Consider the following 288,358-nt stretch of genomic DNA (forward strand, 5'->3'; position numbering starts at 1 on the left):
TTCTGTTTTTGCTGGACTATGCATCCATTGAAGCTCCACCATTATCACAGCATGACAATCTTGATATACTTTTTACAATATTACCTTATATCAAGATAACAGTATCATCAAGCAGAAGTAATGCCCGTGCACGGTTTTTGACACAATATACAAGTTGCAGAGTGTTTTTCCAAGTGTTTACCTCTCACAGAACAAGCCACAAACCACAAAACTGGGGAAACATGCTGGTAATTTCTTATCCTGTAAGACCATGAGGCCTGCTCCCCTTTGTGGTGTAGTTAATGTGAAAAATAAGAGTTTATAAGACATTATACCAATTGTCCATGTCGGTATATCAAACCAAGCTTTACTGTAAATAAAGTGAGGATACTTTGTCCTATGCACTCTTTCTCTTCATCAAAATATTAATGCACCATCTCTCTCCCTGTCGTTTTCTTGTTTTGCTTGAGAGCTTTGTGCCTCATTTCCACCATCCGTCTCCCAAGCAGTGTTGTAACCATTAATGCATTGTCTTATTTTGAAGAATGTGTATTCCTCTCTGGCTTTCTCTTTCTATCTTTCTCTTACTTGCTTGGTTATTCTCTCATTTCCTCTCCTTTGTGTGCCATATCAAATCACGAGGCCTGGCATAGAAACCCAAGACTGCTTAAAGAAAACTTGTGCTAAAATGAAAAAAAAAAAGATGAAAGATGAAAATAAGACATGAAATGAAGGATGAAATATAAAACAACTGTGACAGTTGTGTGTATATGTATATATATATATGTATATATGCACACACATATTTTTGTTATTTTTTGAAAAGGAAATGATGAATTCCACCTCCATATATGCTTCTCTGACAGATCATTTTGACCCCCACTTCTGCCTTAAACTGCTGCTGAATACAGATTTTTGAGTAACACAAAAGTGAACTGCAGCAACACCAGGCTACATATTAACAATGAATTTCACACTGACTGTACTCTAATACAATATGTTGAATAAAAATCAGAATTTTACATTTGGCCAGTGTTTTTCCCTCAATGATTTGCTCACCATTATTCTAATTTGTGTTTTCTGGGATAGGCCCCTTTTAGGTTTTAATATGTCACAGTAAGAAAAGCACAGGTGTAAGTTAAAAAAAGAAAAAAAAGATTTAACTACATATAACTACATATAACTGCCTTGGCTTCAAGGTCCTCGGTCTGTGTACATGCTGTACCTGAATAGAGCAGAGCTATCATTTAAAAAAGGTCTGCTTCTTTAATCCATGGAGGGCTGTGTCTGTTCATTTGTAGGTCCATTGCTGTGAATAGTGAGCTAGGTTTCAACTTCTCTCTCAGGCTTCCTTTTTTCATTCTTTGCATAACTACTTGTGGCACTTGTATGAATTGAGTGCAACACTATGAATGCCTTCCAGGAGAGACTGTCTGAAACAACTGTTATCCCCATATTCAAAGTGACAGTTCACTTTTTTTTGTTTTGTTTACCGTGTTATTATGAAATAAATGTTGACTGCACAATGTAATGGAATATAATACAGTAGAATAATGACACCATTGTAGTTTAGACTAGTTACCTATAAACCTCACTTATAATATGCAACTCTGTCTGTCAACCAGCATGGATTTTCACTGAAAAATGAAGGCTCAAGTTATGGCACATAGTCAGTCCACATGCCACTGTGCAACCACAACATAGTGATACCTTGAAGGAGATCGGCCATGGTCGGACTAGGACTAGGAAAAACTAGGAAAAACTAAGAATTTCAACCCTGGACTTATCCTCTGGCACCAGCTTTATGGTACGCAGCTCCAGATTGTCAGTCACTGAGAGTCCAGACTTGAGTTCAATCATTTGTACTATCAGTCAGTATATTACTATTATTATATATATCATGATTTGTTTCTGTTCAAGCTGCATTGACAGTACAACTGATAGATATAGTCACGTGCTACCACTAGTAGCCAGAAACATTCATTGTCCATTTGATAATCTAAATATATAACATGTTTCAAGGCAGTGACCTTTTTAAAATGAGCAGTGGTAAAACATACTATATTCTTTGCGACAGTGGCACCATTGACACCACTTGGAACATCACTTGCTTAGATTTTATTCACATATCTCTACTGCTACAAGTCTTTGAAAAGTTCATATGTGCACAAACCTTTTTTCCAAATCCACAAACTACAACCTCTCATACCTTTTCCACTGGCTCACAGAAAGTGATATACAACCCCAAGCTGGGGAAATATGTTTGAGCATCATTTTTACAAGCTCAGAATCTTTTAGGGGGTGAGTCTGTACAGGATGTGATTCAGCTGTCTGTCCAGACTTACTGAACACTGACAGCAGGAGTTCTGCACTTGAGGGTAAATACAGTTGAACCACTCTCACAGTAAGAGAGAGGAGGGAGATAAACTATTAGTGGAAGAGAAAGCAGTTTATGGCTTTTGTGGATGGGATAACTGACGTTCTGCAAACACTGAAGCTGAGTCCTGACAGTGTGGGATAAAAGAAGGTGTTCAGTATGTGGAATGGGGCAGTCAGAGTCAGTAGAAAGTGGTACAAATATTTTTATACTTTTCAAAAGAAGTTGGTATAATGACAGTAATGTGTCATTTGTGATGTGTTTTATGTGAATGACCTCAAATATATTTTGAACTTTTCTCAAACTTATTTTTTTCATCATTTGATCAAACAGATCAGAAGACAGCATTCAGGAATTTGTGTGTTTTGCGTGTGCAAGTGGTCCTGTGAACGTGTGAAATGTGTGTATGTGTAAAGACAGCTCTGAGCATGTCAGATAACAATTGTGAGTTCACTTCTGTGAGTTCAAACACACACACATACAAACACACACACACACAGACATGGAGTTGAGTTAAAACCTTAGTTCTTTTTAAGCCTTAGCTCTGCTCAGTGGATCTATGTGAAGTGGAAAAAGGTGCAGGGTCACATCTTGTTAATGGACATTCTGGTTGTTTGTGTGTGCATGTGTGTGTGTTTGTATATGCTTTCTCATCCTTCCTCAGCCTGACAAAAGAGGAAATGTGTTCGACAGCACTAATGCGCTTTTGTTCCATTGAGGGTGAGTGTATGTGCAAACGCGCGCGCGTGTGCCCCAATTTGTGAACTCCATCTGCCAACAAAAAGGTAATATCAGGTGAAAATAACATCACCTTCCAACTGTCAGCAGCTTGTGAAGACAGAGTACAGTTTCTTTTTTATGTACTATTGCATGAATGAACACGCACATATATAAAGGCTATGATATAATTTAAGTGGCCCAAATCCTTTATCTCAGCAAAAGTGAAGCACTGATTCCTGAAGTCAGCACGTCAGCAAAAATACTATTGGGCTGTACTGTGGTGGACAGCTATCGACGAAAAGCATATTTACTGTGGACACCCAAACCCCCCACCCTCCCTCTGAGTGTGTGTGTGTGTGTGTGTGTGTGGGGGGGGGGGGGTTTGTGTGTGTGTGATTACCACATGTTCCACCCTATCAATATGAGGTTGACTAGAGCATAAAGGTGACAGATGTGATGCTGGTGTGTCTGGGGAAAGGCAGAGGAGGACAGAGCAGGCCAGCTGTCATATTGTGGTATTAAAATGTGTAATGTAATGTTGTGTGAAACTTAGCTAATACATCAGAGACACATTACCAAGGGGCTGTGACTGCAAATTTCACGTATTTTATACAAATTACAAAAACATTTTATTGCATTCTAAATATGTAGGTAACTGCACATAATACTTGAAATGTAAAACTATGTTAAACTACACATTTTATGAGAAAACACAGTAAATTTGTCAGGGTGTCAGCTCTGAGCCAGGGCTTTTTATTTTGTAGTTCAGTTGTGTTTGTATTATTTCCTGTTTTATTTTGAAATCACTGACCTCACTCTTGTTTCAGGTGTCTTGTTTTCCCCTTCCTTCTGTCTTCTCCCTCCTCCTGGTGATTACCTACCCTGCCCTAATGTGGTTCACCTGTGTCTCATTGTCTGCCCTGCCCCTGTGTATTTAGTGTCTGTGTCTCCCTGCCAGTTCGTCTTGTGCCTTTGCCAGACCTACCAGCCTTCGCGTAAGCAACCTATTCTCCAGTAGCCATAGTTTTTGACCATTGCCTGTGTTTTTGACCTTGCCTTAGCTCTAGTCCTTTTGTACCTCAGCCTTGATCCTTTCGTGATTGACCTCAGCCTGTTTGACCGTGCCTTAGCTCTAGCCTTTTGTACCGTTGCCTTATCAGACTGCCTACCTGTGTACCGACCCTGCTGGAAATAAAGGACCTTGTCTCTGCCTCCTGTCTGCGCCTGTGTCCACACTGCAACTCTTGACAAAATTAACTCAAGATTGTGCAGTAGCTCAACTGATTTGAACAATGAAATATGATTTAATAAAAACATCCATGTCCATATACTGAGTAAGCTCTAATATCTGTGTTTGAGGGTGTGTGAAAATTAAATGAGCAGAGAAGACTAAACAATCAGCTAAAGGTAATGGATAACCAGTTCAAACAGTTATCTTAGTATAAATGGTTACATTTTTTTTGAAAGGTTATTGTTAAAAGTGTTAAATAAGAGCAACACTTTAGAATGGATATAATGGTGTACTGCTAGTATCAGTTAATGATTCATGTACATGTCATTTTAATGATAATTAATTGTGCATTATTGTGTTAGAATATTCATGTGATATAAATGAGCTTTTATTGTTCTTAGGTGTTCGTAAAACTTAACTGTAACAATAAGATAAGTTTAGTCACTGCTTCCACTTCTTTACCTTCTGTGGCTGAAGCAGCACTTTTCCAGGACAATGCTTTTTAACTGATGTCTTTCCATCTCTCCTTTCTGTGCCACCCTCCACCAGCCACCACTCACCCTCACCTCATCCCATCTCTGCTCTCTGGCAGATCTGGCCTCAGCTGACCCACAGCAGTGATAATTTAAGTGAACCCAGCTTTTCAGATCAGCAGTTTTTGTCCAACACACACATGTGCACGCTAAGCCTTTAGTCCATTTGTTAAGGTGCAGAAACTGTGGTGACTGAAGTAATGGCCTTAGCTCCTAATGAATGCCCAGCATGCCGCTATGAAATTTGTTGAAATGTCTGAAAGTCTGAAATAGCCATCAGTTAGTTCGGTGAAAACTAAAGCTTCTTGTATAAGAAAAATAATATCTGAAACAATCATGAGGGACAGGAGGGACAGAGTTAGCTTAGCTTAGCATAAAGACTGGAAGCAGGTGGAAACAGCTAGTCTGTAAAATCCTGTAAAATCACAACATGATGTTTTCGGTTTGTGTGTGGATGAGACAAATGGCTACTTTCACTATGCCTCTTGTCTTAAGATAATTGTCTGTAACTTCCTATGACCAGACATGACAGTTGCAGCATTTTTGTCACCTAACTCAGCAAGAAATTGAGTAAGTGTTTCTAAAAAAGCTGTTCTTACGTTCCTAACTTGCTATTACACACAATGTATCCCTAAAAATGACATTTTCAACTTGCTATGTTGTTACTGTTGATTTTTGGTCTTTATTTTTTTAAATCTAGAGCACTGCTAATTTAATCTCCAGCTTTCACTCTTATCAGTTTTCTCATCTCACTTATGAAAGTGACATAAACCACACAACAAAATGCAGGCTTACATTCTTTTGCCCTGCATTATTTGCCAGGTCTGCCTCATTGTGATAAATCTGGCTCCCTGCTTTGCTAAAGTTTCCTAAGGTTGCTCCCCTAAATAAGCGGGGTCTGTCAGGCACCCCAGCAGTCATCCAGAGGGCTCGTTCTGCTTCATCTACCCGCACTGGTGCCTGAGGGCGGAAACATTACTGCTCCTTCACACACACTCCACCAAACCTGGACACGTGCCAAACTCCATCTCTGTGGCCCATTCCCTCTTTTGCTTTCTGTCCTCCTTTTATTACCCTCCAATCCTCTCCTTCCCTTCCTCCATATCCTTCTGTTATTCCCTTCTCTCTCTCTCTATTTCTGTGCTTAGACCCCCCTCGCACCCCCCATCCTTTTTCAGTCTTTTGTAAATTGCTTGTGGAGAAATGGGAACTAAAAATACGCCAGTGATAAACTCAATTATCTGTCCTTTTTCACGCTACACGCCCAAATAGCTTAGAACATGGGACAGGCTGTATGCCAGATACCAGCGTTTGTGTGCCTACACCTGTGTGTGTTGTGCCATTCATTAAACTCATTTCACAGCTTCTACTGGCTGCTGCCATCAGTATGGAACTACAGATGACTGATCACAGCATTTGTGCTTAAGAAATGGAAATAGTCGATGCAGTCAGAATCAATCATTTAGAACTAGGGAAAAGCTGTGTATTCTTCAGAGTCCAGAAAGCTAGTTGAGAGAGGAACAGCCAAGATAAAGTTGTGCCAGTGCAGCAATAGGCCACTCCCATATGACCCTGCAGTATTATACTTTCTGAGTTTTCACTGAGTCTTTGTTGCTCCTCTAGATATTGCCTGCTAAGCATGATGGCTTAAGTCAGCTTGTCCCAATGGATAACCCACTTTCAGCAGCACACAATATTTGATCGCTCGGTGCGTCAGCTAGTTTGTATGCGTACATGTGTGTGCGCGCGTGTGTGTGTGTGTGTATGTGTGTCCAGCCTGGTGGCTGCAGATGACCAAAAAGGACACCAGCACAGAAACACTGAACTGAGAAATAAATTCAAGATGAAAAACAAATGCCCAACTTTTCTGACCTATGAACGAATGTCAGGGCAAACTTTGAATATTTAAAAGACTTATCTGTTCAGATATTTCACAGTCTGCACAGCACTGATGCACCGCTCATGGCAGCTAAGTTTTAATTTTGGCTTTTCAGTTCATTTTGGATACCCACCCCATGTAAAAACATCCCCAGTGTTGACAGTACATTTGGGCTCTAATTATACTCTCCTTTGCTTTCTGCCGCTGCAGTGATGAATAAAAGATATCTAGTTCTGCCGACAGTAATGAGTGCGATGCTCTTAGACAGCACTTATGATGTACTAACAGAGGTTTTGAGCATGTTTAAGTATTCCTCTTGCCTGTGGCTCGAGTACGTATGAGTGTCAGATACTCCTTCCCTCACTATCACAAGCTGTAACAGTCAAAGTGTTGCCTGGTGAGTTGCCACATTTATTTCACTTTTATACCCATCAGTTTACAATCCCCGACTTGCAATCCCCTCACACAGAGACCTGTGGAACTCGCCTGAGTGTGTGTGTATGTGTGTGCATATGAAGACTATCATAAGCCATATACGGGGACATTTCCAAGGACTTTAAACTAGTGAGCTTGGAGGTTTATACTGTATGTAATTTGGAGCAAAAGTTGGTGTCCCTAATTTGATTCATTGCTGTTACACTCAGCATGAGCTAACCCATTTTCAGGCTACATGTAGCAGACCATCTGACATTTTACTTTCCCAAGGGAAATTTGTTTTGCGGAACCAGCACAAAACCCATGAATGTGTGTGTTTTGTGTGTATGTTCACATTTGGCTCCAGTGTAAAATATGGTACCTGATGCTGACGTAAATCATCCTTATGTAAGTCTACTGCACACACAGGTGTGTTTAAAGCCACAAACAGTACACTCACATTAGCTGAAGCTGCAGTCTATGTGAGGAGAGTCACTCAAATTATTGCTTTCCTTAATCAGACAAATGAACAGATGTGTTTGTGTAGGTGTGTGTATGTGCTTATTCACATGTGTGTGCATTAAGCTGATAATCCAAGAACAGGATTGCTTGTGTTGGCACACCTCTACCATTTTATAAAGAAACTACCGGATATGTTGATAAACAGCAATAAATAAATAGCACTTCATTGCATTACATGACCTACACTACACTTACACTTGTTTACTGTCACCTTGCAGAGAAGAGAACTATGTTCACAGTTATTCACCTACAACACTTGCATCAGAAGAGTCCTCTTCTCATTCATCAGTTCTATTTGAGCTCTTGAAACAAACTCTCTCTAAAAGACTATTTCCTACATTACGTTGACTTCAGCTAGAATTAAGTCAGTAGAATGGAGAATTAATGACTACATATGGGCTACAGGCCTGGATTGCATCAGCTATGTGTAAAATCCTTCACAAAGCTATAACTGTTAAGATTTCAATCCTGGTTGATTTGGTGACACCAGTGGTTATTGTATATTTGTTTACAGTGCAGCCAAACAAGCTCACAATGATTTAATAAAGAAGTCTGTGAATTAATTACAACCAAGATCTGTGTTCATGCTGCACACAGTGTAAGTAGTCTTTCCACACAACAATTCATGCATTGTTTCCTGTGAATTATTTAAAACTGCTATAGAGAGAGATTATCACTGAATATAAATTCACTATAAGTAGTGTAAAAATGGACATTCCATTTTAATAAAAATCAAGAATTATAGCTTTTAGTCTTGCAATACATCCTGCCTCTTTGAGAGTTATTATATTCAGACTGTGTCAGACAAGTCTTGATTTAAGTTAACATAATTCTGGAGGCTGTAATTTACAATGCAATCAAACGCAAAAGTTGCTGGACCACATGTCCTTTGTATTGGACTGCACTGGATAAACTATAGCAAGGCATACCTAATTAACTTGTGCTGTAGCCATAGGATAGAGCTGCTGTTGATAGGATGTGATGAAAAATCCCCAACAACTTGCTTTTGTAAGTTTTCATGGAATAATCCTGACCTACTTTTTGTCCTCAGTCAAAGAAAAAGTTTTAGGGGGTGGCTGCTTTTAGCTCATACAGCTCTTTGCACTAAAAGTAGAAAGAGTATTTGGACAGTCAAAACCATAACCAGTTTTCTTGTTATAACATTATTTGATCAACTATATATGCCGTATTGCCATGATATGCTTCACTTATGTCATGCATTGCATCAGGGCACTGCCATTTTCAAAATGGGCTTTTGTTTGGCGAGTCTGACTGATGTGATTTCCTGGATGTAGCAGCACTGAACCTCTGAAAATCATGCATTCTGCTCTGTCCATAATGCAACCCCGACCTCTTTACCATACCATACTACACTGCTACTTCTTTTCTCACCATATAAGGAAGACATGATATCCACCTCCTTGCCTCCTGGAAGCTTCCAGAAGCCTCTGATCACCTCCGCTCCATTAAACCCACCTCAGTGAGACAATCATGCCAAGGAGGATAAAAAAGGGTCATCCAGATTTCATTGCTTGGGGTTGAAAATAAAAGCACTTCTCTCAGGGTCAGGGGATGTGGTGCAGATATGTGGATGTGAATAATTCAGGATGGTCTAAAAGTTCTTGCGAGCAAGATAGATATTTTTATGTGTTGTGTTTCACTTGAGGCAGAAAGGTGGCACCAGTGTATGTTGTATGAATGAGAGCAGGTGCGAGGGGAAAAGCATGTTCAGTGTGAAACATGGAAGGAACAGAAAGTAAAGAAATAAAGCACAGAAGGTGATTGATAAGGGAAGTTGGTGTAGTGTTTGGATTGACGACTGAAAAGAGAGGAAGTGAAAATGGAGAGATGATGCTGTGGAGAGAAAAGAAGATGACACTAATGGCTTTTGGACTCAGTGCATCCAGCTTTTATAAAAAACATGAATTAAACATAGCCCTGGGCACAGCAGCAGGACAGACTATGGTGCATCACGCTAAACAATCCTGGCAGAAACATTGATTCTCACCTAGTTCCTCCTCTAAACCGCTTCACTAATAAGGCTGGCGAAGACAGGCGTGTCATGACGCCACACTGTGAGCTCAGCGCTTGTCAGATGGTGACACCAGCAACAGCAAAAACACATTATCCCCGTTGTGCTTATTTTGTTTTTCCTCATCTGTCATTTTTATGCAGTGCTTGTCTGCAGGGATTAGACTCTGTAAAACCCCATCCAACAGCTAGAAACGGACGAAAAGAAGAAATACACAATGTTTTGATGGTTTTACTTGTGTTGAAATGAGGGGATACAGTTTGTTGTGACAACTCTCAGACATTGTTGTGAAGGTTGATTGTGTTTATCCTGGGTGAGATAGCCTGAGGGTGAAGTTGAGGTCCTGACATAAAGTGTGCATGTGTGTATGTAAGCACCAGTGTACACACAAACACACCTATGCTGCCTATTATTTATTGTATAATTATATCCCATATGCCACATCTGGTAGATTTTCACCTGAGGCAAAGCACCATCACTTCAGCTGTTTCACTTTAATATTGCAACATTTTCTACACAGGTCATCACTGTTGGTTTGGTAATTGTGTCCTCCAGTGTCATCTTGCAGTGTTTTTATCATCTCTTTAATTAATTTAAAAGATAATATTGAATTAAACTAAATGAAATATGATTGTGTTGGTGGCACTGTGGCTTGGTAAAAAATACCATTGTATTATCAACATACTTGAACTACAGTGCATTTTCAAGATCGAACTGATCTCTGTTCTGAACATTGCTTGCTCTTGATCCTTTAATGGACAACCACACTCGGTTTTTAAAAAAAAAAAGAGTAATAATGTAAACAGGTGAGCACATAATGTGAGGAAAGACTGTCTACATAGACAGTAACAGTATTGTTACTCTTAAAGAATTTGATCCAAAATGTATTTGTAGTCTTGTGGCCTTTCATAATACATCTACACAGTGCATAGTTTGGCTACAATGACTCTACATTTAATATTAGCGTTCTGCTGTCACTGCCACGTCACTGATTTTTTTGGTGACTCTATTTTGTACAGTATGCTTTGGTATTATGCATAATAGGCAAGAGTGGTACTAATGGGTGGAAGGGGGTGCCTTTAAGTGTCATTACCCAATGGCCTAATGTGGCACAATCTGCCTGGTAGTAGGAATAAGTAAAAAAATAAAACATATCACTCCCAATGAATCAGTATTATCGACTGAAGGTAGTACATGCATGTGTGTGTTTGTATGTGTGCCAGTGGGTTTCTCTCTCTCTCTCTCTCTCTCTCTCTCTCTCTCTCTCTCTCTCCCTGGACACTGCCCCCAGTTGTGTCTCGTTCCCTCTCTCGCCGCTCACTGAAAGGTTTTTGTCTCGGCTCGACTCGGTTCAGCTTAGCTCAGCTCGACTAAGAATTACCTCCTTAATTACTTTGTTTGATGACGTCAAACCAAGCGTGGAGAATCACGGGGCTAAAATTAAACTTAATCAGCGCGATCCGGAGGCTGGTAAACAGGCACCTGGGGAGCTCCGAACACGAGCGGAGCATTTCAGTGAGGCGGAAATGATGTTTCGGAGCAGACAAACTTTCCTCCTCAGCAGTACAGCGCAGTGCTGCGGTTTAGTGGCTGGGATAAGACACAACATGTGTCTATCTCTAATCTTAGATTTAGCCCCGCAAACACCCAGACACAATGCAAAAAAAAAGAAGATATATTTCAATTCTCAAGAATCCCGTGCGACAAAACCTGGGGTGGAATGAAAAAAAAAAGTCTCAAATATCCTTCTACACAAAGTAAATCACTCAAGTACGCAGATCGCTGATTTCAGAACCACGGACAGCGCCAGTGAGTTTCAGCGAGCGCTGTCCGTGGTTCCCAGTGTTTACCATCACTTCACATCACAGCTGAGCGGAGCTACTGTGGACTTCTTATATGATAAAGTATAAAATTATTATAATTATTCATATTAAAGCTATTTTACACGATATTTCGTTTCTACAAACCTAAAGAACTACACTAAGATTAGTGAAACACGTGCCTATAGTTAGTAAACACCAGTGTTAAACACTGATCCTGATGTTCGACTCATATTCGTATTAATTCATATCTTTTCTGCCCCTGTCACCCACAGCAGCTGATTATTATCCTTCAGAGCAACTGTCAGGGCGGTTTTTCCCTCCCCGTGTGTGAAGTCCGTATGGATGCGCCAGAGGGGAGCTCTGCGCTCATAGGGGAGGGGACGAGCCAAGTCAAGTTCGGATCAGATCAGGAAGGAGCGCACCGGCAGAGCGAGACATTCGGCACCAGGGAAGAGACGCACACTTTCATGCCATTTGACATTATTTCTCCCATCATCGATTAAACACAGAGATTTCCTTCAGAAAAAAAAGTGAAGAGGATCCCCAAAGGACGCAGGGGGAGACATGCAGCCGGCGGCGAGATGGACTCTGCTGATTCTCCTCGTGGTTTTGATAACGCAGGGTAAGTAGGATGTAACCCAGGTAGGGTTATTTATCCTGTAGATTTATATGAGAGATTTCTTTGGTTTAAAGGAGTAGGCGACAATGTGGTGTGAGATGTGCGCGTCAGTGTCTGGACAGGTGACACAAAGATTTATCGATGGTTCTAGTTCTAATCTAACGCTTTTCAGTAAGTTTGCCTTATTCTGCTATTCAGCTTCAGCTGTGACAAGTCAGCAACAAAGTAGCGGAGTTTCTGTCCAGTGCGTAAAAGCTAAAGAAGTTCGTCATCCTAGAAAGGTTATCGATAGTCAGTCTCTCATAACTTTCCTCAGTTTTATTATTTTGGGAATGACGGAACTGTTCAAACCGAACCATCCAGTTCAGCCGCATGAATCCACTGTTTTTAAAAAGATTTCCTCCTTCGATGTGAACGTGAGATAAATCTCACCCATGACTCGGTGTCGTGTTAACTAGGCCAATAAAATGAAATGCAGAACAATCCGGGAGATGGAGAATGAATTCTGATGAATGCAAATTTTGTTTTGAGGCGTGAGTCGTGATTTCACAGGAAACCAAAACAGATTAGAATTCGTTTATAGGATATGTTTCGCTGTTTTACTGCTGGTGGGGGAGTTTGTAGGTTATACAGGGCCTGTGCCAACATTGTTTTATTCAGACAGAGGCCAGATAGGAGGTTTTTAGTCAAAGGGGGGATTGGCCGTCTGCAGGCAATTGATAAAAAACCTTTCTCCAGCAATGTGCGTCTTTGGATAAGTATGACCCTATTTCGTTTTACCCCAGTTATGGCATGAATTAAAAGTTGTATTCAGTTATCATTAGAGTGTTTGATCATGTATTTCTTTGAGAAAAGCTAGAAGTATATTTTCAGAGCTTTGGAGTGAGGATCATTTGTGAAGTCAAGTGATTTTAAAGTAATTTTGATGGAACCTGGCCTCTTTCAACTGCAAGGGTTGCAAGTTGTGTTTAGGGTTAAGCTAGATCTGTGTTGCAGTCTGCATTAGGAGTGTACTGATGGTTGAAACGAAGGTTAGGGATTTTTTGAAAACAAGAAAGAGTAGCTTTGTCTGTAGACCTTCACAATTAGTTGACATTGATTGGATGAGGGAGGAAGGAAGGGAGGAAGGAGGGAAGGAAAGAAGGATTTGTTATTACTGAAATGCACCCAGCAACTTAATCACTGACCGCAGCTGAGGCAGAGCCAGCATCTGACCTGGAGCCACTCTGTGGAATAGATGCAGCGACAGTAATTATGCTGCGGCATTTCAAAGCATTAACGTAAACATTTGCTCCAAGGGTACGAATAGCAGCTATCTGATTTATGCAAGATGGCAGATAGGCTCTTCTATGGTTTATCAGCCTCAACACACATTCTTACTCTATGCATGGCCCTCTTGGCTGGGAGGTGTCTGTGTGCATGTTTGTGTTTTCTCCCTCTCCATTTTCAGCAACATATGTGGAGCCAGTTCTGTGTCTGAAATCATTTGTAAATGTTTGCATAAAGTTGTGAATATGAATCTCAGTACCAGGATGTGGCTTCAGATGCTAATGTTAGCCAGATAACAGGTAAGCTTGGTCAGCTGTGCCTGATATCTTCCCAAATTTACTCTGATGGTGAGGACTTTCTGTGTGATGATTGATGTGAGTGCATATATACAAACCATAGTTAAGTCTTGGTTAATTCTCAGTATACAAATACAGATTTTTTTTTACGTAATCACAAGTACACTTACAAATCTGAGCGCACACTGAGACTGAAACCACGACACGTCTGCTTTAAAAGTTAGGCTAGTTCAATTAGTTCAAGTTAAATAATACTCCTCAGACTGCAGAGCCCTGGGCCACATTAAAGTCAGCAAGTCAAGTGCACTTAAAATCTCCAGATTCTTTTACATATTCCCAAAATAAGCATCCCTGTCTCCAAAAACAAAACCAACAAAAACCATTAAAATACACACACACACAAAGAGTAAACAGCATGTACACATTTATACAGTATATGTTTTGCCTCTGGTGCTTTCAAAATGTGCAACCAGTAATGTGTAACTTCAGCCTGTAGGTATATTCATGATGCTGTCCCTTGTGTTCAAATAGAGGCTGCTCTCATAATGTATTTAAATGCATGACTGATGATCCGTTCAGTGAACTGTGGTGATGAGGTGTGTGTTTCTAGCTGTGTGGTAACAAGGCTTATATCACAGTAACATTTATAGAGCAGAACACAGAGCAGAGGAGGCGTGGCTAAGCACAAACTGAGTCACAGACAAATGTGTTGAGAACATGTCATGTTGCAGGGTTCGTTTCACAACGCTGTAATCATCCACCTGTTTTCATGAAGACTCAACCTGGTCATGAGATTTTACAGTTTCATCAAAGTAATAATAAATAAAAAGTAATATTTCAATCCATGTTTGATCATACACGCCAACACAGGTTTCACTTTTTCACTGGATGGTTCAAGGTGACATTTCCTACACCCCTGAGAGAAGTATATGGCCGACTTCAGGGTCTCATTTACACCTAATCTGGACAAAATCTAAATTTTTAAATGGGACAACCACTGTTGAGAGGATTGGACTATAAAAGACTGAATGATTCCACATGAACACATTCAAATTCATGTAACCCACTTTTTGGGGGAGTGTGCCTCGAGGGTAAGACATGCAATTTATTTGATCTGCTCATTTTGAAGGTGAAAAAAGTTCATTTTCCTTTCTGCATGAAAATGTGTGAATGCACAGATATGTGTGCAGTCTTACGTGAATGTCATGTGGCTTTTCATAGAGCTATATATTAGTGGCTATATCTGCTGAAAAAAGGCAGAAAGAAAAGAAAGTTGTTTGCAGGTTTTGACAGAATGTAGTTGTGGTGAGAAAGAGCGTTCTGTTGTCAAAGCGTCAAACACATCTCTTCCTATTCCATTTACTGGACACACACATACATACACACACATACACACACACACGCACACAAACACACACACACACACACACACACACACACACAGTCCTGGTTGCACTATCCTATCTTCTCTAGCTCTTTGCACCTGTCTCTCACTTTCCTGAGCCTCCACCGCACTTTTTCACTCACAAATCTCTCAGCTTCTGTTGCTGTCATCATCTTTGTACTTCATCTTACTCAGATTTATCTTCCCCTGTTCTCTCCCTCTCAACTCTCTTTACTTTTCCTCTCCCATTTAATCTCTGTCGGTTGAATTCAGCTCATTTCAGCTAAGCTTTACTGGTACAAAAGGAAAACAAACAGCACCAACCGAGCAGCTCACAGCAAAGCAATTGCTCCCTTTATGCAGCGTTTACCATATAGGCATTGTACATAATAAAGATGTAAAAGTAAAGACACTTTCACCCTGTCTCCCTCTCTCTCTCCTCCTCGGTCTCTCTCACACACACTCCCCTTTAAAAGCATTTGCATGCTCGGGGGAGAATGAAGGCTAAATGGCTCTTACAGTATCCTCTCAAACAGCCCATAAAATGGTCTCTTCTTCTCCATCACTCATTATCTGTCCTTCACTCCTCTCCTGCCTCCCCCCTTTCCCCCTCTTCCTTCTCCTCATACTCACTTTCTATCATTGTCCTGAATGTCAGTCATCTCTTGACTATGCTTTTTTTCTTTTCTTTTCTTTTTTTTTACAGTATGCAAACTGACCTCCAACCTTCATGTCTTAGGTGCATTAAATATCTCACGGGATCTATACTTGAAGGAACTTGCTTTCTAAATGAGTTTTGACAGATTCTGCACATTTAGTTCAATAATTGATACTGTACATTTTAGTACATTAAGTGTACATGCTGCTGACTTACTGTATCATGAATCCTTTTCCTTCCTCTCCTCTTCGTTCTTCTATCATAAACCGTAGCTGTTTTGTTGTTGTTGTTGTTGTTTTGTAATTTTGTTTTAAAACGTTCTATCAGAAAGATCATTTCAACTGGTAATGAGCTAGATTAAATCTACAGGGCTAGTTGCTCTGAAAAACTGATATTTAGCTTGTGTCATGGTCATCATGTTCACCATCATAGTTTACAGTGTTACCTTGCTAACATTTGCACACATTCATACAGACTGAGTCTGATGGAAATGTCGTTAGTTTTGCAGGTATTATGTCATAAACCAGTATTGGGCAAAAACAACAAAAAACTTGGACTTGATGATGGCGCTGGAAACAAGGCTTCAGCTTTAATGCAGAGATGCATTTCTGTCATCAGTACTTTCATTTAAGGCATAACTTGTAACCCCACAAGTTAATATAGGATTGGGGGGGGGGCATAGCCGAATGGTTAGGGCGTGCACCACATGGGCCCCTGTGCTCTGAATGGCCGGCCCCCAGCTCACTCCCACTGTAGATCCGTGCTACTTCTCCCCGTTTCCTGTCTCTCTCTACTGTTGCTATTAAATAAAGGTCAAAAGACCCCCCAAAAAATATTTAAAAAAAAAAGAAAATGAGGTGGTATTTGGTTTTGGAAGTAGCAGTCAATTTCTAAGCTGTGCAGTAAATAGTTAGCTGGACATGCTAACCCATTGCAGCTTACATTAGAACAATTATGTAGACTGTGTAATCCATTACTTACACTTTATGTTGCTCCTACTACAGCACCATATGCGTCACTTCAACATGTGGAGAAAATTCATTCAGCAAACTCTTAATTCACATCTGTTTCGCTGAATGTATTTGTTAGTGTTTAGCAAGATGCATTTGTGGTAGTGATTAATTTAAAAATTGTCATACACTTTTCTAAATCTTCAAGACGTACCAAGATCTATTCAAGACTTATTTCTCTGTGTATAGTTTCCTATGTATGAATCATTTTTTAACCCCTTTGCATTTTTGCCACGTGATTTCTTAATCCTAGCATGATGAAAACACCCAGTGAAAACTGGTGAGTGAGACTGGTAGAGTAATAATTTGAAACATGGTGAGAGAGTGAGCACATAAATGTGATAAATCCAGATTAAAGTGGGCAGAACCTGTGGCTCTTTTTCTGTCAAAATTGGTTCTTTTATGATTCTCAATGTGAAAAGCATTTGACCATGTCAAATGCATGTATGTGTGTGACTGTGTGTATGTGTGTGTGAGAGAGAGAGAGAGAGGGAGAGAGAGAGAGAGAGAAAGAGAGAGAGAAAGAGAGAGAGAGTGCAAGTGTGTAAATGCAGGATCCTGTTTTGATCAAAGGACTGGTTTAGTCAGTGGACGTGTAGCAGAGAGCAGCTCTGCCTTTGTAATTATATGAACAAATAGATGAAGCACCATGACAGTCAGTTTTAGTCCATCTAATTTCTCCACTTTAGCTTTCTCACTTCCTTCATTCCTCTCTCTCTTTTCTGTTCTTTTCTATTTCTTGTGCTTGTCCCTAACTGCTGTCAACATTGTATATAGAAATGTTTACATCTGGATCAGATGTGTTAAGTACCTTGCTTCTTTTAAACTGTATTTAGCATAGCATTAGAACATGCTAGGCAGCTACCAGATGGAGGGCTATGAAGTCTGAATTCACATAATCTTCTGAGTGACATCTTAAGAAGGCTTTGCTTTCAGTCTGTCTTTGATTCTTCCCCTCTCCTCTCTCCTCTCCCCTCCTTGTCTTGGTGTTTTTTTTTTCTTTCTAATTCTTCTTGTCGTTCTCTCCAGAGGGCTATCTCCAGGAGTTCAGCACCAGCTGGGTGTCTGGTGTCAGTGTTGTCTGCATGGAGAGGGTTATCTCTTGCCTTTGAGAGAGGGATCTTGATGTAATAGGGTCAGAAAAGGTTTCATTATTAGCAATTCAAGGCCTTCTCCAAAGTCCATTTTAATTAAGAGATTTTCCACTCATCTAACTCAGACTCAATTTGGCTGGTTTTAGTCAAATGAGGAGAGTATTTAAAAAGAAAAACAACAGAAGCACCTCAAGGTAAAATCTGCTGATGTGTTTGAGGTGACACATCCTGTGCAAACTTCCTCTTACCTCTTCTATCTTACTGCTTCCTCTCATTCTTTACATCTTTCTTGGTCTATTGCTTTAGTTGCTTCTTCCCTGCATCCTTTTTCCATTGCCTCTCCTTCCTTCCTCCCTCTTGCACCCACTTTTCCTTTCAACAACTTAAGAGCTGCCCAGCAGAGAAGAATGTGGTATTGATCTGGATATTTATAGAGGGCGAAGGGGAACAACCAGGTTTTCTCTTAGAGTTTGACAACTCTGAGTGAACTGGGGGGTCTTGAAGAGTGGGTGATCATCTTCACAAACTGCAGGATTGATCACTGTCGTGACTCAGTAGGCTTCAATGCAGCAAGCTCTGTGGGTAACTTTAAACTTGTCTTTTTGAAAAAATTCACTTTCAATACTTTCCAGGCTTACAACCAACAATAACTGATTTATATTTGTAAAAAGTGCCATTTCACTGTTATTTAGTATAATAACTGGATTCTGGGGTTAGCATACACTTCCTGAAGACAGGAAGAGCAGCTGGTGTTTCTGTTTACAGAGCAGCCAAACAAACTACGGCACACCAGACAGTAGTTGCTAAATAGTTGAAAGTCATCAGTTGTTAACATTGTCTTATTTTGTGGATACATTTTTGATGAATGGTCACTGTCAATGTTAACCTAGGTGACAAATATATTGCATCTCCTGTGGCTGGTTTACAATAAAAAAACACATTTTATTTAGCCCACTTAGTGCTTTTAATGCGAAGTAGGAGCAGTAACAAGTTTAGTTTAGTAGTTTTAATGTTTAGTTTACATTAGGACTAACTTAATACATTTCTGATATGAAATGAAGGTGCTACAGAGTTAATGGTAAATGTTGAGGCTAATGTCAGTGAGATAAAACAGTGACAGGAATTCCTGTGAATCTCTCCTTTTTAGGTAGCCACTAACAATGAAGCACTGTAATTACAGAATGTAAAAGCTTTAAATGGCTATAAGTGAAAAAAAATGTTAACCATAAATAGTGTCCAGATAGAGTTTAGTTTCAAATGTGTGTGTGTGTAAAAAATCGTAAGCATTATGACTTTTAATCACTCTGGATCAATTTAGCAGCTAAGGCATAGCGTTTTGTTGATAACTGCAACAACAAAGTACTTTGAATCAGTTTTAATTTTGATTCGCATGATAACACAAACCTATAGCATCATTACATTATTTGGGAGACAACAGTGTTTGAGGATATTCTTTGAAAGAGAAATCAGAATTGGGAATACAGAATGGGGGAAAACAATGCCTCCTGCGACTCATTTCCTCACCTGCATTGCAAAAAAGTTTCAGTTCATCATCACCTGTCCTCAGGCTACAGTCTGCAACTCCTCTGCAGTAGGTTAAAATAGCTTGTTGTGCATTGTCCAACAGGTAGACATGCTGATAATGTGCCTCTGGCCTTCTAGGTTCCTTCCTGGATAATCCGTAAATAAAATGAATACAGCACTCAAGCAGTGGTCTAGCCAAACACATACCTATATTTAGGTAGATTAAAATAAATCATGTTCTCACACAGGATGCAAATCCCACAGCTGCCAACACTTACCTATCTCATTAGTCAGGAGAAGAGAAGAGGACATGCTTGTCATTGTGATTTATCTCCATTCAGATATTACATTTTATTTGGACTTAAATGAGATTCTGTTCTAGGATGTCTTGGATAGGGTAATAATGCTACCTAAATAAGCAGACAGTATGTTGGACACCATGTTGGAGTGAAGCTCTCCCTACAGCTCAGAACCTCCATCATGCATTCAGACATAACCTTGAGGCATAACCAAGCTAAAATATAAAATGTATACACACGTTGTTGTAAAGTACATGCCACACAGATGAATGTAACCATGGCAATGATGCATGCTGCATGCTGACAATGTGATAGCTGGGATCAATTGGTGGGAGAAGAGAAGAAAAGAAAAATCAGTCTGTTGCTGTGGAAAGTGTTTCAGTGGTATTGAAATTTGTGATTTTCATGGTATTTAAAATTTGTCAGAAAGGTCCACATTGGGCAGGCAAGAGGGAAGTTATTTGGCTTTGATTTGGCAGTTTCAAAATACCTAAGAGCAAAAATTGGATTGTAATATTCAGGGTTAATGTTTGGTTTCTTAGATTGTGGTTCTGTAATTGTAAAAGCTTTAGGGAGCAGTGGTGGTAGATGTGAAAGAGAAAAGTGTTAGAAGGTCTATCCAGACGTCAGTAAATCCAGGTCTAGAAGGTAGGTGATGGGTTTGGAAGCAGGAACTAATGACAAAGGTCTCATGGGTGACTGAACTGAATTGAAATAAAATGAAGTGGTGAGCCTGAAAGATGTCATGTCACTCCACTCAGAGTGAAAGGTCAGTGTGAGGCATCTGTGTCCTGGACGAAGCGGTGAGAGCAGTGACAGAAAAAAATATGTAACTAAAGTAATGAAACAGGCTATTTAGATTATACCCATCACATTCAGAATGGACATGGCAGCTCTGGGCCTCCATACGAAACATTCTTCAGTGCTCTAACATTATTTTAAACCAGCCCCATCATACAGAAAAACACCCTAAAAGTTATCTCATCTCACACACTTGTTCAAAGTAGGCTCTGATGATCCAAGCAGAGAAGCTATGATCTAAAGAGACTTCTTTATAGGCGATTCATCAAATATCATAAAACATTGATTCCACGAACTCAAAGGACTCTTACTGATGTGATGCTGCACCAAAATCTGAAGAGGCTGTTGTCTGTTTTCTCAGTTTCTCGTTAATGTTATTTGTAGCATGACTTGAGTTGATTAGAATTGGTCTGGAGGACTGTGGATGACTAACATGTTTAGACTATTGCTGAATTTGCTACATTTGTCAAGCATATGATCTTTTTTATTCTAAAACAACTTATTCTTTCTTCCTATGTTTTAATTCAAATTCACTGATCCAGTCACTGGTCCTCTTTCTGTCCCCTCTCTTCTTTGTCTCTTTCCCCTCAGACTGCTTCTCCTCCAAGGCAGAGGACCGGCTGTTCAGGAAGCTGTTCAGAAGATATAACCAGTTCATCAGACCAGTGGAGAATGTGTCTGACCCTGTCACTGTGGAGTTTGAGGTTTCCATCTCACAGCTGGTCAAAGTTGTAAGCTACAAACACACACACACACACACACACACACACACACACACAGGGAACTGAATTGAAGTCACAATTCAATGTAATGTCAGAGGCGTTTAAAGCACCTTTGCACATTCTTTTCATACTGCTCTATATGTCTTGCTTTATAAGTGTATTTGAACAAAAGGTACATGTGTGCAAAATGTTTCCCTAAAAGCATCCTCTCAACATTGTGTGAGAGTCTGTGTGAACTGTGAGACGTCTTCCCACGAGCATCTTGATCTTATTTCCTACCTTTGAAACAGAAAAGCTAAAAGATAAGCTGCGGAACGAGACAAGTGAAAGCGGACTGTGAATACAGTCTTTATTTAGTCTGTGCAGTTTCACAGATTCCAAAAGAGGCACACGGTCTTGTTAGACACTGCTGTTTTTGCTTTGGCAACATTAAGTTGGGGTTTGGGGGACGGGTTGCGGGGGTATGCTGCACATCCCCAGTGAAAAGAGGTTTTCAGCTCAGAATGGAAATCCTCAGATTAAGAGAAAATTGCCTACAGGAGCCTTTTTCAGACTGGACTGATACGTAGCTATATCTGCTTGCTCGGCAGGGTCAGATTAATCTAAAGGTGACTGTGTGGATGTGCTCATGTGGGCGTGGGGTGTGCTCACTTAATATGTTGCTATGTGTGTGTCTGTGCATGTACTGTATATCCTGCTTGTATATAGTATATGTGGCTGCTGCATCTCTGCATGTGCTTTATGTGGAATTCTGACAATCATAGGACTGCACATCAAAACTGAATAAGGGTCATGAAGAAAGGTAGAGAGGAAATGACATCTGTAACCTCTCCATCTATTATTAAGTTTAGACGAGGAGTTCCATTTCTTTAATATATATATATATATATATATATATTTCTCTCTCTCTCTCTTCTTTTAACACTCTGCTGCTTAACCAACAATACACTCTCTATTACACACACAGAAACACACATGGTTCTGCTGGCTAACAAGCTCCCTTTGTGTCTCTGCAGGACGAGGTGAATCAGATCATGGAAACAAACTTATGGCTCAGACATGTAAGTACAGACACACACACACACACACACACACACACACCATTCATTAACAACTACATTGACCTAATCTCAATCCCATCTCCCATCTTCCCGTCTGCTGAGACAGATGTAAGTGAAGCCTGAGGAGGGGTCATGTTTGTTAGCACTTATCTTTACATTCTAAGCAGTCATGGATATGGGACACCACCCTCTATTTCTTCCCCTCCCTGTTTGTGTTTCTCTGTGTGTGTGCAGTGTGTGTGAATGTCATACATCACTGAAATGTTAAACATAGTAAGCATGAAGGAGAGAGGACATGTGAACAAGAAAACAAGGATATGTCAGATAGACAGTTGAATGTGATCAGCTGGTGATCGATGTTAGCATTACGGGAAGTCACGCTCTGCCTCTCAGCAGATCTATATTGAACTCCTGACCCACAAAACCAGCTATCCTCCAAAATCATCAGATTTGTCTTTGTCCTCCAAACTGCTTCCTCTCTGATACCTTGTGGTTATATATATTCCTTATTATGAACATCAGTGACTAATTACACTACATGGCAAAAGCACAGCTGGCTGCTGATGTGATTCACTGGTGGATAAGATCATTCTTGCCAATTAAAATGCATTGACATTGGCCTGTCTGTATAGGCTGATCTCATTTGTTGTTTGTTATGGCTTAGCTGTTTATTTATAACTAGGCATCACTAATGAGAAGCTGTGTCAACACCACAGTCACTCAGACTTTGAATCACAGCCAGTGGGTTTACAGTGGAAGCCATTTTAGAAAGACCCCCTTGATGAATTTAGTGCATCTGTTCTGCAGTAACACTGCAGGGGATTCCTTCTGTAACAGTGCACAGTGTTTCTAAATTTGTTCACTTTATACTCCTTAAACTCGTGCTCTGCTGCCTACTTTTATGTAACAGATTAGAAATCTTAATTTTAACTGGTACAAATATTGTACAACAGATATTCATTGATTTTTTGAGTACTTTTATATTTAGCTTTTCCCAATATCAAATCAAAATTATTCATATCTCTAAATTAAATTAATAGGTGAACAGTGAAATAAATGAGTAAGCACTGAAAAATTCTGTACACTGTATATGATTTTTTATTTATTTCATGTCATATTTATTTTAGTGACATTTACATGTGAATCAACCTCTAATTTAATTTATGGGTACAAATACTATTTATTGTCTATTTATAAGTGGACAAGGTCAAATATAGGATTAAAGATACTGTACTGGAATAGGAATAGAGAATAGAAGGAGTGAATTCACCAGTGTATTTCAAATATGACAGGTTTTGCATTCTGGTTATTCCCCAGTCTAGCTACTAAATGAAAAGTTATTATGCTCACTAAATGAATTAATCTATTGACTATGCTATTTAATTATGGTGGAAGAAAAATATAAGGCTCTTCCCTGTACCCCCCAAAAGTCAGACTACTCTCCTCTCAGACAACAAATAAATATGTTTGTAATAAAAATTACATAAGCCTTTTTGTCCCCAAAGCTTTTTGAACAGTCTTTATCTGAGTCAGTAACAAAGAACTGTTTAAGATGTTCATTCATTTGTGAGAATATTTGATGGTTGATTGTTGATGGTGACTACCTGGCTAGTGTTTAGCACTGTCATTATTAATGCAGTAAAACACACCAGCAGGTTTTCAGTGACTGCATGCTTTTCTCATTGCTGAAATGTCATAGTCATAAAAAGTAAATGAAGAATCTGTTGTTTTTTTTATTTGGGTGGGGGGTATACACTTTAACCCATCTCCAGCCAATCATAATGTAAACTACTGGGATAGATTAATGGAAAAGCCAGTGTAGCATGAAATGGTTAATTAAACAGCTCCCAGGTCATAACTGGGTATTAATCTGCCTTGCTACATCTTGAATGACATGCAAATAGCTAGGACTAATGGATCTACGGCTCATGAAATGTTACCCGCAGGTATTCTGACAGAATAGCGAGTGAACGCACTCATCCTTTATCTCTTTCATTGAGCTATTCCCTGATATTCTCCCCTTCACTCTGAGCTGCTTATACAGATATGACTATTGTGAAAGTGTTATTATTTGCTTACAAAACTGCTATGTTGTGACCTATTCCCAGAGGGAATTGCATAAAAAATACCTTTGCTTGACTTTTAGTGTAAAAACAATGATAGTGCTCTAATGCTCAGTGAAACTTGTGTTTCTGTCTGTAAACATTTAATTTTTTGCCATAAAATCCTTATTTGGTTTTACTGTAAAACATTAAAAGGAAATTCTGCCTGCAGTATAAATACATCTTTCAAAATATTCCCATGAAGGAGGATGTCTCTACTGACTGATACAGTGTGCGATGTACAATGCAAAATGCAAAACAGATGGTTGACTCCCCAGTATGTTCAAAATGCTTTTCTCTTCCTCTCTGTCAGATTTGGAATGACTACAAGCTGAGATGGAAGCCGGCTGAGTTTGATGGGATTGAGTTCATTAGAGTTCCATCGAACAAGATTTGGAGACCTGACATTGTGCTCTACAACAAGTAAGGCTGTCAACATGATCACAGTAATTATTATCATTAGGTAAACACCATTATTGCATTATCATTAGTAGACAGTAGAAGAACAACAGCATCAGCTGCATGTTCAAACACTTAAAAGGAGCTATGTTTATGTTTTCCTGACAAGTGGTGGTTGTGCCAAATGAATACTGACTGTCAGGAACACAGGCCAAAATGAAATAATGGTGCTATCAAATCCCATCCAGTCTGGGTTGGATGGTTGGGCAAACAAAGTGTCTGACACCAGAAGATGTGTTTTGTATCTTGTATCCTTCCAACTGTCAACAATGGTTTCTTTTAACCCAGACCAACATCTCCCTCAAACCTTAAAGTTGCACTATAATATTTTTAAATTAGCAATAAGTCAAATGACTACTACATGTAATGCAAACAGTATTGCTTGTAGTGATAAAGTTATCACCTGACTCTGCAGTTTCTCTTAGCTCTATGGAGCACTTTAGCTTCCTTCATTGTTTTGCGTTTACAGCCTGCAACTAAATTCGTTTGGTTCACTCTCACAGCTCTCATCAACTTTGTTTTCAGCAGCTGCTTTAAGCAAAATGAAAAATATTAAATTACTTCAATAATTAATCAATTACTCACTGGACACTACCTGCCCAGCACGAAAAACAGTAGCAACTAGCATGAACATAGAAGCATCAGATCTAAGACAACCTATTGTCATTCCTGTATAGGAACTTGTTATATTATCAACATCAACAAAATATTATATTAATGTCCAAATTTTTTAAGCTAAAATGTCTTTTATAACTCCAGCTGCAACAAACACTGTGTTACAGACTATACTGTAATAACATTTAAATATGCTAACAGGATTGTCTGTTGTTCAGGGTCAGTTTTTGCTGTGCTCTAATTCTCTCAATTTCAATTTACGTAATTGCGGACTCATTTCTCTTTCTACTTAGAATAGTGATTCAGATGTTAATCAAAGGCACTTTTGTATTTCATGATAATATGTAATGCAGTTTCTTTGTCCTCAGTTTTTAAATCCTAACACTATCTTTCTTACCTTCATAACCTCACCTTTTTATCTTCTCCCCTCTCTTGTGTTCCTCGCTTCCATTATCTCCTCGCCTCTCCTCTCATTGTTTGATGTCTCTGCCTTTCTATAACCTTTGCATCCTATTCAACATCCACATATGGTATCATACCTTCTCTGCCATGGGAATACTTCTGCTTGAATACACATACACACACATCATATACAGTGCTGTAGGTGATTTCCTTGTGGAGGATAAGACCAAGGCTCTGCTCAAGTTTGATGGTACCATCACCTGGGTTCCTCCAGCCATTTTCAAATCCTCCTGCCCCATGGACATCACCTACTTCCCCTTTGACTATCAAAACTGCTCCATGAAGTTTGGCTCCTGGACTTATGACAAAGCCAAGATTGACCTGGTACTAATTGGGTCCAAGGTCAGTGTTTGTGACTATGTCCAATGATGGTGTAACTATCAGCAATTTATCTATTTGATGTTTTTCTTCTGGTCTGCCTGCATGTATTTAGGGCTTGTTATTTTTGGTTTTTATTAAAGGGGAACTGATTTTACGAAGAGCGATCAAAAATAGATGCATTGTCATGATGGCACCCAATTGCTGTCGTGCCACAGTATACACTGTGCCAAATGTCCTCCCTGCGAATGTCAAAGAAAATGATGAGCATGCTTTTGATGGAACAGACTCTTTTTGATCGTGTCTCGTACGCATACAGTACAGGTCAGTTTATTAATAATGGAAAGTCTGTGAGAACAGTTGTATAATGTTTTCTGTAGCCCTGGTGGAAAGTTTCAGAAGTCTGAGAAAATGACCCTTTGATTTTAATTGAACTTTTTAAAATCTGTCGGTTGCAAGTGTTTCATATTTATCAGAGAAAAAAAAATTAAAAACCAAAACCACAAACCTTATATGTGTCATACTGACGGACGGTAAGTTGATCCTAAATGTTGTTCTAGTGTTATATCATTACATGAGTTGATTTTAAGATCCTTATCCATCCCCTAGGTGAACCTGAAAGACTTCTGGGAGAGCGGCGAGTGGGAAATCATTGATGCTCCAGGCTACAAGCATGATATCAAGTACAACTGCTGTGAGGAGATCTACCCAGACATCACCTACTCCTTTTACATCCGGCGCCTACCACTCTTCTATACCATCAACCTTATCATCCCCTGCCTCCTCATCTCTTTCCTCACAGTGCTGGTTTTCTATCTCCCGTCTGACTGTGGAGAGAAGGTCACGCTCTGTATCTCCGTCCTGCTCTCCCTCACTGTGTTCTTGCTCGTTATCACAGAGACCATCCCCTCCACGTCGCTGGTCATCCCGCTCATTGGAGAGTACCTGCTCTTCACAATGATCTTCGTCACACTCAGCATTGTCATCACTGTGTTTGTATTGAATGTACACTACCGCACACCAATGACCCACACTATGCCGGGTTGGGTGCGCTCAGTGTTTCTCAAAGTGCTGCCAAGGATTATGCTGATGCGGAGACCGATTGATGAAGACAGCAAGGCTGGGGGGTTGGACAGCAGTGGGGAGGCAGGAGGAGCTGGAGGGGGAGGAGGAGGCGGAGGAGGGAAAGGAGGGAAGAAAAGGAAGAATAGCTTGATGCAGGTAAATAAAATACCTATACTCTTGTTGTCCTCTTGAGCAAGACTCTGACCTATGTGTCACCTCCAGACCTGTTCAGTAAACCGCAGAAATTTACCTTGAAGTGTTTATACTAGGCTATATCACATTGAGGTCAACTAGAAATCTAGAAAGTGAAAAACTTCCCACATCAAGGACAGTTTCTTTGTGCAAGGGAATATTTTCCAAAGTCTGTGAGAGGACAAAACCCTCAAAACCCAGAATCCTACAGTATCCCTAAGGCCTTCTCCATAAGATTGTGTATATTTTACAGCTCAACATGCAACAAAATTTGAAGAATTAAGCAATGAACCTGGCAAAAGAATGTGAACACAAAAAAAGGCAGTAGTAATTTCCCTCAGAGGACAGATTTTTTTCATCCTTTTCATCATGGGTTGCTTTCAGGTTACATCAAGAACAGCTGTCATCTTATTAATTGCACACTAAAAGGTTACAACAAACACTCTCAGATTTGAAAATCATGGCCGTCTTTGATCTTGCTAGATCTCAGGCAGTTATAACATGAAAAAGCAGCAGGGGAAAGGAGCCATTTCCTTTAGTAATACTTAAAACCTTAGATTGCCTTCACCAGCAAGTTGAGTGTGTTGCTTGTTGGATCATAAAACAACAATCCCTGTACTTCTGTACTTTTCACTACTGTAAGGTCTTGGGATCTCATTACTTGCTTCCTGCAACTACAGTCAGGGTAATCCACTAAAAAACTTTTCTCTACCAGTACAGAATTTAACTATGGTTCTTCCACTCATAGATTAGGATTCAATAAGTTCTATGTGGTCAGCACTGAGAGCTCTAACCAAGCACTTTTAAAAAATAATTTAATTCTTAAAAGTTTTACTACCTAAAACACTGGAAAGAAACAGGTCTCCCCATGATATCACTTTGTAAAAGTTGTATGGCTAAGATTTCACTAATGTATCTCCGAGATCCCACATCTGTGAAACAAACCATGGCTGGAAAAAAAAAAAAAAAAAAAAACAGTGTCTGTGCTTTGAGGTGAAGCAGAGTGTGAAACATAATGTGAACTCTGGTTGTGATCCCCAGCAGGTCGGAGGAGGCTCCCTCAACTGTCTGGAGTTTGGGGACAGTAAGGTCTCCTCCATTGAGGGCTGCACTGGGAAGAAATGCCCTTGCCCCTGCCAGCATGGGAAGGAGACTCCAGAGACACCAGACACAGGGAAGATGTCATGTCAGTTGAGTCCACAGAGCATCAATACAGTGGTGGCCTTTTCTGTGGTTTCACCTGAGATTAAACAGGCCATTGAGAGTGTCAAATACATCGCTGAGAACATGAGGAGCCGCAACAAGGCCAAAGAGGTGAGTCATTCTTATTTTCACTTTAACTGATCCCTGATCAATGTCAGTGAATAAGAAAAACTGATTCACACATCCTCATAAATAAATAAATAAATAACCCATGCGCAAAGATACACCCTCAAAGTTTACAGTTTCATACATTATATGCGTTCATATCAGCAAAGTAAAAGTCTAAAATTCAAGAAAGAGCAGAAGGGAAAACCACCTCTGTTTCTGCTATTTCTACCAAATAATCACAGTCAATTTCAACATAATTAGGATACAAATAGTTTGCTCCCAGAGAAGCGATGGTGCATAGCACTGAACATGCTTTAAGTTGTTTGTTTTCCACCTCTTGCCCCTAACTAGTTTGAATACACTTACTGTAAATCAGTCTGGTCAAAAGCATCATGTAATGTTGCCTCTAATTCTTTCTGATGGCTCCAGTTTTAACCAACCAGGTTCCTGCTACTGTTAAAAAACAAACATGGTTTATTACAACTTTTTTCAAAGCTTCCAAATCATGATCCTTCCCTAAACCTAACTAAAACTTTACTATGATAATGTCACATCATGAAAGGGTTGCTTAGTTATTTTTGTGGCAGGTTTGCAAATTCATGTTGTGTCAGAGGGTTGGTACAAATGTCCTATATGGTCTATATGGTTTAGGTTGGTGGACCCAGAGACAATACCATAAGGCAGCTAAATGGAATTCAGTCCTCATTAGTTTTATTATTTACACATGTGCTTTACCTACAGTGACATGCCAGTATGTGCTCTGTTAAAATGGTGTTACCATTTTAGGAAACTCAATAGCTGGCAAAACTTCATAATCAAGCCTCATAGGGAATATGATTTTCTAGTGTTTCTAAACTTTGCAGAAATCTAGTTGCTCAGAGAAAGCAAACACATGAAAAGTGTGTTTGATGCATAATGTATTCATGCAAAAACACTCTGAGCAGCACTGGGCTGGGAGAGCTCTGCTTTGATTATAGGCAGCATTGTTGCAGATCCAAACCTGTTCCATAAGTTGACAATAGTGTAAGTTAGAACCAACTGATCTTAGATTTGAGAGAGAGTTCTCCCTCCTCTCTCTGCCAGTTATAAATACAGTGGGTGAAATCTCCCAAAAGGGAGAAGCAGCCTTTGATATGCAAAACTCGTGGCTCTATCAGCTTTGTCAAAATGCCTGTCACTTATTTTGACTCTGTGTTTTGAATGTGATTATCATAGTAATTTCCTCCTGTGTAAATTATGTATCAGTTTTCTGTTGGCTTGCAAGAAATGTTCAATTCTTTTCTCTCTTCCTCTTTTTTGTGTCTTTCCTTCTTCCCATCCTCACTGTGTAATCCTCACCTCATCCCATTGACTCCCACAACCTCCCACCCTCTGAGATTCTAAATCACCAGTTTTTCTCTCGCTGTGCACCTTTCCTCGCCTGCTTCCAAGAAAATCCCTCTTCACTTTTCATCTTTCATTTGTCACCACTGACACTTTCCTCTGTCTTCTCACACATTTTGTTTTGTCCCCTCCCTAACTCACAGGTGGAGGATGACTGGAAGTACGTTGCCATGGTGATTGATAGAATCTTCCTTTGGGTGTTTGTGACCGTGTGCGTCCTGGGAACCATGGGCCTCTTCCTCCAGCCGCTTTTTGGCTTCGTCTCATAACCGCTGACCAACCAGGGTTTTCTTCTACCCTGTGCCAACCAATCCTGAACAAGTGACTAACTCTCAGTTCTCAGATGACGAATCAGAAAACAGAGTTTTGAGTCCTAAAGTCCTAATTGGTGTGCTGGTTTTGCTTCTTGCCTTTTGTAGAAAGCAGTATCTACAAAAGCAGTGAAGTTGAGGAAAAAGGTTTTTCAGAGGTTTGAAGGCTGGTCAGTAAACTGTGTAACAGACACAAAGGTTGTAAGCCTTAATTTTATGCCTTTTCAGGCTGCTTATTTTACCAGAGGGGAAAAAAATGCCATAGAAACTAAAAATGCAGACACTGCACTCTGCCCTTGGATAATTTTCACAGAAAGCAAGGGGATAATGCTATATCTACACAGAAAATATGTTCTTTCAGCTTTGGTCAATTGGGACTAGAAAATTTACTTTATTTTGTATAGTAAGATAGTTCACAAGCATTACAGACATATCACAGTGTAAATGTCTGTCCATTTACACTTAAATCAATAAAATAAGTGAAGCTATAATTTAACAATTTAAATATTTGATTTAAATGTAGCTTAACCACACTTAATTGCATAGATTCCATCAGAGTCAAAGGGTGAAGTGGTGGTTACAGCTACTCTGCTAAAATAGTAGAATTAGCAGGAGTTGAGTTGGGCTTATTCACTCCTTCCTGACTGGATTAATCTGCTGCCTCATTTAGTTATATGCAATAATTCAGGGAATTACTGAAATGACATTTCATCAAAACAGACAGTTGTCAGGTAACAGCGACCAAAATCAAACAATAAATGAAGTTTTAGTTTTAGCTCAAGGTAGTCATTGCTAACAGCTGGCTTTCAATTGATGTAGTTCTCTCACTTTTCCCGTGTAGTTGGCTATATCTCTGTGGCAGAGAGTGCAGTAAATGCTACATCATAGCTTATAGTCCAGAGATTACACAGAACAGAGTGCAGTTACTGTAACTTGGCCAGCAATGGAGAGCTGAAGTGTTAATGTCATGTCTGGACTAAACTCTGTTCCAATAGCTTCAGTAAGTCTCTCTGAAGCTGTGTTTCTGGGCTTTTCTCTCCATATTCTAAGCTAAATTGCCATCCACTACGATACCTGCTTTCAACCAAGTTAAACAACAATAACTTTGTCGACACAGAAAAAAACTCTTATACCCTTATAAGAGGCAACTACAATGGTACTTGTAATGTCAAAACCTGGTTTCATCCCTATCCATATTCACCAATGTTCTTCTCTAAAGATATTTTTTCAGTGTTCTAATTGTCATTTCTGGAGTCAAATAACTTGTTGTGTTCAGTCCTCTCTGTCCCATTGTTCCAGTCACCTCTAGCTAACCACAATCTCTACTAATGGGCTTGTCTCCTCTGTCCAGCCATAATATTTATTGTGTAAACAATTAAACACGAGAAAGCCAGTATAATACTAATATCCACATCTACTGTTAAGAAAAGCTCTCTTCCAAAATTGGATCTGTCAACCTATCAAACTTTACCAGGTAGTTTAAAATATATGTGTTTAAATTTCATTGTTTGTAGTATAGTTACAAAGGTCAGTGGGATTTTTGGGAGTTTTTCAACTTCAGGAACAGAAACCAGAATTTTCATTTTCACTTCGGCTCTCTATACAAAGCAATTACTGTGGTTTGGTTTCCATAGCTCCTGCTAATTTTACACGCTGTCTCTGCGGAATTTATTTCTATGGCATAGTCATTTCCATATGATAAAACAGATGTCAGGAAAGTACATTCAGGTCTCAACTTAATTTTGACCAAATACTGCATTTCAGCCTTGCAGTGCTGATTCCTGCATGGTTTGAAAAGGGTATATTAGAACTTGGCTTGGATCACAACTTGGCACATCCATTAGTCCTTCAGGACTGGAACTTGAACATCCAACAGATGTTAGTGAACTGGGAACTATCCACATCCAGTAGACATGATACGAACTCTCTACCGCACAGCACTCAACCCTACAGCAGCTAGTTTAGTCTCCCCCCATTGAGCTGACTGATGACTGTCATACCCATTCCCCAGTCTGATTTATCAAGCTGCTCACTGTCAGAGCCAATCGCACTCTCTGCTTCTGTGTGACATTTCCAATTAGAGTTCAGATTTCTGGCTCTCTTGGCAACGCTTTTAACAAATAAGGGCAGGCTGTTCTTCTTTTTGTAATTAGAAACCATGTGTTTATAAATGTTCTCTCTGATTAATGTTCCACAAGGTAATTGGTTGGCCTGGTAAATACTGAATTAAATGGTACTTGATTAGTTGCTGAAATCGCATTACATTTATTAATTCATGAGAGGATTCTATCATCCAATTCCATGGCTATTAATTTAATCTTTTTTCCTGTCACTTTTGATTAAGTTTACTATTAACAGCAAACATGCACTGCAAGAAACATGCATGACATACATTTTAATTGCTTTGACCACAAATACATTGTCCTCAGATTATAGCACTACAGGAGACTGCTTCATTTATTTAATTTCATTTATCTCCTCCCTTTTTGGTTATATCTGTCTGTTATGTTGTGATGCATCCAAAATGCAAAACTCATGCTGAAGGGAGCAAACATGTTTGTACAGATGATCTTTGACGAACTGAAAATAAATGCAATATTTCTTCAAATAAAGTGAATAGTATTTGCTGGTAGATATATGCATGCACACACACACACACACACACACACACTGACACAGAGGGATTGCTTTGATATTTTTGTTGTCATTTTTCACCAAGAAAAAAAAAGTCACCAGAGGTGTAATTAAGCCTCCAGTTACAACATCTAATTATAATCCTGACATTTTAGTGCTATTCAGACATAATTTTAGTGTTAAGATAAAATGCATCATTATGCATGACACTGCCACATAATCACATTTATCTATCAGAGGGCCCATCATCCGGCTGTAGTGTACATGTGTAAAGATAAATTGCAGTGGCAGAGGCAATTGTTACTGGTTGTAATGTGTTAGTAGTGGAACACATTTATTTACAATTGCACTAAAATGGACTTGTACTTATATAGCGCTTTTCTAGTCGTATCGACCACTCAAAGCACTTTACACTACGCGTCACATTCCCACACACATTAATACAGTGCTTGCTCTATGCAGAAAACGCTCTAACACATTCACACCCATTCACACACGATGATACACACATCGGGGACAACATTCCCGATGTGGGGCAACGTGGGGTTCAGTATCTTGCCCAAGGATACTTCGGCATGGACTGGAGAAGCTGGGGATCGAACTGCTGACCTTCCAATTAGTGGGCGACCCGCTCTACCTCCTGAGCCACAGCCGCCACACTACTGCTTTTGTTCAGATATTTATATTTTAGTGACATGATATATAGAACCCCTACACGCTCTCTTTGTCTTGAATGTTCTTTTTTTCTCTGCTCTCCACAAATTAAAATCAAGTACTCTATTTGGAAGGTCAGCACTTTTAAGTTTTAATGTGACAATGCCCATGTGCACAAAGTTACAATAGGTCCATAAAGAAATACTTTTCCCAGCTTGTTGAAGAAGAATGTGAATGGTCTGCGCAGAGCATCCTGCCCCAGATTCAAAGAGGGGGTACACATTTATAAAAATGAGTATATATGTGTTGATACCCTGGTTCTTGGGAATAATAAACTGTACATTATTAATGGTTGCATGATTCACTCAGTTTAATAAATGAACAGCAAATTAACTTGTTGTTCTAATATGAAATAATATTAATAAATTGTTGCTATTTGTAGTTCCCCATTCTGACCCTGCCCTTGTCAGACAGCCGTTATTGCCTAACATTAATACCTGACCTCACTAATGCCCTGCAGCCAGGTTCCATAATCTTGTAGGAAACTGTCTCAAATGAGTTGAGGCTGTTATAGCAACAGATTAATGCCCATGGCTTTGGAATGAGATGTTCAACAATCACATATAGATGTAATGTTTGGATGTCCACTAACATTACACCTTACTTCTGGCCATATGGTATATGTCTGTGCCACCTGGACTGTTTTTAAAGTGTAGATTTCTTTGATAATAATATGAGGATTGTTGTTAAAATTAAAAAAATATTTAAGTTTACTACTAAAAAGCATACAGCACAGTGTATGCCTATCCACCACTCCAACATTCACATGCTTTATAAACATCTCATTGAATCCCTGCATTAACACTGAATGCTGAACATAAATCTCTAATGCAGAATAGCTATATGTGAACATAATTCATGGGAGATGTGACTGCACACACACAAACACACACACATGGAAGAGATCAGAGAGCAGTTTGACTCACTGGATAATCTCTTCTATGGTAAGTTATGGTGCCATCAGAGCATGAAACACATGACTGTAGCCCAGAGGCTGGAGAGGCCTCAGTGATGCAGCAACAGAGCCACAGAGCGGGGACAGAGCTAACAGGGACATGAGGGCTGGTTTAGCAGAGAACTGCACACGCTGAGCTGGACAAAATGCTACATTACACAACTAATTGTTGCCCAGTGGATATAGACTGAATAATACACCCAAGTTAAAGGGCTTTTCCTGTTTTTATAGTCTGGTGACATAGACATATCACGGAATATCATCAATTACTGGCTGAATTAGCCTTCAAACAGTTATGGTAATATTGTCTCAATAACATAACTGCATTGTCCAAGGCTGTTAAAGCCTCAGGCTCCAGTGTGGTCTGTCTGGCAGTAATTATTTGTAAGTGTATGCAAGCAGCTTGTGTGTACAGTGTACAGCTTGAATGTGGATGATAGAGTAAGAACTGACTCAAAAGTCTTTACAAAGCAATACAAATTCCACACAATTTAATGCTCAGTACTTGTTCAATAAGTCAGCCAACCAAAAAAGCTTCAGATAAAAATAACAGATGTGCACTTAAATGACATATATTGTTTATCACAATCGTTTCCACCAAACAATAGCAGTCTTCCTGGCTTAAAAAAGCATAACAAACAAGTATTTTGTATGCAAAATGTGTCTCATGACTCATACAGTCACACAGAAGATGAATGACTTCATTTGAGGTTCTAAAGAAAAAACAAACAATATCCCAAAATCCCCCCTGTGGCATATATTGATGCGAACTGCACTTAAAAAAATGTAGAGGTGTGTGAGAGAGAGGACAAAGGGAAGTAACAGAGAGCACACAAAATGTGATAAATACAAGACAGACACATTTCTACATGCATATTAGTTTGGATCTGGATAAACCCTTATTCTGTTTAGCTGGGTTATTCATGTGACAATGTGAACAACTTGGAATTGATTGTTGTTTCAGTAGAGGTGTATGTTTTCCTTGCATTATGTAGCAGCTAATCAGAAAAAAATAACTATAGTTATGATCAAATATATGTTGAAGCTGAAGTGAGAAATGGCCACAGAAAATGCCAAGGATAAGACTATTGAGTACAAACCACAGTGTGTTCATCTTTAACTGCTGAGACATCTATGTGGGTAACAACAGTGAGATGTGAGGATGTTGCAAAGTCAGTGATAGCAGGAGAGTTCAGACAGCTGGCTGACAATGTTATAATCATAATTACTGTTATATGAATAACTAATTTATTCTGTTTTCCATATCGACATCACATCCTGAATAAGAAACCAGAGAAAAAATACTGTCTGTTTACTGTGTGTAGTCTTCTAAACAGGCCATAGAAGATGTACAGATGCACACTTTTTGTCATTAACTCATGCATTCAAACTTTGGAGATTAACCTAACCCCAACCATGACCCTGCACACATTATTCATACAGTGAATGATACACAACAAACACATAATAGTTTGTAGTTATGCACGCTTTTCTTTTGTCCTGTTCTGTCATTAAGGACATGGAAGGAAGGAAATGCATTTGTTAGGCCTCACAGTGTGTTTTGGTGAGTAACACTGAATGTAAACGTAGCTTTTGTTTGATAGCAAGAAAACTCCATGGGGTACCTTTAAATCCCTGCGAGGCCAAAAAGCGGTATTGGCATTGCCATGGTAACACTTGAAACGTCACAGCATTTAACCCTGAATTCAAGGCCCTCCAATCTTGTGCTCAGTGGTGTCACATCAATCAAATTTACACAAAACTGAACAAGAGGGAGCAAAAAGCACTTTGTGTGTGTCTGTGAACAGAACAGTACCATGGGGTGAAGGTATGCTCCATTTGTGCTGTAAGGTGTACAGCACTTCCCTCTGTGCCAGTGATTGACACAGATTGGTGTAGAGGATCTGTAAACAATATTCTGCCTATATTTCAGGTGAAGAGTATCCCTAAACACTTAAATACACTGAGAAGATATTTCATTTATCAAAGTAATTGTATTTTATTACATGGTTAGAAAATAACATCTCTGCTCAGCTATGCTATCTCTGAGGGTTAAAAAATGGCACTGATGGAAATCCTGAATGCTGTTTCCTACTGACATTTTCCACCGGACACTGGGTTGCTTGGTGAGAATCCCAGTTGCAGTCACAGAGGGGCAGTAATGAGAGCACTCTGGCAGCGCTAGAAAACAAACAAGCTGCACAAAGGTGAGGTTAATGCTACATTTTCAAATTGTATTTTTCAGGTTTTGAAGGGCTTCAAGAATGGAGATTTAGTGGCTGGTTTGGCCAGTGTATGCCTGGCTAACTGGTGAGCTTTTCAATGGGAAGCATCTAAGACTGTGTCCTATGCCCAGGATCATGGAACAGTTCAAAACATGGCTTATAAGGAGCCATGTGTTGAATGAAATCAGGCTGCTTTTTGAATTCTGTGACATAGATATTGAGTCATCTACCCAGAAAGTATCAGTAATCCATTCATTGTAGCTGGCAGAGGTTTTATGTGCGCTGTCTTAAGTTGTTCCAATTTGTATACAAGTGCACAATTTGATTTAGATTTGATTCATAACAAATTTAGCTCTGTGCTTAAAGGCAGAATAAGCATAGTGAAATGAAAAACATTAATGGAGCAGTGCACATGGTACTATGAAGTGCCATTCACAACAGGAGGGTCTTAGTAACTGAGGTCAAATGAAATTGGGATGTCAAGCAGAATTGGAATTACATTGTATGGGGTGATTCATGCTCTATTTTTCCCCTGGATTGAGGAAATTGAGTTCAATCCTAATAGGAAATAATATCATATGTAATACAAATTTACATTTAAGTCCCTCTAGAAAATTGCCTTTCTGTGTCATACTGGCATATTAAATCAAGTCATGTGATTTTATAAAGAGCGAAGTTGAGGAAATGGACGCAAAGCAACCTTGTGGCTGCTTTAGTGTGGCTGGTGTAATATTTATACACATAATTAGTTTTTTATGCTGCCAGGGCTGCCAAGGATTTATAATGTATCCAAAGACTTCTATTTGAGGAAGAGTGAATAAGAAACTATCCTTGATAAAAATGAATGAGAGGGTCGATGGCAACATTGAAAATGTAACATTGTGATAAAACACATTTTCAGGTTGTTGGCTTCAAATTGTGTTATCTGAAGCCTTGTTGTGCTCAGAAGGATTGCTCACACTGATAATGTGGCTGACAAAGAGAATGAAACAGGTCAGTGTCAGTTTCAAGTTCATTTTGAATGGTTGGATACATTTTGTCAACACTGGAGTAAAGTGGTATTTAGAGTTATAATATGCCAAGAAATACAGAAACACTCCTATCCGTCCAAAACAAACAAAAGGTTATTGGTTGGATTTGAGTTATTACAATAATTACTACAGACACACGTGTATAAACCTGCACACTTAACACACATTAACACATGCAAGATCCTGATACAGGCAAGATAAAAATACACAACATACCCCACCTTTTCTCTTTTACTAACTCTGGGTTGCTGTTGAAGGACACGTGTATTAAACATGTGCACTGACTTTATTATTGATACTGAAAAGTTTGAAAAGGTGTTTGTATGTGTGGAAATCCGTACCTAACTTTTTAAGTTTTTTCCTGCATTTATGAGGGCGTTGCGGACTTTCCCTTTTTGAGAAATCAGTTCACTTGTGGGATACTGGAGGAGGAAGAGGTACAGAGAGGAAAAGAAGAAAGACAGCGATGCGGTCCACCGCAGCAGAGAGGTGTTTTCTTTGATGGCTGGCGGAGGCTGGAAATCACAAGATTTAATGTTCGATGTTAAACTCAGCAACTCTCCCAGGCACACTTCAGACAGAACAGTGGGAGGGAGATGTACAACAACACTGCATACTGGGGTTGGTATTGTGATTTCACTGCTATTATACTATATTTAGTTTTCCAACAGAAACACATATAATGATTTCTGTAACAAATACACAGATTCCTGGAGCTTTGGTCAAATACTATAGTACAAATATTTTAGGCTTGTTTAAAGCTTCACCATTCAAAATTTTTATATCAACAATAAATCAAATCACTATGTGTAATATAAACTGGTATGTTAATAGTGTTGAACCGAGTACTGAGCATTATCACCTAACTGCAGTTTTCGTCAGTTCTGTGGAGTGTTTTAGTGTTTTTCAGCTCATTGTTTTGGTATTCTGGCCTGTAAATATTACTAATGTCAGTCTTGTGTCCACTCCAACCATACAGTTTTTTCCAGCAATGAAAATCTAATAAAACCCACTAGACAAATTTAGTCACTAGCTGGTGATCATAGAGGAATATTTAGAGCAAAGATATTTTCCACAGTAGTTGTTAAAGACTGCGGTGCAGCAAAAAACAAAAAGACAGTAATGATTATAACGACTTGATAAGGTCATAATATGTCAGTGTTTTGCTCTGAGCTTGTTCTGCTGCCCCCAACTGACAATCACATTTTTGCATTGCAAAAATTTCTTTCAGCAGTGAGGCACAAGTGACATAATGTCATCCCACTTTGAAGACCACTGCAAATGGCACCAAGGCCATGTATAATTTAGACATCTGAGCCCTCCACTAAGCTCCAGCAACTCATTTGGCCATTTTCTCCATTCTGAAAGCAAGGGGAATGCCACTTAAATGTCATTTTCTTGATGTAGTTGCACTCCTCTTTCTTAATTCAGCACACTTACAATCAACAATGAACAACAACAACAAAAAAACAAAAAACCTTAAAACAAACTGTCCTATGATATTTTTCTTCAAGGGTTTTCTCACAGATCAAATTTATACACTGAATAAGCAGATCTGTTCTGTTGCCTTGAAGTCATAAGCCTACATGTATGTGTGTGCTGTAGATGAGTGTTTGCTTTTCTAAAATAGCTTTGTCTAATTGCTTGCCTGTCAGCCTGCTGCCTGTATCTACTTATCTATTCATGGTTTTAGCATGTTTTCTTGGGTCATCAAATATTCAAACCCACTTGAAGTGAAACTGGCATGTGAGTGCTTGTATTGGGATCAAAGACAAGTTTTTTCTTTCTATGTCTTTAGTTTCCAAAGGCAGACCCACACATCATCCCTACAGGTCATCATGTTCACCATCTAGCTGACAAGACAAGGAAATGGTGGGGCACATCAGTTGGGTTAAGAGATGGATTTTTTTCCAAGTGGCAGCCCAATACCTGAACCCACAAGACTCCTCTTGGGTCAGCAGGTTAATGTTGATTCTTCAAGAATATATTTATACAGTACATAGTACCAAGATGTTTATTTCATATGTGCATTTGTCTGTGAACATCCCCATGTGTAGTATTGTAGAATTCAGCATTATTTCCATCAAGCCAGACAAGCTGCCTGGAACTAACAAGAGAGAGACCACATGTCTCTTAATAATTCATGAAAGGTTTGAGACCCTTGAAAGCAAATAGAACTGCTGCTCAGACATTTCAGAGTTTAAGTTAGAATATCCAAACACTAGTCAGTAAATTTTATATTGTCACCCTTATAATGACTTGTGGTGAACTGTGGTTTATTACAACCTCGGTCTTACTTACCTGTGCTTTGGGAAAATGGCGTATTGTAATTGAAAAGAAGGTGACAGTGCAAGAAAAATGCCCAAAAATGCTCAAACTCCTTTTGAGGTGGACTTGACGGCGCTCCATTGCTCTTGTAAAACCACAAATTGAAGTTTTTCTGTATGTGTACAAATTTAAAAAATGAGACTCAACATATTAATAGTGAGCTGTAGTATTTTTTTACCTTTGGACAGAGCCAGACTTGCTGTTTCCCTCTGCTTCCAGTCTTAATGCTAAGTTAAGCTAATCAACTGCTCCAGCTCCATAATTATCACAGTAAAACAGAAATTGAAGTGTCTTTATTTTAATGTGGTGTATTTTCAAGTGGTTTAGTTATAAGAGAGATTTAAATCAGATCCTTATGAGGTGATTAGATTGCATAAAACTGGGCAAGTCTTAGCAAATTCAGTGCAGTTTAGAGATATGTAAGCTGCTGTAGAAGATTGTTCAGGAGGACAAGCTGAGATCCAAAGCACACCTCCTATATTACTCTGCAAATTACTGTAAACTACAAGCTATGGTTCATGTGCTGTTTTACATGATGGGTGCAGTTAGTTGGCCAAAATCACATTTAATTGGATAAGTTTATATACAGTACATACCCCAAGTTTAGAAATAATATTAGATATATATTTGTCAGAAAACAAGCTATAACTAAACAATAAACACAGACAGGACAGTGGTAATGATCCTCTGATGGGAAACTCTGTAAGAAAGCCAGTAAGCACATTTCCCAAAATGTTGAATTATTCCTTTAATATCAGTCATGCTATCTACTGTGTGATCTGACCCAAGACAACTGGAATAGCATACTCATCCTGTCTACTGCTCTTGATGATGACTAAGTGTGCTGGCACAAACTGCTCTGAGAGTGCTGTGACATCATAATGGATCTTTAATGACCCACTCATTAGAAATCTCATTAAAGACCCCTCTCTAAGAGCTCTTCAGAGAATGGGAGTGGGCGGCAAGAGAAATATTTTCATAATAACACACTGATCATCTTTGAGTATCATCTCCTTCCGTTTTATACTTCAAAACAAGTCTTGCACTCACACTCTGCTAGTGAAGCTATGAAATGACAAGCAGCTTTTTAAAAAATACTTCAGTCATCTCCACTGAGATTTACCAGGCACTCTTAGACAGTTCAAGGTCTGATTCCCCAAAAGTATTCCTCATAGCCAGTCTGTTACTTATTGAAACAAAGATTGTTAGTGCTAGATATTTAATTTGAATTCTCAGTGTGGGAGACAGTGTAGCATGGCATGATATGACCCTGTTTGTAGTTAATAAGCATCTGAAAATCTGGTGACACATCTTTGTGATAAACCACATGCAAGAGTTTCTATTTTCAGTTTGCATACAGTAATACCACACGTACAGTGTGTGCCTGTGTGTGTGTTAACATATTGTAGAAAAAAAAAATCCACATTAAGGCAGGCTGGGTGAATCATTATTCTTTGATAGCTGCCACTGCTATACCCCCAGGGTACTGCAGAGGCTTCAAATTCTGGTCTGTTCCACGGTGGTATTATACAGTAGATTACAGGGTTTGTGTATGCATGTGTGTATGTGTATGTGAGTGAGTGTGTGCGACTGTGAGTATGTGTGAGGGAGACTGAGAGAGAGATTGAGAGAAAGTGACTAAATAGTCTCAGAAATGACTCCGATATGAGAGTCTGTATCTTTGTAACAGCTTAACTTGTGTATATGGCTTGATGTGTTTTTGTGTAAGTGCATAAGATGAACATACATGCAGAGGGACGTGCAGTATTTGTGTGCTGCAGTGAGCAGGGGGAGTAAAATAAGGAAGAGAGATTGAGTCATACCTTTAACTCTCAGTCCAGAACATTTTTGTGACAACTTTAATGGTAGAGGAGTGTGACGTGTGTACATCTATGTCTGTGTGTGCAGACACCGCAAGCGTGCAAGTATCAAGGTATGCGGCGTCCACGAGTGCAGACAGTGAGTCGCACTGAGTCAGATCTCTGTCTCTCTATCAGAATATTGTTGTGACAGCTTCAGTAGAAAAGAGGCAGAGAAGTAGAGTGGAAATGAAAGACTTGGTTTTACTTAATGCCAAATCCTGTTCCTTCATTTCGAGTATGCATGAACATACTGTGTATTCACTTGTGTATTTTTGTGCTGCATTTGTTTTTCACTGAAAGGTCCTCTGACAACAAAGAAAATGTTTGACAAACAAAATGTCAGTTCGGCTCTAGATGTGTTGTTGCACAGAGCTGATGTGACATGACTGACACATATAATGAAGTGATGATTTTCACTATTAATAACTTCACTTATGCAGCATATCAACCCTTCAGACAAACTGCAGAACTGTATGTACTTGTATTAATCCCTTTGTCGGGACATAACATTGTCCATGCAGTCATGTTACAGGGACTCAGCTCCCATTTGGTAATCCATTGAATTTTAAGGTTAAATGTCCTGTATATAATTTTTATTTATTGGTTGGTAAAGAGTCAACATTAGCATTAACAGCTGTTTACTGACCAAGAGCTTCAGCCATTGTAGCATTCACATGAGGTTAGAATATGTCCTCTAGGCAGCATTACAGCCTTCATTGCTGACTGGATGCTACAGTGACTCACTATCACAAAATGGTATAATGAGATGGAATGGGCATGGGCTAGCTGGTTAGCATGTTAACTTCAGTAGAAGAAAAGAAGTGATAGAAACAGAAGTTAACATTGCTGTTGCTTTCCACCGCTGGAGACTACTCTTGGCCAGTAAATGAATTAAGTTTGATGTTTGATGAACTTGCAACATCTCTTCAAGAGTGCTAGGTAAACAGCGGTTAAGGATGATGTTGACCATGTAGCAATAGCAAAAACTTAGATATGACACCTTTGAGACTTGTTTTGTTGTTGTTGTTGTCAGAATTAGGTTGTCAGATTATTAGTTATTTTTTTATTAGTTATAGCACTGGGGAAGCTGTGAACTGTTCCTTATCAGAGGTGGGGAAGTTACCCCGACATTTATTGGCAAACCAACCACTAACTCCTCATTCTTTTTGTTTACTCTCTTGCAAAATTACATACTGAACAAGCTTAAAATAAGCTATACATGTTTGTGTGGCAGAATGGCCTCATTGCTGCACCCTGTGACCTGAGGCCTGTACTATGAAGGGAGTTTAACCTCCTCTGATTTATCTCTGGGTTATCAAGGAAACTTGGGGTTGACAAACCCTGGTTGCCTCGGTAATTTGGCGGTAGTTCAGATGTCGGTAACTTGAGTCGGTGTTAACTCAATCAATCAGAGAGCGTGTGCATAAAACGGGTGTGCACCGTATCTCTCAGATGAAGAGTGCACATTAATTCTGGTAGTTTACGAGGAATTCAAAGAGACTCTAACAACACAATGTAAAACCAGCGCCGCCAGGGAGACTTGTCAAATGGTCCCTGGATTGTTAATTTGTAATATGACATGTATGGACATATAAAATATGTGATAATTTTTCAGATAATTGGATTACAGTCAACACGTGGGTCACATGTCTGAAAATCAGCTGTTACTCTCTGTTAATGATGTTCTGCCTGGAACACTCAGGCTGTATATGTATGAATGTAATGCTGTTGTGTTCAGTATGAACTTCATGTTAACAGTATTTCAGCTTCAGTGGAAACTGAACCTGGATCAAATAGAAACATTCTATGAAGTGGTTCACATTCATATTTCCCATCATTAATGCTGCATTTTTTGGTATGTAGTCTAGAATTACAACAGCCTGTCGCATTATATTGTCTTTCAGGACAATAATGCCCAGCCAGCCCCATTTAAAGGATTATTCAAATCGATAATATGCAACACTAATGACGCTCAATTCTGCTGCTTGACTGTGAGAAAAAAATACAAATTAAAATAACTGAAAGTAAAAATGGAAAATGCACCAACCATTTCCCCCCTACTTGCCTGGGGGCAGTAAAAAGCCCATTCTTTGCTTAGTGCATCAGAATGAGGCAAAGACTACATGAAAACCTTTGTGGACAAGCCACATAAAGGTGACATCTATTATTCATAAGAAGTTGTTCAAACAAAATATTACAATATTACAATTTTAACAAGAGAACAGGCTTCAAGGATGAAGGCTTACAGCTGCTTCTCAGAGCTGAACATAAGTGAACTTGCACTGAGTTGTCCAGAGATGTTTTCTGCGGCTGTTCTACGCTTGTATGCACAACTCGTGTATATGTCAAGTTTGTTTTTTCTTCTTCTCCATTTCTAACCTGCCACTTGAAAAGAGTTGGGTCAAACAATCAGCCTGATTGACACACAGGTCCACATGATGTATTGTTGAGATTTGGGAGGTGTGCCCGTAAGCTCTCTTTTGTGTGAGTCTCTATGATCTACAGTTACACCATTCTCTTTGTAGGTTTGCTAAGATGTTTACGTGTATCTTCACTGAGGCATAATCCCAACTTTGGCAGCTGGTTTGACAAAGTAGATCAGATCACCTTCCTCATGTCCAATAAAGCAGTCGCTTTATCGCTAACCTTTGCAATGGAAGCATCTGTGACTCCCACGCAGTGGATGAGTCAGTCCCAAATGGGGCTAAGGATAAGCCATGTTCATGGCATATTAGTGTTAGTAATTACACGTTTCCGTTCCATTAATATCAAAATTCAGGTCATAACTGCAATACTCTAATTGTTCTAAGAGTTTCAGTATCTCTGACTCAGTGTTTAATAATGTTGAAGTACCTGAAAACCAAACAAACATGGAAGCTCAGTGTAATGAAATCCAGATTTAGTGGATATGGTGTTATATTGTTTGTGCACAGTATTTTTAAATCTTACATGATCAGCTCTGTAATCCTGTGCTGGTCTCTCCAATGACATAAGTACCTGTAAAGACATTAACATGGTAATCTTTGCCATATTTACCATCCATCTCATATGGAGCGATGTCACATTACACATATGGTAATGCAAGTCTAGGGAATTTATGTAAGTCAATATAATTACCTCCTAAGTCTGTGTGTATGCATGTGTATATGTGTGATTGTCCCTCCTGCCTTGAAGCATGAACTGGTACACTAATGAATCCAGCAACATGTCCTCTCTCTCATTATTTCTCTCAGTGTATGCTTCAATCCCCCCTCCCCTCCTGTGGCCCCAGCATGTGCTGGGCAGCGGGCCCGGCAAGATCTTCCTTGCTTTTCCGTATCATTGATAATCGACCGGCTCAGGGAATGGAGGAGTGGAATGGCAGAGCGAATGCTACCCTGCCACTGCAGCTGCTCCTGGCTGCCACGGCAACTGGGGCAGAAAATCAGACTTATCGCTTTGTCATAATCAGCAACAGATCGCGGTTTCCGATCTCACTGACCCTCTGTGTCTCTCTCTGCTCGCTTTCTTTTTTTGTCTGCCTCTTTCTCTGTGCTCTGATTTTCACTGGATGATTTTATCTTTGTTAGATATGAAATTTGCACTGAGGTGTGTGTTTCTCTTTTTTCCGGCCCCTCTTAAGCATCTGAGCCATATTCTTGCTGTTTGTGTGTATATGTGTGCAAACATGTGCACCAGCTCTTACAAAAAGCCCTTCATCTCGAACCTTCCATTATCACTGCAGAACTTTGTAAGCACTTCCTCCTGGGAGTCTAACAGTGCAGCACGTACAGTATATGTAGAGCACCAGTGGTGGCTGCATGTTTTATAGCTTGTTTTTCTACTCTTTCACATACCTGTTCTGGCCTGTACAGTCCCCACAAAGTCTAGCAAAACAATCTGAACGAGAGACAAACAGGTGATTTCTGTTCTGTTCTTCAAATGTTCTCATTGTGGGTTATATTTCCTGTGTCTGAGAGCTCACAATTAACCCGCATTAACAAGATGTACACATTATACAGACATACAAATTAAGACTGGATTTGTTTTGGATAACAATTCCCTTTGAAATCCCTCTCATCCCTGATTTGTGTAGGCTGCGCTCTATTATTCATTGTCCATCACCATCCTGTTCGCTCTCTCTCTGTCTAAGGCCAACTGACTGAGAGGAGGAAGATTTACTGTAGCTTTACTCTTTTGGGAGTTGCTCCTTTCCTAGAAATGTGAATCAGTCAGCCATACTGGATCACTGCTGGTGAATGAGCTTTTGCACCAGCCTTTCATTGTCACCCCCTGCTCAAGCAACTGCTGGAATGTCTGTTTTCCTTGTGTCTGTGTGTATTGGGGAGGGGGCAAACCTAAGGGAGAGTGTGCATTATTATATTGCACTATTTACTAGAGGAAATACGCTTGGACAAATGCATGAATATATGTTTTTCTCTCTGAGTTTTTTTTCCGTGAAATAAACAGACTTTTGGTAAATGTCTGGAAGTAACAATGTTGTGAAAACAAAAGCTGGAGTCAAAGCTGAAGAAAAAGAAGAAACAATGAAATAACTGCTTCACAAAAGAAAAATAGATGTATTGGTATAAAAAAGGGCAAGGGGGCAGCAGGAGGGAGGAGGGAAAGATAATAATGTAACATTGGTTTAACAAATGACAGCAGTTGAAGTCAGGTATTAGCGCCTGCAGTGTGGACTCACAGTCATGTCATCTTTCTCTAAATCATCTCGTGTGACATTTAGCTACTTATATGCAGATACTTGCAGTGTATAGGTTCAGTGTCAGAGCTGTCAGGCAAATGCACAACACTCTCATGTTACTGGCATGTCTGTGTTTCTTTGTGCTTTACATATAAATAATAACTTTAATCATAAATTCTTACCTTAAAATATCCCTACAAGAGGTGATGATAGCTCACAGTGGTCTTAGTTTGCCTTAAAACACAAGGTATCATAGACATAGGTGTTCAGAAACACACACATACACATATGTAAACAGCCACAGGCAGACACTCGTATTCTTGTCGTGGTTTACCTTTCTCTTGCTGTTTGGATTGAAAAGGTCACTGAACACACACTGGAGCATGACTGTTAAATGGTAGTTGGAATGAATACAGTTTGATAAAAGAGCATGGAGATATTTGTGTGTGTGTGTGTGTGTGTATGTGTGTGTGTGTGTGGGCGGCCAGGTGTATGTGCCTTTTGCATTTAGCTTTGGTCTGTTATGGTTAAAGGGCAGCAGCGATTCCACAGAGACTGAGTGGTCCAACAACATAAAACACTGCATTATGTTACCATACCTCCACATGGCACTTATTCAGTGCATTGCAATCAGGGAGAAACACAGTAATTCTACAAAATCGGGCAGATGTGAAAAGTGGATCCCATGGTGTTCTCTGCTACACTCAATTACTCTTCCCCCCATTGAAAATAGAAGAAAAGAAGCGGGAAGCAGACGGATGAAAAGCTATTATGGAGCGGGAGAAAGAAAGAACTCATTCCTCTGTTCCAAAATGCTCAGGAATTTTGACAATTTTGCCAAAAAGACGAGGCTCCTCACATTTCTTTTATAATTAAAGCACAGATTGCTCTCACCGACCTCCCCTCAGCACTGACGACCTTAATTTGAACTCATTTTCTGAATTAGCTTGGATTGGAATTGGAATGAAACTAATTACTGAAGTAGTTTGCAACTGAAAGACCATCCAGAATCTCCATTTACCTCCATCGCTGGATAACAAGACTATTGAAGCACTTGCTGTCAAGTTTGTGTGCACTGACACAGAAGTGACAGAGTTTGTTTGGGTGTTAGATAAGCAGAGAGGATGTGCCTACTTGATGAGTGTGTGAGTGTGTATTTGTCTCTGTGTATGTGTGAGAGATAGGCTGGATTCCCCCCCGGGCAAGTCTTGGCAAAAGCAGAGTAGCGATCAGGTGCCTGCTTAAGACAGCATTTAATGAGATACACAAAGCCAATGAAAAGCAGCCAAGTGGCAGTCTTTCAAGCATGTGATCTGTATGTGTGCAGCAAAGAAGTGTGTGTTCATGATGATTGTGAATGAACCATCAAATTCCATGCATTTGTGTGTGTGTTTGTGCGTGGGTGCAGAATGATTCACCTTGCAGTTCTTCTTCCAGCTGCTGTTAGCTCAAACTTAATTAGGAGCGGGGAGAGTCCATCTCCTTCACCAGCTCGCAATGAGTTGTTTACGAGTCTACCAACTGCTTATTTGATTGCCTGAATGAATGACAAAAAGCAAATGAATCTGAGCTCCCCGCTCCATGTCAGATGGTCTGGCTGTCGGCCCTTTGCACCTCCATATATCACTACCACTCTTCACACTCTATCTGTTCTCTACTATTTGCCTTTTACACAGATGACACAATGCATTTTATATTACACACAGGGAAAATAAAACTGCTAAAGCTATTGTAATGCCTGATTATATTCGTGCAGGTCCTATTTTCTCAATGTTTCACCACCATTAACTGGTAACAGGCGCGAATCGAACCGGGGGAGATGCATATTTCTCAATTTCCCACCAGTGTATGGAAACTTTCTGTGGGATCGATAGCTAGATCACCTCATCTGCTCGGCTTGTACAGCAGGTAATTAGATAAATTGTGCTACAGTAAGTGCTCGTCCTCGCTACTTTAGCTTTTATCAGCGAAAGGTGATAGCTCTGGCATAACAACATACATAAAATAACAACACAGCCACCTCCTGTATTGTGGATTCACTTGCTTGTGCTGGAATCACGCTCTAATCAGGATCCATGACGCCCATATACATTATGGACGCTAATCAGATTTGGTGTCAGGATGTGATGTGGCAGAGTGTATTCTTCCAATCATGTAGGATCCTCTTTTCACTTTCCTCATATCATTAGTTGGCATGGATTCATTTTTTCCTGACATGTTCCTTGTGCTTATGGCCTCACCCACAGTCTCCTGTGAGAATACAGAGATTAGAGGATGGCATGTATGGTACAGTATGACATGACATGGCACGGCACAGCATGTATGAGTGAGTGTCTGTATGTAGCTGAATGAATGAATGAAGCATCAAATTGCACTCTCCAATGATTTACGATAATGTGCAGACTCACTGCCTATAAAACAATGTGATGGGCTTCTGAGAGGAAACTTACAGGTCAGTGCTCCCTGAAAGATGATCTTAAACCATTTATCATAAACTAAAGTGCTTCTTGACGTCTCTGAGTGTTACTCATCAAGCAAAGTAGTAAGTCCCCGCGTTCAGCAAAATTGTTTGCTCATCATGTAAAGTTCTGAGTAGTAAACTGAGCTGGAACCATGATGAGGTCATGCTCATGAGTGAGATCGGTCACATTAAGGTCAAACAAGAGTATCCAGCACTTTCTGGCTTAAGTCAAAGATGTCAGTTCACAATCAGAAATTTAGACAGGGCTTCCCTCACACCACATAACTGAGCTCTCGACCAGTTTAAACATCTCCTGGTTTTTATGTAAACATTTTCTGTTAGGGTTTTTTTTCCCAGTACTCCTAATTATGAAATAAATATTGGATGAAATGCCAACATTCAGTGAGAAATGTAAGAAATAGGAGGGTGCTTGATAAGTTTGTGGTTTAAAGTAAAGGGAGGTAAGTTCAACAGCTATTGTTACGTGCACTTGCAGTTCAAGTAACTTCTGCTGTATTTCTGTTTTGATTAATTGAAAACTGCAAGTCAGCACTGTCCAAGAAAATGGACAACATCGGCCACTGCACAGTCGTATGCCAAATATGGATTTGAAGTCGGCCAACACCCGCCCTACTCACCTGATTTGGCACCTCAGACTTCCATATCTTCCCAAGATGAAGAGGGAGCACAGTGGTTGGCATTTTGACTATGATGTTGCTGTTGACCATTTTCTCAGACAGTTATGACTCGCAATTCTCAATTATCATAAACGCAGCACAAAAGTTACTGACATCAAACTTTCAGCATAATCACAATCAGCAAGTGCATGTATCAAGAGCTGTTTAACCCATCTCCTTCTACCTCAGGCCACAGACTTATTGCCTCCTGTTAGAGACCTGTAATTAACTTTTGTTCTTTTACAATCCTAACCCTAACCACAGTGTTTTAGTAGCCTAACCCTAACTATATCTTAACCATATTCTATTTGCCTAGCCTTAACTATACCATAATCACCATTTGCGTACACTGCAAAAAGTGGTCATTTGACAAGCAACTACACTAGACTTGAAAAACGTTGCAGCTGAGCAGAATATAGGGTTTGGCAGAATCGTTGAACATTGACAGTCTCGTGGCGATAGAGTTGGGTCTTTATGCTCTTCATCAGGCTTGCTTGGTGAGGTGCATATTCTCACCACCTCTAACCATATCCGTCAAAGATGCTGAAATTGTGAACTGCAGAGGACAGTAAATGAGTGAAACACTGATGTTTAACCTGACATTAAATGAATCTATACAGAAATAATAGCTTCAGTTCACTGAGTGCAAAGCACTTCCTTCATTATTTTCATTAATTATTCTTTTTATTATATTCCCTGCATTTGACCAGCAACTACACCATAACTGTGCAATGTTTAAATGGAAGGCCTTGAATCTAATATACAGATACAGATACAGATAGGCCTATTCAAACTCATATAAGATACATAATAATAATGAACCACAAAGGGAATATTATGGAGTTTACCTTAATCCGGAACATGTACATATATATTTAATTGTCTGTTGTATTTTCCATTTTGAGCGAATATCATGTAGCATTTATTTATTTACCTCTGGAAGGGGGCCAGATCTGTCCTCCCTAGTCTATGTCGTCCCTCCATCCTCTGACGGGCCAGCCCTCCTCCGTCCCGCCCTCAGTTCGACTCCGCTCCGGAATCATCTGTCTCTGCACCGGGACAACATACGCACACACACACACACACACACACACACATGCGAAAATAAGCTGCAGGGAAACAGAAGAGGCGACAGAACCGGAGGAAAGAGAGGGAGAAAATAATCACTCACTGCTGCCGCTGCTCCACACTGTGAAGGCGGTCCGTGTTACACAAAGCCACCAACAACCTTATTGTCCTTCATCATTTAAACTGGACATCACAGCGGTGATCCTGGAGGTCCCATTTGGCTGCCGAAGTGATGCATCCTGCAGGACTGTGCGCGAACAGTAAAATGATTTGATCTTCGCTGAGGATAGATGCGCTCGGTTTTGTTGATGACAAGAGGGAGCATGAAGTTTGCGGTTGCGGTGTTGTGGTTCTCCCTGGCTTTCGAGAAGGCTACTATGCAAGGTAGGTATCGGTAAACTGTTGAAACTGTGCAGCTGTTAGCACACGTCTTATTTGTCTAAAACAAAAGGTTAATTGACTCAGGATGCTGAAACATCTGAACCGCGGTGGAGGATTGGGATTCTCGTGTTGCCAGATCAAAACACAGTCCACGTTACAGACTAATTGGCGCCCAGACCTGCACAGTTCTCCTTAACAGGGAAAGAGTTTTATTAAGAAGCAGTCATATTGTTTAATTCGGGTGTGATTGCACTTTTAATGGTGCGCGAGGCAGCGGGACAAAATAATGGGGGTCAGGTGAATGGAGCACGTCCATGATTTATTAAAGAATGGGAGCACAGCGCCCTCCTGGGGACTGAGGAGAGGCTGAGTATCACGCTTCAGCGGAGAGATGAGGGACAATATAACATTTAATAAGCAGTGAAGTCAGCGGGAAAGGAATTCCCCTACATAATAAAGCTGTGATTCAGGTATGTCTCACAGGGTTTGTTATGAAAAGTGAAGATTGAAATATTGTGCCAGTTTGGTGTTGAGCTACAGAAAGGCAGACATTGGTCCAACTGCTCTGTCTCTCTCTCTCTCGCTCTCCCTGTGTCTGCATGTTGATATCAGCTTACTTAAAGCATTGACACCACTCTAATCTTAAGATGGAGTGGTTCTTGGCAGCACATGCTGTAAATCCTCCTTTGCTGTATGTGTGTGTGTGTGTGTGTGTGTGTGTGTGTGCGCGCGTCTTTGAGAAAGAGCAAAGAGAAAGACAGGGAGAGGGACTGGTGAGATGACAAGCTGATGAAGATGATTAATCCACCATCAGTGAGCAATTAGCTGTCCCAGTGTCAGTCCACACTGAACACACTGAGGAAGCACATTTTAAACTGACACTAATCTCCCTGCAAAGGAGGAGGTTTGATTAATGACACATTTTGGAAGGAATGAGATGAGATGACTTGGATTAAAGAAAAAAAAAAAAACATCACTTGCCTCTAGTGCCATACAGGTCTGTCCAAGCTAGACTAAGATATAATGCTCCTATTACTTCTTAACTTGCTGGCAACAGTTTCCACAAGGACTATTTACTGTAGCAGAAGCAGCTCCAATGAAACTGCCCCCAGTGATGCTTTCATGCACTGTACATGTGTAGGCTGTGTACAGTAATATTGCATAGATGTGGTCACCTTTGGTCATGTGATGAACAGTGTCTTTGACTACGTGTGAATCAAAATGTGTAGACATGCGTGCTCTCTTGCTGTACTGTACGTTCCTCGAGGGTATTACGACCGATGGGGTTAGCAATTGTGAAAAGTCTTGGCTCCCCCAGAGGCACCTGTCCTGTTGCATTGTGGGTAGCTCAGACAGTAAAGCTTGACTTCTCCCTCTCTTTCTTTATATCTCTCTTGTTTCTTGCCTCCAAAAATTTCCCTGTCACCAACGGTGAAGGAGCAGCTTGTTAGAAGTCACTGAGAACTACTTTGAGAAAATGCACAAACACAAAATTATACAGTCATTCATTTGCATTAGTATGTAAAGGGGGAAGATGGTTCCCCCCTGGTTTCCCCCTCATCCTATTACCCCTCTCAGTGGTACATCCCGCTGTGGTTCCACAGTGAACAGATTGTGACAGTGTCAAACTGATCATACCACTGTGTCGCCCATGGGGTGTTTCAGATTGAGGAGGAGGCAGGGTGTTTGTTTGAATGCTGGGTCACCCCTGTGTCCCCATCAATCAACAGCAAACTATAATTTCTTTCTCCTACATGCACATACACGTATTGTATGCACATGCTGTACGTTGTTTTCATATGTCCTCCATATACAAAATACATACACATAACACACTAATGCATTACTATTTCCTTACAGGGAATCAATCCCATCCCCCCAGCAATCAGGCTGTACAATCTAATCAATACTCTCCCCTTCACCTCTGCTCAATCAGCCACACACACACACACACACACACACACACACACACACACACACACACACACACACACACACAGAGTCAGTGTGTCTTTATTTATCTGAAGCAGGGGGCAGCCTCTTGTAGAAGAATTCATCCCTGCTGTGTTTGTCTGGTTGGGCTCCTGTGTTTTTGTTGATGAGGATCTTGAGGCAGATCTGCTTCCTGTAGAGATGGTGGATAGGATTCAGCTGACTGATTGTACTGATGCCCCATTCCAAGCCTTTACAAACTGAGTGCTGTAGAGGGGATCTGATGCAATGGGAAGTAATATTTCTTAGTCTGATCAAGGCTTGTACTGTGCACTCACAGGAGGAAACAGGAGGAGACTGAGGACAGGCAAAATTAATCTGTGCCCATGAATACGCACACCCTAAAGCACTGAAAGAGTTTTCTCTTTTCTTCACATCCACACAAGCATAAAAAATGTTTGACTGAATGTTAGTTTCTTGTGAGGACTTTTCATTGACATTGACTTTACTCATTCACCATTTTACATCACCATCTGTCACGACAGGGACAGTTTGTTGATCATGTTTGAAAATCTGTTGACAGTGTTACCATGATCATTCAGATCTGTTTCTGCTTGAGGCTAGCACCTTGTGGCTGCATTAGCTGCTATAAGCATAACACACCTGAATCCCCAGCCATAACTGTCAGTAATGGTAATGTGTGGAATAAAAAAAATGTGATATCTCTGGTTCGGCTGCACCAGTGTTAATACTTCTTTGAAGATTGTCCATTGTGAGTGTTACAGAAGGGCAAACTCAGAACTCCTTTAAATATAAAGCTGGTGATATTCTGTGTTTTTCTTCCTGTCAACAAGTTCCATGAAATGACCAAAGCCAACAATGTTGTGGTCGTACTAACTAGTACCACCCAAGTGTGTCCAAGGTCTGATGTAACATAAAGCTCTCTGCCATAGAGCTCCATTGTTGCTCAGTAAACATTAAAAACAAATCAGTAGCTATACCATTAGACCAGGTGACATGTTCCTTTATTGTGATGAATGCAGGCACTACATTATGTGGACCATCACACATACCCATCCTGGTTCTGTAAATATTAGAGCATCGAATGTGTATTTATCCACTGCTGGAAATAGTCCCAAAAATGTAGGGTCTACATCAGTAAAGGGGGGGGGAGTGGGAATTTGTTTTGTCCTTGCTATCTTCTTTGCTGTCTGTTCTCATTCTCCTTGCCCTAGTTAACTTCTCCTTCAGTACCAACCTCTACCCTGCCCCCTCGTTCTGCCTCTCTTCAGACACTGGAGGGAATTGCTCTGGGTCACTCTGTCTCACTCCTTCCCTTATCAGCACTTTCCACTCCTCTGCTCCATTCCCCTTGTTCTAGAGGCTGTTGATTCGAACTTCTCATTTCTGTCTATCAGCCTCTGTTGCGACACTACCACAGACTGTGCCAAATATCATTCTCTTATGTGGACGAATGCTCAGAGGTCTGAGCTGATAGAGCCACTGAGTTATTTTTGGAGCAGCTGAAGTACAAATACCACATAATGCTCTGAGCATCCAGTGAATGCTACTGTCATCTTTACACACAATGAGTAACAGAGAGGAGGTTCAGTGTCTTACTGAAAGACAGTTCGACAGAACAGATACTGTAGCGTTTGATGAGCATGCTGGCTGTCATCAGAATCAAGTATGTGAGCTTTAAGTCACTAAATCGTCCTTGAACAGTAACACAAGACTACACCTCTGTGTTTTTACTGAATAAATGATGCTCCTGTATACTCTACCCTACACAGTGGTTTCAAGAGGTGAAGTCTAACCAAACTGAATTTCACATTAAACATTTTGTTCTGGAAAACATCACAGTGTGTTTTCTGTAATTGTCTACCTAAGAGACCTGATATCTCCCAAGCTGTCTGCACTTGAATGGTGGCTGGTAAAGTGAAAGCACTGTTCTTTCATTGCACTGTCTCCTGCTCAGTGTGAGCGTCACTCCTTAACTGACTATTATGTCTTGTGCCTGACTGCACAAAGCGCTCTGAGCTCAGCTCGTCTCCCTTGGCATTTGTTCTGTCTGAGGTGATCATGTCAACATGATCATTTTGTCAGCCTTTGGGAGCTTAGATGCATTCGCTCGGCCATGACCAGCTGTCAGGCCAGGGTTGACAGTGTGTGTGTTGTGTGTATGTGTGTTCTCTTGTGTGTACTCTTAGGCCTTGACTCAAAATTTCTTTCCACTTCCTTTTGAGACTCTGGAGACGTGATTCACTTTGTTCATGCATGACTGTGTCTTTTGTATGTTCAAAAACATGTAAGACTGGGAAGAAAATTACATTCATGTGTACATCTGTCTGTGCATCTGTCAGAGCTCAGTAACTATACTATATGGGCCACAACTTTTTTGCATTATCAATACTTTTAAGGTAGAGTTCTTGCATTGCCTGTTTTGTCTAATAAACAGTCCAGAACACAAAACCAGTTAAATTTACAATGATAAAGCAAAACGAATAAGCAAATTGATCATATTTGAGAAGCCAAAACCATTTTGTATTTGCATTCGTAGGAGCGTGGTGCCAGGGATAAAAATTTTGCTCTGCAGCGTACCACGTTGATCCAGACTGAAATATTTCAACAACTATCAGATTGTCATAACAAAACAGGGTACCCATGATCCTCTGTATTTCCTCTAGCACCACCAGCAGGTTAACATCAGCTGGATAGATTGCCACAAAATGTTGCAGACATTCCTGATTCTCAAACAATGTTTCCTAATAATGTCGGTGATTCTCTAACTTTTCCTCCAGTGCCACCATGTGGTTCATGTGTTTTTAAGTGAGATATCTTGACCTTTTAAGGATGGATAATCATGACATTTGATACAGACATTCAGGTCTCACTCTCGATTGATTGTAGCTACTTCATTTTTCATTTACTGCCATCATCAGGTCAAAATTTTAGTATGTTCAATACTTTGGTTTATGATCAAATACCATCAACTAATGACATCCCCATCAGCCAAACTGAGCCAAAATCAAAAAACAAATGCGAACACTCCAAACTAAGATGTGAATATGGCAAATATATAGTATATCTGCTTACAGCTCCAACTTTTACTTGATTAATCAATTACTTGAGCAATAATTAAATAAATAGTTGACAGGTGTGAGAGTTTGCTGCTTTCATTATAGTAAGCTATGTATATTTCAGGATTTTGGACTGTTGATTGAACAAAATCTTATTTTATGAACAATACCATTTCCTCTCACTTAATTCTTTTGTTTTATGTGGTTGTCTCTCCAGCTCAGGAGGACTTTGTGTCATTGGCGGAGATGGAGGATTCCTTGTTGAGGAATCTTTTCAGGGGTTACCAGAAGTGGGTACGGCCTGTCCAGCATGCCAATGACACCATCACTGTACGTTTTGGACTCAAGATCTCACAGCTGGTTGATGTGGTAAGGACGCAACACTCACATATACAAACACACAGAGGGATGTAGGTATGGAAATGTCAAGTTATTTCATGTTTTATTCATGTGGATAGAATGGATCTTTTAGGTTATGGTGAGAATATTAAGCCCATTTCAGGATTTTAGAAATACTGCACACCACCCTCAGAAAGTTTGTACCAGAAAGAAAACAAAGGCTCAATTATTCACTTTGTGTAAATGTATTTTCTCAACATATGTGTCAAAATAATCTTCCAAAACCTTCTGGAAACTGCTGAAACCTTAGCTTATTAATTTGTTGTCTTGAACATAGTCAGATTTAAACACTGTAAATTTAAACGTTTTGAAGATTTGAATTAGAGAATGTAAACTCACTTCAGGTTTGCTAAAATCAACAAATTTACAAAAACTGAATGAGATAAAAATACAAAGGACATGACTTCAGCATTCTGAATGAAAGCTCCCACTCTGTCCTTACCATACATTATGTATTATATTAATATTAGATGGGTGAGGGTATTTTAACCGTCTCTGCAGTGATCACATCCTCAGCGCCCTTGAGCAAACTGGAGCCAGACTTAGAGGCTTTAATGCTTCCAGGAGACCAAACCTAGCACACTGTCTGAACAGTTTGTGTACCTGTTAAGGAAACTCTCTGCAGAAATTAGAACTGCCTTATGTAACATGGCTAATAAAATCCTGTTATGGTCTTCTGAGTTTTTTTTTTTTTTTTTGTAAAAGGAAAGGAAGGAGGAAATAAAACTCGACATCAGTGAGATGGTAACCAGGGCAGAAGAAAAATACAAAGAAGGTTAGAGAGGGTGGTTATTAGGGGCAGGTCAAGAGAGGAAGTACAGCTCAGAGGACAGAAGTGTGAGGATAAATGAGCTAGAGGGTGAGGAGCTGAGGGATTTAAAGGGTCAAAGACAGGAAGAGAGGGCAAAAAGAGGAGAGAGAGGAGAGAGGGAGAAAGGTTAAAAGAGGGGTCCAAAGTGGTCTTTCACAGCAGCAGAGGATGTAATGAGGCCATCAGGCTGAAAGGAAGTAGATCACATTTATTATTTACACAAGGACACACACACACTCACACACAAAACCGTTCACCCCAACTCCACAGACGGTCTCATTTTGACTACATCAGCATTTGATGTTTGTACTCCTGCCATGCGGAAATTACATTTGGGAGAGTGCCATCTTGTGGTATTCTAAGTAAACTACTGCTATATTTCAAATTAAAAAAAACCCATCTCAGATCAATTTTTGTTCACAGAGGATGGGTATGCAATCAGCTCTGCCTCAGCGCCTCTCGATAGCAGACAAACCACAAAATCTATCCCACAGATTTTCTCTCTACATGAGTTACTTACTTTGCACATTTCTTTGAGGATTTTCCTGTACCCTCTTTCAGCTGACATTGAAAAACTCTGAATTTGTTCCTTTCCTCATATCAGTACTTCATATTGAGCAAAAGAAGCAGCAGTACCTACAGTATATTAGTTTTGCCAGCAGTGTTGGTCACTGATGAGTAACCTATGTGTCTGTCTCTCTCATTAAATGCTGTTGATATATTCTAAAGGCACTTAACCCCCTGAGCTCTTCAGTCTACTTTCACAGTGGCAAGCAAGGGAGGCAATTAACCCACTCTGGAAAAAACCTTTCTTTCTAACTAGGCTTAAGTGCTTTCTTTCATCCCACTCAACTTTTTGTCTCCAGCTTCTGGTTTGCTCCTCACCTCCTCATTAGCCTCTTTTATCGCTCACAGTAAGCACTGCAAAGATTTCTAAATAGTGAACAAAATTGCCCTCCTTTTTTTCCTGCAGGATGAAAAGAATCAGTTGATGACTACAAATGTCTGGCTCTGGCAGGTAATGATGAACACTACCTTTTAAATAGTCGGATGCTATTTTCATAACTGTGGAAATGTTAATTTATTTATTTTTTATTTTATATATACTTTCATATGCTAAAGAAAGCTATCTGATTTGCATGGATTTGGGACTGCTTCTTCATCTCTAATTTATAAGGAGGGTTTGCCATAGAAACCTTATAGAAACTGTGTAGTTACTGATCCAGACCAAAAGTTAAACATCCAGTTGAAGACAATTACACAATCAGCCTTCTATCCTCTACAAATATATTAAGAATGAAAGGACTTGTGTGTCAGCAGGATGTAGAGAAAGAGTCCTCGCTAAAACTACAAAGAGTGGATCATATCAGCCTATCTCTCAGATCTCTGTACTACATTCCTGAAAGTCCAAACAACAATACGCATTTCTGACCTGCAGCTACTTTATGAACCCTCCTGACCTCTGAGGTCATCTATTACAGGTTTGCTGACTGTTTCCAGGGTCAAAGCTACACGTGGAGAAGCAGTAGTCAGACTTTATGCACCATGTAGGTGGAAATTCACAGAAATCATGAGCTGCTCCAACTTTCAGTTCTTTCAAACTGCAGTTTAGAACTTTTCTATTTGACACTACCTTTTATGAAATTAAATTTGGGGTGCTCATTCATATCTTGCACTGCAGCTACCTTGTAAATTCTATTTATTTAATTCAATTCTGGCTTATTCTAATCTTCTTTTTATTTTAACTTTCTTTTTCTACCACCTTCCTTTAACGTGTCAGTGCCTTTTATGCACATTTTGAATGGCATCATTATTGGAAGCTACTACTCAATGAAATGTTGACTCAAAGGTGCACTAACATGGTTGGGGACAAGGCAATAAGCAAACTGGGTACAACCATACAATGCAAGACATACAGTAGTTACCATTTGCTGTTTGCAGTTAGCAGCCTAATGGTGTCCATGGTGATGTAGTGGAAAAGATGCACTTACATATTGTTAGGTATTTTATTTTTTTAAAGGAGTGGGTTGATGTTAAGCTGAAGTGGAACCCGGATGACTATGGAGGCATTACCTCCATCAGAGTGCCTTCAGAGACAATATGGCTGCCTGACATCGTCCTGTATGAAAAGTGAGTTATGCAGCACTTTGCACATATAAGTAGCACACTTTGGGGTTGATGCACATTTGCAGACTTAATCAATTGTCCTTTCTTTATGGATGTTTCTGCCATTTTCTCCTCCCCTGTGATCTTTCACATCTTAAATTGCCGTTTTCTTTACAACTCTTTGCTTACTGACCTCTCTTTTGCCTAACTCTCCCGTCCTCTCACAGTGCGGATGGTCGCTTTGAGGGTTCCCTGATGACCAAAGCCATTGTTCGCTGGGATGGCACAATAACATGGACTCCACCTGCCAGCTACAAGTCCTCCTGCACCATGGACGTCACCTTCTTCCCCTTCGACCGACAGAACTGCTCCATGAAGTTTGGCTCCTGGACTTATGATGGAAACATGGTGGACCTGGTCCTGGTGGATCACTACGTGGACCGGAAAGACTTCTTTGATAACGGCGAGTGGGAGATCCTCAATGCCACAGGAGTGAAGGGGAGCAGGAGGGATGGGGTTTACTGGTACCCATTTATCACCTACTCCTTCATCCTCAAGAGGTTACCCTTGTTCTACACCCTCTTCCTCATCATCCCATGCCTTGGCCTGTCCTTTCTGACCGTGCTGGTGTTCTACTTGCCATCAGATGAAGGAGAGAAACTGTCACTTTCCACATCTGTGCTCGTGTCACTCACTGTGTTCCTCCTTGTCATAGAAGAAATCATCCCTTCATCCTCAAAGGTGGGTAGCCTGAAGGGTTTTTCTGTTGAGAGTGATGTTCAGTCCAAAGTTTCTACTGTGCTGTATTTTGTTAAATCTACCCTGCTTCTCCATGTACTCAGTTATCCTAATTACAATCTTAATTGCAGTATGCCCTAATTAACATAGATCACAACCACAGTCCTATCAATTACCTGCAGCTTACACTAAATGTCAACTCAATTAACATGCTGTTGAGTTCAGAAATACTTCAGTCCAAAGGAGAACTCTCTGGAAAAGCAGAGCTTGAAAAATCATTGACTTTTCTCTACATAGTCCACTATTGAGCATGCCTCCTTAATAAGCAGGGAGTTCCAAAGTTAAGAGGTCCTGACAGCAAAAGTCAGGTCACCTTCATTCTCTAGCCAGATCTTAGAAACAACCAGAAGGCCCCTGCCCTGAGGCTGTGCTCTGTCTCGTGGGGCTGTAGCTAATCAGCAATATAACTAGGACAGGACCCGAGACATTAAGTGTTTTAAAAGTAATCAGTAAAATCATTAGAATCAACTCTAGAACTGTCTGAATGTTGGAAAGAGGCTAGAGGAGGATTTATGTAATCTTGTCTCTTCTTGTCTAGTCACTGTGATAAGAGCTGTTAAAGTGCTGTGACTAGCGAAGGAAAGAAGAATGTTTGATGCAGCCAATTTTGTAACATTATTCTACAGTACATACAATAACACAGTATTCTTTCAAGTAGAAGATAATATGTAGTTTTCACATTTTTAATGTGCCAATTTTTTTCCGCCCCAGGTAATCCCACTGATTGGAGAGTACCTGCTCTTTATCATGATTTTCGTCACTTTCTCCATCATTGTTACCGTCTTTGTCATTAATGTCCACCACCGTTCCTCTGCAACCTACCACCCCATGGCTCCCTGGGTAAAGAGCCTCTTCCTTCAAAGACTGCCCAGATTGTTGTGTATGAGGGGTCACACTGACAGGTAATGTGTATAATACAGGATCAACTGTATTTAGTGTCTGCCCATACACACAGACATAGTGGAATTCAGTTAATGTTTCCATTATTTGCAGATACCACTATCCAGATATGGAGATGCGCAGCCCAGAGCTGAAGCCCCGCAGAGGTGCAGGGAGGAGGGGGGTCCCTGGCCACAGTGGCGGTCAGCAGAGAGGCCCCCTCACAGGGAAGGAGGATGAGAACCAAGCCTGGCTGGCCATGCTGGAGAAAGCCACAAATTCAGTTCGCTACATCAGTCGTCACATCAAAAAGGAGCACTTCATACGAGAGGTGTGGGCCAACAGGAGGGAAGGCATGGGATGAATGTGTTAGTGTGCATGTTGTATTACATTCTCTATGAGATTTTTGTAAGCAGCTACCTGCTTACTGAACTTTCACTAAGTTACGTCTCATTTGCTCTGTACAGTAAAAGCTTAGCAGGATCACAGACTAGTTGTTGTGCTCTGCATAAGGGATGTTTTCACTATGAAGAAAATGCTTGAGACGGACACAGATTCACATCTTTGGACTTTTCCTCTTCTCTTTTTCTTTCTTTTGCTTTGTCTCACTATCCCCTCCTTCCTCTTTCTCTGTCTCCTTCTGTCTCTCAGGTTGTGCAAGACTGGAAGTTTGTGGCTCAGGTGTTGGACAGGATTTTCCTGTGGGCCTTCCTCACAGTGTCAATACTAGGAACTATCCTAATCTTCACTCCTGCTCTGCAGATGTACCTCAGTACACCTTCATGAACACACACACACACACACACACACACACACATATATACTCACCAATACTCCAACAGCTCATTCCTGTTTTCCAGTTTGTCTTTAACTATGATTTATTGATAAAGCTCAATAAAACATTCATACTGTATATTTCTATCGTAGAAACAAGCGTGAGCTACAAATTTTTTACCTCCCTACAGTATGTTCTGCAGCCTGAAATGACTACAGGCAACTGTAATGTTCTAGATGCAACTTGTCATTCATTGTAAAGAGCATGCACAGGAGTGCAAAGGAGTGAAAGCAATAAGCAAGTTATAGTAGCGTGTATGATTTGAATATCCATGTTTGTTTAACTGTAACATTGTAATTATACATGTAACAACATGCACATTATCATTCCATGAGTTGTTTTTTGTGTCACATGCACCTTGTCCAGCCAGCTGTCCTCTACTGTGTGCTGTGATGATGGTCACAATAAAAAGAAATCTGATGTACAAAATCAAGTTGTCATACTAGATGCTTACAACCAGGCAAAGTGGACAAATACATATTCATTGTCTTGATTATTTCAGTCTTAACTGTGCTTACATTGTGCATATTTCTGAATGAAGACCTGCCTCATACAATTGCTACAAACTATGCAGACTAAAATGCAGAGAGTGAGAGAAACAGGGGTCAGTAGGAGCCCACAGTGAAAGGCCAATCAAAGATGCTGACTGACCCAAAATCAGCCACATTGTATAATTGTATAAAAAACTTTACAAATTATTCAGTGGCTGTATAATAAATTTTTAGAAGTATATTTTATAGTGTGAAATCTCCTGGAATAATTCATATCAGAAACAATCTAAACATCATTCTGATATATTTATAATGTATAAATATATAAACAGGAATGAAATAATAGGATACTGGTTAAAATGGAGATGAAATTCTGCTGCAAGACATTCTGCTGTTGGTAGACATGGTATGTCAGAGAAGTCATATAATAAGAAGAATTTAGTACCAGGATAAGACATGAGATAGATTTGTTTTTGCTGTTTGTTTGCACCCCTGATAAATGCAAAAAGAAAGGGGAAAAAACATGTTAAAACAACCTATCAAATGTTCAGACTAAAGCTCCTCTATTCTTATCAGTTAAATAATTACAAGCACTGACCCTGTTAACATCATGAGCAAGTAAGCCATAGTGACTGGACCAGTAAGGTGGTTTTGGCTGTAATGACATAGTCTTACCACTAAATGGCAGCAAACATCTTTCTTGCCAGAGAAATGAGGATTCAACTGAACAGTATCTTTCTAGAAAATAATAATGCAATAAAACAATTTTAAGTATGGTATATGAGCACACAAATGAGAGGTTATGACAAGAGAAAGACACATTACTTATTTGGAGGTTACAGCATATGGTACAGATACTAATTCATGCAAAATGACCTTTTTGTGTATTTTTTAATACTAATGAAACATTCCTACTCACAGTATTAACCTGGATGAAGAGCTATATCAGGGTTAGTCATTAGTGTCTAGCAGAGCAGGGTAGACATACAGGGAGAGGGCAAAATAAAATCACAGCCTGTACAGCATGAACAGATATGGATACTAAATCTATGAAGCTTACAATATCCATTTTTGTTGTGAGCAAATAATTATAGTGGTGAACTATTGTAGGTCATATAGCATTATACTATCTCCATCTTCAAGTTTCTCTGAGTTGTCTGTTTTGCTAAAGGGCACATCCTTAGCACTAATTACAAAAGGAGACAGCAGCTCATTCATTTCCCCCGCAACTATTTTCCCAGCTGGCTGAGTTTGTCTCCCCAAACCACCGACCTTCTGGTTATTAGTTGCTGTAACTTTCTTATCTAGCCTCCAGGCTTTTGTCACCCACCAAATATTGTTACAAGTGTCAGTCCCTGGTGATATCATAGCCTTTTATGCTTTGGCCTAGTTTTTGGGAGACATGAGTTTGTTCTCTGACTTATTAAAAATGTCTGGCATGCTTAAGTGAAAGCCTCTCCCCTGTTTCCCCTGCACTTGAACAGTCTGACCTCAGTCCACTCTTCTATTATTCACAGCTACAGATCTGAGTCAGGCAGACAGGTGTGTGTCTGGGTCTGTGTGTGTGTGTTTGTTAGTGCGTAGGTATGTATGTCTGTGTGAGTGTGAGAGAGCATGAGAGTGCACGAGAAGGGCTCAGTGTGTTTGTGTCGACTCAGACAGACTATGACAGAGGAGGGTTTGAATCCCTCAGGACACATAAATAAACAAGCTCTCAGATCTTTGGACGGCGAAAACCTGTGGCCGTATGTGAGAAACCCAAAATATTTTGAAAGGAACTTCTTTTTCCAGCAAAAACATATTTCATGTACTTACTTTCTCTAGTGGTATTGGGGTATTCATAATTGAATACTACCAAATTGTATGAAAAGGAGCATTAGTTATTTGTATCTAAAAAGTAAAAAGCTGTGAACCATAATGTGTTCTCTACATTGAAGCCACAGCTGAAACCTCATGCTAACCTTACCAAAAATCATAATACATATATTAAAATAGGTCCATGTAAGTTCTGCTATTACTGCATACCCGACCTGTCTCATCGCTTTCCGATAGTGACTCACTGTAGTGTCCAATCTGCCCTGAAGAAGTAGTGCTATTCAGAGGACATATTCTAAATCCTTGTACTGTAAACGCAACAATGGCTGAAGATCGTGGCAAATGACCATCACCACAACATTCTCTCCCAGGAAGAGTTTGCCCTCAGGGAAAACATACAAATAGCCCCTTTAATTCTAAGAAAAAAAGCAAAAAGAATTGCAATTTTTGTAATATGATTTTTATAGTAATGTTTTAAAGTTAAGTATTGATGTTAGTGTGCTACTATACTCATAACAGCCAAGTTTCCATCTGAACGTAAAGTAAATTTTGACTGAATTTCCAGAAAATCAACAAAAGAGAATGTGAATCAATGCATGTTTACATAACAGTAATGCATCCATCCAACTGCCTTATGCTACAGGGTAATTTGATCCATCTAAGTGAATGTGAACAGCTAAGCTGTCCTATATTCTGTCCTAAGAGCCTGATCTGTTTTTATGTGTCAAGTATTGAAACTTAAAGTCATGGCAGTACTTGACTCAGGTTTGAAATACACAATAACTTGTGCTGAGCAACATTCAGAGAGTGTATGGTCTCTTCTTGGTTTGGTATTCACTTGGGATGTGCATACTTTATTTTCTGTGACACCATCATACAGCTACAGTTGCAATGAACAAGAAAAAAATGGAAAAAGTCATCACGAGACCACTCTGGGGAATTTCTGGATATATAGAAGGACTAATTTTTCTGCTTCACATCTGTTATCACCGCTGTGAATTGAAGCTCATCTGGATTGAGAGACTGAAACACATTCTCCACAAGGTCAGTCTCACATACATTCATAATGAAGCAGCTTCAGGTTGTACATCACAGTGTGAAATTACAGTGTTGGGTCTTGGCTCCATGGCTACAGACAGCTCTTGGAGAGAGGTGATCATGCCAGGGGATGTCACCTGTGTTATCCCTTTTAAAATCACATACACGTGTGCTTGTGTGTATCTGTGCCAGCCTATTGACACTCCCTGACTACATGAGTCAGACTGCCACTAGCACTGTGAAAAGGTCATTGTAGGTACTGCAAAATGTTTTGTTCACCTCAGCTTCTCTGTCTAAAGACATCATCCTGCCTTTCAAAGAAAACACAGCCCAATTTGAACATCACCTTTAGCTTTTATGCCATCTGTCATAAGAGTAGACAGTCTGAATGAGAAGAGTTGGGGGTTTTTACTCACTTAGACGAGAGAAAGTGAAGAAATGGACAGAGAAGCCACCGAGGTAAAGGAAGAGGTTACTCAAGTAGGATTAGCTCTTGCACAACTGTGAGAGGATAGACTGTAGTAATGGTTATGGATTTTAGCACAAGGCAACAGATCATGTCCTGTATCTGTGGGTAATATGGTAAATGTCACAGTAAGTCATTGCATTCATAAATAGAACTCCTGGATTTAAAGCTGCACTGATCATTATTTTTACATTAATAAAAGAAAAAAAATTATGTGCCATTAGGTGAAAGGTGTTGTAGTGACAAATCAAGAGAATTACCACCCAGCTCTACTGTTTCTGTCAGCTCTTTAGCATTTAGCAGCTAAAGAGCCAGACTGACTTAATGTCTTTCAGCTCAGCATTTTGGCCTTAAGAAACACTAAAGTTAGCTAATGTAAAGTTTTGAGATAAGCTAATTTTACTGTTCTGCCTCACTTACACCTTCTTATCAGTGAAAAAAACAAACAAACAAAAGATAAACAAACAAAACAATGAAAACAATGTACACTAGCACCAGATGACAAAATTAGCATCTAGCCTGTGAACATAGTGAAGCAGCTAAAGAGCCAGATATTTCCCAAGAGTTGATTGTGGCTAAAACACCACAAGGAGAGTTATGATTAGACTAATTTCCATCCAAAAGTAGCACAAATTTTACCCTCATTTATTTGAAAATCAACTAAAAAGTGACCTAATCTTCATCCACTACTGTTACACAATTCACTGAGATAAAAAGTTGGAGGCACTTACTCAACACTTGCATTTTCAATTTGCACATAAAAACAGATGTACAGAAATGCACTTACTGACTGGTGAGAAACATGAAATGATAATGTTGCTCCTTGCTGATGAATGTGTAAATAGATGTGTAGGTTTGTTGGCCGTATAACCTTTATAGGTGACAATATATCAGTGTTATGTTTCCATCTCGAGTGCTGCTCCCAATTAAAAGTGTACCAGGTGGCATTATTTTCCACATATTGTTCAGTTTTTTTAATCTCTTCTTTAACAGTAGCTGCAATCAATTAATTTGTCTAACTATACTTGTACAGTACATTTTGATGTAGTGTGTTGAAGTATGCTGCAACATATGCAATGGCATAAGCCTCAGCATATATTACATATCTGACTTATGCTTGATGATTCTGCATGAGATGTTCTTTACATGTTTATGATTTTATGGCATGGGCTTGAGGCTGCTTCGCTGTATGCAATATGTTAATGTGTTGTGTATCATGAGGGGTGGGGGGTGGGGGGTCTCTTTCAGTCGGACTAGAGGAGACAGCATACATATACAGGACTGCACTGTAAATAAAACAGGTGCACACACAGAAAAACACATAAAGACACACATACAAGCCCACTACTCCAATCCCCACAGGCTCAGCCAAAGGACATTTATGTCATGTGAGCCGATGGCAGTCTATGTTACATGTATGGTGCTGTGTCCAGACTGAGGCCAGAGGGAGACAGAAAAGAGTGGGGGGGGGTTACATACTAAAGCTGAAGCGAATGTGAGAGGGAGAATGATAGATAGCGAGAGCTAGAGAAGCGCTGCGGGCGCTCTCGTAATGGTCTGAGGACATCACCGCATCTGATGTTCACAAGCAGAGCTGCGGAAGTACAGAACAGATGAGTGGAAGAAAGGAAACAGAGAGGGAGAGGAGAGATGGCAGGCTGAGGAGGAGAGAGGACAGAGGGGAGGATCAACAGGGGGTTTGGGGGGGTTATGGCAGATGGGTAAAGGGTAAAAGAAAGGAGAAAACAAGAGGAAGCAAGTGAAAGGATGGTTAAGAGGATGACAAAAGGAGAGAGAGAAGATTAAGAAGATGACGCAAAGAACACGGGGCTGTATATGTATGAGTAAGCTAACAGATCAGGAAACAGATCATCAGTGCATCACACCAACCAACAACTTAAAACATCTCTGTACAAGTTAATGAAGCTGCACACTGACTCACACACACACACCTGAACACACACAATCTCACCCCATCTCATGTCATGACGGTGTTGAGTGTACTGCCTGTGTGCCCTGAAGATGTTTGTCCTTCCCTCTGACAGCACCACACTGAAACTCAGGCGAATGTCTCGTTAGAGGTAATTATGTGATGCAATATGTTTTAACAACTGTCCACATGCACCAAAAGTCTCCACACTAGGCGGCTACCACACTGATTACAGATGCATTCAGTGGTGCATGATAACATGAAACTGTGTTCATCTAACGTGATTCATCATCCGCACCGCTGCTGCTGAGAAATATGCTTGTGATTCAATATACTGTAGCAACATCCATGAATGGCATCATTGGTGTAAAACGGGTCAAACAGCTGATGTTTACAATGTTAATATTTTCAACCTTTTAAGGTTTAAGTGTGGAATTCCAGGGTGTTGAACATTGACCAGAAAAATTAACATGGAAGCAGCTTATTGAACCAATCTCAAAGGCAGGGGGGTGAAAACAGATTTTTATCATTTTTGGAAGCCAAGTCCCTATTGTAAGCAGGAAAGACGTTTGATATCACCTGCAACAAAAGTACAATAAATGCACAGAAAGTGCAGAGGGCTGATAGAATCATGGAGCACTGCCAGTTCACTGTTAGTGTCACTGCCAGATGCTGAGATTTTTGACTTTCAGAATACCATGTTTACTAGTTTGTAGTCTTCTTTTTCTGCCCTGCCTTTGGTGGAACATTGCTGCATTTACTGATGCTTTTCAGCCACTTACAGAGCAGTAGTAGTAGTAGTAGTAGTAGTACAGTGTGACAGTATTTGCAGGAAAGTGTATGTTATGACCCACATGCTCCAAAAACAAAACTGGAATGCGCTTTTATAAAATTAAAAACACTAAAGAGGCACTAAGCTCACCGTTCCTCTGGGAGATATCGGCTTGATTTGTCTAATTCAGACTGCGAAAGCCTCATATTCTGGTTGAACTGAGCAGAACTGAATCATGGACACCTGATTAGAAAGCTAGATGAGATGTGCATTCAGTAGAAGAGGAGCTTTTATTAGAATAAATGGGGTTGAATACCTCAGTCATTGCTTAATGCATCCCCATTAAAAGCTGAAATCTTACTTAAGGTTTACAAGAAGAGGGATTCCCTTCCCTTGCTATTTCCCCCCTCTCAGTGTCCTTTCATCACTGCTCTTTATATTCTTTCTGTTGTCCCACTGTATCTTTATTGCATGACCACAATATGGTTATAGTTGAACCATTTAATACATTTTCTTTGATTTGACAGACCACTTCAATGGGATGGACAGGTACAACGCCAACCTTCAGACAAGCTTCTGTTGGCAGGTTGAAAAAAACATAGGTTATCACTTCGAGGTCATCATGTAACAGCTTACTGCACCTATTAGTGCTTCTCTGCAAGCTGTGACAGCTGAGCGATGCCTGTGGCAGCGAGAAGTTACAGATGGTGGAGAGTGGAGAGAAGAAACAGTATGGGAGGATGAAGTGAGATGACAATGCAGTGAGGGAGGGGAGAGACACCATTATGAGGCAAACGGGCAGGTGAGATGAATGGCCAGGGGTGAGATTTTATCATGATCATGAAATAGAGCTTTACACTTGAGTCTTAACACATTTTTACTCATTTTACAAAATGTTCCCCCCTTCTTTGAGTCTGTGCCACAGTGAAGAAAGAGAGGTGCAGGCAGAGAATACCTGATGAGTGACAAGACAGAACAGTTTGGAGGTAGACAGACAGATTTTATACAGGACATTCTTTATTGTTTCTCTCGTCTCATCCTTTTCACCGTCCTTAGGAGGAAGAGGAGGAGAGGACCAGGATGAAGTTGAGCAGAGGACAGAGATAATGTCTGGTGTAGGTGTGTGCACTAATGAAATAAAAGTTTTCCAAAGTCGAGGGGGGCGGGGCCTGTCGCCCTTTGATGGAGATTCCTATGTGCGTGTTGAGATTGCGCGTGGTCATCTTTCCTCTAGTCATTATCCATAAAACAGATGAGGATGATTCCTGAAATGACTGGAGGGGACAAACCATGACGAAGTTGACGGCATTGCGCAGCAGCAGCCACCTGTCCGCTGGCTGTCATCATCACCGCACTCTCATACGACAGGAAACACGCGGAGGACACGCTCGAGATGTCTGATATAAAGAAATACAGCTGAGCCAGAGAGAGCAGAGAGATGAATCCAAAGTGACTTTTGAGGTAACAGTCGACCCGAAACACAAGGAGCAGAGAAGACATTCAGGATTTGTGTGCGCGCGCGCGTCTCCTCCAGCATCCGACAAGCCGAGAGAGAGAGAGAGAGAGAGAGAGAGAGAGAGAGAGAGAGAGCAGCACCAGCAGTCTGAAAAAGCTGCACTCCCTCGAAGTTTGACATCTCCAGTGGGCTACAGAGTGGAGTTCTGCTCCGCTGCTGCCATGGAGCCTCGGAGGTGTGCTGGATCTGTACTGATTGGAATTTACCTGTGGGCGACATTCTGCTGTCAAGGTGGGTCACTGATGCAGCCTTCTGTCCATATCTATCAGAAGCTACGCCAAATGAAACTGAAAGAAAAAAGATGCAGCGTGGCGCCTTTTAGATTTTTTTTTTGTCATTTGCAGAAATATTTGTCAGAAAGATGAGAGCTGCAGTTAGGACAGAAACAGGAACATCTGTATCCACAACTGTAAAAGGCATGCAAAGGAGTTGACTACAGATGCTTCAGTTGGAAATGTTTCTTATTATAATGCTACAAATATTTTTACTGGTGTTACAAAGCTGTGTGTTTAAAGGCTGACAAGCTCAAACCACAGTTAAATAAATTGTTTTATTACTCAGTTTTGAAGCTTGCAGCCCCGTGGGTCAAGTGGTCAGTGTTTGTGTGTGCTCGGGCGCGCACACCAGTGAGCCTTCTTTAATAGACCGACAACATCTGGCCCAGAGTAAAGAGGGCGTCCCGGCAATGATGCACGAAGCCCATTGGGGCCGTTCATCCCCTCAGTGTAATCTGCAGCTAAAGGATTGTTAAATGCGTGACTACAGTGGAGCAGAGCCCGAGGACCCTCAGAGGAAGTTAAATCTCTGTAATATGTTTGAATCCCTCATTTACATTCTATATCTCTGGATGGTTTTTAATATACATATTTTACCTAAGCTCTGTCGTGTTCTATTGATGGAGCTGAATTGTGTGCTGTGCTGACTGAGCAAAGAGAAAATAGAGGTGCAACATGCAAACAGGTGTTGAAAAGCAAGGAGGCTGCAGCCTCTCCCAAAGGCTCTGCACTAACACCAAATTGAGGAGGACTGTATCTTAAAGCTTCTAAACTGCTATTACAAAGGCAGACACACAGGTGCTCTGCCTGATCACACAATAAAATGGTGACAAGAGTTGTGTGTTCTTTCCCATATGTCAAAATGGTAATGCCTCACTGCAACATATTCGTAAGCAGTTTCACAGACTGTTCACAGGCTTATTCCTTTGTTCATATTTAGCTGTTGTTGTGTCCACCTTCTGTTCCAGACACAGTCTCTCCAATTAGTTTCTCAGGGCGCAATGTGTTATGTCTTCTGGATTGGACAGTGGTTTGCTAATGAGATAGTGTAACAACAATTATTCTTACTGTGGAAAAAATAGGAAACACTTAACTACATATTTTGTATGCCACAAATGCAAAAAAGATGACTGTAAGTCTACAACTTGCAATAGGTCTCAAAAAATCTATAACAGGTTGAGTGGTTTCCTGCTAGGACTGCTAACTTGTGTTTATATATGAGCTAAATCATTTTTTGCTGCTGAAGTTGATTGGGAAAACATCAGCTTAAAAAACAGCTATTCCATGAATCTCTGAATGCAAATGTTTGTAAATGAAACTAAGTCCCTGATTGAATGAGTCATGCATCTGCATCCGGAGTGACTCAGACAAATGTCCTTTTCTATTGTTGCTGATTTATTGTATTTTACTTTTAAACTGCCTCAGTCCCCCTGATGACAATCTGGCTGATTAAATACACAACATTTGTTTAAAGCTGCACTAATTAATAACTAATTCATATTTTTATATTCACAATGAAACAAAATAATGGTGTGTAATGTGTAAGAGGTTTCTCATAGTGACTAATTAATACCACTCTGCTTTGTAGTTCCCTGTGGCTCTAATGAGCATTTAGTGTCTTTCAGCATTCAGCTCATTGTTTTGGCTTTTGGGCCTGCAACTTTCCTGTTTTTGTTCAGTCTCATTGATCTCATCAAGATTGTTTCTATTGTCATTAAAAAAAACAAAACTCATAAATATAAACCCATTGCAGGCTACCATAGGACAACTATCAGTTGTTGGCTAAGGAGAGAAGTATTTTCTTCCAGAATTAGTTGAGACCAAAGTAAAGCTAAGAGAAAATGAATTTTGAGCTTTAAACCTGACTCCAACTGAATGCTAATGTTACTCCATATCTGCTGGATGTGTAAGTAGGCTGGTGTTTTCTAACAGGTTAGCCAGATCACTTTTTACTGGTAATATGTCAATGTTGTTTACAACTTGTTGCCAAGTGGGGATGGCGGTGGGTAATCAATTTATGTGGCTTTAAACTCTGCTTCACAGCATACATGGATCTTACTTGTAAATGTGAAGCAAACATGTAACTTTGAGAACTTGCATGATTCATGTTTTCTGCATTTATGTATCATGTTTTTGTGCACTCTTGGGTCTGAGGAAGTGCTCCTTCAAACTTATTTTCCCAAGATAACAGAGTGACCTTGTTTGATATTCCAGAGGAAGATAAGCTGACCCCATCAGATTCTGTTCTGTCTTCTCCAGTTCTCAGATTCTGGATATGCAGGATATGTGTTGATCTTTTACAGGTAGTTGTGAACCAACTGCTTTAATGTTATTTGATTTAAAACTTAGGTGTTCAGAGCACTTGAGACTAATCAATATTTAATCTGTCTCTGTGATGGCATAGTCCTTGTGTCATGTTAACTCTTCCTGAGTTGAATGGTATCTATTCTCCAGCTTGTTGTTCAATTATGTCAAACTGTGATGATTACTGGTGCTTTTGCTGTAGATATGTGTCTTGAGACTCAAGCTGAACAATATGAACAATATAGTAACACATAATGTGTTTATGTGAAGAGTCCATTATCTTAACCAGCAACACTGATGTGAAAAATGAAAGGGAAATCCATCAGGGAAAAGTTTATCATGTAAGCTAAAACGTACATGTGAAATAGCTATGACAACAATATGTGAAGCATTTAAACAGCAAACTGCAAATGACGACTGTCTCAGTGGTTTTTATCAGGACTCGCAAGAGGGAGCACTGATTGGTACATGAGGTTTATCCTATTAGCTACTGGTCTTTTAAACAAGCTGTAATTTTCCTTTTCACCCATTGTGAATATTGACAGTGAGCCTGTCCCCATTTCCACTGCCTTTTCTCTAGTGGTTGTGGATGACAATGGGTCATTGTGCATTATATGTATTTTATTTATTGTGTATTTATTGCTCTTTGTTCTGCTATGCCATTTTGACTACTATGTGTAAACCAAACTACCTCCTGAGTTCGAGTCAGTCTTTGCCTTACTGTCCTCAAACATCCCTCTTGGTGTAAAGTTAATATTGCTGCAAGCAGCAAGCTGTCAGGGGTTGCCTTCTGGCCCTTAAAAGATCCAACATGTTGTACACTAAGATGGGAAAAGCCCAGATTAGGACTTTGCTTAGGGGGGTGAATTTTATATAGTTTTCCACAGCTGCTCTTCACTGTACTCTAACCTAATTCTTAAATATGGCCTACTGAGAGGTTGAGCTATATTTCATTTTATGACTTAACATCATGCATGGTATATGAGCATGGTGTGATCAGCTAAAGAAAACAATCCCTTACTTTTAATGTTGGTTGCCTGTTAGTATTTTTGTCAGTGTTTTCCATGTGTTTTGCAGTGTTGTCTTAGTGCTCTAGGTTCCAGGTAATGGCAGGTCAGGTGTTACCTATTACAACAATAATATCATTGATGCAAATAAGAAATAAATAATAGCTGTATTTGTCTGCGTGTTAAAAATGTACAGTGTCTAGAGTTAAAATATATATCTTCAGATAGTAATTTACATTGCATAGCTGAGTAGAGGGGAAGAGATGAAAAAAACTCCACAGGTGTTTTTGTGGACCTGTGTCAGTTTGAAATGTTCGTATTTTCATCTGAAATGTAACTATTTTTCACTAGAGGAGCACTCCACTAAATTTACACATCAAGATCAGTTTACTGGTTATGGTTTGTAAAACTCAGCATGTGAGAATAGCTGTGGTATGTCTTCTGTGCCTCTGGAGGACTTTTATCAAGTCTGAAAATGACCCTGATTATGTCATAGTGATGTCACCAGAGATACCTCTGCTTGGGCTTAGAAACTACAAATGTAAAACAGAAAGCCTGCGATACAAAGCGGACATCTGGAGTTTGGAAGTTTTGACTCTGTGATTTATTACACCTCTGAGTATCATTGTCTATGACTGTAGAAAATGAGCACACTGTGGACACCAAGTCTGTAAAAATGATTTTGAAGGCAGCAAATGCTTTCAAGGGTGAACAGCTCGTAAACTGAATTGCCTGTAATGTCTACTGCTGCTGTATCTCAGCCATAAAAAGAAACCTTTTTATTTTTATACAATACATCTGAGCTTTAATGATTGAGGGTCGGATAAGACCCCCAGTGGGCTCTGAAATGGAAATATGAGAGGTCACTAATGCGATGAGAGAGATATATGCTAGCTATTTGAAGTTGATAGATGCCTTCAGGGTACGTTAGGGCTTTGTCTGCACTGATACATTCAGTGTTTCTAGTGAGGTTGTGGATCATGTAGCAAATCAGTGAGTGCCGGGTTTCTTGCTGATAACTGTAGAAAATGAAACAACAGTTGTGATCTGAGAGACGCAAGAGAAGATAGAACTGGGAAGTGTGGTTTGGCCATGGAAATCTGGGGCAGGAATTCTGCATGTCAGCTAAAAGCTCTGAAGTTTGGCTTTTTCTGGGAATAAAATATGGATTTGTCTCTTAGAGGTCAAAATTTTTCAATGTATGTGCAAGTAGTTCTCACACGCTCTAACTGTACATGCAAACATTTGCAGCTGGGGGAGTGGAGGGGGAGAGGAGGTAGTTGATTTTGTGCTTTGACAGTGTTACTTCTGAGTCTACATATCAGCATAGCATAAGGAAGACACTAGTTAAGGCTGGTTAAAAAAGTGTTTAAAGAAAAAAAAGAATATTAAAGATGCAATACAACATTATCTGTCAGAAAGTATAAGTTGTCTATAAAGAAAACAAAAAATGTAGGATTACTGCATTAATACTAAAGAGGTTTACAGTATGTTGGATTTCTATTTATTTTGTTATGTGACCATTACTGTGGAAAGCACACTAACCAGTTTTATCATAACATTATTTAGTAAATTCTTGTAAAGGAAATAGCATAACTTATTTTAAGTACTTCTACCTCCGCCCCTCTTCTGAAAACAAATGCCAAGACCAAGAATTATTTATCTCTGACTCCCATTTGAAATTCTAAAGTAACATGCTTGGCACAGCAGCATCCATTGCTCAGCTGCTTTCATGGCATTGCTGTCTGTGGTGGATTTTTATTTTTTCAGTGTTGATTCATTGGAGCGATGCAACTTTCCTGTCACTGCCCTCTCTTAAGCAAAAAAATGTGGGTTGCATTTGAAAATGAAATTCAGTGACTGTAGTAACAGTTTTTACTTGTGGTTTGTGATGCATTTCAGGTGAAAATGTTTGCGAGTAGGTTGGCAAAAATCTTTGGTATCCTGTTAAAATCATTTGCGCTTGTAAAACAAACAAACAAAAAAAGCAGCACCCACTGTTATTATATTTACTTTTTCACTTCTTGGTCAATTGAAAATGTTCATTTTGTTGAGTTGTGCAGTGAGCATCAAGCTGAGTTTTGGCATAGTCAGGCTTTACACAGCCTTCTTTAAAAAACTAAGATAAGATAATATAATCCCTAGAGGGAAACATCACATCTCACAGCATCACAAAAGAGGTAGAAAAACAGATATAAATTACTGTTAACTAAACTACTGTGTAAAATAAATGAATTAAACTGAACAAGAAATTAAAGAAAGACATTCAAAAGTTATATACATGAGTGAAAGGTTCAGCTTTATACAAGATTTGTGTATTGTACAAATATACTCTCACCAAGTGCCTTATTAGGAACACAATACTAATCCTGGGTATGACCTCCCTTTGCTTTTAAAACAACTTCAATTCTTCATGACATAGATTCCAAAAAATGTTGGAAACATTTAACTGCTCCATGTTGATATGATTGCATGACATTATTTCAGTAGATTTGTCAGCTGCACATTCATGCTGCCAATCTCCTGCTCTACCACATCTCAAAGGTGTTCTGTAGGAATCAGATCTGGTGTCTGGAGATACAACTAAAGTACACTGAACTCACTGCCATGATCATGAAACCAGTTTGAAACAAAGTTTGCTTTGTCACATGGTGCATTGTAATGCTGGAATTAGGCATTAGAAGATCAGAAAATTGTGGCCATGAAAGGATGCACATGGTCAACAACAATACAGATAGGCTGTGTCATTTCAAACCATGACTGATTGGTATTAACCTGACCTCAAGTGTCCCAAGAACACTTTCCCCACACATTAACCACAACCACCAGCTTGGACTGTTGACACAAGACAGGTTGGGTCCATGGATTCATGTTGATGCCAAATTCTGACCCAACCATCTGTGCATGCTTCAGCAGAAATCCAGATTACTCAGATCAGCTATGTTTTTTCAGCCTTCAACTGTCCAGTTTTGGTGAGAATGTGCCCACTGCAGCCTCACATTTCTGTTCTTGGCTGACAGCAGGGGAACCTGATGTAGCCTTCTGCTGTTGTAGCTTTTCTGCCAGCTCCAACCAGTCTGGCCATTCTCCTCTGACCTCTCTCAAGGCCACTGGATGTTCTTTGGTTTTCGCACCATTTTGAGTAAACTCTAGAGACTGTTGTTGTGTGTAAAAATCCCAGGAGATCAGCAGTTTCAGAAATACTCAAACCAGCCCATCTGGCATCAACAATCATGCCAAGGTCAAAGTCACTGAGATCATAATTTTCCCCATTCTGATGTTTGAAGTGAACATCAACTGAAGCTTCTGACCTGTATCTACATGGTTTGGTGCATTCCACTGCTGCCACTTGATTGATAATGGTGTGAATAAGCAGGTGTACATGTGTTCCTAGTAAAGTGCTCAGTGAGTGAATATGTGCAGAAGTAATGAGACTTGTGTTGTAACTGCCAGCCCCATTAAGGTAGAATTTTGTTCTTACCATACAGGTTAAGTGTTCTGATAAACACTACCTTGGCCAGTTAAGATAATGAGACAGGGAAGAGTGCCACTCATTCATTTTCACTCCCATTCCTAAGCCAACACGGGATTCAAACCAACCTCTAAGATCACAGTTGAAGTCACAAAATAATGACTACATGCTGTGCACCACATCTTGACTGATACACTGGCTGGTGCTGTACATACATCCAAAGACCCAAGGGAGACAAAGTGTGAAAGGCAGGAGAGGGAGAGTGCAGACTGATTTTTGTCCTGTTTACTTTTGCGACACTGTAGAAGTTGCCCTCAGGCCTACACAACATAATGAGACAGTAATCCGGTCTTCTTTAAAACCCTTGCGACCTCCTTTAACGTGACAGGTCACGCTGTCAGCCATCACACTACACTGGGGCAGTAAAGCCATGCTGAACAAGAGATGAGCTTTTCTCTTGACTATCTTTTCTTATCCTTCACAACAATCTTGTAACAGCACCTTCCTAGCTACCTTTCATGAGAACAGTGGATTAGAGGTCCAGTTTCGCCATTCATTTCAAGAAGTCATTAAATAATCTGTCCACCTGTCTGTTACTCCATTCTTCCATTCATTCACACACTATAAAAATCTCTAATGTGCAGCAGTATTACACCAGTGATTGAAGCTTGGCTTGTCTGTCAATGTTTGTAACAAAAACAAGGAAGAAGTCAACCTCACAGAAAGAAAAACCACTCTCCTCTTTTGTCTCTATAAGAAATTAATGGCACAAGATTTTATACATTTCTTTGAATGATTACAGCATAATTGATTTGGTCTCTAGAGCTTTACTCTGTAGTAATTATAGAGAGAGGCTGGAGCCAACTGACATTACATTAATGTAGACTTATATGGGGATCAACATTAAGATCGATAGACAACTCAAAGTCTTGAAATGTGTACCTGTTAGGCTCTAGCCAGTTGTGACTGATAATGACATTTTGCCCCCATTGCATGTCATGTATGAGTTTCAGATTAAAAACATGATCATTTTAAAGTAGTGATTTTACTTTAAATGTAGAGCCACACCTCATTTCATGGTTTGACCTCACAAATAAAAAAAGAAGCAGACCTAAGTGTTTATTCATTTATACACCTAGAGTATTATTTTAAAATGACTTCAGGTTGAAAAACATAAAAATATTCCCATCTAAAAGGGGCATAACAAGAGGCTACAAACCACAGCACTGATGGGTGTTGCTGGGGGTGGTCAGTGCTTGCTGCACCAGTAACCACACCCAGCACAACCCTGCTACAGTGCACTGACACTCTGAATTCTACATCACTTCAGCAAGGTGAGAAGTTAAGCATTGTCAGTCAACAAAAAGAAGATTAAGTTATTCTTTAAACTTGACAGCTTTTATCAAATCAACTATGCTTTAAAAAGTATTTTGTGTCAACATCGAAGGATGCTGGCTAATATCTTGATTTGAATCAAAGGCTGCAGATACTGTACACGCATAGCAATGCACTATTACAACCTATTATACAATATATAAAGAAAGACATTACATAACTAATGAATTACTGAAATAGAGCTTCACATATGGGATGCTGTAAGGATAAACATACAGCTCAGAGGAGGCTGCCCCGCTGCAAACTAAAGCCCAGTCTAATAACACAGACACACAGACACACTGCCTGAGGATGAACTGAAATAACTCATCATAACTAACTAACAACAGACTGCATGCAGACACTGCAGTCTACCTGTTACTGTAATAGTTAGCAAGGCTGTGTAAGATGCTTGCCTCTCGTCCTGGAGTAGGATATACTCCATATGTCCAGAAATTCCTATACTTGACTGTGCCATCTTCCTCCATCTGACAGGCAGGAGGCACAGAGAGGTTTGGAGTGACGCTAGTATTTGAGCCTAGTATTTGCTGGGAACAATGGAAACACTCTCTAAGTAATGCAGGAAATAAAAGGAATGACTTGATTAATTTTACTGTAGTAGATCAACAGCAGTATGTTGCCATCCATTCAGAAATGTGTTGATTTTTACAGTAGCTCTTTGACAGGGCTCTTTGCTGTTCAGCTTGTTTTGGCTTGGCTTGTTTCACTTCATGGACTCTCAACACTTTTGTTGGCTGCCACTTTCACCCATTATGCAGATTCCCTGTCGTGCTGAGATGTAGGGGTGCCCCAGCTGACACTCGCCAACACCCTCACACACAAACACAGAGCGAGCTGTCTTTGTTTATTTTCGCCTCATTAGCTAATTAGTCATCCACTCAGTCATTGTGGGTGCACTCACGTCTTGGCTGTCACTCAATAATTGCTGGAATATGTTGAGACAACATCTAATTTGGACAAGGGTCACTGGGGAGATGCAAGCTGAGACCTTTTCAGTTCTGGCTGAGATGAGACACTGAAGGATAAGGAGTCTGGAGTTTTGTGAATGGTGTGTTGGTGGAAACCTTGATGAGAGAGAAGAAGCTGACTCCTGCAGGTTTCAGAGAGTAGGTTACTTAAAGCCATTGTATGTAGGACATTTACTGTATGTAGTTATAGCGTTTTTCAAAGGATTCTGATGACAGAGACACAATTGGGTGTCTGATGGTTAAGGCACATAGCTGTCCATGGTTCAATTCCATGGGACCCTTGTTGTCATATTCATCTCTGTCTGCCATTGTTTCCTGTGTCTCTCTTTAGACTGTTAACAATCACATAAAGGCACAATACAACACAGGGTTTATTTGTAGATGATCATGTTTAAACATATTGTTATGAACTTTCTATCAGTAAATGTAAGGGGACAGGCTGTCATTATCTTTTATATCATCATCATTACTGTTCAATGGTTGCCAACAGCACAGAACAAAGTAACATACTCCTTATTAGAAATAGTTTTAATAATAAGTTGTTGGAAATCTTGTACAAAGTTACCTATATTCCTGATGTGTTTGTCCATGCTTTCCAGAACAGCAGTTCTAAAACCGCAAACAAATGATTTAAAGGAGCTATTTGCTATCTCTACGAAGCCAGCGTTAGCACTAACAGCTTGCTACTTGCCTGTCAAGAGTAAATGTTGCTTTCCACTGTTGGAGACTGCAAGTTAGTGTAACTGTAATGATAACCTCTTATAACCTCCTCTGCTTTAAACCCACCGATAGATTTTCCTCAATCATATCAATCTCACTCAAGTTATGAATTGCTGTAATATTTTTTTACTTACATACAAGACACTTGACATTATTAAACTTATCTGTAAAATATTTATTTTTGCGCTATGTGTTGTTTTTTTATAGGCTGTGTTTTAATGAAGATATTAGGCACCATGATAAATGAAATGACTAGGATTTAGGTGTATTAACTAATTTCATTTGGGCTTTGAAATAATTTTTATTACCTTACAGTTTTTGTCCTGCTTTCAAATTTTACGATGAGAGCAGCACTGGTGAAAGAGAAACTATGCAAACAGTCTGGTGCCAAAAAAAAGACATGCTACTTTCACAACTGACTGGCTCTTCCTTAGCAATGGGTACTGTGCTGTAAGATTTTATTCTTGTCAAAGATGGGTGCCTCATCGTTCAGTGTAAACCTCTTGATGAGGCCTAATGAATACAGGAGAGACTAAAAGAAAGCACAGTAAACACAATTAAAGTTCACTGCGTTAATAATGTGCTCATTACATTTAGCATATCGTGACTTAATCAGGATTTCTTGAGAGATTTTGCAGTGCATGAACAGTGTTGGAAATAATTACAATAATAGCGCTGATTAGGTTACAGGCATTAATATGTGTGGGAGAAAATTTTCAGCATGTTTTGTTAAACTGATTGAGCCTTTGCAAATGATGTAAAGAGCAGAATTTTAATTTGTCAGTTCCTCCCACCATTACGCTCTCCATGCCTACTACCTCAAATCTTCAGTTCTTTCCTTCCCACCTGTTATTTGTGCCCTTTCCCTTTAACTCTGGTAACTATTATTTATTATTCATTCTCTCCCTCTCCTGCTCTCTTACACTCTAAACCACTTCTGTTCTTTTGCTCCTTCTTTTTCTTTCCTCTCCTCGACTCCTCTCCCATTTTCGCTGTCCTAATTCTTTTCCCTCCAGGTTGTCATGGCGGTGTATACCAGAGGAAGCTGTACCACGACCTCATGATCAACTACAATCGGCTGGAGAGACCCGTCCAGAACGACTCAGCACCCATCGTGGTGGACCTCGGCCTCACGCTGCTACAAATCATTGATGTGGTGAGGGTGTGCGTTTGTGTACTTGTGTGTGTTTTTGTCTCACTTTAAATGCAGAGTACCTAGTATGCTCAAGGATTGAAGGAAGAGGGTGAGTATGTGCATGGAATTTGTTTTGAAAACCAACAAAGTGAGCTAAAAAAGTGAACAGCCTTTGTGAAACTTTTTGCATATTGAATGTTTTTCTGGATTTGTTAGCCTTGTTTATGTTAAAGGTATTCCATCTGATTTATCTACATTGACTGTGGCACATGCTAATGCACATACCTTGTAGTGTTTGCACTTCATCTTCTTCTGAACTTAAAACTTTATTCCACCAGTGGCAGCACCCAGCCAAGCGAGAATATTCGTCTTCAAAGAAGCAAGTTCTTTGTTTCTCCCCTCGATCCTTTTTCATTTTGTGGCACAACAGGCCCTCAGTCTTTTCTTTCATTCCACAAGAAAAATCAGGCTCAGTGTTAAGATATGCCCTTGCTCATTTTGGCCATTTTTTTTCGACACACGCACACACGCACACACACACACACATGCAAAGACACCACCCTTTTGTTTACAAAGACTAAAAAACATTACATTGAGGTTTTGCAGAGGGTAATTTGGAGTCTCTGCCTGTTCTCTGGCTCACACTATGTGTGTTCAGACAGAATGTAGGTGAATTTTAGAGCTGGCATGGTTCCATGCAAAGTTGATGGAAAGATGAGATTAGGAGCACATTTACCACAGCAATGTAAATTAACACAAAAATGTGTCTGCATGTGATGAGACTGAAGGGAAATAGCAGAAATACCCCAAGTTTCTGGTGAGTTCAGACTGAGACTAAACACAAATAGGGCTGGTGCATCTGTTTTAGCTAGCAAGTTCACATCAGTGGTACTAAGCAAAAATTTACTTGGTTCTCTGTCCTTCGTACCGATTAAACAAATATTACCTGTTAGTGATCTTTATTGTCAATATATTGTCTTTTAAATTTTTGGACATAACCATCTCTGTTTCCAGTCTTTATGCTAAGCTAAGCTAAGCTAACTGTCTGTAGCCTTGTATTTAACATGCAAATGGTATCAGTGTTCTCCTCTAACTCTCAGCAAGAAAGCAATTAAGTCTATTTTTGTCAAACTATTCCTTTAAACACTCTGCAAAACCAAACACAATACCTGTGTTTTTTCTTTTTCATTTTCTTGTACAACATTTTTTGTGGTTTCTCAAGAGAAAAGCCTCATTCAAAACGTCAGTTGGTAGTTGTGTGTCCTACATTGTACACCCACAAACACACACTAAAACATACAAACACACACACACACACACAAACTCCATTTAGCTCAATGCAACCACAATTCTCCTTTTCTCAGTCATCCTTCACTCTTTTTCATGTCAGCATCTTAAACCGACACCTCTGTGGTTTGGGTAGAATTCCTGTCACATCTCATTTTCATGTCTTGTTCCTTCTGTGTTCGCCCCTGCACTACATCGTGCATTTCCTCCTGTTCCCCATCCCGTGCACCTACCCTCACACAAACACACACATAACCTCTTGCCTGTTAGCCCCACCACACAGCCAGAGCACTCATCCAAAAAACCCAAGCCGACACCCTGTCACATCCCTGAGCCAGCCCTGTCACAAGATGTGTACGTCTCCTCATGGTAACTACATGGTGGTAAGAGCTGCACACTGGGCTCTAACATAGGATTCCCATTCTATTATTAATGTGGTCAAGTCTCCTACAGCACATATGAAACAACTTTTAATGTATTCTTTGAGCTTGAAAATGACAAACAAGACATGAGTCAAGAGGTGAGGCAGTCTCCAAAGAGAACATATGGTGGTCTTAAAACAGGATGTGATGAGACTATATAGTCTTTTTTTTTTTTGAATGAGAGTTTAATTATAATGTTACTAATTTTCTAAATTAATACAGCACGTGTTAAGTTTTTGGTTGAATTGATTGGATTTGTTTGGAAAACAACCTCATACATTAGTCATAAATCATCAGAGACCAAAGACAAACATACATTTGCTGAATATGTGGTGTGCATGTGTGTGATTGCTATTCATGTATTGTTGTCAACTACACTGTTCGCTGACTCAATACATAATGGATAAGTTGGCAAGACATGTGAATTAATGCTTACTGGGCAGTTGTAAATAATGTAAAGCTGGTTGTGCTTGTCTGTGTATGTGTGTAACGTGGCCTTTGAATTCTCCATCTGCTCTGAGGTAACTCTCTAACCAGGGAACTGGGGCAGGTCGATGTCCACAGACTGGGCTCATCACCATAAAAAAAGACAGATAATCCACCTACTGTACCAGCACCTCTAAAGCTCACTAATCAGCATATCATCTTTAAATACACAATTACTTTTGATAACTTTTTAAACAGTGAACACAACACTCACACATCTTTGAAGATATCTTTATCTATAGCTACTAAATGTTCCACTATGTTCACCAGCTAGACTCAAACTGTGTACTCCCTCCACCACTTCCATGTGTGGTAAATTAACAGTAACATACTGTATATGCTAAGAAAGAAAGAGAAAGAGAATGGAGGAAACAATCAAACAAACAAACCAGCAATAGCTATATATTAAAAGCCATTGGCATGGTGATTATTTAGTGTTACTTAACACTCACATCACAATGCCCTGTTAAAGATCTTATTTCCAAGAGACTGATAAAAATCAAAGATGAAACCAGGTACAGGAAGCTCTGTAGAGTATTTTGAGATATGATTCATGATTTGAGGATTTCTTTTCCTCAGTTTGAAACACTGATCCTCTGATCTAGGTTGAAAGAAAAAGATGTAGGGAGTCATCCTATTTTTCCCTATTGAGGATACAACAGAATGAAGTCCACAGATGAAATGCAATTTCTGGAACAATATATATGACAACATGTTTTTGTCCTTGGCCAAACGATACAGTTAAGGAGCTTTTGCTGAATGCAAGTGTCCATCAATCCCTCGCCAGTCTGTCTAAAACCAATCAGAGCAGATTTATGAAGAGATTAGAGTGTTTATAGTGGGTGCGACAGGGCTGATACTGCCCATTGCAGCTGAGCGAAATCCCACAAAACACCACAAAAGAGAGGTCAGACACAAAATAGAGCAAAAAACACAGCAGCCTCCAAGCAAAGCCAAATCTCCACGATTGTGCGCTAGATCGCATCCCAAAGGGACAGAAAAATGTTGCTTTGTGAGGCACACAATAGGAGGCTGCTCTATTTCAGCAGCGGAGAAAGGAGGTTGTTTAAAAGAGGGGCAGATCAGAATGGACAGGTGGAGATAAGATTGGAGCGTGGAGGGAGTTAGGGAGGAGGTGAGGAGGAGGGAATGAGAGAGGAGCGACGATTGTGTGACAATCGATTTTTCACTACAAGGAGAGGTAAGAGCAGTGAATTTGCTCTGCTGGTCATTGATGACACAAAGTTTAAGCACCTTCTTAAGTTGCTCATACATCTTTATAATAATGGAATTCTATGTACTATAGGAGTGTCTTATATAAAACAAACTTCTTTTCAAGGGTATTTTCACTGAAAATGAGTCCTAAATAGCTCCTAATTCATTCATCTGGAGCAGCTGTAAGAGCAACAAGTCCTTACACACAAACCTGAAACCTGCTTAATCAAAGTTAAAGATACCCTTTGGAGTTCTTGACCACTAGCAGCACTATGGTCCATAGAGCAATAAATGAATACCTGTTTTGTTTGTATCATGCACAAGTAGGTGGTGTGATTCATATCCTCCAGTTGGTTTCACACTATTCAATTGACTAACAGCTGGTGGCAGAAATGTGCCAACAATCATAGCAAAACCTGAAGTTAAATGAAAAATACCTGAGAGATTTAATGTTAAATGTTAATGTGAAAAATGACTAGCAACTATGGCTGAGAAATTAATACAGTAGCATAAAATGGAAATACTCAAGTACAAGTGCAGAACTTGAGTAAATCTACTCCACTAGACCTCAAGAACATGAACAATATATAGATTTTGCATGTTTATAAGGGCATCTTTTCCTTGATAAATATAAAGCCTTTTTAGGATAATCACATCGAAAAACTCATGTCATACACAACTGCCCCTTCCCTTAGAGGTGCAGACAGAGCTCTTATAGCTACAGGTTAGCTTTTGTTTTCAGAGGAGAGGATAAGGTACTGAGATGTCACCCAGATTTATCGACGTTTAACTTTTAAAATTTAAACAATGAAGAACATACCAAATACCAATGCAGTACAATAAAAGCAGTGCTTTTACAAAAATGAAATGATCCACATTTTCAAAGAAATATCTGACCTGCTGCTATTTAAATCTGTAGTTATGCACTAAAATGCATTTGCAAGCAGCGCCAAAATAAAAAACTGAACTGAGTATGGTGTACTCATTAAACTGGCAGAGGGGATGAGTAACGATGATGGTCTCTAGTATTCACTCACCTTGCCTTTATTTAAAGAGCTGGCTGTTAGAAATAACAATTCAATCCTCCATATGTGGTGTAAAACACTTAAATGGCTGGATTTAAAAAAGTGGCTCTAAAAAGGCTTACTCTCTATAATTTAAGGTGATGACATTAGCTGAAAATACTTATCATCAATACCTTTTGTCTTCAAAGACCTTTAAATACACCATACTGGTGATTTAGCATGTTATAGAGCAAACTGAATATTGTGCATTACAGCAAAGCATTTTCATACACATTTGTCATCTTGCTTCCAAGTAGAACTGTGAAACAAGGAATTCAACTACCTCATGCACAGCTGAAGTCAAATCAAAGCACACTCCTCCGTGACTGTCTCCCTCCGTGACTGTCTCCCAATGTAAGATAAAGTCAGATTTGTCCTCTCCTGAGAGCGAAATAAGCAGTGAAACAAGCGAGAAGAGGATGAAATTTTGTGATAAGAAAAAAAACTATACATACAGTAGATTATGTCTGGTGGGAAAGAAATAAAGTGAGTAAATTGATTTCATGATATGATTTTACCACAGTAACATTAAAAGAAGTTTTCAAAGGGTTGAGCTGGCAGAGTTATTCCAGTATCAGTCACGGGTAGAAGATAACGTGATAAGTCACCTCAGTGATTCTATGAAAATAAAACAGGACTTATCCATGAAGGAATGCACAGAGTAGGAGACACTGCTCTAACTCACTATCACTGTCAAGCGGTTTGCACATTTTTTCAAGGGTAAGAGAAAGGGTAACACATTGGACATGCAGCGTACCAGCGTGTAACAAAGTGCTAAACTTGTCGCTGTCATGTGGGATTCTACAAAACATACTCAAAAGAAGTCTATTCCTACCTGTTTTTTTTTTCTACTTCCTCGCACTTCTACATCTGACCTCTTGTTTTTTCTTGAACTATCTCAGCATCTGTCTATTCTGCTTCTCTCCCTGTCAATCTTGATCCCCCTCACTCTCATTTCTGTAGGTTTTTCCATCCTTGTCTCTGACCATTTGACCGTGTACTGACCCTTGCGAAATATCAGAAAATGCAGCTAGAGCCACTGTGTATTTCTGTTTTCGTGATGCTGATAGAAACTGCTGTAAACTCATCTCTTCATTGAGGCCCATCCTTTCTGCTCAGTGTCACTGTCTGCTTCCTGCACAAATTGCTGTTTGCCCTATTTTGTCTGTCATTGTTGCATTACTTATTATTTTTGTGTCGAATGGCAAACATGAATTCTGTTGCATTACATTACAAGAATCAAATAAAAGAGAAAACAGGTGCAGTGCACCAGTGTCATTCAGTGAGCATGCCAGCTCTGAGTCATCTGGGGTGCAGTTTAATTTCATTGCCGATCTGTCTCATAATCTTACCTCATGTTTACTATTTTTAAAATTTATTTTATTTTCTCTTGCCCTGCAGAGTATTTTCATTCACTCTCTGTCTAAAACCACGTCATACTAGCTTGCTGATTATTTTCTCTCTCTCCTCCTCTTCCCCTCTAGGATGAAAAGAACCAAGTGTTGATCACAAATGCTTGGCTGCAGCTGGTATGTCTCCTCTCTCTCTTCTTGTGTGATCCCTGTGTGATAATTGTAATTTAGTATATTTTTAGAAGGTGTTTGTGTGTGATGTTTGTGTCCTGTGGGTTCTGCCAGTCATATTCTCAAAAAATGTTCACACCTACCTGCTTCTGAAGGCATAGAGCTAATTTAAAGCTTTTTGCAACAGAAATTGTTTCTACTTTAAAGAAGAAAAAAGAAAAAATCTAATACATTTCAGTGGCTCCAGGACCTCATGTGACAAAATGTAATATACAAGCCTGAGGCTGAGGTTAGACAATATCAGAATAGTTTCAATGCTGACACTTTTTCCTTTAAGTATGACAAGGGCAGTGACATCAGGTTGTGTCAAAAAGGCAACTCTGTGGATTATTTATTATTTTGTAATACTTGATAATAGCATGATATAACATGTATTGTCAGCAATAGCTATATCACACTGGGTTTTCAAACATATATATGTCATGAGAGTTCTCAGACTCAATTGGGTTACTTTTTTTCCCTCTAAGTATGTGACATCTACGTTACTACAAGTTGTTTTTAGTGCCAGTTTGTCATTTGCATTCATGCTAAGCCTTGCTGCCTGTCAAACTTTTTGTGAAGTTTGCAGTGATAAAACTGGCAGAGTCACCATTGATATTCATGGTAGTTTGGCCCCATTTCAGGTTGTGGTTGACAAAAACAAGCATAACAACTGCTGCCAGTAAGCTATGAAGCTAATATTAGCTCTGTGACTTGGTTGAAAATGCTGTAAAACTTTTAAGGAGCGGTGTACAAGAATTTGCGAACTGTCAAATTCATACCCCAAACAAATAGGGGGCAGCATATTTCCAATAAGTTGGCGTGTCCACCCCATAGGTCCACCCCCATTGTAAGAAACAAAAGAAATGCACCATTCATAGACATATACAGTGTGGTATGCATGGTACACACTGTAGGTAGTAAACAATTTAGCTAAACATACTATCAACCACAGCTTAACAGCTTATAGCATTGAAACAGATAAACGCTATTTAATCCATTACTTACACTTTTGCTTTTGTGTTTTTGGTTTTGGAAAAGCACAGCCTTCTTAGCTATTTAGTACTGCTATTGCAGTACTTACTATTGCCCATTTAACACCACTTAAGCATGTAGAGAAATGTAACGCTTGTCAGATCTGGCATGTCTAGTTACGGTTGACTTGAAAATTGCTGCTTGGGGGATAAGAGTTGTCAGTTGTCCTAACAGTATCTATGTACTGCCACCTAAGCATGTGGAAATTAAGCTACTTAGTTCAGCTACAGAACATCTATCCCATTAAAGAAAGTTGAATATAAGTTCATGGTACAAGAAACATGCATTACAATGCTCAGTAGGTTGTGGAAAACGTTATCAGGCCAGTCAGATAGGTACAACAGCCTCATTATCACAGCAGCCCCAGTCAGAATAGCCCATTAAGGATGTCACAGTCTACACTCAGTCAGGTTGAGTTGGCTGCTGACTGGCTTACAAGTTATGAATGAATCAATTATTCAGGAAGCCACCTCTTTAATACTGGCATCCACTTTGGTGTAATGGCTTAAGGGGGCTTTGCAGATGCAGCAGATTTTGAAGGAGACCTGAGAAGTACATTAACTAACTCACAGACAGTCAGACAGAGAAGGGGCGGGTTCACCTTCCCTGCATCGAGGAGGATTTTAGGATTACATGTTTATCAGGCAATGAATATCCCACATCCCAGTGGAGAGGATTTTATGTGGTTTTTAACTGTGAGAATTGTAATGAGCTTAAGTTTCCTATGAACTGAGTATTACTTTAGTGTCCTCCTCAACAGCCAGGTCTTATGGCTTGTTCTGCATTATTCATTATCATTCAAATTACCAAAAAACAGTTTGAGAGACAGACTCTGAGACATATATATATATATATATATATATATATATATATATAGAGTGATGACTTAAATACAAGTGTTCAAAAATATTTTTTTGAATTTACATGTGGTTTCATGGAAATGCATGTCTATGATTTACTATTCAATTACCAATCAAGCAGTATTCTGACTGCTCTGGCTATGGAGCTGAGAGTTTCTTAGGAGGAAGGTACATGCACATTGGAGATGCACAGATGGTCATTACAAGTAACAAAATCCAATCCAAAATTAAAAATGTAATTATCTGGCCAACTACTTTAGCTGTTACATTTATTGAATGTGTTATTATACATATATTTGCATCAGACACATTGCATCTATCAGCCTTAGTCTTGCTTTCAGAGAATGAATTTTGCACTCTTGATAAGAACCTAGCTGTCTCAAATTAGTGATGCTTTCTTAAATTTCTGTTATGTAACTCCAAGCCTATTCTTAGACAGCTGTTACCTTACGTTGCCTAGTGTCCTCCTCATCTGTTCCTGACACATTACAAAGTTACTGAGCTGTGATATGTTCTGTTGGCTGTTAGTTGTGCTTTCCCAGCCAACAAACATCAAAAGAAGGCGCTCTAGCACCAAACCACCAAGGCCCACAGACGACAAGTGTAGTGATTAAGTCATTAGCTGCGCGAGTGGAGACATATGTCAGCAGGCCCACTTTAGATTGATTCCTTTGAAGAGAATATGATTTTGGGTTGATTGTAAAATCGCTAGACGGGGGCATATAGGCACAGACATATGAGAATGTTCCCAGCAACATGCACACATGCAACAATTCAAGAGCTCATCCATGCAAACACAAGAATATGCATTGCACACATAAGTTACATCCACTTGTGTATGTACGCACATACATATACACACATGCACATAAAGGCGGGAGCAGATGTGCCCAGTGTACTGTGTGGCCATATTAGTGATAGGCCTGTGTTTGCTCCATAGGGAATGTGCCCTATGGCCACAGTATCTGAGTGCCTCCATCTATATATGTAACTACACATATACCTGACAAACACACTGCACGCACGCACGCACGCACGCACACACACACACACACACACACACACAAATAGAAAGACACAACAGTAAAACCATTCCACATATTATACATCATCTTGCTGCTCATTGCAAGTCATGAAAAGAGGCACAGAGGCGACACACAACACACATTCACTCTTTATGCTTTTAAACACTTTGATGTCAGGCTCAGTTAGCCCCTTGCTGAATATGGGCCCAGGCTCAAAGGAGAGTGCAGGGGTCAGTGCCAACAACTGTTGGCTTGGCAAGGTTTCACTGCCAGGCTTCATTATCAGAGCTGGAGACAAAGTGTAAGAGCCAACAGTCGTTGGAAAATTAGCCTGTGTGAAGGGACAACTTTAAAATTTCATGGTTAAAGGTTGATCATAATTATGACGCATCTTGGCCTCACTTTACTGTTATGTGCTAGGGTATATTTTAAGCAAAGACACTGTGATGCATAGATTATGTATGCAGTATGCGTGTCATAGCACCAACACCATTTAAACTGTGAAACACGTCTTGCTGTAAGAGCCGTGAAGGTTGCTAATGTTCTGCCCTGCCAAACAAGACCTTAACAACAACAGCAACAAATTGGCTTACATGTCGAAAAGCAGACTGCAGTAAAGTGCCTTGCATTTGGCATTTGACACCATTTCTGTCATTCACTCACTTTATTTGTATAATCATGTATTCGTCATGTCTTCTGTCCTTGTTTTTATGTCCTCACCTCAATGGCTGCTGTTCTCTGTCCTTGTTTCTGTCAGTACTGGACAGACATTTACCTTTCATGGAACCCAGAGAGCTACCCCGGGGTTCAGAACCTTCGCTTCCCTTCTAATCTGATATGGGTCCCAGATATCCTTCTCTACAACAGGTAGGTTAAAGTCACAACCCATTTTTCTCTCAACAAGTCTCCTTGCTGAATAACATAATCAGACACTTTGAATCACACTGTACATCATCCTAATCCTTGGCTCTTTAGGAGAGTGAATTTTAAGATTTTGATGGTTGGACCCACATTTGTACGTGTAGATCGAAGCACTAAGTTTCATCACAGATCTCCTAATACCAGATGGGACTGCTTAAATTTCCCAAGGCCTTGCACCCCAAGGCTATGAAATAGAGCACCCAGAAAAAGACAGAATAAACCTTATTACTCATTGTTCAGCACAATGTAATCGTAAGAGATTCTGAAAGGTTTTAATCAGAGTTAATGAAACAAGTAAAGCAAAAAACAAAATGTCACTGTCATGTGTATACTGCAATATACAAGTTATACACATGCAAAACAAAGTTAAGGGAATGGAAGAGTTGGCATCAGATCAGCAGCTAGAAACCTGAATTCATCTTTGAAATTGAAGTTTTGGCTTTCATTGCTGTCCTGTCTAAAGTAGGCACAGTAACTTAAGTTGGTTGTGATAATAATTGGTTTTGCTAACAAGCAGTGACATGAACTATTGGAGGTAACTTGTCAGAAAATAATACCATGAGCAAACATCACATAGAACCTCATATCTCTAAAGTCTGAAAAATACTAAAAAGTAAAGTAATAAAAGTAATTAATTAACAATCTTAGCTTTAAGTATTCATTCAAGTATTCAGCAACTAAAATACTGATACAAAAGCTTACAAGGTAGTTCACAGAAAATTATATTAAATATTTAATAATTTCACATCAAAATGATGCATTAACTTGTAATTTTACTGGTCAAATGTGATCTCAACTCCACAGGCACACAGAATCTCAATACTTTGTCCTGACAGAGCCATTTGTTATTTCACCCTTTTGCATTTAAAATCACTCACATAGTGTAGTTTTACTCTCATGAATGGTTAGAATGGTTATTTAATAAAGTTATTGACTTTAAGCAAGGCATGAAGAAAGGCAGCTAAATTATAACAGTAGCTGCTGACCACTGGCACAGTGGTTAATCTGTCACCGCTCTTGCTATTTCAATCTATTTTAAAACTTCTTTCTGTTCTCCACTGTCCTTCTCTTTATCTCTTTTCTTCTTTATTTACACCAATTTGTTTTCTGTTATACATGGGTAGATTCTCTAGATTGCCTGGGCTCTGTTTATCCAATACCACAAGTGAAGAGAAATATTCACTCATGAACATAACCTTATTTAATGACATAATTGAACCAATTCCCTCTGGGAGGACATAAACCATAACTCCCATGAGGCTTTGCATCTGTTGCCTGTAATGGGTAGTGCTGTAGGAACTGGCCTACTGAAAGCACTGTGCCAACTGGTTGGAAATGTCAACAGATTGGCTATTATGAAATTCTAATAATGCGTCCAGCCTGAGAATAATAAGCAGAATTGATATTAAATCTATATTAAATTTCTGTGATGTACCGTTATTCATATGCAAAAATGTAGTCCTTCCCTTTTGTCCTCTGTTTTATATCATCATATAATTTCATCATGTTTATAGAGCAGGTTCACTCTCAGTGGAAACATTCATCTGGTGGAGCTCATTTCTTTTCATACCTTTGTCAAAGACTGGGACTTTCATAGTAAGAAAGAGAAATAAGCTGTCTTTGAACAGCTTATTGGTTTCTTTGACTCAGAGGTCAGTCTAACAGGACCTCTCTCCTATTCAACCCACTCAGCCATTTTGGCTTTCTACTGTTTGGACGGAGATGAGGCTCCTTTGGCTGCACTGCCACTGCTTGGCCAGATACAAAGACATTAGGTTGCTAAGTGTTTCTGAGATTGTTTTTCACAATGTGATGTGGACCTTCTCAGTTAAAAAAAAAAAAAAAAAAACTATTCAAGGACCTCCCAAGTCTACCAGTGAGGAACTTGATCATTTTCCAGAGTCCTTTGTGTTTTAGCCTTTTCTGTGGCACCAATTTTGTCCCCAAACACAAGCTGCTTTCGGATATTTATGGCACGGATGGACAGCTGCTTACATGGTCAACAAATAACATGCAGAACATTTACCCTCCTCAAAACAGCTGTGACATACTGAAAAATGTCACAGCAATATGCAGTGTGCCTCTATGTGGTACATCTAGTTTACATGCCTTTTTTTCTGGCGCAAAAAGACCGGTCTAAGGCCAAAGCACAATAGGAGGGAAAGACTGGCATAAAAAGAAAATTGAATAAATATGCTTACTTGAGCAGTAGTGTAGTCTTTCTGTCTTGATGTGTTTTTGCCTCCAAAAGATTTCATCATTTTTTTGGACCTGCAACACCAAGGCAGACACATTAGATGAAATGCAGTAACTGAGAAAAAAAATTGATGCTGTACAGAATATTCACCGTATTACAATAGCAAGCATTCCTTAGAGTTTCACACAGCAAAGGAAGTGATGGAACTGAATAAGGACCTCCCTTACTAAACATAAGTCATATTAATGGGAATTCCACTTGAGGAAATACCAATGTGATGTGTGGTGCTCCGGTTTATGTGACTAAAACAGCTTTTTTATAGTGCTGCTAACTGTAAAGGGCACCAGGGGAGAAAGGTTGTGTGATTATTGACCATTATTCAACTGTGAAACCCAAACAGAACAGGGAAGTAAGATGTTTAGAATGCATCAGTCCTTCACACGCCCCCTAAGACACATACTTTCTTTCTCACACACGCACACTCAAAAAATCACACTTGTAATGAGGGAGAGACAACATGATACAAGGCAGAGCTGAAGTTGATCGATGGGACTGGCTTTTTAGCTCTACCTTCAAGGTGACTGAGAATTATTTTATGGGAGTGAGATAGTGACAGATTTCCAGCTTGGCTCAAGTTGTGTGTGTGTGTATGAGAGAGAGTGAGAGAGAGAGAGAGAGAGAGAAAGGGAGAGGTTTGGCTATCAAACAGGGATGATACAGAACATTAAGCAGCTTACAGTGGGGATCAGCGATCACTAGCGATAACGACAATATAGTCCTGACACAGACCCAGATTGAAACTGACATTCCTTATGCATGCAGTATAAATCATCAGTAAAATCATTCATTTCATCATTCATTTTATGAAGCAAGAAAGCAAGCAAGAAGAAGAGAAAAAAAATTTAACTTATTCCCTCTGGGAAAATTAGGTCATTGCAGTATCAAGATTTCAGAAGAGACAAATCGGAAAGTATGAGAAATTACAAAAATTGGTTGGCAAATTTTCAAACTTTCCAAAACCAACAATTTGACAAGCATGTCCACTTTATGCAGTAGTTGGGGATGTGTGAAGTCGTAAAAGTCTTCATTCTCCACACATCTACTTTCATCACTCTTTGTGTCTATAGCCGAGTGCTACATCATGAAGGAGTGACTGTCCAAAAGTGTGTGCCCTTATTCCTATTTGCAAGATTCATTGCATCCCACCCTTGCTGCGTCTGCGTCATGGCTGATGCTTCATTTAAACTTGTCTGTTTCATGCATACCCCAGTCTCAAGAGTGACCTTTAGATCAAGCAACCTTGCCAGGGGTCCCCTCCCTTGAGCCAAGCCTGGGAGGGGAGCTCGCAGCTGTGTCATGTGAGCCCGCCTACTGTAAGGTTAGGTATACTGTTCTGGGCCCTGTCAATCAAGCGACGGGTGAAGCTAGGGGCCCTGTTGTGCTGACCTCTGACTGTGAAACTGGTGCAGGGGACATGGAATGTCAGCTCTCTGGTGGAGAAAAAGCTACAGGGAGTGCAGGAGTTGGGAGGGTATCAAAGGTCACAAGGCTCTGGCTGAATGCTGTTATGTTGGAGGTTTCTCTACAGAACAAGAGGGTCAACTACGTGTGACTGCATGTTCTGGAGAGGAAGGCTCTGACTGTAGTTTAAGCCTATACAGCAGACAGCAGTTCAAAGAATCTTCTCAGAGTATCTGGGTGGGTCCAGGAGAGGACACTACCTGTGGACCTCATGATAGACATACTGTTTGATCATAATGTAGTTTGCACCTTAGGACAAAGATCAATGACTGACTTTGATGTAATTTCATTTGGTGAGAATGCGCAGTCAGTAATTTTCAAGAATCCACTATAATAGATGCAGAATAGCCAGTTTCTTCAGTCCACAGCAGGTTAGCCAATGCTGCATAGACATGATGGTGGATGATCTAAAAGGCACACAGCTGTATGCTCTGTATGTGCCTATGTCAGCACAGCAACAACCCTAAATTCTTTTCAGATGAATAATAAAGGAACCATTTGTCCCATCCCAGGCATGATTTTGAATATTTCACCATTTACAGACACTTGGGAAACTGGCACACAAAGGCACTGACTTTTCTATTTCATCATGTTTCTTATGTAAATAATGTAAACCATCTCTCTTTCAAACTGCTTGCTTTACATGGAGAGATGTAAACATGTAGCAGTATGTTCTATATGTACCTGGTTAGGGCTTTCTGGTTATATGCATAAAACTTAATTATTCAGTGCTTTGTGGATTTCTTTAGGAGCACACTTGAAGAAATATGTTCATATTGGTGAGTGATTAATCAGTGGATTTAGCAGGTTAATCACTTCTACCTCTGATTATTTCTTGTTCTTTTTACTGCTGTGATATCATCCTTTTGCCAAAATTCATTCAAGAAAACAGCAAGAAAATAGCATATCATTTTCTTTCAAATTCAGTTTTTCATTAATCATGACACATAAAAGTTAAATTCTTGAAGAATCATATTGTGGGTAAAAAGACTTTTGGAAACATGTTCTACTTAGTGATCTGATTAAGATGTGGCTAAGGTTATGCATCAAGGAATTTCCTGTGATGCTCATTTGTACTTGCTATGTATTGTTGATCCATAGTATAAATTCTCCTACACAATAAGGGTGCATCTTACCCAGGTACTGGCTGAACCTTAATTTAAAAGAATCACTCTCACATTAACTGTATCCTGCTTTTTTGTTTTGATAGATAGTTTTTAGAATGGGAAATTAAACCATTCTCATTTCAAATGCTAATGCCACCCAATTAATGTATATGTTATCTAAATACTATTGCAAGACTAAATGCTAATTTACCTAATTTATTTCCCAGCAATGGATAAGAGCGATTGCAGCTGTTCCAAAGTGTTCTCACAGCCTCTTTGTTTTTCCACCCTCTGCTAAGTGAAAAGAGTGATTAGATTCAGATTATTGATGTAGTGGCCATAAATTTGCATTGGGTAAAACCCTGTCCTGTTATATGCCTCCTGGGCACAGTCCCAGTGCAGTTTGCTCAAATTTATATTCTACCTGTCTGACAAAAAGCCTCCAGGAGGAGTTTAAGCATGCCCCTTCACTTTCTCCCTCTACTTCCAGTCTCATACTGTAAATGGTAGAAATGTACTAATGGACAATAACAGATGATGGTGTGAGTCAGGCTATTGTCTGGCACTGGATGAGCACTCATTTATTGTTCAAAATGAGGTGCATTCAGTATACAGTGTACCTCATTCAGTGTTTTTATGGGGGTCACAGCATTCTGGGAGGTATGAACAAATACTATCTTGCCATCGTAGGAAGCCTTTTACTGCTTCATTATGTCTCTTGAGGAGATTATGTTTTCAGTCTTGCATGTTTTTTTGTCCATTCATCTGCTCGTCTGTCTGTTGCATTATTCAGCATGATACTGTAATAGGACTCAGAGTCTGCTGGGCTGTACTTAGCCTCAGTAGTACTTTAATACTTTTGTGACATGCTCACAGTGGCAATGCTAACATGCTGATGTTAGGCATGTATCATATTTACCATGTTCTTCATCTTAGTTTAGCGTGTTAGTATTGCTAATCAGTGTGTTAGCATTGCTAATCAGCACTAAACATGAAGTACAACTGCTTTTGGTGTTTTTCAGGTATTTCTTTATAAATCAAAGTACTATACAAACACAACACACACATCTGTTCAAAATTTCACATCAATCTATCCAATAGCTGTCGAGATATTAAAGTTTGAATCAATGTGGTGAGCTGACAGACCAACACTGCCATCCCTAGAGCTACCCCATTCAGTGTTTATGGGGTCACAGCATTCTGGGAGGTATGAACAAATACTATCTTGCCATCGTAGATGGCCTTTTATTGCTTCATTATGTCTCTTGAAGAGGTTGTGTTTTCAGACCTGTATGTTTTTTTGTCCATTCATCTGCTCATCGTTTTGGCTTTAGAAAATGATTACAATTCTTTCTGTGGAGAGCATCTATATGTGTAGCAATTGTCCACAAATGTTAACCTCATGTTAGCCAGAGGAAAAGTCAGGGGATCACCAAAGTCAGTAGGCTATCCCATCTGGAGCCAAATGTCTGTTCAAAATTTCACATCAATCTGTCCAATAGCTGTTGAGATATTTAAGTTTGAACCAATGCAGTGAGCTGACTAGCTTGTCTTAAAAGTACTTAAAGGATTTCTGTGAAATTTTTTGTTTAGTTTCAATATTTTATTGCCATAAGACTTACTTGTTCACTATTTATTCCTGTACAAAGCCCTAAAGCTCCCTTAGCCTTTGCTCAAAACTCATGGTAGTTTTCATTTTATATTATTAAAAAAACAAAAAAAAATAAAAATAAAAACAAATGTAGAGGACTGTGTGGCCTCGGTGGAGGGAACTGCACTCTGAGTGCTTTTTTGTTAATGAATACTTGTTAATTGAAAGCACTTCTGAGGTCTTTTGAAATCTGTCCCACAGAAAACTCTTGCTGAAGGTCCTCTGTAAACCAGGGTGATTGTTTGACATATTTTTCTATGCTTAATTTTACTGTAATGAATACAGAAAGACATTTTATATCTGGCATAAAAGAATACTCAACATTTGTAATTACTATTATAAGAGCGTCTGTTCTTACTGTAGATATGTAAAGCCTCTTGGTTTTACTCTCTGAAAGAATAATTCAAATGTCATTTTCTGGGGATGATTTTTGTTCTCATGAGGAACGTGTAATTTTCTAATTATGATGTCAGCACTTTGGTTTCTCAGTGTGCATAATGCTCCTCTGTTTGAAGGATGTCTCAGTGGCAGAGACATCCATGTTTGTCCAAGATGATCGGTAAAATTAAACACTGTCTGTCTGGATCTGCGCTAATCCGCTTTGTATCTCTACCTCTCTCTCTGTTACCTTCATTCTCACCTGCTGTTTACTGTCTTTTTTTTTTTTATCTGTCTTTACCTTTGTACATTCAATTTCATGACCTCTTGCTCTTCCCTCTCTTTCTAGCTTTTTTAAAAAACATTATCTTTCTTATTGCTCTTTAAAGGTTTCATTACTGTTTTAATGTTATATCCAAACTATCCTCTGTCCCTGCAGTGCTGATGAGAGGTTTGATGCTACATTCCATACAAATGTACTGGTCAATGCTTCAGGATCCTGTCAGTACATCCCACCAGGTGAAACATTCAAGATACACTGTTCTCTGTCTGGGTCTGTTCCACTGTGTTACATATTCCATATATCCCTTACACTCTTGGTAACATTGCAGTAGTATCTGAAATATCATCACATATTTTTGTTGTTACCATATTCTCACCAACATTAGCATCTTTCCACATCACCACTGTTGCTGTCATCGTCCTTAGAAATGTCATTTTAATTTCACACAACACTGTGAGTAACTTGCACTTGCACAGTGTGGTGATCTTCAGGTAAAATGATGTCTAGATTAAAAGTGGACTAAATTTTGTGAAAGTGAAAAGTTTTTGGATGTTTAGCTTACATGTAACTTAGATTTAGACTTAGACTTAGACCAGACTTTATTGATCCCTTGGGATGACTCCCTCAGGGAAATTAAGTAACCCTATTGTAACTCCTGTTTCAATAGGGTTTCCACTACATTTCAGTGTGGCTCGTCATATAGAACCTGCCCCAATTTGAGACACAGGCTCTGAACACCACTGAAACAATAGCACACATTACACATATCAAAATAAAGAAAGCATTTCATTTCAAAAGTAACCTTCCACAACACATCTCCCCAGGTATCTTAAAGAGTACCTGCTACATTGATGTACGGTGGTTCCCATTCGATGTGCAGAAATGTGACCTGAAGTTTGGCTCCTGGACTCACAACGGCTGGCTGCTGGACCTCCAGATGATGGACGTAGACATCTCGACCTACATACCCAATGGGGAGTGGGACCTTGTAGGTAAGAAGAATAACAGATAAGAACACTGACACATTCAGGTGCACAAGCAGTAAAACAAAATGAAAGAAAAGCATAAAAATCAATCTGAACTACTGACAGAGAGACTGGCATAGGAGACTTTCGCCATCAGGTCCTTCATGTCATATCCCAGGGAGTTGAGACATCCAGTCAGTGTCACCCAGCTCTGACAGCAGGTGTTTCAGCATTGTAAGATGCCATTCTCACTGACATGTTCGTGTCTATCAGTCCTGGCTAAAGAATGCTGCAGACAGCCTGGAGAATATTCCTGCTGTTTAGTGCAGTTGTATCCAAACACAATTTCATCCTACTGATGGATTCATTGACTCTTACACAATTTATTTGATAATATATATTTATTTTTCAAAGAAAAATCAAACCCCGTTTCTTATTAGCACAAGGTGATGCCAGTTTTAAATACAGGACCAATGGGAAGGCTGTTGCATCACCTGCAAGTTGACAAAACACTTGACTTTTCTAAATTGTCACCTGATAAGCCATTAACAACTTCTGGGTGTATTACATTTAGTTTGTATATACAAATGTAAGCCATAATGAGAAATAGGACGAAAAATGATATCTAAGTTGGGTGCTTTTTTAAACGATGTTCTATCTTTGTTTAACAGAACCATTTGTAAGTTTTGCAATTGCTACATAGCCAGTGTTAATGTTAACAACTGTTTACTTACCGGTCTAGCTGAAACATTGCAAGTTCAACATCAAACTTCATTCCTTTACTCAACAAGGGCTGTCTCCACTGGTGGAAAGCAACAACAATGTTTTACTCCTAGTTCTACCACTTGAGCCCTGGCCCATCTTGACAATTTCACTTTTCACACACTTGATAGTGGCTCACTGTAGAGTCCAGTCCTCTCGAGAAATAGCACTGCTCAGAGGGTGCATTCTAACCCCTTGTTAATGCAATGATGGCTAAAGCTCTTGGCAAACATCCATCACCAACTGCTCCCAGCAAGAAACCACAACTTATAAACAGCTCCTTTAAGTATTTTTTTAAATTAATGTTATATGATATCTTTTTTGTCATAGCTGGATTATATATTTTCTGTGTACTCTATACCATGTAACTGTGCTCTTGAGTCAATAAAATCTGGGTAGTAAGAGAATTTTGGGACTAAAGATTGGGTGACTCCCATTGTTCTGTCATAGCATCATGACTGAAAACAATCCACCATTTCCAGCAGCTCAGTTTATTATTCTTTGTGTTACTAAATGAAGAACTCTCATCATCTCCAATCTAACTTTGTGTGTTAATCAGGGGCCAACAGAAGAATTCATATGCATGCACACAAACATACTTACACACAAAGTGAGTGGACCCAGCTGGCGGGGGGAATAGAGGAGGGTAGCCATGGGTGTGTGTGTGGTGACAGCTGGCTCAGGGATGGTTCACTTAATTCAGGCACAGCCAGGCGGCAAACTGGCCAAGAACACACACTGTTCTGGTGCCTCAGAACATACCCATGCCCATGCCAGCGCATACACACACCCACATGCACACAGGATGTGTGGGATCATCTGCAGGTCTGCAATCCATCACATTAATAGATGGCTAACAAAGGCTATTTCTCTTCAGCGTTCAGGTGACATGGTTTAAGTGAAATGAAATTGAATCCATGCAATTAATTTGAATTGAATTTCCATGGAAATGAACACTCTTTTCACGCACACAACACACACTTTCTGGGGAAAAATCAAGTTTGTTTTTGTGACATCTCACCCCGAAATGAGTTGCATAATTTGAATATGTTGCTGATTGCAGAATCACCAGATACTTGAGAGTGTGAATGGCTGATACAGCCGTGTAACAATGCTTGAACTATAATCAAATTCATGGCACTTCAGGTCGATTTTTACCTACCACTGTTTGTTGACTGTGCACATGAAGTGTCACACAGACACAAACACACACACAAAAACACAGATCTCCAAGGAAAAGTCAGCACTACCTGTTGAAATGATTGTGCTTGTGAAATCTATCAAAGTCATGCTTACTAATCATCTCGCTCCATACTTAGTCTCATAGTGAGATTAAACGATACACTCACACACAATTTTTTTTGGTCTTTTGACTTTAACTGGACCAAAGTGATGTTGTTTTCTTTTGTCTTTTCTTATCTGATGTATAAGGCAGATTAGTCACGTAAATGTGCCAAAAATATGCCAACAAAACAGATAAGGCCACGATGATGCACATCGTAATGAGTGATTTGTGATTGCTTTTGGAGGTGTAATGAGGTAATTTGACAAAGACACAAAATTAAGGTTGCAAAGTTCAGATCTGAATATACATTAAGCTTGTACTGTCCCTCAAAAGGATTTTATCAGAGTCAGGGATCGGCTGAACAGTAAATATACTGAATGTTGATATGCATTTGTATGTTTGTAGGTGTGACCTGTCAGTGTGCAGAGGTGTGGATTTACAGTAACAGAATCCTGTTTTTGGACTTTGTGTTTCTATTAATTCCCACAACTTTTGCTCCATTTTCTGTAATTGCCCTTTTCCCACCTTGGGCACCACTGGACTCCAGTAAGGATGAAAAGAAAACTTCCAGCTAGCTACAGACTGAGAAATCAAAGTCTGCTCTCACACAGGAGTCTGTCATTTTGCAATACCATTAAATTTGCTGTAGAAAACATATTAGTAATGACTCAAAGCACAAGGTTTAGGACTTTAAACTTGCTGTACTTTATAGTTATTTTAGTTGAAGATTAAATGTGTTGTCATACACAAAATGAAACCATTTTGAGTAGATTACTGTTTATATAAAAAAATAAATTCATGACATTATTGTATTATGTATGGTATTAATTTAGGCAAGAGTGCTTTTACTTGTTTTTCAGCGACAAGCAGCTTCGCACAGTTATCAAGAAAATAAGTTTATGGCAAAATCCCTAATTCCCTAAAATCACAGCATCTACCACAGTGTACATTTGTGCTCAGTTAAGTAATTTTACCTTTATATACATAAGATGTAGATTTATCTGCATATTTGTATGATTTTGGATAAACGGCTGTTAAATCTATAGCATGCTGTCCTGTAGCTTATGAAACAGCATGTTTGCCCACAGTAAAATGTGTTATCACCTGGCTTAAAGACACTGACAATGGATTCAAACCAGTGACCTTCTGATCAAGAAGCTCTTCTTTCAACCATATTTGAATAGTACATGTTTTATTGGTAATGATTGTTAAGTGACCCCCTCTGCTAAGCATGCCTGTGAATGCTTTAAAAATTACAACAAACATTAAATATGTAGCCACACCCGTGCGTTAATGGCTTATTTTACAATGTCTTTGAAAGCTATACAGCTAAGCATAACTAGGAACTAGACCTTTATTTATGACTGTGTTTTTGACCTCTAATTGACATCCTCCCACCTCTTCATTTGTCCCCCAGGTGTGCCAGCCAAGCGTAATGAGCTGTACTATGACTGCTGTAAAGAACCCTATCCTGATGTGACGTTCACGGTCACCATGCGCCGCAGGACGCTTTACTACGGCCTCAACCTGCTCATCCCCTGCGTGCTCATCTCTGGTCTGGCCCTGCTGGTCTTCCTGCTCCCTGCTGACTCTGGAGAGAAGATCTCACTAGGTACAGAATCAGAGACAGAGTCAGAGACAAACACATCAGTGCATCCCTGCAACCACAAACACATTCTCTCACACTAACACAGAGGAACAATGATTCATGATTACAATTATACATGCAGACAAAATGTATCTCTTTCCCCAGCCTTGGGCGATGTCAGCCCACCAGGTCTTGACGCTATTGCTAACCCATTTATTTGTTATTGCTCTATGCTAATTGCTGACATTATGGCTGTGAATTAATATGGTGTGCTGGATTCCATTCATTAGCAGATGAATAAAAGCTTCGTTATAAACACAGTAAAGATTATCACCTGGACCCGAAAATGCCAGCTTGTTTCAAAATGCCATTCATTGAGACAGGGTCAGAGTAAATATATAGCTACAAAAAAAGAGTTAACATTCCAAAATAAATCACAGCTGTTTTCACCTAATTTGCAGCTATTAGCTGCATTTATTTTGAGTACTCTTAAGTCACCATTTAAAAGAAAACTGGGCTGTGATGAAAGACTTTTTCCCTTTGTGTTTCTGCTCATCTCTCTTCCTCCTGTCTTTTTTCCCAGGCATCACAGTGCTGCTGTCTCTAACAGTGTTCATGTTACTGGTAGCAGAGATCATGCCTGCCACTTCAGACTCTGTTCCTCTAATTGGTAAGACACTTCCCTATTTCCCTGCGCTAATTATTGCTCATTTTAATGATTATTTAACTTTGAAAATTATGAAAAAGAAAGACAAATGATTATGATGGATCACAAACTAATCAAAGGATATCTTCCAAACAGTTATTTGTGATAGACATGTGACATTTCCTCATAATAATGTGTAAAGCAAATAAAATACTAAAAAGAATGAAGAATACTTTCTTGCCCAGGGTAGAGTGGAAATATTTTTGTACGGTAAATATAAAGCTACAGCCAACAAGCTGTTAGCATGGTAAAAAGGAACAGTTCACCTGGCTGTAAACCTCTAAGCTCACTGAAAAGAGATTTTAGATTTTCTTTTACCTTTGTATAGAGACAGGGTAGCTTTCCCCCTCTGTTTGCAGTCTTTATGCTAAGCTAACAATCTCATATGGCTAATGTACACTGGACCAAATAAAGCATTTTTCCTAAACTCAACCGTTGGAAAAGGAGTGGTTGTGAAACAGAGAATACATTTATCTCAGCATCACAAACAAAAACGTAGAGGCATGAGGAAGCCTGTAGAGTCTACTGCTGTTGGACCATTTGATTCAACCGAAAACAGCCAATGTATCATATGTACAGACATTAGCTCTAACCTAGCTAAAAATGGATGTACTGACTGATCTCAAAACTCATCAGTAACTCCAGTCCTGCCTGTTATTTCTCTCCAGTCTGTCTCCTTTTTATAGACACATTCAGGTCATTCTAGAAAATGTTACAGCATGGTTGGTTGGTCAGTGTGGACATATTTCCTCATTAACTTTTTTGTCAGACAGACAGATAACATAGGAAAGCTGATGAATGGAAAGAATCATTTACCCAGCATGCAGTTCGCCATCATAGGTTGTGGTGTCAAAAGAACAGAATGACACACTGCTGAGTTATTCACACCTCATATTCACACCGCAGGGCAATTCTTGGAGGAAGATTTTCAGGCTTTAAGCAGACTGACCAATAAGTTGTAGCCAAAGGGAGGAGAGAGGCCTGAGCATGGAAGGTTGTTAATGCAGGATGTGAAGATTACGCTCAGTGTAGGACACAAACAGAGTTGCATTGTATAAGACCATACTGATACAGACCAGAAGAGACAAGGCAGTCGGCCATGAGATGAGAGGGGTGGCTGCAGACGGAGATGCTCCTTGGCATCATTTGGCAGCTCAGTGATGTAAATCGAAGCCATTAGCAAACTTGCCTTTACTGGAGTAGACATATTAACACATTGCAGATGAAGCAGAACTGATGGAGCATTCGCTCTGACAGGTTTACATACAGCTCCAATTATACTTTGACATAGAGATGTATATGGAATAATTTGATTGGTCCGCCTTTCTGTGAGGTCGATGAGCTCACGGTTAGACCAAAATGAAAAAACTTTTTTTTTTTTCCTTAGATGGGAATATACCTCATGTTTGTGTGTATTAGGGTGTGTGTGCATGAATGGGGCCGCATGCTCGCCTACATGAGCATTATGCATTTTCATGTTTCTGTGGCTAGCAGTGCCTCCAAGCCTGTGTGTGTTGGAGTCAGTTTGTAAATTAGGAAATAAAATGTTAGTCATCCTCCAACCAGCCCCTGTGGTGTTATGACGTTAGGTTTGTTGACAGGGATAAACTCCCTGCTGACTAACCAACTGAATGACTGACTTGGCAACAGTCCTGCCAAAATATCATGCTCACCTCTCATGTTTCTTGTATGTAGATATATAGATACATGAGCTTTTAATTCAAAATTCACAGGTAAATTTCAAATAATAGGCTTTGATTTCTATTTCTTATACAGTGTTAATTGTTCTCTATCCCAAATGGAAATTGCTGTACTATACTTATGTGTTCTTCTCCTCCTCAGCTCAGTACTTTGCTAGTACTATGATGATTGTGGGCTTGTCTGTGGTGGTAACAGTCCTGGTATTACAATTCCACCACCATGACCCCCACGGAGGGAAGATGCCTAAATGGGTAGGTTAACAGAAACTTTATTTTATAACTAATTCTCACTACAAAATTAGACAGAGAATAGTCTGTTCTGATTTGGCCTAGGAAGTACATTATTTTCAAATAACTACACAATTTACACATATTGGTAGAGTCAACTACTCACTGAGGCTGTTACTAGGCTATGGCTCCCATTTGGCGGTGTAATAAGGTGACATTTGTTGGTTGCATCAACACTGAGGTTTGACTAAAGTAACATTCATGAGCAAACATGTGTTCACAACACTTCAACTTTTTGTAAGCAGATATCAAAAGCAGAATTGTGGTAGTTGTATATAGCCAATGGCACATTGTACATCAACCCAAAAACAAATGTCACATTGGCAGAAGAAAAACTGGCAAGTAACATCTCGATTTTTCTTTCTCTTTTTCATTTTACCATCCATCTCTTGGTCTGTATTCTAACACAGTCTCCCCTTCCTTTTCTCACCTCTTTCCTGCCTTCTCTCCGTTCTTTATCCAGGTTCGAGTCATCCTCCTCAACTGGTGTGCTTGGTTCCTCCGCATGAAGAAGCCTGGAGAAGAAAGCAAAACAGCTGTGAGCTCCACTAAGCCCCCAAACTACAAGTACTCCCACCCTCCTCCTCACCACACTAGCACCAGCAGCATTCAGATGAGCACCATACCAGGCCAGGCATCCACCCAGTCAACCACGACCAATGGGAGCATGAACCTGTACTTTGGCTACCACTCAATGGGTACAGACAACCCCACTTTCCCACCAAGCACAGATTCAGGTGTCCTGGTGTGCGGCGGGGGCAGCGGTGGAGGTGGAGGCAGCCACCCTAACAGCTCGTCCCCGCACGGCGTCCACTCAGAGCATACCCGGACTTTGCTGATAGAGCAGGTTCCAGAAATTTCCCAGATCCTGGAGGAAGTGCAGTACATTGCGAGGCGCTTCCGAGAGCAGGATGAGGGAGAGGCGATCTGCAGCGAGTGGAAGTTTGCAGCAGCCGTGGTGGATAGGTTGTGCCTGGTGGCCTTCTCGCTCTTCTCCATCATCTGCACCTTCACCATTCTCATGTCAGCCCCCAATTTCATCGAGGCTGTGTCCAAAGACTTCACATAAGGCTGATTAGGAGGCAAAGCTAACATTAAAAATCCTGACATGATTAGAACTGTGCCACACAAGCCTCCCTGCTACGGCTATGTGAAGTATTACAAAATCCAGATACTTTAAGTGTTGATACAAGTCACAGTACTTCACCAAACTTTTCCCACTTTCTTCACATATTTGTCAGTAATATCTGAGTGTTTAGGGGTGATGTGGTTTTTCTATTTCAAGGTGGCTTTCCTTACATAGAATATGCCATGTAGGAGGTTGAGGTTACATGCAGTAGTTAATTATATAGGAACTCACATGATTGCACTTTTCATCTGTGTCCCTGCTGCACCACATCATTTACCTGCCACCACTTGGGCTTCACGTCTCATCAGAATATGCCATTCACACCCCTTCCTTTGCAGCTCTTTCATTTCTGCCACTTTCTCCCCACACTTCCTTTCCCCACTATAATGCTTCTCACCTTCTAGAAACTTCTTAGTGTCTTCAGCAGAAACACAGTGCAGTCAATACAGTTCAGTAAACAGCTTTAGAAATCATTTTTTCAGGCCTGTATTCTAGTAATGCCAGTTTTTTGTATTTTGTAAATAGATCTACATATTACTTTATAAATGTGGTGAGATATCTTTTCTATTAAGTTGGTGAATTTATTAAAATCCACTGACATGTTGACTCACAGCACAACACTGTACGTGTTGAAATGAAACTACTGCAACTAGTGATTATTTTCAAGATGACCAATTCAGAGTGTTTTTTCCAAAACCCTAATATATTCAGTTTACTTATCATATATGACAAAGAAAACCATCTAGTCTTCATATCTCAGAAGCTGGAAACAATTTGGTATGTTTACTACTACAGAAATTAGCAAAAGGACAAATTGATTATCAAAATATTTGCAACTTTATCACAGATGGAAGTACTCGATTGTTCCTTTCTCACCTCTGTCTTGCTCTTCCTTTTTTACCACCAGTCATCTCACTTCCTTCATGCACAGCTCAGATCCAGGTCCTGTATCTATAAAGGAGAAAAGTTTTACCATAACCAGTCAAAGTCCTGTTTAATTGTGACTTTAAGGCACTTACAGTTGTCTCTTTTGAGGTCAGTTTTATAAGCCATGAGGTAATTTCAGAAGGGATCCCTTAACAGCTCTCTTTGCCTCCTTCCCCTGTGCTTAACAGCATATTTATTGTGGTTAGCATATGATACACTCTGGCTATTTGTAAATCACTCATATTCATTCACAATGCATTTATCTTTTGTGAGTAAGTCAATGTTTATCTGACTTGTGTGCTAGTTACACAGTGTGTTGCTCTATTCTGAGAGAAACTCACAATGAAGAAGGAAGATCAGAGCAGGAAATGATTGAAACAATAGACAATATTTGTTTTTGTGAGGGATTTTTAAATATATTTTGAAGGGGCATCATCCCAGTAGAGATGCATTTGGTCTTAATCTTTTGTAGTGCTGAAAGCTTTGTGTTTTTACTCTCTAATATTCAGCGAAAGGCAAACACTTTCTTCTATAATCTCTAGTAACAACACGCAACAAGGATTACTGAGTGACTTTATATAGCAGATGTGTGTTAAAACCTTGTCTCCTCTCGCCACCCGAGTGTCCTCTGCGATCCTCAGTGGTACAAGACACGTGTGATTTCCCTGAATATCCTTTTATACACGCAACTGAACTCACAGACTTCTCCGACTTAGCACTTTGCCATTTTCACAGTAAGTTTTTAAGAGGAACTGAGGGAGAATAAAAACAGCAACATAACGTTCACTGTGTGACTGCTACAGGAATAGTCACTGAAATTGAAATCATGCTGTTGCAGTTAATCAATGGGCCAAGTACAGACAAATGGCTGCCACCCTTTGACTACCTTTGATGCCACTCTATGACTCTAACACTGTAAAGCATTCAAATGTCATATCCACTCATAATGGACAGACAGGGAGTGATGAAGTCAGTGCTGGCCTTTATTTTTGATCCAGTTTTGAACATGTGGTCAAACAAGCCTTCTTTAGGTGTGATATTGGGATGTGATATTTACATTTGGTTTAAACTTCACTAATATGCTCAGTCTCTCATAAAAATACAATTCACTGCTATTAGAGACCATTGTTGTAATACTGAAGGAAAAGTTGACAATTTGGGTTTCTTGTCGTGGATTAGATAACAGGATTGATACCGTCCACATAACTGGACAATAAGTTATATAGCCAGCAGCTGTGGTGAGCCCAGCTTAGTACAATAACTGGAAACATGGAAGAGCAAGAGTTAAATTAGAAGATCGATACTAATGTCATGTTTTTATACAGTAAATATAAAGCTACAGCCAGCAGCTGTGGTTAGCTTAGCATAAAGACAACCATCTGAGACTCCCAGCAAATAAATAATTAGTAGATTCTGTTACCTTTGGACAAAGTGAAGCTGGCTGTTTACATCTGTTTTCGATCTTTATGCTAAGCTAGGCTAACCAGCTTCCTATCAAACATACAGACATGAGTGGTATCTATCTTCTAGTTTTTCTTCTATTTGCAAGGAAGCAAATAAGCTTATTTCCCCAAAAGTATAATTATTCCTTCAATATTGATTAGTTTGTCACTGCATGTTATAAATTTCAGGGGTTACTGCAGGTGAAAACGGAAAGCTATGCTACTTATCTGAGAGTACAAGGGTGTTTTTTTTTTTTTTTTTCATAGAACCCATCCTGGGTTTGTTACTTTGCCTGTCAAAGCTCACGTAGATACCAGTGGAGACAGGGGCTGCTGTGAGTATGTTGTGCAATAAATCGTGGATTAATGCAAAAACCGTTGATCATTGACTCATCATGGATAATACGAACACTGGAGATGTAATGACATATAAGACATGGGGTAAGAGGTATCTTCTACATACATGTGACTTGGACCAGCAGCTGATAACAGCCAATTATGTAGATATTGTGAGATAACCTGGCCCACTGCTGTTGTTACTTACTCTTGTTGATGTCTATTCAGCATATTCTAGTTTTTTCACGTGAGAAGCATTTACGGCACAGGAAGTGTTCAAAGTGTGTAAAAATGATGGAAAGTCTGAAATGAGACTGTAATGAAAACATGGAGAAATGAAGCATTGTGCTGTTTTGAAGCTGAAGCCACACAGGTCGCTCAAAAAGCAGTCTTGCAAATGTGAATGTTGACTAATATCAAAAAGTAAATTCAAATGAGAGTGTGACTGTTTGCTTTTGCCATGCTATCACAGGCTTTTTGTTTTAATCACCAGTGTTGTATTTTGGTCAACTTGAGTGTCTTTTTCTTTATTGTCTGTGCCTCTCTGCTCAGTATGATTCATTCACCTTTAAAGGATGTACATACATGCTCACTGTATATGACTATTTTGTGAAAAATAAACAAGAAATGTGCTAAATACTGGCATTTGAGTGACTGACATGCTACAATTAACTCAATAACACACTTGAAAATGCTTTCACTCACCAAAGTTGTCAGAACATTCTCATTCCTTTCTTGAAATGGCTGGGTCATAACAGGGTTGCTGCTGTCAGTCTAATTGGACAGACAGAGTAATGACAGCTTGTCATCTGATGTGCCTGGTTAATCATAGCATGTGATTCTCATGGTATTGTTCTCACATCTATAAAGTGTCACATTTCACAGCTTAAAAGCCAAAACTGACAGAACAGTAAATGTTAATTTTTCTCACGATAAGCTTTTAAGGAAGAATTCAACATTTTGGGAAATATACTTGTTCATTTTCTTGCCCAGAGTTTGAGAAGGACATTAATAATACTCTTATTTCTGTGCAGCAAATGTGTAGCTGGAACCAGCAGCCAGTTAGCATAAAGACTGGGAACAAAATCTGCCTAAAACCACCTGTAAAGCTCACCAATTAATATGTTATATCATGTTTGTTTCAACTGTGCAAAAGCTAAACTGTGAGAATGACAGTTGATGTTTAACGAGTAGGGTGGGGGGAGGAGGTTATGTTACTTCTTTGGAACTTATAGTAATAGATAGTAGGCCAATTTTGTTATCTTTGGACAGAGCCGGGCTATCTGTTTCCCCACGTCCAGTCTTTGTGCTAACTTAAGCTAACTGGCTGCTAGCTGTAGCTTCATATTTAGTGTACTAAAACTCAGTAATTAACATCTTTAAGATTCATATTTTCCTCACGATGTGGTATCAATCTCAAATTAGTGTATTTCCCAACATGTCTGGTCTAGTTTACAAAATGTGAAAGAGATGTCAACAACTGAACCCAGCACCTGTTGATTTATGAAACCAGACAGCTCTCTGTACTGATTGTTTTTTGTTTGTTTGGATTGACAAACAAGAACTGACATATTTTCCCTATTTGAACACTGCCTTGTTTGATTCTAACTGAATAATTCAACAGCTCTGTTTTGGAAGAAGTATTTCTAAATGGTGTGTGTATATGTGTGTGTACTTGATCTTTAATTTTTCCAGGCATCACAATGTGTGCATGTGGCCAAATACAGTGGTGTCAAAGTTTCAGGACAAGTTTCAGGCCACTGTGTGAAGTTGTGTTATAAGCAGAGCTGACAGGTTAACCTGAGCTCATATATGAGAACATGTAACACGGAGTCTACAGCCAGATAGGCTCAGCAACCTTCCTCATTTCCCAGCAGGAATCAATGACTGAGATAGACCAAGTCAGGGGGGATCCAATCTCCTTACTGCCTGTGATATTAGTCAGGATTTTTGGCAGCTTATATACACATACACATACACACATACACACACACACACACACACACACACACACACACACACACACACACACACACACACACACACACACACCGCAGTGCTCAGCAGAGTGATGACATGTTCAAATTGGTCAAATCTAATCTCAGGCTTCACTACACACAGACAGACAGCTGTTGGTGGCTGGAATTGCACCACTCTGTATCCAACCAAACACACACATACAAATCCATTTGCCAACAGGCTAGGAGCTGACAGAGACACTGTCCCCGCTCCACCCTTCAGACTGCACACTGTCCCACTGCTGCTTCCCTTTTTCTGGTCCTGAGATGGAACAGACCACCTGGGTTGTTGAAGAAGGGGGGGTGGGGTGGGCTTATGCAATCCTACTGAATAATGTTTGCTCTGTTTGGTGGCCCTGTTTGTGCTAGGTCAGCTGGAATGGAACTCTGTGGATTTTGTGCAGTTAGTGTAATGTAAAGACCATGCACCTGCCCCTCCTGTGAGATGTATATGGCCGTACGCTTTGTAGAATAATTGCCTGCACGCAAACACCCTTCTGGTTTTCAGGTGGGGACTCTACTACTACTAGTTCAAACAGTACCAACCATGTGTGACCTTTTACCTCAGCCAGACTGAGATGGACGATTTTTGCACAGTCACAGCCTCTGATACTGTTCTTTCTGACCTAAGATGTACATGCAGTAAGTCACTCAGGCTTGTCATTTAACTCCTTGCTCTGCAATAAAAAACATGAATATGAGTCTGAATCATTATTACTATCAGTCCATGCATACAAAAAATTTGGGGAACTCTTGCCAAGATTGATACCACTTTCTAGCCTGTATGGAAAATATGAAGGTACAACTAGCAGCAGGTTAGCGTAGGAATACAGGAAACAGCTAGCTAGATATTCTCATCTCACTATCAGAAGTTAACAAAATCTGCTTTTAATCAGCACCTCCAAAGCTCAGCTATATTTTATTAGTTTAAACCGTACAAAAAGGGAAAAAGAGTATTTCCTAAAATGTTGAACTGTTCCTTTGAATTTGACTTTAGGCACTCATAATAAATTATTTGCATATACAGCCAACAACCTTAGAGTCACGCCTGTGGTGGAACTTTTAATGAAATCATTTGCCGTCAAACAACCTGTGTGACCTACACAGTCTAATCTGATATAAGCAAACAATCGGTAATCACATATTTCCTGTTCGGCTCAACCGACCGTTGTCAGCATCATTAAACCAAATTGCACATCTCTCCAGTGAGAACACAAGGCTGACCCACTGTCAATCTGTGCTTTTCATAATGACAAACATGCTTAGATGTCAGATTGTTTGTTCTCATTGTCCTACGGCAAGCATCATCAACTATGTGTGTCTTTATGCCTCAGCCCCTTCTTTAATCTCTCCTCTTCCTTTTCTTTCCCCTTAATTGTCCCCTCAAAAATCTCAGTTTTCATTTGGACCCATCTGTTTCAGACATCAACCATGGCCTCTTCCCCCTGACTTAATCCACAGGGACGGACGTTTATGTGTGTATTTGTCTGTGTGTGTGTGAGATGATAAAACATTATTAATCTGGTTTTAGAGTGACTGGGGCGTATAATCTCATTTACACTCTTCATTGGGAATCCTATCCTAATAACAGTACAGTACATTCACAGTTATTCATAGTTCATAATCTTGGCTCATAAAAGGAATGATTGGGAGAAAGGAGGTTAATAAAGGAGGTTAGGAGGTCAGTGATGATACAAGAGCTGGAGAAAATCATGCATGTGTGAAGTCATTTGTGCAGCCATTGCCTATGCACTAATTGGGACAATCTGCACAAAAATTAAAGCTGAAATGATTTGAACTGTGCTTTTCCAATACAAGAAAAACATTTTAGTGTGCAAACTTACTTTCTATTGCAGCAAGTTAAAACTGTGTCTGTTGTCACTATCCGTGATTAAATCTGAGTGAAGGCGAGATTAATAAAGAGAGAGGTTTCACCTCTGAACTGACATGTCCTGATCAAGCGTACTTAGCCCCCGCAAAGCCAGACAACTCATCACCATTTACAGCTTTAGGGAAGCAGTTACATGCCATGTATTGCATCTGCCTGGCCTACAGAACCCAAACCTGCACAAAAATAGACAGAGAGTAAGTTAGACTAGTAAAGTGGATGTAGTCTGGACATGTGGGACAGTGAAGGACAGAGGGAGGATGACAGCTTTTGGGGGAAAAGAGAGAATGAGAAACAGAAAAAGAGACTGTAAAAATTAGATGGAAAATGGGACATTTGGCAGAACTTCCTAAAAACGTTGTGCATTGGTCAAACTTGTAATTACTTTTTACATTTTTTCCTAATAAATAATGCAATGAAAGAACTACATAATATTTTCTAATCCACACTTAACAATATTATAACAGAATTAGCATTTTGATAAATATTTCTTCTTATTCTGAGATAGATGTAAAGATTTAAACCACTCTCGTGTCAGTACAGTAGATATGACGCTACTACCAACAGCTGGTTATCTTAGCTTAGCATAAAGACCAGAAACAGGTAGAAATGTTCCCTTAATAGTGCTCCTACATGTTCGTAGGCTGTCAGGAATATTCTCGTTGGTGTAAAGTATTTGTACCTATGCTTTTCTCAACGAATAAATCTAATTTCTTTCTACTGTATTGTGAGCAACTGTGTTTTTCTGTGCGGCTCTCTCCTAGGTTAAATATAATGTTTATATATGCCCATTCCAGCTTGGAGCAATAAGGTGTGGAGGAGGCAGTGTGTGTGACAGAGATTGAGAATGTCTGCACTATGCCCCACTACTGCAGTGGGTATATTTAATGTGTTTGAGGAGCCATATTTTATGTGTTTGCACCGCATGCCCTAAGTGACACAAATAGGCTGCTGATGTGTGTGGGGACTGAGGCGGAAATATTTCATCATTTGATGATCATCACTCCTTCTCCTGTCTCAACTCATCCCTCTTAGCTAGCTTATGTATTTTTTTCTTTGTGAACCATTAACATCTATGTGTCTGTCTACCTATCTCCATTCAACCAACTACTGTATCTATTCTGTTGACCATCTGCTGTCCTTTTCTCTCCCTAAGGCTACATGTGTACTGTAAATTTCAGCAAGCACATTCATCCATTGACTGACAGCGTAACGTGTATGGAGCTCTCCAGCATGGGAGTCTAGTATATGGTGCTTACCTTGTGGAGATAGGATGTCTCATCTTCAGAGATGTGGATGTACTGCACATTCTCATCAAGTGTCAGCAGGATAAGGTTTTGTTGCTGCATATAACTAATACACGAGTGTTCAAAGGAAGCAGATAGATCAGTAATGGCTGACTCAAGATGTTTATTACACTGTATGTGAAGTAAGTGCGCTTTCAGCATAAATTGTGTCTGTGAAAATCTTAAATAATTCCAGAAATTATACAACATTGATTCAAGGTTGTGCATTGAGGTATGTAATTCAGTCACATTTAAAATTCCTTTTTGTCCTTGAATAAAAACTTAATCATCCAACTGGCACAGGAGAGCAGAGGCTTTTGATATCCAATAGTCGCTGGGCCGATTGGAAGGAAGCATTACTGTCACAACAAAATTAGTTGAGTGACCTGCAGGAAGACAGAAATGAAGAATGAAAATAACTATCTTTTACATGACTTTGTGTTGGAAGGACCTTCCCAACACCCAACAATAACTCCTCAAAACAAGAGTATACATCAAGGTGTATGTCCATGCCCCTTAGCAAAAAATGTTCCCCTGCCTGCTCAGTCAGTATAAAATGTTTCAGCTAAAATGCCATAAAATGTATAATTGTAAAATATAATGAGAATTCCTATTTGACTCTACCAGTGGTGGACAGAGTCCCGGCTCTGGCTGAGGTCTTGTACAAAGGAGCGTGGTAGAGGTCAGGCTCAGGAACGTAGTTCTGCTGTGGCTCAAAGTGCACCACTGGCAGCATGGCATTCATCACTCGAGGTAATGCATCCTCAATCACCATGTTGTCATCATCCCAGCGACTGGTGTCCATGAACATACCATGCACGAGCACACCATCTTCCGGCTCTGGTAACTGTTGTATCCACAAGTGAGATGAAGTGGTGGTGACTCAGAGAAACATATTCATAGTGTTAACATGTCCTCTCGTTTGAATTCATCATTGCCCCTTGTGTTTTCATGACAAATTTAATATCCTTTCACACCCATCGCTGTTCTCAACTTGTCATTGCTCCTCGTAGAAGCAGGGTTACCAACAAAAACATTACTTTTTTCTTGGTCTTTATAGAGGTACTTTACCTGATCTTTATGGATTTATGGATTTTATTTTCATTAGCAGAGAGTCACTTATGATATTCTTATTAAACTCTCAGCAAGAAAGCGAATAAGAATATTTTACAAAATGTCAAACTATTCAGTTTTCAAAAGTTCAAAAAGTAAAAAGTTAAAAATGTTAAAAATGCAAAAGTAAAACATGCAGTTAATGAACTCTCTATAAGCAGAGGACATATTTTAAAACTAATGTAAATGTTCAGAGAGAAAAAACCCACCTGTTATGACTGACCTCTACCAACACACATACTTAAATTTAGAAAAGAAGACATACTCAGTCACTGGGTAAAGACAATGGTGAGAAAAATTAATGATAGTAGGCCGTTCTGTCTGGCAAACCATGTGACTCATGCAATGACTTCTGTGTCACTGAACAAAACCTTTGCGAACAACTCTCAAGTTGTCCAGTACCTCATCATCCATGTCCAGTTTAGCATTGCTGGGCAGAGTTCGCAGAGCCTCACAGACTGCTTGCTGGTCCCTGTATGCTGGCACCATGTTGAAGCGGAAGTTGAGCTCATCAATCGGCAAATTATAGTGCCTTGCATGATTCTGCAGCACTCCTACAGGCCAGAGGGCAGGGGAGGTCAGAGGTCAGAGGCCAGAGGTAACACACATTTCAACATGTTCTTTTGCAAGTTCTAACACATTTAAACAGCAGCAACTGAGGATATTCTTGAACAGTTAAAAGCTAATCACATTTTTTTCATGCATACTCGACAGAATGGTCAAAGTGATCACTATGACGCAATAACATATCATAGCAGTTTTAAAATTTGCCTAATGGCTATGGTTCATCAAAAACATGGAAGATATTTTGCAGCTGCAGTGTTTTACCTGTAAGAAAACCTTGAGGGAAAAAGAATCCTGAGATCCAGAAAGATTTGGGCTGACCACACGTGATCCAGGTCTAGCAAAAGTCAAAAGAGAAAAAAAGAGGGAGAGATGTAAATAAATGTCTGTATCTTTAAATAGCTAAACATTTTTAATGCATTGGTTCAGTGTTAAACAAGCCATGGTGCATTACAGCCATCCTGTTACTTATGGGACCTGAAAGTGACTCAGGGACTTGACTTCTGATGTAGTGAACGTGCAATTTGACTCAGTGGCTTCCCATCATCCCTTTATGAATTAATGCAGCTCTCCCCTGTTGTCCCTTTTCTCTGTGTGTGTGAGAGTGAATTTTTGTGATTTTGCAACGCTCATGTTCAAACCAGTCTTATGGAAGAACAGCTTAAGTCAGGGGAGATGAACCAAACACTACAAGAGGGTGAATGGGGGGAGGGGAGTGCTCTGCACCTCAGGGAAGAACACAAAATGTTCATGTGATATTTGTGTTTGTCAACTTAATGAGATAATACAGACACATAATCGAACAAATATCATATTTTCTCTGATCTTCTCACTTTTCATTTACGTTTAAACAACCTATTTGCAAAACTCATTGTTAGTGAGAGGATAATTCACACAGACCAAATGTACAGGCGTGTGTGTTTGTGTGTGAATATCTGAATGTCTGTGTTCCCTTCCATACCTGGATGAAGGAGGTCCTGAGGGACAGGTCTCTGACCCAGGAAGCCAAGGTTTTGAGAGAAGGGTAGGCAGAGTTTGCCCAATGAGTGGGGACCTGGTTGTTTAGGAAGCTTGTGTAGATACGGTCCATCTCCTCTGACATCACCACCAGACCTGCAATGGCCTTCTGTAGAGTGATAAGAGACATCTGGGAAACACACACAGAATCACACATTATTAGAATGAGGTAATGAAAAGAACAAAAGGATCTGTGCAAAAATATATGTATGTTTTTTTTTCTAATACCAATGGCTGCCAGAGAATAAACTTTGACCAAGGCTCTCTCTCTTAGCAACACTACTACAATGAAATGATCTTCACAATTCAGACACATGTTTGTGAGTGATATGTGTGTTACCCTGAGCACTCTCAGTAGGTTGTTGAACCGGTCTGTTTCCTGGCCCAACACAGTTGTGAGGGAGTTAAGGCGGCCATTTTCATCGCGTTCAAATAGAGCTTCCACTGATTCATCCATGTCCAGACGCTCTACACACAGAGAGAGAACCGGCAGTGTTATGATAATACAAAGTCTAAGCAATGACCAAAATGTGTGCAGGTGTGTATTTGTGTATGTGTTTATACCAGGAAGCTTGGCTAGTATAGATTCAGCCAGCTCGCAGACAATCTCATCATTACTTTTTGCTCCGTGATGGGCTGAAGAGCGAGGATTAACATCCAGTATGGTGTTGATTAAAGTAATGGTTTCTTGGCGCTGTGGGGGCAAACATAATACACACACCAGGAAACACACACATATTGTATAATCCTCAGTTATTGACATTTTACCATAGCGCTCTCATGGTCTCTGTATAGAAATGCTTTTACAACTAGCAATAAACTATACGAGCAGCTCCAGATTCAATCATAAATAGCCCGATAAATAATGACATTTACTGGACAACATGAAATAATCAGCACATTAATTTGCAAAAAAATAAAAGCAAATGGTAACTGAACAAGTCTATTAGTTTGCAACATCTGCTCGTGATTATACAATGACAAGCAGACCAACAGAGAGAGTTTTAATAGATATGTGTTTTTGTTTTTCTGTAAAATAATTCAATTATTATTTCAATCTTGTTCCTCACCTGGAAGGCCAGGTTGGCGTTCTCATGCATGCCAAACACCTCAGGATCATCTATGATTGGAAGACTCTCAATATACTTCTTATATTTCTCCAGTTTATCTGTCTCTGGTGCATAATAGATACCTTAACACATAAGAATTAAAAGAAAATATAAAGTAAAAGAGTATGCACTATAACAAATTGATTTTTTTACACACACACACACACACACTTGCTTCAAAGTGTTCCTAAGAGCTTGAGCTTGAAAAATACCTGAAGAGGAGTAGGTGTAACCATGTTCCAGAGTTTTAGGGGAAAAGAAACCTTTGAGGATAGTCCTGAGGCACCGCTGGTCCCAGGCATCAGTCACTCTGCCACCATATGTGATCTCACCTGCAGAGACAGACACAAAGACCACATAATGTTATCAATCTGCTGTGTAATGTAGTTGTTTTAATGACCATCCATGCTTTTGCCCCAGTTTGAGTTCAAGCTTGTTGTACCACACTCAAACTATTTAAAATTCCATTCAGAATCAGCATGATGAAACACTTGGAATAAGATATTAAATGTTTATGAAATGTGAATATGGGTTAATTAAGTAAACAATGTCAAGAGAAAACAAACCTGAAAAAAAAAAAAAAAAACTATTGCTTTAGCAAGATTTAGAGTGAAGTAATCAATCTCAGACACAAAGATACAGTGTATAGAGTAATATTTGCCTTGCCTTGCCTTATCATCTGTGCAGCCACCACTGGCCCTGAAACAGCTATTTTAGATGCCATGCTTTTTTCTCTCTCTCTACTCTACTACAAATTATTAATGTGCATATTTAAATGTGTATGTATAAATCAGTGTTTATGGATATGGATGGATGTCTGTATATTAGCTATACATTTATTTGAGTTGTATAAGTTTTTCTGCTTTTAAAATTTTATATACTGCACTTTATTTATACCAAGGTGGACATAATTTATGTAAACAAGACACCATGATATGTTCCATCCTATGCTGGGGGAGTAAAATAATCACAAAAAGAGAGAATGGGGGAGAGAAAGTGAGCCCTAAAGTGGCACTGGACAGTCCACATAGAAAATAAATAGCTGATCAACCAGACTAGGATGGCTAAAAGACAGTTTAAACACATCACTACAACATCTGTCCTTTTCACTCACACAGTCATGTAAAGACACAAATAATCATGTGACTATAGTCACACATTTTCAAGTACGAAAGGCTGGTTTACAGTTTAAGCACAATTTGTCTCCAGCTCTTTAACACACTCATATAATAAGATTCAGCCTAGTAGGCAGTGACATGAAGATAGACAAGAGGGAAAGAACTGTGAAAAGACAGACATGACTGGAGGATAAAGTACATATTATCAAAGAGAAAAATGGAAGATCATTTTCAAATTATATTTCGCATTTACCAATTCACACTTAAAATCCATACTTTCTCTAAAGATCCATATAGTTAATATAATTATGTAGACAGTAAAGAAGGGAGTGAATAATCAGACACATCTCTCCTGAAACTCTTAGTAAGCTGCAGGCGTTGTAAAGCTGGCAGAGCCTTTTTTTCGCACCAGAAGAGAGGAACTGCTCCTTCTAAAAGGGGAAAGGCAATATCATGCTTGGTTTGAGCCCAAATTCTTTCCCTCAAAGGGTGTGTAGCTCTGGCTCACAAGGACTGTTAGAATTAAGGATTAAACTAATAACACAGTAGTGTGATAACAACAATGAAAACCATCAATTTGATGTGGCGTGCTCCACTGAGACTGAACGCAGCACATAATCATTTGGAGGTGTAATTGAAAACCAGATTAGGGAAACAAATGAACTTTGGAGATATGATGAGTATAGTTAATGAAAGGGATCCCTCCTCCTCTTCATAATAACTTTAAAGATGTCTGTTATGGAAATCGATGATAAACAATATTAAACTGACATAATTAAATTCAACTGAAATTTCATTTGTGTCCACAGGGGTGCTCAGGATATATGACAAAATACACTACATCTAAAAAAAGTGAAAGTTGTCATGTTCTGTTTCTGTTGAAACTGCTGTTTTAGAGAGGGTTAATTTCACTATACTATCACCAACAGATGTCTCAAATATTTAGTCAACCCTCATTAATATAATTCAGGTGGACATGTAACATGACAAATGCTGTCATTTGTCAAATTATTTAAAATCACATGACATCAGTACCACAACGGTTTGATTTCTTTAACTGTTGTGTGTTTTGGGAACGTCTGTTTTTTTCATTTTATTTTTTATAAACAAGCTGTCAAGAGGAAGAGAGCACTGAAAGTTAATTGAGTGAGAGTTAAACAAACATGGGATCACAGTTGCAGAGCAGAGTGAAATCATGTCACAGAACCATCCTGCTTTGTGACATCAGCAAATATGTTGCTTACCCATTTCACTAGATGCTGAAAATGTGTGTGTTGTTGACAAAACAACAGTGTGCCGTCTGTGCAGCACACTGGCAACACAACCATCATGGCAGCAAACATGGTGATGAAAAGAGACTGTTTCTATTCACACACTATCTTGAGTCTCATATAATCCACATTGCACTTTATGATTGTGTTAAATATAGAAATGTGATTGGAGCAGTCCACTATAAAAAAAACCTACCCTACCCCCACCCACATACACACACACTAACAAACCCCCAAATGTTTCACCCTGCAAGCATTTAGGTACATACAATATACACACACATCCATGTGTGTAGGCTTCCCTACCAGTGATGTAGATGAGAGCGTCCCAAGGGATGGTGCCATCTTTGCAGTAGAGGTTGAGGTTGAGTAGAGCACACTCCCTGTCACTGTCGTTAAACTCATAGCGGATGTTCCAGCCCAAAGGGCCAAACTTCTTCCTCTCCTGAGACACATATAGACGACACATACAAAGAATGACAAGAAGAACCAAACACATACAACAGCATACAACAAGAAAGTAAAATATATCCAAGCACACAAAGCAGTAACAAAATATATGTGAGGTACTGAGAGAGGATGTAACCTGGATGATTGCGTGGAAAAAGCAGATTCCAAAGACAATCTTCCTCCACTGGCATCCCAAAATGTGGTCTTCAAAGAAATTGCAGGAGATCTCTGTGAAGGCCCGTCGCATGTTGGCTCGCAGGCCTTTGGGAGGCTCATTTGTCACCTAGAAATGAGAAAACATAAAACACACATGGCTTGATGATGCTACTGAGTCCTGTTCAGACTGCCAAAAGTCCTGGGATCAGGCTTTTTTCTCAGTGTTGAGCAGGCAGTCTGTAAGTCCAGTTTTGATACTTGCTCTCATGCAATTCTCCCTCAGGCAGACCTGTGTATTACTCTCACTCCTAGTATTTATTTTGTTGAAAGCTAGATAATCTGGATAATCATGTCATGTAAGGTTTATACTACAGACAAAACCTGATCCTCACACAGCTAAACCAAACCAAACCAAAAATGTACTTATTATTGAGTATATCTGACTTGATTAAAGGGAGAGGCAAAATGAGTTAAGTAAGAAAATAACCCCTGGTGCAGATCATCATTTCACAGTAGAATCCACCAAAGGAAAAGAAGTCATGGATTGCTGCTACAAATATCTGGTCAACATTGTTTAAATACAGAAGAAACTAACCAACAGGGGCTTATAGTTATATCTAGATGATTATGAAGCTGTTTAGGAAAAGGTTTACTAAAAATGATGAAATCTTATGCATAGAGTAAGAGTGAGGTTGAGCTTCTGCAATAGATAACATGAGGTATTGCATCTGTAAAACAACTTCACCAGACAAGTCAAGTAAAGACCAGGCAGTAAAAATAAAGTGTTGGACAGTACAAGGTCTACAAAGGGTTTAAGGTCTGATTAATCCTGTTAGTCAAGTTTAAGTTCCTCTAGCGCTGTAGTTTGTCCCAGATGATGTATAGTGTACACAGATCCCATATTTCAACTTCCTGATTTGTGACTGACATCCACTATTAACAATTCAAGTGACCTTTTTGAGTTTTTGGCAACAAATAGCAGCTGTTTGATAGTACAGGACTAAAGAGGCTCAGTGACAGCTGAATTCTGGTTCCAAGAATCAGCAAATGGATGGCATTTTGGGTGAAGTCAGCTTAATATTCATAAGCCATGGAAGTCCCTGAATAGATGTAAATTTTAAAAAGTCTTTATCTTTTACCCTCATTCTATGTAATGTGCAGCCTCGCCATAACTGACCTACTGTTTGTACTGACATGGTGACACAGGAGAAAGTACCAGTTCTGCCTTTTGTTCAACTAATTATAAAGCATGCAAAGTGTCACATAAAGTACCAGTGAAAGTAATGCAAATTACATCCACTTCACCTTCTTACATTCCCCTATCAATCTCCCTTATCTAAACAGACACAACTACAAAGCCATTATCTAATCCTTCAGCATACTACCATCAGGTTTCTTTTAGTAATTAATGAGCTTTTCAAAATGTCCTTTCTCTACAATACACTGCTGTATTGAAATTAATTATTAATAGTCTCTTGTACAGATGCAATATGTGCAATATCAACTTTAGGTTTCCCATAGAAGCGTAATAACGTTACAGCCACTTGCTTTCAAGGTATGTGTAAGAATAGTCTTCATGAAGAATAATGATGAAGAACTATGGTAGACTGGACTGCTCACTGGAGAGAATGCAGACTTGTTCAAAGGTGAACTATTTCACACTGGAATTGAATGCAGTGTGTGTGTTTATACTGGGGACATTAATCCTGCAGAGCAATCTTTGACAGACAATCTTCAAATGAAATGAGCTGTGTGTGTGTGTGCGTGTGTGTATGTGTTCACCTTGACAGAGTTCTGAAGCACTGTAACAGGAAATACTTTGGTAGGCATGGAACTGAGAAACAAACGGAAATTCTCATGGATTGATGTATCTGCACAGGAACAGAAAGGAACATTATTCAGAGCCATATACAAGGAAAAAAGAACTTAATGGTTGTCTCTCTGAAAAACACATTTAAGTGTTTTTTCATTGATACAAATGCTGCGAAAAACCATGGAAACAACCACAAAAACAGCAGTCATTTAGTCATTTGTGCCGTCAGAAGTGCAGTGATGTTGTATTATATGCACACTGCTGAGTATTTAGTTGTGTTTTCTGTATCTTCTGGGCATTTTTACAAATCACATTGTGCTTGACACATCCACTGTGGCACAATTTGGGGCAGTAATCCAATACTTCTTTTATCAAAGAATTGTTGTATAATTAAAATGAGCCTCTTCAATATTAAAAGTCATAAACATTGACAAGATAACCTTATACTGAGTTTCCAGTATAATTTTGCCTCTCATGTCATGTTGTATTTGAAAACTTTAGATTGGAGCCCTGTTACTTTTTTCCTGCCAAATGACACAAAATAAATATAATACGCACACATGTATATACGTAAGTATGATACATGTGTGCGTATTGTGCGCACACATGTATATACGTAAGTATGATACATGTGTGCATTAAAATGCTAAAACTAAAATGGATTGTACTTTCAGTCTTATTCCAGGAGCAAGAGTACAAATTGTGATGAAGAATGGGACAGTAGCTGCATCTGAAAATGATGTCATGATGGTCAGCCCTTGTCTCATCATGCATGTTGTCACTTAATATGTTGTCATTTAATTTTGCTATACCAGGCTCAGTGAAGGTCTTGATGAGCTCTTCCATGGCTAACATCCAGGAAACAGCCAGATGGCAGTTCTGCAGAAAGACCCACTTGCCACTCTTCAGTGCTGCATGAATCATCTTCTCAGCAATAGGTCCCTGGCCTTGACCTAGTGAGATGGACTCAACTCTGGGAAAGATGGAAATACCCCTGTCATTACCTATACACATCTGTATATTCCTAGTATAAAAAATATGATGGCGGTGTGATGATCAGTATAAATCCTTATTTCAAATTTCTCAAACAGTATGCTTTGGTAAAGCTGGAAGTTTGGATATGGGCCCATATTTTTTCTTTTTGTCTTCACCTGTCGAGACATCCTCTTTCTTTTGCAAAACGTTGGAAGGCACCCATGGGGTCAGATCCTGTGCTGAGAATAAAAACCAGTGGGGTGGCAGGGGACATGTCATTGTAGAGGTTAGCCAGGTCAACTGGGGGGTTTTCCACAAACTGCTTCCCCAGGCTGACAATTACAAACTCTGTTGCTGCAAATACCACCTGGAAAGGAGAGGGGGGAAGTATAGTATGAGTGTGAAAAAGGATGCGGTACAGAGACAGCAACAATGTAAGAAAGTAAAGTTAAAATGGATTAGACATAAAATGGAAATTCAATAGAGGGTATACTCCAGAGGAGTGGGGAAGGCTGACATTATGGGGACATAATTAGAAAATGTCATAGGTGAACAGGTTGTTTTATCTAGAGTGGACAGAACATTGCTGCAGAGACAGTTTCTAAAATCCAGTTGCTGACAAGCCTAGTTTTCTATGAGATCAATTTTTTGGCAGGGGTCTTGGTGCAGCCTGCATAATTGCAAATTAGTACAAATACCAAAATCTTTGCTGGGTTTAAAAATTAAAAAAACTCTACTGACATTGACAACAATTCTTCTCATTTGAAACTCATCCTGTGATGCTGTAAATCTGGAAACAAACAATCTCCAAAACCTTAATAAATACTAAATCTCTCTACAGACTTCATACAGGCTTACCTTCTCTTCCATGAAGCTCTTGATAAGTACTAGCTTCTGGAAAGCCCCCAACCTCTCATTCCAGTAGCCCCTGATGCCATTCTCCTTCTTCACCTCTTTTGACTCCCCAAGAGGAGGCAAATCTGACACATAGCCTTCCCAGGTCTCTGGATTTATAGATGCTTGAAAACGTCCTGAAGGAGAGATGACTGTCATTTAAAGGTACACAAATCTTTATGAGTGAATTTTTAACACCTTTGTAGTAGAGTACATACAGATTTGTACACTATGTGGTGCAGAAATGTAAGAATAATTATTAGAATAGTAAGGCCTGACAGTGAAAAATTATGTTTTGTATGTAGGTCAAACATTCTGTTTCTTGTATTAAGCAAAAACACCATACACTGAATTTGCTGATTGTTGCTGTATCAGTCAGGATAACAATGGGTTTTGGTTACCAAGCTTGATGTGGATATGGGTTCTGGTGATTTCCTTGGAGATGTCCTTGAAGCAGGGTAGTGTGTCCTCCAGCTCGCAACAAGTCTGCCAGTAAAAATCACTTAGCCATGGCACATCTGACCGCTCTGCATAGTCCTGGGAGATGGGGAAATACAAAAGGAGACAATTTACAACAGTAAAGGGAGGGGATGGGGAAAAGATGAAGGACAGACTTTAAGTAGAGAGGCAGTAAAGACAAATGAAAGGATGCCAATAAAAGTGTAAAGAGGATATGATTCAAACCATGTAGTGAAGGTAGACATTACAGATGAAAGATGGTAGCATGGAAATTCAAAGTCAAAAAGTGCTCAAAATTAGCAAGAGAGGCATAGATGACGGATATACTGAAGCTGCGATGCAAAAGACAGGAGATAGAAACACAGAGGTGAAGGAGAAGAGAGGAAGGACAGCATTAGCATTAGCATCACGATGGCTGACAGGTAGCACCTCCAGCCTGACTAATGCCATATAAATGAGAGCCAAATGATGGACGAAAACAGGAATATACCCCTGGATGGCACTGCGTCATCTGTATTGTGGTCTCAAAACTGTCTAAACTTGTCAATAAGACCAGAGCTAAATCTCAAAGGTCCTTTTATTCATTGTGCTACTCAAGCTGTATCTTTATTTATCGCCCAAACCAATGATGCCTCAGCTGCACACCCTTCTGCCCCAGGGGGGTTTGAGAGAGATGCTAAGAATTATAGAGAAATACAGTATAGAGAGTGAAAGAAAAGAAAGAGAAAAGGTAATTATTCAAAGCAAACCACTGAAGTGCATGCAAGTTGGGATATTCTGAGGTCAACGAGACTCTTAGGAGTTCATATCACCTCATTTAGCCCCTCTGAAGGTGTCCAGGAGGACCTTATGTCTGACTTGAGGTACTGAGACTTTTGCATTGATTGCTCAAGGCCTATTGGCATGCTAGATGCAGGGTGTATGGACAGCTGAGAAACAGAGATAGTCTTCATTCCTTATCTCTTGTTCGCAGAAATATTTATTCTGTCAACCTCTCCACAGAAAGACTTTCTCATATGTTCTTTTGTCTCTCTCCTACTGTCTGTGTTTCCATCAGTCTCAGTAGTTCCTCAGCAATAAGCTGGCCAAGAGAGAGAGAGACACTGACTGTCACCTTGTAACAAAGGATGTTTTTTGCCATCAATCTCAATCCCGTCGTGTGAGGGGGAGAGAATGAAGATATTGCCTATAGGCCAACCTGGGAGGATTTTCGAAGGGGAAAATAAAACAGCACCTTGATTATCTGTAGTTAGGAGGATCCAGCCGACAAACTGTAACAAATTTCTCTATTTCCTTCTAATTATTAGAATACCTGGGAACCAAAAAGATGGAAAAAATATCATTGTCTTTTTCATTTAAAATTTACGACGGGCCGTTATCTCCTTACACCTGCAGGCAATTAAGCCTCATGCCTTATGATTCGTTCTGGCGTCAGTTGTCAAATCTCAGTTGGCCATTCTGGTACATTCAGACTCTAAATATCTGAACAGATGTAATTCAGCTATTCAACTCTAACTCCTAAGACTGTTGCATCAACATAGCAATAGTTCAAACAATAGCTTAGTTTGAACATAGTGAGGGTGCAAGGCTATAACTTAGTAAAAACTGATTTCACATTACAAGTTAGCTACAATGAACTGTAGAGTGTACTGTAGAGTTTTCACCTCCCCCAAGCAGTTTAGACAGGCGATTACAGAACAGCAGGAACTTAAGTTAGAAACCCCCCCCCCCAAAAAAAAACCTACTGCTTTGGTTTACAATTATGTTGTTGGAATCCTGCTCCACAGTTAACGTCATTTTGAAAAAACCCAAGCACAAATTAGATTTTATGCTATGTTAACCTGAGACAATAACTGTCACTGACACCAACTGGTTGCTTGTAACAGAAACAATTAACTATTAAGGAGGCTGACTTTGACAATATTTTTCTAGGTACTTTTGTTGAATGTTTTCATTGTTTATGAACGTCACTATGTGTGATAATCCTCACCTTAGTTAAAAAAAATAAAAATAAAAGTACAACCTAAGTGACTGATGAATAATTACAATCATTTACCCATGAACACTACTCATGCATCATTATATAGTTTGAGCAAAAATGTGATATCCCCTCCATTAGATAGATTTTCAGCCTGAACTTATTGACTTTTGATTTCACATCTCACCTTTTCCAAGGAAGTAGCTCCTCTTATGAAGTGCTGCCATTCTTCATCGGAAATCTCACCACGCTGCCTCATGATCTCTACACACAACATGAAGCTGTAGATGAGCTTGTGCTGCTCAAAGAGGCCCCGGGACACATTGATGTAGGAGTTGAGCAAGATCTGGTCCAGGAGGATCTGAAGACGCTCTTCTAACACACTGCTTTTCTCTGATGTCTCAATGGTGGAGTTAAATAGCTAGGAATGGAGAAAGAGAGGAACAGGAATGGGAGAGAGAGATATTCAGCATGAAGAAAACAATTATGTCACATTGGTGTTTGAAGCCTTTTCATATTGTGTTCCAAAAAAAAGCTTAGAAAACTCAGATGGAGATTTGTCTGTGAAATGTAAAATAAACAAAACAATAATACAAACAAACAAAAAACAAAAGGGTGTTCTCTCTCACCTGTTTGAAGTACTTGAGGGAGAATTGGTACATAGGATCAATCTCAGAGAGACTGGCGATGACAAAGTACAAGACAGAGCCTCGAGTGGCCACGGGTCGGTAGCGCTCCCTTGCAGAGTTGATCATCAGCTCAGTAGCCTCCGCCTCCTCTAGACGGTGCTTTATGGCCTCAGATGTCACCTGAGGTATGATGGAAACAGAGAGGAAAATACAAAAAGTGAAAGAGAAGAACAGTAAGCAGATGTTGGAAAGAAAAGGAAAAAAATAAGACAACAGGAGAATAACAAGGAAAATAAATGGTGAAAATTATCCCTGTAGATGATGACAGATATGTAAAATTGTTAATAATAAAGAACAAGACAAGCATCCATATTTCCTCTGCCTTGTCCCAGATGTACCTTTGACTCCTGGAGAGTCTGAACAAGCTCCTCATTATCTAGTATATTCCCCTCAGAGGTGAAGAGAAGTTTAAGGATGCGGTCTTCAATATCTTTCAGCTGATTGCGGTCAGCATTGATGCGCACGATCAGCTCATTCCTCTGTTCCTCAAGATGTGGACTCTCCAGGCGCACCACATCACTGGGAAGAGTAAGAGGGGTTGTGGGAAGATCGGGGGAGATAAAATTATGTGGAAATCAAATACAAATAATACCTGCTAAAAAGGCTGACATTATGGTCAAGGTACAAGTGCAACATGCAAATAGTCTTACTGAGGTATATCAAGAGGTACAGCACATAGTGGTTTGTAAATGTGAATCACGTGGTTTGGATGGGAAGCAATATCTGTATTTCATATGTGTCTATGTACCTAAGCAGTTGGTCCTCCAAGCCAGACTTAGTCACAGTGAAATTGATGATTGTAACTTTGATACACACCTGAAAGTAACAGAAACTATTACATTAAATTGGGCAACACCAACTCAAAACATAAACATAAAGAGAATGCATTTCCATTATGAGTGACGTCCATATTTATTCATTCACACAGCTGCAATTCTTTAAACACTTATTCATTCTTAAAACAACTTCAACTGCCATTTGAACTGCCCTGTCACTATGAATATATCATGCATGACAGCTGATATTCAACATTAACACTTTACAGACAATTGCCAAATACTTTTGTGCTGTCTGTTAGTGCTGTCATGCACTGCTGGTTGGAATTAACCCTGAAGTAAAAGCTGATATTCACAGGGTGTTGCTGTTCTCCTGGGCTGGTGTAGAATGAAAGTGCACAGGGGGGAAGCTGGCAGGTGACTACATTGTTTGACAGTACTTTTTATTACTTTTTGTTATTCCACAAAACTTGTTTACTTTTTCCGTCCTAATATTGTGCCTCTGATGCACAACTGCTTATGCCAGCTGAACCTAATCTTAATGCAGTATTAAATTAAAAGAGTACGTTTGCTGTCCTTACCTCTGGTAGGTAGTGTGGGTTGGCCATCTTAGTAGTCATATAGAACCTGAAGTTTTTGTCATAGTCAATATCTGAGTCTCCAAGTCGGATCAATGTCCGTCCACCAGCCACAAATGTCTGTTTCAGCAGGATGGGTTCCAAGGCTGGATCTAGGGTCTCCTTTAACTATCCACACACAGAGCAGGAATACAAGAATATACACACCTATCCTCCAATAAAGGTTGTATAAACTTACGTTTAATTAATTATGAAACTATATTTTAGCACAAAACACATTTTTTTTATGATCAAGCATTATTAACCATGACATGGGTGGTGTGTCTCTACCTCCTCTAGCAGTACAGGCATGCCCATGCGAATGGCATTCTCTAAGGTACGAAGAAAGCTTGGGTCTGTCAGCTTGATCACCTTCAGGCCATGCTTGGCCTCCTTGGAGCGGATCCATCGGTTGGCCTGAGGGTAAAAGAAATAAGCTTTATCTAATGTGATGAATAGATGGCCTCTTCACATACTGTATATTGAGCATTGTGAAAATGAAAAAGAACAACAGAGTTACAGGGTTGGAGGAGACACAACACTCAAACATGACAGGAGAGAAGAGTAGACTTGTCAGTTGCTAGGACAAAGAGCAGCAGTGCTATACAGAGGCCTGGAAAATGAAGCTGAGACAATATTTCCATCATAAGTCTGAGTGAGTCGGTTTGTGCCCCTTCTGTGTGGGGAAGCTGGACACTGTGTGCGTGTCCTGGGGCATGGGCCTGTCTGTGACTTTGTCTCTGACCATGTCTGACAGGAAGTTCTATTTTGAGAGGTTTCTGTTCTTTATGCTGGTACAGCAGCCGATGTAACCAGTATTTTAAATCAAATGAAATCCGATAAGGTTCTGAGATAAGGAATATGTGAAATAAAATTTGGTTTTACAACAGTGTGTGTACATTCATCATGTCACTTAACATCACATGGGTTAAATAGTTGAATGAAATGTTTTAATTCATGAGAGCCATTTTGATCCTAGATGATCCTTGATCCTGATCCTTCTAGTTCACCTGATCCTGTGGGTCAATCATAAGAGGCCAACGGCGGCCCGCAGTCACCAAGATCCCATTCTCTGTGGAAACAGTATCACGAGGCAGCCCTTCTGCATTCCACTGGCGGATTACAAATGGGTCACCCAGAATGTTGGTAATGGCTAAAGCTGGAACTAATGGGGATGTTCAGCTCCTGGCACTGTATTATCCACTGGTCAATTAACTGGGGAAAAAGGAACACACATTTGATTTTTAGACCTCTTGTTTTTGTAAACTTCACAATTTTTCCCTCATTTAATATTTTTTTTATTACTTAACATTTGTGTTTTAATATTGTATATACAATTCAGTTCAGTGCCATTACTCTAATGAGAACTGCATCGCACGGAAGTGGTACAAGTAAGATAATGAGGCAACTGGCCTCAGTTCATTTGTAATAGATTACACTGCACTGCACCACAGCACACTGCACCTACCAGCTGTCTATAGTGAGAAGTGAATGCTCCATAGTAGGCCACACAGGCAGCTGCAATGAAGACATTTCCCACAATGTTGATGATCTCTTGCTCAAACAGAGCAACACTTTCATCCCAGCGTACCTGCTCATCACCTAGAGCAGAAGTTAGCTTCCCTGCCCTGGTCAGCCGAGCCTGTGTCAGAGCCATGGTGTTAACTATGAGGAAGGAAAAGGGTCACAAAGACAGAGAGACAAAAAAGAATATTGGCTGGTAAATACGTGCATGATGGCAAACTTTGTTTTTCTTCTTCAGTGTCAATGGGTAATGAAACCTTGTTGAACACTGAAAGAGATAGTGGACATACAAGAGTGAACTTCCTGGTGGAATATGCTCCATATATAGAGACTTCCACACAATAGGAATAAATTCACATAAAATATTCAGTTGATGGGCAGTTTAAGACCCAGGTAGAGTTTAAAGTGATTATATATAAAGGGTGCAGCTCTCACCCAACTCCTCCTTCTCATTTACACTGCTGTCAAACTGCTCCTGTAGGACCTTGATCTGGTCCTCCACCTCCTGTAGCTTTTGTTGCTTCTCCCTCAGGGTTGCCATGGTTATATCCAGCTCCTCCTGCATGGGTTGGGAGAGAGGGAGAAAAAAAGAGGGAAATGCCATTGTAGAAACATTTAGACAATGTTTGGGCAATTTTCATTCTCATCATTAAGTTTAACATATGGGGCAATCTTGGGTGGGACTAACAGAATACAGAATGGACTACAGTGTGTAGTGGATGAATGCCTTGATTGTTATAGATTTCACAAAGAAATTAGGTGGGAATGTATGAGAATATAAAACAATATTCCTAGAACTGTCTCTGTATATGGCATAAATCTTATATGCATACTGCACTCTGTTGTGTTACTGACCTGCGCCTTGGCCAGTTTAGCTCTCTTAGGGCCGACTTCTTTGAGAACTCTGGAGTAAAGATCCATGGCTCTGACCCACATGCACATCGATCTGCAGGCTCTGGATACCTTCTCCACCTACCAGCAGCAAAAACAAGAAGAAATTACACCATGCAGCAGATTCTGAAACACACTGTAACATGTAACATGTTTCAGAATTTACAGACACACGGGTTATGCATTCACAGAATCTGCATAGCTCATTTCAGTGGCATGTACATGACCATAATACCATAATGACAACTAAAGCAGTTATTTTCCTGTTTCCATTTCAACTCTTACATTTTAAAAAATGCTTAAGTGTTTAAACTCCAATTTCACCACAATCTGCTTACTCTGAATCCTCCTCCCAAATATCAGACTTTTTGATATGGAATCCAAACAAACCTTCTCAGGTATGAAATCAGGGTTGTTGATGTATTTTTGCAGTTTCAGCAGGATCTGAGGCTTGATGTTGTCCTTGTCATAGTCTGTCAGACGCCTGAGGAAATTGGCATCTCCAAGTAATTGCTTGGCACTGGGCCAGTCTGGTCTGTAAGGAAAGGGCAATGTAAGTTAGGAGATGTGAAAAAAGGAAACCTAAATTTATATAGGAATAAAATAAAGATTTCTAAAAATAATGTGTATGCTGTTATGTATCATTATTATAATGTAGAGATGTTTTGAGCCATAATGCCATACAACTTTCATAACACAGTTCAACAATAAGAAACACATCCTAAGTCAGAGCACACAAAGAAACAAAAGACAAGTATAATCTATCAGTGGATACACATTCATATTAATGGAACTTTTCATAGTATTAGCAGTAAGTGAAAGTTCTACATAGTGTCAGTATGCTGCGGGCACAACAATGGGTGTTAAAAGGTTTAAGTAGTTAGGATATTGGGAAGGACTGGATTTAGTGCAGCATTTCAGTAGAGTAATGACTGATGACAGGGGAGACAGAGGGATAAGTGCCGAGTTATGAGATGACAGGGTAATCCCCCTGAATGCTGATGGAAAAAAATATATGGGATTAAAAAATAGGCCCAAATGTCATACAGGTGGCAAACATACTGTAAAACAAAGGAGACTGTGATTATAATAATGATGATCATTTTTGAAATGACAGAAAATATGTTGATAATAATTGTGCTGAAGATAGCATTGTCATCATTATCAACCATCTTTATCTAAGATGATGAAAGTGGCTACAGTGATGATTGTGATTATGATGATGGATCATCATGATAATCTTTTAGGCACAGAGACATTTGGTGAATGCATTTTCCTGTTTGATATTCCTGCTTTTGGCTTTTTATTTTGATCAGACAGAATTAGACAGTGTACATTAGACAGACCATTTGCTATTTGTGTTGAATTAATTCAACTGTACTTAACAAACAAAACAACAAAAGATTATATATGATATTTCCCCGAGCCCTTAATGTCTGGACTGTCCTTTGTGCTCCTCTGACTTTATTATGAAAAAGCCCCAGGAGATGGCATCTGCCATCCCTAATTTAATATATTTCATGACATAATTAGTGAGTTGTGAGTTTGTAGGGAAGGGAATGTTTCTTGCAAGGGAGGCAGAGATAAAACTCTTAATAAAAACCTTTGATGAAGAAAAGTTGTATTTATTCAGAGAAAGAGAGAAGTATACTGACTTGCAGTTGAGTAGGATGCAGACAGACTCCATGACAGTCATGACTAGGTCTGGGGGTTTGGTGAACACCTTGATCTCAGAGATGTCAGCCTTGTCGAGAGAACTAAGAGCCTGATTTGCACCCTCCAGGGCTGGCAAAGCCTCATCCAGGTCCCTCTGGGCATCATCAGCTATGGCCTGGGTGTCTTCAGCTTTGACCTTGGCTAAAGCCTCATCTTCTTTCACTACTTTACGCACCTGTGGCAAGAACATATTTTTATTTTATGTATACACAAACACCACAGAAATGATAAAAGGGTATTATGCATTTTTGGCATCTTATTTTTCAATAATACTACTTTATCTTTCTCTCGCTGTCACGCACACACACACACACACACACACACACACACACACACACACACACACACACACACACACACACACACACAAACACACACACACACAGACCTCATCAGCGCTCTCCTGGTCGACAGCAAGTTTTTCCATGAGGGCATCAACATCAATGGACTTCTGTTTCAGGACTGGCTCCAGAGCAGACAGGTCCACTTTCATTTTGTCCACCAGCTTATTGGTCTCCAACAATTTGGTCAGACCGTTCTTCACCCGATCCCTGGCCTATTCATGAACAACCATAACTTAACATATATATTATTCATATTATGCTTGCAGACATAATCTATAAAATAAGACAAACTGTATTAAAGTCAAGCCATGGCCACAAAGATGCTGATCACAGACAAAATAACTGATTAGAACTTTCAACCACAACTGACAACTAATCATTGTACTGATAATTGTGCATTTTGATGGTTGAACATACCAGCACTAACTGCTGTCTCTTCTCATCGAGCATGCCCAGGTAAAGATTGATGAGCTCCAGGTAGGAGGTAGGCGTAGTGTAGTATCGGCGTCTCAGCTCTGAGTAGAAGCGCTCAGCCATATCAGTGACACTAACGTGTATCTCCACGCACATGGCTGAGAAGCTCTCCTTCAGCTCCTCACTGCCAAAGTCCACATTCTGGAAGAAGGCCTGAGAGACAGAGAGCAGTGCCTCACGAGGCCACTGAACACCAGAGGGTAAAAGGGAAGAGAGGACAAGGTGAGGTAAAGTTTGCAGTGAGAGCAAGGAGACATAGCTTTGGCTTTTAGCTCTTGTTTGAACAGTGATTAAACAGAGCAGCAACAGAAAGGCATTAAAAATTTACAAAATGCACTAATGGAGAAATTCAATAAAGATGTAAATTACAAGCTTCCACAACAGAGTTACAACAAAAGCTCAATATGCAAACAAAGGAGAAAAATGAACTACTAAACGATCCTAAACAAGAGCACCAGTGACAAGAATGGTGGATGGGAGAGAGGATAGTTGTAAAACCAGAAAAAATTTAATAAGAAGAAAGAAGAGGATGGAAATTTATGATGTGCTCATGCATGTGTACCTGTGTACCAGACACTATGATTATGTTTTTATTCTATTTGTTTCTAGCCATAATAATTATGTAATAATAATCTTCAGTTTAACAAACCCAAACCAAACAGAACAGCTGTCTGAGCATACCTGTACAAACCAGTCAATGGTGCAGCAGTTCACCAGTGAAGGGAACATACGACAGCGGGACCTGAAGGCATCGCCCACGGGACTCATACACAGCACGATGTGCAGCTTCTCCCGTACACGGGAGATGAAATACTGGAACACCTGAAGGCATGAACACACACACACACAGAAAAACACACACACAAATGCACATGCAGAGGAGAATCCATTATTCTGAGGTTTGGTCTCAGCAGGCAGATAACATTAAAGGCTGAAGTTTTCTCACAGCTTGATTGAAGGCACTGACTTTAACTGACATCTCTTGCCCAAAGTCTATGCCTATTTTGGCCTATTGTGGAAAACACTCTGCATGTGGGTTGTTTCTTAAATGTTAAGTTCTTAATTTTAGCAACTGACAGTGGTCAGTCTTTGTTTTTACTTATCTTAGATCTTACTCTTTGATGGTGAGCTCTTGCTTTAATTCAACATGCTAAACATTACAGGGACGCAATATTTGTAATTGTTTTAGACTGGTTACGGCAAATCTCTATGAAAGGACTCTCTGCATTGCCATAGGTGACAGTTAATTGGCCCAGCTGTGGGTCTCCTCAGGGATCAGTCCTCCTTGGCACACTGTTCCCCCATTTCCAGTTTTTCTGTAAAGCTAAGGTCACTGTCTGCTGGCTGTAGCTGTACAGAATGAGAGTGGGCTCAATCATATCATCTGACTCTTGGCTTTACTGCATGCATGATAAATGGTCTCTATAGTACTGTATGTGTTTGTGTCTGTGCATACCTCATCCCTGTTTTCTTCACTGATTCCAGCCTCTTTGGCTTTAGGGCGGGTGGCAGCCAGTACTTGTTCCAGCTCATCTTTCTCAAAGAGGTTGGGCACCTCGCCAGAGTTCAGCATGTTGTTAATATCCTCCAAAAACTCCTCCACCACAATCTACAACAGGCAAGAGAAAGTGGACAGCAGTAATTATACTTGGATGTACAAAAATATGACAAAAGTCTACTCTTTTAACATCAGCCTAGTCCTTCCTTCATACCTGAGTGTCTGTAAATAGGAACACCATATCTTTGCCCTCCACACCAGCCATCTTGTAGAGTCTCCTCAAGTCTTCGTGGAAGCTGTCATAGTTGTAGCCTCGACTCAGCTCAATCTCAAAGCAACGGTACCCACACATGTGGGCTGCTAACCGAGTGAGTGACTGCTTGCCTGTACCTCCCACTCCTACTAGCAGGGCATTGCCTCTCTCCTGGCGAATCATGCGGGCAATCCTAGAGAATGAGAATCCGAATCATTGTTAACACAAAAAAAGCACAAAATGTTACAGTTATAAAGATATATACAAGCCACAGGTTCCACTCAATATGAACCATGTATTGTTGCAGAGTGTATAATAACTATTATTACTAAAGAAGATATTTGTGTGGAGTTATAATCCTTGATACAACACTACTGATGGTCATATATGCAGAGACTGGGTGTAGACAAGCAAATTAATTATATCAAAGCTCATCTAAACATTTAAGAGGGACCTTATGATCAGATTCATTTCATGCAACAGAGATCAACTACACTTTTATTGCACAACTATAATATATGTAAAGTTCTTCACTAGTGTAACTTCTTTGTCTTACAATTTGTGCCACCTACAAAAATCCATTAACCACCAACTAAGAAGCCACCTTACAAAAAATCTGGAAACTCCATGGTGCAAGTTTACGTGTACACACCTGGAGACATGCTCAATGGCATCCTGGAAGAAAACCAGCTTGGTCTCCTTGGAAAAGGTCATGTTGTAATCATCGAGGTAGTCCTGGAGGACAGTCTGGATCTTATTCATGTCTGTCAGATCCTCGTACAGGCGATCCTCTTTCTCTGCACCCACCTGCAAGGGTTTACAAGAAGGAAGGCAGAGAGAATAAATAAAAGTTGTGAGGTATTTCAGTGTAAAGTAATCAAATGTTTTCTGAATTTATCAAGCACTTTCTATAAGAAGATCTGACCTTGATGAAGTCTCCAAATATTATGGGCTGAGTCACAAAGTATGAGGGCTCCAAATTAATACTAAAATATTTGCCTGGCAGAAAGAGAGAGAGGGTCAAAAATAGGGACATTCTTCAACTGATAAAGATGCAAAAACAGTGTGGAAACTGGGCAGAGTGACATTTAGTGGTTCAAGGTGTGCAGGATTCAAACAGCTTGTGTATTCAGCAAAGTAGAGCAGTCTTTGTGACAGTTCTTACTGGCCATCTCACAGATGATGGTGTTGAAATAGGTCTTATCTTGGTTGTTGATGAGTCGATCATGGAATACCCGCTGACACTCATGGCAGAAGAGACGGAAAACCTGGTTCTTATCTCTCACTTGACTTGGCTCACACTGCAATATGCCTGAACATCAAGAGAGGGAAATATGTATGGGAAGGAGAGCTGCTGGATTTCTTTCACTTAATAAATATGCATATTACTTAGAGTAGGCACAATAGGATGAAAAACTATCTCAATGGAAAATATCTCAAGGAAAACAAAACAATTGAAAAGAAAACAGTAAAGAGCCCTGCAGAGCTATTAGATGCATAAAATGACAAAAGAAAGAAATATGATATAGATCTAATGATATGACTTTAAATTGATACCGTATGTGGGACTGTTCAAGATGAAACAATGGACCCGATGCTGAATATGGACAGTATTTTCATATGCGTCTTTTTGAAGGCAGGTTTTTACTGCTCACAATATTAAGGTAATGGTTATGAATACATATGAATAAAAACAAAACAGAAGATACAGTTGCACAGAGAGAGAAAATGTGATATCAACTGAATCAGTAGGTGGGAAGAGTTGGTGCAGGTTTATAACCTCTCACCAACAGCACTGTATATAGTGTAAAAGGGCACTGTGAGTAATGCACTCTGCCTATGTTGAACAAGTAATATGTAGAAAACAGTGGCAGAAGTCACTTCAGTTCATCGTGCTCTGATGATGCCTGCTGGCTAAAAGAAGGGAGGGAGTAAAGGACATGAGGTGGGGTGGGGTGGGGGGTTGGGAGCTTGAGGCTGAGACAGAGCTTTTAAATGTTGGTAATGTGGCTTGAAGAGATAAATCAGAGCTGTGTCCCATGCTGTGGAGGTACAAAGATTTAGACACTCTCTATCTGTCAGTCTCTTTCAGCAAATCCAAACTTTGCACTGCTGAGAAAAAGAGAGGGTGTTCAAGCTGTACGCCTGTGCTTCATGTGTTTAAATTGCACTCGTTTTCCTGTACCTCTCTCTCATGCTTACCTGTTCATCCACAACATTTTTAAATCTCAATGGAATCCAAATATCTACTGCGCAGGCCCGACTCTGCAGATGTAATTACTGCTATCAGCAGATGTGTGGGATACATGTTCAGTGTGTGGTGCAGTGGTTAGCACTGTCAGCTCACAGCAAGAAGGTTCCGGGTTCCGCGGCTTTTCTGTGTGGAGTTTGCATGTGCCTGCTCTCTGGGTACTCCGGCTTCCTCCCACAGTCCAAAGACATGCAGCTTAGATTAACTGATAACTCTAAATTGCCTGTAGGTGTGAATGTGAGTGTGAATGGTTGTTTGTCTGTCATGGACTGGCAATCCGTACAGGGTGTACCCCACCTCTTGCCCAGTGACAGCTGGGATAGGCTCTAGCCCCCCCCGATATAGATAATGAATGGATGGATGGAAAGTGTGTGAGTATGTGTGCTCATTTCTCACCTTGAACACACTTCGAGAGGTCTCTGAGATTGAAGACATAGTGGGACTTAGCTGGTGTGGGCAGCAGATCCACACTCAAACGGTTGTAAATCTCCACAGCAGCATTCACAATCTGCTCAGCACAGTCCTTCACCGCTTGAGAAAACTCGCTAAGGAAACCGTTCAGGATGGCCTGGAGGGAAGTTGGGAAGGAAAAGAGTTTGTAACAAGCATGAAAGACAAATAAAGTTTGATTAAAGAAAACTGGGGTGGAATGACTGGGGTGAAATGGAGAAATGAGTAAGAGTGAGAGAGCTGGAGCAAGAGTAAGATATCATGGAGCTTTAAAGCTGTAAAAACACGTAACAATTCAATGAGAGCAATATGTTTTTGTACATTGATTCTTGTATTTTGTGTTTTATATGAGTGTTTGGATGTATGTTCGTCCTCACTTTGAAGATCTGTTTGAGGCTTTGCTCTGAGGGTGTGGGCAGACACAACATGCTGAAGTGACGGATGAATCGTGGGGTAACAGGGTTGCGTCCCCCTCCTGGAGGGGCACACGCTGCTGCAATGGTCATTTCCTATAAGAAACAAGGGAGAGTGAGTAAAAAGGTAGGAGGGACTGCCAAAATTATAAAAGGATAAAAGGAATGAAAACACAAAGAACATGTTTCCCACTAAAAACTCAAATGTCTCTAGACTACAAATCAAATGCTGACGTTGATGTATGCCAGGAGTAAAGCATAAAAAGAAAACAGACTTCACAATATGGGAAAAGTGAAATGGAAAACAAGTATACTAAATAAAATAATAATTTTTAGTTTTCTAATAATTTAGCATCCAGATGAACATCACACAAACACCTACTCCTTGAATATAACCATTTGTTCTCCAATTAAAGAGACTTAGACTTAGACTAGACTTTACTGATCCCTTGGGATGACTCCCTCAGGGAAATTAAGTAAAAGTAAAACACTGACAATGCTGCATTAATGTACTTGTATGAGTACGATGCTTCCTGTCTGTGGTGCATTATCACACAAGAATAATCATATACACAGGTATGGTTTGTCCTGAATCTATTGCTTGTGTTTACTCCAACATCACAAGTACACACCTGCACACAAACATACATACACACATGCTCAACCACTTTATAAGACATCACATACAGGCTGAAATATAATCAGTCCTGCGCGTGTGTCTGTGTGTGTGTTTGTACAGCACAAGTTAATGCAGGAAACCTTCTATAAACGCAGAATATAAATATGGGTCCACAACGTTAACACACCCAACACAAATGCAAACACACACAGGCACACAAGATGAATGGGTTTCTTAGATAAATGGACAGTCCTCATTAAAACTCCAACAAGAGGACAAATTAAGTTGATGCTGACTGTGTAAAAACAAAAAACTAAAGAGCTAAGAGTACACTTTTTAACTTAACAGAAAACCAATCTTAAACAAATCCTAAACATTAAAAAGGCACTCCAACATTTTACAAAATATGGTTGCTTGCAGTCTCTCTCAGAGTTAGATGAGGACATCAATATCAATTTCATCTACAGCTTCTAGGTGGTATATAGCTTAGCACCAGGAATGGAAACTTGGAGAAGCAGTTCGACTGTTCTATCCAAGGTGCTTTCTAATAACTCTGAAGCTGTCTTGTTTTCAGGATGTATCTTCTGTCTTTAACACGTGGAAATAGACACTAAGACTTACAACAAATTAGGTAACAGATTGGAGGTAGCCTGGCCTAGTAGCAGCTGGTTTCAGTAACTGTATGTACCACATCTGAAGTTCTGTTTTTTGTTTTTTTGTTAAATTGTTAATCTCAGCAAGCAAGACTATTTCTCAAAATGTTGTCCCTTAAATTACCTGTCTAAAACATGTGATCTAAATGACTACTGAAAGCTGTGTTTGCTAGTCTGTTCACTGATACACAAAAAAACAATCACAACACATTCACAAACATCTATAGGAAACTACAAAACCAGCTGTGGAACTTCAAACAACCAAAACTAGATCAATGCATATAAATAGTCAAAGATTCATGGTAAATTAGCTTATATTATTTTTGTAAATTTGTACCTGGATCTCCTTCCAGAAGAACTTGTTCCTGTCATAGAATCCAGAAAAGTCTTGGAACTGACGTAGGAGCTCTATAGGGGGCTGAGAGCCATAGCTGTCCAGCTTGGGCATATTCAGGTCATCCACAAAGACCACTAACTTCTTGTTACCCGGGGCACCTACAGGGAGGGAAAGGGAAAAAAGGATGAACAGACAGGGAGAAAAGGGTTAACATGGATGGATGGATGGTCAAAAGGTTGATATGTAGATGGACTGAGGAAACAGGAAAGTGAAGAATGAACAAAGAAACTGTGGCATTCAGGGACATTACCAGTTTTGTAAGTTTTATCTATTTTGATATACATTACTGCAGACCATTTTTTAAGTTTTTAGACAGATATGTTTATGTCGTAATGTAGCTGTGAGCCAACAGCGTTACAACTCTTCTTGTTTTATGTGTTTCTACAGATCCAAAAGGATATGAGAAAAAGCATTATGAATCTGAAACTTAAATCTAAAAGATACATAACAAATAAGCATGGCTGCAATGAAAAGGGTAGTAACATAGTAGTTTTTGGCTTTAAAAAGAGTTTGACTTTTGAAGGGTTAGCCATCCCTAATGTTGACTGCATAGAGTGCTTTTAGAAGAGTCCTTTCTATCAACTACATTGTTGTGTGGATAATGTAAATAGTCAGCAGTTATGTAACATATACATGAGAAGGGACAGTTTTTAAAATTACTGGTTTTACAGGTATATTGTCTTAAGAAAGCTGTTGTCCTACCCAGGATGTTTTTCCTCTTTTTCTCCAGTTTGGACTCAATGATCTCCTGTGTGCAGGAAGAGGAGGTCTGAGCAGAGAAGCTGATGTAGACAAGAAGGTATCCTGCCTTTTCTTGGATACTGTTAAGAAGACCTCGAGCCACCACAGACTGCAAGGAATAGGCACATAGAAATTCTTAAATAACACTGACACCGATTGCTTCTTGTTTACCAGCTTTTACAATCTACACTATCTGAACCGCAACACAGTTTCACACTGGGTGTTTCAGATTACAATGTCTTTTGCAACCTATATTTATTGAATTAAAGTTTATCTGAATAAATTCTGCTCTTAGATGTTTACTATTATGTTTTTAGCACATATTCTTAGTATTCATTTCAATATTTTTCATTTCATAATGATATCTCACTCCTTCTCCAAAGTTCCAGTTTGGAAATTGGATTGTACATATGTAAATTGCCCACATGTACAATCATTTCTGTTCCTGCCAAACTCACTGATGACCTAAAGAGTGTGTATTTTGTGTAATTAATTTGACAGCTAGCAGTTTCACAGAAAGACTAGCTGTACCATTCTTTGGCAAAGATATGCATGAATAACTTTGTGTAGGGACACAAGCAAGAACTTGGTTTAGGAGATTTATTCACTCAAACACCTGGTGATGCCAGAAGCACCCATTGCTGGGAACTGAGCCAGGTTTCAGCTGTGGTAGGTCAGTGATTTCCCTCTATGTGACCAAGATGCCCCTTTAATATCTTCTAAAGGACATAAGTGGGCAAATAATTATCAACATGGCCTTGTAGCTAGATTGTCATTAAATTACTTATATCTATTATGTCACTCTGCTACCATCTCAAGTGCTACACATTACCGGATTGCAACTGTCCAAGAGTCCTCACCTTCCCTACTCCAGTGCCCCCAGTGAAGAGTACAGAACGTCGCACAGATAGCAGTTTCTCCATCAGGTATCCATAGCGGACAGTGTCTGTGGTGGGAACCAGCATCTCAAAAAATGGCTGCTCTTTGTTGTAGCTAAATGAAGGGATTATGTTCTCCCATGGCTCCAAACGCTTGTGGTTAAAGTTCATGTACACACTCCACAGGGTACCGTACTTCGGGAGCTACACAGCACATATAAATGCAGATTAATTAACACACACACATTCAAACACTATGTATGTGATTTGTAAGTGATGAATTTCACAAAAAAAATTATACAAGTGCTTACATTACACTGTATGCAATTAGTTAGAAATCTGACATTTAAGAAACAAATTTTCCCCTGTTGTTGATTGCTATATATATTCCATATTTGTTTCTCTGAATCCTGTTATTATTGATGTGTGTGTGTGTGTGTGTGTGTGTGTGTGTGTGTGTAGTTTGTTTTCCCTCAAGCTACACAGCTGGGATCTGGCTACACTGTCTTCATCATATGATAAATACGCAAACAGTTCTTGGATGTGAAATTTAGTTAACACATTCATGACACACACACACCACCAAAAAACCCAAACAACAACATTGGCTCATTCTGCACAAACAGATAAACAGATGTGGAGGCATGTGGGATTTTCCAGACAATACTCTGTCTTTATGAACCTTTCACTTACTTGCGTTTCACTCCACCTTCAGCTAAGTGAGGCGTGTTCCTGCCCTACTGTGTTCTGCCTCTGTCAGTACAACATCCCTTCAATCATCTGCCACTACAGCCAGCCAAGTCAAATCTCTCAAACAATTAACTTTCCACTTCCTGTTGGGTTGAATGAGTCATAATATTGGACTCATCCTATTTTGTCTATTTCTCTGAACTTCGTTCTTTACAAATAACAATGATTTCCTCCATTCTATAGCCCAGGATTAATAATTCTCTAAAATCAGCAAGGCAGAATAATGATATGCAGTGGATGTTTATAACCTTGGCACAAAGCTCATCCTTTTATCTGATTTACCTTTCCAGTATGTTCCTTGTAACCCACTGAAGGTATTACTAACATGTACATTATGGGTGCTCTTAATGTCTTCATTTCACACGAGCAGCTGATATCACAGAGTTGAATCCCCTTTCAGATTAGCTGTGCTCTAGCTAGATACATCCTGTGTCAAAAGTACTTTGGTGTAATATATAATATGAGCTAACCTTCAGGCCTTTTCACATATTTCACGCTAATACCAGCAAATGCTTTGGAAAATGGATTTGACTCTCAGTAATGCTGTAATAAAACAGGCTTTGAGTGGCAGAGAATGGTTGTGATAATTTGGCTTTATGTATGTGTGTTATTAAAGTATGTGGTGTCTGCTAATGTTCCAATATAGGGAAAAAACCTGTCATGCGGTTCATCTCTTTCTGTATATATCTGTCAGTGTGTGCGTACATAAATACCTTAGAATTGCTGTTGTCTTCAAACTGCTCTCTGACAAAGCTGTCAAAAGCATCCCAGTGAGTACTGCTCAGGTTGCCGCCTACTGCCCATAGATAGCAAAATATGAAGGTCTGACATAATACACTGTTGAGGTGCTTGGAATCCTGACACCAACATAAACACAAAGGATAAGGAGAAAGAAGCTCAATCAGTAAATAAAGGCATGGTTTGAAAATGAAGTATATTCATAACCTAAAGTACAGAATGTATTTGTGCGGTCCAATCATCTATAGGGTATTAGTATGTGGTGTCTGCTAATGTTCCAATATAGTGCAAAAACCCGTCATGCGGTTCATCTCTTTCTGTATATATCTGTCAGTGTGTGCGCATGGGTCAAATTGTGGTTTTAAATCATCAAACCTTGCCCATAACACTGAATTACTGATCTCAGCTATTGTGCTAAACTGTGATGATCTGCACTAACAGACTGGTCCTTTTTTGGCATTATCTGAGACAGATTAAAGTGAGAGCAAATGTTGTGTTGATTTTACCATTTTGAGGTCTGGTCCTCCTTTGCCCAGCAGCAGTGCCTCCAGCAGGAAGCACAGGGTGGTGACTTTACTGATATCCACCTGGCGAATCACCTGGGTACAACGCTTCAACACAAACTGGAGACCTTTCTCCACATACTGCTCAAACAGCTCCAGCAGGTATGTGCGCACTCGGTCTGGGAGCTAGAGAGACAGGGAGGAGTGAAGGAGGAAAGGGGTGATGAGACTGAACTGCAGGCAAAGGAGGGCAGGGTTACACAGTGATCTATGTGAAAACCTCTATCTATATAACCACTGAAATAATCGTCACAGTTACACAAACTGTTAGCTTGAAGAACTTGGACAGAAGAAATCTGGGAATAAATATGGGGTATGCTCTCTTTGTTCCAGAGAGGCAGGGAGAGACAGACTCCCTAAGTTAAGATAGCTAAGTATAAATCAATACAAAATTAATTAAACACTCTTATAAACTAACTCTCATAACTCAACAAATTTGGTGAAAGTGTAATTAAAGTTATCCCCAACAAAGTAGAATGCAAAACTAAGAAAACTAAACTAAGAAAATAAAGTCCCCTCCTAAAGAGAAAATGTTGCTTGTTAAAATCCTGACTAAAGTAGCTTAAAGGAGAGGTTGAATCAATATGATTTAAATGTGGAGAGAAAAACAAAGAGGACAACTAAAGCAACAAACAGCTAAAAAGATTATCAGATAAATACACTGCCAACAAAGAGAATAGTCACAGTCAATTAGACATCAAGATAGAGAGTGATACATAACAAGAGAGAACGTTAAAAGTTGATAGGAGAGATGACTCACTCTCACTGTGTGTTAAGTCATCCTAAAAGGCTCAGGGCTAATGTTGCAAGCTATATACTATGCGATGTGCTGTCATCAAAGTTTATGCTGATGCTGACGTTCTACTGCTTGTAATGTCTTACCATTCATATACCAGCACTCAGAGTCAAGAACAGCCAGCCACAGTTTTACACAAAGAGAATATAAGAGCAATGATGGGGACAGATGAAACATTAGTCATCAGTGATATGAAGTGTTATGTTTGGTGCTCAAAAGATGCCTACAACTTGTACTATGTAACTCAATTCTGTAGTCTGTTTAAAACCTCTAGAAATAACAGAGATACAGTATTACCACCTTGGCTCCTAGACTACTGATCCACGTCTGGACATAGGGCATCCATTTAAGCTCATCAGGATCAATATATACCATCCCACAGCGACTGACTGTAGCTGGCGATGCCACAGCCAAGTCCTGGACCTGAAAAACACATAGTAATGCATGTTACCTTTATGTACATACTAGGTTTTACCATCCCACAGCAACTGACTGAAACAGGGTAATAGAAGGGGTTAGATAAAGAAATCTAGGAGCACTAAATAGTGTAGAATTATGCACTTACATACTATATGTCCCCATATGCAATACTGTGAATCTGAATTTGAAATCTTGATTATTAACCATATAAAAAATGTTAATGTAATTTCAAAATGTGCAGCTCTAACCTCAAACACCATGTGTATGGATGGAGTCAGTTTGATTCTTTCGCTGTTAGCCAAACAGAGCATTTTGTTGTCATCCAGTACAGTGTTCATGTTCTCAATCCACAGGGCATCAACCGGCCCATCGCAGATCACCCACTTGTGATCATCAGTGGTGTCGTTGACTGCATCGCGGACACTCAGAGCCATCAGTCCATCACGCCATTCCAGTGTCAAGGTGTTAACCTGAGGAGTTGAGGTGAATAATGAATGCATGTAGAAAAACGAGAGAAGAAGCTGCTGTATCATTTACTCTCAAATCTATAGTACCTCTCCATAGAGCTCTCCCATTGTGACAGATTTTGGGTTGAGGACATAGGTCTTGACAGGCTGATAGAAGGGGTTGTTAGCCTTGTGTCCTGTGCGATGGAGGGTCTCTAGTGTGTCTGCCAGGATGGTGTAGACAGTGGTCTTACCTCCACCAGTAGGCCCTACCAACATCACACCATGACGCACTAGCATGGTTTCATAGAGTTGGATCACCTGGTCATACAAACAAATAGCATGAAGTAGAGGAATATGAGATTTGACAAAGATGGTTTTATACAACAACTCCAGCTAAAATGTCTGCATGGCCGGATACCAACAAGGACCAGAAAATGAAATAACTATGCATTTCTGTAACGTAATATTGTAATTTAATAACCAACCTTTTAAGTAATTAGGCTGGTAATATTAGATATTTTCTTATTGTCAACAAACAATTAATTAATCATGCAAACAAGTATTAAAAAACAAATGTTGAGGAACAACAATTACAAACACATGCTTCTGGTGCTCACTAACTAAATCCATGGCTGAAACTAGCCCCCACCAAAGGTGCAATTTACTCTATTTACTAGAATACATTCTATGGCTGTTTCAGCCTTTTTTAAGAATGAAACTATATGTTTGTTTTTCTTACTGATTAACATCTGCAGTAGGAACTAATAAGTTTGGTGCTGAGTACCACACACAAGGCAGAGAAGATGAAGAGGCCTTATTCTTTAAAGTGCATCTTGCACATGTGAAATGTTTTTAAAATATCTTTTTAAAATATCTTATCTTTAAATATCTATAAGAAAAAAGACAATAAATGAATAATAATAAAGGATAATAATCACTTTCCTACTTGTACTGTACCTTCTTGGTCATGCTAGCCAGTGGCTGCAGGTTCCGTTTAACCAGAGACTCCACAATGGTGGTGTGCAACACACCATAGTCATGCTCGGGGATACACACACCAGGAAACAGGTCTGACAGGATACCACTGGAGGGGGGCATGGGGTGGCATTATACATAGACAGTAGATAGTAGATAGCTACGATACCGATACCAGTATCAGGTATCGGGTCCGATACCCTGTTCCTGTACTCGTACTCATGAAAGTGTTCCAATACCACAGCTCGATACCACTTTACGGCAGCATGACGTACACTCGGGCGGTCAGGTGCTAAGTGAGAGCACGGAGGAGCAATGTCGGCAGTGTGGAGGTATTTCAAAGAACAAACATCTAAAAAACCAACACGACGCCGAGTTCAAAGCGTTTGCTAATAATGTCAAACAGCAACAACCAACTTTGCAGCAAACTCTGGAGAAGAGGGAGAAGATGTTAAGAGACAACCCATTTGATGACATGCTTCAGACATGGGGTGTCCCTAAAAGTTCTGTTCATGTTGTGCTACGTGATAATGCAAAAAAACATGATCAAAGCCATGAGTGATGCTGGACTCCTGAGCCTGCCGTGTGTCGCACACACCCTCCAGCTGGCTGTTAATGAGGGGCTTTTAGCACAGAGGAGCGTGGCTGATGCTGTGGCAGTCGGACGGAAAATAGTTGGACATTTTAAACATTCCGCCTTAACCTACTCCTGCCTTGAAGATATTCTGTTTGTTAAAAAAGATGCAGTTGAATGCTAAAATGTCAATAACAGTACTTAAACAGTACTTCTATTTGAGTAAAATGTGTGGCAGTGCCATATATAATGGAATGCTCAAATGTCAGTCACAGCAATTTCTTACAGCCAGAGAATGAAACAATATCTGATGAAAATAAAACACATTTTCAAGTAAATGTACAAAGTGTAATAGCATTAATAAGTACTCATATCGGTACTCAGTATCGGCAAGTACTCAGATCCAAGTATCAGTATTGTATCGGTTTGAAAAAAAGTGGTATCGGAGCATCCCTAATAGACAGAATACAAAATAATCGTTTTCATATGTAACAACACAAGAAACAACACAACTTTTACTTAAATCTCATCTAATTTGTGCTGCCAATCATGCCTAACAGTCTAATGTCCTGTTATTTTTCAGAGTGTGTAAATTTGGAAAACCAGAAGTAAGATGTACTTCCTTACCAAAAAGTCTGACAGACTTACCCAAACAGCACAGCGTCATCAGTGAGGAACTTTGGCAGGTTGGAATCCCTCAGTGCTCTGATAAGAACCACATCTTCACTCAGGTGCGGGTTATCTCTCTTAAGAGACCTATGAACACACAGTATTTTACCAATCACATGACTTGTGTCAATTTTGTTATACATTCAGCATTTCTTCAAAGCATGACATTTGTTAGAGTCATTGCAAGTTTACAAATACATATTATACAAATTGACAAGCAAAGCTTTATTGCAAAGCTTTCTACAAGCTTTACAATAAATTTGCTAAATTTGCTTTTTTGCCTTATCATTGATTCATCTTCTTTAGGTCATTAGTCTGTTTACTTATTTATTCTTAGTTTGTATGCTTCATTCCTCACTTTACTTGGTCATACTGCATGACAATCCTTGGTTTTCAGTTTACATGTGGTTCAATGTTGCATTATATTAATTGTATTAAAATATCAAAGAAAAAAAAAAAAACTGCACTGCATAATATACATGCAACCTAAAGAGAAAATGGATTTGACCTAAGAAGTGACAACACGCCCAGCTCTTCAAATGAAGCTGGTGGATTTCAATTAAATAAATAATTATTACGTGGGAAAATTGATGCTATAATGGGCAAATTAATTAGTGGAAAATAGACTGATTACAAATACAGATGCAATAAAGATAATAAGCAGCCAACATGAGCTGATAATTCAATATTACACAACATGATCTTCACAAGAAGCTGGCTCCACTGGGTTATAAAAAAAACTGGGTAAAAAACATTAGAGACATTAAGGCAGGAGATAATGAATGTGTGCTTAGTGTGGAACGAGCAGACTCAGAGGAGTAATATCTAGGCAAAGACAGACAATGAATCACAAGCCTAATTACAACAGTTCCCTGAGCTTCAGCTAATAACAAACAAGCGAAAGCATGACTTTCACTACATATGGTCAGGAGCATCCATTCAAACCCATTTATGCACCCACGCAGGCCAGGAGCAACTGTGTTTATGCTGTCTCCGAGAACTGTCTGCTGATTCTTGTTCTTCATATCTTCAGTGCTCAGTCATCTGAGGTATGATGTGGAGTTGAAAGTAGTGCTTAAGTGAAGAAGTGCTTGTTTCCTTCTATCTGTCCAAGTTACAGCAATGAAGAATAGGGCCATTTCAAAAGTCTGAGGCTTTCACCCTGTGATCTTAGTCACCACTGGTACAGTATTTAACTTTTCATATTTTACATTTGATCAAAATATTTCCTGAATATATGAGAGTTCAACACCAAACATGACCATCCTTGGTTACTGAAAACTGTTTCTGCAATGGACTAAAACATGACAGCTGTGTGCTGAGTAGCAGATTCTCTAATTGACATTCATAATCTTTAACATCACACTAGATAGATAACTAAATAAATAAATCTACTAAATGTATTTGTGTGTGTACATGTGTGTGTGTCATAGTCACAATGGTCCTGTTGGGACTTTCCTTTTAAAATTGAATGCTTGTTTGTCTGTAACTGAATGCACATGTGTGTCAGGGTATGTAAGAGTGTGAAGCACTGACCCAGCCATGACCAGGACAGACTTGACTGCTCTCATGCCAAAGTCGTAGTGGTCCTGCTGGGACAGCTGCTCAGAGCACAGCTTGTACATCTGGGTCATCTTCCTCGCTAGGGTCTTACTGGATTCAAATCCCTCGGAGTATAAAATCACCTGAAGGGTGGGACAGAAACAAGGGAATAAAAACTGTTATGTAGAGAAAATAAGCAAGCATACTATCACAACGCAGATGCAGAGAGTCTGTTACCTCAGCAATGAGTGCATAGTTTGGCACCATCATGGCTATGGGTCTAAAGAGAGCTTTAAGGTTGTCGGGTAGCTCCGTTCTTCCAGCGTAGCCTGGGTTCATGGTGATGAATGCAGCACATGTCATCACCAGCTTGATCTCATGGCCCTCAAATCGAAACCTTGACAGCTGCATAGCATAAAGAGTTAAGTGAGATGATCTTTTTACGTATGTACGTTTAAGTATGATGTTTTAAATATCTTCAAAGGCAAGTAAAGTATGTGTTGGAGTGACTTATATGTAATCTGTGCAGATTCCAAGCTGAGGTTCCATACCTTCTCTGTGGAAAGTACAGAAGATTACTGGCTAGCTATTCAAAGAGGCTTGTAGCATAGTGCACCATCATCACATTGGTACAGTTAAATCAAGTGTCAAATGGTTGAATGACTGACTCTTGAGATCTGGAAGGCTTATCACTTAGTGTTACTTAGCACCTTAGGATAACAATGGCCTTAATTCTAGTCCATGTGTGGTATGCAATGTGTCCTGTACACAATGTTAAAGTGGTGTGTATGTGTGTCTGTACAGGGATACCTTAGCAGCTTTAGCGTTTCGTATGGTTATGAGCTGCTGAGCGATTACAGACAACACCTCAATGTCGATTCGGTTAAATTCATCAAAACAACACCAAGCTCCTGACTGAGCAAGTCCACTGAAGAAGCGGCCCATCATCTGGAAGAGAGCAATGTGATTGGTTAAAAATCACAGTAACTTTAATTCCGATAATAATTTCAATGTAAAGAAATAAGAAAAAACTGTTTGCAAAAACTTTTGCTAAAAGTGTACCCCTCTGAGCAGAGGACAGCCATCTTTCTAGTAAACACAATGTGTATGTATATATTCAGCTGCAGGAGGAAAGTAGTACCAGTAAATTTTATTATACAGCTATGTTGTGCTACTTGCACCACTTCTATGAGTGACATAAAAAGCACAGCTCAAAGGTATTAATATCTCATGGACAGTGGTATTAAATGTGACAGTTAAATGTTGCTAAGTGGACATTGGAGCCAGATCTGAACAAAGCACTGATACATAAGACCAGAGAGGACCTTGATGCTAGCCCAGTTAAATCAAAGCCCTGTCCAGCTCTAATACACTTCAGGTGTCTTCTAGCAATAACTAACTACAGTAGACATAGAGAGAGTAGCTTTCCAGCTGTCTTGTCAGTATGTGCTTTCAGCTGTACTGACTCCAGTCTTGCTGTGCTGCAAGACAGCACTGTTTAACATTAACTTGGAATGCACACCACATCTCAAGGTCAAAAGCCCAGTCTTAAGTTGTGGGATTTATAAAATAAAATACAATATATTCTCACTTATAACTGCACATAATTAATTACTGATACAATATATGCATTATGCGTGTCTGCCAGATTATCTGTTGTCAATTGCTGTTAATCACTTCAGAGGTGATAGCTGGATCAAATCCTATATTGTGAATTTAGAATTTCTTATATATTGGGCCTTTCACTAAAATGTTAATACAATGAATAAACTCAAATAACACATTTTAGGCAATTTTCAGCCAAATATGGCACCTGTCAAGGGACAGTTGCATTCCTAACATGTTACCAGTTACGTTCCTCAAAGAATGGGCCAAGTTACATAAAAATTTCCTAAAGAACATAGAGAAAAGGATAAAATCTGGATAAAGGCAATGTTTCAGCAATAAACAACTAATGTTCTGAATAATCCATCAGTGCTTTAACTGGCAAAGGACAGGGGTCTTGACTGCTTTTGCAATAGTGCCATCTAAAGGCATCACTTAGTAGGTACAGTCAAAGTGAGACAGAAAGCTTTCCAGAGCAAATTCAAACAGAGCAAACACGTGCAGTGGTAAAAGTAACTGGGAGCAAAAGAATGCCAAAGATGTAGGTGAAGAAGTGATGGACCAAACTATTAAGTACTGAGTGGTAAAACAGGCAACAATTTAAACTAAAGAAACAAAGTGTAATAAAGAAGCATACAAAACTTGCAAATGTTGATTATACATGATGAATATAGTTTGTCATGGCTGACCTTATAGTCAAGCCCATCAGAGCAGTTGAAGACCACACACTGTATGGCCAGGGCCTTGGCCAGGTCCTTGGTGGTCTCTGTTTTGCCTGTCCCTGCTGGCCCAGCTGGTGCACCTCCCAAGTCCAACTGTAGAGCCCCCATTAGACACAGGTAGCAACGGTCCTGAACATTAGAGCATGGTGAGACATACCGGGGGGAGGGGGGCAATCTCAATGAACTAGCACAGTGTTTATGAATCTGCTTTAATGGAAGCTTTTCTTACTTTCCAGTTCGCCTGCAGAGCTTTAATGTTATATTTTGTGTTACCGTGAGTGGTGTGATGACCAGCCGTGGACAGGCTCCCAGGTATTCATAGCCATAAATATAAGTGGACAGAGCCATTGTAGCTACACAGTTGTCCAGGTCCAAGTCCCAGTAGTATCGTAGCTGTCTCTGCCATTCAAAGTTAGACCTGCTGTCCACCTGAAAAAGAAAGCTGAGCCTATCATACCTAGCCAAGAACAGGCAAGGATATAAGCTGCACACTGCACTATTGTACCTTCTGCCGGACTAGATCTGTGACAATGTCTCTGGCATGGACATCGATGGTGATGAGGGCAGTGATGATATTACGGTGTAAAGTAGGAAGCTGTCCTCGCACCAGTGCTGCCAGGGCATTTAGCCTCTGGAAAACAAAGAAACACACAACAGACACAACAGACACAACAGTGACAAGTTGAATGAAGGTTGAAAATACCTGGGCATGTATGAGGTGCAGATTTCTTTGGTCAAGTCTAACTTTTAAGCAGATAATGAGGATAAAAGCAAGCAGCAGAATAGTTAGTGAGGATTACATCAAAGTTGGTGTGTTCAAATTCTTGCAGGGCAGCAAAGTGATCATGGTCTCCCTCCAGGCAGGCATCCATGTCCCTGCACCACATCATCTGTGAGATAGTGAGCACCACCTAGTGGATACACACACAAACTGATGTTAAATTCCTTTATTAAAAACAACAACAACAAAAAAAGACTAAGACAAGGCATCACCTGAATTGATAAAAATCAAGTGCAAAATTTACTCCAGCTTTAGATGATGGAAGCAATTCTGTAAGTTTTGGTTAGTAAACAATCATAGCATTACAATATTATAAGGAAAATAATATAAAAGTGTAATTTACTGACAACTATATGAATTGACGTTTGGACATTTATCCATGCAAAGCCAGTAAGTGTAATACTATACACACAACATAAGCCTAAGTTTTTCAGCAAGCTACTAACTAATGTTATGTTACTAACAATAGTTTACAGTTTACGTGTGTGTGTGTGTGTACACCTGTGATGGATGTCCAGCCACCACCCATTCCTCCCTAGACTTTATCTGGTAGTCTGCAATGGCAGCCTTGCTGAGGCGTCGCAGTGAGGAAAACATAGCCTCCTCCACTTTGCAAAGCCAATCTTCCACATTTCCTTGCGCCTTCAGACCTTTAGTCAAAGCCACCTACATGTAACACATAGAAAGACAAGATCAGTTACAGTTAAAGACACAATTACATCTCTTTTTTCTTTTTTATAAAGGGTTCACTGTATCAGTTCTCATAGCCTTTATCTGCCCTTTGTCATCAAGGGACTGCTAGGGTGATAACTAATAACCCCTTGTGGTCATAATTGACAGGCCCCTCGTCTGATACAGTAGGTAAGTAAGCAATCAGTGCAAGCAAAATTGCCTGAGAGCTCAAAAATATTTCATCATCCAGAATTTCAGATGTCAAACACAATTATACTATATTGTAATTGACAGCTGAGGACAGACTGGTTGTCACCTGTGAACAAAGAAACCTGAACCCTGAACACCAACAGCTAACAAGATCCATCAATCCTGTAGTGGCAGACTGGAATTAGGTGCTATACATTTTTCTCCTGTGTGTTACAAACCAAAACATTCTTAATAAATGTGTAATTTCTAAAACAAACAAACAAAAAATAGATAATGATCAATAATGATTGATGCAAATCAGATTTTGTTATGCCCAATTTTTGCCTTAATTACTGCTTGCACAAGTTTTTGCATAATTTGAAAATCTACTTTAATCTAGCACTGCTTTTCCGTTGTTAAACAGGAGAAATGTGGTGTCAACTCAAGATGGTTAACGAGATTAAGATTTATATTACGATAGGTAGTGTAAAAGTTTATCTTTTCCTTCTCATTCTTTCCCTTTAATTCTAAGCATGGATTAAAACAAGAGAACAGGGGAATAAAACATAGAGAGCATGATGACCAAAAGTGCAAAGGTTGCTCAAACCTAACCTTCTCTCCTTCAGGAGAGACCATATACAGGATGTCTTTGCTGTATATGGTCTCCTGTTCTCCAGAATTCAGCACTGTTCCTGTAGCACCGGATGGCTGTTTAGGTAGCAAAGCAAATTCTAGCCGGGTAATGGCATCAAAACACTTCCTAAGGTGGGGCTGCACAGCCTGGGGGTTTCTTGTCTGGGCCAAGATCTTTAGCAGCTCATCATTAGATAAGAAGTAGAACCTGCAGGGGACAGATAAAGGATGAATATCAGAGTAGTCAACACTGCGTATCAACATATCAGCCATAGTGTTTATCACTCAGTGCTCAATGGGAGAAGATGTTTAAAGTAACAAGTAGTAACCTGGGTCAAAAGGAAAAATATAAAGCAACATGTGTATACTATACACTTCGATTTCAAATATAGTTAGAATAGAGGAGAAAGAACTACTAACCAAGAAAGGAAGTAAAAAATAAAGTAAAAAGTTTAGAATGATAAAGAAGAATTATGGGAAATGTCTTCTTTTCTAATATGTAAACCATGTGTGTACCTGGGGAAGATGACTCTCTTGGACTCGAGGTAGGCCTCCAGACACTTCTGTATCTCATCGAGAAGAGCATTGTTGTGCTGAAAAGTCTCCAACAGATCTGTGTAGGATAAAACAATAAGTTTGTATCAAGTGTAACACTGTGTTGACCTGGAGTAAGTCTGTCAGTGTAACTGTGTGTATCTGTCTGCCTGTCTCCACATATACATTTCTATTTTTCCAGTCATGCTGTAAGATCACCTACCAGGCTGTGTGGCTGCTTTAAGGGCATTGGGCATCTTATTGACCCTCCCCATGATCTCCTTCCATGACTTGTCCACTTTAAGAAACATCTTAGACTCTGCAGGAAGCTGCCTCTTGATGTCTGGAGCTAAGAAAATACTCTCTAGGTATAGCCAGTTCCTTTGGCATGTAAGCCACTCATCCTGTGAAGGATGAAAGGGGAAGATGAAAAAGGAGCAGAAGGGACAATGTGAGAAATGGGAGAATCAAAGAAGCAGAGGAAATTATTAGTATGAATCAACTACGGTCTTAAATGTGATACTATTAGTGTTTCTTTATATGAAATGAAATATAGGACTCAGTAGACATTTACAAAGCATAATTACTTTTGCAGCCAGTAGGGAGAGCTACTGTGTTACATTTGAAACCAACCAAGTCAAAATCTGCATTCAGCCCTTGCAGACAAGCCTTTCATATCTAGAGAACAATCACTTGCAGAAATGAAGGATCATTGTTTGCAGAGGGATCTACATGGTATGGCATCTTTTCTAAGCCTTTACCAGTGTTTGGTTGAAGAGGGTCAGCTGTCTCAGCAGTTTGTCCACCCTGGGCTTGATGGGTGCTACATAACGAGAAGATGCCACTGTGCCCACATTAATAATGCTGTCATCCAAGAGTACCTACACAGCAAACAAGACATACAAAAAAACATAATTAGATGTACTGAAAGACTATGAGTGTGTTACAAAAGACTGTGTGAGTGTGTGTGCTGCATGTTACTACCTGGATATCATCTGTGCCTCCCAGGATGAACACTTCTTTCGAGTCACCATGAGACAGAACAGTGAACTCTGTGGTCTTCCACGCATCCTCCACCTGTATGGCTCATTGAGATGGCAGAGATTAAAAACACGGAAGGAAGTATCTTCCCTCAGTGTGTGTTGTTTGTTGTTATTTTCCCACAGACATGAATTTCAATAGCAGCCACACAGTGACACTAGACTTAACTCAAGTGGATATGGCACATGGGAAAAGTCTGGATTCCAGACACAGCTTTACCCTGCACACATACTGTAGTTGTCTCTGCGGTGCTTCAGTCACCAGCCTGAGTACCAATACACACCGTATCTGTATTAACCTCCCATTAACTCCCACTTAAATCTTGAGAACAAATTGCATTTATTTATATATGATAATTGATTTATCATACTACAGTTAAGTTAAGCTAAGTTACTTTTCAGTGCAGATATGAGTACTGCTGTGACTGAAAAACTAAAAAATTTAAAATTATTATGGGCTCAAATTAAGGTCAATAAGATTTTAAGCCCGTAAAGTGATGTTCACAAATAATTTCAAAGTTTGTAGTTGCAAATCAACCTTTGTAAACCTGTTAAATAAATCTGCATGTGTATTAAATGAATAAAATGCGAACAAATTATATCAGTGGTTAGGTTACACAGAGACAGTGTGAAAAAAGTGCTTCTGTGAACATTTCTGTACAAGATACAGAGCAGAAAACTGTGTAAAACTCAGCACTCTCACACTGTGTGACACTGAAGTATGAATTTTGACCATGTTTTTACACCTGAGAGCCTGTGTGAGCTGCCATGAAGGTCTACAAAAGTTGATTTACAGTTACAAACATTGGAATTATTTGTGAATAACACTTAAAAAGCTCAAAATCTTTTGATTTTAATTCAATATGAACCCATTCATTATTTTGTATGGATAGTTTGTAAGCTAGAAAAGAACACTGGCACTAAGCTCTCATCTGTCAGTAAAATATGAAGCTACCAATTAGCTTTGCTCAGCATAAAGACTGCAAGCAGGGGCAAACAGCTAGCCAGGCTCTGTCTGAGGGTAAAAAAAAATCTGCCTGCCGGCACTTCAAAAGCCCACTAATTAACATGTTTAAATCATTTGATGAACAAAAGGGAGGCAGATTTTTGGACAGAATTGGACAGAACCAGGTTAGTTGTTTCCCCTTGCTTCTAGTTTTTATGTAATTTTTATATAAGAGTATTTCCCAAAATCTCAAACTGTCTTTTTAAAAAGAAAAACATAAATTCATCTTCGGTAGGCTCTTGGGAGTGCCATACATTTGGCCATGCTTTGCAACTCTGAACCTTGAAAAAAAAACAAACATTATCTTTCTTTTCATAACAAAACTGCCAATCTGTTGTGGTGGAGAGGGCATTGCTTTTACAGCAAATAAGAAGAACTGATTTAAATTGTCATAATTAATGGCAGTCTCTACCATATCCAGGAATAATGTATTGTATATAATGTGCTTTTTCTTTCCATTTGAGAACAAAATGTAGTGTAATTTAGCACCATCATACTCATTTGAGTGGGTGAAATGTGATGGTGACTATTGTTTCTGAAACAAAGAGTAGCTGCCTTATACTGAACTTTAAAAGACAGAAATGACTGCATTTGCAGAGCTAATTGTTGAATCATATGTCATCAGATTGGCATATGTGGGCATAAAAATGCATGATTAAAAGTAGCTCATACTCAACAGAGCTAACTTCTATTGTAGGTTCTTTAGTAGATAAAGATAGATATATATCTGTACAATAATTCATAGGTAGTTCACACACCTTCGCAATAATGGTCTCCACTGACGCCTCTCCTGAAGCCTGTCCTGACACCTGAAAGTCAAATGTTGTGTTAGCCCTGTTTGTCCAGGTCAAAATTACTTTTCAAAGATATTGAGATGTAAGTACTCCTCTGCTTAATGACGTCCACCTTATATTAAGTATAACCAGCTTGTGTATTTGTGTTCACAGGTGTAGTGTATGCTTGACCTCACACTGAGGTCAAAATACAAAAAAGGACTAGTTAGTGCAAGTTAGTCGATTGGATTGAGTAAAGGCAAATGGTATATGGCATATTGTATATCCATTTACAGTATGTACTACCTCTTGTATTTCTGTGCCATAGGAAAATACATTGAGCTCCTCCAAAACAGCCACAGTAAGCTCATTAGTAAGGGAGGTTCCAACAACTGACTCCAGGGTCTTCCAGTGTTCTGGCTTCATACATGGGTTACGCAGATCAGTGATCACAGGCAGCTGAAGAAAAACACATGAATACCTTTTAAATAGTCACAAGTCACAAAACAGTCATTTAGAATAGACAGTCCATGTGTTATCATTTCAGAAGGAGATTTGTGATAACATTAATTTTATTATTCATGCAACAAACTATACACACCACTACACGTCAGTCACTGCAAAACACTTTCTCCTACCCACCCTCTGCTTCATCACATCCACCTTGTTCTTCAGAGTAGGCACTACATTGTTGCGTGGCAGGCCCTTCTCCAGTTGGTTGACATATTTGCCATATTTGGTCACCTGTGAACTGAACTGCTCCAAATCCAGTTGTTCAAGTGTGCTCTGGGCAGGAGAGAACATGGAGGGATTCAGGAAAGCTTAGAAGAGAGGAAGCAGCTTACATGCGTCTGTCTAATTTACTGTATGCCTGTTCGGGTTTACACATGCAACATAGTCATGTAAGGTCCACCTTACCTGCCGCCACCCATCCTGGAGCGAGTCCCATTCCTCTAGAGAGTCCCACAATAGCTGCTTCAGCCTAAACTCTCCAGTTAACTCCTCCAGGGTGTCAAACTTGGTCACTTCCGCCTTCATGTAGAGAGGGGGAAAACTTGTTTTGATTGGGTTAGCAAGCTTGTTTATTGGGAATACCGTGATATAATCTTTTTCCCAACATAAAATAATTTGATGATTCGCTATGTGTTATAGGAGAATAATTTGTATCATTTGTAATTATTTTGTAATTATAGATATAATCTAAAGAATTACAGCACCTTGAATTTCTTTTGGTAGGAAGTGTAGGCAGAGGCCTGGGCCTGCATCTCATCTATTGAAATCTGGATCTCACCCAGCAGCAGACGTACTCTGGAGGGATCTGCATTGATGTCCAAGATTTGTGGATCCTCCACATGAAAAACCACAATAAATCTGAGTTATAAGATTCAACATGAAGAACACTGTAGTCCCTAACTATTTATTATTAGGTTGGTAAACAGGTAATAAAGTTTTCCCAAGTACCTGTGACTTAAGCTTGATTTTCAAGACCTCATGGTTCAGCTCCTTTATGTCCTTGTGTAGGGAAGAGCTAAACTTGTCCATGCTGGAGTCCCTCTCTGCAGCTGCCTCATCAATGAGGCTGTGCAGTGAGTTAATGGAGGGTTGCAAGGTGGCAAAAACAACCAGATCCTCTGGTGGCGTGGGAACTGAGTACATGTTAATCAGATTGTACATCTGACACACTGTCTCCTGTTCCTCCTCTAGCACTGTAATCTGGTGAGATTGAACAAAGGAAAGGGGGAAAGTAGAGTGTATATAGGATGGAGTCAAATACAAAAAGATAGAGAGTAGAGGAGGGAAGAAAGAGAAGAGGCTGGGTTGATGACTATATACTATACCTTGTTTCCTTGGTTTTGTTAAAAACACTTCTGATAGGAACTGCTACTAAGATGGAATTTACATCTTACCCTCTCCTGTATCTCATCCAGGAATATGAGTGAGTTGGCTAACTCATCTGTAGTAGAGGGACTGAACTCCAGTTTAAACTGGGCTTCACAAGCCTCTGCAATGATGGCATCTAGCTTCCTCTTAGCCAGCTGTGTGAGCATCTCGTTGACGACCTAAAGCAGAGATTCAGAGCAAAGAAATGATTCCAAAATGCCTATAACATTTTCGCTGTAGTGTTCATTGGATATGTTGTTGTACTGGAAACTATTTCTTCCATTATATCACTCACTCACTAGACCTTGCATACATTTTCATTTCAGTGAGGTTTTGTTAACAGAGAGTCTGTGTGTGCAGCATCTGTGTGCACATATGCTTGTGTTTACCTCCAAACAACGAAGTGGGGAAGACACAAGTTTCTCTTTGAGCTTTGTTATATCCACCAGCAATAAGCCCAGATGTCTTTTCTGTTGAATGACTAAGGCCTCTTTATGTTCACTGTGGTATAACTCCAGTGCTTTTCCAAAGAAGGACAAGTCTGTGAAATGAAGTCAACAGTCATCAACAATTCTTGTAACTTTGCATGCTTTACCCATTAACTACAACTCATGTAATTAATGGGTGCTTATTGTTTTGTCTTTCAGGTTTTATTTTCTTTCTTGTGACCAAAATTTTATTAAACATTTTCTGCTTTTAAAGATAGTCTGGCATGTAGGTATTTCATTTTCCACAATTGCACAAGATAGAGGGGAAATAGGACATGAATGTACACATACAGGCACATTCACATTCATATCTTGCCCTCCTTCCTTCTACATTATCTGCAATTATGTCTTTCCCTTCTTTGTCAGATGAAACAGTTATTACATAATATTCATTTCAGTGAAGGTAAAGCACAGTGGATAGAAGATAAGGAAAGCATAAAAAACTGTTTGCTATTACCCAAACTGTGTCATTAGTCAGGTCATATGACTCGCTATAATTTAGTAGACCAATTATTGGCGGCAATGGCGCAGATATTCGGCATTTTGTATATCGGCATTGGCCTATTTTTAAATCCGACAGCCGGATAAGAGATCAATTTAGAACTGAGTTATTGGCTCTGATGCAGCCACACCTCTCTGTCTGCAGTGACTACTCTGTCTCCAGCATTGTCCCATCCACAGCACCATCTGATTGGTTACACGCAGAGCCACGGCACGAGTAACAGCCAATCAGCAGTGAAAGCCGTGCATGCACAGTGCTCTCACACACGGCGAGAGAGGAGAAAAAGTTTTGCCGGGTGGTAGAAGCTCTGAGCTAAGAGATGCTACTGACCCTGGGAACCCCCTGCACTTTTTGTTTTTGCCTGAACTTAAAACAAAGATAAGTGAAAGATAAAATGACATTTCAGTTATATTGAAATTTTGGAAAACTTTATTTACTGTAGAAAACTTTAGGGAGCTATTTATTTGTATAAGTTTTCATTTAACTTTGTAAGACATCCTGCTGATGATAAAGTACAGTTTGATTGTCTAACTGCTACTTGTGAATACAGACCACACCTGTTCTCACATCTTAGTGTTTAATGTACTGATGAGGGAAAGTTTCTCAATTGCATTAAAATAATAATAAAATTATTTTCGTAAGAAGTATGGTAAAGAAGAAGTATGGTAAAAGGTGATTTTCATACTGTAAAAAAATCTACAAATGTGAAAACAAAAATATCCTCTTGAGACTTGCGATTCACGAAAAACACAGACCTGTTTTAAGCATTTATATTTTTTGTTCATAACTTGTCAAGTGTTTCTAAGTGTCCAAAATATGCTTCCAGTACCAGTACATTTGGTAACAAAAGGCATCTCTCACGTTAAACACAAAGAAGAATATAGCACTATTCTCAACTGAACTGCTCTTCGTGTTGTGAGTGGGAAACGTATTACTAAAATAACGTCTATGTTGATGTCCTGTACATCACCATGATCCTGTTGCCGCATCGCATCCAGATCCAGACTCTCATTCTCCTTATAGAACAGTCGAAAACGCTCAAATGTGTGTGAGTACACTTTCGCTGCATCAAAGGCAAACTGCAGTGATTCCTACGAGGAAGAATAAATCAGGTCCATACATATGAAGTACTGTTTAGACATGGTAAAATATCCAAAGATAGAAAGCGGGGTAAAGTAACTACTAACCTTGATGTTTTGGATGATGCTTTGAAGGTGGCTATCAGTCTCTATGATGGATTCTAAACTTGGGCCAGCTTCATATTTATGTTCCAATACCTGACAGATGACAAACACTAATAAAAACTAACCTATAGAGAGCCTATATCACAGATACATTACAGTGTAGTAGTATCGGAGCACTTTCATAGCAACAATCAACATTAACATTTACAACAACTAAGTTTACAACAAGTAACAACTAACTTTGACATTTTATTACTACCTCAAAATCTTTAGGTTGTGTCATGGAATCAAAATCAGGATCTGCAGTAAGTGTATTAACTGACATCACTGTCCTCTCAAACCACCCAATGACCTCTGAAATAGTCTCCTGTAAAATAAAAAAAAGCAAGGATAAACACATATGCACATTCTGCTTGGCAGTATACTGTAGGATTGGAATTAAATGGGAGAGTAATACAGTTCATAACAATTTGGGAAACAAACCTTAAAGTTCTCCTCAGTGGGTTTGTAGGTCAAAGCATTTGTGTCCAGCATCAGCTCAGAGGTGAACAAAGGCTGGACACAGGGAGTTTCTGACTGAAGACACAGCACACAAAACTTAACTGAATACTGGTCTGTGTCCAATACAGTAATTACAGTGGTGTCACTGATGAAAACACTGAAACAATGTCTTACCTTCCTATCTATCTCTTCATCAGCAGGTTCAGCAACAGCTTCAGAGTGCCGGCTCCAGCTCTGAATGGCAGCATGGCTGGGCGTTAAACGTACCTGCTCCTGGAGTACATCCAGTAGTTTTGCCACTGCATTCACCACCAAGTTGTGCAAGGTGTTGACAACCAAATAGTCAACAAGACGGATGAAGCTGGGTAGGTGAGAGACAGAGGGGTTGGACTGCATTCATGAAATAGATGTGTTACTAATGACATTAACAATGGTTCTGTTCTATTCAAGTATCCCAATCTGCCACAGTTTTCGTTAATTTCATATGAAATTAATTTCATAATTAATTTGAATAAGAAATTAATTTCATAATTAATTTCATAATTTACATCAGTGTTTCCATATAATAACATGTCAAAATAAAAATGAGAGCAAAGAGTATATAAAGGAAGTAAATTCAAGACAGGTACCCACCAGACAAGGCGGCTAGAGAGAAAAGTCTGGTTGATCTGCGTAATCAGTGTCTCCTGATGGTCCTCTTGATCATCTGTGTCAAACAGAGGGTACTGTCAACCATTTAACACTGTGATCCATATATGTACACTCAAGTGTGTTCATGTACAGTGTATGTACGCACCTGGGTTTTTTGAAGCGGATCGATTTTCCAACAAGTAGTTGCGACAAGCACAAACTGCCACCTCCTTCACCAAGTCTTGAAACTTCTCCAAGTCATTCAAAATCTATCAATAATAAACAAATGAAGGCTATGACTTTCTGAGGATGTTAACAAACACATACAAAATGCATATATATGCATGTCAAATATCTGGACCAATTTTGGTAGGAATGTATAATTGCACCTCCTGTAGTTGTTTGAACTGGGCATCCTGGAACTCTTGCAGCGTGTAAGTGTGCTTTTTTTCCATGTGACACAAGCCTGTGTCTCTGATTTGGTAACACATCTTCCTGATATCTATCAGTGCAGGACTTAGAGACTGTAGGACATTTACATATGTTACCAGCAACATCATATGCACAATACTGAAATTAATGTAAACCTCAAAGACAGTTTCTTTCAGTGAGCATATTTACTGTAAATAGTGCTCCGTATTCAAGATCACTAAGATTGGTTGAGACAAAGTTTAGACCAATACACACAATCACATACCTCACTGACAATGAACAAACGGTTTCGGAGGGACTCCCTTGCCAAATGAATCTTCTTGGCACGGACTTTAGCGCGCCAGAGATAGAAAGGTTTCCACTTTTTGAAGAGGGTAAAGAAGGGGATGCGGATCATCTTGCAGTGGTAGCTGTACTCCTGTTCCCAGCGATCAAGGGTAATAAAGTCAATCTCATCTTCACACACCGATATTACACCGTCATGGCTGATCATCAAAAAGTCCTCCTTACTATACTCATAAATTTGACAATCGGTGGGAACACCCGAGTGTCCACCACCCTTAATGGAAAAGGGCCGTCTGGGGGGACAAGGAGGTGATACATCCTGGGACAACTGAGGAGTGGAGGAGCAGTTGAAAGACATAAGCAAAGATGAATTTTCTCTTGCAAGTCTCTTGCATTTAAAAGAAATGAACAATTAATTTTTGGCTTTAAAAGAAAAAGCTTTGTCAACCACTTGCATCGAGAGACCACTGTGACTAAAGTTACATTTTGATAAATTCACCACAGTTTTGATCTTAGATTTATAAAATAACTGCGTAGCAGAGATACTTTTGAGGAACCTGCCCATCATGCATGAAAGTAATGCTTATTTTCTTCTCATACACAGCTGTCACTGACCTTGGTAGTGGTTTGCAGCGGAGGTAGGTGGACAGGCAATTGTTCATGGTGCCTGCGTAAATGCTCTCTTTGTTGTGGTGAAGGTGACAGAGTGTGCCAGCCTGGGAGAAACATCCGCTTACTGGCTTTTAAGTGGCTGAGAGTAGGATCTTTCCGTTTCACACTTCTGTTCAACACAGCCTACATTAAGGAGGGGAAACTGACATTCACAAAAGATCCATATCTGTATATTTTAAACTGATCCTAAACTGGGTAATGTTAATATTAATGTTATTGCAACAGTAATGTTAGCACACTTTTTCAACTTGTTTAATATCTGTGAACACTGTCTTATTGAGTGAGCATTGACTTCAAAAAGTATCCAAACATCACATTTTTTTAAGTAATGCTTATTTTCTTCTCCTACATGTCTGTTACTGACCTTGGTAGTGGATTCTGCAGGAAGTAGGCAGACGGGCAATTGTTCGTTGTGCATCTGTGGCTGCTCTGTTTGTTGAGGTGAAGGTGATTGAGTGTACCAGCCTGGAAAAAACATCCGCTCCCGGGCTTTTAAATGGTTGAGAGTAGGTTCTCTCCGTTTCACACGTCTCCTCAGCACAGCCTATGGGGAAGAGGAAGAAACTGACATCTACAAAGGATCCATATACTTTAATTACTATAAACCTGAGCCAAGATTAATATAAATTAATAGTATGGGAGCTACTTAATCCTGAGTACAGTAGATGGCATTACATATTTTCCCAGATTGATTTTAGCTTGCTAGGTCTTACCTGTGAGTCTTTAACATGGACTGGAGGTCTTGGTAGGATAACAGTGCTCTGTAGTTCAGGGAGCTTGTGAAGCCGTTCTGGTACTGCATGTCAAGTGGAATTTAAGTTTACTACTTACATTTAATTAAAGAGTTGCCTAACCAGTTGGCCTATTAGTTATGCAGGATGTAACACACACTGTATAATTAATAAACAACTGCACATTTTCATAAGACCAAATAGCCCTGTATTTTTTCAGCCTATGTCTGGACTCACTTTCCTTGCTTGGGCCAGGGTGGCTCGACAGGGGCGTCGTCGGAGATGAAGAGGCCATGACTTCACAGACTCTGGAACAGAGAGGGACAGCAGGACAAAGGAGGAGTAATAGTACAGTGGTAAAGTCAGTTGAAGTAAGGTCACTGAAGACCAAGTAGCAAACTAAGAAATATTTGTTATTTACCTTCGCAGCTCACTTATTAGTAGCTCAAGTCAAATTTTATTTTCCACATAGCGCTAACTGCAAACAATACATAAGAACATTTCTGTGTTAAAGGGAATTGTGTATGTGGTTAATATTAGCTTGCTAAGTTAACCTACTTAACTAGACTAGGTAATGTTAACGTAAGTTAATGTTATTTCAAACGGTAAAGCGAACAGTAACCAACTTTTTCAACTTGTTTAATATCTATAAACACTGTCTTAGTAAGTATGCAGTCTCCAAAAAGTATCAGACATGCCTACCGTATCAAATATTCACCTCCGAAATGTTTATATATCTTTATAAAAGGTCTAAAACATCGTTGACTTCGTTTAATGCGCAGCAATGGTTGTTGGCCAAGCGGTGAGGTTTATGGTTTCCTAGCAACAAAAGTCTCTCCCGGCATGCAACATAACCAAACAAAGGCACATTGCTCGTTTTGTGTTTCAGGCTGACGTTTTTTGTTTGTTTGTTTGTTTTTGTTGTTGTTGTTTGTTTGTTTGTTTGTTTTTTGGACGCAGGCAATATGACAAATGCATCCGAGTACATGCCACACAAGTACCAAAGTCTTTTAATTCCAATAAACCCCTATACCTAAACACACAATAAAGACCACAGTGTATTTTGAAGGTGTTTATTTTGAAATTATAAAAAGGGGCCATTTTACATACTAAATATTACATATAAAATACACCAGAAAACCTTTGGAACAACAATTGAGTATGTTGCTGCCATTTAATCACCACAGCACTGACAAAAGCATTGCTGTCTTATGCCATTGGCCAAAATGTTCATATCATATTAACAAAAGGAACAAAGCATTGCTACATCATTTTTCCAATAACACAGTGACAAGTAACCATTATACAGTCTCTGGATCAACCATGGCTGTTTTCCTTCTTTGCGATGCCAGTATGCTCAGCTGTTAATAAAAACAAAAAATAAAACATAAAACATATGGTACAGGAGATAAATAAATAAATTCAGTGTTCAATCAGATATCAGGGTAACTGCAAAAATACATACTTGTCCATGTAAGAGAAGCATCATCAACATATCTCTACAGAGAGCACATAGTTACCCATACCTGTTGTGCTGCAGTCGTTGCCCTTTGTTCAGCTTGTGTCAATCGTCTCTGGAGACGATTTGTCTTCTCTTGATACTCTGAAAGCTGCCTCTCATACTGCACAGGATAGAAACATACCAATTAGTTACATGAAGTCAGACACACGAGGGTCACAGAGTTAAAGCTTTTGTTTTCAACACCTTCAAGTAACAAAGAACACGTGGTGCAATTATCACTATCCATTATTGTAGGTATATTTTTCTGGCTTTTCTGGCATTAAAACACACAGAAACGTCATACTATTAATTAGTACCATTCCTCATTAGTACCATTCCCTGAACCTGTGAATTGGCCCAAAAATCACAGATTTCTCTTGTCAGCTCTCATCAGTCCTGCCTTATTTTACACCTTTTGCAACTAAATATGTGTTGTTTCTCATATGTATACAGTAAAAAGTGTTAACACAGTACAGTCTACATAAAGTGAAACTTTTCCCAACTTCCTTTGTCACACTGCTTGATGCCGCCTGGCATCTAATGCTAATGCTGCTAAGTAAAATGCCTCCTGCTTCTTGTCTTTTTTTAGCTGCTTGTCTGAGTGCAATTACAAAGGAGGCCTGACATTTTCAGAGGCTAACATTAGCTGAAGAGGACTGAACAGCAAAGGGCAGCTCCTCGCATCAGGTAGAAGACAGTATCCTACAGTGCAGGACACTTCCCCTTAAAAGACCACAACTTTTGAGGATCATTCACTGTGTCATCTTTGTAAATTCTCCAGTAGTAGAAATAAAGTGGTGTGTAGGTTACACATACCTCAGCAATGGTATTATGGTCAGTTTCGAGCTGCATCTCTAGCTCGTGTGAGCGCTGCTTCTGCCGATTCAGCTCTGCCCTGAAACAAACATTGAGGGAAAAAAAAGATAAGAGCCAAACTGTCTCTCACAAAGAAAAACAAAAACATTTATAAAGCTTTATTTTCAAGTGTTTCAGCATGTTCAATATTTCCAATACATCTCAGCGTAGTACAGCTGTCGCTGAGGGCAAAACAACTTCAAGTGGTAAGTCAATTTTTGTTTCAACTGTTATCAAAATCTTTAGTGCTCCACCTTCGCTGATGCTTTTTCTATGATCCAGTGTGATAAAACTCACAATAAAAACAGTCCTTAGGCAGTGAGGTACTGAAGGAATATTTTCTTATTCTATTATTTAATAGAGACAGTGTCTATGTTTGATTTTAAAGAATGCTGTATTAAATATTACTGAATATATTTAATCTATAGTCTCATATTAGGGGCCAGAACTGTTGGCTTAACAGCACTCTGTCAGTTACTGACTAGTTTCCATTAGACTGGTTATCATTGTACGCTTCATTTTGCAGGGTTTATTTAGCCATAAAATGTTTGCTCAGCCTGGTTGCTCTTTTTGAGCACCACACTTAACTACACAAGGTAAATATACACTAAACCCACACTGACAATTGTTGTTACTAGGCAAATTTTTTATTATTACGTTCCCTGTCTATTTTAAGATTCTCAACTCATATTTTCTATCCTTCCCTTTCTTAGGTACCTGCTTCTACTGTAGCTGCCTCTACTGACTCTTACTTGAGGCCTGCAATTTTAGTCTCAAAGGCCTGGACCAGATTCTTTGCCTCTTCCTTCCAGCGCTGATTGCTTTTCTGCTGTGCTGTGAGGAGTCGTGTCAGATCAGCACTGGAGCTTCGGCTGCTCTCCTCAAGCTCCCTCACCCGTGCGTCGAGTCCCTGCTCCTTCAGGCTGTACTCCTGCTCCATCTGTGATACCTGGACAAGGGCAGCAGATTGAGGACGTTTGTGAACATAAGGTCGCCCTGCTAGCTCACAATTCATTTAAACAGGTAACGAAGACACATATCTGATCTTGTGTGACTTATAAGAATGGACTCTACATTTCCAGTCAGTAACATCACTTTATGCAAGCATGACTTGTGTGCGAACTATGTATTTTATTGTTCATATCTCTCGGTCTTTAGTTCTGCCACCTATGCAAGAATTTCTTTCAATAATGGCTTTCCAGCTGTTAATCGAAATGGTTGTCTGACAAACACTTAAGATCAGCAGGCTGAACAAATACATTTTTCATTCACCTGCTGCTTTCATCATGTTGTTGTGAGGAGTACTACACACCCAATAAAAATAGTTGTATTATATGATCTATGGCCTTTGAAAGAGTCTGAGAAAATAATGCTGATAATGATGACATCTAGGTAAATCTCAACTTTGCTTGGAAACAACAAACTTAGAGCAGAAAACCTGGGTTGCAAACTGGAAGAGTGAAGTTTTGAATGATCTGGGCAGGTACTGAAAGTTGATCCACACTTGGGCCTCTGCTGCAACAATTACGTCTGTTCATTAAAGCCATGTCAGTGGCATGGCTTTATTTTCAAACGGATGACACTCAGTCAGCTGTTGACCACTTTGGTCCAGACTGAAAATATCTCCACTCTCAGATGGACTTCCATGAAATTTGCATTCATGGTCCTCAGGGGGTGAATCACACTGGCTTTGGTGACCCCGTCTTTACCTGACTTCTTTTGGTTCTTGGTGGCTATATCTTAGATGGATTTCTGTGAAGACATATCCAGAGTTTTTGCTTACCCTGTGGCATTTCATTTAGTAGATGGATTGGCTGCCACTCTCTAGCACCACCATGAGGTTGATATTTGTGTTTTTTATGAAATGTCTGCAGAACTATTGACTAGAAAATTAGAAGATGCTCATGTTCCCCTCAGGATGAACTGCAATAACTTCATCTAGTCATCCTCAGGTCAGAATTGTCAGAAGTGTCTCACTCTTGCTGTTTTGCAAACACTCTTAATCCTTGTTTTAATAGTTTTTCATAAGTATGGAAAAATGTTACTGAATCACTGGAGTACCACCACAGGCAGACCGTCCGTCCTTTACTCCCCTTGTGTCTATTCCACAGCCTCTCTTCTTCTTCCATTCTTCCTTTCATCATTATAATACTGTAGGTCAGCATTCTGGCCTTGTATAGTTTCACCTATTGCAGTCCCTTCTTTCCCATTCTGTGTTTCCTAACACCAACTTATTTAAATGTGTCTTTTCTGGCTGATCTAGTAGAAAGCACCTATCCCTTCACTCCCTGTAACTGTTAAGTTACCTGTTGTTTGGCCCTTTTTTGGACCAGCAGGGAAGCCTTGCGCAGCTCATCCATCTCCCTACGGACCTGCAAGTTCTCCTGTTGCAGATGGAGCCGCTCCTCACTGACACTAACACAGTCGTCCCGGGCTGCAGCCAGAGAGCACTGTAGCCGCCGCACTTCCTCCTGACACCGGGACAGCTCCTCACTGTAGCTGCAGATGGATGGACAGATAAAGAGAGAAAGAGCAGGAAACATTTACAAAGGTAGTAGTTTATTCTAACATATTTCCTTGGCAGCACAGTGGTGCACTGGTCAGCACTGTCGCCTTAAAGCAAGAGGGTTCCGGTGTGTTTTCTGTGTGGAGTTTGCATGTTCACCCTGTGCCTGCATGGGTTCTCTCTGGGTACTCCGGCTTCCTCCCATAGTCCAAAAACATGCAGTTTAGGTTAATTGGGGACTCCCAATTTCCTGTAGTGTGAGTGTGAATGTGAGTGTGAATGGTTGTTTGTCTTGTGTTGGCCCTGAGATGGACTGGCGATCTGTACAGGGTGTACCATGCCTCTCACCCAATGTCAGCTGGGATAGGCTCCAGCCCCCCGGCGACCCTTATGTAAAAGTGGTATAGATAATGAATGGATGGATATTTCTTGCCTGACAGACTGATCTATCCCATTATATTCTACATTTACAGAGGTTGTAGTTTATTCTGACAGATTTTGTTGGAATTATTGCTTTTCATTGTTTAACAAGTCATACAAAGGACTTGTTTTTAAGTTAGGGTTCCTTCAGTGTTCATCGTTTAGGAGATTTTTACTGGGAGCCAGTCTATCCACAGAAGTTTGACATTAAAATTCAATTTCCCTGTGACACTCTTGCACATACAAAGGACATAAAAAGGGGCTGCGAGGGGGGTTGTTTGCTCAGCTTGTGTCTCTGAAAATCCTTCACCTGGTTTAAGATTATAGTTCAAATGTTAGAAAAAGTGATGGTGATGTGACTTGAAACAGTAAGAAAGTAGGTGGCTGAAAATGTTTTAATTTCATGCCATCTTGCCAACAGCCAGTAAAACACTGATATAAGAGGGAATGGAGTAAAGGTGAAGAGCTATACTACAAGTATTAACTGTTCTACTTACTCCATGTCCATCTTTTTTAGTTTATTCTGGGTGCTTTGTAGAGTGAGGCTCATGTCTTCCTTCATCCTCTCTGCATTCAGACACCTCTGATGAAGAGCATCAATCTTCCTGAACTCTGGCTCTGCCCTGCCCTCCTTATACACCTAGAAAAAAATACAATACCAAATACCATATAATAAAACACTGAACTCTGGATCTAGCTTCGGCAGATTCTGTCTTGTGGTTTCACTATTACTTTCATAGATACCTTCTCCAGTTCTTCCTCTACAGCTTTTCTCTCTCGCAGAGACCTTTCAATCTGAGACTCTTTATCTGCACACTCCTAGAGAGGTAGAAGAGCGAACAAGGACAGTCAGGGGAGGGAGGATTGGAGACAGTGTGAAAAAGATGAGTAGACAGGTAAAGATAAAAAAGGATTTTGTGTGATTTTGGAAGGAATTTGTCCGTAGCAGGACAGGTTCTTACCAACTGCAGTGCAGACAGCTCCTCGGCCATACGGTGAATTTGAACATTGCACTGCTTGCGCACATTTTCCACCTGTTAAAGACAAAGTCACACAGCTCAAATATGGGCAATGACTGCAGGGATCTGGGGAGTGTAATTGCTTTGCATTTTTTTCTGTTAGACAGACAGTAACTTTTATTCGACAAAAGAGGAGGTACTTGAGTTGGAGACTTAACTCAGCTTAAGTTCAAAAGTTGAGTTGAAACATATGTGAAGAAAGTTATCCATATCCAGACTTTTGCTATGACTCGGCATCACATTCAGATTACTACAGTACATTACAGAAGTCATTTGAAAATTACTAGTCCACACCTTTGAGGCTGTGAGGATTTTCTTGTGTGAGCCATGCTTTAGGAATGAGGTGTTCCAGTGTGCCTAGCAAGCACTTGGCTTTAATACTAAAGATTCTGGGAAATAGGAAAAGCAGACTAGTAGAGGAAATGACAGTAATATGTAAAATATAATAATTTGTATGAAATAAAAGATTAAAGGTCAAGATGCAATCTAGACTGACTGACTCAAAATAAAGGGATAAAGGTCTTATAAGAATCAGGAGAAGTATTACTATAGCAATGCATTGATTGCAGTTCAATGTGAGATAACTTAGGATATCATAAGATAGCAGCCTTAAGACAAATCAGTTAACCTAAGCCACTAATTACTGATTCACTCAAACCTCACCTCATTAAACTGGATCATTCATTCAAAGTATTTCATTTCTAAAATGTTTTATTTAATAAATGTTATTTCCATATGTATAAGAAGTGATGCTAGCTTTGGTCATTCTGGAGGCACTGGATTTGAAGATGCTGACTGTGTTCAAGGTTTCATCTCCAGCACAGGTACCTTGGTTCCATTCTTTCCATCTCTCCCCTGATTTCCTGTCACCTCTCTATTGTCCACTATCAAAATAAAGGAAAAACACCCCCCAAAACAGTGTGTGATGATGAAAGTTGGAATTCAGTACTCTTCTTAGTCTGTTGCACTAGATGCCTGCAAAAATGAGGCCCACTCTTAAAAACACTCTGCTGTGCTATGTGTTGTGCATTGTGCTACTTGAGGTCAAAACTCCCCAGGGTACCTTTAAGTTCATGTCCCTATTTTGGGAAACTCAACCTCTCGCATATTATCTGTCCAAGTGGTGCTGAAGTCCTCAGGTAAGTCTGAGGTCTGACTACCAATGTAAGCAGTTTGGGGATTAATTCCTCATTACACATGCTTATCTCAATGCAGAATGGCTTTAAATGAAGATGAGGGAAAGAGTAGATTATTGTGGAAAAAGCTGCCTCACTTTGGCTGCAATGTTTAACCATAACCTCTAACTCCATGACATAATTACCTGGAAGGTAAAAAAGCAAAGGCGAGGTAAGGCCTCTCACATCCACTGTTAATCTCTAAAATATCATCCTCTGTTGAAGGCTAGCCAGAGACTAAGATGACAGCCAACAGTGCAGTCATACTAGGCCTCATTAACAGGATTAAACAGTGGAAGGGCCTGATGAATAAGACCCATTAATAGAGAATTAATCACCATGTCTCTGACTGAGATTAGGCAGGAGGAAAGAGCAGTGTTTTGCTTTTGGATTAGTGGGTCATGTCTTAGAAAAATACTAGGGCTGATGAACTGGTACAGCTGGAGGCTGCACTGCCATATGAAGCTAATTTCAATCAAATTTTAATATGCATTTGTTTGAGTAAGTATACAGTTGGAACCAAATATTTTGATATCATCCAGTGAAATGCAATAGACATCACACAGCACAGCTGTAGTTTAGACCAGATAAGTTATCCTGGGCTGTGTTAGTATGTTTTGTTCTGGTAAACAATAGATAATAAATGCTGAAATAAGGTACATTCAGAAGTTTAAAAGCAGATTTTAGTCACACACAAATAACATGGAGGTCATTTAGCAGAATAAGCTCTGACCTGTTAAATATTTTGTAACTGATGACCAAATAGATATTAAAGCCTATTCCAGACAACTATCACTCTGTCATGGCGTTTCAGTGTTAACCTCTGCACAAACAGTCCACCAGTTCTTGCTCAGAGTCATGCAAAATTTCCCACCTCTTTTCTGGTGCGGACTGCAGCATCCTGGATCAACTGTTTGATGGCCTCCTTTGTCTTCTCTAGCTCTTCTATCCTTTGTTTCTCTCTTAACAAGGCCTGAAGGGAGGGGGTGAAGACAGACACAGATACACATTTCAGTGGGAAAAGTTATATAATGCTGAAGGGATGTGGACACTTGTCAGAGGATAGGAGAGCTTAAAATACTGAGGGGAAGGCTTGGTCAGTGAAAAAGAATAAAGAAACAGGAAAGAGATATAAATAAAGTAATAAAGGAAGGGAAATTTAAAATTTATACAGCCTGTTCAAGGCAGTAATGTTGTGCCTTTATTCTGCCTCTCCATTCTGTATAAAAACTATGGAATGGGGGGCATTGTTGTTCAGCCTTTCAGCCAGCAGTGGAGGTAGCCACAGAGCCCATCTAAAGCCTGTGTAAAAGGGAGAGAACGCATTGCTGGACAGACGCTCATGCTGTTGTGTAACAAGTCATGCCATCTAGAACCACACACCCGAGGGTGGCACCATGTCAGCTTTGTTTGGTTCAGTGTAAACAAGGGGCTAAAGACAGAGCGACTGTGGTCACCTGGTCCTTCTGCAGTGCAGCCTCTTCAGCCACCTGAACGCTCTCTCTGACTTTGGCCAAGGCCTCATATTTCTCCTCCTCTAGGGTGGTGCAACGTGCCTGGAGTTCCCCCAACTTTCTCTCCCACACAGTTTGCTCTCTGCGAACAGACTCTGCCTCCTGAGATGTAGCCTTTAACCTGGCAATGGAGGAAAGGAGTGAGTACCAACAACTCTGATGTAAAATACAATCACTTTCCCAAAGATTCAAGCATAGAACTGCTCCATAAGCTCAACTACTGTTAATGTTGTTGGGCTGCAGCTATATATTTTTAGCCACTTTGAAAAACAGCATGTGGTGTGATCATATCTAGTGACTCACTTCTAAAACACACTGAGATTCTTCAAATTTCATCAATCATTTACACAATTTTCACATCATTTTATTATTCTACTAATAAATCTCAAATTTACATATAAGAGCTCTATAATAAAGTTGACAGGGTCAGAGGAGAGTAGAAACATGCTTAAGGGCAAAGCAGCAGTGTAACATGTGCTCACCTGGCCTCTAGCTGGCTCAAGGCTGCCTGGAGCTGTTGGAGCCGCCTGTCTGCTGCATCCTCTCGGCCCTGAGTCTCTGCCACTTCTTCCTCCTAAATACATACACACGAGGCTGTCAGAGCAGGGTTGCACAAAACCAGGATTTTTAATTTTTCCTGATTAATTACATTGATTTGTCGCTTTGTTTAAAAATGATGCCCAACAGCTAAAATAACCAAAACCCAGTCTGGATCGAGTTCTCCTCTACCTTCCCCACTCCCATTAGGTGGACAACCAATTTTCTTTTGCAATATCTTCTCCCTCTATGCATTTCTTTCCTTCACTCACCCGTCTCTGCACCTGTTCCTGAAGATTCTGCAGCAATTTGGTCATCTCATCCACTTTTGCTGTGGCCGTCCTCAGTTCAACCTTGGTTTGCCTACAGCAAGAAGAGAGAGAGCGAGAGAGAGAGAGCGAGAGAGAGAGAGAGGGGGGGGGGGGAGGGGGGGGGGGAGGGGGGGACAGAGAGAGAGGGGACAATACTTCAAGCACGTAACAACATAGAAAACTGGCTGCCATATTGAATTTTTAGTCGCCTTATTTTGCCAGCTTAATCACCTGAGCTGGCTGTGTAGCTCCTCCATCTCTGTGCTCTGCTCTGTCACCGTCTTCAGGAACTGCTGGTTGGTCTGTGTGTGGCAAGAAAGACAAGACTGCCATTTGTGTGGCATGACTTCTATTGCGCGCTTTATCTCAAAACCACCTTAAAACTTCTGTGTCGAAACTTTGCTATGTCATTTGAGAACAAACCATACAGAGCCTTCGTCAGTCATCCACTGCCACAAAGTCACTTGTTGCCTCATACTGAATAAGGTTGCTTGTATGACAAGTCACAGAGAGGGACGCAAAGGGCTTGCCTCATTAAAAATGCATCAGAGGGATATAGTATTACTTTCTCCTCACACACTGTATTGTGTCCAAAGTAAGCACTAGGCATATGTGTGTGTGTGTTTTTATGGGTTTTTGCTTGAATAAATATGTGCAAAATATGCTGTGTGCCTTAATTTCTAAGTAGGGTTGAGCCTCAGTCTGGTTAACTGTCTCTCTAAACAGAGTCTGAACAGTTTGGCGCATTGACTGTACGGTGAGAGAGAGAGAAAGAGAGAAAGATAGACTAGTGTACAAACGTATAAGCTGGAAAAAGAAAAAGCTAAAGTAGTTAGAGGATTACCAAGCAAGCTGACAGTCAATTATCCAACCAAGACACTCCTGGCTGACTACCAGAGTGATTTAGACACTGATTCATTTAGTTACAAGATTAATTATTAGAGCAGAGTTCATTTTGGAGAAGTGCACACCATTTCGATCCCATGGCTAATTAGGGGGCAATAATTTAACACACCTTTAATTAACCGTCACTTACCGATTCCAGTTTCTGATTGGCCACTTGGAGTTTGTGTGAGTGCTGCTGGAACTGAACAAGCTGATCCTGTGATGGAAAAAAGGGGACATTCAGTAAAACTCAACTGCTTGTAATTACCTCATGTTTATATCAAGCATTAACTAAAACCAAACTGCTCTAATTAACCTCATCTCTACAATAATGGCTCCATCTAGTGGTGAAATGCTGATGTTCGAATAATGTGCTTGCTCTGCATGTTAATGCAGTAATACTGAACCTTGAGCTGCTGTCTCTGAGCATCGTGGATCTGTCTGTCAGAGATGGTTTTCTGGTAGACCTGCTGGAGGCGGTCTAGCTCCTGGGCTGCCGTCTGCCATAGCTCCATGGCCTGCATCCTCTCCTAAGCACATACACATAAAAATTAACACACGGTAAAGAAACTGTTGCTTTCTTTCAAGGAATTAGATGAGAAGAACAACACCAAGCACCTTGGTGCATTCAGCAAATACAGACACTGGAAGCATGACAAACAGCTGGACTCAGTCAAACAGAAATAATATCTTTTAATGAGTTCCAAAAAATCACTCAGATTTTATTCAGAGTTGTGAGAGTGCGCAAAAATGGCAACTTCATTATAAGGGTAGCACTGTGTATATCCACTGGGACCAGCTGTTGTTGTTGCTGTTATCAGTTAATAGCACCAATGCATGAGCTAACTACACAGCACACACACACTAACGATACAGTGAGTAAATATGACAGTTTAAAAGCACCACTGACAAAGATCGAATGGCTGTTTCCCCCACTCACTACAGAATGCACAGGTCTTCTAATCTATTGTTCAGTAACCCCAAATGTACACAGCATCCAGCTGCATCAAATTCAGTTTACTGTCAAAGGACAACATCCATACTGAAAAACTTAAGCCAGAGAATGTTCGGCATGCTTGAAAGATTACTTAAATGATCATTCAATGCAGATTCATTTTCTATCGATCAGCTACTCAATTAATCAACTAATTGTAGCAACTCTTAAAATATGTAAACTAGAATGGCACTCAGTAGAGCATATATCACTGCCATGGCCAAACAATCCTACACATGTCCATCTAACTCTTATAGTAGATAAATAAAACTTAACAGGGAGTAATCTGAAAATAGAATTGATGTATTTGACATATCCACCCCTTTATCCAGATCTGCACCAAAATTGAATGAGTTCTTCCTTGACCTATATCAGTTTGGCAAGTTTGACAAATCAGTTAATATTTTTGCACAAAACTGTTGACAAATAAACAAATACACAAACAAACCAACAAACAGACACAGGTGAAAACATAATCTTGATGGAGGTAATGATAACAACTGTATGTGAATACTGCATTAAAACACAGTATAAGTGATCTGACTGATCGGGACTGAACAGAGGTTTAACTGGTCCTCCCCTGCTCTCCACTGTTTGCTTTTCCTGTTATCTCTCTCCTTCACTGACTACAAACACATTAAAACTAGTTTTGCTGTGACAACATCAGTAATCAATGCAATGTATCACGAAAAATCAGAGTAGTTCACATCTCTGGAAAAAACAGAGCTGCTGTACAAAGACAGTGGAGTGGAAAAAAGAGATTAATATGAGCAGCCCCAGAGGCAGATATAGTGGACACACACAGGCTAGAATGGCCTGCATGTATCAGACATGTGACAGAGACAGAACGCAACACAGCAGGATGTAATGTACATAAAACCGCAAACAAGTGCATTTCCTTCATTATTTAATTATGCCCCATGGCAAATAAAATGCACATTGCAAGTACATAATTGTAATAGTGGACTTTATCTACAAAGATTTAGACATCACATGTGGACATATGCAGACCTGTTCGGACAGTTGGACCTGTTCTTGGAGGTTTCTGATGACTGCTTCCTCCTCCAGTGCACTGCCCTCCATTCCCGAAGCCGCCGGCAGAACATGCAGCTGCTTCTCAACAGACTCCCTCAGCTCTGCATGCAGCCTGGAAAAGATGAGAGTTGTTATTGATGTTTGATATTAAGGAGGTAATTTAAAGAAACAGTTTTAAATTTGCAGATATTTTTTTGATTTTAAATAAAACCCTACAACCTTAATTACTGTCTACTGAGCACTTAATCTGAATTAATGTAAACGGTCTAGGTGCCTTGACTACCAACAAAGAACTAATTACCAACTAAACATACTGCTCATTGTAACCTTATTTAGGCTGGGACATACGAATTACAATTATAATCACTCAGTATGATTCAAGTTAGATAACAACATAATATCAGATATTTTCTAATAACATCGCTCATAAAATGAAAAGCTTGGTTGATTTTGATTGATGCAGTACATCTTCACTATTGCCTCCTATTGTATAAACGCTTTTCCTACCTTTCGTTCTCCTTGACGACTCTCTCCAACTTCACTTTGACATCTGTCATCTGCACCTGTTGATTTAAACAGATTTGCAGAGCACCACTGTGTGTTATTCATTAGGCAAGACATCCTGATACATCTTAGGGCACTTGCAATCACATTCATGCATAGATTTGCCCATTTGAAAAATAACACGACTAAAAAAGATAGAAGGAATCTGTGTTATTGAGAAAAGATCAAGTGATCTTAAGATCAAGAGATATTCATAACACAGCTTTGTCTTAGGCTTTCTACTATTCAGTTTAGTATTTTTCGAGATCTTATATTTATACAGTCCCAGTACTTGGGCATATTTCTACAGTATATCTATAATATTTCAGTAGATGAAGTGAACATATTTGATATGTTTGTCAGTTGTGTGTGTGCGCACCATGTCCTATCACTGTCAGAACTGAGTTTGTGTGCTCCAGTGTCTCAGTATTTTTCACCTGGTATCTCTGCAGCTGCTCAGTCATTGCATCCATGTGCCGTTCATACTCTGCTATCAGAGGAGCCATTATACTGAAACACAGATGAATGATGTCACTTGTGGGGAAAAAAGTATTTCTTTCCAGAGCATTCGTATCAACAGAGGGTTGTTATCCCCGCAACTCTGACTTGCATCAAGAAGATGTTCACTGTGAAACAAACAGTGTGGTGCCTAACCTTCTGTCTGCAATCCAGGGTGCAGGAGACTCGGCACACCTTGCCTCCTCAACCTGATGGACATAAGACAAGCAGGGGTAGAGGTTTAGTCAATTATACGAAATTTTTGTTTCTTTCATCAACAAAACAACACACAGATGAAAAGGTTACAGAGAACAGAGCTTATGTTGACATGTATGTCTTGTTGAAAAACTTACTGAGAAAATAAAAACACATAAATACAAATCTTTACTAAGCATACCAAATAATCATCCTATCCTACCTGAGATGATGTGGATTGATCGTGATGCCCATATTGATACTGGCTGAGTGCAGAATTTAACCTATTGACTGAGAACAAACAGATATACAGGTAAGCATACACAATACATCATTCAGAATTGCCGCATTTTCGGTTGAAAAAGAAAGCAGGAAAACAACTACAAACATCTTGGACATACTGAGCCCTTGCCAATGCAGTCAAAATTTTGATTACAAACTAGTCTTTTATACAGAGTGACAGCAAAACTATGCAAGAAAGAGGGAAGCAAATATGATAGATGGAGAAACAGAAAGATAAAGACATACATGTGAGAAACAAGCAACAAAGCAGATAAAGGAAATCAGAAATACAAAGTTATGAAATTATTACAGATCTGGGCTCATATTCATTAAGCCTGTATAGCTTTAATAATATCAAATCAATACTGCAATAGCAGCAAATGTTTTTTTTTTTTTTTTTGAGTCTACTGGATCGTACTCTGTGCTATCATCTAACAATGCAGATCTACGTAACAATTACTTATGTGTTGTTCATTCTAAGACCTCTGTCAGTTGTTGAGGAAATAATATAAACATTCATCAGTTCTTCAGAGGCTTTAAACTCACAGCAGTTACTACAGGATTCGTGATAAATAATGGCCCTGGTGTGGGTCTATATATTTGTTAAAGTGTGATAATATACTAGATACTAGATATACTAGATACTAACTGTAACGGGACATTACACAGTGGTGATGGAGCCGTCACGTTGACGTGCAGCTCCGTTTAAGGCTAAGATGTCAAATGGCGTCTCATAGATGATGTACGGTCATGGTGGCTTAATTTATACTTATAGCCTGTTTTGTTCTCTATCTGAATATTTAAAGACCAGTATAAGTTGGCCAGGTAGCTGTCAGATAAACCTGGCAAACTGGCATGATCCTCCCTGGTTTGCCCTTACCTTGATCACGCAAAAACTCGATTTCGGCATCCATGTTGAGGGTGTAGTCTAAATAGAAGCAAAACAATTTGCGTTGGCAACTTGAAAACGACTTACTACTAAGCATTAACGTTAAAATACAAACAGCGGGTTGGGTCAATTGTTGTTTTCAAGGTTACGTTTCAGTGTGGGAGTTTAAAGCCCGTCTATCAGCAATACAAGACTCAGCTGAAGATGTTATAAAGCTGCTAAAAGCATTTATTACCCGCGGTTACCTGATGCAGCTAGCGTTAGCTGGTGGAGCTAATCAATCTCAGCTTAGCTTCGCCAGCTACACCTTTTGATGTATATAAGCAAATGGATGAACTGCAACACAACAGGGCATTTTCGGAGATAACGGACACTTATAAAAATATAATATCTGCCAGACGTAAAATTCAAAGTTAAAAGAGGGGTTGTTGTTATAGTCCTCGGTTCCGCCGTCCGTTTTAAAACAAACAAACAACAACCAATGACAATGGAGGTGTGCTCCGCTTAAGTTGTCCCGTCTGTACAAAAGAGAAAGAATAAAGGTTCCGCTTTGTGTCCGGGGTCTGCGGCCGGAAGTATTTTGAAGGGTATGACAATTTAAGGTAGCCAAACTTTTAGTTTTAATTTGAGTAACGTTATCATATATATTGTTTTGTAAAGTGTAAAGAGATTGATTAACGAGACACGTTAGCCGTAGTGAAAACACAGACAGTAACAAACATATTGATATAAAATTTGCTGGATAGCTAAGAGTTGCTAACAAAATTAGATTTTGATGATGAGAACGTTATGCTAACGTTTAAGCCAAAGAAAATACCGTCCTCTGAGTAGTTTGCTTATTTGTCCAGAATTAAAATGAAATCCACACTGAAACCACAACGAGGTAAGTTTACTTGGATTGGTCTAAGTTTGCTTTGTCAGGAAGTCAATTTTATTATCTTAACAAGTTACTGAGTAACAGAACTGTATTAACTAAGTTTGATAACATACTGTTTAAAGTGCCGAACAATGAGTATATAAGGACATGACGAGCCCAGCTGAGTATTATAGCCAGAGAGTTTTGGGAGTCTTTGACAACATGGGAATAGCTCGTGGACTACAGCTTATTACACTTACGCACATCTTGCTGTGCTGTGCATCTCTGTAAGTTAATTTTGCAGTGTGGCTTGCACCGTGTCACCGTGGTCACACAGCAAACCCTCATTCTTAATGATTTTTTCTTTCAGTCCTCATATGGAGTTTGCTATCCGGCACACCTGGGATAGCAATCCTGTGGATCATGACCCCATCAGGATCATTTTCTCTCCTGGACAAGGGGGACTGAAGATGCAGGTGTCTGGTCCATTCTTCAATGATCCAGCAGCTCCTCCAGGGCCCCCTGGTCACGCCTTCCCCGGACTCTGGGATTATGAAGGTAGGAGCGCAGACCTAAAGATGATGTATGTATGGTCTAAACTAAACAGTTTTCTAGACATGCAAATACTGTTTATATAGAAAAAAGCTTTGAGATTTATTAACAAATAGATGATGAATATCTATGAATAAACTGATTGTAAAAGGGTGGTCTTAAAAAATGTTTTAAGGAACCGTGATACAAAGAAAAAATTAGAATCAAAAATCAAAATTATAATTTTAAAAAGCATCCATCCATTCATATAATTATCATTTAAGGACTAAACTGGCACATAAAGTGTTAATTTTATTAATTTAATTTTATAATTTTCTTTAAACCAAAAGTTTTAAATGATATTTCTTAAATGTACATTGAATGAATCACTTTAAAACGTGTTTTTGCGTGGCTAATTAAAGGTATAGTTCAACATTTTTACAAAATGTGCTAATTTGCTTTCTTGAGGAGATTGACACCACCCTATCTGTCCATTTAGTTCAATTTTCACAGAGACTGGAAACAAGAGGAAACAGCTAGCCTAGCTATGTCCAAAGGTTAAAAAAAAAATCTAAAGCTCACAAATTAGCATGTTATATCTCATTTGTTTAAGTTGTACAAACATTTATGTATAAGAACAACAACTAGTGGGTCCCTTCTTGTTTTCAGTATTTTTACTTTGCTAAGCTAACTGTATTAAAGCCCCAGTTTCATAATGAATGACAGATATGAGCACAGAATCAATCTGTGCACCTGTTGCTAACTCTAAGCAAGAAAGTGAATTTCCCAAAATGTTGAACTGCCCTCTTAACTGATTCTAACTATCCAATAAAAAAAAACATGGAATTATTCCATTGATAGCTCCAGACTCCATCATACTGATTTAAACAGAACTTTAAAAACTACAAAAAGGTCACATTCATGGCCTATTGTAATAGATTACATAAGGATGTGTTATGTGTTATGTGTTACTATAGTTCCCACCCCCCAATAGTAGTATTTATCATAACACTGTAATATGATTTTAGGATGCTCTAAAAGCTTTAATCAAATTATGAATGTAGTCCAATGAGGTCTGAAAGACTAGGAACCAGCTCTGTTTATGAGGCCATAACAGCAATTGCATTATCATTATTATGGTGACAGCAATTAAACCGTGTAATGAGGTTGAGTAATAACAATCCTATCTAATTGACCTTAAGTAAGTTCGATTTCTGGTTAATGAGTCCCACATATTTGACCTCATTAATGTTAGTTATTAGATTGGAAACCAGTCCCATTATAATCTAGGTAGATAATGAGCACACTGCCAGATTAGCGGGTGCTGGTCCTCATATCTTATTTGAAAGTTTATGTACTTACTTATGCATGATATTATTAAACTGTAATGAAAACTCAAAAAAATAATTATTGTTATTTCCCCCTTGAAATAGGTGCTGATGAGGTTAATAACACATTTAAAGCATTAATGTAAGGTTAAAGGTCTTTGTCTGTTTTTTTCCTCTTCATTTCCTCAGTTGTTGAGTCCTTCTTCCTTGACAGTACTACAGAAAATTACCTGGAGGTGGAGCTTTGCCCGTAAGTACAGAGATAAGCTGTTGTATATGTCTGTGACTACATGTTTGTCACAGTACAACAATGAGACAACTTCTTCTTGTTTTTATTTTAGACATGGACAACACCTGATATTGTTGCTCTCAGGAGTCGGCCAGGCATTTGTGGTAGGCAGACATCAAGAGAATTTTTGAGAGGCTTTCTTGTTTTAGATGATAAGTATTTCTAACTATTCTCCTTATTTTTTTCTCCAGCAACAACTGCCCTTGGTGTTTACTTCCACGATCGCGGGGGACAGGTGGGTGGGTGAGGCTCTCCTCCCCTGGTCATACTTCCCTCCTAATGTTAACAAGATGAACTCCTACGCCATCCATGGTTCAGGAGAGAAGCGTACATATGAGGCTCTCTACCCCATTCCCAAGGAGGAGATTGCAGAAGGCCAAAAACCCAACTTGTGAGTATGCTGACAGTGTGTACAGTTGTTCAAGGTCATTATTCATAGCAAAACGTTGCTGTGTTTTGGGGTGAAGCAGCAGCAATTTACTCCATTCATAAAGTTGGGGGACTAGAAAAATAGTGGCCAAAATCAGAGCAGTGGAGGTTGACATATCTTGACTCTTAGTCTGCGGGGAGCAACAGTGGATCCCATGTTCCCCATAATGCAATGTCATGAAATCTTTCATTAGACTTCCCCTTATTTGTAAATGCCCATGTCTGTCAAAACATCCATACACTCCAGTGTGTAACAGGATTTCTTTGGACATTTAAGGTCCCAGACTCAATCAGTATAATCCCGATGACATCATCAGGGTTATTTTCTCACATTAGGGAAATGTTAGAGAACTCCCTCCAGAGCTTTAGAGGACATTACACAAGTGTTTTCACAGGCTGAGTAGTATTTCTTGCAAAGAGTAAACTGATCTCTATGTCTAAAATCAGAGCCCCTTTAATTTCTTTAGTTTTCACAGACAGACTTATAAGTGTTTATTTTAGATTTGTGAGCTAGTAGCCAGCACTTGGGTAGATAATTACACTCAGAAGATGAGATGTACAGTTTATGCATGTAGGCATGTGTGGGTTTTATGCATCCTATATTACATTCTCTCTCTGTCTCTTAGCCACCGCCTGGAGTATTTCCAAAATTTTCGCCTGCAAAGCATCATGGGAGAAGGATGGGTCCAGCCAGAGTCTGATCTTTGGAAAGGAAAACCCTGAGCTTTACAAAAACACTCCCTTATTTCACTCTCTCTCTCTGTCTCTTTCTTGCACACACAGACACACACACACATATGCACACACCACAGTGGCAGGGCAATAGTACAAATACTCACTGCCTAGGAACAAAGGGCAATCAATCTTTATTAGTTAATGATCTCAAATGATGTGACAAGAAATATGTTATCAGCTTGTCGGAGCGTATTAGCCTTCACACACTGCACACTGACACGCACACACATCACAAGCTATTGGACATCACCTTATATTGTGTGTGACCTACCACAGTCATACTGCGGATGGTGGCAAGGAATGCTCACTTACGCCTTTAGCTTCTGTATAGCCTGTGTGTTTCACTTCAATGACATGAATACAGATGGTTCTTGCCCTGTTGATGCACACAAACACACAAACAACCAGACACACACTATTACAGTGAAAACATCTTTTGAATGAGAGATGTACTGTAATTAAATCATTCTGCAATTTTTCCACTACCTTTCTTGATTTTCTTTTACCAATAAATATGTTTACAAATTGATCACTTATTGCAGGTGAAGTTAATCAGCTTTTCTTCTCTCTGACTGCTTGACAAATGTCACTTTAATTGTATTTCTGATATGTGATCATGTTTCAGTGTCTCTGTTTATCTATTAAAGCAATATTTCATCATTTTGGGAAATGGCTTTCTTTTTTGGCTTTCATGCTGAGAGGTAGATAAGAAGGTAGCAGTGGTTGAATAAGCACTCAGATCATTTACACGAGGGACCAGTACAGTAATGTAGAAATAGAAAAAGTCCTGAATTACAGCAACAATTGGCCTTTGTTTTTACACATTTTTGTGTAGAATAAAAAGGCAAAGTGTTCTGTGTCAATTAGTGAGCTTAGCGCTACTGTTTCCCCTTTCTAAGCTAAGCTAACCGACTCCCGGCTTCAGCTACATAGTTTGCATACAGATGTGAGACTGGTATTAACCTTCTCATGACATGACTGATGTGGAATATATTGTTTATCCTCTCATTATATAAAACAATTGTATAATGGGGCTTCAACATGACATGAATGAACGACAGTAACGTAATAGCTGCTTAGAATGCTGAATTGACTCATCTTGTCACACTGCAGTTTATTCTCCTCATACTGTATATACACACATTAAGCACTTTATTAGGAACACCTGTACACCAGTTCATTAATGCAATTATCAGCCAATCAAGTGGCAGCAGTGGAATGCATATATTCATATAGATACAGGTCAGAAGCTTCAGTTATTGTTCACATCAAACATCAGAATAGACTAAAATTGTGATCTCAATGACTTTGAATACTGGTATGGTTGTTGATGCCAGACAGGTTGGTTTAAGCATTTCTGAAACTGCTAATTTCTTGGGGTTTTTACACATAATGATGGTCTCTAGAGTTTTGAGCAAACTCTAGAGACCATTACGAAAAACAAAAAACATCCAGTGAGTAGCAGTTCTGAATAAGGGAATGTCTTGTTGATGAGAGAGGGCAGAAGAGAATGGCCAGACTGGAGCTGGCTGAATGGCTACAGTAACTCCGATAACACTCTTTACAACTGTGGTCAGCAGAAAAGCATCTCAGAATGCGCAGCATGTCTAACCTTGAGGCAGGTGGGTTACAACAGCAGAAGGCCATGTTGGGTTCCTGTCAGCCAGGACCAGAAATGTGAGGCTGCAGTGGGCACATTATCACCAGACATAGACAGTTGAAGGCTGAGCATAGCCTGGTCTGATGAATCTGGATTTTTGCTGAGGCACACAGATGGTTGGGTCAGAATTTGGCATCAACAGCATGAATCCATGGAGCCAACCTGTCTTGTGGCAACAGTCCAGGTTGGTAGTGGTGATGTAATGGTGTGGGAATGTCTGGCACACTAATACTGGTCAGAGTATTGTTGCTGAACATGTGCGTCCCCTTATGGCCACAATTTACAATCTTCTAATGGCTACATCCAATATTATAATGCACCATGTCACAAACTGGTTTCATGATCATGACAATGAGTACAGTGTACTTAAACGAACAGTCACCAGGATCTGAATCCAGTTCAAGATCCATATCCCAGATTGGGAGCATAAATGTGCAGCTGACAAATGATGTGATGTAGTCATGTCAACATGGACCAGAATCTCAAAAGACTATTTCCAACATTTTGTGGAATTCATGCCACAAAGAATTGAGGCTGTTTTGAGAGCAAAGGCCTACCCAGGATTAGTATGGTGTTCCTAATAATGTGCTCAGTGAAAGTGTATCAAAGTCCCCCTCACTTACTTTTCCACCTGCTCGAAAAAAGTTGAGATCACAGGCCCTCTGATCCTTAACATACCCAGACACACACATGTGATGATTGGGGACTCACAAATCTCTGTCTTCTCTCAATGCCCCTGCAAGTCGTTCCCCCTTGCCCTTGCTCCAGCCCCTTGTAGAGTCTGTGTATTTATCAGAGGATCCTTTTGGATCACTGTCTGGCAAACCACTTCTCCTGACCAGGAGACAGGGGGCCGATTGATTTTCATGTTGGATGTGTTGCTCTTTGCTGTGGCAGCCCAAAAGCCCATATTGAGCCCTATCAGTTTTAATTGGCATTCTCGCCTTTGAAATGCGTGCAGTGATTAGACCTAGAGAGACCACTGCTTAAGCCCCCTCCTTATCATCGCCTGTGGTGCTTTGCCACAGCAATGCACACACACACACACACACACAGATCTGGCACATTGTATTCGACCAGCATGTCTCTTACTAAAAAAATGTTGACCTAAAAATATGTTTCTGGACCCATTTTGGACAAAAAACAGGATTTTCATGAAACACTTTGATTAATACATAACTACACACACCCACCTGTGCACAGGCGATGTGTATCCCCACTAAAATTTAAACCCAGTTCTCCCTAATTAGTGTGAGGAGATGAGAGGGGAGAGCAGAACAGGTAGCTGCCTCTCCTTTACCTCCAAAGCCCCAGCAGACAAGCAGACACAAGAGCCGTCTTATCCCCCTCTGAAAAAGAGACCAGCCTGCTCTAAAACATTCAACACCAGCTTAAGGGTGATTCTGTGTGTCAGAAACTTTCTGGTGATCACCCCAATCACCCTAGACCTAGTTCCTTTTTTTTTTTTTCTCCAAAAGACGTGGGTCTCATTTCTTCAAGTTTAAAGAGTGTTTGAGGGTATGAATGAGGATAAAGTTGTGATGAAAAATAGAACACGAGGGATAAAGGAGTGATCTGGGGAACATGAAAAGAGCAAGAGATTGAAAAAGTGAAAACGATAATGACTTTGCCTAGTTTTAGGGGGCTCTGTGATAGAGGCCCAAATGAAAGATTCATACTGGAGCTAATAAGATAGTGAGACAATTCATAGCCTTTGCAGGCTAATGCCAAAAAACAGTATCAGATTGCGCAAAACCATATAAGTTATTGACACACTGCAGTACACAATCCTTTTATGGCCAGCTTTCAATGCGCCACAGCATGCAAACAATAGCATACTTTGATCAGTATTCATGTGGGACTTCATCTTACCTAATCACTAAAGTGCCATTTAGGCCTGAAGTGTAGGCAACCTTATCTTCAATCTATTTTCCACAACTACCAAGGATAAACCAGTCATGAAATACAATAATACATCAATGGTGCTTCATTCAGTCAGTTTTCCATTAAGGTTAAAGTAGATAGGCTCGTAATAAATGAACATGGCATCCCAACATTTTCCTGGACCAGCTGAATGCTTATTAACTCTGTCTAATTATTGTCCAACAAGTCCATCATTACCAAGAGGGCCGCACAGGTGAAGGATGGGAAGGGTAGTGCTGGGCACAAGAAAGAGATCTGGACCTAAATGCTTCTGCAGTGTGTGTGTGTGTGCGTGTGTGTGTGTATGCGCACTTGATGACACAGGTACTAATTGCAGTTGAAGCCTGCTAGTGTTGCGCATGTGAGGATGACATGGGTAGAATGCGGGATGAAGCTGTAAGAGGCCGGGGAGAGGAAAAGAGAGAGATGCAGAGCCAAGCGAATGCCAGGGACATTAACGAGCGCCAGACAAGTTCTACTTCTCAATAACACTGCAGTGAGCAAGAGAGGAGAGAGGGAGAGAATGAGGAGAATAGAAAGGAGAAAGAGGAACAGAAAGGATTCATTACAGAGGAATGTTGTGCAAGCATTTGCAAACTCAGGTGAGCAGGGGATCTCTTTCGCCACATCCATACATCTGCAGATACGCAAACATTTTTCATGACAGCATGAGGAGAAATTACACACAGACACACACATACAAACAGAAAATATAATCTACTCCAACCAGATATATACAGAAAGAGCCTTCATGCTTATGAATCAGTGCTAATATATGCATGAATATTTCATAGTGAGAGTTAATAATTAACAGTTACTTCTGCTTTATATACTCACATACACAATATTGCATACACACGTCCATATGCATACACACACAGGGAAATATAGAGAAAGGCACTGCTGGAATTTGTCAAAAGAGAGAATGGGATTCATATGTTATCATTGAATAAACATTGGAAATAAATGATATCAGTAAGAGGGGTAAAGAAAGTAAATTAAGCTTTCTTTGTTATCAACACAGAGTATAAATCATGAGTGTTTGCCTAATTGATTCCATTACATTCCCACCTGCCTGCCGACTCTCTCATCCATCCGTGTATTGTTTATCTTCATTTTAAGCTAGATGGATGAAAAAGGTTGTTATTGGATGTGAAGCCCACTGAATTTGCTTGTATTTAGAGAGCACATTAATTGCCAATTAGCTGTAGCACCCAATTATTAGAGAGTATTTGTTCTTGTACAATAAACTCACAAGGAAGCAAACTCTTGATGCTGAAGTTTACTTGTTTGGGAGATACAAGATGGGGATTTTTTGTTTGTTTTTAATAGCAAATGGACTGCATTATGCTTGAAGGTAATTTATGTGCAGCTTGATATTACTGGTTGTAAGTGAGCAAGTTCACTAACTCTTAATTGGGAAATAAATCACACTGTTGCCATGGCAACAAACACTTAAAAGTGGTAATGGCAAAATGAAGGCATGCTGATAGTGTCTCAGCCCACTGTTGTGTGTGTGTGTGTGTGTGTGTGTGTGTGTGTGTGTGTGTGTGTGTGTACGTGTCCACTCATGCATGTGTGTGTTTTCACCACCTCAAGCTCATTACCACAGATCCCTCTCAGTATAGCTGCTGCTATGTACTGTACATGGCATACTGTTTCATTCCATTAGGCCTTGTTTTGTCTGTATTTCCTCTTACAGAAGGAGCTGCAAGCTTGCTCATTTAAAACCATGACAAATGTTGAAATAACAGTGTAGTTAATTGCATATAGTGAAGCAAAAAAAAATACTGATTACATCATTATGTGTCACAGTCTACCCATGTATTTCCTCCACTGGTTTGTAATTCCTCTCCTTTATTGCCTTTTCCATTTTTCTTTTGCCCCTTCCTTTTAAAATTCTTTTCCTGTCTCACCTTGCACTTCATTTCTCCTCCTTTTCCCTCTCTGTTCCTCTCCTGGGCCCTGTCCTCCTCTCTCCAGTCCCCCTTCAGTTCTTGAAATGGATGGAGGCAGAAAGGGCATTAGCGTAGATGAATGGATAGACTGGCCTAACACAATCTGGCCCACTTCAGTAGACAATTTAATATGGACTCGCCCACAGTGTGGTTACCCTGCCGCGGCGCTGCACTAAATCTCACTTTGACTTGTTATGATGGATACAGATCTGACACATCAAAACACTGTGTGTGTGTGTGTGTGTGTGTGTGTGTGCATTGGTATGTGTGCACGCTTGCATTTGTGTAGGCATGATGGATACGTCAGTCGATCGGCAGACGGGTGATCTGTGAGAAGCAGAACTGATAATTATAGTATTTATCTGGGTTAGGTGTCATGGCTGCCTGTGCTGCATTATGAACAGATAAAAGGCTGAAATGTCTTTCAGTGCATTCCATCAATTCAACACCTGCATCTCACTTTTTAAAAGGGAGCAGCCCATACAGGAAAGTGATAAAGTGTATAATTTAAATGAATGTCCTCAAAAGCAGAACATAGAGTGTTGAGACCTTATGGTGGTTACAGAGGATTTCATTTCACTAGGAATATATAGTACATCTATAGGGAAAGCAGTATAAATTACCAGGAAATCAACCAAATGATGTTCTTTTTTAAAAAGTTCCTGGGCTAGTATGTATTAAGCTTCTCAGAGTAACATTTTAATCTTGAGAGTGTCAAAATTCTACAAATGTAATTGTGCTCTTATTAGAATTAAAGCCTGGAAACTTGACAAGTATTTCTAACATTATATATTCATGACTAAAGGTGCAACAATCAGTTTTTAAAAAATCATCTTCAGGCCTTATTTTTAAGAGTTTAAGAGTTTAACACTTAGAAACTTGGTGCACCTGCTTTATCAGGACTGTGTGGGTGTCATTTCATCAGATTTGATTCACAGTAGCTAAACAACTCACCAACTGTTATCAGATTATGATTCAAAAACTGTTGCATAGAATTGTGAAGATTTGGTCTCAGCTCCCAAATGATTTAATTGTGCTTAGAGGTCTGTGCATTTTTCATTCTGGGTCAACCTCTGAATTCATTTTGAAAATAAATAAATAAATAAAACAAAGATTTGATTAACATACAGTACAAACATTTTATAGAGCCTCCTTATAAGACTCATGTCTATCTCTCTATCTTGCAGGCACACTATCATGACCCTGAAGCTGTAGCAGCTAAACGGAAGTAAGCCATCATTAATTTTATTATTTTACGCCTGTGCTTTTCCTACAGTGACAAAATGTCTTCTGTATTGCTTTTACTACTATCACTACCATTGCTGCTACTAATTCTATAAATAATAAACTACTATCCTAATGTTAATTGTGTTAGATAATTATTATTGGTTTTAGCTGCAGCTTAGGGAACAGGTAAGACTAAGTGGCTTAGGTCTGAGTAACCACTGCCACCCTGTCCTCTTCTAACAACATCTTTTTAGCCAAGATAAAGGACAAATCAATGGTTTGAAAGTCACTGGATGATCAGCGCATACTCATTTATCTCCACCGACTCAATTAATTCTGCTACTATCATTAAGCAGATCAATCAATGCAACAGAGTGCATTTCTAAGTGACAACTTCAGTGGGATGCCCTAATTGCCCCTTATTACCATTAATTTTTAGAATTACCATAAGTTACTCTGATGCCCATAAACAGTCAGGGTTGAAAGATACTAATTTGTCAGACTGTATATGCTGCTGAACTTTGACATGCCAGTGGACCAGGCGGTGCAGCAGCATCAGGGCAGAAGACAGATCAGGCTAAAGGACAGAAAATTTTGACAGATAATTTTAACAGAGTGGGGAGCAATGTAGTCTAAAACAAACTGAAGTGGGCAACTTTGGACAGTGCTGGAACTGCAACCTTGACAACTAGAACAATGACAGTGTAGACAGTGCTCAGTGCAATGTATTAAATATACTGAATTCTGAACATTATCATGTTGACACTGTGTTCTTTTCATTCTAGGAGATTCTATTGTTGACCTCATGTGGAAATGTTAAATTTGGAGCTTTCTGCTCTGCAGCTCATAGTCGGTACACTAAGAACACTAAGTACTTTCTAAGTCAGAAAACTGACAAAGAGGCGTTGTGTAAGTAGAGGTTCAATAATGTGGAGTGTTAATATTCAGCCTTGGCGTTACAGCTTTGAAAAGATTATAAGCAGGTTTCATCACATGAAAGTAGTGCCTCCTGGAGGGTTGACATCTTTGATATAAAGATGTGATCAGAATTTGATTGGAGTAGTACAAGCATAGTGCAGCAAGGGAAAGAGGATATACAAAAAGAGGTGGTACAGAATAATATAAAGTAAAAGAGTTGAAAGGGGAAAGAGGAAAGAGCATAAACAGCACAGGAAGGGAAAAAATGGGAAGTACATGAAAGCAACAAAAAACTTGTCTAAGACAAAGAAATTGCACAGGAGAGAGAAATAGAGGGCAAGCTTAGAGAGAAACAGTAGAGAGAAGGAGATAGGATATAAATGCTAAGTCAAAACTGGGATTCCACTGAGAATGTGCAGAAAAGAGGAGGTTTGCAAGGGAGAACTAAATGGATAGAAAAGCAGCCAATATAGAGGTTTTATTTCTTTTTTCTTTTTTATATCATTGCTGATGTTTGCTGGCTGGCAACCAGTCAAACTGCTCTGGTGATCATAAGCTGCATAGTGATGACTGAAGAAGATAAAGCCTCTCCATTCTTACAGATAAGACAAAATTAGAATATCTTTTATTTCTCTCTTCTTGGTCCTTTTTTCTTCTCCTTCCCTTTTTCTTGACTTTCATCACTTGAGCTCTCTCTCACGTCTTCCTGTTTCTGCACCCCCTTCTCACTTTTTTTAATCTTGCTGATAAGGTTTCTATCTAGCTGCCAGTCAACTCCGATGCCAAGCAGACGCTGATAATGCTGTGACATCTCCTGCAACTGCAATTAACTAAAGTTCTGTGTCTCCTTTCAAAAAAAAAAAGAGAGAAAAAAAATCATTTTTTTCTCTATTTTCCCCCGTCCTCTTCCTCTCAGTCGGAGCCACCTTGTGAATATGTGATCAGAGTGTTGGCACACTGTCTAACTTTTAAAACTAACAACACAGAAACAGGAGAAGCCACTTTCACCCATCTAATCTACACTGTTTCTTTCAGTGTTTCTGTCTGCGTTGAGTCAGACCTAGGGAGCTTGTCTAATCTCATTTCCAAAAGTAGGTGCACTTAATTTTGTTAGCAATTGTGTGCAGGTGACTGAGTGAGTGAGTGAGTGAATGAGGATAAACTGTCACAGCTGCTCTGCTCCTTTCCAGCATTACAAGGGAAACGTGTCAGCCACAGCTAATAGCTCATTCGCTGTTAGAAAATTAAAACACAATCACCTAATAGGAGTACAGGGAGAGGAGGCGGGATCTAACAAGATTTATGAGAAAATGAAAAGTCATTGGATGTGAAGTTTGAATTAGAGGGAAGCAGTCTGGTGTCAGACTCTATGAAGGTGACTGACTGGACTGGTGAGCGTCCGACTCTCAGTGGACCAAATTCCATCCAAAGCCTGTCTATCAAATTAACATGCTAGGTAGGCCCCTCCCAACAGTTAGACTGGGCAAGCAGCTTGCCAGCTATTAATTACGCTATAGTTTCAATGGCCTTACATGCCCTTTCCTGCTCTTCATCTTGATGCAAGTCTGTTTATCTGCATGACTTTACATTCATCCTAAAAGTTTCCACCATAAGCCTATTTTAAAGTTAGACTACATAACTTTTAGAAAAACAGATGTTTGTTGTTTCTCTTACAAATGAAATGTATTTTGCTGGAACAGTCTTATTTGGTCTGGTATGGCCAGTATGCTATGGTGGCTAGAGTTAGCAAACTTTAAATAGCTGTGTAACTGACATTACTGCATCAGTTTTCTAACTTTATTACTTTTATCTGCATGCACATTTATACAGCACCAAATCACAACAGAAGTTACCTCAAGGCACTTTTCATTATACAGCAGGTCTAGACCATACTATTTATGATATTTACAAAGAGAGACCCAACAATTCCCACCATGAGCAAGCACTAGGCAACGGAGGCAAAGAAAAACTTCCCGTTAAGAGGCAGAAACCTCGAGCAGAACCAGACTCAGGGTGGGCGGCCATCTGCCTTGACCAGTAGGGTTGGGTTAATAACAATAAAACAACAAGTAAATACCCCATGCCTCCTCAGGAGACATGTTTGTTGTTTCCTGCTCGTGGTACCATTCCAATTGCTCAGTCATGTTCATTAAAGGAGTTTTGCAATCACTAAATAGCCAAAAGTTAACTTTAACAGAGGTTCACTTGCCAGCAATGTTCCCCCTAATTTTTCATGTGTCTGAGCATACACACAAACTCCCTGAGAATTCCTTGGACCACTGTGAGCAACATCAGACACTGTCGCACACTGTAATTTTATGCGCTACATAGTTTAGCTGTGTGCGGAGAAAGCAGGAGCAGTGCGCGACTGTGAAGGCGCGCAGCTTAGAGGGAACATTGCTTGCCAGCCTATAAACAAAATGTTGCAAGCATCAAAATTTGTTCCTGTACTTGCCAAGAGCTGCTTCCAGCGATGGAAAGCAATGGCATGTCACTATCACTTCTTTTCTTCAACTAACAAACTAGCCCTGGCCCAGCTGACCTGTCTTGTCACTTTCCAGTAGCGACTTACTGTAGCGAAAAAGCCTCCCATAGAGAAGTTGTGCTGCTCAGGAAGTGTATTCTAACCTCTTGTATTGTAAGCACAATGATGGCTGAAGCTCGTGGCAAGTGACCATCATTATCAACTGCTCCCAGCAAGAAACAAATTTGGTGGCAGAGAAACTTACAAATTGCCCCATTAAACAATGATGTCTTTAAAGTAACTGAGTCAAGAGGCACTTGGAAGATGAAGGGAACTTCAATATATATATATATATATATAAAAAAAAAACAAAAAAACAAAAATATATATATATATATATATATATATATATATATATATAATATATATATAAATGCCACTGACTTGTGTCCACAATGGCTGCTGTTTAAAAAAGTAACATAGTAAATCAAATGGCAGAGCTAGCTTCATAGGTTAAAAAATAAATTAATAAAAACAGAAACTGACAACAAAAACAGAGATGAGCATGAATGAAATAGTTTCAAAGGTTTTTATAAGTCAACTTAGAGACATAGCAACTCCTAAATCTGCATATTTTAATGCCTTAAAATGTAACAGTTTTTTTTAAAGTATGTAAAATATAGGTTAATTACTCCTTACAACTGACACCACAGCTTCCATGCAAACTGAAAATAATACTGGTTGCAAAAATTCTACACTTGTACAGAACTAAATAGCCATGAAATGAAACAAAATTCAAGCTGTATACCGCATGACATTGATTAATTTACCTAAAATATGATGCCATTTCTTTAACTGTTTGAAAAATCTCTTTTAGAGAGAACAGAGAAACCAATTCCTTAAACAAAAGTATCCAGAAGTCCATAGTGCAATGCTGCCACATAGCATGTTGTTCTTTGAGTAAGTGATGATAAAAGAAAGACTTTCAAAACAATTTCTCAAGGCCATTCAAAAATAATTTAAAGAAACTCTCACGACCTTCATCAGCTACCTGATGACTGCGATGATTAATGCCTCTGCTATTTGAGTAAATATTCCATTTCTGGCCTTGACAGAGTACTGTGCCTTTCCTTAGGCGTATCAGCCACGTTTTGGGGCTGCAGCCATTATAGTAAACATGCCCTAATGTTTATGAGATAGATAGATAATTAGTCATTCTGTCATTAAGTTTTATACATAATAATGTGTTTTCTAATGGAAAGATTCTGAAGTGACCACACACTTTTTTTTCACAACCCTGAACACAGAACTTATTCATCATACTTTGTCTTTTCATCCATCTGTTCATCTATCCATCCTTTCCACTAAGCCATCATGTATCCCTTCATACATCTTCATACATCTGCAGGTGTCTGAGACGTCATCCCCCCCAGTCTCATCACTCACACTACCCTTGTTGAGATAATAATGTTGCTGAACACTGGGCACCACATCTACCTGTATAATAGCACCCCATCCCCCCACACTGCACCCAAAACCCCACCCTCTTCCTGTGTTGTGTGTTGTCCAAATATTTAGGGCACCATGGTGACAGCCATCAATGGCAACCAGATGGGACTGCACCATGGAAAGGAGCAATCCATGGAAAGCTAAAGAGCTTTTAAGTCCTGCACAGCTCCACCACTCCTTACCCTTTCCCTGTCTCCCTTCCTCTCAACCTTTCTCTTTTCCTCTGTCACTCTCAATTCTCTGTTTCTCTGGGATGTCTCTTCTCTTTCTCCTGGTGTCTACCTTGAAAAGTGGTTGACATTGACATCTTCTCCCTCTTTCTCTGTGTGTTTCGCTGCCCTTTTGTTCCTGCCTTGCTCGCTCGCTGTCTCCCTTTACTGTAATTACTGTGGTGAATACAGTCAGGTGAACGAGGTGGGGGTGTGGGGGACAAGGAGGCAGGAGAAGGAGGGAAGAGGTAGTAGAGCAGAGTAGAGATAAGGAGGAGTGGTGGGAAAGAGGAATAAGGGGAGAGAGGAGAGAGGGTAATGTAATCTTATGGTGGAAAGTGTGGTAATATATCACCTGCCAAAGTTAATAAAATGTCACGACGCCATGGCTTTAGACAGGAAAGAAAGGTTAACTGGTGCTTCATATAAATGTACCTCAACAAGCACAGGTGGAGGAGATTAAGACTGTGCGCACTCACACACATACACACACACAAATACTGTAAAAGTATACAGTTTTGTAGGTAGAGTAGACAGCTGAGCTCATAAAAACCAAGAAATGCTAATGGGAAATTTGAGCACACTCACAGACGTGCATACAAATGTATATGTATGTATGTAGGCAGCAACAGAAAGTGTACATTTTTCAACACAAGTGTGCATGTATCTGCACACACCGTATATGTGGACTCAATCACTTGCACCCTTTGATAGTTGTGCAGTAATCATATGTGGTGGAAAATCTCATTTTCATAAAGTGAGTTTTTTTTTTTTTTACTTATGCATTCTTACTATCTCTCAATCCTCCCTTTCTTCTCTCTCCACTCTCTACTCTTTTTTGCCCTTTTCTCCTCCCTGTTGTCTCCCTCTGCTCCTCCCTCTCTTTCTTCTCCCTACTCTCCATGCATATCTCCTCTCTTCATTCTCCACCTCCCTCTTGCCCTCACCCTCCACCTCCTCTCCTCCCTGTGGTCGGCTCATCCCTCTCTCCTACTCCTTCTTTTGCCCCAAGGATATCTCCCCTCCTACACGGCCTCGCCTCATCCTTCTCTCTCTTTCCATTTATTTATATCAATGAGCAAAAGTCATCCTTTCATCTTCCTCCAGATGAACAGACTCTGCTTGTGGAAGAGGACAGAAGAAAAGAGGAATGGAACACAGAGGAACACAGTTGCTCTTAGTCCATAAATTCAACTGTACCAAGCAGTGGGAATATTATATAAACTCCCCCCTTGTAAGAGGAGATAATTCAATGTGTTTTGGCTGGCTGGTAAAAGGATTGTTTCACCCCAAACACTCCGAACGCATATTAATGCTGAATTGGAGAAATCTAGACTTTATTCCAGCATTTACACAATGGACTACAGTGAACAAAAAACACTTTTACATAGTCAAGTTCACCTCAGGCTCGTACCTTGACCTTAAATCCCCCAACCATACAAAAAAATAAAATCATGCTCTGTGTAAAAAGGCTGTCTCTGTGAAAAAAGAAAAACTACAATATGATGTTTTAAAAGCTTGTTGTTAGGATTGTTTCAGGAGACAAAACAAATGCTATAATACCACTTGTTTGAGAGGCCAGTTTATACATTTAATGTTTAATGTTTTTAATTCCCTCCAGTTTTGGAAATACATCTGTTTTGATGTCTGGGTTTTCCATGCCACAACAAATTCAAAATGTCTCATGTGGGACAATAAAGAATTGAACTGAACACAACTTCAGTTGAGCAAAAAAGCTCATGTTCTTTTGGAATGGCCATGCTATAGTGACAGGCACTTAATCCTGTTGCTCCCTGTAGTCATTTCCAATTCTGATACTATGTATATAGAGCTGTGAATCGATGTCACTATCAACCTAAGATGCCCATGTATGGTGATTAATTGTACAGGTTTGTGTGTAATTGCATGCATGTACAGATATGATATGAGGTGTGCAACATCACATTCTATTATGTGTGCATGGAAATGGGTATCCAAATGTGTATATGCAAATACATATCTATATACAGGATTTTTTTTGTCTCTCTCTTGTGTTGCTTTGCTGTGTATTGTGTCTGCATACTGTGGCATCTATTGTCTAGAACTGGGGTGGGGTGGGGGTTGGGTTGGGGAGTCAGCTGAAGAGGAAGAGTACATAAGGCACCACAACACAGGAAGTCATAGACCCATGGTGAACATCTAGAATCCATGTATATGCAGCTTATATATAGACATCTAGAAACAAAATGAAAAATCAAAAATGTGTTAATGAGAGTAGGGATTGTACTTGTTACACAACACCAAACTCGAATGCATGTGAAATACAACTGATGAGGAGTCAGTTTTGTTCCTCCTTAGAATTTTGGATTTTAAAAGTTTTAGTTAAGGTGCTTGTGTGTTTTGTATTTTCAGCAGTCTGTCCATCACTCTGAAGTTCCCAGCATGTTCATTTATCTTGTTATTTATGGACTCTTTGTTACCAGCATCACAGCCACAGAATACATTAAAAGCATTGTTACAAGTGAGAACTGTCAACTCCTGAAAAGTGAGAACTGAGCCTGAAAATGGACAGGTTCAGATCCGAATAAAGCGACACATAAAATGAGAGAGTGCTGATGCTCAGCTAAATCTAAACCTTTTGTACCCCAAACTAATACACCACTTCTTGTCTGGTACCGATAACTAACTACAGAGGATGCTGAGACAACAGTTTCCAACTGTGCTGCTGGTGGAAAGCACACCAGGAGTATTATTTCATTTCAAACTGAATGCTCATTGTGCAGGTTAACTACGCAATACACATACAGGTTTATGGGAAATAATACAGTTTAGATTGTATTGTATTTGTGTGTCTTCCTCACAGAACTGTTTTGGCTGATCTCCATTAACACTAACACATTCTCAGATGGTCGACCTGATTTTCAGGTTGTAATTTGTAAAACACACTGCTTTGATACATTTTTCTTACTGTAGAATACAGGGAATAAGTTGTGTATTTACCCCATAATTATTATGCATAAGAGGGTTTAACACCATTCAATACAAAGTATACTGTGACCAACTCAATTCACATGCATAATAGTGGCCGACTTAAATGATCGTCTCCAATACTAACTAACTACATAGTTTTTGCTGTGTTATTTGCTTTGCCCCACTTTAGTATAATAATGTATTCCATTATAAATTCTCAAACATATATAAGTCCCTCATAAATACAAACTATTTACAATTTTATTTTGAAACACATCTTCACACACTTAATGTAACTACATCTACACTACAAGCACACACTTATCATATACACAATGCACAATTACAAAACACTTACACTGTGATTCATGGGTGGTTATCAAAAGTGAAATGGAAAGGATCTCACTCAATTTAATGGAACCATATGAATTTAGCACAATAATATCCTCATTTCTTTGAATTGTTTCCACAGTTATCAGAGGAAGTCGTGCTGTCTACAGTGCTGTTAATGGTTATTGGTGAAAGACAGAAGGAGTGAACTCTCAAATTGGTATACATATGAGACAAAATATCCCACATGCCAGTTAGAGTACGGTTTTTAACTAATGCCACCAATGTGGTATGAAGAATTCCCCTAAAGTGGAAGGTAATCTTTCAAGTTTATTTCAGTGCACTCAGGGGGTTGCCTAGGGGGCTGTGTTTGAGAGACTGACTCGGTCAGGAGACCTGATGTCTGACACGTGTCTTTCCAATCAGCTCTCCTGCCGTGACTGACTCATCCTGTGTGACTCAGATGGTAAAACAAACAAACAAACAAACAAACAAAAAAACACCCTCATACTGTGACACCTGATGGCTCTGTTCCCAAACACAAAGCTCTACTGGGACTTCTTAGGGAATAACGCACACATACACACAGGCACACACATACCAGTGATAATGGAATAACAAGCTCCGTTTGGAGAGTTATTGCGTTAGACTCAGATGAATGCAGAATGAGCCGGAACACCTTTAGTTTTCCATTAAAAGGGGGGAAGCTGTGAGGGAGAGGAAGCTGCCTGGAATCAACGGTCTGTGTCCGGGGAAAACCGCAGAGCTGGATGGAGGGAACGAGACATGGTGAGAAAAAGGATGATGATGTTATTGGTTAACTGCTGGGACTGTGATTAAATCCTCCTCGCTGAGATAAGTCTCTCTTTGTCAGTTTCCCTTTCATTCTCAACACATACAGTTCAGCTCCCTCACAGTTTCCTTCACACCCTGGGTCAGTCTCGCCACATACAGTCACATCTCTTCTTCTGTCTCTCTAGCTCAAGACTTACAAGTTGACATCATCAGTCTCAACGTACATTTAACCTTTCTCTTTCTGCTTTCACTTCGTCTCTCTCATTCACTCTCTGGCTTTGTTGTCATTGGCTGAATCTCATACATATTATCCCCTGAGGATCACATCAAAGCTTTATCACAACACCCCACCAAAATCTACCCAAATCCCATGCCACTGCTATCTCTGTCAACTAGCTGCCTACTGTGTGTGTGTGTCAAAGAAAATAGATCTAAAGCCTTGAGTACAGATTAGACAGTTATGTCTGTACTAAATAAAGGGATGGGCTAAGGCCCTATATAAAGACCGCCTGTGATTTGAAAAAATAATTTTCAAACTGAGAAAATCAATATTAGTGATGCTTGTCGTTAAAGTCTCTTCAATGGGAAGAGCAGAACTGTGTTTAGATTCAATATTCTGTCAAATCATGTAGAAGGAGAAAATGATTCATAATGCCATGTGGAATAAATGATTTAAAAATCTCTCTCAAATGTGTCAGTTTTTAAATAATGGAGAAGCATGGAAGCTGAGGCGCATCTTTCACAGACTTCACAGAAGTCTCTTGCATGGGGGTTTCACTTAGCAGCGTGTTCATATTCCTTTTTCCTCTCTCTATTGGCTCTCTCCTTTCCCCTCTACTTCCCAATTTCTTCACAGCTTGTCACTTGTTCCTAATACCACCTTACTCTCCTAGTGGAAGACACATAATTACAGTCATTCCTTTTGCTTTTTGCTTTCTTATCCTTTCCAGCTGGCACAGGCAAAAAAGCCTTAGAACGTCTATGAATGTCAGACACCTATGCATGGATGCACATATGTGTAACCACGTTCAAACACACACACCACGCTTGGCAACTTGTTGACACGTTGAGAGTTTGTGCTTTACCAGTTTGCGAGAGATGGCTAAAAAAACGGATGCTAATTCGAGGAGTGTTTGTTTAAACCAACATGATAACATCAGTCAGCTCTGCATGTAGACTCATTATGTTTTAAGTTACTGTGTGGAAAATGGTAGAAAAGGAAGGTTTCTAATTTGAAGACATCAGCAATGGTTTGTGGTGAATATAATGCAAATCGACAATGATGACCTGAGACGTGTTGTTGGTGAATGTATATTTCACTCACTGACACTGTAGTTAGGCATTGTGATTGGAACACTGGATCTAGAGAAATGTGAGAGATAAATAAAGGTCATACGAACAGTGTTTTCATCCATCCAATTACCTAGCTGCACACCCTTTGACCACTGTAGGACCTTGTGGAATCTGACATGGAGTCATTCAATTAGAATCTTTGGAAAGGCTAATGTAAGGCAAGATGTTGGGGGCTGCTATTAGAAGAATTCTAATTGCTTTGGTATCAAAGATTTTTTTTTTTTTTTTTTGTCAAAGTGTAAACCAGTATGCAGCCTTTTTTCCCCTTCACATTCCTATTCAGTCTTGTGAAGGCAAAACCACTGGACCATGATGGAGCTGGCAATAGAACAAGTATGGGGCTGTGGAATGAATACCAGATAGATTAATGACAACAGCACCCATGATATCAACTCCTGATTGGCAGTTGTGCAAAGTATCTGAATGAGATCTAAAAATATCTGATTATTTGTTCATTTCAGCTGCAATGTGATTATTCAGAATGCTGAAGGGGAGGAGACCAATCCAAAATCTTGAAGGTGAAGACATATTTGGTGAATGCAACTGAAAAAGACCAAATGAAAATAACTGCATAGAGAAATGTACAGGATTCTGAAGTAGTGAGACCCACTTGGAAAAGAATGGGTAACATTAGGAAAGTGGTAGATTTTGCAATATTGCTTAAAGCTGAACTAATCAATATTTCTATAATAATGGATTAAACGATTAGGCAGCTGTTCTCAGCAAAAAAGCCCTGATAAACCCACGGTATGCTACCTGTCCAGCACCAAACATCAGACAACGAAAACGTTAGCAACCAGCTGGTGAACACAGTAGACAGAGCCAGATATATCTCTCATAATCTGGTGGAGACCAAGAAAAGAGCTAAGAGCAAAGCAGATATTGGAGTTATATTCAGAAGCACAATTCTACATAAACATCAATTTGCTCTGTGTCTCTAGATATATATAGACACTTGTTTGCTAACAGGGACACATGGAGATGGACACTAGATGCTAAAAAAACTGACTTAATAGGAAAGATGAGTGGTTTACGGTAACCATGTAACAATATTCCAAAAAGCAAGAATCCAAAAACCAGAAGACAACATTGGGAACAGGTAAGTTGAGGTAAGGTCCTAAAAACAGGAGATAACACAGTAGAATACACAGGGAACTACAAGATACACATAAAACAAGTAAACTCACTCAATACCTTGACAAACAGAAGGATAGAAAGACAGGACTGTATATACACAGGGACTAACTGACCAATGAAACACAGTCAAATCAGAAAACAGATGAGAAAACACAAAAAGACAGGAAGTAAAAGAACAAGAGACACACCAGGAAAGTAACTACAAAATAAAACAGGACATATAAACCACAAGAGACACAAGAGGGAAGTAATTAACAAAAGAAAACAAGAAAACACTGTCATAACAACATTTGCTATAACAGCTCTATGGAGTAATACTGGAATATCTCAGTATTGTGTTAAAGCTTGTTCCAGGCCTCACTGATCAGTCTTCTTGATTGACCACGTAGCCTTTAATGGATATGAACACACCAGTACACATATGTACACATGACAAGTGGACTTAGGCACACAAATATACATGGACATGCAAACACACATCTGAACATAAACGAGCCCATTTCCTAATCATTAAAAGTCACCAAAATGCAGTAGGCCTACACTTCACAATGAAGCTTAATTCACGCCTGTGAAAAATTGCCAAAGGCTCCTTTACACTGAGGCGAGGTGATAAGAAAATCTGTTGTAAAAGTGACAACAACATCAGAGAATGCTGCCGCCTTCCTAACGCCACTGCTTCCACCTGCAAATGAGGGAATAAGAGAATTAAAAGAGATTATGGAATGACAAGCGCTCTCTAAAAAGAGAATGAGTCGCTCATGGCCTTTTGCAGAGTAACTTGGAGCTGTGCTGTGAAACCATTCTGTCACCTTCTGATAAGGACTGAAGGAAGCAGAGGGACAGAGACAAATCAAGAAAATAAGGAAGAGAGGAAAGTAAGGAAAAGAGTGGAGGTAAGAGTGGGAGAGACAGAGGAGAAGAGAGGGAGGAAAAAGGAAGGAAATGACTAGGTTGGACACCAAGCAGTCTTTTACTGTTTTCAAGGCATGTAAAAAGCAGTCTGCTGAAACTGTTACCACTGAAATGGACCTTTCACTCATGTTTGATCAACCTTTCTCTCTTGATCCACACATCTCTGTGTAATCTCAGATGCCCTCCTGCCTAACCTCCACGCACACACACCTCCTAAAGCATCCTAGCACTTTAGACAATACACACAGTTTCTCCCCAGTATGAAAAAAGTTGTCTAACCTTCTTTTCCCAGCTTATTAATATGCCTCATCGCTAAAAGGCAGGAAGGGAAAATGTCTCATTTAAATTTGCACCGACAATGAGATGGATGTGGGGTCTCATTTAAAGTACCTCTCTCTTTTCATGATATACAGACAAGTACACACTTGCACTTGTACGTACACACCTTGGCAGTGTTCCACGCTGCATTGCATGACTCAGTGATTAAAAGGATGGCACTGAATCTCAATCTGAGCACGTTCTTCCCAAACCTGACATTTCAACTCCTTGTTCCTTTCTAATCTTGTGTCTATAACATGGTGCTAAGTGGCTAGTGGAATAGCTTATGTTTCGTTTTTTCTTATTCCCTCTTGTAATCCCAGTTTTTGTGCCGACTACAGTATTTCTGGAGCTTTAATTTTCTTTTAACTTCACTTTCTTACCTCATCTCACCTTTATGTATTATACTTCTGAAACTGCGAAGTCCTACTCCGCTTTTGTCCATCCCAAAGGCAGCCACCCCACTACATCTCTACTCTGACCCCAATCTCAGTGTTGTTCTCATTTAGCTTGTCCATGTTGATAAAACTGCTATTTCCTGCTCTACTCTTGTAAATCAAAGTTTGACTTGCTTTTCATTGGTGTCACACAAAATTACATCAGTTTAAAGTTACAGAGGTGGTAGCAAGCTAGCTGTTTTGCTGTACCCTTCATCCAATTACAGAGCAAAGGCTAAACTTTGGCTAGCTATGACTGATAATTAAAAAAAGATTAGCAACAGAGATGACAAGAAATTAAAACACTAATAATTTAACGGGGAGTGGGGGTCGTTTCAACCCTAAAAATTTAGCTCTGACTTATCTCACCTTTACATTTTTCATTTTCTCCTGCTTTACTATTGTCCACCCTAGAAACAGCCATCCTTGTGTATCTGCAATGTTGCTCTCACCTGGCGGACACATCACTGGTAGTTCAAAATTTGAAAGAGGTTTAAACTTGAAAATTTTGCTTTGAATTCTTTTTTTTACTCTTGGCCATTCTAATAGCAGTTTTATGAAGTGTCTGTGCTCTCACAGCAAGGTTGCTGTCATCTGGCTTGTAAAATTCTGGTCATCTTCATTTTTAATGGCTCCTTGTGTAGCATTACAATACAGCTAGCAAATGTTATCAAGATAGTTTCAAATTATATCAGTAAAAAAAAGATACAACTAAACTACAGGGATGATGAAAAATCAACACAGTAGAAATTTCTAAAAATTGGCTACTTGGCAACAGCTTTGTGCTCAAACCATAAATAGTAGCTGGGTGCACTGTAATTTATTATGTACCTCTTCCTTCCTGCTTCCCACTCTCTGTTGTATTCCTATGTTCAGATCTTAAAAGATCTCAAATCTCAGTACAGATGGAACCAGGTTTTGCAGCCAAACTGGGCTGAGGGCAAGCACATTTCAGGCAAAAGCAATGCACAGCCATAAATAATACTTAGATGACATAAACAATCCCAAAAATGAACATTGAACTGATGGTGTCAAAAATGAAACATACAGTATAAGCTTTAGAGAGGTCATATTTACTGTAAGGACATACAGTATGTTTATGATGAGAGAATTACAGATTAATATTGATGTGGGTAAGATTGTATAAAAGTTGCTTTAATTATTAATTTGGATGATTGTCATGTGTAATTTATCTTGTGTATACTGTATTTTAGATGTATGTTTCTGAAACTAAACAGCTTATCAGCTTACATCTCTCTTTACAAGCCTATTTTTTCCCTAACCCTCTGCCAAACGTATTAAGTGTTCTTGTAATTTTCTTGTTCCCCTAACATAAAGTAATTGCTCATAAAAACACATTTGAAAGAGCCGGGACATCAGGACATCTCCAGATCTTCTGCTAATGTTCTGAGAGGATCCCCAGATAAATGGCTCTTCTTTTCCATGCTCTGGCTAAGAGCTCAGTCGTTGCTGTGGACAATCGACAGCTTTTATAACCAAACAGCCACAATCTGGCTTTCATCACTAACACATATACTTCTCAGGGTCACTAATGACCACTTGATGAATGCTAATGCTGGTGAGTGCACTGCATTAGTGCTGCTTGACCTGAAAGCTGCATTCACCATGGCATCCTTCTTGACACTCTGATCCATTGGTTTGGCATTTGTAGAACAGCTTTAGACTGGTATTTAGTGGTTAGATTTTTTGGCCTCCATTATGCCTTGGGTTATTTTGCTTTACCTCACCTACTCGTTAAATATGGTGTGCCACAAGGTTTAGTTCACAAGCTAGTTTTGTTCTGTGTTCTTGGTCATCATTCAGTGTCCCTACCTCATATTAAGTTGGCCTCTATACTTGACAGTTGAGCTTGAATGAACAATTTTGAGCATCAAACTTAAAAACAAATGTAATTCTGTTTCTCACTCGGGAAGAATTCCAAGTCAGGTCACTGTTAAATTTAGAAATAATAAGAATGATTTGATGCTATCTTGTCTTGAATCAGCAAAGTAACTAACCAGATGTGTTTATATAAACCACATATTCTAAAATAGCAACGTGACTGACTTGATATTTTATGATCTCAAAATACTGTTACATTTGGCAAAAATAATAGCTATACATGTCTGTGTTCTTGACCCTCTATGAGCCAGTACACAGCTTGAGATCCCTGAGCAGAGCCTTCTAGGCTTTTCCACATCCACACTAAGAACTAAATTAGATAAGGTTTTTCCTGCAAGGGTCAGATGAGTCTGGATTGTCCTGCCTAAAGACATAAGGCTGTTAGACATAGCTGTTTTCTTTCAAATATCTTGAAAATGAATATTTATCATCAAGATTTTTTTTACAGTGATATTTATTAACTGTTATTATCTAATCTTACAGATGTTTCACTTATATATTCTTATTTGGTCTTGTTTAGCACAGTCTGTATAGTACATATTTAGAATACAAATAACTGTATCAGCTTTGGTATAACATTTTCTGTTGTTTAGTTAATTTGGATTCTTCTTTCATATTTCATATGAAACACTTAGTTTCTTTGTAATCTTAAACTAATAATAATAGTATTTTGATGATGATAGTAATCAGCATTGTCATACAGCATAATTAAATTAAAGGTCATATGAACACACACACACACACACACACACACACGCACACACACGGTAGTTGTATACTTGTATACTTAGCTCTGTGGTGTCCTGTCATCCACACAATCCATTCCTTAAACCCCTACCCAACCTGAACCATCTCAACTGAATGCTGAACCCTAAACCTAAATCCAAGTCTTAACCCTCAAACAGCCATTTTAACTTTTGGGGTCAAGCATTTTGGTCCCCACAAAACTGGATCCCACAAGCATAGTGGGTTCCCAGTTTTTGAACCCTACAAATACAGTTAAACAAGCACACACACACACACACACACACACACACACACACACATGCATGTGGGAGGCAGTCAAACTAAAATGAACAGCTGTATGGTCTCATGCAATTTGAAAACAGTAGCCCTGCAGCAAACACCTGCTCTTCCAAAAGAGTATTGTTAAAATTATGATATACCTTAAGGCAGACATGTCAAACTCAAGGCCCGCGGGCCAAATCCAATTCACTTTAAGTGGTCCACGAGAGCTTTCAAAGACTATGATTAGCATAAAATACAATCCTGTGCCGCTTTACATAAGTACAATGAATGCATCTCGATTTTGTTACCTGTGCAGTGAAAGCATCTAGCCACTGGATGGCAGTGTCTCAATAACAACCATTTCCTACTGCAGTTTTTCAGTCAGTGATGGGGTTTGGAAAAAATGTAAATAGTTCCTGAATGTCCAAGAAAAGAAAAGTTGATGCAGAGGAAAGGTAATTTAATGAGAGATGGGCAAGCGAATACATGTTTGTGTTTAATGCAGACAAGCTGGTATGTCTTGCTACGAGGCAGTGGCAGTGTCCAAGGAATACAATTTACATGGACACTTAGACACCAAGCATGGAGCTAAGTATGCTAACCTTAGCCACCAAGAAAAGCAACAGAAGGTCCAAGAATTAAAAATGATGCAGCGGTGAAAGCCAGCTTTACTGTTGGCTGAAGAAATTGCCCGAGTTTTAGAGTGTTTTTCAGAAGGTACATTTTTAAAGTAGTGTATGCTGAATGTACGTGAGCAGCTGCGCCCTGACCAGAGACAAACAGAGTCTGGGAACCAGCAGAAAATCTGTCTGAAGAAGCGTGCAGGTCTCTGACTTTTTCATTAGCTGCTGACAAAAGCACTGACAATACTGATACAGTGCATTTTGAAGACAGACTTGTCTGTCAGTGAGGAACTCTTGAATGGGACCGCCATGCACGGGATGACAAGGGAAAGGGACATCTTCAGTGAGGTGGAATAGTCCGTACGTTAAATGAAATTACCCTGGGAGAAGTTGGTTGGGCGTATTACCGATGGCGAGCCTGTCATGTGTGGTGAGAGAACTGGCTTGGTTGGACTGGTAAAAGAGAAAAAAAGCAACTGCCACACACCTTGATAAATTACCTTTCAAAGCTAGTTATTAATTAAGTTATTGTTAAAACTAATAATAATTGATTGCAGAGGCAATTATGTAATATGAGAGAGAGGATACATTTATATAGTCTTACAGTCAAAACTGACCCTTTGAGGTCAACCACAATGCTGGTGTGGCCCAGGATGAAACTGAGTTTGACACCCCTGCCTTAAGGCGATGATTTCAAACCTGGGAGTCAGGGCTCTAAGATAAATTTGAGTGGTCCCAGTACAATTACAGATATAAGAAAAGAAACAAAAATCAAAAATCCATCCATCCATCCATCCATTTTCTGCTGCTGATCTGGGGTCAGGTCACCATGGCTGCAAGGTGGTCCAGACATCCCTCTTCCCAGCAATGTTTTCCAGTTCCTCCTGGGGGACCCTGAGGCATTCTCAGGGGCCAGATCAGATATAGAATCTCTCCAGCATTTTCTGGGTCTACCCTGGATCCTCCTAACCAGGTAGACGTGCCCACAAATCTGCAAATGAAAGGCCCCCTGGAGGCATCCTGATCAGATGCCCATGCTACCTCAGCCTGCTCCTTTCAACATGAAGAAACACCAGCTCTACTTACTCCAGATGTCTGAGTTCCTTCCCCCTTTGTAAGCCAGAGCCCAGTCACCTTACAGAGGAAACCCATTTTGGCCACTTGGATTTGCAATCTCATTCTTTCAGTCACTATGAAATAATACATATACTTGTATTTTTTTTTGTGAAATAGTAACTATTTTCTCCTTTTCAGGCCTCTAAAACTCTTTAAATGAAACACTCTGAGAGAGAATCACACACTTTGACTAACTGGCTTGCAACAGATATCTGTAAACAGTCTACAATTAGACATGGCTTCATTTTAGGAAGTCAGAAGTCAAAAAAGTTGGGGACCACTGCCATAAACTATATGAAAACAACATGAACACCTCGAAAATGAACATGGAGTTGAACCTGTCAAAAAAAGAACATCATAAGGTTTGGAGACATGTTTATTGCAGGGCTATAGTATGAAATGGTACAAACCACAGCTATTTTATTATTTTTGTGTCCACTCCTGACATGCATGTACACTCAGTCCCACACAGACACATACATGTGCTCACAGAGGAACATACAGAGCAATACACACACAGACTTCAGGTTGTCAGGTTTGACACACCAGTCTGAATACCAGCTGTCATCACTTTTCTTGTCTTGCTGTCCCAGTCTCTTTTACGCTGTCCCCCACACCCTGTCACTCTTTGTATTCTTTTCATACACCCCCACCCATATTCCTTGTATCTGCTGCTTCCTCTCACCTCTCAGAGTGTGAGGCAGGATCCGACATTCTTTTAGTGTGTTGTTTGTTGACATCGCTATCATCCTAGTTGTAAATGTCACACCCACACAGATCCGTCAACAAGGTCTGGCCTGTTGTCAGCTAAAAAAGTTTCTACAAACTGATTTTCAGCTGCCACTACTACATCCAAAGATTCAATAAACTGATCATTTACAATAGTATAAATGGTATGAAATTAAAATTAATTAATATACCTTAACTGATTATACTGAGTTTAACACATATACAGGAAACTGTCTTCAGTGATAATGAGTTGGAGAAAAAAAAAGGCATGTTGTGAGAAACTGTAGGTAGGCATTGTCACAAATGCTTAATAATTAACATTTAGAGCATTAAAAACATAAAACATTCTTGCAAAAGACTAAGCAATAGGCAGGAAGTGGCTATATGTGAAAATCCAGCAGTGCAACAGAACAACAATAAGTCCTTGGTCCTGTTTAACAGATAAAATTCACCCTTATTTTTCATTGAGCACACTGTCTGGACAAGAAGATACCATATCATCCATACCATCCACTGCCTCACTGTGTAAAAGCAATGAGGTGTGATAGTTTATTTTGCCTTTTCACCTCAAGAGTTGGATCCAATGAACATCTTCATTAACTGCACTGGAGACATCAATTTGTGGACTGAAAAAAAGTTTACTGCTCAATAGATATAAAACAGAATTGATGATCCCTGAACTGAAATCTCACAGGTAAAATCACAAGGCCACTTGTCCTTAATGTTTAACGATGAGGTAAAAGAAATGTAAGGTCATCCCAAACCTTAGCTGCAATTCCATACTTCATGTTGACAGTGTGATCAGATCCGCTTTATATCACTTCAGTAAGTATAACTGGATAGTGGTGCTTTATCTCTTGGGTTGATGCAGAAACTAGTATGTGTTTCATTACTTGTCGAGAGCAGCAATGCTCTATTTGCTTGTTCTCTTATAGATGTTTCTTGTTTGTAACTGACCCAAAAGTCCAAACATATTCAGCAGCATAGTTTTCCACAAGGTTTAAGAAAACAGATCATATTACACCAAATTTACAGCACTGTCTCCCAATCAGCTCGAGGATCAGTTCATTATTTTAGCTGTATATCCTATAAAGTCATATAAAATAGCTGTATAGTCTCTTAGTTCAGCATAGATGTGTTAAAGGCCTTGCACACTTACACAGGTGTTTCCAGTTCATCTTTCTAATTCCAGATAGCAACATGAAACGTATGGACTACCATATGACTAGGTCCTTAGCCCATATCTGGCCCATATATGGGCTGATTATGAGCTGTTATGCTCCAGTGTTGGTTGACAGCCAGGAAGAAGTTTCTATGTCTGTGCCAGAATTGGCCCAGATATGGAGGTAGGATCTGACAGTCAGTGTATATGGAACATATTTATGTGTGTGGCCCAAGTATTCGGCAGGATAATTTAACTGTCTGATTTGTTGACATCTTAAGTTTGGATGCAGCTATGCTGCAGATTACATGATGTCACCACACCCTATATAGTAATAGCACTGATAAAAGTGGAAGTTGTTCCTCCCTATCATGTGCAACAAAAGTAATTACGGTTTATTCATGTCCACTCAGTCTTCAAGACCAACGCCTGCAATTGGAAGCTCCACTCTATGAGGTAAAATTAATTCAGGCAAATGTTCATGTAGCTGTGTTGCACCATTCACTTATTTAACATCCTCTGTCGCAGCAAAAAATGACCTACTGAAGAGCAATGGTTTGCAGGAAGTTATAAGACATGAGACAGGAAACATATGAGTTGATGGTACAAATACTTCTTTTGAAGTTAACTTCTGTCCTATTAATGACCAAGCAGGGCTAATGAGCTAATGAGTTTGCAATCAGACTATTAACAAGCTAGCTAAATCACAGAACTTTATTTGCCCTCTCCAGTAACTTTTTACGTCGTGCAATACTGAACAAAATGCCTGGGGAAAGTAAACAACAATAGAGGAGGAAATATAGAGAAGCTGTGGGAGCTATTGTGACTGATGTGTGCTAATGAATTAACAGTTAGTTCACCAACTAGCTCTGCGAGTGTCACTATGTGATAGAGCCTCCAGCCCTGCATATTTTGCAATTGATGAGTGACTGCCTGAGGTCAAGTTAGGAAACATAAGTGAAAACTACAGACTGTTGGGTGGACTGTAGGGGCTTTAAAGGTTCAGTATGCTCAATACAAACTAGACTATAAGAACTAACTGAACACAACTAAGGGCATAAGTGTTTGTATCTGTTCCAAATGCCCACACTCAAAAGTGAAGCCTAAAATAGAGAGTGACAAGTGGGACAGCACACATTTTGTTAACAGTCTCATATTAGCATAATGATGTTGTACTCAGTTGCACACACAAAAAATGACTGAAGTAGCTGTGTGAAGAATGAAAAGTGAGAGCTTTTGTCTTCTGTCTTTATCTGTATTTTTGTTTGTATATGCCTCATGTTCAAGTTCTGAAAGTTCAGATACTTTCTTGGCACTTTCTTGGTTTCAAAAGTTGCAGAACTGCGCCAATCTCAGCTTTGAAAACGTGAGGGGGAGTTGAAACAGGCTTGAAACTTTCAATCAGAGAGGAGGGAAACCTTGCTTTTTTGTCTGGCATGAAGTTACTCTTTAAAGAGAGAATTATTGAAGCTTACCTTGGGTTTTCCTGCTCTTGTGTGGGTTTCCTCATAATCCAGAGGAAGCAAGTTAAATGAACAGGGAGTCTATTTATCTACTCAGTATGTTTGTGCATTTGGTTAAAAAAAAAAAAAAAAAAGTCCAATATGGGCATAATAAATATGCAAAATCATGTTTGATTAAGCTAAAGCCCATTTGTGATAGCTGAACTATCACTGAAGGAATTATAGCCATACACTGGTTCAAAACACAATGTAACCCAGAATTAATAAACTTGGATGATCAAATATAGTTACTATTTGTACTGTTTATGCCCCTCAACCAATGCATGCTGGGATAGGTCCTGGCCCTGTATGAATCATAACCATTATATATCCATGGTCATAACCCTGAACGCATGATAAGTGGATATTGAAAATAGACTCACAGATGAGCAGGGGTCATTTTAGTGCACCTTGATTTTACCTTTAACTGTTTATATAGTTAAACAGACTCATATATAAGCCCTATGAATTTAACTTGACTTGCTGATGCAGAAAACATATTCTTTTATTATTTTGTAGTGATATACAGTATGCCTGTGGTCTCCCACATTCACTATGATGTAGTCTGTGTACTGGTTTATTTTCTCAGTTTTCTCTGTCAATCACTTGCTTACTCCAAAAATGGATTCATTTATTGATCACTTGTTCACTCAGCATGTCAGTCAGTGACTCAGCCTCCAACACGCCTCTTCTTCACTCCCTATCGCCCTCTCTCAGCCACTCTGTTGCCTCTCTTTCCTCTCTCTCTCTCTCTCTCTCTCTCTCTCTCTCTCTCTCTCCAAGGAGTTCAGTGAGGACAAATGTGAGATCCCAAATTGTTGAACAGCAGCCTGAGTATCACTGGATTTATGCTACACTGTGATGGACAAGCAGACAAGCAGAGCAGTGCAACAGAAGAGAGGAGATGGTGGTAATAGAACTGCTTGGTGATTAATTACACACCGAGGGAGATGGATGCTCTAAAGGTGAAGATATGTGTATGTGTGCATATTTTCCATGTTTCAGTCATTTTTGTTTTTGTTAGGAAAGTGTACTTAGTAGTTGGATATTAGGTGTGTATGTTCACGCTCTGTGACACTGCATTAGTTGGAGGTTTTGGAAGTGAATGTTAATTTGGGTCAGAACCCTGCTAGGCAATTAAGGGGTGTATACACAGGAGAAAGGTGCAAATGACACACACACAAGCATGTATACATGTGTGAATAAACCCACACATGCGTGCACACACACACACACACACACACACACACACACACACACCCTGAGGAGAGCACCAGGGATGCAAAACCTTTCACATCTCAGCATGAGTGTGTCTCTGTTTATGTATCGATGAACACACTAGGCCACACACACCATGGTGCTTGTGTCCCACATGGAAACGCACAAATACACGTTTGTGTACTCACAAAACCATGACTCTGACAGTAACCATACCATTGAATAACTGCAGGAAATAGGTATCTGTCTGCAACTGTGTCTGTGTCACAGGTTCTTTGATAAACTTACACTGATAATAGGACTGTTTGCTAAGTCCCACCCTTGCAGTTGCTGTTGCTACTTTTCAATCATTGCATGACACATATATGTAGTTTTAAACAACAGTGGTTTAGATTTCATTTCAGACAGGTAGATCAAAGTAGGCTTTTAATTTCTAGCTGGTGACTATCTTGCTGGCGCATTTTATCATGTGTAGCAAGCTGATGTAGCTTACATTAGCACCACAACATGCTTTAAAACTCTGTCTGGTTGACTCTTTGAATATTTCCAGTTGACAAGAAACTTGTAAAAGGAGTCTTAAATATGCACATGATGCTACATGATCATATTCTAAAAGCCTCAGAGGAAGGAAACATGTCTCAGGCAAAAGTTTCCAAACTCTTCATATATAAAGCCAACTGTGCCTAGCTATGGTTGCTAAGCAATGATTGGACAATCACTGTTCAGGGGAGAGGGTTAGCTAACAGTCACTTGCATAGGAGGTGCAAACAAAACCTGAGCAGGCAGGTGAGTGAGTGAGAGAGTGAGTGAGTCAGACTCAGAGAGCAAACAGGTAAATGAGTTAGTAAGAGAGTGACTGTCTAATCAAGTGAGAGAATGAGCAGGTAAGTGGCTATACATCTGACTGATTAAGTCACCAAGTACTTTAGCCTAGAAAGCAGTTGTGGCATTTTATATGTTAATGTGCAAGAGAGGAAAGTTAACAAAGAATGTGGTGTGAAAAGAAATGAGAGGGCAAGCAGCGGTGACAAAAAGTGGAAGCCAGGCAGAGGAGGATGGATGGAGGGATGGATGGATGGATGGATGGATGGAGAGAGGGGGAGAGTGGATGAATGTGGGGGAGCAGGGAAAGAAGGGAGAATCATTGGAGTGTGTAGGAGGGATAGAGAGAAGAAGTGAGGGTGGCTGTGGAGGCTGGTGGTAATCAGAGGGCAGTGATGGGTGGTCAAGCTGTGCGTATATGTGAGTGTGTGTGTATGTGTGCGAGCCCCACTGTGTTCAACGCTCTGTGACAGACCGACACCGGGTTCCTCTGCCCTCAGAGTGTGTCTCACTGTGCACAGCAGTGTGTGTAAGTTGTATTTTAAGGTAGCTGAATGGATCTTGAGACCTTTTTTCTTCTCTCCTGCTGATTTGCTTGCTGCCTCTACCAGCAGAGCTCTGTACCTGCCAGTGAGCAAAGAGGTATAAAGTTTGAATCAAACCTTACCTTACATTTTTAATAGGATGTAGGCTTACTACTTAATCAAAAAAACAACCTGTAAACACATTAAAAATTCAGAATGCAACCCTCCCTCTGCCTCCTTTACAAATGAACACAGCTGTAATGATAATGTGTAACTGCTCACATTTCATTTATGTGCAATTGAGACAGAGATGGTTACATGCTGTTTCTTTTCAAATTCTGACTTCGAACTTGAGTTACATATCTAACTACATGTGTCTGTGATTGGATGATCAAGACAGCATGTGATTCCTAGGTTAGAGTTATTTTTTCCAGGCCCTGAAAATCACTACTCTCTAGGAATAGCTCACACTGTCCTGGGTGGATGATATTTGAGTCTGATCATCTTTATATTGTTGATTGCTGCAGTGGTAAAGAAGGAATATCCATCACATGCAGACATTCACTGGTATGGTGGAACTGGAGCACTGTTTCTGAACATAGTTGTGATGTTATCTTCTGCATACATCACTGATGTCTGATTCTTAAATGCTGCTTTGCAATCAGCCATACTACTTTGAGTCATGATGGAGGTCTGCATGTCTGATTAAGTCATTTGTTGAACCCTCTGCATTTACACTCTTTGGACTCAAATTCATACATTTTTCTAAAAAAAAAAAAAAAAAAAAGTTTAAAAAAATATATTTAGATTATTTATTTATATTGTGGCAAAGTAATTAGAAGAACCTCTAACAGATTTTAATTAGAGATCCCTGAAAATACTGCGATCTCAGCTTCTTGTACTGAAATGTAACCTGCCTTTTACCTTTTGTGGTGGCCAGGAAGAATGACATAGAACACTGAGGGTGGTTGCCTTTTTCAGGGCAGAATTATTCTCTGGAGGAAAGGCAAGTAAATGCTCTTCCAATTAAGGCTTATAACAACAAGAATCAAGTGGCAGTGAAGCTGTTTTAGTATTCTTGCCATATTAGCCCTGAAAATATACGTAATGCACCTCACCATAGGGTTTCTCAACATAAGTGAACTCTTGCTGTCCTCTCTTTTGACTTTTGTAGCTCACAGCACATTCCCGTATCTGTCCTGCTCTCTAAACTGCTTACTGCGTATTTCTGGGTGATAAAATGGGAGTGTCCCTGGAATTTTAATTAATCTACATTTGTCTGTGCGTCCATGCTTTTGTAGGATGGTATGTGTGTGTGTGTGTGTGTGTGTGTGTGTGTGTGAGCACACATGTATATACTGTAACTGCTCTCAGTTAAGCATTTGCTCAAATCCCTAGATGAAGGCTTTGTAGTGATTAGGCATACATTTAAATAATCAAATCAGCCATTTTGCTTGTTTTAAGGCCATTATGTAATGCATATGTATAGTTTCCTAGCTTCCAGAATGCCAATGATTTTCATTTACAGTAAGAAACTCAACCTTACCCTATGATGGTGGATACAAACTGTTTAGACTACTTGCATTTTGTTACATTATCAATTGCAGAGGAATACAGTTAAAAACATTGATTTTATTCTCCTCCTGTGTTTAAGAACTTGCGGGAAGGTTGGATACCCTAGAACTGAAAGTAAGCTGCAGCAATCAATGAGAAACTAATAGCTGCCTGGTGGGACAGAAAAATGTGTTTGAAAATGTAAAGAAAAGCAAATTGGAAAATGGTTGTCAATACTGTAAATTATATGTGATTTGAGCTGTCATTTGTGTGCCCTTTTATGTGTTGCTTTCATGTATTCATTTGCATGCACTCATCAAAAACAGCTCATTTCTGTAAACATCCAGAACTGGAGAACAGTTAACCAAAGCTCTCTGTCTCTCTGTGTTTTTTCCTGTGGTTCTCTGTCAGCTCACTGTCTTTTGACTGGCTAAGCTTTGAGATCACCTTTCTGTGATCATTGTACTTACTACTGTGTGTGGGCGAGTGAGGGAAGAATGGAGACAAAGAGAAAGATAACAAATTTTCTTGTCTGTGTCGCTCCCTTCTTCCTTTTTCTACCACTGCTCCTCTTGATTCCCCCCATCTTTCTTTTTCTCTGTCATCTTCCATTTCTTCCCTCTCTCAACCTCTCCACAGATGAAAAAATACACACACAGAGACCTTGACAGTAACACATACTGTGTGTGCACACACACAAACTAGTGCCCCAGTGGGATGGGACACTGAGACAAAGACACACACCAGTACAGCCCAGTGTGAGCCCAGTCATGGATCACTGGTAATCCTTACAGTGGATCAGTGCCCTAGTGTGTGTTTGTGTAGACCCATTGATGTGTGTGAGTGTGTTCATTTGCAGAACTTTTTGGTTTCAATCACAACATAAAGTATATGCACACGCACGCGCGCACACACACACACACACACACCTCCACTTCACCAACACTTACAAACAATAAGTATGAGTATGATCCAACTCCCTTGTTGACATTTGCTATTAGTTTAAATGCCAACATAAACATCTCTATTCCTCTCTCACACACAAACACACACACACGCACACAGACAAACCATCACTCTGCTATTTTACATTCAAATCTTACCTTGGCTGTGCTTGTGATTAAATTCCTTGTCTCCAAGGAGAGCAGATGCTATTGTTTCCTCCCTTTGGCTGCCATGAACAGAATTAGACTTGAGATCCCCATTCTGGCTCAACCACCTCACAGTTTCACTGCATCTATGAGCACCGACATGTAGTGGGATGAAACTACAAGGTAATATATGGTTGCCATTACCCCAAGGCTGCCAGCTTAACCTCTCTCATAGATCTCCCAGCAGATTCTCCTCTATGTAGTGTTCAGAGTTAAAGCTTGTTCTCTCTAAGTTGACTTTTGTGGGCACAGCCATATGACCTGCTCTGCGCTCTTATATTCCAGCCTTATTCACATATGTATGACCATGTGGAAGTTATCTGTCCTGTGTTATGAGTGAAACAATCATTTCTTTCCTCCCCCAGAATCGTGCGTAAGCTGCAGTGCCGACACTGGCCAACAGGTGGCACTGCAACTCTTTGTTTTCTCCATGTGAGGAGCTGTCTGCGGTGCTGAATACAAATCTTCCCTGATCTGCTGTTGCAAAGGGAGAGAGAGAGAAGAGAGGGGAGAATGGATGGGATTGAGGGAATGTAAACAAGAAGAAAAGGATGAGAGGAAAAGGAGAAAAGGAGGGTAGGATTTAAAGACAGGATAAGAAGGGGGGAGGGAAGACAGGCAGTTTAAGAGAGGGAGAAATTAATGGCTAGAGATGAAAGAAAGAAACGATAGGAGTGGGAGGCACTAAGAAAGAGTAAAGAAAGGGGTTTTTGAAAAAGAAAGGATGATCAGAATACAAAGAAAGTGGAGGAGAAAATGCGCAAATGAAGGCAGGAATAAAAAAGAAATTGCAGAGGTAAGACAAGATCTGAATGGAAAAGAGCAATAAATCAAAGAGAACACAAAAGAGAGAAGAAAATAGGAGGAGAGAGGTAAAGTGAAAGGGAGGGATTATGCCATGCTTGCCATTCCAATACAACAGAAGGCAGGTTGAACAGAAAACAGCTTTACCCTGTAGGCATTTAGCAACAGTTTTATTAGTTGAATGAACAGGAGAAGTGGACACTGACAGATGATGACCAAATGGATGGAGAGATATGGGGATAAAGGGTGGAAATGAAAGAGACATAAAATGCAGAAAAGACTTAAAAGTGTAGATTTTGACGCTGTTGGTTCAAGATAATTTGAAGAAATGAAACAATGAATGAGATGAATGAGAGAAAAATATAATGACAGGGAAGTGGAAAAAAAATACAAAAGAGCAGAAACAAAAAGGGAAAAGACATTCTGCCTAAATGCTGTACAGACTGGAAAAGTATGAGCCTTTATGTGTGTGTGTGTGCGCATCGGCGTGCTTACTTCCTGGTGTGTATTTCCGTGTTTGTATCTATAACAGTGACAACAGTGTTTCTGTGCACATGAGAGGGAAGAGCAGAGAAACAGACGATGACAGATTGAGCTAAGAGGTGAAGACATTAAGTGTGTCATGTCCATCTATGTGAATGTGTATGTGTATGAGAGTGCTGATGATCTGTGTTGTGTGTGTGTGTGTGTGTGTGTTGTGTGTTTGTGTGCTGATGATCTCTGATGCAGTGGCAGCAGCAGTACTGTATGCATGACACAGATAGCAGGATTTATGCTCTCCACAAGACTACAGATGGTGACAGGGGAAGCCTCTGCTTCCCTCCATTCCCCCTGTGCGGCTCTCTTTCTCTGCTCCCACCCAATCTTCTGCTCACCAACCCTCTCCTCCGGCCCTTCTGTGTATATTTGCTTTGCTTTGTCATACTCTGACAATGATCCAGTAATGGGATTGTCAAAGTCAAAAGTCTCTATCATCTGTGGCCTCTCTCTGTCTCTATAGACTATTCAGTAGTGGAAAAAGGGTTTACTTACCACAGTTGACCCTTAGCAGACAAGTGATTCTCTTTGGGGTTCATGAAGTAACCTAGGGCGACCTGTGGAAGGGACAATAAACCTCTCATTTATACATACATACAGTATGTTTACGCATTTTTAACTTCTATGGGAAATTCATTGTCTTGTCTCTGGCAAATGAATTCTAGGAGTCTGTTGCTTTCTTCCAACATTACATCAGGTAAACTAGACTGTAAAGATTAAACATAAATTAGATTATGGTGTATGCCTCACTTGATTTTTAGGGAAAGGACAAAAGACACATGGTTATGTAGCAGATATTCATTGCAATACACCCATACCAGTACCCACAGTGAACAAACCTTTTCTATTGATACTGAGTTCAGTGTGTACTGGGTCTACACCAGTATGAACAGCTTCTACAAAGTAGCCACGATCAATACTCTTACTCTGACACTGGCAAAAGCTCTCACCATCTCCTTCCTGTATGGCTTGCATGTATTCAAAAAATTTCCCTGCCAGTGGTGAAATGTCAGTAGTATGCCTGGATGGGGAACAGGCAACACATTTGAAACACGTTTGTAGCCTTTGCATGTAGTAAGCTCAAGTCCATCATCAAGCTTTCGGGTTTAGGATGAGCAATGCTACTATGCCATAGTCTATTTACAATATTTGGCATCTGCCCTTTTGACACAGGGCCATGACTCAATTTTGCCAAAAAGGGGGAAGATAGGTTTTGGAGTACTGGGAGCCCATCTGTGTTCAGCCAAACTCCAGATAAGACTTTAGTGAAACCTGTCTTTTGCCAGGGCTCTGTTTCACCAGCCTCAGCTCCATCAGCTCCACGGTTTTTCATAAAGTGTGGAAGTTATAACACACCTTAAAGGCATGCTGAGAATCAGTGTAAACCGCAATGTTTTGTCTGGCCCCTGGAATGAAAGCATCGGTTAGAGCAAAGAACTCAGCTGCCTGAGGAGACAAGTGAGCAGGAATTCTGGCACCATACAACATATAGTATAGGAAACACAAGGTGAACCAGTAGAAGGATTTCTCAACATACCCTGTGGCTGCATGTTGCACCATATGACTCAAAATGTATAAACTAACACTCAAAAACTCAAACCTATCATTATATGTCTTTACCTGGTATATACCGTAAAATACATGTACAGTGCTACTACACTCATATTAGTAATTTACTTGATAAAACTGTATCTAACACAGTCTTTGCTCTAGCAGGGCTCAGTAGGTGTATTCTTGGGTCTAAAGGGCAAACACAGACCACAATTACATTACAGGCAATGGGTATTAGATTTTTGCTGTCTTTTATGAAACTAGTAATTCATCTCCCCCATGAATTGAAAATTACACATGCACATACAAAGTGTTTGGATCTTTATTATCATTCCAAACAGAGCTGCACAACCAGATGATACAGTCAGGGATGACTACTATATGCTGATTTTCTCAGCTCTATATGTCCAGCCTTGGGTTTTTCATTGTCATGGATGCTTTCATCTCTATGGTTGTGCTTCGACACTGAACACACTGCTCCCAGGATTGATGAGTAACAGATGATCAATGCAATAATTATTTCTTGTCACCCACTCTGAAGCTGTACTATGCAGCTTGGTATGTCTCAATTAAACAAAGTGTTAAAACATGTCCACCACCACTGTCTGGTTCTTTTGCATCTTGATGTAATTAATTCCAAAGGTCTCCTCTCTAATGCATGCATTGTAGTTGTTGTATGCATGAAAACTGATGGAAATAGTTTTACTGAAAATGAAAAAAGAAAGCTTGACACAGAAGTTCAGACCTTCCGTACTTTCACTCCCTCACACACCTGGCTACTTCCTGCATGATTGGCCAATTATCTGTTTCAGGAAAGGGTTGATCACAGCTCTTCCCTGATGATTCCATGCAGATCAGTACAACCAAAGAGAGCATTTCTTGGCTTACTCCTCTGCAGAACTGTTGCGTATCTCCAGAAAGGATGTCCCGCTCCTCTTGGTGGTGAGGAAGGACTTTTTGGGTGTAGTGAAGTTTGTTGTTGAGTACTGAGCTTTTGCCTCCTGACCTTTCCCAGTAAGCCTGTCTCTTATAGGTCACCTGGGGATGAGCTGCAGTGAGTTACAAAATCTTCATTGCCTTGAGACAAATTCTGAGTGTGTGAATGCATTATGGTGAGAAGTTCTCTGCACCAATGCTTCTCTTTATGCCTTTTGCAGATTTCTCTGTGGAGTAGAAACCAGCGCTGTGTACCGAGGGCATACCCCTACTTCAAAAGCTGCCTGCTCTGTGAGAATAAAAGAACCATGTTCTTTAGGCCAAGGACATGGAGACAAATATTAGATCATTTTGTTTGGGACAAAATGTCACTCCTCTTCCAGGTAGCTAATTTGAAAGTGATGCCCAACAACATGGCCTTAGTGGGTGTGTCCCTGTCAATTAAACATACATTCTCTGTCAGTTAATGAATCACTGTCCTGATAGACAATGCCATCTCCACTGAGCTGTAGCATGCATTAAGTTGATATATTTTGCCATGTGCAACCACCTTCCACTAGAAAGATTGGTTTCAATTTCTCAAAACTAATTTAGGAGAGTCCTTTTTGACTGAAATTTGCATTATTATTAACCCTTAAACTTCTGGTTTGTTTGCATCAGAAATGGCTAAGTATGGAAATGTGATGATCTGAAATGTGTGGTGGGATAAGAATCTGGGAGGAAAGAATGGAAAGGATGATGAAAAGGAAGGAATGTATTTACTATATCTACTGTTTTAATTCTTTCTTTACTGCCTCTGTTCCTTCTTCACTTGTCTGTAGGTTTTTTCAGTATCTGTCATTTTATATTCTGTTTTTTCTGCTCCTACTGAAAAGTGAATTGCATTTCTTCCTCACCTCTTTCAGTCTCCTATGTCACCTTTGTCACACACACACACAGACACACACGTCTCCATGATTTCAGAGGATATTACATTGACTCACAATGCTTTGAGTAATACCTAGATCATGCAAGCACACACACACACACGCACACACACACGCTCACACACACACACACACACACACACACACACATGTTCTTTCTCTCACAGCCTCTAGTTGTGAGATCAATGCCTCCCCCAGGTAGGCTGAGACTGAGTTATTCTGCCACACAGTGTGGGAGAGTTAAAAGGCAGACCAGTGGAATATTGAGTCAAATTTTATGTGCATCTCAATGCTCCTTGCATGTTTTCTGTATTTGAATAAATGGGAGTCAGACAAGACAATTTCTCTCACCCTGCAAATGATGTGAGGGGAGAATTTAGTGCTATGCTTTGGAAATGAAAATAGCACAAGGATTTAAACAAGAGGGGCTGAAGATGAAAATGATCAATTCTCCTGAGATGTACCTGGTGTAAACCTGTTAGAAAGTCAGCAACTTTTCTCATAATTAATTAATAATGCATATCAAATTCAATAATGCATATCAGAAGATTGTCAAACAGTTGTTTTTTTCTTTAGTTTTACTTATTTACATGTTTTTGCATTGAGAAACTCAGCACAGCTGGGGTAATAAATCCCATGGTGCACCAAATTCAAAGCTTTACTTGATCACACGCTGAGTTAACTGTATGGTTGTGCTCTATTCCCTCTATTGTCACAGCTATGTCATTAGAGATATACAACACAGCATTAGAAGCTGGCTTACAACAAAACACCACCAGTGTTAGCCTTGTGTGCATTTGTTTGTTTAGGCATAAATGCACAAATGTCTCTGTATTTGCTGATAGAAAGAGAAAATAGTGACAGATAAGTGAGACAAATCGGAGGGCTGGGGTGAGGGCGATACTCCAGAAAGGATTAGTGAGTTAATAGATGTATTTAGCCAAAATTCTGGAAAATCATGGACTCTCTGTTCCAGGAACAGGGCTCACACAAAAGCTCCTGATCCATGACTAGAGATTACCTCAAGTCTGTGTCTGTTCCTATGGCAAACACTTTCATACGATAACCCCTTATATGCCACATTAAGATCATTCTCAAGTCTCAATCCCATCTCCTGTATTGTGATATGCTGTTTTGATCTATCTGGATATTGGGTCTGTTTTGAAGTTGTGCGTGTGCATGTTCATGTTGATTGTCTAAGGCTTTCCACAAACTGAACTATTTTTGTATTAACGGTGAGTAAAATCACTATTTCAGGGTTTTCCCTGCCCTGACTTAGGCGCAGACAATTAGACGAGACAATTATATTTTCATTAATTACAACAGACACTCTTTCCAGTTCCAGTGTAACTATGGTCTCTTACAGAGTGTTGAATTATGGGTTGCTTATAGCCTTATTATGTGGCCAGGATAGTGAGTGTTTTCAAATCTGTCTATAGTGAGTCTTTCACAGATAATCAGCCTTAAAACTGTTTGATTAAATCAGTTTAACCTGCAGGAGTTTCTGCAGGTTTGTGTAACATGTTCTGCTGCAGGAGAATAAATAAATTAATGACGAGTGAAAACCATGTCAGAAATATAACAGGGAGAAAAACTGTCCAACAGCCAAGAATTACGTCTGTCACAGCTCATGAGCTCAAACGACTTAAGTGCGAAAAATGTTAATGGTCAGACCTTCACCCTCCAACACTGATGGTTATGCAGGTCCTGAAGTAGTATTGCACTGTTCTTTTAGTAGTGCCTTTATCAGTCTCAGTTTCACTTCACACCCACACACTTTCACACCAGCTCAGTTGTCTTTTTTTTCTGGTACTGCTTTGTATGCCTCTGTGAACTCATACCTACGTAGTGACAATATTGTTTTATTATCAGGAGGGCAAGGCTCCTGATTTCCCTTGAACAAGGTCATATCCTGTCTAGAGAAAACCGGAAACAAAGGCCATGCTCAGCAGGATGAGACCTGGATACCCACTGCTGCAAATCACAAATGTCATGCCTTCTAAGTAGAGCTGGTCCCCTTCCACTCTTTAGCACTCATGAGTGTACACATGCTTGAATGCATAATGCAGGCGAAGTCAAGATCTAACTCACAGACATGCTGTTTTGCCTCGCTGTGACAGATAAATCAGAGTTGTGGTTTTGTGCGACTGTGTGTGCATGCAGCGCCAACGGCACCTGTCAGTCATCGCTGTCGTTTTTGAATGAGCTTCACTGGGAGATGAGGGCCCATTTGATTTGATCGCTGAGGGGAAGCATACGGCCTGTATCACTGTATCACACACGCAGAGGGAAGAGAAAAGTTGCTATTCCTGCAATACGTCAGATCCTCTTGAATGCACACACACCGGCAGCATGCGTAAAGACCAACAAAGACCCAGGCAGACAAAAAGACGCAGACACACATGTGCAGGAACTCAGCACACTACCCTGGACCTATTCTATTACAGCAATGCTCCAGTGCGTTTAAATGAACACCCTCTATTCTCATCAATTTGGCAGAGAGAAAGAAAGAGAGAGGGAGGGGGAGAGAGAGAGAGTGAGAGAGAGAGGGAGAGATCAACCTTAAGGAGAGAAAGATATGATAGCTAACAGCTGAAAGCATGAGAAACGTTGAGCATGTGAGCAGTTTAGAAAAGAGGGGAAGGAAGGGGGAGGACAGAAGTATGGGAAAGAGAGACAGAGTGACAGACAGAGGGAGTGTGTGTCTGGTCAGAGGGCTGGAGGCTTGTCTCCTGCAGTAGAGAAAGTGCAGACAGCGTGTGGGCTAGCTTGGCCTGCTAACCTTGGAGTGCTAGTAATTGGCACTTAGCATTAAACAGCCCCTCTCCCTCTGTGATAATAAGACTCACAGAGAAAAGAAAGAGCTGTGAGCTTTGAGACACTAAAAAGAGCTGATCACACATGCAAACATTAGCTCCAGAGAAATGCATCTTAAAAATATAGATTGTCAGTATTACCTCAAAATAATAGAAGGGAATGTAATTTTCCAGAAACACTACACATATGATATACTGAATGAACAAAACAACTTTATACAGTTTCATATTCTCAAAATGAGAAATGTTTTATAACCTTAAAAACTCAGTTGAAGGTTAATGCACTGTTGGATTGCTTACTTCCTCTATTCATGTGTTTGGAACAGCTCATTTTCTACGTTCTACTCTCAAACTCTCGTTTGACTCCCAAAGATTGGCAACACTTAAGCAAAAAGTCATGCACTTAGCTGTGGAGTAGAACCATGTTCAAAAGAGCTGTTAATCATTCTGGTCTCACTTGGGGTCCAGATTCAGCCTGCTTTGCATCACTGCCTTGGGCAGTGCTATATACTGTCCTTTTGGAAAGGCCATGGGTACTCATGTTCCAGTATTTGTGACAGGAAAAACATTTTTTTTTTTGCCACTTGGGGCAGCTCTAACAACATTGCAGTATTTTCACCTTATAAAGACTTTGTGGTGAACATGTTAACAAACAGTGGTTTATTTACACATCCAGCAGACACTGTGCAACATTAGACCACCTGACGAATGTACATCCAATATTCTCTCTGAATATATCTGAATCTTAAGCAGTGCAGATATGTTTCAACAGTGTTCACCAGCTAGTTGCTAACCTTCTCTGTCATCCAACTGGCACAATGCAACAAAAGACTACTTGCTGCTGCTGGAAACTATACTGATGAGAGTGGTGAGACTGAACCAAAACAGTAAAGGTGTGGGTCCTAAAACCAAAACAAGCTGAAAGGTGTTAAAACGCTCACTAAACCAAAGGGAACTGCAGAGTTTGTGATATTGTAATTCCCCATTGGATTTGACACTACAACTGACATTCACATTTCAAAGTCATTCCAGCCAGTGTCAGCATAAAAATATTGTCCAACTTTAGCACTGAAACATTAGTTTTAGACAACCTGTAAAATCAGGTTTGGATTAGAATATTACACTATATTTTATTTACCACGTTATTTATTTTTTTTTTTATCATATCAGGCAGTTACTATATTGTAAGACATCAAAACAACATTTACGACTTCCACGCCAGATAGGAAAGAGTAAGTTAGCAGGGGTGAGGGAGGAAGAGAGAGAAAGAGAGAGAAATCTTTTCATTCATCCCTGTTAAAAAATTGAACTGGGAGCACTTAACCCACATTCAGCCCTGCTCTACTTTGGCAATGTCTGAAAAGCTAATTATATAGTTTAGTAAGTACTATATTTAGCTGATAGTGTTTATAATGCCTTCACTCTGGAATATGATGCCAAGATATATTCTTCTGTAGCTCTTGTAGCTGAGCACTATCATAAATTCTGGTATTTTAAAGAGTTTGTTTAAATTTAAAGCTCCAGGAAACTCAGTAAACGAAATTTAAACTAAGTGAGCATTATTTGTTTTTAGTGATGGTTACAAAGAAGCTGGAAGTTGTGCCCCTTTGTGTTGGAATTTAAGTCAGTTGGCACCCCAAGCTGATCGATTCCTTCATCCATTATCTACACTGCTTAGAGTCACCAATTAACCTGTCTTTGGACTGTGGGAGGAGGCTGGAGTACCCGAAGAGAACCCACGGAGGCACAAGGAGAACATGCAAATTCCATACAGAAAAGCCCCAAACACAAATCCAGAACCTTGCTGTGAGGCTACCGTGCTAACAACTGCATGCCACCCCTCCAAGCTGATCAGATAAGTTGAAATATGGTCAACACCTCCTAGACAAAGAAAATGCCACTGTTCACTTTTATTTACTTTACTTGTAGGTGGATACAGTTATTCCAGTTATAGTATGGCACAAAAAGAGTTACTGCAGCCCTATGTATACTGCCCATTGTGCCCAGAAGGCTGTGTAACCACATCCCACCAATATATTATCTCTAGATTGTGGATTACCTAGAAAATTTAAGTAGATTCTTTCTGTGGCACTGTGAAAGGCAGTGAATGCAAAGTGGCTCCATCCTCAGGGGAAGTTGTAAAGATCCTTTTCAACCTTTGCACTGGTGAAATGGTAATTGGCATACCATCAACACACCCACATACACATAAAGGGACTTGAGTATTTTTGTGTCCGTTTTCTCACTCAGGTTTAATTGCACTCTTGGAGAAACATTCCTTTAACAGTTGTTATTTTTCTTTAATTAATTTTGTTTTAAAGGTGAAAATTACACATCTACACACATTTAACACATTGCCATAATACACACTTATGATGTGTATTCAAGAGACAAATTAAAGTGTTAAAGTGTGTCTTTTTGACTGTGCAAAGGATTCAAAACTTGGTTTCAAAATTTATGAATTTTCACAGTATTCAATTAAATGGCTTTATCAGGACTGTGCTAGTGTGGTTTGATTAGATTTAGCTGATAGTGTCAGCAAAATAAATAAGCAAAACATAGGGTTATGTTAAATGTTGCTAAATTCTTAAGACTGTGACATCATAATTTCCAGCTGAACCCCGCCCACTTCAAACCAATGAGAAAAGCCAGGACAAAAACACAAGCACAGAAATCTCTGTTGAATCCCATGAGTGAATGGCATACTCCGCCACTAACAATGAAAACTACTAAACAGAAAGGTATAAACAGAATGTAAATACATGAAATGGCTATTGATGGAAATGCAGACCAAAAGTAGTATCAAAAATAGAGTTTCATGAAAATGATCCCGCCCTAGCAAAAGTGTACATAATGTTTGTCTCAGTTTTATACGTATCGCAGTAAGGGTGTTTGAAATTGATTATTCCAAAATCCAAAATGTAATGTTTACCATAGTCCTTTTTGTCAAAATACCATCTGGTCGGCCAAATTCACAGCTTATGGCATCCACAACAATCGGTCCATCACATCACAAAGGCACATTGTAAAATCCTTCTCTCTCTGTGAGTGGACCCTGTCTGTATAATCAAGCCCATAGATCATTACCATGTGTGCCATATTAAGTTCCTGCCAAACCCCAATTAAGATAGGATTACCTATGCATGGCCAGTTTTATCCTCATTTTGGAAGTGTGGTGCATATCCATAAGCAGCCCACAGTTAATTTGGGCTTGAATCTAACATGTACCTGTATTTGCTTTTGCCATGGAGCTGGCATTGCTAATGCAGACCACATATTTACAGTTAAAAATCCCATGCACCATTTATGACTAGTAGAAACGAGTGGAAACACACTAAACGGTTACTGAGGCAGCAATTAACTTAAAACTTTCCTCCTATTGCAGTCTCAGTACAGGCACATAATTGGTTCCCACTAATTGCAGGTGCTGCTCTAGCTGACTTACGTATAAAATTAGTACTGCACACGCGCACACACACACACACACACACTGTCCCCATCAGGAAATGTATCTCTGTATGATAGACAGTGGAGACTGAATTAGGATTTTAAAAAGATGAAGAACTCCACACAAAATTCATTAAAAATCGTTAACAACTGACATCGCTTTATTAAACATGCTTACAGTATGCATGCACACACATGCACAAACACACACCCCCTAAGACACACACTCACCCAGCACCACTCCAGGGACTTAATTATTGCCAAATATGAGCAGAAAGAAGCTCCCTTATATTATTAACATAGTTTCATTTTCCTTTTAATATTAAAGAAAATCTTATTAAAGGAAAAACCCTCCTTTGCTGAAAACAGAGAAGAGATCTTGATTAAATAAAAATATCTGTGTTCCTTCCCTGTCAGAGCGAAAGAGTGAGGGAAACCTGTTGTAATGAGGAGGCAGCAGGTTTACCCTTTGAAGAAAAGAGATATATCAATATTAACAAGACCCACCTAACGCTCCACCCTGACCCTTTGTTCTAGCATGACACCTCTCAGTCTCAATGCTTTTCTCTCTTTTTTTGTTCCCGTATTTTTTGATTTGTTGTCTCTCCCAGGTCAGTAGATCACACCTGTTTGCCTGTGGCACACAAGGGAAGGGCCTTTTTAAAATTACACTGCTAGTATTTCACTCACTCCTACTTTGCTGTTTCCCATTGGACTTGTGACCCCGAAAGAAAAAACAAACAAAAAAATTAAGCCAAATGATACAGTGTTTTGTTTTTGACAGAGGTGATAAGAATCCTCTTTAGGTTTGAATCCAGCTTTCAACTGAAACAACTTTCATGTGGTTCCAATTTCAGTACTTCCCATATTCCCTTACACTTCTACCACCCACACTATTCAGCTTGGTTGTACTACTGTGCCACTGGACATTGATTGAAAGCATGGACTTTTACACTCACAACAAATGCAGCCAAAGATCTGAAGAGATCCTTTAAACCTCCCCTACCTCACGACTGAAGCACGCTGACAGGCCTCGCAACAGGATGATGTTTTTGCTCATACCCAAAGACATATCTGGATCTTGTGATTTCATATTCTGTACCTTATTTCACTCAACATCTCACTTCTAAGTAACATGAAATGGCTACACCATCTAATGCACAAAACCCTGCAGGAAACAGAATATTATACATTATTCATACTGTGAATTGTTCATGACATGACATCTCTTTTCAAGTAGGGTCTGTTATTTACATCATATAGAATATGAAATGACAGTGAGCCTTTGTACTCTTGCCACTAATTCTGATTTTTTTTTTTTTTTTTTTTTACATTGATGCAACATTAAATACAAAGCAGTATTTACAGTGTCTAATCTTAAGAGTTACCTTAAGAAATTTCTCTGACAAACTTTCTTTATCGGGGGGTTACAGGAGGTCAATATGTATTTATACAGAGTTACAGACAGTCGACGTCTTCACACACAGATGCATGCGATAACACTCATGACTCACATAGCACTAAATAATGCCAGTGCAGTTCATCATTTCTTCCCAATCACCCCCTCAACTCTATTTCAGTCTTTAAAAACCTCAAAGCAATACGAAATCAGAAAACACTCCAAGACAAGACACCACCTTCAAGCCTAAGTAATCCTATGTCAGTCTGAAATAATAGATGACCTTGGAACTTTTATCTGCATCAAAATACATACAAACTTTTTGACCAATTCATGTGCCTTGGGCTATCTGGTCTCAAAAAGGTTAAAGCTACAGTCTGATTTTTCCCCTATATATTTTAGTTGAAATATGCCCCAATATGCCCAGGAGGAGCTCATACACAGATGCCCTTACAGTGTATTGGCCACAAGGTCACAACAAACTGGAGGGTACATGGATACCTGCACAGATCCTTGGGTACACCCTCTGATGACAAAATTTATGTCACTCAGGCTCTAGGCTTTCAGGCTCCTGCGTACACTAGCTTAACAGAGACCTTTTGTAAAGGTGTAAATGCATTTGTCTCTCAAATTCTTACACCTCCCATAGTGTTACTATGTCAGGAGTAACTATGTCTAATTACACAACACCATCCTTGTGGATGATGGCAGCTAAAGTTACATTAAAATGACAACTGAAATTAGCCATCGGCTCTGGTGTTTTCTACTCAATCAAATGCCTAATCAGCAGAATATAAAACCATTTCTCAACCTACACCTCCAGATGAGCACTGGAAACTATGCACTTCTTTGGCACCTGGCCTGTCTTTTCACCTAATTTAACTGAAATCTGTTGCATTACATCAAAGTAGAAAAAGGCAGAACACAATGTTACAAAATAATCAGAGCTTTTAAAGCTTTATCAAGATACAGTAAATGGACTGTACATACATATCGCTTTTCTAGTCTTTTCGACCACTCAAAGCACTTCACACTACAGATCACATTCACCCATCACACACACATTCATACAGCACTTGTTCTATACCTCGTGAGCCACAGCCGATATGATTGCTGATGCATTTCAGACTCCTGTTTATCAACAACCACTTAGATACAAGACAATTAACAAATTAGGAATACATAAATACCATGTTTATCCAACAAAATTATGGTTGAATATTTCTTTATGGTTTAAAAGTAAAGAGGGTGTTGAGCCTGTCAATTCAAAACATCTCCCTCTTTGGGAGAGCTATTTTGGGATATCATCTCTACTGATGAGAAGCCAACAAAACACAAGCAGGATGGTGGGCCACGTTTGGCATTGCATGGTCCAGATTTCCGGTTCTAATGATTGTTTTATGCCCTGCTGAACAGACTTTGAGGGCTCTTTAATTTGTCTTGTAAAGGGCTTTCCCCAAGAAAATGTCAACATGTAGACTACATTGTAGAGTTACAATGTACGAACTGGCCATTAGGGACATTTTTACCAGTTAATGGATATTAAACCTTCTCCAATTATGTGTATTGTTATGCTGCACAGAATAGCCCATTGCCATTCACAGAAGACAGCCCCTTTCAATGGCTGGGCTTTGGAAAGATCCAGGTGGCCTGCTTAAATAGTTGAGATATTTTACATGCATTTGCATGTATGAATCAACAGAGAATATAAAGAATGGCATGAACTACTTGTCTTGTTTCACCACCATCAGATAATTAAATTTATGTATGTTGATATAATTAGATTTATGTAGTACTTTATAGAGTATGGCACTGCAAGACTGCTGTTGCAGGTTGTCTAGTTATCGTAAATTGCTGTTACTCACTCATTCATAAATGCCTGTTGAATGGTTGGAGCTTTTTCAATGGTATACTTATACCAAATACCAAACCAGTCGCATCTCTACAGGCAAATTATTCGGTGGTGGCACTGCCTTGTCTATCATGTACAAGTTCAAATGAAGTTCAGTCAGACTAGCATAGTAGTCCCATTCCCTTATATGCAAATTAAATAATGGAGACCACACATTTAATGACAAATGACATGAAAGGTGTTAACAAAACACAAACTGTACTGTGCTGGTTGCAGGCTACAGTGGCTGGTAAAAGAAAAGTTTCACATACACACTTTACTGTAGACCTGTATTTGAGCCCAGAGCAACCAAAGGCTAAACGGTAAGTTTATTTACTCAAGTGTGTGGTCATGGACATGGAATGAATGACACTACCCACTTAAACTGTCAAATCAGTACAATATATAGACAGGACTGCATACAGCAGCCAATTCTGATGTTGATTATTTATGACATGTTACAGAGGTTTGTTCACTCCAGCTGTCAACATTTGACCAAAGTTGAATTTTTAGACTTTTGAAAAGTCCTTGAAGTCATCTAACTTTTGGAGCCCCTCTGTACAACTGGCAGCCTCTAAAAATGATTTGTAGAGATTCATTGGGGAGTTCGATAACAAGGGATGTGTGGTGAGTTTCTTTCCACCTTAAGGATCTGTCCACTTGAGTGAAGGGAATCCAGAGCAGAGGTGTAGTGGAGGGAAAAGGTAGAGAGAGGGAGATATGACATAATCCAAACAGAGATTGGTTGCTGTGTGATATCTTGTTTCTCAGCTCCACAGACTTAATCAATAGCTGCCAGTGAGGGAGAAGGAAGCCCCCCCCCCTCTCTTTCTCACACACACACACACACACACACACACATGCATGTACACACACACATACACATACACACACCTGTCAGTGAAGAGAGAATGTTGAAACTAATGAGAAAAGCTTTAAGACATCTTTCTAGCTGTCCACTTCTGGGACACGTGGACACACTGATCTACCTATAGTCTTTTACAGAGCACTTGCTGTGTATTCACCTCTCATAACAAGGCTGTCTACTGTGGAATTATTCACATGTAACACTGAAAAAAACTGACATCACAGTGTGTAATGGAAGCTGTACATCACTGCAGTGCAACTTCCATTTGGAAAAAGAAAGAAAGAAGAAGAAGAAGAAGAAGAAGAAGAAGAAGAAATCACAACCTTATTTGCTGCTGATTTTTTTATAAAAGAAAAAAAGAAAAGCAGTTTTCAACCAGTGACGTCCATCCAAAAACTCATTAGATTCAACAACTAACAACTACTGAGTGTCTGCATGCAAATTCATACAATGTCTCTGAACACTGATGCACAATAACAATATCTCCTAGCAGGGAATCTTGATACGTCCTGTGACTAAAATTGAAAGAATCATCCTCCTTTTCAAGCAAAAGTCCTGTCAAAGTAATTTCACAACTGCAATTTGAATATCTTATCTATCTTTGAAGGGAAGAAAAAGAAAAAAACTTTGATAATTCGATATACATCAGGTGTATTACTTTAGACTTCAAATTTGTCCCAGAGGCCACATGTGGTATCACAATGTAAAAGCTAAATGCAAAGAGGACATTAGCTAGAAAGCACTGTGGTAAAGTCTGCTCTGTATGTGTTATGGCTGTCAGTGTTATTGACAGCAAATAATAAAATGATGACGCCATTGCTTTAGATGCATTTTAAAAAGAAATGATTTTGATTGGCTATAATGTAAAGAAATTCTTTCTTTGTAAACAGAAAAAACAACGTCATATTGACTGCTACAGATGCAGGGGACACCTCCATCAAAACAGAGGAAGGACAGTGTAATTCACTTATAAAGCAGATCTGTACGCTGCAGCAAAAAACAAAACAAAACAAACAAACAAACCAAAAAAAAACATGCAATTTCATTTCAGTTTGAAATGAATTATACCTGAATGGACCTCTTGAATATCTGAATACTCAGCAGACTGAGGTAGCAGAATAGATCTGGTCTTCACATTGTCAGTTTAGCTGGTAATGCAGAACAGGCAAACAAATCTAAATGACTAAAGAAAGCAGGAGTTCAAAAGATGGCAGATGACAGATGGCCATCAGAAGGTACATGCATGCAGTTCAGAATATAGGCTAAAGCTCCTGGAGAGTGTTGCTGTCCTATATATATTGTATATTGAAGCTGACTGCAAATGGTGGACCATGGCATGGTCCAGAGGATGTTCAGCCAGTGCGCGGTGACACCAGCAGGAAGCCACGCCAGCTCCACCGCAAGAGAGATAAATAGACATCAGTACTGACGACCCAATTACCTGCAGCTGCGACTGCAGCACCACGCCAGCTACAGCTACAAGCCAGCCTGGACAGATGCACCACACCCCACTGCCTCAGCCACCTCTCCCCCTTGGTTGCATCAGGTGCTCTGTGGGTTTGAGGCAATGGTGATTTTGTCAGAGAAAAATATAGAAAGTCATTGTTTTTGCTATGAAGAATATAAAACAATAACTAAAGGTTAATCCTGGACACAAAGCATGCCTTTAAAGAAAAAAGAAAAAAAAAGGAACATTTTCCTACTGCTTTATGTGCTGGCTTTAAGTAAATCTGCCCAGTTCTGTCTCGTGTTATGAACTCGTGTTATGAAAGCGCTGATTGCCAAACCTCTTTAAAAGCTGACAGATGCTACTAATTGGCATTCAACCAAAGCAAGTATTTGCCATGCAATTAAGTATAGCTATATTTAATGCAAGAAGCAGAGACAGCAGGGTGGGTCAAAGTGCCATTACTGTGCTCATTATTCAAAACCTTGATTTCTCATTAAAAATTCACAAAAGAGGAAAGGTGAAGCAGGAGATGGACTCCAGGCCACAACACGGATCACAAGCAGCTTTAAATCACAAGACTTGGTATATATATATATATATATATATATATATATATATATGCTCAACCACAATGCCAGATCAGGGTGATAGCAGTGAGGCTTAGGTTTCATCATAGGTTTTGAATTTTTCAAATCTATCATATTACAATATTCTCATGTCTCAAATGTATGTTGAGAGAGCTATTGATCATTATGGATGGTATGGTCATCCCTTTTGTCCATACCATGAAGAGATCATCTTGTGTTGTAATTATAACAAATGGGAGACAACATTAACAGTCCTTGTCCTAATGTTTAAATGAAGCTTGTACAAGAATCTTGCAAAGTTAAGTGACAGTGTTTCCTTGCTGAACCAAGGTGCAGGGATATGTATTGGTAGTTGTCTTTCTGTAACAAAATACCACCAATAAACATTCATACAACTTGATGTGGCTAATTTAGATTGCTAAAGCGTCAAAGCTTTGGCCAAAATTAAAGCAGCTCTGATATATACTGTATATTCTTTTACATTAACAATGGATCTAACTACCCTCCCAGTGATGAACCAAAGAGAATTATCACCAGACTCCACAGAACCTCTAGGTTCTATTGAACGTTTTAGTACATAATTTTCAACTTACTGTATTGATTTATGGCGTGTAACTTTACTGTTTTGGTTCAGTTTCACTGCTCTCAGGCAGCTGTTCTTAGCAAAAAAGCTCTTAAAACCTACTGTACACTACTTGCCAGCACCAAACAGACAAATCTAGCAACTACCTGGTGATCAAAATATCAGCTGAAGAAGGTGATGTATTAATGTTAGGCTTACAGCAGTTAACACAGGCTTAAAACTACATTTTTGCACAGAACATGGACTTTGGGGAATTTGTCCCCAATTTCTAACAGTATTTTCGAGCTATGAAGGAATTGTTTTACTGCCAGGAGGGAGGATTACAGCAAACCAATAAGTCTCTGCGTACATTAGGTATGATATAAAAATCCAAATGTACCCTCTGAAATCCTTTCCCATGAGATGTGTACATACCTGTAGATACACTAATAATAGGGATTATTTGCAGTTAAAAAATGCATTTCTCCCTAAATTATTTTAATTATCTGGATGTCAAATGCCAGGGCCAAATGAGACTACTTGGAAAAACTTTCATTTTTGGATGCCAACATTATATGTGTGACTGTAGTTAACAACTAAAATAACTAAAGGAAGGAAGTGGAAAAGGTGCAGCCTGATCCTCAGGTCCTCCAAAGAGTACACTGCATCCTTCCAAGGAAGTGGCCTGTGAATGGCTTCTCCATCCCTATCCATAAACCAGGAAACACACACCTGCAGATTTGAATTTCTGTGTCTATTTGATTCTATACATAGCACAGTAAGATTGCACACAAAGCACCAGTGTTAATAAAAATTACAAAAAGACACTTAGTAATGTGGGATGTGTGAAAATCATCTTTTGCAGTTTCACAGCTCTTTCTCTCACCTCTCTTTGTCGATTCACTCACATGATCCTGCACAAACACAGACACACGGACGCACAAGCATTGTCACCTTAATGTTCTACAGGTATATTGGCTCTCTGGTTACAGTCTTCTTCTATCCATTGAGCTTGTCGCAGCTGGAGTAAAATACTGCAAGTCCTTCTCTGCCAATCCTACTTTTCTCTCTTCATGAACCATTCCTCTAACAGAAATGGCTTGCTCTGAACTGTGTGTGTTCCATTATTCACGTGTATCAGAGTGAAGTGAGTAAATGCATCAACCAATAATAAGAGCTAAATGAATACTGTAGCAACAGATTACATGTTTCCTTGCCCTTGTGAACAATTTTTGTTTTGTCCACCTTACATTGCCATTGACAGGTTGTGGCGGTACACTGCAATGACTTGAATAATGTCTCTTTCAACCCCTTACTTTCTCTCCTGTCCAGTCAACTTGCTATTACTCTCACATCCTTTTAACCACTATTTTTCTCATGTCTGTTGCCCTCTCCATCAATATCCCCTTTCTGTTCTGTCACATTGGCTCACTGCTGCTGTATTTTGCAAATTTTCCTCCTTTAAAAACTCTCTCGTTATCACGGCTGGCAACTCAATAAAACACCCTGACATGCCTCTGCCTCTCCATAACAATCAACATGATTTAGCCTCCTGTTGTTCAATATGGTGGAAATCACATTAAATTCACAGACTTTCTAGCATGTGGGATTGGTTTGATCATGTATCAGCAGCATGCAGCGTGTTTTACAGATAGGCCAGCAACCCCTTACCCCACCATACTCAGTACAGTTTCCATGTGTATAATATTGGTTACAATATCATAACTAATCTCAGAACAGTGGAAGATGGGCCCAAGGCAGCTTAACAAGCAAATTTTTCAGTAGCTAGCTATAGTTAGTCACTTGTTAAAGATCCCAGGATAATCCACAATGCGTATACGCAAACATCCAAATATTTCTACACCACCCTATGTTTGACAAGCCCCAGCCTCTGTCACTGAGACATATCCACAAAAAAGACAGAAATAAAATATGTAATAACTTCACAAGAGGGCAGTAAAATGCATGATGAATGAAAAATTGCAAAATTGAATAGGACAGAACAGTGTTAACAGAGAGATATTGTTAAATAAAAATTAAATAAAATTTCAGCCTCTCTTATCACTGACTGCTTAACTCATGTTTTCAATCTAAACATTTCTACTGGCATTATCCCAGAAAAATGGAAAACAGCTCACGTGGGGCCTCTTCACAAAGGGGGAGATAAGTTTATTTTACATAATTATCCACCAATCTCAAAAACTACCATGTCTCCCAAAGGTCCTTGAACCTCTTGTCAATAACCAACCCAAATGTTATTTATTCAATTATCCCATACTTAATCCTTATCAATCTGGATTTCGATCAGAACACAGCACAATCTCTGCCACTACTCTTGTCCACTGTGGACATTAAGATGCATTGTGCTGCCTTTTTTTTTCAATCAAAAAAGCTCAACTGCTTTTTGATTGAAAGATCAACCGTATCAAAGCTTTTGATACAGTTGATCATTTTACACTTGTAAATAGACAGATATTGGTATGGATTCAAACACCCTGAAATGGTTCAGTAACTACCTCACAAACTGACAGCAGTGTATAAAAGTGGGCAGTGTCAAATCTGAATGTCTCCCAGTGACCAAAGGCATTCCTCAGGGTTCAATCTTCGCTATTCACCATCTACATTAATGACATTGGCAGGTCACTTAATACATGTAAATTACATTTTTACACTGATGACACTACCACTGACAATTTGCAACTATCATTTAATTCCTTACAGCACACCCCTTTAATCTTGTACTTGTTTTAAATGCAGAAAAAAACTACATTTATGTCATTCTCAAGGGCTAAGGAATTGGATGCTAGTCTAAAAATCTCTACCTTAGCTGTACCCCAATCGAGAAAGTTCCCCACTTAAAATAACTGTAAATTTGGATCAACAATAAATTTACCTTCAATACCCACATTGATTATTTAAGTTGCAAATTAAAAACTCAACTGAGTTTTCTGTGCAGGAATAGGTCCTGTCTACCACTGCACAGCAGGAAAAGGATTGTTGAAACAACTTTTCTCTCTGTATTAGATTATGGTGATGTTATTTATAGACATGCTCCCACTTCCACTCTTAAAATCAGGATGCTGTCTATCACTCAGCTCTTAGATTTATTACTGATGATCCATGTGGCACCCATCATTGTATCTTGTATCAGAAAGTGGGCTGGCCTTCCCTCTCAATAAGGCAAGATCAACGTTTTTATTTTCTAATTTACAAAAATTACCTCCTTACTTATCATCACTCCTGTGCCCAAGACATTCTACCTTGAACACCAAATCCCAAGTCTGGCTGACACTATATGTTCCTGCAGTAAACTCTAATCTTGGAAAGACTGCTCTCAGATACTACGCCTCATCTGTGTGGAATCAGTTACAGTGTAGTCTGAAACATGACACACTGATACCAGAAGGCAAATTCAAAAACTTGGTGAGAGGCCTTACTAACTTGAGGTGTGACCGTTTTACATAATAAGTATGTTGGTGTATGTATATGTATATGTATGCATTCACATGTTGTATAAGTATGCTGTGTATCCAAGTGTGTCTGTTTACACATATGTGTGTACATGTGTCGTACGTACTTATCTGCACATAGAAACCAAAATCTTTTTCTCCTTCATGTTTTCTTTATCATTTGACAGAAACCTTTACTGTTATTTGAGTGCAGAGGAGGGAATGCTTTCAATATTTCTGAAGGGGAATTGTATCCTCCTTTTGGCTTCTTTATCCTTGAGGAGGACAGGTTTCCTTTCATTTTTTCCCTCCACCTCACCTACTCTGCAGCCATGGGCTCATTGTAAAAGCTCTTGCTACTTCTCTCTGATCCTCTGCTCCCCACTCCTTATTGTGCCTAAACCTTTTCCTTCTCCCAAGGTAAAAGTTGCTGAACTTTGTGAAATAGCAACAGCATGTGTTTTTTTGTTTGTTTTTTGTACCTTTCATTCAATGGTCCAAGTATAAAGTGCTGAAGGGAGTTGTTTTATTGTTTCGGGTTACTTTATATTTTATTCTATCCTTCACCTTTCACTGGTCTCAGAATTTATCTGGCAGATGGTGATTTATTCTTTTTGGCACCCCTTTGACATGCACATGTTCTCTGTTCAAGTGCTATGACAGGATGCTTTTGGTGTGCAGTGCACTGGTCAGATGACTCTGACCCAGCTTATATTTCACAGTTATATTCTCATCTTGATTTGATGTCAGTTCTCAATTATAAGAACATCTCCCATTTTGTACATTTTTTCAACCTGACCTACATCCTGCATACACATGTACTGACTGTAGAAGGGACAATGAGCAGAAGCACAATAATTCTACCCTGACCTAGGTTTGAATTCAATGCATTATTGGAGAATTTTTAAAATAGCTGAAAATCAAAGTAGTTCTTTACACTGCTGTGTTGCTGGGAAAGGTACGGTGATGACATTACGGTACAATGTTTTCATGTGTTACTCCCAAAACTGAGTAGCTATAGTAAAATAAATACTAGTCATGCTGTAGTAATAAAAGTAGTAGTTGTTTTTGTCATTACTTTGTAATACAGTGTCAGGCACAGTACTGAGTGTTGGTCACTGGCATTTTGGCAGTGGTCAGAGTCAATTACACGATCAGTGAAACTACACTCCGTATTGGATAGGATGAAGTAATCTTGGCTGGGCCTTTTAACTACAGAAGTTAGCACTGTTTGCCTTCCTTTGACGGTTTGCAACTGATAGCCTCGCTACAACAGAAATGACTTATACCATGCTATGGAATACAACCAGCACATCTGGTTGATTATGACAATTGTTAAATCTTTCTCTAATTGCCAAGTATATTTACCTGCAACAGTTTATATTTATTACAAGTGGTGCACAAGGGTATATTGTTCAGATCAATGCAAAAATGAAACATTTCCCATCTTTCATGTTTATATTTTGGTGTAAAGTGTGTGAATCAATACCTCCATTCATTTAGATCACTGATATTTTAAATCTATTTAAGGAAATACCATCTGGATGATCTTGCTATAGAATGACCTTTAACAAGAGAGAGAGAGAGCGATGTTCATAAGCTTGTCTCAACAGAAATGAACTATGCTTCAAGGGAATACAGAGACCATCAAACGCTTATTTGCAGTCATTTAGGATGCAATCATTAGGCCCACCCACAACACCATGCCTTAAAACATAAAGGCACACTTTGGGTCACATAGCACAAGCATATAGCACTGTTAAAATTCAAGTCATCACATGGCCTGTGTAGTGGAGTGGAGTGTGTCAGGTGCATATGAAATGGATGACTGAAAAAAGGCAGCTTGAATATCTCATGTGTACATACGCTATTGAGATGAGAGGACTGAAACCACTCTCATGTCTCTACTGCAAATAAAGTGTGGAACCACCAGCAGCAGCTGATTAGCTTAGTGTAGCATTAGGGTTTGGGGAAAACAGCTAGCCTGGCTCCGTCCCACCATCATCTCTGAAGCTCAATAATCAACTCCTTGTTTCTGGTTTGTTTAATCAGTATAAAAAATGGGCTTTAGTTTGTGGGTCTTTACAGGGGGTCATGGGTTGGACTATTTCCTGGCCAATAGCAGTCACCTGGTGGACTCTTGTTACTGTGAAGCTGCCAGGCAACACGTGGACACTGCAGGAAGTCACTTCTCCCTAGTCTTAAACAAAGGACAAATTAATAAGACTAATTAACAGAGAGGTGAGAGGTTAATTGTGATGTGAGGGTGTTGGAGCTTCAAATTTACTTGTGTTATCAATGTGTTATGAGTGTTGTCAATCATGTCAACCAATTCTGTGAAAGAAAGCAAATCAGAATATCTCACAAAATGTAGAACTATAACTTAAAATATTACAACTTAAACAATTAAACTTTTTTGGTTTCCTTTGGATACCCTCTGAAAGACTGAATAAACTGCACTGGTTGGCAGTTGTCTTTTTTCTAAAAATGAGCATGACTGTGATTCTATAAACGGAATAAATAATAAACATATTCTATAAATATACACATTGGCAACAAAACATGCTCATTGAATCAGTTCTTCTTTCTACTACCAATCATTTAAGCAACAAAATTCAAAGCAGTTGCAGGCTGTGACATGCGACAAAATGCCACAGGGTTCAATTTTCAATACACACACTTTTTTTTTTTTTGCTTATTAATCCATTCATCTATTTTGCTAGCTGCTAATTTAGGCAATTTTTTTGAGCAGCATTTTGTGAGCTTATACATTTGTATGTATGTGTTCAGTATGCATATTTGTACGTCTGCCAGGAGGAAGCAGGGGGATGCAAAGGAGGAAGAAGAAATAAAGGATAACATCTGGTGCATCACATCTGCCCTAGGCCTGCTCACCATGGGGAATCATTAGAGAAATCACACACACAAACACATACACGTCATTGACAGAGTCCTTCATAAGATATAAGATGGTAAGCTGGATGTAAGAATAGATGGATGAACCATTGGATGACAAATTCAACACACACACACACACACACACACACACACACACACACACACACCAATATCATGCAGCCCTGCTGAGAGTTATGTGTCACATTACACATTTCCATGCAGCCATGAGCTATGATCACTATCAACCAAGCTGGCTTTGATGTACAAGCTCTCATTCCCTGTGACTCTCTCTCCGCTTTGTCTCACAATAATCAAGATGACTACCATTCCAGGAGACTGATAGAACGCGTTGTGTGTTTGTGCACTGGCTGAGTGTTTTGCGGTTGCAGCATGTGTACTGGATGTTTCTTTCTGCGTTTGAGTGCGCAGTTATGTGTGTTTCTGTGGATCTGTTTGTACTTTGAATGGAGATAGCAGCTCATTTGTGGTGTCATAGCCTGATTTTACAGCAAGACTGGAGTTTGGCAACATCAAAGGCTCAAGACAAAACCTATTGGCTAGAAAAACCTTTTCATCATCGCTTATCATTGCTTTACTTAATTGCTTCATCACTGCGGGGGTCATGTGTGTTTAATTTGCAATATGGATTGAAACCAACATATATCTATGATAAATGGCAACATGCTTCTTTGTTTTTCTTTATCAGACAAACATTTGTAATACACTGCTCTATCTATATATATTTGTAGGCATGCACTCTGTTACTGACTTAGAACAGAACTTGTAGCTAGTTCACAGTAGTCTCATCAGATGATTACAGATGAGTCAGCCTCAGATCAGTCTATCTAGTCCTGCACCAAATTCATACACAGCAATTATGCAGAAGCGAGATAAAGCAGTATAATACCAAAGCCCACAACAATAACACATAAACACATTACACAGTTCTAGCTCAATTAACCTATGATATATGCATTATTGTCTGGGGATAATTTAAGTTTACACACCTCCTGACTCCCTGCATTGAAATTCAGAGACAATAATTAAAGCTCAGCAATATGACCTGAGCAATAGAAAACAATCTAAAGCCTCTCAACTAACGAGCACGAACAGACAAACACTGAGTGAGAGAAGTTTACTGCAGTGGTCAGCTATCTGTCCTGTCTCATCAGACCTGAACTAATACAAACTCTGAAAACTTTTGCTAATGAGTGGATTCCATTGTGCAAGTATTCTTCTATTAAGACTCTATTTTCATATTGTGTCATGAAATCTGTTATTGTTAATCGATATGCGAATCAAACAAACACATATCTCGCTGGAGACAGTAGCTCCAGCTGCTCAAATAAGAGGATTTGGTCTTATGGCAGTCAACTGCTTGGACTTTTAGTTTAACTTTTAGTTTAACAAAACAAACATTTTTAATATGTCACTTTGGGCTTTGGGAAATTGTGTTCAGCATTTTTAACTGCTTTCTGGTATTTTATGAATAAAATTATCAATAGCAAATAATTTGATTGTTGATTCACTGATAATAAAAATAATACTTGAGTTGTATATTCCTGCAGCAGCTGCCAGTAATGACAACGGTAATCAATATTTTATAATATTAAAAATGAACAACAAGCAAGGTGAAATGGGTTTCACATAGTAATGAACCCACAGAGAATTGCCACCCAATTCTATGGTTCTCCTCAGCTCTATAGAGCCTTTGTGTCACGAGGTCAGCTGTTTGACCTGTCTGTCAGTGTCTGTCTGTCTGTTTGTCTGTCTCTGTGTTGCCTGGCCCTCCCTCTTACTCTCGGTCTCTCCTGCTGGGTCTGCCTGCTTGCCACTCCACACCTGCCGTGCCTCTGCAATCAAGCTCATCTGTTTCCCATCAGCTCATGCTCTTTATCCCTGCCCCTGCCTTCAGTCCCTGCTGGATCGTCACTCCTAGTACACGGTTTGTGAAGAGAGAAGTTCGGCTTTTCTTACCTTGCGTCAGCTCTACCTGTAGTGCAAGTCTGTTACTAACTTACCTGTTTTCTCTGTTCTGTTCCTGCCCGCCAGCCCACCTGCCATTCCCTCCAGTCTGCCTGCCGCTCAACCCAACTTAGCAATCCTTCATGTGCCACAGCACCCCTCTCCGGACCAGCACAACCCTGACCCCTTTTCACCACTAATTCCAAAATAAACTTTGTTCGTCCTGCAGTCTGTGTTCTGCTTCTTGGGTTCCTAGCTCAGTCATGACACTTTGTAGCTTCTTTCAGCTCATTGTTTTGGTTTTCCAGCCTACAACTTTACTTTTTTGTCATCACTCACTGGATACTTACAGCAGTTGTGCATGAATACCCAACCTTTAATATATAACATTCGGTGTGACTGTGAACCACATGGTTTTATCCTCATAAGCGCAGTCTCATTTAATAGCCATACTTTGAACATATAACCATTATATACATCAAGTGCAAGATAAAGTGCCAGGTGTTTAAAATACTATGTATTCATGGTGTAAAATAGGAATAAGAATAAAGATAAAATAAAGTGTCAGGTGCGTAGTACAGTCCAGTAAAATATGGAATAAAATTAAATACATTAAGTTCTAATGCAAATAAGAATGGATGACCAGCGCTTAACAATATGGTAAAATGCAAAATACCATAAAATTTGGTAAGGGTTACTGCTTTGTGTTGATAAAGTGCTGATAAAGATTGAGGAGCCATTTAGTGATTTGATGGTTCTGCATTATGTGCTGCTGAGGGAACGGGATGTCTTATGTCTTAGTTTTGATGGTACCTGAGCTAAAAGAGTGAATATTGGGTTTACATTCTCTGGGTGGACACAGAAATGATTCCATTGGAATGCCAATGTTGCTCCATAACTGCTGGATGTGTAGATATGCAATGGTTCTCCATATCGACTCAAAAAGTGAGAAGATCAGTGGGTTTACACTGGTGGCAAACAAATCCATTATTGCAAAATTAAAGGATAATTCTGATATACTGAATCATTTCTCATCATTACTATCAGTTATTACAATGATGGATTTTGATGTCTAACTGCTTGTTTGTATCTCTTCAAACTACATTGAAGCAATGCCACCATGTTCCCAGATCTTCTTCAAACACTGAATTTACTCCCACATTAGAGACACACAACTCCAATGATTCAATCGCAGTTTATCTTCAACATGGGGAAATATTTTTTTCTGAATGGAAAAGGCTTTCACAAGGTTATAGGGAGGAAATCATTTCTTTTCTGCCTGAAATTTTGTTCTTTAAATGTACAGTGACCCCCTGCAGTTCCTCTTTGAATTCAGAAATGCCTGTGACTATTTCATTATGTTTCTCTCGTACATTACTGAGCACCAGTGGCTTGATTTGCACTGCAGATCTCATTGGAACCTAATCTGGAGGATCTGTTAATGACATTCAGTTTTAATTATTTGGCATTAACGATTAACTGTTGGACTTTAATTGAATTATGTAAGTCAGATCCCATTTTGCTATGTTGCAACAAATCAAAAGAAATGTTCACTACCTTGGGGTGGTCGAGCCTTCTCTGTGGTTGACGGATGCCTTTCACGGGCCTCACCATTAACTGCTGCTATTCTGTCATCTTTAGATGACACTGAAGTGGCACTCTGCCCCCCGCTGTGGCACTGATGTCTCTTTTGTGTGCTGCAATCTCTTTTTTGTCATCATTTTCAGGCTGAGCCATTTTTTCCTTACCCTTTCCACAGTTCTTATTATAGGTGACAGCATTTGTCACCTGCTCTCTGTTGTTTTCTCGGACAGGTCAAGCATGAAAGTACTAAATAAACAGTTTGCTTTAGCTCAACCTCATTTAGATGTACCTCAACCTCATTGTTCATGAAATCTGCCTGTAATTTGTCTCTCACTTGCTCCATTTTTTTTTTTTCTATGACAAATTTAGGCTGCTAGGCCTTTTATTATTAGCGTTGAGTGATCTGGTCCGAACATTATATTGTGGCAGTGGATATTTTTGCACAGTAACCGGTGAGGAAAAAATGGCTGTTTTAAGGTAAGACACTGTACACTGTCACTGTTTATCGTTCTTGCACCAGCTTAAGACATCTGGTGTATGTCTAATGTCTCATGCATTTTGATGGTAAACAGCTGGAATTGCTAAAGTGAGTAATATCCAGAATGATGGGACTTCTGCATTCCTATCTTGTGCGGGTAAATAGCAGGAATTTGCTAACAATACTTTGTGTGTGTATGCGAGTGTGCATGTCATCATGTGTGTATTATAGCAGTGTAGCAAACCTACCACCTATATTCTAAGGCAGTCATTTTAAACTTGCCAGAAAAAAAGCACAGGCACAATTGATAATGCTCTTATCCATTCAAGTCATGACTGTGAACCAGCAAGCACAATACCAGAGCCCAAACTCATCTAAATAAAGCACAGCCATAATTAATGTTATCAGGCACACCTGATAAGTTAAAATGGTGACCTATTGTGTGCATATGTGTATTTAAATAATACCAATTTCCTTGAATACTGGCAGTCCTTGCACACAGGTTTAAAACTTGTTTGCATGCTGTGATAAATGAGATCCCAGGATATGTTTTTTTTTTGTTGTTTTTTTTTAACAAAATGAAATTCAGGGATTGTTATCTTTAAAACTCCAAGGACCCAGTGGGTAATGTTACTTTTTTTAATCAAGTAAGAGCTTATGACACCAAACATAATTTGAAAAAAATACCATAACTAATTTTATTTTTGCAGCATTCTGTAAGAGCCCGTGCCACTTCTTTCAGATGGAGGATATCTTATTTTGGAATAAAACTCTACAGCATGATGCCCAGCATGTGCGACAGTCTCCCAGTGGGAATACCATGAGGTTGTTGAAGAATCTGTTTTTATACATGCTATTGCAATTTTTTATTATCAGTGAAACAATTGGTGTTATTGGTGTACCTGTGCAAACGCTGTTTATTGTTCCTCTTATGTATCATGTCCAATTTATTTCCACTAATAGCATCTTTGAAAAAAATAAGGGGTCTTGCACAGTGCAATTATGATGAGAGCGCGGCGTATTGTATTTGATGTTTATTTCATACAAAAATGTAATAGCATTCTATTTGAGTATTCTCCAATGTAAACTAAACCCTGCAGAAAGATAAACAGAGATTGCACTTCAAAAAGACAGCAGTGGCAGGAAATGTCTGTGTATTCTCATATTCCTTTAGAAACAATAAACACTGTCTTTTAACTTCCAAACTCTCCACGGTGGCATGGCACCAACTCACTCAGCTTGGGTGAGGCAAGGATCTTTGAAGGAGAGCGGGAGGAAGCGAAAGAGACAGCTTCTGAAAATAAACATTTCTCCTGAGATGTGCAGTGTTTTTATGTGTATGTATCATTTTGATGACAACTATCCCTTTGACTCTATGTGTGTGTGTGTGTGTGTACTTGCAACAGTGTATTGTTCAGTGGCTATTTCATCAAATTTTACACCTCCACCAAACAGCAACCTTCTTGAAGTGCATGCCAGTATTTGTGCTTTTAAGTACAGAAACAACATGTTCTGCTCAATTTACTTCAATTTATCTCCGTAAGTAGGTGTATTATTAGACTTTTATGGTTTGCTTTACAGAAACAAAACATACTCAATTTACCTCAGCCCACTGGTGTGAATAGTTATTATATCCCCTCAAGGACGAACTGGGAGTGAAAAAATGGCCCCAGGCTTTTTTGCTGAAACTGGTTCACCTCTTCAATGATGCACCATCACTCAATCACGCTATGACACACTCAACATAAACTACTCCTTGAAGTATTGCAAGAGATTGCGTTGAAGAAAGTTTGACTCAAACACTAGCCACTATAAATTTGTGTACAACATTTTATAATATTTTATAAGAGAGAGACATGTGGACGATGTGTGCTCACTGGCAGCAGCATGTAGTTCAGCAGTGTGAATTACTGAAGCCCATATCAAGTCAGCGCAAGTGTGTTGTAGTAATTTATTAAGCAGATGTCACCCACTACAAATAGATAAGCATTTAAAAACAGGGATTAAGATAAGACAACTATTATTAGTCAATGGTGGACTGGCCATCTGGAGTATACCCGATGAGCAGCTTCATACTTGCGATGATCCAAAGCAACAAAAGCTGACTATGATTTGGTGTAGGAGTGAGACCTTACTTTTTTTTGGGGGGGGGTGTATTTCAACAATACACACTAGAAACATCGTGTGACTAATTTTGTGTCTGATGTTAGTCCACTCTGGACATACATACAAAATATGCTTATTCAATTTCTGGCCAAGAGTATGGTTAAGAAATGGACTCCACTCCACTCTCATGTCAAGGAGCTAATTAATGTAGCTTACCATAAAGACTTGGAACATGCGAAAACAGCTAGCTTGGCTGCCTCTAAAGCTAACAAATTAGCATTCTGTATGTTTATTTAATTTGTAAATAAACAAAAATGTTTTAAAATGTTTTTCTATTTTTTGACGAACTAGACAAGCTGCCTGACAATGTTACAGTGGTGACAAAACTCCAGACTGCACGGCGTTACTGCTCCAGCCAAGAACTGAGCTAAGAGTAGATAAAATGTGCCCATTATAGGCTATAGATGGCGCTGTGTGAAATCTGATGGTCTCAAGTCCTCAAGGCCTTATTTGAGTCAGCGATAGTTGGGGCTGAAGTTGAACTGAAGCTTGAGGTTAGAGCCTCCAGGCCACATTAACCACTACAAGCATAACACATCTGAATCTTCAATCAAACTATTGCATTGTGGAGTGACAGTCAGGAACAAAAGATGATAGAAATTTAATTTTTACTCTATAGTTGCATTTTCTTAGTTCTTTTCCTTTTGTGCAGTACAATGCTGCAAAATCAGCATATCTTTTTGTAAATTATTTGAATAAAAATGTGTCGCTGTAGGATAAGACTCCTGAGTACATAACCACTTTAACTGTATCTGTTTACAAATTCTTAAGCTACAATTCAGTACTTGTCATTTCTTGTACAGCTGTGCGCCTGGGGAGACGTCAAGTCAACAGTCAACAAGTTGTTGAGTCATTCATACATGGAGAGTATGAAGAGCTAGATTGATAGATAACATTAGGTTAAAGCAAAGGTGGGTGGGAAGATGGAAGAGGTATGTTTGGTGGCCAAGAGGCACAGCTAAGAGAGAAGTGAATGAGAGGGAACTGGTATTCACGAGTCAGGTTGACATACCACCCTATAGCACAGGGTAGCACTGTAAACTTTGTTTCCTGAAAGAGGTGGTAAAGCAATTTTTTTACAATGTGAGCGAGCACCTGACTTGGACCATCTGAAATATCTCTTCAGTCTCTTATGACACTACTGCCACTTCTTAAACTCAGAGGGCTTTGATGTATAAGGTCCGCCAAACGGTTTGAAGTCTGCGTGACATGCCATCAAAGCACGGTTTGTGCCTTAACAGTAGCTGCCAGTGCCTGTGTCGCTTTTTTGCCTGTCCTTGACAGCATGGAGGTATCAAAACAGAGGGAGAGACACACACTTAAAGATAAGCATGAACATAACACTGCTTGGAAAGTTGGCTCAACTATACGACAAAATGAGGCACAGGGAGAGAAACAGAGAGGTTCGTTCAAGATGAGGAGAGCGTGGAATGCAGGTGACATCAATAACCTCAGAAATGGGACATTATAAGAATCTCCTCTGCAGCAAGCTTAAGGACAGAAAGAGCGACACTGGTGATGAAGAAAAGAGAGGAACTTTTTCAAATGAATGGGTATGACAGAACAACAAAGTAAGAAACAGAGAGAGAACATGAGCCTTTCAACATGAGTGTCTCTTTAATGTAGTAAGAATCATATTGTACTTGTTCAGGTGGGCTAACCTGCCCTTCACTGGCACCCTGAATCACTTTTCCTCAGAACCTCCTACACCTTGGATCTGCTTTTCATCATCTCAAGCAGAAATGTGTCCCTGGCATCAAAAAAAGGGAGGAAATTTATTTCTCAGTATACTACCTATCTGATTGTCGGTCTCTGTAACCATAGCAACAGGTGGCTGACTAAGACCCCCTTTTCCCTAACAGGTTGCACTGGCTTGGCTAAGGATATGTCAGGATGCTTGAATTTCCATAAAGTTAGAGTGATGTTGATGGGTTTATACTGCAAGACTTTGAGACTATACAAAACCTGGAGAACGTCTATAGAACAAAGTCATTTTCTGATGTTGAAAAGATGTAATCTGCATACTATAACCTTGACTGTAAATAAGTCCTGGGTTTAATATAGTAAGATTTAAAAAAAAAAAAATCTTTTTTATCTAATTTATATTGATTCAATGTTGATATCAATCCATGCTTACAAGGACACACACCAAGCCCCCAGGAATGGGGCTGAGCTGTGAGGTGTAGTGGGCGCATAGGGGTATTTCAACCTTCGCATTCATTATGTGACACATACACAGTTACCTGAAAAGGAGTGACTGTAAAACAGTGAATACATTTTTGAACATCCAAACCCCTTGAAATTACTCTTTTTATTATTAGACTTCCAGATCCAGTCAATCCAATATTTTGGAATGTCTTGATGTCACGATTTAATTATTTTATCCTATTCATGTGTGCAGGGTAGAGAGCCAACAGGACATCAGCTGGTTTGGCCAGCAGAAGTCTTGGATGCATTTGCTCTCAGCCAGCTTGGCTGGAGAGGGAATCTAGTAAGCATGTGCTAAAAAAATGTGGCATGAGGACGAGGAAACCAGCAGAGGCTTTTTCAGAATAAGTTCCAGGTGAGAAACTTTCACAGGAATTAATAGGGTGCCATCTTTGGGATCCAGTTCTCCTTAGGGGGTAATGATAGCCAGGTATCGGCACAGAGCAAACATACCTGGTATGAAAATGGCCTTACCCACTATTGTGGAAATTAAGCATGAATAAGGAACAACTGCAAACAACAGTCACAAGACAGGCAGTCTAGGACCATCTTAGATACTACATCATGCCAGGTTCAGCACCATTCTATACCCCACCACCTGTTTTACTGACCAGACCTCTCTTTGGCAATTTGAGGTATGGATGTAAGGTTTGACCCTTGCTTAATAAAACTTTGGAAAAGATTATGTGTATTTATGTGTAATTTGGGGACTGGAGGTGTTGACCAAATGCGCCATGATCTGACAAATGAAACATCTCAAGAACATCTCTAGAACCATTTTAACCTGCTTAGAAGCAGAGCAGGACTACTGCAGTGCACCTCTTTGCAATCCCCACCAAGAGTTTTCAGAAATTGTATTACATTTACAACATTACATTGCTTGGATCCTAATCCGTCATTAGCTTTAAATTATTATAAACCTTTTCTCCTTTCTGCTCTTCACTGGAATGTACCATTCTACCTCAATAAAAATGCTCATGCCTAAAACTCCCAAACTATGCAACCTCTGATCAGATGACTTCTTGACTCTGTGCACTCACATTACTTTGTAGAAAGGAAGATCAGGCTTTAGTGGAATTGTCATCAGACCTGAAATGCAATTTCCCATCATCTATGAGAATCAAAAAATGTGAATCTTTTAAAAAAAGGCCTCAAAATCTTTCTTGTTTCAGAACAGATTTCTCTTTCTGTCTCCTAAAAACTCCTGGTAATAACTGTCATTACACAGAAAAAAAAGGAGGAAGACATTAATAGGAAGAGCGTGTGAAGCTGAAGGACAAAACATTGCTATTGTCGATCCAACAAAGAGAAAGTTTGATGACGAGTAGTGTGCTCTGATCAGTACAAAGTGGACTACGCTGGGGTCCACAGCAGGATCCATGAACACTAGCTGGCAAATACTCAGCAGGCAGATATCCACCAACACCCCCCCACCCCACCCCCCACACACACACAAACACACTGAGATGTGTCCTGAGCACATGAATAGGGGTCCTTTCTGCTGAGTAACAGGGGAGGTGGTGGCCACCCCACTGCCTCATTGATTTATCCAACAGCCTGCTCCTGTTTAAAGCCCAGCTGTCTCTGTCAACACACACATACACACACGTACTATGTGGCCATGCATGCACTCGCGCACTAATGTTCTCACATACACATGCTGTCATTCGCTGATATTCTGCCAACTGCTGCTTCTGTCACTCTCCCCCATCACTACTGAGTTTGGTCTTGCGCCAGAGGTGCAGCGAGCGTCTGTGTGCGTGCGTCTGTGTGTGTATGTGTGGGTGCGTTTGTGGGGACAGAGAGACGAATCTGGAGCCTATTTGCTGTTAATATCTGCTGGGCATCATCTCTACTTCATGCTGACTCTGTTTATTATGGTTACAAAAACACACACATGGGCTTCTACTGACCCGTCATCTCCGCTAATGGTCGTGTCACCTCATACTGGCTACAGTATGAGGTGACTCTCCTGACCGTTCACATCCATGCGCTGCCAACATTTAACTGCTGGAACAGTTTTCTCTCATGTTTTCAGTCCTGGATAAAGGTCTTCTTTAACTGCTGAATGTTTTTTTTTTTCCCCATTTAGATGGGGCTTTATTTTCATATGTGCAGATGTTTATGAAGGCTGCAGAAACACCCTGCTTGCATCCACCTACAGGGAATAAGCAATCAACAAATATTATGAAATATTATCATGTTAAATATGGAGGCCTGTGGCAACAGTAACCTACAGGAACATATCCCTTCCATATTTAGATGCCAGGTTAGTCCTAATCGTGTTATGAGGATGTGAGATCGCCAAGGTTGCTCAATTATACATTCTCCTCTGCCTTTCATTCGTTCTGCCACCTCTTTTTCTCTTTCTTCACCTCTACCCCGTCACACAGATTATGCTCTCTCTCCCTCTATCCTCGGCGGAGAGGCAGGAATCACGCACTAAGCTTTGAACATGAAAGGCAAGGCTGAAAAACAACAACAGGGACAACAGATCACTGCATGTGTCTAAGTGTGTTTCTGCACACATGTACGCTTTTTACTCGTAAAGGAATTCTCCCTCTAACATGTCTATGTATGCATATTAAAGATGTAATTTGGATGTGTCTGTGTGTGTTTGTGGGGGTCTGGGCTTTCATGCTTTTGCTTTTGCATTTACCTGCATGTTTCTGAATGTCTACGCGCATGTAGATATGAAAGCTTTCATGTATGTCTGCGTAGGAAATCTTCATAGCGTGTTCGCAAGCAGCCATTTGCCAGTGTATCTGCAGTGTGAAGCAGTTAAGTGCTGTTGTCAAGTCGTCAAAGCTTTGGCTGCGCTCTGGCAGAGGGTCTCAGGCCACATCAACAATGAAACTTTTCAAAATGTGCTCCAGTCATGTCCCTTGAAAGTTCACATCCAGAAGTTCAAAGCAAGTCCAAAGAGTTCAAGCTGTTCGCAGTGTATAGTGAAAACATGCAGCGCAGTACTTTAATGTATTCTGCTCAGGGCCCTTGCCTACTCAAGCAGACCTAACTGAAGATAAAGCGCTGTGTGAATATGATTTTAGGGTAGGCTGGAGGTACAATGCTTATAATCTAATTTTGACAGTTTTAGTGCACAAAAGAGCAACCCAGCAAGAAGTTCGACAGAATAAAGCTTACCATCAAATGACACTCAGTGGGCTGTCAGTTAAAATGAGCCGCTGGATGAAAGAGAAAAGCAGATAAAGAATGCTGCGCACACAGCGAGTGCAGGTAAAACAGTGCTCCTTTTGTCTACTGACACAATCAGATTTGAGAAAAGCCACGCGCAGTCAGTGTGATACCAAAGTTGTGTTTAGAATAGGTGATAAAACTGCATGGCCTGAGCTGCCATACAATGAACTCAGTTTGAACTCAGATAACTGCACCACACTCTACATTTGACCATGCAATAGCTTACCATTTGAGAATGGAACAGTATTATCTGCTGGGGAGCTGTTTGTGTTGTGGTTGCCAAAGTGTAACATCAGTACTGTATTTGTGTTTATGTTATATGGTCGCCCGTCTATTGACGCTCATTTGAAAGGGGGAAAAAAAACAGTGTCCAAGAAACTGCTCTGTGCTTTATCCTTTTTGGTGTGGACAGGTTTTTTTTTTTTACGTACAGTTGAAGACAAATCAAACAAACACTGGTTTCAATGGGCCTTGGTTAGTGATATACCGTCAGCTTTTCTCTCTCATTTTCAGCCTCCCTCCCTTTCTCCCTATAGAAAGATCTCCTTTCTCATTTTTCCCTCTTTCTTAGAAATTGCTCTCTTTCCCCATAATGTGGGCTAAAACCTGCTCTTGTGTGACTTGGCGATGATGCCTCAGCGGGAAGAAAAGAGAGGAAATGAGCAGGGAACAAGGTGAAATATGGATTTATTAGTATTGGGGCGCGTCCTGCTGTCATCTCAGGATCTGTTGTTGTCTTCAAGCGTAATTCATTACAGTGTTCAGGCGGGGCCAGTTTTAGTTTTACATGTAGTATCAATCATGGGGACTGTCGTTCAGCTTTTAACACACTCGTGCACATATAAAGAAGCACACAGACATACACGCAATCTCACTCACGTGTATTTGCACACAAATGCTGCTTTTAGAGTGAAAGCCAAGGCTAAAAAAATGAATGCTCCAAACAACCATCCATCAGGCCAGCAAAATGACAACAGTAGCGGCACTGAGCTGATATGTATAAAAACCTGCAATATCTTCAATCCCCCTGAGTACACACAGACAATCAGCAATCACTGGCAATGCTGCACCTTCTCTGTCGGAAGCATAGCTTCACATTAAGTCTACTCCACTCTTGTACTAAGCTTATAGGTCCCATGGTCCCAAACGGGGGTTTTAGGGCAGGTTTATTTTGTCTTTTTTTATTGTGAAACCTTAACTGGCTAAGTGACGCATTATGCGCTCAATAGTTCTCTGCCTTTGGTTTTGGCATAATCTTTAGTGCTCCCCGTGCAGGCAATGACACAATCTATTTGTGATTGCCATTTTCATTATCGTTTCATTACATACACAAAAATACAAAAACTGACACAAGTAAGTGACTAAGCAAACAAGTGTTCAATTTCAAAGTTACTGAAATGAACTGAAATTTGATTTCTCCTCACTTTTGTGTGAGTAAAGAAATAGACTATGTAGACAGTGCAGCTTCTCTTTTCTTTTAAAGAGTAACCCCACACTAAATGATTTTTTTTGTGATGTACATGGAATCATATAAGTACTTGTTGACATATGATGCTTCTAGAAATTACCCCCCCCCTGCTCAAATTTAGCTCCTATGTGTCAGCTTGGATTTGAAAGTTTGGTTCAGCTGAATTCTCTCACCCCTTCTACCACCTGTGACAAAACAGGTGATCTATCATGTATATTAACCCCCTTTCAACTGGGGTAGCTGTGGTATATAAAGTATAAAAAGCAGACCACTCTGTACCTCCCACACATGGCTGCTGGTTGTAATAGCATTAGCAAGTCTTATAAGTGCCGGAGTAAAAATGATGTTGTATATAAACAAGATTTATTTCTCTACCTGTGGCAGTAAACACAATACACAGGACTACCGATATCTGTGATATATTCGGAGCATAACAAGATATTTAGGGCTGATAAACAGTAACATTAACCGCAGGGCTCCGGCTGTATGTACCAACGCTCCCCCAGAGACACACCCACTGGAGAGCCTCTCGTAGCAGAGCTGCTAGCCCAGCCACAGGTCTCTTAAACAGCCATAAATGTACTTCTAGTGACTGTGAAAGCTCCACCAAACTCCCTGCCTGTCCAGCAGAGAACAAAAGAATCAGGCTGGTTAGCTCTGAGTGTGTCAGCTCTTTGATTCTATCCATGCTACACTGAACAGTGCTCAGTCACTCTCCCCTGTGTCCCCTGACACTCTACAAGTTACTCACAAGCTAGTTAGCCTAGCTTGCTAACACTGATTTCCACTTGACATTTCCGTGTTATCTTCATCCTACGTTATACAAAGGAATGGGTCAGATTTAGATGTCTCTCTGTCTTTTATGAATCCATTTGTGATGATGGCAAATGACAAATTGTCATAACTGCAGCAACTGTAACCTCAGTACTTTGTAAATTACACTGTGATTTGAATCATGTCACCAAATAACACAGAATAATAACGCTCAGTCACATGGTGCAAAACAGCTGACAATGTCAGCGTCCCAGCTGGCTGACACTTGTGTGGTTGCTGAACTGAAGTGATAAACTATTTTTAGGGCCCGCCTACACAGATATTGCACCAGTCATATTACAGAACTGACACTGTCTATCTGTACTAAAAAACTAAAAATTCATGCCTCCCTGGAGCGTGCTAATAAACTGCAAGGATTGCTGTCACTAAATAAAACTTAAAACCTCTTCTTGTTAATTACAGTCGTGACATATTAAGTACAAAAGAGAAAATAAAATTTATACTGATGTCGATTAATTATGTTTTTCATTTTGTCAAAACCAGTCAGTTCCTCAGGTTTACAAGCGGTATTCTGTTTCCCTACAAGTAAAACAAAAGTCATGCAATTTAAAAGGGGGTGAGACTCATACCATCACATAAGCCAAATACGTGACACAGGCCTTTCCCAGGTGTAGCAGTGACTGACAGGTGTAGTCCAACTGTAGCCCAATTATTCTACAGCATTGTGTTATATGAACTGATTTGTCATCACCCCTGGGAGTTGAGAAAACAAGACAAACAAAATATGATGTCCAGCTCCTTGTACAGTGGTTCACAAAATCCAGACAGGCAGGTTTTGACTCCAAGTAAACAGTGATTAGTTTATTCTCTTCTCCAGCTGGAGGTGTGATTATCAATGATATTTGGTTAGAATATAAACCTGCAGAGTCTTCAGAATATTTGAATAAATGCCTGAAAACTGGCAAATTCACTAAGAGGTATCATGTTACATTCCATGGCATACTGAATTAATGAACACCCTTCAACCAATAATATCACAAACTCTCCTGGATTCCCCAAGATGAAAAGAAGTGAATTCATTTTGGATTTAAAAAGAAGTTTTACCTCCTCATCATTCAAAATGTAGATAACCCAGTCTGTAAAGAAGTTCTGAGAATGTGCTAGACTTTTTCAAATGCTAGATGCCTCACTTTGGAATAAATATCGCTGTAAAATTATGTAGAATGTAATTAATTTGATAAAGTGAGAGACATAAGTGAAAGCTCTTACTACTTATCAAGCCCCAGCAACATCACAAGCACAAGCAATTATTTTTCACAGTTTCATTAAAATGTCCAACCAGCTATCCAAAAACAGCTGTCTCCTACTTCCACACTGGCTGTGGTACAGTATCTCAGTAAAAAAAAATTGGACTTTCTTTTTTAACAGATGGTTTTTGTAACACATTTATCGAAAGTCTTTGCGATGTCATGTACTTTGAACAAAGCTATGTTTTCAAAGCAACAGGCTAAAAATTATTTAGAGCATTAAGGAGACATGTACAGATGGTTGTCTAGTTATCCACTCAGTATTGAAAACTCAGCCTAAACAATATGACTCAATACAAAGTATTCTTGTTTTGAACCTTTGACCCTAATGAATTAACATGATTAATGAAAATGTGGTTGTATTATGTACAGTAATAGATACTGCCATCCTAACCTTCATATAATCGAGTGTTAGTGTCATGAAATAATATTGAACTGTGATCAATTCTACATTGTATATCGAATTGTGCATTGATTTTACAAGAATTAACACAATAGCTCATTCCCTTTCAGTGCATTTTATCTTCCCTACAGAGGTTGAAAAAGAACATTTCATTTGAAAAGCTGATGGTGTACATGCAGTACCAGTCATAGTTAAAACTAGAGAAGTTGGCTTGTAACTTCAGGGAAATACTGCTTCACATTTCAGACTGACAGACAAAAGCCTGCATTACCTGCTTGGAACTCAGTGACTGCACGTGTACTCTTGTTAGGTTAGGAGGTTTTCTGTCTAATTTTTATTTCACTGGGTGATGGTTTGCACTACTTTTCATACAATTTAGGCAGTTTTCCCTGATTAAAAGTTACAGATCAATTGAGATTGAGTCCAATAACCCTGACATTTAGTTTATTACATCTACACTGAAATTGAATTTCCAATTCATTTGGTCATAGCTTTGTGCGAGCTTACATGTGGTCATATAAGCAAGGACTTCTTGCATTTAATATAATCCAGATCTCAAGAGGAGTAGAGGAGATCACCTTTCATTATCATAGCTGTGGTTTTGGGTTCACCTAAACTTATTCTAATAATATAGAAGACCAAAAGCATGTCTTACTCATAGGACCTCTTATTCAGCCACAGAACATAATGGGGAAGCTCTGAGGCTTCAAAATCCACTATAGTTCTATGGCAATAATGGACAGTACTGTAAATATGTTATACAGTTATTAGTGTGGCTACAGTCAATATTTTGATAATAACAATGTATCAAACAACAATATGAAAACAATGAGACAATGATTGAAATATCACCTGACTTTGCAGCTCCCCTCAGCTTTATAGATCTTAAGTGTGTTTCAGCTCATCATTTAGCTGTTTTTTTGTTTATTTTTATTGGTTGACTCTCAGCATTCTTTCTGTATATGTGTTAAATGTCTGTCTTTCCAGTATGGATTTAAACCATTTACTCTGCTTCTATCACATTGTTTTAGCTAGCTGTGAGCTTAGCTGTGACTTTTGAAACTAGAAACTAGGGGTAATGCAAGTACAGATGAAAAATGTGCAAAAATACAAAGTACAAAAACTTACAAAAGAGAGAAAAATAAACAAACAAAACAACAATAACAGCAGTAAAAGTAAAATAGAAGCAGATAACTAAAAATGATAAGTGGCTGTTGGTTTTCCCTTTTATTTCCTTGGATTGCAGACTGCTCAAAGCCTGTGAGGGGGAGGAGGACTGGCCATTAGCCACTGCAGCAACAAATACAAACACTGCATTACAGAAGTTCAGATGTAACTCTATACTGAACTGCAAGCACGACCCCATTAACACTCGGTGAGCTTTGGAGATTCAAAACCTTTTATGTAAAACACAAACACCCATTGCATCCCCACTGCAAAGAGATATTATTGTATGTACAGATGATGATCAACCTTTAAGTGTTTAAATTTTCACTGAGCAAATGTAATAAACTTATGTAAGACATTGCGTCTTGTTTTTACTGATACTAGCAGAGAAAAACTACTTCAGCCAGTGTTTTGTCATAAACAAATTAGGAACCACAGTTGCAGAGCTTAAGCTCTACACTGGTTGACTCATGGAGTTCATTTTGGCTTTTAATGACCAGTTTCATACTGGGAAATAAATAAAGTGCTCCCTTATGAAGCTTTATTTGAGACTTTCAACGTTCAGTTTATTTTATGTCACCTAATCTCTGGACATGTTTGTTTCACTCTGCATTTTGGAGGTAGTAATAATGCTGAGTTGTGCCTGTGTGACTGACAGGTAATAGACATGCCTCCTCAGACAGAGCTGACCTGATGGGTTTCAGAATAAACAAACCTAGGGCCAGCCCTTTGTTTCTTTAATGCTGGGTTTGAGAGTGCAAGCAACTTGAACATTCTTTTCAGCTGATTAAAATCTGCTTTAAGCCTCTGTGGTACAGAATCATAATGTCTCATAAATCTCAACATCCATGTTTAAGGCTGCTGCAGGTACATGTGCCATGTGCCTATCAGCAAACACTGACAATGGCTTTCTTTTTGACTTCTGTTGCACTTTTGTTGGTGCTGAAACACAATTTTCCCTCCCAACTCTGATATCAAATTCAAGTGTCACATTTCCGCAGAACGAGCTTTCAGACACTTTCAGAGGATGTTCATGACATGAATGCAGGGTTTGATCATCTGGGAACTTTGAGAATCTTTCACATTCAAGGCTCTGCAGTCTGGGATTTTTTCAGGCACATTTCCTCAAGCTGTTTTTCTTTCAGCACTCACCTAGAGGTGGATGTTCTGTCCTTGTGTCTCTAAAATAAGTGCCCCTGAAAGACCCTCTGTATTACTTTGCCATCTTACTATTTGCATCCAGTGAAAAACATACTGTACCACCAGTGTTTTCATTTCTATTACTGAATATAATTCTCATTTAAGCAGAAGTCATTCACTTTCTGCTTTATTGCTTTGGTACATGAGTTTATTAGCCTTAGTAAAAGAGACATTGTTCCTGGTTGTCTCTGGACAATTTTAGAGTCCAGTATCTAGTATGCTCTTAGACAAAAGGTTGATGATAGGGCAGCTGGATAGACTCTTTAACACTGTCTTCAGTGTCTGAATCTCCCATCTTTTTTTTTTTCAAATATCACCTCTGTGTCTTTCACATCATTTCCTCCAATTTCTGATTTTTTCGTGTCTGGTCTTCCAAACCAGACAATCTGCCAGTGTCATCTTAGCTAAATGACAACTGTGCCAAACTTCACCACAGCCATATATTTTTTTTATTTTTCAAAATGTTTCTCTACAGTTTCGGAGAAAAATAACAGAAGCAGGCACAGAACATGAAAGGAAATGTGTTCTTTTTCTCTCTCTTAAAAAATGTCTGACAATCACAACTTTCCTTATTCAACACCAACACCCAAAGCCAAATGATGGAGTCACAAACATCACAAAAAACTAAGAGTAAAACTAATTTTACCACTTTACCCTCATGTAAATATTTTTATGTTGGGATACAGTACACCTAAAATCAGATTTATATAGCACTTTTCAAAACCAGAGGTACATGGTAATTGTCAGTTACAAAAAGACAATAAAGAGCATTTGCTAATAATAATAATAATAATAATAGTAATAATAATAATAATAATAATAATAATAATAAAGGATAAGTGTAAGAAGATGAGAAAAAATATAAAAGATACGGAGAACTAGGGCAAGGAAAGTGTCAGTCAAATGCTTATGAACATCTCCCAACATTTAAAACACTCAACAGAGTAGTACTGACCTCCAGATGGAGACTGTTAAACTGTTAGACGATACATAGAATATATCAACATATAGATTTTATGTTTATGTCAGTGCCAAACAGTGCTGTCTCATGCATCAAGCAGGTCATGGAGAGTTTCAGAGGGAAGTGGTTTTTTTAGGTAGATAGGCAGTACTACATGCACACACCACTGAAAATTCTGATTTCTTTATCATCTCATATATCTGATAAGACTTGAATATCTTTAGTTCTGAAAAAGAAGAATGTGTGCCACCACTTACAGCTGCTACATTTAAGTTTTGGAATCTTAAAATAACAACCTCTTAATCATTTTGATGGTACACTGACTCGTAACAGAGAGAATGGCTTTTCTTTCATTCCCACATTCCAGCATCTGTTCTTGCACTATGTAACTTGGATTGAGCTGGTCAGCCACAAGAAGTGTGTGTACTAACAACACACACAGTAGCTCGATAGCCCTTCGATGAATTTTGTGTTTGTTGCCTGAGCAATTGATGGGCTATGTTTTTTGCACATGACTTGTTAGCTGATTTGGGGGAACCACAAGATATTCAGTTATACTGTGATTTAACTGTTCTTAAAAGCTATTATGTAAGATTGCAAAATAAATACAAATACATACAGTATAGAGAGACATCATCGGCATATCAATAATGTGTCAATCTGTTAATTCTAATTATTAATAATAATAATAATAATAAGTAATAAATGTGATATTAAAAAAAAAAACAGAAACAAAAAGACATTCTCTTGTGTGTAAAGAATCAAACTTAAGAAAAAAACAACATCCTTGTTTTCTGCTTTTGTTGAGATATTTCTTTGAGCCCTTCTGTGCCGGTCACCTCTGCTTCTCCATATGGTGATAAACAGCAACAGCAATAAGAAAGCAGTTACAAGCTGAAGCTCACTGTCTGTGATGACCATCTGTGTCAGTGACCATTAGTGTAAAACACTGTCCTTGTCAGGAGTGTTTGGTATAATTCCCTGGCTTGATGTGTATTTTAAAGGGCCTAATCAATTATTTGTTGTCAGACTGAGGATGTTTTTACACCTGACTTTGCCCTTTAGCTCACCCGAAAAGGGTGTAAGGTGCCGTGGAGGTGAGCTGTTTATTGGCAATTTTCTTCTCTGGAATTAGTCCTGGAACTAATTGGACTAAATAAATACACTGTGGACTAATTTGATTCAATTGTGTTTGGTGTCTGTCAATATGTCCGCCCTTCAATTGCTTCCCTGACTAAATTCATCTTGTTAGCTTGGTGTCTGTCTCTCCCCTTAGGTCAACCGACTGATGGAGACGGGCAGAATAGGTGTTTTTTAAAATTCAGTAAAATGAGCTGAAATCAGGCATTCCTCGCACGGAGTGGCTGAAATGGAGACACTCTCCGTCTCTCTTACAGACACGCAAATACCCAGACGTTTGCGTGCACAGATGTGCACGCACACACACACATAAGTACATGCACACACACACTCAGTCATGCAGAAATTGACTCCAATTAGCTGGCCACTGGTCTCTCTCCTTCCCTCATCAGTGCAAGAGTGAGAGCTTCATCATTAAGAGAGCATGCTTAATGACGGCAGGCCTAACCCTTTCTGATGCAGGCACTCTTTGATATTCCAAAGGTAATCCTATACACCTTCACTGTGCCTGCCCCGTCGCACAGTTTTCACCTTTCTTCCCCGTTCTTTCATTCCTCATTAATTTGAATTTGAGTTAGCTTTATGTATGCGCATCCAACATGAAAATAAAAGTAATTCTTTTATTATTTGATAATGTGACACAGAATTATATTAATTATTTTGCTTTTTTTTTCTTAAAGAGAAGGCTGTTTTATTTTGCTGAGCTTAAATATTATGAATGTCAGTTTGTTAAAAAAAAAATCTTAACACATAAAAAACACACATTAAACAGTAATTTCTCTTGGGAACTAGTTTGATATGGAAATATTTGCAGTCATTCATTATCTATACTGCTTACCTGCTAAAGGTCCAAGGGGCTGGAGCCTGTCCCAGCTGACATTGGGTAAGAGGCGGAGTACACCCTGGACAGATCACATTAACCTAACCTGCATGTCTTTGGACTGTGGGAGGAAGCCGGAGTACCAGCAGAGAACCCATGCAGGCACAGGGAGAACATGCAAACTCCACACAGCAGTTCACACTGCTTTGTGAAAGGCGTTGGCCATAGTGACCGACCTTGTTATTGTCTCATGAATCTACAGTTCCTTTTGCTTTTACAGAGCAAGTTTTAGCTCATTGTTTACCTGTCTGACCCACAGCTTTTGTGTTTTGGTTCAGTCTCACCACTCTCATAACATCATTATTGAGCTACAGCAGGCAGAAAAAACCCCACTGCAGACAGACAGAAACAGTTAGTGACCAGCTGCTGAACATAGTGGAGCAATTAGCAGCTATAGATCCAGATATTTCCTTCAGGTGCTGGTAGGGACCATAAACAGAGATAAAAGACAGTGATTATTGGACTTCTATTTATCAGGTGGAGACAAGCATGACTCCAGATGAATGATAATGTTGTTCTATAACTGCTAGATGTGTAAATAAACTACTGCCATAGTTCATTATATCCACTTTATTAGTGAGGACATGGCAATGTCATGTTCATGTTCAGAATTTGTTTGTGAAAAGTGGCCAGAAAAATGACTACAGGTTTAATAAATCTGCAAAGAATGAAATACATTCATACTGAACATACTAAATGATAATTAAATGTTTTTCATCTGTTTTCCCTACAGTATACGCTCATAGTGAAACTAAAACAAGATCAAAGTTCTCCTAGATGCTCAGGCAATTTAAAACCTGTGATTAGGGTAAAGTACATTCTGTGGTCATGTGATTAAGATTGCACGATTGCACCACTACAGAACTTGTGAATGGGTAAGGAAAGAGAAAATTAAAACCACAACGAATCACAGCTTAAACTCTGGCTAATGATCTTTTTTAGCTTGATTTTTTTCAAATTGAATTCAAATATATCACAAGGCTAATTATATGTAATTTTTGTAGCACATTCATGGGGACCTATGTTTGGTAAAGTGTTAAACTTTCTAAATAATATATATTATATATAGACTGTAATGGTAAAATCAAGCTGCTGTACTAACAGGCATAGATCTTTAATCCTGGTTTCTGGTGTACGGGTTTGAGTTATGTTCTCAAAATCCAGAATTCCCCTGAAATTTTAATTTGTTTGAACAAACCTGGTTAACTTTACTCCCCTGACCCTGAATGCCATATTCAGAGATGGACAATGTGAAAAAATATGGGACACAACTCAATATCTACAGCTCAAATTATGCCTTTCCTTTCCTGTATTGAATCTGATATTGTAATGCATGGCAATAATTCATTTTGAGCTCATTTTAATCAGAGGTGAAACTGTCAATTTGTCCCGTTTTTGCTAAGGTGTGTTGCCTTCCACAGTGTAATAAAACTGATTCTGTGCCTGGCCCCAAAAATGACAGACCTATTCAATATATTCAGCTGTGATTTCCATCTCTCTGTTCTTTCTCTCAGGGGTGGGCACATGTTTGTGACCTGTTGTGCTTTAATAATGACAGAGGGCTTTACTTTTCAAAAGCCCGAGGTATAAGGACATGCGGCGCAGGCACAAATCCAAATAAGTGCCCGTGCACAGATGAACACACAGTCACTCTCACACACAGAGAGACCAGTGGTTCCACTTGACCTGTTAATTGTGCTGTTTTCCAGTCTTTGTAACGACTGTTCAGTTGAACGCTCCTCTGCCATTTCTTTCTCTTTTAATACATCACATAATTAGATCCAATTATTGCTAATAACTTTGGGCAAAAAGCCTTTGTTACCAAGGTCAGTATGGTCTGACAAAGCTTTAAAGCTGCCCTGCCCTCATCTTACTCTCAGCACCATCCAGTTAATTATGTCCAACATGTCCACATGCACAGAGCTCTCTCTCTGTCTCTCTCTCTGTCATTGCCTTTCTCATGCACACATAAACACACACCAAAACCAGTAAACATTTTAATGGTCCTCTTCTGCACACTCTCATGGTTGATAGGTTTAAAAGAAGAGGCTCTTTGGGCTGTAGAACCATGGCAATGAATTATCAACAGAAAAGTGCTATCTCAGTGGGAGAAGGTCAAGTTGAGCGTAAGGAGCAGCTACATGTGTCAGGATCTGCCGTCCTTATGTAATAATTCTTAATTTGGAATTCACTGCTGATAAACTTATTTTCCTGATGTTCTGCGATGAGTGTGGTGTGAAATTGACTTTCTCTCACGTTTTGCTCAATCAGGTTGGTCTTGAAAAATCAACATTGAAAATCTGTTTACCAGCAATAAAGTTGGAAATTTGAAGAGCCAGTCACTGAAACAATTATTCATGGTGGTGACTTCCAATGGCTTTATCACAGACCTCTGTGATGAACAAAGAAAGATAAGGAATCAAGGATCTGCCTTTGCTTATGACAAAATCAAGGATGATCAAATATGTGCCATGCAAAGAACTTCCTTATTGCAACACTGCCTTATTCTCCCTGTGAGATATTAACAGAAGAAGTTTGTCAAAGTTTGCATGAAGCTGACGAGTTGGTTTTCATTCATAATTACTTGTTGAAAGGTAAAACTATCTCACTGCAGCCCTGCCATCCCACCTTGTCCCGGAAAAGGATATAAAACTAAAATGAACTGATGAACATCTAACCTTTGTCTTAGCTTTAACTCCTCTGTCTTCTCCTCTTACCCTTAATGTTGCTGTACATCCATGTCATGAGTCAGCTTTGCTGCTAAACATTAATGCTCTTGTAGCTGGAATATTGATTTAACCTATAAACTTATTTTCAGAGGGATTAGCAAAGTAATGACCTACCCCTCTGAAATCAGAGTGCCCCGCTTCTGACTATGACCACTGCTTCACTGAGCTGCTTAATGTGTCTGGAACACCATTTTCTGTTTCTATTTGAATTGTGGATTGCTGCTTTCAACAGAGGGCCACTAAGACCTTGAGAGTGAGTGGCAGTGAGGATGATTAACACAGCTACAGGGTGGTGAAGGAGACTTACACAGGGATACACACAGGCTCCCTGCTACGGATCAAGACTGGATATGCTCAAATGTTCTTAAGGGATTTACATCCCATAATTGTTACTGCAGCAACGAGTTAGCAGCATATATGACAGTGCTGTTGGTAGATTCCCAGAAAACAAAGATGAGATGAGATGTACCGTTTGTCACTGGGTCTGTAGCAGTCTTACAAAAAACCATGCAACACCAATGACAAAAAAAAAAAAAAAACTGTCTACCTTGTATTCTCAGAGCAGAGAGAAATGTCAGCTTGTGTGTCTATATGTCTTAATGTGTTTATAATTTCAGGGGATAAGGCTGGCATTATTCCAACTTTTTATTATTGTTAACAAGTCCCCCGAAGACACCAAAACCAACAGTGAATTTATCATACTAACAACTCACCACAGCCTGGTGTATTCACTCTCTTATGCCTTTGTGCTATAGAAGACTCTTGCCCTGTTAAAAACACATTAAAGAGCCATACTGCTGCACTGTCATGACGTATTCCTTCATTGCAATGAAAATGGTTTGCGTAGTTCATTTAAAATATAACACTTAGATTTAAATACACTTTCTGCTACTGGTATAATCTAAATATGGCCATTAACATGAGATTTTATTACTTTAAGTCTGTGACTGTGTTTTGAATGTTACTATAGCCTATAAATAACATTATTATTATTAATGTGTCTGAAATAAGTTATGGATTCTAATAGAGTGCTGTGGCACAGAGTAATGATATGTAGTAAGCTGGTTACAACCAAAACTTGTAGGATCATTTCTAGGACAGTACACATACACACACACAAACACACAAATATGTACTTCTCCATTTACTGCATCTGGCATTTTGTTCTTAGGATTGTGCATTTTTTTCAATAAAGACTCAATATTTAAGATTCTATAAAGAGTAGCTAACAGGGAAATTGCTTTACACAGTTTATCTAAAAATGTATTTGTGTCATTGACTCCTGTCTTGCAACTGTCTGCATGCAAACCATTACTCTGTGGTGGAGCAAATAATACTCCAACAGAGGAGATTTCTATAAAAGAGAAGAGTGAAACACAGCTAATACTGAAGCTTCCTCAGTTGTGGATTCAGCTCTCTGTTCACTTAAAGATCAGCACTGTTGAGATGTCTCACAAAGTGACCTCATCAAAGTTGAAGACAGATTCACCTTACCTGTACGTAATCCCCAGTTTTGGCAATTCCACTGAAATGAACTGATTTTGATGCAAAGTTTTGACATTTTAATGGGACTGGGCCTTAGTGCTGTGTGTAAGGGTATGGCATTTTTATTTCTGCGAGTGAAGTTTCTGTGTGTCCTCAATGCCAGAGCTGACAATGTGAGTAATTGTGAAAAGTACAATAGCACATCTCAAACTTCCCTTCACCTTAGAAGAGTTAGTCTGACCCACTTATTACATTAACTTGATGAACGGAAAAGTATTTGGAAACCAGTTTCAAGTGCATGCAATATCGATTGCTCAAGGATGGACTTTGCATCTGATGTGACTCCTTTGACTTCCTTTGTGTGTCTGCCATTCAAAAGATTTAAATCAACCTTGTTCAAGTTTGAGTTTTGCGCAAAAAGTGTGTGTATCCTCACTATTTTAGTTCCACAAACCCTCTCCTGGAGCTTCCTTGATTGTTCTGGCCCCACTCTTGTATTGCTTAGAAGAGTACAGGCGGCCTTAATGGGCTGTGCCTCCCACAGGACAGCAAACGTGACACTGATTTAAGAAAGCCAGGGACAAAAAAACACCAAGTAAGTTTTCTCCTCCAGAATTTACTGAAGAACATGGACAAAAGCCACAGAGAGCCACTATACACCTAGCTGCTGCTTTGCGATTTGCCGTATGTTTTATGATTTGTATTCACAACCAAATGCCAGCACTTGTGAGTGTGTGTTTATCTTTCTGAAGTTGAGGCCTTCCCAAATGTTGATGTTAATAGTTGTTTTCAGAGGCTGAATGTCCCCCTCGGTGAATGTTATCTGTTTCTCTGGCTCGTTCTCTCTCCACTGGCGCAGTGCAGATTAGTTAGCTTCTACCAGTTGGTACAGTCTGGGGCTCCAAACGTTCACTTAATGAATTGGCAGTCGTCTGTGTGTGTGTGTGTGTGTGTGTGTGTATGTATGTGTGCGAGAGAGAGAGGGATAGAGCAAGAGCGAGGGAGGCCAGTGAGATGCTAAATTAATAGCAGTCATCTTTACATGCTTCCCTCTGCTAGCTAAGCCTGCTAATGAACAGACTTGGACGCCTGCGGTTAGTATCACACACAAACACAAACATACACACACACACACACATACACACACAAACACACACTAATGCACACAATGCCTGTGGATTTGATTATGACACCAAACACACACACACACACATATATATATAAACAGAGACACAAAAAGCTGAAACACTAATGCAACTCCTAAAAGAGTTCTAGCATGCAGGGCAGTCTTTAGGTCTGTGTGGTTTGTTTCACCACTCTGGCCCTGTTTTTCTCTCTTTAGTCTTTTTTTCCCTGTCTGGATGCTTAAAAAAGGCCACTACACACACACAGTGACATAAACACATCCTCACACACTCACACACTCACACACTCGGCTGCTGGGAACATGTAGAAAGCACGACAGGTACCTTGGTGGTGATCAGGGGGGACAACTTCACACATTCCCATCCATACACTGATTTGCCAGCACACAAAAAGACAGCACAACACTCACCTAGACAAATGCACATGTGGGCAGAAAGTGTTAAGACTGGGGCGAGGGGATGCCTCTGGGGTGCTCCAGTTTCTGTAGAGGAGCGACGGGACCCCCCAGCTGCTGCTTGCCATTTCCTCGCTGTCATCCCAATGGGGCGAGTGCGCGCGTCTGCGAGTGTGTGTCTGTGTGTAGAACCAAGATTGCAGAGCTTTCACAGTGGGGTGAGGGGAGCCAACTTTGTGTGTATGTGTGTGTCGTCCCACTGGGTGAGACTGAAGCCAACTCCAGGAAATGGATTGGCATGGAAGACCTCGCCAGGGATTCTGGGGTGAAGATGAAAGAGTTCCTTCACACACACACACAGAAACACTCTCTCTCTCTCTCATTCTCCATCACGCCTCCCTCCCTCTCTCTCTTTTTGCTTCTGGATGCACTCTTTATCTCCGCCACTTGGCTTTCACTAACACATGTTCACATGCAAACACAAGCCTGGGATATGCACAGCCACACACCCACACACTCGCATCCACATGAACATAGACGGGAAACCTAAAAAAGAGCATCAAATATTTAAAATAAAAAATCTGTACCTCATAATCATTATTGAAATAGTCTTAGGTAGTTCCACGTTACTTTTAGCTATGAGAATAAATTACACTGATCAGTGAAATTTCAGTAAAGAAAACAGTAAGAAACTCAAACATTACTGAAACACTCTTGACATCATGAGTGAATTTTCCACTTGTACATCAGTCATATTTATTATATTTTTCCACTGAACAAATGGATAGTTTATAATTTTAGGAAAGATGTTGATTAACTGAGACTGATATCAACCCTTTGTCTGTGGAATTACAGAACTGGACTCTGTACCTGTTTAGCCTGGCTTAGCAGATAAACTGGAGGACAGGGGACACAGAGGAAACAATAAATGCATGCTTACTGGTGGCTAGCTAGCAGCCAAGAGAACAACTTCTTTGGTGTCGTGTTTGTCTTTTGCTAGCGGCTGCTGGTAGCAGCCCCTGCGTCAAGCCAGCACATATTATATGAGTCTCCATTTTGCACACAGAGAAGTATAAATCCTTCCATCTAACTCCTGGTAAGACAAGTTGAAAAACATTTGTAAGTGATGGAGCCAAACTGTAATGTAATTACTGAACTCAAATTGCAATGCACACATTCATTGCACTTGATGGCAAAGAACATGTTAAAACATCTAACTTCCCCTACAACCAAAATGGTGGGTTTTTACATTTCTCTGTCCACACAGATCTAATAAACAAGATACAATTCATTCATTGTATTACAGCATTAATTCTGAACAGAGATGGGTTAGCTTTTAAATCAGTTTATCATCCTACTGTTAAACAATTCAGTGACATATTATTATGTATGCATGAACAATTTCAGGAACCTTTGACATCATGACATAATGCCACTGTTTGCAGCAGCACCTGTTCTGTTCTTGTTGACTAGAAGTTGCAATGATGACATTGTAATTACATAAAATTTAGCTGCTAGAGAACATGCAATTAAGATTTCTGTATAGAGCTGGTGCAGTCTAAAAAAACATTCAAATCCCAATGGGGAGGGAATGTTTATGGATATTTATCTGCTGCAAAAAGCAGGTGTGTGTATTTGGGAAAAGGGAGTGGCATAGGATACACTAGTCAAATCTTTTGGTGTGGGTTTTTTTAAAGCTCCTCCAAATGACATGTTTTGATATAGCTGGATAGAGCTGTATCACATCAGATACCGGGACACATGCTGGGAGCAACGTTCATCCATGAGATTTGTGTGTGGGCGTGTGCATGTGTGTTTTAGTGTGTGCAGAAATTGATATGCATTTGTATGTGTTGTGTTTTCTCCATGATTGACATGTAAAAAGCCACTGATTATCTTTTCGATAATTACTGCTCTTGAGTGGGAAATGTTTGGTTCTTTGATTAGGCGACAGCACTGAGATGCATTGAACCATCCTCTTCCCCTGTTTTCATTTCACCTCTTCCAAATGAACACAACACTCTTCAGGCTTTGTAACCATCATCCAACCTGGTTCATATGTTTTAAACAAATTATACACATACACATAATGTACACTAGGAAATGGTTGTGCCAGATGTGTTCTGGAGGATAGTCAATTACTGCCTATAGTATGAGTACTGGTAACATGTTTCCCAAAGTACAAAGTGTCACATCCTTGTACCACTTAAGCTTAATTAGCAGTACTTAAATGTAATTTTTAGCCACACTAGTGTTCTGGCTTTAAAGACGGAAATGTTGGTCTGCTGCTTGCTCTTGAAGAAGGTTGTCTATCTATCTCAGCAACTGAGATAGATCTACTGACTTTGCTAACACTCTGGCATATTCTGTAGTGCAGCCACATGGATGACATTTTGTTTTGTTTTTTTTAATAAAAAGGTCTTAACAAATATTGTATGGATAGTAATGGAATTTGGTACAAATATTCATGGTCCCCAGAGGATGAAGTACATGTTAGCATGAAATGCTCAACAAAGATGATGAAAATGGTATAAACATTACACCTGATAAAAATCAGTGTGTTAGCACTGTCATTTTGAGCATGTTAGCATATTGATGTTAGCAGTTAGCTCAAAGCAATGCTGTGCCTTGGTACAGCCTCACACAGCCACAAGCATGGCTGTGAGACTCTTATTAGAGACAGGGTTGAATGCATTCATTTGGTGTTATTCTATGTTCCTCTCTTTTCCCCATATCGCTTGTCTTGCCCAATCTCCCATGCACACTTCTCATTCCATGTCCTATGACACCCATTCTCTATAATCCCTCCTTCCTCAGATTCCTCCCTTAAATCACTGCTGCACCTGGCAACCCCTGCCCCCTCTACGCCACCCCCAAAAAACACCAACATCCATGCATAGACACACATGCGTGCACATACACATACAAGGTCCATCTCTCGGGGCCAAGCTGGCAGAGGCTGAAACTAGTGCAGATGGCTTGTTTGGGGCCTGTGGCATAAAGTTGTGAGAGATGCAACTGTTAGCAGGCAAGCCAGGGGAGTGTGTGTGTTCATGTGTTTGTGTACATTATGCAGGGGCTGAGCCTGCTACACATAGATTGTGTACAGTGGTGAATGTTTTGCCAGACTCACACCATATGATGAATACTCCCATACATGCTATAAAATATTTTTTGGAATGTTATTAGGTGCTTTGGTGAAGCTGATAAGAGGCTGTTTGCATGTGTGTGTAATTAATACTTTTATTTGTGTAGAATAATGAGGATTGTGCAGTATGTGATGTTCATGGTGTTCAAGGATATAAAACACTGTGCAACTGGAAGTCCCACTGCAAAGGTTGTGTGCACACTGATCAGAGTGATCACAGACTGTAAATGGTGTGACTGACACTAAAATTCATAGTATGGCAGTGTGATAATGTGCTCAGTGTAGTGATAAAACACATGAGATCATTAACTTCTCACACATGCTTCTATTGGCTGAATAAGTACATGCACTCAGTCAAAGATTAAGAGTTTAAAGGTGAACTTGTACAGTTTTCAATAGAAATGAATGAGAAACTGGGTGAATGTTTGTATTGAAGAAATGTAATGTGACCATGCTTTGATGATACCATAACCGTCAGCCAGCATACACAATACCAGGGACCTGACACTGAAGCACCTTAAAGAAAATCAGTCATCATTATTTAAATGTTGCCTTTGACATGTTTTGATATAGCGAAAAAAGCTTATTGGTACGCTATTCTAAAGGCACAGTTTCATTTATGTCACTCTGTAAATAACTGCAGAGTAAACAGACATGATTATATGAGAATGGCACAGCTTTAAATTAAATGAACAATTTTCTCTCATGCGAGAATAAGTAAAAGAAGAATCTTTATTTATCCATGTATGTTTTACACACACAGGAAATTAGGCCTCTGCATTTAACCAATCTGAAGTAGTGAACACACACACACTAGGAGCATATATACTTGGAGCAGTGGGCAGTCACACTACAGCACCCAGGGAACAGTTTTGGGGGTTAGGTACCTTGCTCAAGGACCTTTCAGCCATGGCTGAGAGGATAAAGCACTGTTCATTCACTTCCCATTTTATTTACACACAGCCATACAAAATAATATTAACAAATTGTCTAATTCACATGCCTTGCTCTGTCTAAAACACTGTTCTGTGGAAGTCTTGACACAAACTACATTTAAGAATTGATTAACATCTCCATCCATTTTCAGTGATCCAACCGGATGTTGCTTAAGAGTTGGTAAAGCATAGGTTTGACATGCAAGTTTGGGCCAGTTCACCTACGGGGTCAACAGTGTGTCTGACAACACCATAAAGAAATAAAAAGATCATCAAAGAACATCTTTCATATATATGACACATATGGACTAAAACTACAGATATCTTGTCAGTATTGTTGACAACTTGATGATGAAAGTTACATTATCATATTTTGGTTGAAATGTGTATAATCCTGAATGAGTTCATCACTTGCAGTTTAGCATAAATTATATATTTTGTTTGAATAAGTGTAAACAAACAGTCAGACCTACGTTATCCTACAGCCACTGAGTAAAGCCAGCTCATTCGACCACAATTCAATTCAATTCAATTCAATTTTATTTATATAGCGCCGTATCACAACAACAGTCATCTCAAGGCACTTTTCATATAGAGCAGGTCTAGACCATACTCTTTAAAATAGGTATTTACAGAGAGAGACCCAACAAATCCCACCAAGAGCAAGCACTAGGCGACCACACTTTGCGGAATGCACAATTGCGGAGCAGCCTTAGTGATACCTGGTAGTACTACAGTCTGCAACTGACGCCCATGAGGCTGCCATCTGCTGCTGACATTCATACTCTTTGCCTGCTTGACCTTGTTCAGCAACATCAACAATGAGTTTTATGATTACAGCAGTCTTGAGTCTTGTTCAATAGCTGAGGAGGACTCTCTATGAGCCACTACATGGACAAACTCCAGCAAATAGTATGAAGTGCATCTACTATGTCTGTCCTTGCAGAAAATTGCAGCACTACTCACAACTTATTTGATGGGAGTTAGTAGGAAATGCATATCACAGAAAAACAATGTCAGACACTATTGAAGTTATAAACTTATGGCCCTTTGTTTTTGCTGCATTATCCAATAAATAAATAAATAAAACAACAGTAGCTTTTGTATGGGAAATGCCTCAGGTATTATTTTGTCCAAACAATACCTTGTGGAGGCATAGGAAGCAGTAATCTGCTTAAAACTGATGTTTGTGTAGGCAGCATGTTTTGCATAAATCCAACATGCACTTGTCATGCTGTATGGTAATTATACTAATATTAATGAATATTAATGATGAACATTTTAGAGGAACTTCCTGAAAAGCTGGCTTCAAATCTGTTTCTGCTTCCTGTGGTTCTGCACGGTTGTGCTGCAAAACAGATGGCCACGAAACAAAAACTGCAGACAGATGTGGGTGGTGGTCTAGACGTACAGTAGAGTGACAGCTCTATCATCTGTTGTGCTGTGAAACCCCATTAAGTGAGTTACCCACAGTAATGTGAGAATATTGTGCCTTTACAAACAACTTTTCTGTCTTGCAGTGTGCATGTAAGACGTATTATTATGATCTCAAATATCTTGGTGAGTATGACAGAGGTGGGGCTGGGTTTTCAGAGTAGCAACATACAGGGTATCCAATCTGCTAGGTAATAACAAGAATCTTGCATTACTGTTTACTGTAAGTGGTTTAACATCTCTCACTCTTGTGGTCATACTCATTGGAAACATTGAGTATGACCACAGTTATTGTACTCATTGGTACAATAACTGGATTACTGTACATGTGTTGGATGGGGTCAGACCCTACTTTACAGCAAAGCTGCAGGAGGCAATTTATAACCACTAGGGGCAGAGAGCCTCTGAAACAAACTCTTAAACAGACTCTTATGGCTAGCTTACTCATCTGTTTTCTCAGAACTACGTGGGCATCCCACTTACAGAATGAGTGTTGATTCTCAGGGGGCCTGGCCAGTGTATTTGACAAGTTAACCAGTAGCATGCTGGTTAGCATTTAATTGGTTAGGTATCTGGTACTATTCTAGTAGTAGCCAGCCACAACAGCCCACCAAGCTAAACCAACAGTGTTTAAGAGGCACATTTGTCTCAATGTCTTGTACTCCAGTCTCACAACTGCAAACCATGCTGTTTCTGTTAAGAACACAGGCAGTTACATGAATACTGAATGGTGCAATTGGTAAATTTTCGAGTCAAAATTAATCAAAGTTGAATCCTCCATGAAAGTGCTGCACAAAGTTACTTTGATTTCAGTCCAGAATTTTCCTGTTATAAATACCGGTTTGACCTTTGCCATCTTTTCTGGCACATCATCATCATGAAAATAAAATACTCTGCCTTATAAACTTCTATCCGTCTCTGTCTGTCTCCCATGCTCATCTGTGGCTGTCAGGGATGAATAAATCTATCTCTGTTGTCTTTCTGACCAGATGTTCAACTCTGTATAACCCATGGGGAGACAATCCAGACAGATCACAGCCTGAGTCCCTCCTCTCCTTTCCTATTCCCCCACATTGCCCATGCTCACCTCTGCACCCAGGCACCTCATCTTTTAATGTAGGAGAGATTTCCACTATTCAAAAGAAACATCTAATTGTGTGCTCTGGCTGCATTTAGCCACACTCATGCAATGTTCACACACACAGTTTTTCTTCTGTGTGAGTGTCTGAGTGTGGACGAAAGGAGCAAAGTCATAATGTTGAAACAATTCATGTATCCCATACCCTAAAATAAGAAGAAGATGGAAACATTTGATGATATTTGAGTAGAAATAATCTAAAATCTAATTAGCAAGGCCCTAGATCCTTATCACTCTGGTAGCTATAACAGACAGCTCTGCATTCATGCTACACTACTAAAAGATGGCAAAAAAATTCAGTATAAAAAAGCTTAAATAAAAGGTAGCGAACCACTTCAATAAGGCTCAACTACATCCTCTGGACCAAAAAGCATTCATTGTTTGAGAAACACATTACTATAATCATAATATGCAACTGCTGTTAGAATCAAGAGCAGTAGTTCTGCCACACACTTTACCTTTACTGTGTCATTTGCAGAAATCTAGAGATCTGCTCCTTGACATGATGCATAAACCAAAGATAAGGGGATCACAGATGGAGCCAACCTGGATTTATGCAGAATTTCTAATCCAGCCAACAATGAAAATTAAATTGATAAAGGCCCAAAACACATTGGCTCTTCCAATTCCTGAAAACACTCTAATAGCTGTACAAAGGATTCATAGATAAATTAACAGGCATACAAATAAACTATAACTTGCAGATCAACTTTTCAGATTCATTTAGGCTAAACCTTTTGCATCTGAAAACAGGAAGAGAAGACACTGATAAAATGTTTTTTTTTCTTAATTCTTTGATAAATTAGTTGTGACACACATCTAACAACTTCTGATAGCACCTATTCACATAAACGTACTGCACATAGTGAGTGTGACAGAGAGAGTTTTATGGGAACACATGCACACGCACACACACGCACACACACACACACACACCTGTTGCCAGCATTAATGGTTTCTTTCATTACTGTCAGCAGGGACTGTCTGTAGACAGTTTTTTTGTGTGGTTGTGGGGTTTTGTGTGTCTATTTGTTGATGTGGTTTGGGATTTGTACGTGCGAACAATAATAAAAAAGGGAAAAAAAAGAAAGAAAGACAAAAGAAACTAGCCACAAAGCAACAGCCGTATATTTGACATAATTTTCATGGACACATCGACTCACACTTGCATTGCACACCAAGTACAAGCAGAGCTGCACAGAGGAGTTTGATGTAGCGCACAAACATACAAACGCAGGCAAACCCACATGCTCACAAACACGCACACAGACACAGCATACTGACAGTGCCAGCTCGTGACATTTCTGAGCATGCCATAGGGATGAGTGTTTGAGGGTTGGCGGAGGGCTAAGTGTCTGTCTGTAGGCCTGAGATAACGGCTGTCACCTCCCAGAGTCCTCTTGCTCACACGCACACACACACACACACACAAACAGACACACACATGAAAACACACAAAAATACACTCCTTGTCTCACACCAATCCACAATTAAACCATCCATCCGCTGTGACAGTGAATGCTAGTCAGCCGACCATTCAGCAGTGCTCGATATCAATACAGTCCCTCAGTCTCTCCCTGTTGCGCCCTATTGTTGCGGTGTCGAGATGGAAATGGCTTTAACAGTTGGTAGAACTACACTGCCTGTGAATAGAGCTGGCTTATGGCTGTGTTTATGCATTGTGCCGCTCTCCTGTCTTTCAGCCCGAGATCTTTAAAAATGCTGTGATTATGGCGAGTGCGGTGATGAAGCATTGTTTTCAGGCTATTAACTTTGGCACATGTAGTGTGTGAATTGTCTTTCCTGTGAGCACTTGTGGTGTACCTCATTGTACTGTGATGTGTATGTGTGTGTAGCTATGTGAGGGTAGAAACAAGAGGGGGAGAGATAAGGCGGCCGGGAGACGTGCAGAGGTGCAACAGCTACACACAGGCCTTTTCACATAGACAGAAGACACAAAACTGCCACCTTTCACTAATGTACTAACCCATTTCTTTCTCAGGTAATCACTTTTTCTCATTCAAGCATGAGCAAAGACAGGCAGAGAGAGAGGGAGAGTGAGGGTGAGAGAGAGAATGAACCATTGAAAGAATAATACCAATTTCTGGGCTCCATTGATTTCAACAAATGGCTACACATCATGGCAAGGATGGTACAATAGGGACAATTTCCAGCAGAATAAATGCAGAGCAGTTTTGTTTTAGATCTGGTGGGGAAATAAAGTGTGTGTGTGCACTTGTGTGTGTGTGGGTGATGTAGCTATGGGCATTTGTGTGTCTAAATACAGGGTCTGAGTCCAAAAAGAACAGTGACACACTTAATCAGCAAAAACAGTGCATCTCTCTCTCTCTCTCTCTCTCGCTCTCTCTCACTCTCTTTCTCTCTCTCCGTGTCTACCTCTGCATTACCAAGCAGGCCCATTTGTCAGTGCAGATTGTAATTAGAGGGTGGGGTGTGGGGGGGTGTGGGGGGTGTAGATCAGGAGCAAGGCAACCCAGAAACAATCAGACTCTCATTTAGAGTGTGTAAGTGTGTGTTTATGCGCGTGTGTGCGAGAGAGATTGTATGCATGCAACATACAGTATGTGTTGACATATAGGAATCCATTTTTGAAACCAAGGCCACTCTCTCGCTCTCACTTTGTCTCTCCCTGACACCCTACGCCGCAATCAGTGATCCCTCTGCCGCCACGGTTCTTTTCCCCCACCATCCCCTCTGTCGCTCTCTTATTCATCCACATCCCGTCCTTCCTTATCATTCATCCCTCCACTCCTCCCTATTTCATTCTGACTTCCTTAGCTCTACGAATACAGAGCTGTCTAAGAACTCTCAGGTGGTTCAAGTCCATTACTTTGGGAGATAGAAAAACACTGCTGAGGTGTTCTGATTGAGGCCTATTAAAATTCATAAGCTGTGGAATAAGGCCAGAGATAAAAAAAAAAAAAAAAAAAAAAAAAAATATGCAGCTGTGTGGATGAAGGGCGGAGTGGTGTATATGGATGTTCATGTGTGTATGTGTGTGAATTTGTCAAGTGTTTATGAAGAGCGAGGGGAGGCGAGTAAAGAGAGTGAGAGTGATAAATGCTTGGTGATCCCATGAGCCCTTTACCTCTTTAAATTATCTCCATATTTCTCTCCTCTTTTCTTGTCCTTGGTGGTGTTTTCTTCTTTCTCTTCGGTTTGACAATACTTTGTGTGTATCTTCACACCCTGCTTAAGTCTATTGTCCGTATTTTCCCTTATTTTTCACCCCTCACATACATCACACACTGTGAAGTACTTTCTGTAGGCAGCTATCTTCCTTTTTTTTAGCTAGTTGCTTCTGATAAAAAAGAATATTCCCCACTGTTTTTTCTGGTTATGAAGGCACTTACTGAAGATTATCAGTCACAGACACATGCATTTGCACGTACACACACAAAAACACCTGCTACTTTCTGTTTCTCTGTGCCTTGCGTAAATCTCACACACACATAGAGTACATTAAGAGCAGGTGGATCAATAAAGGGCAGAGGTCAATAGAGAACACACACTGACTGGTAAAACTTAGATTTCACTGGGAGACAGAGACTAGCTCAGAGCTAGCCATCTCCTTCACCTCTCTTCATTCCTCTTCCTCTTCCTTGTTCTTCACCGCCTCCTCTACAATAGACTCATCCCTCAGCCCAGCCGCCTTGGATAGATTATCACAAAGGCAGTAAAGAACGAAAGAATGAAAGCAGAGAGAAAATATGCTTAAATGGCAAAAGCGAGGCTAAAACACAAAACAAAAACAAGCAGTGACAGCGGTGTAGCAGCATCGTGCCAGCTGGCCCTTTTTAAGATAATACCAGCCTAGTCAGAGTGGGTACACCTGGTTTATTTTACCATACCAGATGACAATATGGCTTTATGGTTACATGTTAACCCCAGATCTGTGAACAAAGGTGGACCCTGTGAGATGAATATTCATGCCTTGCTGCATAGACACAGTATCCAGTATTTCCAAGTGCGAGTGTTCTTCTTCAGAATTGCTTGTGGGATGATCGAAAGAGCTTGGCAAACTATCTCCCCCTGGACCTTTCTGACAATGACATTTGAGGGTCTTCGGGAAACGCTGTCTGCTGTTATGACCATATTTAACAATAATCAAATCTCTTTCCATCTATGGCTGGCTTTTCATTCCACCCTCAAGTGTAGCTGTTGTTATTATTATAAATACTGTTGATTTCCAACATGGTCTGACAACATATTGTACAGTTCTCATCTAGCATAACCTAACCCTTTAAGTCCCATCTGATCCAATATCTGAATCCAATCTCTGAATCTGTGCTTAACAAGGCGATTGTTTAGCTCATTTACTGTTGAAGTTAATTTGATTGTTCCCACTGTTTGTTGTTCTACTTGTGGTTCTTTTCTTGCTGTGCCTTTGTGGTTATTATCTTGGGTTCTCCTATCCTTAATAAAGCATCGACCAATTAGGTAGAAACAGATGAAGAGTCTGTTGGCTGCGGTTTGGCCTCATGGCCCCTCTGCAAAGGCTCTGATGCCTTCCCAATGTTGACCTCTGGTTCTGGTGCTAGACAGGTGATTGGATTCCTTGACCCTCTGTCTGTTTGGACTGTAAGTGTGCAAGGCATTGGAACCCAGGAGTGGCTAACCAGACTAGCTGCCGACTAGTGGTCTGCAGCCTCAGCTTGAGTCCAGATTTCCTGAATATCCACAATGGTGTGTGCAAAGTTTGCATGACCTAGAGTAGGAATGGACGTAATTATGACCCATGTTGAAAAATACAAGAATGCATTAAAGTGAATGTATTAAGTAAACTATTATTGAATGACTTAGGACTCATATAAGCAGATGTTGTTACTTAATTTTTAATTGGATACAGTGTACACTGGCATGGAATTAAACCATTTACAGCTGGCTATCAGCCACTTCACTCCCTCCAGATCTTCTTTTTAGTTGTGCTCAGCTAGAAAGTCCATGCCATGATCAGCTGGCTGCTGTACTCTATTAGTTTATATCTTCTCTGTCTCCCTGCTGCCTAAACATTATGCAGACTTTGACAACACTATAGTAGGTTTCCTTTGGTTTTTATTGACCTGCACATCACACATATCCCTTTCTTTTGATAGTCTTTTCTCTCTTCATCCTCTCCTCCTTGCCTGAGTCTCTGTCACCCCTCCCTTTGTCCCTCTACAGCATTGGGATCACGCCATCTGGGTTTGACACACACATTTGTTTAGTCCCCATTGTGCTAAGTGGGTTCTTGTGGAATAAAGATTGCTTGTAATATATCGAAAGGGAGTGGGATGCATAGCGGGAGGTAAGATGAGCGCAAGGGAGGGGAAGAGGAAGTGAAGAGGAGCAGCGAGACTGATGATTGATCCAAATAGACTGCACTAAAACAGTGACAATAAGAGAGTGAAATAGAGTATGGAGAGAGAGAGATGACAAAACATATGCTGCTCTGTCTACACCATCAATCTAAAGTTGTGAGCTCACCTGGAAATTGCCAAGTATTAGTGTGTTTGTGTCTGCGTGCGCGTGTGTATGTGTGTGTGTATGAGCAACTGGCTGTGACTATGATGAGTTTCCTCACAACCAATATACATATTCAGAGAAAGTGCACCACTCCATCATCCCTTTCGTTCCTGCGTTCGTCAGATCAGTGCCTGAACTGGCATTGATGTGTGATGCCTGTGTGTGCAAGTGTGTGCTGGGCTTCTCTGTGTCTCTACAACTGTGTATGCATGTAGTCTTTATAATGGCCCATTTTAAACTCAGTGGAACCACAGCACCTAGAAAATCAGACTGTCAGACAGTTAATTACTTCATTAAACCCAGAGAAAAAATTGTATACTCTATGTTGTATCAGAAAGGAAAAAAAAAAAAAAAAACATTAAGAAGAACTGAAGTGGTTCTTGAAGTTCTGCTTGCTGTGTAAATCACATTCAACTCACAAAGCACTGCTGGAGAATCATTTTAGTCATAAGAGACACTGACTCACAGTGAGAGAAAATGCCCACAAAAAAAATAGTAATTATTCAAACTGAATGGTAATATATATGATTTAATGTGCTGTTTATCTATTTTTTCCAATAAATAAAAATTATGATTTTCAAGCTATAAATGTTTTTGTTTATGAAGGAAATAGCTTTGCTTAATACTTTACAGTTAACACATTACTTTCCACAGACATGTAAATAATCCAATTATTCTTCTGCACAGCACATTTAATTTGTAGATAACATACCCCATTGACTTTGTGCTGCCATGTCAGAGAAAAAAAAAATTCCTCCATTTTACACCATTTGTCTCTCTGTGTCTCCATGTAGTAGTCAATGGGCCTTAATAAGTTAAACCGATAATGATGAAGAACAAAAAGAAAACAGTCTTAAATCAAGCTGCTATAGTGAGCTAAAACCCTCCTTTTGATCAAAATCCATAATAACATGGCCGATTAAAAATGACTCAGCTGGTTATGTTTTTATTATAGAAAAGAGAGGATGGGGTGAAAAAAGTGAGGGGTAAACGAAAGAGAATGAGGAGAAAATCTATCATAATTAAGCGACAGCATAAAGAATGGAAGTGTGTTTCTTTTTATAGATGACTACTAATTGAGGAGAGAGCAAAGAGCCGATTTTGCCGCATATTAGCTTTTAATTACCCTAAACGAAAGCAAAACACACATACGTAAGTATGCATGTGCTTGCTTGCATGCGTGCATGCACACACACACATAAAGACTGGCTCTTTCGCTCACATTCCAGCATTAACAAACACACACACTTGTTCACACATTGTTCAAGGTTTTTAGTCTCTAGATGGCCTCATAGTTTTTTGTGCGTGCCCGTCCCTAGTGAGATCATTACTTTACTTCAGAGGCTTGCATGCTCAGAATCTTAACAAGCTCATTATTGAATATACCAATGTTTAATAGCATAATTATTACATATTTCATACTACTTACTGATGGAAAAATCTAGCTGAAGTGTGTTGCAATTTATGCTTGAGGATCCACTCTTGATGTAAGCTGAAGTTTGTCAGCTTCTATTATTTATTTTGGCCTAACAAGTCAAACTGCATCTGCTGAGAAGAACATCATCAGCACCAGATAGATGTTCATTAATTCATGTGACAAGATGGTACAGCAGCATCTGCTGAGGAAGACAGTGATCGGCGGCAAAGGGATTTCATGATTTGGATGTAGTAACTGAACTGACTGATGATTTCATTTTTTTCATGGCTGTGAAAACTCAACAGGACAGCTAGAAGGAAAACAATTTCGATAACAATCCAAAAAGTAGACTTTTGTGAAATCACTAAGGGTGGATATGTCAAGATGTATAAATCCCAGTTTAAAGTTGACCCATGTCTTAGCTGGTTTTACCAAGGGCACTCATCATTTACTTCATCTGCATACAAACTACTGTATTTCTTATCTAGAGGACGGCAGCCAGTGAACCGCGACCTGCCCTGAGGTATATGATGTACACACAGGCACAGGCCCCGTCTCCCTCTTGCTTTATCTCTTTCATTCTCTCTCTCTCTAGAATTATTGTCAACTATCAGACGTCCCTCCGCCTGGATTAGCAGTCTGTTATGAGAGCCCAGGCGGCTATAATGGCTGATGATACGATATGCAGCATGGCAGTCACTAACTCTATAGGAGGCTAATTAACCTCTGTGTCCTCTGCCATTCATTTGTAGGAGACTTGATTGAAAGGCTAGCCCAGCTAACATTCTCAGCAAACTGGGCACTATTATCTGCATGTTGCTTACAAATTCAAGCTAGCATGATGTTAGCTGGCTAAAATGATTTCTCTGAACCAAGCTCAACTTGGCTCTTCAAATGCAGGTTAACTGTGAGGACTTGGTGTCCTGACGGTAGCTTAAAGCATCCTAAAAATTCAGACTTATGGAAAATCATCAACAATCAAATAAAGTTAGACCTGTTAATCATTTATGAAGAACAGCACCTTAGGTGTTATTTCATTACCCAAACTGTAATTTTATTGATCTTAAATTTGCATACATATTAGTTAAGGAGTTTGACTGTTGTAATGTTGTAATCAATTGTTTGTTAAAGTGCCTGGAGTATAATTTATAGTGTATAGTGTATAATTTGAAACTTTCTGACCCTATGGCAGCACTTATATATGCAAAATCAAGACTTAAAGTAGAATTCATATTCTGATAGGGTCTTTAACTTCAAGGAATGCGGTGGACTAGCATGCTAATTTTTAAGCATCTACATCAGTATAATGAAAAACTTATTTTGAGTATGTAACTGAAAATGGTGAGGATGCATGTGATATTAACATGATACAATTCTAAATTCTACTTTATTTACATTATAATGAGGCCACAGTTTCAGTTTGGCAAATGGAACCAGCTCTGAAGTGATGCTGAATGCACAAAGGTAGCACCATTCAGAGACTTACAAGGCCATATCGATGAAGTACCTTAATAAAGGGGCTGAATAAAATAGTCCAACTTTGTGTATGAGAAGCCTTGGCATGCAGTGAACTGTTAGTATTAAGTGCCTCTCCCACAGTGGCAGTTATACTTGCAGTGCTGAACAATACTACGGCCCTCTCTCCACTCCCCACTCTGCTGTTTGAAGGCCACATTCAGTGTTCCAAACGCCTCTCTGGTCCAGTACTAAATCATCACTGCGGGTGTCATGTTTTCAATTTAAAAATGCATGTGCTCCACCCACATGTACACACACACACACACACACACACACACACGCACACACACTCTTACTCAAGAAACAAACAAAAAAGCTCTTGAACACATAGATCTCTCTCTCTCTCTCTCTCTCTCTCTCTCTCTCTCTCTCTCTCTCTCTCTCTCAAACACACACATACACACACCGTAGCTATTACTGATGCTTAGAGTGGAAGCATCCTTTTCAATAATACCCTTACATTTTATAGAGGGACCATAATTTACAGCCTATACATAAAAAATTGTCAGGTACCCAAATTAATCCTTAGTGCTCTCTGCTTCCATTCAGCCCAGTCCATTAATCATAGCACTGATAAACACAGGCATAATCTGATTGCGTAATAAGGTGCTAGTTTGCATTGAACAGCACATGCGCATAAAGGCACCCGCATGGAACTGCATGGATACACATGCCCACACACTTCCACACTTCCACACTGCCTCATTTTCGATCCTGGTCATCCTGGTACAACAGTGGACAGCAACAACTGCAGCTCTCATAGTCATTCAAGCAAACAGCTCGTTTACAGAGTACAAGAGTTGGAAAAACAAATAAAAGGTATGGTCAAGGACATCCCAGTATAAACACCAAAATATAAATATAATGCTACCTCAATAATGAAGAGGCTACTCCCACACAGAGCAGTGGATAAAGGACTAATTTCGCAGGCTGTTTTGTACATGTATTGTATGTATACTGAACATACTACAGGTGACGTGTGTGTGTGTGTGTGTGTGTGTGTGTGTGTGTGTGTGTGTATGCTTGGGCCAGGGACACATTTGCTCCACTATCAAACATATTTAATCTCTACGCTATTTTACAGCAAAAGGTTGGAAGGAGGAATTCAAGTTGTTAACACTAGCATTTAAAATGGCAAAATAGTTTATCAGTTGTGTAGCACCATTCACTGTACTTTAAGCTTTCTATATTGTGGCATAAGCTGCTTCACAAAAGAGACATAGTTTCCAGTTGTATCGCACATTTATGAGATAGTTAATAGCACAAATATAAAACGTTCAGAGAGGCTAAACTTAGCTTGACTTAACTTTTTAAACAATTTTTGCTGTGGTACTTTCTGGCGTAACCAATGCTTCAACAGGATTTTATAACTGTAATGTTAAAGAGGAGTCAGAGTTGCATTAGAAAGATTTGCCATAAAATGTACTATCTCTTAAATATAAGCCCTATATAACAGATAAATATAAAATAATGAGGATGAGGAGTGGCCACCTAAAATATACATTTTTAAATTTCTGATGTGTACTTTAAAGTACTACAAGCAACAATGACTTATTCAGACTCATTCGTCTGATTAAAGTGTCAGTCTGTTATTAATTAGGAAGTTGTGACTTTCTAATTTGCCACTCCTTTAATCTGTTTATTATTCTCACTGACAGTGAATAGAGTGTGTGTAAATATGTATATGAGCACCTGTTGGAGAATGGGAGCTGATGAAGTTATCACTGCCACAGAGTCTTTGAAAAGGAATGATGACAAGGGCAAACACAGGAACACACGTGGTGATCAATCAGGATCTTTCTCTTATGTATCTGTTTAATTAATGGCAATGATTAGAAATTATACTGAGAATATAGAAAACATGAAAGCCTATGCATGCATGAGCTGCGCAAAACAGTGCTCAGTTAAGTGTCTACTTTTCACTGTTTTTGGAATTGATGGTCGAGGTCAAACTTTAATACACAAGCTTTGGATCGCAATTATTGAAATTTCTCAGATGAAATGATTCATGTTAGCACCTTGATGTCTTGATGTGAGGAGAAACATAAGATGGCAAGACAGAGGTGCATAAGAGAGAGAAATGATGAAATTATTGAAAGTAATGATGAAGTGAGAGAGGGCGCAAAAGAGCAGGACAGGAGTAGCTGAGATGGCAGAAAAAGAGAGGCAGATAAAGAGGGGGGTATTGTAAAGGGATTAGATATAAAACCTGTGATAAGAATATCAACAGAGATGAAGCCAGAGAGAGGAGTAAAGGAAAGGTAAGATGCAGCCGACTGGAAAAGTTCTGACAAGTGGATGAGAGAATGACGCAGAGAATAATGAGAAGGTCTAAGTGGAAACGAAAAAGCAGAGCAGCTTAGGGAAGAGGTGTTTTGGTTATTTCTGTGTCACCCCGTAATGGGATTTTCACCTGAACCACTGAGACCAGGCCACATGAGCACCTATTTTCACATGATGAGATTTCACATGGCTGTGATCCCCATGGGAGCTGGTTCTTTCTTCACTCGTTTGATTTTGGCTTTGACAGAAAAAAAAGTAATTTTTTTCCCTCTCAGTGGGAGAGTTAAGTGGATGATTAGAGTGGAGTTCTGTGGAGAATAAGAAAATAGGAAAGAACTGAGACACATGGGCCAAGGTAATATAGGACTTAACTTATTTGATGATTCATTCATCAACTCTACTTGGTACTATATATTGCTATGTTCTTGAGTGTGTGTATGAGGAAGTGAGTTAAATAGTGAAAGAGAAACAGAAAGAGAGAGAACAAGAGAGAGAGAGAGAAAGAGAGAGAGAGTCTGTGTTACAGTACATCAGTAAAGGCTGCATGAAACTGTGAGTGTCAAGAGAGCACATTTCCATGCAAACTAACTGATTTATCAATCCAAGCATCTAAATAGAAAGTGACTTTGAGAGTGCCTGTCGCAGGTTACAAAAACACATTTCCTAAACAAATCTGACATTGCTGTTCTATCTTCAATACTAACAGACACTCCCCACCCCACCCCAAACCCACCCCCTTTCTGTGTCTCCCTATGTACTGCGAGCAAACACAAGACACCTACACACCAGACTTTAAGTCTCTCACTTTAAGAAATAATATACCCCCTCCCCTATCTGCAATAAAAATCACCTCATGTTTTCTCAGCGCCTCGGCCAAACGTTAAGAGTATGAGTTGTCATTATGTTAGATTACATCAGTATTTTATGTTTAATTGAATTGCTTTAGTGAAACAGCACCACTGTAGAGTCTGCACCTTCAATGTACAATATGATGTCTCTTCACCTTCCCAAGCAAGCCGCATAGATCATTTAAAAGTATAAATTTGCTAAGACGTATTTTCTTTAAATGGGCCCATTTCAGAAATACATGTTACAGACTCAGAATCAGACTTTATTGCCAAGTAAGTTTTCACATACAAGGAATTTGTCTTGGTATATCGGTGCTAAAGAACAGTGATAGTAAACAAAGACAGATATAGAGAAGTAGAAGTAAGGCTAAGGAGCAGAGAGAGCAAAAAGCAAAAACTATATTTACAAGGAACATAAATATATACAACTTGGATCTTTGTACAAAATATGCTTGTAACATTTATCCAGTGATGCCTGTTGAAAGCGGACACTTCTCCTTGTCTTCAAGCACCCACAGAGTAATTTGACAAAGCTGCTGTTTTCTAATGTCTGAAATACATCATACATACATACTTTACATTCTGATAATTAGAATTTTTTTAGACCAACGGAAAGGGCAGGCATCTAATAATACAAAGACAGAGAGGAAAAAAAACAGTAGAAAATTGTACATCTTTAGTATATAGTGATGGTTGACTGTAATGGCTAAGCCAGCCCTGCATAACATCTCCCCCACCTTTATCCAAGAGGGATGCTAAGCTACATACACCACTGGGGGATCAATTAAACCTCTCTTTTCTCC

At 39.6% G+C, this 288,358-nt stretch overlaps 6 protein-coding genes across 10 annotated transcripts; 4 read left to right on the forward strand and 2 right to left on the reverse strand.

The window, feature by feature from the left end:
• Positions 1-11,899: 11,899 nt before the first annotated feature.
• Positions 11,900-33,171, forward strand: chrna6 (cholinergic receptor, nicotinic, alpha 6). The gene is made up of 8 exons (XM_018664580.2): positions 11,900-12,132; positions 21,056-21,195; positions 22,203-22,247; positions 24,663-24,772; positions 26,020-26,227; positions 26,813-27,424; positions 28,502-28,774; positions 30,298-33,171. Exons 1-8 carry the CDS (start codon positions 12,075-12,077, stop codon positions 30,421-30,423), a joined length of 1,572 nt encoding a protein of 523 aa, XP_018520096.1. The 5' UTR covers positions 11,900-12,074; the 3' UTR covers positions 30,424-33,171.
• A 17,874-nt stretch (positions 33,172-51,045) lies between these two features.
• On the forward strand, positions 51,046-62,751 carry chrnb3a (cholinergic receptor nicotinic beta 3 subunit a). Its single transcript, XM_018664578.2, has 8 exons — positions 51,046-51,485; positions 56,712-56,863; positions 58,678-58,722; positions 59,725-59,834; positions 60,038-60,551; positions 61,320-61,510; positions 61,602-61,818; positions 62,139-62,751. Exons 1-8 carry the CDS (start codon positions 51,392-51,394, stop codon positions 62,271-62,273), a joined length of 1,458 nt encoding a protein of 485 aa, XP_018520094.1. The 5' UTR covers positions 51,046-51,391; the 3' UTR covers positions 62,274-62,751.
• Positions 62,752-70,494: 7,743 nt separating this feature from the next.
• On the forward strand, positions 70,495-110,404 carry chrna8 (cholinergic receptor, nicotinic, alpha 8). Its single transcript, XM_018664577.2, has 10 exons — positions 70,495-70,581; positions 81,508-81,647; positions 87,585-87,629; positions 91,340-91,449; positions 98,796-98,875; positions 99,464-99,631; positions 103,069-103,263; positions 103,823-103,909; positions 105,788-105,897; positions 106,397-110,404. Exons 1-10 carry the CDS (start codon positions 70,512-70,514, stop codon positions 107,000-107,002), a joined length of 1,611 nt encoding a protein of 536 aa, XP_018520093.1. The 5' UTR covers positions 70,495-70,511; the 3' UTR covers positions 107,003-110,404.
• A 4,659-nt stretch (positions 110,405-115,063) lies between these two features.
• Positions 115,064-166,612, reverse strand: dnah6 (dynein, axonemal, heavy chain 6). Its single transcript, XM_018664576.2, is given in 85 exon segments — positions 115,064-115,345; positions 115,584-115,806; positions 116,475-116,626; positions 116,901-116,973; positions 117,598-117,783; positions 117,994-118,121; positions 118,218-118,347; positions 118,724-118,845; positions 118,975-119,094; positions 121,458-121,596; positions 121,738-121,884; positions 123,540-123,628; positions 124,383-124,543; positions 124,722-124,912; positions 125,404-125,576; positions 125,841-125,976; positions 128,064-128,297; positions 128,506-128,685; positions 128,904-129,084; positions 129,314-129,381; positions 129,923-130,087; positions 130,250-130,375; positions 130,969-131,109; positions 131,111-131,173; positions 131,427-131,623; positions 131,918-132,041; positions 132,338-132,454; positions 132,764-132,908; positions 134,029-134,264; positions 134,478-134,645; positions 134,851-135,093; positions 135,589-135,729; positions 136,364-136,516; positions 136,620-136,851; positions 137,311-137,465; positions 137,584-137,657; positions 137,824-137,970; positions 139,306-139,477; positions 139,737-139,868; positions 141,382-141,539; positions 142,144-142,291; positions 143,043-143,264; positions 144,524-144,667; positions 145,055-145,237; positions 146,208-146,330; positions 146,576-146,797; positions 146,882-147,094; positions 147,734-147,860; positions 148,974-149,081; positions 150,531-150,679; positions 150,774-150,941; positions 151,347-151,484; positions 152,831-152,992; positions 153,137-153,292; positions 153,369-153,494; positions 153,664-153,774; positions 154,146-154,310; positions 155,118-155,346; positions 155,655-155,751; positions 155,896-156,076; positions 156,434-156,553; positions 156,657-156,749; positions 158,477-158,527; positions 158,798-158,950; positions 159,134-159,277; positions 159,410-159,523; positions 159,709-159,837; positions 159,953-160,204; positions 160,399-160,551; positions 160,762-160,913; positions 162,333-162,453; positions 162,550-162,639; positions 162,806-162,913; positions 163,030-163,122; positions 163,222-163,408; positions 163,681-163,753; positions 163,844-163,946; positions 164,067-164,201; positions 164,375-164,722; positions 165,010-165,189; positions 165,431-165,610; positions 165,780-165,862; positions 166,035-166,105; positions 166,219-166,275; positions 166,500-166,612. Coding segments are annotated over 83 exon segments (12,318 nt in total). The 5' UTR covers positions 166,093-166,105; positions 166,219-166,275; positions 166,500-166,612; the 3' UTR covers positions 115,064-115,241.
• A 244-nt stretch (positions 166,613-166,856) lies between these two features.
• Positions 166,857-181,430, reverse strand: sclt1 (sodium channel and clathrin linker 1). Of its 3 annotated transcripts, none has more exons than XM_018664570.2 (22): positions 181,192-181,430; positions 180,948-180,995; positions 180,009-180,076; positions 179,747-179,799; positions 179,530-179,602; positions 179,057-179,112; positions 178,526-178,661; positions 176,928-177,050; positions 176,672-176,737; positions 175,867-175,937; positions 175,597-175,687; positions 175,270-175,361; positions 174,731-174,908; positions 174,148-174,246; positions 172,042-172,113; positions 171,824-171,898; positions 171,577-171,719; positions 170,460-170,652; positions 168,906-169,102; positions 168,115-168,193; positions 167,324-167,419; positions 166,857-167,158 (listed from the first exon to the last, which is right to left on the reverse strand). In XM_018664570.2, the coding sequence occupies exons 2-22, from the start codon at positions 180,979-180,981 to the stop codon at positions 167,099-167,101; spliced, it is 2,055 nt and encodes a 684-aa protein (XP_018520086.1). In that variant the 5' UTR covers positions 180,982-180,995; positions 181,192-181,430; the 3' UTR covers positions 166,857-167,098. The 3 variants fall into 3 exon arrangements, 2 of the variants coding, with proteins under 2 accessions (XP_018520086.1, XP_018520085.1); XM_018664569.2 differs by having other exon boundaries at positions 181,202-181,429; XR_007813289.1 differs by lacking the exon at positions 166,857-167,158 and having other exon boundaries at positions 167,404-167,419; positions 168,871-169,102; positions 181,202-181,430.
• Positions 181,431-181,462: 32 nt separating this feature from the next.
• On the forward strand, positions 181,463-185,784 carry lg5h4orf33 (linkage group 5 C4orf33 homolog). Of its 3 annotated transcripts, none has more exons than XM_018664573.2 (6): positions 181,463-181,558; positions 182,183-182,370; positions 183,861-183,921; positions 184,013-184,064; positions 184,152-184,351; positions 185,016-185,784. In XM_018664573.2, the coding sequence occupies exons 2-6, from the start codon at positions 182,190-182,192 to the stop codon at positions 185,110-185,112; spliced, it is 591 nt and encodes a 196-aa protein (XP_018520089.1). In that variant the 5' UTR covers positions 181,463-181,558; positions 182,183-182,189; the 3' UTR covers positions 185,113-185,784. The 3 variants fall into 3 exon arrangements, with proteins under 3 accessions (XP_018520089.1, XP_018520090.1, XP_018520088.1); XM_018664574.2 differs by lacking the exon at positions 181,463-181,558 and adding an exon at positions 181,622-181,839; XM_018664572.2 differs by lacking the exon at positions 181,463-181,558 and adding an exon at positions 181,951-182,099.
• The last annotated feature ends 102,574 nt before the right edge of the window (positions 185,785-288,358 follow it).

This window comes from Lates calcarifer, linkage group LG5 (assembly GCF_001640805.2).
Source record: "Lates calcarifer isolate ASB-BC8 linkage group LG5, TLL_Latcal_v3, whole genome shotgun sequence".
NCBI classification, from domain to species: Eukaryota; Metazoa; Chordata; class Actinopteri; family Centropomidae; genus Lates; species Lates calcarifer.

What these genes read in the sequence shown, in the direction of transcription:
- chrna6 (XM_018664580.2), top strand. Translation starts at nt 12,075, where the DNA reads ATGCAGCCGGCGGCGAGATGGACTCTGCTGATTCTCCTCGTGGTTTTG. An exon ending in CGTGGTTTTGATAACGCAGG is followed by an intron (nt 12,133 to 21,055) that starts GTAAGTAGGATG and finishes CTTTCCCCTCAG; the next exon opens with ACTGCTTCTCCTCCAAGGCA. An exon ending in TCTCACAGCTGGTCAAAGTT is followed by an intron (nt 21,196 to 22,202) that starts GTAAGCTACAAA and finishes GTGTCTCTGCAG; the next exon opens with GACGAGGTGAATCAGATCAT.
- chrnb3a (XM_018664578.2), top strand. Translation starts at nt 51,392, where the DNA reads ATGCGCTCGGTTTTGTTGATGACAAGAGGGAGCATGAAGTTTGCGGTT. An exon ending in TCATCCCTTCATCCTCAAAG is followed by an intron (nt 60,552 to 61,319) that starts GTGGGTAGCCTG and finishes TTTCCGCCCCAG; the next exon opens with GTAATCCCACTGATTGGAGA. An exon ending in ATGAGGGGTCACACTGACAG is followed by an intron (nt 61,511 to 61,601) that starts GTAATGTGTATA and finishes CATTATTTGCAG; the next exon opens with ATACCACTATCCAGATATGG.
- chrna8 (XM_018664577.2), top strand. Translation starts at nt 70,512, where the DNA reads ATGGAGCCTCGGAGGTGTGCTGGATCTGTACTGATTGGAATTTACCTG. An exon ending in GGCGACATTCTGCTGTCAAG is followed by an intron (nt 70,582 to 81,507) that starts GTGGGTCACTGA and finishes TTTTCCCTCCAG; the next exon opens with GTTGTCATGGCGGTGTATAC. An exon ending in TGCTACAAATCATTGATGTG is followed by an intron (nt 81,648 to 87,584) that starts GTGAGGGTGTGC and finishes CTTCCCCTCTAG; the next exon opens with GATGAAAAGAACCAAGTGTT.
- sclt1 (XM_018664570.2), bottom strand. Translation starts at nt 180,981, where the DNA reads ATGGATGCCGAAATCGAGTTTTTGCGTGATCAAG. An exon ending in AGGTCCAACTGTCCGAACAG is followed by an intron (nt 177,051 to 178,525) that starts GTCTGCATATGT and finishes GTATGTGCTTAG; the next exon opens with GAGAGGATGCAGGCCATGGA. An exon ending in CTCAGAGACAGCAGCTCAAG is followed by an intron (nt 176,738 to 176,927) that starts GTTCAGTATTAC and finishes TTTCCATCACAG; the next exon opens with GATCAGCTTGTTCAGTTCCA.
- lg5h4orf33 (XM_018664572.2), top strand. Translation starts at nt 181,981, where the DNA reads ATGACGAGCCCAGCTGAGTATTATAGCCAGAGAGTTTTGGGAGTCTTT. An exon ending in TTGCTGTGCTGTGCATCTCT is followed by an intron (nt 182,100 to 182,182) that starts GTAAGTTAATTT and finishes TTTTTCTTTCAG; the next exon opens with TCCTCATATGGAGTTTGCTA. An exon ending in GAGTCGGCCAGGCATTTGTG is followed by an intron (nt 184,065 to 184,151) that starts GTAGGCAGACAT and finishes TTTTTTCTCCAG; the next exon opens with CAACAACTGCCCTTGGTGTT.